At 45.8% G+C, this 287,582-nt stretch overlaps 2 protein-coding genes across 3 annotated transcripts; both read left to right on the top strand.

The window, feature by feature from the left end:
• The first annotated feature begins 54,351 nt into the window (after nt 1-54,351).
• Nucleotides 54,352-197,436, top strand: SLCO3A1 (solute carrier organic anion transporter family member 3A1). The gene is made up of 10 exons (XM_074156266.1): nt 54,352-54,528; nt 78,861-79,326; nt 168,143-168,241; nt 171,220-171,483; nt 179,301-179,465; nt 181,645-181,843; nt 182,737-182,875; nt 187,210-187,385; nt 190,467-190,531; nt 194,981-197,436. Exons 1-10 carry the CDS (start codon nt 54,352-54,354, stop codon nt 195,358-195,360), a joined length of 2,130 nt encoding a protein of 709 aa, XP_074012367.1. The 3' UTR covers nt 195,361-197,436.
• Nucleotides 197,437-252,668: 55,232 nt separating this feature from the next.
• ST8SIA2 (ST8 alpha-N-acetyl-neuraminide alpha-2,8-sialyltransferase 2) lies at nt 252,669-286,018 on the top strand. Of its 2 annotated transcripts, XM_074155990.1 has the most exons (6): nt 252,669-252,876; nt 268,062-268,124; nt 270,098-270,226; nt 270,748-271,005; nt 273,401-273,694; nt 283,531-286,018. In XM_074155990.1, the coding sequence occupies exons 1-6, from the start codon at nt 252,779-252,781 to the stop codon at nt 283,814-283,816; spliced, it is 1,128 nt and encodes a 375-aa protein (XP_074012091.1). In that variant the 5' UTR covers nt 252,669-252,778; the 3' UTR covers nt 283,817-286,018. The 2 variants fall into 2 exon arrangements, with proteins under 2 accessions (XP_074012091.1, XP_074012092.1); XM_074155991.1 differs by lacking the exon at nt 268,062-268,124.
• Nucleotides 286,019-287,582: the final 1,564 nt, after the last annotated feature.

The following is a 287,582-nucleotide window of genomic DNA, read 5'->3' as shown; positions in this document are numbered from 1 at the left end:
TGCAAGTGCTTTGCAGTAGTAATCTGAAAATCTGTAGGAGTGTTACTAGTATCGGAAACCTGGAGTGGGATGTACAAGGTCTGTGTTTAAGAAAGTGGCAATTTGCAGTTTTAAGTCTCAAGGTGGTGGTTGTGCTTTCACGCTGAACGTCTCCTTGTCTTTCTTCCAAAACAAACGCTGCCTGCCCTGCATTGGTGGGTATCTCCAGTCAATAATGAGGACCTTCTCTAGGGTTGAGGTTACCAGAGCTGGAAATCTGCTCTATTTTTGTCCTGAGCATTGAGAGATTTAGTGGTATCCAGCTCCTAGAGTTATATGATACACAAAGGATGCTACCTCCTTAAAAAAAAATTCAGAAAAGGAAAGGGCACTTGCAACTGCTGTGGCTGACGACAAAAGCTTGCAACTGCCTGAGGAACAAATGCAGAACTTGGTAATTACTTTTAAATCACAGACTGCTAAGAACTGGAAAAAGAAAACCCCGCCATTTCTGGTGTCTGAAAACCAGGCTCATATAAACCCCTTTTTGTGCATATCACAAATTGTTCTCCAGAGCAGTGTTTGCTGGAGGGAGAGCAGCTCCCTCCCACAGTGGGATCGGCACCCACCTCCCACACCTTGCCTGCAATGGGAACTACCCAGCAGAGTCATTGCTGTCTGAAACCTCTCAGAAATACAGGACAGATCCAGTCAGGGCCCTGATCTCATCCATTCAAGGATGGTGGGGCCAGTTTTCCCTGTTTAACTCTGGGTAACTTCTCTCCCCCTTGATAATTTGCTGACTGCTAAGGACATGTAGAGAAACCTGCAGGAACCAGCTCATTCCCATGTATCACCCAGTGCTTTTTTCTTTTTTCCTGCTGTAATATTTCTCACCTGTCCCATGCAGCAGATTCAGGGAAGTCGTATGGGGGCCAGGTCTGCAATTCCATTTATCATGTCAGACAACACAGAAAATTGCGTTGCAACAGCGCAAACTACTAAATCACACATAATTGCTCTGATAACGGTTTAGGGAAGGTGACAACAACTAGGGATCTTTTTCATCTCCCAAGGTTAAACATCTTAGAGGTATTTGATCACCTTCTCTTCATGTGAGAATATATATATTTTCTTCCCAGCTCTTTTCTCCACAAAGCAAGTCACAGAAAAATGCTTCAAATGAGGTTTGCTTATTTTCCTGCATGTAACTAAGGAAGGATTGACTGTCTCGTGGTGTGTAGGACACAGAGGTCAGCTCTCATTGTGCTAATCTTGCAGGAAGAGGTGGTCCTGCAAAGCACAAAGGTAGATGCAAAACGGAGACTGTCCCTCTGCTACAAGCGACACCGTGAAGCACACTGAGATGAAGGGTCTTGCCCAAGATTGCAAGAAATAAGAAATACTTGGCAGACATCAGGGTTGAGTTCGGGTTGGTCCCAAACCCCTGCTCTTAACGGAGATGCACCCTTGTTCCTAAGGCTGGCTTCCTGCGACTTAGGGGATTGGATTGGTTTCACTGATTTCAAAGCCAACCCTTTTGGTAATTGAAATCCATTTGTTCCTTCATGTGTGGAAAGTGACAAGCGTTTTATCTGTGCGGAACTGGAACAAAAGGCTACTCAAGCTGTTGGCTGCTCCCCCCCCCCACCCCATCTTTCAAAATAGCCTTTTTATTGCCCTGCAATATTTAAACTTCAGCTAAAAACTGTCAACAAACTGCTAAGAAAACCAGAAGAATCTCATTGCTTGAGCTTTAATGAGTCTCTTGGTTTGTTGTTTCTTTTTTTTTCCTAAGGCACTCACTCCAGCTTGCAGCAGCCAAAAACAGAGCTTGAAATTCAGAAGAATTACAGAATCATAGAATGATGTGGGTTGGAAGGGACCTCTGGAGATCATCTAGTCCAACCCCCCTGCCAGAGCAGGTCCACCTAGAGCAGGTTGCACAGAAACATGTCCAGGCAGGTTTTGAATATCTTCAGAAATGGAGACTCCACCACCTCCCTGGGCAGCCTGTTCCAGGGCTCTGCCACCCTCAAAGAAGTTCCTCCTCATGTTTAGATGGAACTTCCTAGGTTCAAGTTTGTGCTGTTACCTCTTGTCCTGTCACTGGGCACCACTGAAAAAAGACTGGTCCCATCTTCCTGACACCCACCCTTTAAGTATTTATAAGATGCCCACTCAGTCTTCTCTTTTTCCAGCCTAGAAAGACCCAAGTCCCTCAGCTTTTCCTTTATAAGAGAGATGTTTTAGTCCCCTAATCATCTTCGTAGCCCTAATTGCTATTGTCCAAATGCTCCTATTTCCCCCAGGCGGAGGGTGGTGGGGTGCTGGGCAGCCACCCATTTCCAAAACCGCATTGTTGCAGGGTCTTCTCTACCCCTGGATGCTCCAAGTCTTGCACAACATCCTCTGACCAAGCGTGTGCAGTTGCACTGGGGGAGGTAGCGGCATTTGGATGCTCCGTGTGCCAGTGGCTGGCTGGGCTCCAGGATAACACGTTCTCTGCTGCACTGGGGGTATTTTCTAAGCTGATGAAAGTGGGGCAGTGGAGCCAGCTAGGGGCTCGCAGCCTTTGGAAAGGCCATTCCCAAAGGTCAGAGGCAGGGGGAGGAGAGGTGGAAACCCCACCCCATCCAGGCTGTTTTCCTTCATTGTCTCTGGTTTTATGTCTAGCGGTGCAGCTTATCTCAGAGGAAAGGGTGGAGGTTTTCCAAACAGTTGATTCGCTTCTGATTTTTTTCACTATTGGGAAGATGCCATGCTGCCTCCTTGCAGCTCTGACTGCTCCAGGTATTTCCTAATTGCTTGTGAGAAAGTCTGCAGGAGGTCGACCAGAAGGGAGCAAGGCTTCCAGGCAGACAGGGGGATATACTCCCACCCGCCTTACTCCCGGAGAGACAAAGCCCAGAAGTCATTTGTTGGCTATTAAAAAAAAAAAAATTCAAGTAAGAAGAAAACAGAGGTCGTTTAAGAAAGGAAAAAGCCTGCAGAAAGAGGTGGGAAGGGAGAGCATAAAAAAAAAAAAAATCTGTTGTAAATCATGTCACAGGGTGTAATGCACTCTGGCTAATTAATCAGCTGTGTTAATTTGAGAAGAGTTAATGGGTAAGATTGGGAGGAGGGTGCAAGTGCAGCCCTCTGGCCCGATGCTGCTGTGTATATGGCCAGTGGCCATCAAGCAGGTGTGGGATGGAGAGCAGAGTGCTCAGCACCCAGCATCTTGACATGGGACAGGGATGGTCAATTTAGAAATAACGAGGGGTGGCTGCCTGGATGCCTCTGAGGAGATCACCACCAGCACAAAAATCTTTTCCTGTATTACTTTTTCCCATATTACTTTGCTGCCAGCTCCTTTGCCCCGGCTTGTTGGGAAGTTTTGTGCTTTGGAGGTTGGGGCCGGGGGAACGCAATCAGCTGCTGGCAGGCTGAGCGGTGTGACAACGTGTGACTTTGGGAGCCAGTTCCCCACCCACGCAGCACCAGCTGCCTTCTTCCCTCCCCAGCAACCGTACCGTGAGCAAGGCCTCGAGCTGGCCACCTGCCAGCACCCAAATGTGTCACTAAACCTGGGGATGAGGGGGCTCCCCACCACACGCTGGTGGGTTTGGAAGGATGCTCTGCTTTGGAAAGATGCTGCCTTAACAAGGATGATTTGTCCTCCCCATCACAAAGGAGGAGTGAGATCCTTGCCATGACAGCTTCCAAAAAGATGGCTAACTTCACACACTGAGTGCTTCACCCTGTCATGGGAAGGTCAAGTGAGCAGTGTGCCCTTGGAGCCACTTATGTCTTTGGGTTTTGACTGGTTCTCAATACCAAAAATGCAGCACAGCCATGTCCGTGGGGAGGGTGTGAGCCTGTGTGCCTCTTCTGCCTTCCACAGGGAAGCCTGTCGTCTCCTTCCATCCCATCTCCAGGTCACTGAGAGAGCCATCATAGCCTATTGGCATCATCATGATGTACTTGCAGCGAGCTAGGGATCTGTAAAGGGCCGTGAAGAATAACAAGAGTGCAAGGTGGTGGCGGGATGAAGAGAAGTTGGCCTTGCTTAGAAAGACCTCTCGCAGGCAGAGACTGCCCTGTTTTAGGGAGTGAGGACGTCAGTCTAAAAGCAGACTCCGCATTGATGGGGCTGTCAAAGCTGATGAATTTGTTTTGGAGCTGTCTCAGCCACACAGCTTCTTAATGGACACCTTTGATTCTCCCCCAAGGAGATCCTTACATCTGCATCGCTATCGTATCCATCCCTTATTGAAGACTTAACCAGCAAATACCAGTCAGTTTTGCATAATGTCAGACTGCATCTACAATTCTCAGCCAGGCTGCTGGCCCTCAGGGTAGCTTCTCTGGGCTCAGTTTCCCAATATACAAAATGACATTAATAATACTTCCTTTTCAAGATGCTGCAAATTTTCATTTTTGTTTGAAAGGTGCTCTGGGCCCTTTAGATGAAATTCACAGTTCAGCTACAATAGCCTTCTTTTGAGTTATTATGTCATTCTATTTTATGTTATTATGGTATTTGCAGTTCTTTGTATAGTAAGATTCTTCCTTGGGCCCTACTGAAGAATAGGTGCATCTGTGATAGAATTTCCAGCGGTTATTTATCTGACCCTCTGAATTTTCACGGTTTATGTATGGGTGGGGATTATTTCTCTGACGCCTTTTGCTCGAGGATCCAAAGATGGGAACTGCCTATTTTCCAGGGTTTTGCTAAAAATTAGTCTCAAGTCCTACTTCAGTCCTTGAGGTACAGCATAGCAGGTTACTGCAATATGGAGTATTTTATGAATAGCTTACAAAAAAGACTGTGTAGATTTGTTTCACACTTAAATTTAACATTTCACTAAAGCAATTAAAATAGTCTTTAGAATGACCTTAGGTTTGCAAGACTGAAAGGGCCTTCCAAGTCATTAAATCAGACGTGGTATTTCATGAAGCCATTCGTCCGTTTATCAAATTCTATTAAATATACATATATTGAGGGGTGATTTTTTTTGTTGTTGGATCAGTGGCTTTTCTGCGTGTGAGGTATACTCTTTTTTTTTTTTTTTGAACCCTTCTCGTTACCTGGGGTTTCATTTAGGAGGCTGTCTAGTGAGGGTCCAAGACCTGACAACAGTTTCCACTTCCGCAGCCAGCACCACTCTAGTTCTGTACCACGCAGATGCTCAACAGGGCAGGGAGGTGTGAAACAGGAGAAGTAGCTTCTCTTCCTGGAGCTCTTTAGAAAAGCAGCACAAATTTATACTAATAATGGCGTGGCGATTTAAATCCTATGCAATTTGTAAATGTACATTTCCATGGAAACACGTAGGTAGTGAAGTAATCCTCAATTCATCATCTTCCATGAAATTCCAGCAACTATTCCTAAACATTCATCCTTTTCTAATCCCAGAGCCGTTGCCATGGAAATGATCAGATAAGATACAGGCCTTTAGGCAGATGGGTCTATAAAGGATGCTAAATCTTCGCCCATTGAAATCTACAGAACTACTTAGTATTTTTTTTTATTTAAAAGCAACATAGCTGGCACTGATTTTCCTTTTGATTGTTTCAAGATTAATTAAATTAACTCCACTTTACAAAAGGCTTCTTTTTGAGTGACCCCTGGAAACTAAAAGTGTCTCCAGTCACAGATGTGTCACTCGGGTGACACTCTTCTCCCCTGGTGAGCTCTTGTGTGGCCGTAGGGGTTTCTGCTGCTCCTCTTCACTGCTCCAGTGTTTCTGCTCCTCTCTCCACATGCATAACTCAGATTCTCACCGGCATTGCTCGTGGTCTGGGTTTTAGGCTTGCTTTTCAGATATCTTGTTCTGCAAAGGAGCTTATTTTTATTTTTTACCATTTGTCGGAGCAAAGGGCAGCATCCAGGAGATTACATCCAACACCCAGAGGATCGCTGCTTTCCAGTGCATTAAATTTTCAATTCCAAAAGCTGTGCAGGATGAGAGGTTTACATGTGCAGAGGCACCTTCCGAGGACTTTTCCAAGCTGAGCCTGGAGGGGTGTAGATGACTGTTAAAATGGGATTTGGTTTCTAAGTCTGTAAGTTGAATGTTCCTAAGTCACAAAGGTGTGTTGAAAGGGTTATGTTTTCTGTCTTCCCCAACAAATTGCAGTGCAGGAGGAGCCATTCATTTTTGCCTTCTCCTGAAATCAAAATGAGAGCGTTTCAAAGACATGAACAACTCTTAGGCACCAATTTTGCTGACTTTTAATGAGGGCTGGGGATCCAATTCCCATATATACCTTAGGCATTTTTCTGCAATGTTTCTTTATCTCTCCACACACAAAAATACCCGTAAATTAATCTGAACAGAGAACATCTGAATGCAAAGTCATTTTCGGGTTTTTTTTTGTGTATTAGCTTTTGGGGACAAGGGTCTGATGGTAAGAGGCACCCCCCAGAGACAACCGCTATGTATATAATAGCGGTGGTTAAAGAGGCCCCTCTCAAACTGCCTGCTTGTTATCAGGTCTTTGGTGGAGGTTATCACCTTGTGAAAGGTTGTGAGCTTGAATGGTGAAAGGTTACCTGGTGTAGTGCATGAGCTGGTAAAGAAGTGTGAGTGTTCCTCATCCTCTCTAGAGCAAAGTCCACCAATTTAGGTTCAGTTGTTAAGGAAGGTCAACTGGATGTTGTCTGTCCTGAAGGACTAATGAGAAGCCGAGACAGGACGTATGTACAGAGTGAGAAAGTGGATGGCTGTAAACATCCATGCAACGGGGATGGTTTAACTTGAGGACAGGAAAGAAGGAGAGAGTGCTGGGACTGGAAAGCAGGCGGGAGAGGAGGAAGGGCTCTGCCAGAAGCTGTTCAGCACATGAAACTCCAGGGAGATGGGCAGAAAATATTACCAACATCCATCAGTGTGTGCACAGTCTGTTCCTGCATCCCCTCTGCAGGCTTCACTCTGCTCTTCCCAGCATGGTGCTAGTTTTGTTTTCATTATAAGGGTGGAAATTGCAGAAATTATAGCCCCAGAGCCAATGCTTTGTCCCTACCAATGCTGCTGGCAGTGGCAGCCCAGAGCATGGGTCCCCAAAAGAGCCTCTGCAAATCAAAAGCTTCACTATTTACATTCTTGCAGAGTGGTATTTTGAAGATTCCCCGTGGATGACCTGGGTTGTCCTAGTAATGCCCATTAAAAAAACTCCATGCAGTTATTTACAGAGTTTAAAAATCAATACCAGCAGCCCTGCCTGAGTTTTAATCATTCACTGGCACTGTTTATTGCCTAATAATAATACTGCATGGATTGCAGCTCCTGTGTGAAGTGCACCACAGCCTGGGAGGGAAAAGGGGGGAAATAAATTCAGTAAGATCTCATAGAATGGCAAATGTGGCAGCCGAGAAGGGCAGACAGTGGCTTCCACCAGAAAATCTGGCCAGTCTGATTTCTCCTCACAGAAGAGGTTAATGGAAATCATACCCTGCTTTTATATGGTGCCTTGAATCAAAGGGACACAAGTTCCTTATTTATTTTTTTCTGGCTTTAGCTTATAGATGGGAAAAGAGTGTCAGGAAGAGGCCGAGTCACAAAAACTCACAAACACTTGCAGGAATCAGACCTAGGTGTTCCAGGCTCTGGTCTGCAGCTGTAATTCATGATATGATGTTTATCTAGAGCCAACCAAGAGAGTTTGAGAAGGGGAGGGCTGCTGAAGACAGAGGAGGGCAGAAACCAAGGAAAGGGAGGGGATGATGAGCACAGTGGGAAGGAAAGAGAAAGAGGCAGCAGAGGAGTATGCAAAATTAGAAGGAAAATTTTTGATGTCCCTAAGTTAGTAGGAGTCAGAGGAATAAAGGAGCTTAGACTAACAGGGGAAGAGAGATGGACTAGAAGACAGAGAAGAAATGTTGAGATGGTGCTTAGCTATGGTGCTATACAGCAGACACGGCAGAGACTTCATACTGAGTAGCCAATGGAGAGCTACAGTCCCTGTATGTCCGTATCTGCTCCTAGAGCTTTCTAAGATGTGAGCTGGGCACCATCAGAGCCTCCCACGTTACTGCAGGAACACTGAATCTCCTGCAGGGAAGGGAGACATCCATCTCCAGGGAGACAGTTTGGCTAAAGCCTCAGACAACATCTCAGTCTCTGCCATTATACCTTAAGTAGCAAACTGCTGTGATTTCAGCAAGACTTAATAAGTTCCCTAAAATATCCCCTTGACTAAGCCTGGCCATAATTGCCTTGATTTGCAGATGTGCAAAAAATAGATGAAAAGACAAGTGTGAAACAGGTGCTCTCATGCAAATGAAAGGATGGGAAAGCAGTGGCATTTTTGTCTGGCTTCTGTCCCTCCCTTTCCCTTTAAAGACGCTTATCTGTTTGCGCCAGTCCTGCCCAAGCACTGCTGATGATCATCTAGGACTTTCAAAGCGGCTGGAGCTGCTGCAGACTGAAATATGCTTTTGTCCCTGACCCCTTTCTTTCCCAGGGCTTGGAGAAAAGGGCAGCATTTCTGATTCTCACCTTTCTCTAACCTGCAGGAGCTGAAGTTTATCATCAGCTTTCAGAAAGGTTTGTGGCTTTGTCTCTAACTGTTGCTAGTGAGCATCTGTTGCCCTCTGCCTCCTTCTCTGCATGTTTCAGGGACAAGCAGGAAGAGCTGCTGCTCCCTTAAAACCTCTAACGCAGAGAGATGGAGGTCTCACATCGTGCTGAATTAAGATTTGGGAGAAGCAGCACTTCTCCCCACAAGATGAAAAGTGTTGACCCGCAAATGCCATCACTGCCCACAAACTGACAGGTATTTGCCTCCCACCAGCGACCGAGACATTCAGCTCTTCCACCATATATTCGATGTCAAACTTCATCCAGAAGTGAGGATGCTCAGTCAGATAAACATTAATAATGAGGGTTGATAACTCCCCACAAACCATGAGGACCCCCCAGGGGGTCCTGATTTCCCTCCTAACCTATGAGACAGAGGAGATGTTGCAAGTGCAACCATTCCCATGGAAAACAGAGGACCTCATCACTACAGACTCAGTTCCTGCTGGAAAGACATTGAAGTAGTTATGATTTTGCAGTGCTTTTTCCTCAGGGCTTGGTGCTATTGAGAGTAATGAAGAAATCCCTGGAAATATAGTCCTAGTTGTAACAGACGCGTACCTGTCGCATAGGTGCCGCTTCATCGGCAGTGATGGCAGCTTCACCACTCAACCTCCCTCCTATAGCAAGGCCTCATCCTGACACAGAAGTACCTGCACTGGGAGGGAAGTCTCCCTCCTTCATCTGTTACACCAGTGCTATTAGCAAAGGCCAGGGGAGCTTTGCAGGGCATTTGTCACTTGGAGACTTCCAGGTCACTTTGTTTGAGGGACACAGGATCCCTTGCAGGGTCAAAGATGCAAAAGGACTTTTCTACAGAAGGGTTTTTGTGAAGTATTTTCCAAGGTATTTTATTTTCTGATTGTCATTTAAAAGCAAGGTAGACCAGGAGCCTCTGATATTCCTGGTGGAACAAAGGCTGGTTGGGAATACAGCAGCAACCGGCATCACCGCCAGGGTCCAAACACAGAGCCTTTGGCACCGTCTCTCCTGCCTGAGCTCAAGGAGCAGCATCTCATCTGATAGCTGCTGGAAATAGTTATTTTCTACATTTAAAAAATAACAAAAAGTCCAGAGAAAGTGGGAAGTAAAACACTGAGAGTTTGGTAACAGAGGCTCATCACGTTATCTCTGTGTTTTAAAGCAGATGCATCTGTGTGTGCTCACAGTCAAGTACACGATGAGCTGCCCAGAGTATTTCGCAAGCTGGGTCTGCGAGCTGAAAACTCTGGAACAAGTAGCTTATCACTTAAGCTGCTTCAAGGATTTAGGGTGGTTTAAATTACTTAAAGTGCTCCAGGGACCCGATCCTGCACCCATTGAAAACACTGGCGATTTTGTTGGAGACTTACAAGGGACCAGGATTTGGCACTAAAGGCTTAGAGGGCTGAAGTGGATAAAACCTCTATGGCCCTTTAGAGAAGGATAAACCATTCCAAAGCCTTAGACCTGTCTACAGCCCGCAGAGGTTGGCCAGTGATGGAAATGTCATAGGAGTACGCCGAAAGTCTTGCTGCTGTTTACATCAAGAAACTCTTCCAGCCCCTGTAATTGCAGCAACTCATCTCTTTTTCATTTGGTATTGACAGCAGTGGTCCTACCCTGCTCGTAGCAGAGGCAGCAGCAGAACTGGACTAAGTCAGTGACATAAAATGAAATGAGGTGCCTTGCACAGCATATTGCAGAATCACTTTCCGGGAGTTTGGCTGCTGATAACTAGGCAGGAGCAGAACAGGGACCCGAGATGGCAGTTCAAGTGTTTCCTGCTTTTGGTTTTTGCATAAGGACTCTTCTTTAGTCATTTTGATACATTGTATTAAAGTACTGTCATTTCCTAAGTTCCTGTCTTCCTTCCACATACCTCTTGGATTATTTAAAACCATATTTAATACTGATCTTTCCCTTCTCATCTAAGAAAGTAGCAGCATGAATCCTGGCTTTTAAGTTATTAATTAAAGTACCAGACATTTTTTTTTCTGTGAGGTCGCACATGCAGGGGGAAAAAAAAAAGTGAAACCCTTCCATTTTTTCAGAATAAAAAAAAGTCCAGAAGAAAAATGAAGAGGGGGTGTTTATACTCAATGCAGACCTTGGAGGAACATGGCTCTCCAGAGAGCCAACCTTCCATTTATGCACAGGCCTATTCTGCTTTTCATGCAGAAGTGGAATATGATCCCAACTACAGTGACAGGCAGCAGCGTGTTAAGGGACCTCAGGCAATGTCAGCATGGCCTTGCAGGCACAGGAAGATTATCATCTGCCAAAAACACGTAAGATTGAGGAGCTGAGCCAAACCTCCTCAACATCAGCACGCACGGCACCCAGGGACCCTCAGCAATGCTCCAAAACCATGTTGTCCAAAAGGATGTTTTTCCCTGTCTTTCTAGCTTTCTCCCATATCCTACCCTTATGGGCAATAAAAGAGGAAAAATCATAATTCTTATGAGAAATCTTAAGAGAAATTCAGCCATCCACAAGACAATATACTAGGGGATGAGTTCTTGAGCTATGCCTTTTTGTACAAGATCCAAGAGGATCTGGTCTTGTGGATAATAGCATGGAGATTAGAAAGTTTTAACAAACCTTCTTCCTTCTTGCTTCTGCAGCCTTTACCTGCTAAGCTGTTCCTCCTTTTCTAGATGCCCTCACCATCTCAGCAATCCCTTGGGATTTGGACTCTCATGTCAAAAAAGAGATAAGAGCTGCAGCAAAACCAGAAGGAGAGGATTCTGCTCCCAGGGGACTTCAGTAAACTTTTTCTTGGCAGCTTCCAGAACATACTGAAATCCTGTCAGAGCAGTAAAAGCCAAAAGGGATGGAGAGAAACATCTCAGAACCATCATACCAATAGAAAGGCACTTGTGATATTAAAAAAAAAATTAGGTAGTTTTAACATTTTTCTACTCAGTAGGAGTCCCTTTATAAAACACAGTAATATGGACAGACTGACTAGAAATGTAAGTCAAAGAGACTTAATTTATTTTCATACATATACCAACCTAGATGTATATATTTTAGATTTACAGTGGATAGCTCAACAGTGTCCCCTGAAGGATGTACTGTAAATAAGAGAGGTTAAGAAAGAGATAAAAGATGACCAAAAAGGAAAAGAAAGAAGACTAGGGAGAAACGTGTGAAAATCCTTGGGAGAAATACTTCCAGCTGCTTTTCTTGTAATGATGATGCAGTTCTCCGCTTTTACAGGAGATCAATTAGTTGCTGCAGTGATGTCCGATTAGCTGGACTTCATGCTGGACTTCAGCTAGTTGTGTCCAAGACACCTCTTCGCGTTTCCAGAGGGCACTGCTGTAACAGAAAGATGAGTCTGATGCAACCCCCTCTTCAGCTGATCAAGGAAGCAGTCTGTCTTTGTAGGGTGAGGTCATTAAAAAAGACCACCCCACTGCACAGAGGCTGCACCCAGTGATACCCAGTGGATGTCAGGATGTCAAAAATTTTGCCATACTGATGCTGAAGTCATCCAGGCAGACCAAAACAGGCCAGGCATCGAGAGCTGTGCCAGCCTCCCCAGCGGTGTCCCTCGGTGCCACCAAGCACATCTCAGTCTGTGGGCTCATTGGGGAACAGATGTTTCTGCAGCATCCTCCCTCGAGCACCGAGACGTCTATGCAGAGTCAGGATTGCTCTCGTGCAGCCGGGTTCAGCTCGAGGCTGTGATCCTTCAGCGAGCTCTCTGTGCACGTTGCAAATTCATTGTGGGAATGCAGCTATCAATAACAGCCGCAGAAGGATTAGGGAGTTCCTTATATTCATTTAGCATCATTGTGGTTTTTTAAACAACATCAATGAGGCTTTCATTTTTTTCGCAAAGAAGAAACAATCTGACCACGATGAGTTCAACTCCGGTAGAGTTTTCTGTAGGGAACCCATTTGCCTGAGCCGCTGAGTCCACCGGCACTTTGCAGTAACGCCAGCCCTCGGTAAATATTGGCCAATGTGCCTCTAAGTACTATTAATGAAGTTAATTAGCAACAAAAGTTTTCAAATGTGAAAAAGCTACAGGCATAGCCATGGTTCATTAATCTTCTCAGAAGCTTCAAATGAATCTTAACTGCATTTCTCAGGGAAAAAGACCCCAACTTTTTCTAAATAGTTGAAACATTTTAGCAGCTCTGCTCTACTCTATGAAAACAATATCTAATATTGGATCCTTCTGCTGGCAAACCGAAGGAGACAAGGAAAAATGAAAATAGAAAATGCAAAATGTTCTTGTCCAGCACATTGTGGGTTGAATATGAGTTTGAACGTGGTTTCCCTCTCCTTCCAGATCTCCCACATCTAGGAGGATCCAGAGATGCCTGAAACAGTTTTGGATAACCTCTGTGGTCCAGCAGCCTTTACCCTCTCTGGTCAGCTTTGGGACTGGGGTGGTAGCAAACCTCTCTTGGGTCAGATTATCTCCTGGGAGCCTCCAAGAGCTGACAGAGATGCCAGCACTACTGAACGTGGGCAAACACAGGGTTTTTTTCTTGAACATCAAATCTCTCCATGCTCAGCACGCTCCCCGAAGCTTTCTTGCTCGGCTGGCAGAAGTCCAAAACCAGCTGAGACACGGAGGAGATAACATGCGGTCAGGGTGAGGTTGCCACCACTGATTCTTTTTCTCTCAACCACCAGCTTTCTGGCTGGTACGAGCAGAATTACCCACACTCCTGAAGAACTCCTTTATGCCAGTCTTTGTCACCTCTGTCTCTGATGCTCTTCATCTCTCCATTATAAAGCAAAAGGATTTACTGCTGGAGAGCCATCAGCAAAAGACAAAAAAAAAAGCAGATGCTTGGAACTGTTCAGCAAGGTATCTCCTGACCTTCATCTTCTCTTGCAAAAAACAGTGGAGTGGGGCATTTGGCCCCTCACCTTACAAAACAGATGCAGTTTAAGAATACAAAGCATTTCTTGGTTGAAAGGGAATGCCTTTTGCTTTGCAACGCCCGTGGGTATAAGGAAGCTTGGTCCTGCTTTCCTGGCATGGCCAGCAGTAGAGGAAAGCCTGCAGACTGTCCTGGGGGAATACTCACCTGCAGGTGACCTCAGTGGTGTACCCTCTTTCCACACTGATGGAGCATTTAAGAGGTATTTAGGAAGGAAAAGAAAGGAGCATAACCTTTTTTAATAAGCAGTTTGCCTACGACAGTGCTGGTCAGTCCAGCATATCCCTCTCACATAATTAATCAAGACCAAGCACTCGATTTGCTATCGTCCTATTTAATAGCATTATGGCAATCCAAGATTTAAGCCAGTGCCTTAATATCCCTTCCTTGTTTAATACCATTACTGCATTATAAATTTAAGGTAGTACTTAGGTGGTAAATTTTCAAAGTAATGTCTGGGATTTAATGTCAACAGAAGTTCCACCGCTATATTTTCTGCTCTGCTTTGAAAATGTTCCTCTTAACCTCTCATCTGCTGCTTAACATCTGAGCTAAAAGGGATACAATGAAGGTACTCCTCGTGTCAATTTAGTCCCTAGGGAACCATAGATAGATTTCGCCCTGATGGAGACATTCTCATGGTGCAGATCTGGGGTGACAACCGATAAGCAAGGACAGTACGCTTACCTCTTAAAGCTTCACTTTCGTTTGAATTAAATGGCTTAACCTTGACCAGCAGAGAACAGGGTTCGTGGCAGGCTGTAGGAAATGGGAGAGAGGGAATACCAGATACTTCCTTTCTCCTTCCCCATCCAGGAGGTGCTGTCGGTGCTGTTGCTGCTTCTTCATGCCAATGTTTGAAGTCTTTCTGATGCAGGTAGTGAGATCACACCGACAGCCACAGCACAACATGTTTTCTCCTTACTGCTTCCCAGTTAAAACCAAAATGAGATTTCCTTTGCCATGCCCTGTGAGTCTGGTTTTCTCCGCTTTTAAGTCTAAGCTGTATGTAGCAATTATTCCTTTAAAATCAGGGGTCATTGTGCCACAAGCAGCTGTTTGGTTGAAATGTTACCTGAACCTCTCCTCAGCTGATAAGCTCGTATCACAGTCTCTAATTAGGAGTGAGACTCGATCTCCCAAAGAATACCCCTCCTTAAATAGAAACCTAATCAAATGCATTCAGCATCCTCGTTGGTTGCCGGAGCCTATTTTCCAATAATTTATCTTTCTGTGCCAGAGTATTAAGTCCAGTAAACTGAAAAAAGAAATTGTGTAGGAAATTAAAATTAGTTCCTTGTGGCAGCCATCTCTTTTAAGCTCAGCCGGCTGCATCGCTCCTCGTCACTGTGAAAATTATTTTGGAAGTGAAACTCTGTTATTGCACCCTGATATTTCCCCAACAGTTCCCTGAAATATTGGAGAGTTCAGAGCTGTGACATGGATGGCAAGGTCAGACTAAAGAGCGCCCAGGAAAATTTAATATGAGCAGAAGCTGTGCCATTTCATGGTCTATGTCCCTGGAGCGCTACTCACACATTGAGCCTCCCAGCAAGTAGATTTTGACACAACTGGAAATATTTGCACCTGAAAGTCAAAAATTATACATTATTCTCAGCCAATCGGGAGACAAAGCCAGTATCATGTTGTCTGCATATTTGGTAAGGTTTAACCCCTGCTAATCTCCTTGCAGATGAAACACAAATAGTTTTCTCACATATAACAAGAACAACATGAAACCTTCACCAGAATTATTTACTGAATTACCTTCCGTGACCGGTCATCAAAGGAGAAAGCAAAGTAGTAATGAATTGAGAAAGGAGTGATGGGAAGCTAACAAACTATTCACGTGGTTTTATTCCTTTGGGCAAAGCCCTTATTCCAGCAAAATCAATGAGAATAGAATAGGATGAGTTATGATTTATTGCTACGGTCAGATCTCATTGTGGGGCATTAAAGAGGTCGTGATGATTACAGGTTTTCTCTCAAAATGCTACAAACACAGCGATGTATTTAAAAAGCATCAGATGTCAAACACCAAACTGTTTCCAAGGGAACTTATAAAACGTCACATCAAAAAAACAAATCAAAATAGTGCTTTTCCCAGTTTTTATCTTGTTTCCTTTTGGCAAGCACTAATTTCTCAACACGTGCTAATCCAAATTCTTCCTTGATGTAGAGCCATTGTAGTCAGTTCTGAGGACAATGTAGTCACACTAGCCTGAGTTTGGCAGTGTGTGTTACGTTTGGAGCATAAATCAACTTGGCTTTGCTCGTTTCCTTCCTTGATTGTGCACCAGATAATCAGTGATGACTCAGAGTTACTCAAAGAGTAGATATTGCTAGTTCGCTTTGTTATCCTCAATGTTGTCTTGTCTGTGTTTGCACTAATCATGCTCCAGGGTAGCTGGATTTAATGACAGTGTCACCAGAAAGTGGTAGTGTCTTTTTTGAATTCTTTGTGACAATATAAGCCATCTGATGTATTGTTTGTGATATTTTTCTGCTTATATCCTTAGTATGGATGGTACAAAGATGAAAGCAACACTGTCAAGCCTTTTTGACTACAGCTAAAATTCCTATTTGCTATCAGAAGAGATTACGTTAAACTAGCCGTACTTGGGCCGGAGGTATCTTAAAGACATACTGCAATGACAAAAAGTATTACCAACATGAAGATGCAATTGCCTTTCATGGGAGCTTACCTTCCAGGTCTGACTGATTGTTTTAGGGCAGCAGCACTGACAGGCTGGGCCAATTTTATCAGTTGGAAATTTCTCTCGATTTTTATTTGATTTATTTTTTTGGAAAATGTTCTCAAATTGCTGGTGTAGGGGTTTTGTGTATTAGGCATTTCTCTTTGCTAGAAGGGATGTGTCAGGACATTGAAGTCCATCTGATGGTAAGAATTAGGCAGTGACTTTCACAGGGAGAAGGAAGGTTGCAGCTCAGAGGACCCGGGTGCTGCTCTGGCATCAATTTTTCCTTGTCACCAGAAAGCGAGCGAGTCTGCAGGGTGCTCACGGTGAGGGGACCCAGGGAACTTTCTGCTGAGCCTCCTTCAGGCTGGGAAGCTCAAACCCTCACTGCTGTTGGTCACCTGTGGCATCTGCAGGGAACCGGGCTGGTCCCCCAGACCTGCCTCCAGAGCGTTTCAGCTCAGGCCGGCTCCTGCTGTCCAGGGATGCTCTGGTACCTCTGGAGAAGAAATCTGAACACAGCAGCAACAGAGACAGAAAACGATCAGGAGCTGATGACTAGCAGAAGTACTGGAATTGGGTGGAGAGCTTGGTGTAAGATCAGTTGTGGTTTGTGAATGCTTTAGCGCAGCTGGGAGGGGCTTTCCAGCACCAGCAGAAATGTGTCACCTGTAAAATGGGAACTGATGATGCTTGAAAAGATTCTGTGAGGCAAAATAAGTGCATAAGCTTGTATAAAGGTTCGACTGAAAATAAATTAATAAACAATTTTATTCCCTTATGTAGCTATTTTATTTGAAGGGCTGAGTTCCCTTCTTTTTTTTTTTTTTTTTCCTCCTGTAAACTGTTTACAGGGTCTTCTCAAGCATCTTAATCATCTGAAGTTCACACAGTAATATCTGAGGGAGACCCGTGGTGTGTACGTGGCTGGTGAGGAACATGACACAAGGATCTTGCAGAGCAATGGGCTGGCTAGTGGGTTGGCAGTAGACATGGGCAGCTTCCCTCATTTGGTCTCTTCAGAGTTTGCTACAAATCAATGGGCAAAATTTACATGGTGCCTTGTAAGGAAATGAGGGTTTGAGTAGCCCTTGACAGAGATGTACCCAAACCCCACAGGCACACTGTTATCCTCACTAGGGCTCTGGAGAGAGGTTGAAAGTGGAATATTTCTCCTATTACCTGAGGAAATACTTCCCGCTCTGGGCTGTGACTCTGCACAGATTGGACACAGTCCTGAGGATGCCATCCCAGCAATGTTCACAGCTGCTTGGTGGGACTGAGGCTATATCCCTGTGGATTCACCATCTTTAAAATTAAGGCAGCATCTGTTCCTAGGGTGTAAAGAGGACTGCTAAACAGAGAAGCAGTGAGGTTATGTTTTATGGCCATGGGACTATTTCCCTGATGTTACATGCAGGTGTTCAGGCTTTGTTCCTCAAAGCAAGAGCTAATCTGCCCAAAGCACTGGGCATGGACTTCGGTCATCCTCTTCGGATCCAGTTATGCAGTGTCTCCTTTATGTGGCTGAGCATTTTCCACCATTGTTAGGGAATACCTACTGGTATTTTGAAGGACAGATCTCCTTTGTTATCTTTGTAAAAGACCAAATATTCAGTTGACTTAACTTCGTACTTCCTAAGTGAGGAAAATAGATAATCCTTGTACAACACAATGCAAGAAAAGTTCAGAGACCTGCAGCCACATGAGGAAAGAACAGAGGCTGAGTGAGGAGAATTTTACTCATGCATTTAATTATTTGAGTCAGCCTAAACAAATTGGTCATCCCAGAAGACTGCTGGGATCCAGGATCACAACCGTCTTCAGAGGTCCAACAGCAAACATTTTTCATCTCCCAATTAGCGCTGCTCTGCTGGCGTAGAGTCTCTCTCTCAGCCTGAAAAAGGGTCCTCCCTGGAGATCTAGTGAAATATTGCATAGAGGCTTATAGGTGATAGAAAAAAACCCCATACTCTTGCTACAGTAATAACACTGTATGTCTGTGCAGTAATGATAGCTCGTGTCTAATGCTTCGTAAAGATACCACAGCATTTTATCTGGAGAATAATGATGCTCTCGTTACAGGCCATATTAGAGGTGATGTTCGTAGTGAAGCTGCTGAATGCTTTTCCTCATAAGAGCCACTTCAGATCGGATCTTGGGGGGGGGGGGGGAAGAAATGTGGTTTTACTTATTCAAAATTAATATGCATGAGGGGGCTGAGTTACGATCGGTTAGGCAAACTGAACTCAGGGCATATCTTACACACGGAGCACTTGACTATACAATCTTAATGTCCTCTTAATGCTGCTGAGTTTTTAAGACAATTTCACAGATGAAGAATGAGGGGTATGAAGAGCTGTGTTCATGGAAGAGCACAGAACAAGCCAGCACCAGGCAGACAGCAAAGGAGACAGCCAGAGGCAAACTTTCTTAGTGAGAGAAGTCTCGGGTTAAAGCCTGATGTGGCTCAGCTGCAAAAGATATGCCCCACTGTACTTTCATCTGGGAAGAGAAGATAAACTTTTATAAAAAATGAACTGTTTCTACTCTGTATTGAGCTTCATCTATTAAACACAGTGCCAAGTTGAGGTCAGACTATGGAGAAATATCCTTAGATCCTTTTTAAAAAAATCTTGCTTTTTAGATGCAGATTAATTTTGAGAAGTGAAAGAAAGACACTGGCGCAACATTTTAAGGAAAGAGATGGAGTTTGCTTTTCCTGAAAGCAGTATCTTCCCAAGTACTTCCTTTTTCCATTAAGAGTAACAATCAAGAAGGCTGATGATTACCTGTGGTTTGTAGCTCTCAAACAGCAGACAGCAAGGAAAGATTGACTTTGCTGCAGGATGATAGTTCTGAGACTTTGTTACATGTCAGTGAATTATAGATTTGATTCTAAATTAAATGAACCATTACATGTTCAATATTGTGCACTTAGAGAGCTGTAAAACTCTGAAATAAAATTAACGATAAAAAAGAGAAATTATCTAATGAGTATGGGAACTTAACAGGGGTGCCGAACTTCCCTGTCCTTGCTGGTTTTTTTCATGAGTAATTACTTTCTTCTTCCTTCTACTGTGCTTAGTTTCCTTAGGCTCTGATGACAGTGTGATTGCCATGTTACAGCCTTCAGCAAACCCATGCAGAGTCCCGTATAAGAATTCAGATGACGATAGCCAGCTGAATTTCCTGCTGCTGTCATTATAATCAACTAAACAGAAACTACTGGGGGGTGATGGCTCATGCTGGCTGTCGTGTAGACATAGTCTCTGTGCAAGATATCTTCTGCTGGTGAGATGTTTTGGATCAACATGATGTCAAAACCCGTCTTTGCAATTAGAGATCAAATACATCAGTTTAGCTCAGGATTAACACTGGCTTCCTACAGACTTCTGGATGGAAATTGGTATTTTGGCTTACCCCGTTAGCAGCAGACTAACAACAAATAAGGATTTGCCAGTGGCCAATGTACCAATCCATGGCTTGGCGATTACAACTCTCCATGACTCTGTGTATGAACGTGTGGGAGACTAGGGGTGTATCATTTAATTTCTCTGTATCTTAGGTCTCCATCACTATGAAACAGTTATTATTCCCTTTGGTACTCTGATAGAAATGCCATTCATTTTTAGGCTGACATCTTAAAGGCACCCATACCTTCACTTTAGAATTACATGTGTCTAAAGGCACCATCAAACTCCCATGTTCTCTCTTCACTTCTTTGCAAGCTCTTCTGCAGAGGAAAGCTTTTAAGAAAAAAAAAATGTCACTCAGCTTGTCTCTTTTTGTCCTTTTTTTTTACAGACACTTCCAACAATGGAAAGTTTCACAAGAGGTACACCCACAGGAGAGCAAGAAGGAAGGAGAATGCTCTAAATACATCTTTTGGCAGCAAAAAAAGAGAATGAAGTAAGTATATCTTAAAAAAGTTGTATTTCAAGTTTTCTTCTTGATCACACTGTAAAAATCTTACTCATTTCAATGGAATTACCCAAGTGTAACTTCATGGGGAATTTGGCTGACGTGGGATCAGAGCAGGAGGCTCGGGAGTGACAGGCAGGATGCCAGAGGTGCTTCATTCTCTGTGGCTCCTTTTTCTGGGAAGGAGACTGAAAGGGAGAAAACCCCACAGCATATGTACTCAAAACATTTCATCAAACAGATCACTCATCCAAACCATAGTCTATTCTCTAGCTCCTGTGATAAAATACACAGAGCTCTGACCTAACAGATACTCTCTGCATTGGAAATCTGGGACATCACTTTTATGCGGTACAAAATTAAGTCTAGTAGACAGAGACAAGAAGTGACATTTCAAGGAGGGGGATTTCTGTTTGAATACTGGGGGGGTCACTGTGCTGCCTAATGATACATGAAGCATCAAACCAGTGCCACTCTCCAGCTCCCAGTGCAAACCACAGCCTGAACTGCTGAACCAGCTCTGCTCAAGCGTGGCCACAAAAAACTCCTGATTTCTGTACTGTGTATCAACCAGTGGATTAAATATTCACCACCAGCACCTAATCTATAGCTAGACGTTATCACGGCTTGGTTACACATCTGGTTGGCTAAATCTCTCAGGTGGTTTCATCCAAAACTCCCACTGACAACAGCCAGACACAGTCCGGGTTGTGGGGTCACCAGAACCCCCCTGAGGGTGACAGATTACAGCAACCCAAAGGATTAAAGCTAAACCAGCAGTGCTTACGGCACCGGCTCCATGGAAAGATTTATGAAGGGCTGGCAATTGAAGCCTGCCAGGGAAAATACATGTTTTAACAGTACAGTGACTAAAACTAATGTTGTATTTCTGCTAGCTGCTGCCCGTGCATTTGCTGATGTATTTAGTTTCTAGGTTCAGGGCTAGAAGACCTTACTCATCACAGCTCTTAATGCTCTTATCCTACTGCAAAGCCTGGCACCTGACTTGATGAATAGTCACTGGTATTAATCATTGGAGGGGACCAGTTTCTTCTTTGCACATTTGTCTGAAAAATTGCACTCTTTGTGGAAGCTTTTAATGGATTTCTCAAGTCTTTCTCAACCGTGACACATAATGCCTGAAATTCAATGGCAGCGACAAATGAAAGGGACAAAACCCAAGATGGAAGCATAATTACCGTGTATCAAAATATAGTGCTTTGGTAACTGAAACTCACAGGTGATGTAGCAGTAGTTTAACATTGCCGGGCACTGGGGTTGACAGTCCCCTTCCTCACAGTCACCCATGCTGCCACCCCGCTCTCCCTTCCCCGAACTTAATTGCCTTGCAATTATTGGTTAGGAGAAAAAATGGTAATCACTAGTGATTAATTGCATCTCTCTGAAATGCTTGTCCCTGGAACTGACAGGGGGAATGGTCTCAGTGCTTCTGTCTGTAACATCATTTAGCAGTGAAAGTGCAGCGACTTTTTTTTTTGGTTTTGGAAATGTCAGGGGGAAGTTGCCAGCTTCTCTCTCCAGCTTGGACAGATACTGGGGCACCCTGAGAGCTTTGCTATTTCCACGACAATGCAGCACAAACCATCCAATTTTCACAGGCAACAATGAGAAACCATCTCTGGGCCTGCAAGAGATGCTATATTGCACATAGCCCCTGCGGAGAAACAGGAGCAGACCTTACCTTGCTAGAAGCAAGGGAGAAATGATGCAGAGCATTGACCTGGACTGAGACTTCTGCCTTTTTTGGAGAAGGCTGAGATGGGATCTTACTGAACCTGTCTTAGATCTTCTTCCTTCTGGCTTTTATACCCTGGGCTCCACCAAAACCCACATGCCCTCATGATTCACAGATCCACCCTTCTGTTCAAAACCTGCTTTGGTCCAAACTAAGATTTCAGGCTCTCTCTGACCTCCCTCCTCAATGACAGGTTGTCACCACAAGCTCAGTTTGGCAAGAGAAAAGCTTTGAGTCTTTCCCAGCCACCTTATAAAAAACTGTAGACAACATCACAATTTCGTCTGTCATTCAGAAATATGGGGCACGCGCTTCCTTTCAGGTCATCACACCCAGCTTATTTCTGATTCCAGCATCAAGGAACAGACCGTATCTCTATTCTGTATTTCCATACCCACTCAGTACAAGGTATATGTTCATTTTCACACCTTACAAGCTCTTCTGTCTTGCTGTATGTGGATCAGTATCCAGCATGTTCTCAGCTATAATCAAGCAATTAGTATTACAACAAATGATGCAAGGAAATCCTGTGCCTGATTCTGAAATCTCCAAGTGATTGCGGAAAATCTTTACAAAGAATTTTACCAACCACATGTACAAGGATCGCATTACGGGATTTATGGAAACACAGCCATCACATCAGTGCAGTACCATAATTTAGAGGCTGAAATTCTCATTCTGGGGTATGTGCCATAATTTTGAATAAAAACATTTCTAAAATAGAGCTGCTGCCAAGCAAAGCATTACCAGGGCTGCCAGAAGGCTTTCTGAGGTGCCAGCCCAGCAGAAAACCAGGCAGGGTTTAAACATGGCTGGGAAGGAAAGTTTCTTCAGATACTTGGTGGACTTGCAGAGGAATTCCAGCAAATCGGGGTGCTTCCTTTTGATTGAACTGGGAAATTTCTGATGGAGGGAAAAAAAGTCCATCTGACAATTTTGAGCCTGCACTACCATGTTTTACATAGCAACTGAGAACAGCTTTTCCGGATGGCTTGAGGTGGGAAAGGAAAAGCACATTTGCCATATGACACTGGAAAGTTCACAGAGCCAGACGATAGTGATGAACCTGGTTTGGGGACAGGACTCAGCAATGACACATGGAAATCATGGTTTTTCCCACAGCACTTTCTTGTTTCTTTTCTAACAGCATCTCGCTGACACTTCTGAGACGGGTAAAAATTTCCTATGGGATCTTCTTGTACTAGAAGATATCCAGGCAATTAAAAGCAGGCTACTACAGCACAGAAAATAAATAAGCATTTTTAAAAAATGCAACAAGTGCACTGTAAAGTGCTTAAATCCTGCAGCTTTTGTTCATGCCAAGTCCTCAAGTAATGGCAACTGGATGCCGAACTGACCAAAGCAAAATCTTGCCAAAAAATCTTCTGTCTGGTACACTTGCTGCTTGCATTAAACACAAAGTCTCTTCTGGGGAAGGTCAAGCAGAGTTGGTGGCAACAAATCCTGGCATCAGCTTCTACGATATTAGTGGCCTCTCTGGTTGCCCTGTGTGCTGGCTTTTTTGTCTCACTTGCCAGAGCATCACTGAAGCTGTGTTGTCAAATGACTGACCAAGTCCAAACCACATATGTGATAAGCTACTGGGCCCCTTTTCTGTCTTGATAGTTTATGTTACATGACATTATTTTTCTTTCTGCTCTGCATCTTGAAAAAGAAGATCAATGTTGTGGAGAATTTTAAATCAGCTCACACTGCAGAGCAGATTTCATTACCTACGTATCAGTCCTGGAGGTACATAGTAATTCTCTGACTCACATTACTGGAATTTTTTGCATCTTTTCTAGGAACTAGGTATTGATCCCTGGAAAATGAACAACAATTAAAATAAAATATAGACAGCTGCAACCCCAGTGGTCCCATTAAAGGATGGGATGCTTCATTAACACCTCATAAGAACATTCGGAACAGGAGTGGAAGGCAACTTTCCTCCTTCATTCACTGGTGCATGGTATCCAGAAAGGAATGTCTTTTAAAATTCCCAGGATTAGCCTACACACAAATTAGTCTAGTGTAACTAACTCAGCTATAAGTTGAAATGCTCTTTCCTACCACCTCAAGACATTTTTTCTACTCTGAAATTGTTTTATCATACTCCAGCCTAAATCATTTACTTAGCAATTTAATCTGAAATTAAGTAAAGGAAGTGTAAACTGCCACAGAAACCATAATTAGTTTGATAAAACTAGGTCACACTGTAAATTAAACCAACACAACTTCATACATCCGGGTGCTCTTAAACTTCTTGACTGTGAAGAACCTGTATCAAATTGTTGGACGTGTTCTTCTTCAAAACTTCAGCTTTGAGGTTTTGACTGGGAAAAAGCTCTTCAGTCTAGCAGAAGTCGAAAATCTGACTGAGACATTTGAGCATTGCAGAAATGCTGAGTATCTACCCATGACTATATAGTTTTCTTATATTTATTTAAGAAAATATGGGAAGAGAAAACTGAGCAATATGCTATGCTCCTGCTGATTTCCATGGGGCAAAGGTACCTCTGAAAATTAAGCCCCTAAGTGTTATGCAAGGCATAGGTTGCACATTCAGTGGTGCCTGCATGGAGTGACTGGAAACACACACTAAGTGTTGTTTTTAAGTTAGCGTGATTCAGGAAAGTGTAATTGGTTGCCAGTGAGGAACCCAAGAGAATAAGCCTCCAGTACTGTTTTGGATGCAAAAAAAAACCCCTGTTATCAAGCCCAGAAGGTAACGATTCAGTATGGAGACAGGATCTAAGCTACAGTCTCCCGTGTTGTCTCCCATGACTGTTGTAGAGGCTGTCCTCTAAGTCCTTATCCACCCACATGGGGTGTAAATGATGCTTGGATCACATCTGTCCTCCTGAATGAGAGAACGCCCCACTCGGGAACTCTGTCTCAGCCCAGAGAGACTGGAAATGGATCTAGCTATGGATCTGGCTTCCTAATGCCCAGAAAAATCTTATTCTGCATTTTTTGCCAATTTTTTATTGACTGTAATTCATCCAGCTAGAGACTGATGACACCTGAGACATCAATGGCGTTATGTAAATCTAGTCAGGGTTATCCACCTAAGGCTTCTGAGGTTTCTAGTTCACCTCTGAGAGGTCCATGAAGAGTAACTCGACTAATGCTCCTTGTCAGTTGGCTTGAATTCCTCAGCTGGGAAATGCGTAGGGAGGCTGCAAATCTAAAAAGGTTGAAAAGCGAGGCAGTCAATAGACAGATAATGTCAGTCAGTCAGATACTGTTAGTGTCTTACAGCAGAAATATCAATAGCTGGCATGATTGATAGGGAATGAAGGAAATACCACCCACAAACAAAAAAGTAAGGAAACAGGATTTGAAAGCTCTGTGTTGCATTCATTTTGAGACTTCTTATTTTCCCCTTTTATTTAAGCTGATTTGATTTCACTCCTTGGTGTAATCCTCTGATCCAGGCATCCTTTATAATAAATAAATACAAAGTGGCCATTATGGCAGCACCGTTAACGAGGGTGTCGTGTCAGTCACTGTGCCCACCTGAATGGAGCTTTTTGTGAATGGCCACGGAGGGGAATGGAGATGATACACCTTCCTACATTGAGCGACCTCTGTGTAATCAAGGGTGTGTTGCTTAATGCCTTGTAACCATGTAAGGGAAAAATAAAGAAAGGAAAACGTTGATTTTATTTATTTTTTTAAACTGAAGCACAGAAGGAAATTATGGGTAATTTACTTGTTTTTTACAAAAAAAAAAAAAAAAGAAAAGTCATTTTTGTACATATTCATCTCCTGGTGTTTGAGATTCTGAAGTGTTAAGCCACTTGAAATGATAGATAACACAGAGGTTTTGGCTGGAATCTGGGTCTTTGAGTTCTGCCAGGCTATAAATAAACATAGATTGATTTACATATTTATTAAATTCATTTTTACTAGGTTGCAAACATTTCAGGTCTTTCACATATTGTGGTCAAAATGCCAGCAAGGTCATTCTAAGAAATACTGAAATTCACAAAGATGTTTCCCAGTGCCAGAAATGCATCAGTTTAGGAGCAAAGGGAAAAAGGAGAAGGCAACATCTGGGCGTCTGTTGTGAGTACAGGTGGGAAGGATCCAAAGGAACTTCATGGATGTGTTATAGCATTAATAGGCAAGATATTGATGGATACCACTCAGTTTCTGTCATTGGAACAATGTGACCTAGATTAGTTTGTGGAATAGCAGATCAGATTATATTGAAGAGCATGCCTACTGCCTTAAGGAAGCATAAAGAAACTTAAGGTGGAGAAGAAAAGAAAGAAAAGCATGTGAGTCCAAACATATAGAACTGTTGTTTAAAATGTGCCCCTTCAAGGCACCTTTAAGAAAATAAACCCACCTGAACCAGGAGCTCAGCTCTTGGCGCCAGCCGCGTGTTAGTTGTCCAAAACCAAGCATTTCAGCAGGAGGTTTTAAGCAGGAACTCAAGGTGCTATTTCCAAAGAGGCTGAAGTATAAAAAGGCACCTTATGGCTTTTTTCCAAGGCCCAGTCTCTCTCCTCGTTTGGAATGAAGTGTTCTGATTTTGCAAAAAATCCAACTTGAGACTACCTGCATCTTCCATCCAACAAAGATTTAGAGGACTGTAAGACACATCCATAGCAGCTGGGGCTTCAGCATTAACCACACTCTTTCCTTAGTGCCCGCTGTCTCGCTCAAGGCTGGAGCAAACCAGCTGGCCGGCTGCATGAAGACACTTGGGTATCACGGGAGGAGAAGACGACTGGCTTACCCTTAGCAGCACAGCTGTGAGCAGATCATGCCACGCGGCACGACAAGCCCAAGTGCTCACTGGCATGTTTAACAAGGACAATACAAACAGTGCCAACACGAGTTATGTTGGGAACAAGTGATGCAACTTTTTGTTGCTACTTTTCTTTCACACCTTCAAGCCTTTTGACCAAGCTGTGCCATGAAAATGTGAGAAACATGTCATTCACTGGAGGGGTGAGGAAAAACTGCTGTTCTGAGCAGGAAAGAACAAAGTCAGTCACCGAGCCAACGTGTAGATCATCGAAGAGTTTACATATTGTCATCAAGTACGGGTGCCAGAATCTGATGTCTTTGATGGCACATCAGCAGCCTGATTAGCAAGATGAAGCCATTTCAGAATGGAAATTATTTGTCACACTCTGAAAGACTGACATTTGACATCTGGTTTGACAGGTTATGACGCATCATGAAAACACCCTCATAAATGAAGAAATTCAGTTCATCCATCGGAGCCTATAAATGATCCCACTGTGATCTGAGAGGCACTGGGATTCCCAGGAACACCTGAGGGCTCTGCCGCTGCAGCAAAGGTGAGTTTGAGGGGTCATTTCCCAAGGCCACCCGGCATATTGCCGGCCCAACCTTCAAGTCAGGAAACAGAATTTCTAATTTCTTCTCAACTCGCACCTCTGAGAAGACCCTGATGGCAAAGGATCAAAGGGCATGAGGAAATAGAAGAGCAGATAGAAAATTGACCAAAACGTACTGTGATTAAACTACCAAACACAGTGGTAATGTGTTCCTACAGTGGGACGTAAGTCAGTCAGTCATTAGTATTACATTCACTGCAGGATACTGTTAAATACTAACCCCCTGCAGAAACAAATGCCTTTCAGGACCAGTCCTGGTGCAACTCTCAGTTTCTCAGGGATGTAGGGAGTGAGACATAGTTTAGTATCTGGTGCTCCTGAGAAATACAGTAAAGTGCAAAGCAGTGAGCACCTTACAACAGTTATAAAGAGATAAGGTACTCTGCTTAGCAGCCGTTACAGAGCAATAAGGTCATGCCAGCAAGCACCAGTTCACCCTAATTGGACTATCTTTTTCTTTGAAAGAATGAAGCAGTCATGCTAAGTCTCCTGGTTGTGCGTGTAGGTGGTTTCACAGATATCACACTGTGATATACAGAAAAAGGCCCCATCCTCGAGGTTCACTGCTGATTTTGTGCCCAGCGATGTTCAGGAGAGTTTTGGTGGGGCAAAGACCTCAGAATTTTGCCTCAAATCAATTGCCCTGATAAGAACTTGCACAAATGGCTGCATGGGATGAGAGTAGAGGTCTGTCTAATCCTACGTACCCTTCCTCATCACAGCCAAAATCAAAAGACATGCTGGACGCCACGTGATAGCCTTCCTGAAACAGAGAAACCCAAGTACATTTGCTTTCCACTTACACATCAACAGACTCGGGTTCTGGAAAAATAACAGGGAACATGTATTAAAGGCTGGGGGCTTCCCAGTAATAACTCCCATAAACCAATCACACCCATTGAAATCAACCAGGCATGCCATTTATTTGGTGTTTTGATAAATTATAGCTCTGGGGTGCATGGAGGGCCAGATTTTTAAAGCTATTCAGCTGTTTAACTCTCATTGATTTCAGCGTAATTGATTTCAGTGGGAGTTAGGTGCCTGTATTGCTTCACACTTTGGGCCAGTCCCTTCTATGGTAACTGTACCAATTAGGCAGGAGAGCTATTTATCAGGAGCCCCATTAAATAGAATCAGTGGTGCCCAATTACATCTAAATTACCAGTTCAACCACCCTGATGGTTGAAGGGGAGGGGAGGCCGTTGCCGTAACACCATTGACAGGGAGAATCTCTTCCATTGTATCCCACTTACGGTAACACTCATCCGGAAGAAACATCCTGCTTCCTCCACCAACCCATGAGGGTTTTTTTTTACCCTCCCGCCAGGTCACTCTGACATCGAAACAGACTAATGGTGTAATGGATACCAGGAAGAAAAGCAGGCTGAATCCAAACCTAAATGAGCGGGGCTTACATAATTAGAGGGTGAGAGAAAGAGAAACTAGAATCAGAGACAGGGTCTTTTCAAGGTTTCCAAGGCAGCAAGTGGCTGCTTCTCACACAGCATGCACCACAATCGTGTTTTCAGTTCTACAGCATCAGTTTCCCCTATGATGAGGAGGGAAAAAAATGCCCACTCTTTTGAAATGGGAGTGCTTTTGAAATAATAGAGAGAAGGTCTGGGACATTATGCTCCACATGAGTAGTTGTGGTGATATCTTCATTTATTTGATATCATCTTCTGACATTTCATTCCATTTGCGGGCAAGTCATTTGTAATGTTACGTACAAAGGATTCTGGTGTCGTGATCTTTAACATTTGCCCTGCATCTAATACTGAAGATCATTCAACCATGAGGAAACCAGCTGGAGGAAATTCCTCTCCTGCAAGACATGAAGGCCAATGACGGTATGAAAGATGTGGGGCTGCTTTGTCATTTATTGCTCCATATTCCGTATGTTTGTCTGATTGGTGTAGGGAAAGGTCCATTTATTAATACAACCGTTCATGTGAATTGCAGACAGCTGAAAGGAAAAAAAAAAAAGGAAGAATAAAGCAGCCAGGAAGGCAATGCAATGACTGAGCAGAACAGCCTTAAGGGAACTCTTGGGATGCTGCTGAAAACCACATGAGGATGGTAAGTCTGGATGGACAAGCTATCCCTGGCACCACACTTTGGGCAACAATCTTGGGAGAAAGGGGTTCCAGCAGGGGTGAAAAAAAGAAAGACCCTTATGGCAAAAACACAGGCAATTTCTGCAAATCTGTCAGGACACCGACAGGTAAAGCTTGTGAAGAAGCTGACTCTAGGAAGTATAGCGATATTTCCCTGGACAGATGGATCTTTCTATATAGGTCAAAATTTCGTTTTCTGCCAGCCTTCTTTCTCACTCCTAGGATGACACCAGCTGCACCACGTTGTACTGCTGGTTCCTCATTCTTGAAAGAAATTCTTTCCAGGTGGCAAATTCAATCAGAACAATGTAGGTAGCTCAGGTGAGGACAGGGAACCAGAGCCAATGTGCTGGGAGGAGTAAAATGCTCAGACAACATTCCTATTATCTGCACCACCAGGACACAGACCTCCTGGCCTGCCCATACCACCAGGTTTTCCAGAACATCCCTCCCAGCTCAAGCAAGCTTCATGTCTTCCCCAAAAAAGGTAAATGCTGACTAAAACTGCTTTCTTTTGAGATTAGTCTTTAATGAAAGCTCCTTGTTACTTACAACCTTGCTTCAGTATGAATGAGCCAGTGAATGCACTGAGCACTGCATCATTGTATTACAATTCAGTATTTCATGCTTGCTACTGTTAGGGGAAAAAATAGGAATAACTTGTTTAGCTAGATTTCATTTCCTTACTCTCTGCAAGATCTACAAAATAATCCCTCAGTGGGCATTTGTTCCAGCACTTAACCTGGTCTTTTCAGCTGCATCAGTGATCATTTCCCAGTTCCTGCCCTATTCTGCAAGAAAATAGCTCCACAGTACCCTGTCTTCTGTGATTTACCCTCGGTAGAACTCTCACACAGTTGTGCCAGACAGGTCAGAAAAAAATTTCACATGTTTGGGTGGAATTTGTAATACAACAATGGTTGGTTTTTATCAGAAAAAAATAAAAATAAAAATCCTTGTTCTTCACACATAGTACCAAGAGCAAGCACCACCACTATGGGGTTTCCCTCGGCAGGTGTCCAGGCACTCACCTAGCTTTACCCAAGGCCAGGGAAAACAGTAAATGTGACTCATTTCTGTTAAAAGAAAGAAAATAAAGAAACTGTTATCTTGCTTTCCTCCACCATCCTACCCCAATCTTTTTCTTCTCTGTTCTTTACACAACTAAATTGTTCATTCACTACTGAGTCCAACTAGCCCTTTTTATAATGTGCTGGTCTTGATAGGTGTGGGAAGGAGGGCATGGAGACTAATGAAGTAATTACTCCTAGTCTGTTACTTGTAGAATCTGGCACTGGGGAAAAGCTTCAATGGTATTTTTTCTTGTGACGAGGAAAAGAGGAGGAAGAAAAAAAAAAAGTGGTGTGGCTTGGCCAAAAGCTTAGTGACTGAGGAAATCGGCTCCAAATATCCATACCTCAGGGTGAAAGCTGGCTTTCTCCTTCCCGGTTAGCTAATGTTTTCACACGTTAGGCTGTAAAATTGCTAAGTGGAGTATTAGGGCTTCTGGTTTCTCACTGTGAATGACACATAAGGGCACCTTCTTGCCATGGTAACAAGCAAAAGACACAGTGTTATAGCTAGAAAATGTACAAAAGTAAAGTTACAGCAGAAGCAGTCAAGGCGGATAGGAAATGGTTTGCTCATCAGTGTATGTTATTGAGATATTGGGGAGAGGGAATGGGGAAAAAAGACATCATCATCAATATTGCCTGTTCTCACTGAAGAAAAACATATCCGGATCTGGTGCTTCCATAGATCAAAGCAAAATGAGGCTGGGATTGCCAGTGTGCTGAGTCCTGCCACAGAGGTTGTCTCAACCAGGGATCTTGCAGTCTTCTTTCTTCAGATGTTTTTCAATATACTGTCTTTTACAGTTGTAAATCCTCCCATCTATTATCCTTCCTTATTTATTGAATTCCTCTGTTTCTAAAGAAGTTGTTTCTAACCCATCCTCCTTAAGATAACACTCTCTTGAGCCATAAATATCCCTGATTCATTCTTTCTGAGATCAAACTCCTGTTGCACTTAATGAGCACTTGGCCCAAACCAGGAATGATGCCAGGCCCAGGAGCCTTCAGCTAACCTTCAGCCCAGGTTAGCGCTTTTATTTTTACTATTAAGTATGACTAATCTCCAGTGCCTCCAACAGAGAAGTGAGTGTCCCAGCCAAGAGTTTTAATACTTCCCAAAGGCCTTTTGCAGTTGATCCAGGCTGGCTAACAAGCCTATAGCTTGTGCACCAGCTTTTAAACATCTGCTCTAAGTGCACCATTTTAGCCCTTTGAGTTTGGCCTTACACGTGCTATTTTTGGCTTGTGCTAGTGACTGACATGTTGTCCTGCTGACTGTGTTATTTCACATCTTGGAAACGCTGCAGGCTGTGAGCTACGGGACTCTCAGTTTGGGAAAAACACACGTGTCTTCTGGAAATCTCCATAGTCTGAGTGTGTCCTAGCAAGAGTCACCTCGCAATGACAAGAGGGGCGAGAATTGAGATGGGTACTGTAAAGCATTAATACATAATAAATAAAACAGTGGCATAACAGACAGAATTTGATCAGCTGGAATCTCAAATATTGGTGTAGAAGAGGAGTATTTATAGATATGGGCTGCTGCAGCCCTGTTTAAAAATACTGGCAGAAGTTAGAGGGAGAACTCAGATTACTGCGTAGGGTGGAAATGGCCAACCTACAGTGTAACATTTGCAATTCTCTGGAAATCTTTGGGATTTCAAGCAGCTTGGGGCAAAGTATACTTCACACACATGGTGCCTGCCATGTGTTCAGCCCTCTCTGCTCAGGAGGCCAACTGCCAGGATTTGTGTAGCATGTGTGACTGTGTGTTTGGATAAAGCATTACTGGAAAGGGAACTTATGCAAACTTCTCTCTGCTGAGGTCACCTGAAAAATTTCCACACACAACTCTAACACTGTAGTTGTTTTCGAACTTAAGTCCAGACAATGCCACTATAGAATTTTTAACCTTTGTGACTGTTCCTTCATTTCCACAGAGGGAGGGTTGTTTCTTTCCTGTACTTTACTAGCTCAAAATTTATGCATCAACAAGTACCTATTGCATCTATTTCAGGTGCCCGTGTAGATGACTGCAACCTAGAGCATACAACACCTGCAGCAATGATGTATAGGGTGTGCCTCAGTAGGTTGTCCCTAAATAAGGGTTCTTCACCCAGTGTGCAAAAACCAATCAATGCACATAGTCGAGATATTTGTCTTTATTTCAGTTCTGCACAATCAGGTGCCAGGCGTTTAACAACAGCCAGCACACCCCACATTTCTGACAGTCCAATATTTGTAGTGATAGATACAGCTGATTGGTTCGCTAATTGGTTCCTTTACCATCCCTCATCATACATGTGCATTCTAGTTAATGTTTTAAACATTTTGGGAGATCTCCCTAAGTAGGGTGCTCATTATTTACAAGAAGGTGTGTGTTCTAGTATTATAATCTCCTAAGGCTCTTCTCGAACATGCTCTTATCTAGACTCCATTCCAAAGACTATACATCTTGTCATCCTATACTTAGATCAGAGACCGGGGAGTGTACTCCCTCCCTGAGCCTTGTTCCCCTTCAGTAAACTCTTGATATGGTAATCCTTCAACAATTCAATTTCTTTGATCTGAGTTTCGGTTAATGGTTCCTACATCTAGTCCAGGTGGACGTGCAAGGACACAATTAAGTTTAATTGTTTCTACATCTAGTCCAGGTGCAAAAGGTCCAATTAAATTTTAATTTCAGGAGTTCAGCTAAAGTTCAATCAAAGTTCTATTACAATTTATTACAAAGCGCTTATGTAACTTTTTAACCATATTCTTTTGACATCAAGTATTTATCACTAAATGGTTCCCATTTCCTCAGGCACACGCAGCAATGAAGTGCTCAGAGTATTGGAAGGACAGTTGAGTTTGACACAGGTTTCATTGATTCAGTGGATAATAATCCTTCTTTTGGCAATGCGAATAGTCTTGGCAGTGCCCAAAATGTCTCTGTGAGTGCTGAGGAGGTGCCAGCTGCTGACATGGTGGGAGATTGAATTCACCCTGGGGAAGGGGGAGGATCATTTCTGGTTGTGGTTGTGAAACAATAAGGGGTGAAAGGAGAAGGGCAGGAGCATCCCTCTGGTTACGTGGGTTTTCCCTGAGATGACCCCTACGGATGCATTTATTTTGATTTTTCTGAATTTAGCATTTTTTTGCTAGCGTTTTTTTGACTGTTTGCTTCTTGCTGGACTTCTTAAGGTCTATGAGATCATCCTGTCTATGTATCCTTATATCTATATGTCTGCTTCTAACCTGCCCCCAAACTATCGAACCTGTGGGTCAAATTCTGCCAGCTTTCAGCTAAAGCCAAATTTTGGCTGAGGGAAAGGCTGAACCATGGTCTTAATCTTTATTAGACCACTAGGCAATTTGCTCAGAAAAGAGACACCAGTAGATCAGATCAAGGCTCAAACCTCTCAAAATACTACAAAATCCAGTCGCTAAGCACACCATTGTAGAAAAACAAGCTTCACTTTATCATGCTTGGATTTATTTAAAGATGCAAATGGCTGCACCCCCTCCCCATCCATCTGAGCTGCCAGCGAAGAAGAGTTTGAGGAGGTACAGCAGACGCCACACAACAGTACCTTCTTTATGTCTCGTTAAATCTATGCTTCAGCAGAAAACTTCAAAATGAAGGCTGACGATTTAATGTATCAATGAACACTGATTTTTGCCTTTCACTGAAGGTACAGAAGAAGGTACAAACACCTCTGTAAACTCAGAGGAGAGTCCTTGCACAGTTATGTTTGCAGACACTGTCTCCCAAGATGATTAACGAACAGCAGTAATGGGTCAGTATTCGAGCATAACGCTGCTGGAGTTAATATCCAGATCCTACCCTGTTTGGGAAAGGCATTTTATAGGTGTTTGAAAATGGGCTGGTTAATCATCAAAACTGGAGTCATTCAAGCAAGAGGTACTTCAGAGATGAGCCAGCGGAAGAAAAAAGGCTGCTATGTTTCCTAAAGGTGACAGATCTGACAACATCTTGTTTCTTCTGGAAGACAGAGAAGCTTCATCTGCATTGACATCAAAGAGTATGGTCAGGGTCTGGGATAGTGTAGACTATAATTTATTGATATTTCAGAAGTGATTTTTTTTAACACATATTGTTAAGACACTATCTATGGAGAATAAGAAACATGGCATGAGAAACAGTGGCCCACGTCTTTAAATACTAACCACAGGTCTTGCACCAATAGCGTGAGCGAAGATGATCTTTATCTCTCATTATAACCGGTTTGGATCTTCCACACTTGATTTGGCATTCGGCCAGCGAGAGCATTGTACCAACTCCTTTTCCTTTCAACCTTTTGTACTAAAGCTACAAGAAACAAATTTATGTCAAAGAGCATTGACTTGCTGGAGAGTTGAAGTTAGTTAATGTTTGTGAAATGCTGAGAAGATGTAGAACGCTTCAGAAATGCTGCTTGTTGGGAAAGGTGATCAGAGCAGGTGGGGGATACACATACCTGCTGCCTAGGGAGGAGGACAGGGCTATTTGGGTTGCATATGAGACAGCAAGCTGTGCTGAGGGTATGGTGAGTTGACGTGAAGAGCTCAAGGGCAGCGTGGTTAGACATTTGGGAGAGCAGAATCGCCATCAGCCCCCACTCTAGATCTGAATGCGTTCATTACAGCCATGAAGCTAACACCTCTTTTGTGTTAATGTTGGTTCATTGCAGTGCACATCCTCCCCCAGTGTCTGCTGAGGTCACATCTCCTCTGCTCCCCCAGCCTCCATGTTTTGGGGACAAACACATGTTGTTCCTCACCCGTACATCACCCAGCCTCTCCCCCGGGACTGGGTTACACAGCATTGCTGTAACGGAGGGGGACTTGCACGGGGGACAATGACACCACCAATGTTGGCATAGAAAGATACCTAAAGGAGCATCCACGCTGTGCGTGCAGAGAAGCTTAAGTTGTGTCCATGCAGTAAGGCCAGCTGAGGAAACTGCAGCCCTGCGCTGCTGTGGCCTGGGGAGGGACAGCCTGTTTGCTCAGGTGCTGCAGCACGTTAACATGGCTCTCCTGCCACTGGGACCATCCCAGTATCTTCATAAGGGGATGGAGACATGCGATCAAGAGCTTCCCACAGTTGCTGGGTGACATTTTATTTTGTCTTCCAAATTCAGAATGAAGGGACAGAAATTAAGTGAGAGCCAGGAGTCACTGCATGTCCGGTATAACACTTAATTATCAGTACTTTTTCTCTGCTGCAGGTTCTGGTCTGGTGGAGACTGGGACCTGCTGCCTCATTTCAGATGCCAAGTATATGCCATTCAAATTCCTTCCGGCACCTGCTCTGGCACCCAAGCTACAAGTTTTTTCTGTTGGTGTAGGCACCTCAGCTTTAGTTCACTGATAACAGTGGAATTTCTGTCCTGCCCTTCATTGCCTGGCTTGTACCTGTCATGGTCTATATGTACCACCTACAGACAGGGTTGGACAGTTGACATGTTAGTGAATCCTGCTCTAAGAGCAAAGATTCAAAGACAGCAGGTGAGATCTACCCAGAAAACCCTCACTGGATTAAATCCAGTTGAAATCCTTCTCGGTCCTTCCTAAGAGCTGAGTAGATCTTACTGAAGCTTTTCTTTGTTCAGCTTAACTCTTAAGATGTTTTACATATTCTCTACCCAGGGAATATCTACTAATAAGGTCTGAGCACACTCTTGCAACTTCTTTTAAAGCTAACTAACACTAACCTATCCCTAAAGGGTTGCTTTCGCCTCAGGACTCCACCTTAATTACCATAACTTTACCCATACTCCTGGCTTATGTATTACTGGCCTGTCTTCCAGCTTGACTCCTTATTTGCAGATGTGGCAGGATCTGGGGGGGTGGAGATCATCCCTGAGAGAGAGGGAGAAGAGAAAGAGCAAGAAATGGTCAAACAAGTTAGGAAATTTCAGCCTGTCAGCCCCCAAATTTCCAAAGGGAATTTAAAAAAAAAAAAGACAAAAAAAAAAAAAAGACAAAACAGAATTGGAACCTAAGGATTTGGTGGCTCCAGGGAAGGATCCAGCTGAAGTATTTTCAGCAAGAATATTTCCTTGAAACAGAAATTCAGATGGGCAGAGAATGCAGTTGAGCAGACTCAGGCTAATAGGGAAGGCTGGAAAAGGTGAGGGGAGCAGGTTTTATGTCCTAACTTTCGTATTGGCATTTTTAAAACAAAATATCTCACTTCAGGTGTGCCAGTTGCAGGGGTATGTTTTGAAGCTGAAGAGATTTGCCTCTTCATGCTGAGACAGGAATTTTTACTGAAAAATTGACCTAGAACTGAAAGGGAGAAAAGTTTATAATGGCAAATAATCCAAAGCTGAAGAAAACTATTTTTTTTTAAATATCCATTTTTACTTGCCCTAAACTGATTTTCTCCAACGCTTTTATTTTCTATTTCTGCCATTAAATCCAAAAGTCAGGTTTTTACTGTGCTTCAGCCCTTCAGGCCATGCCATTCCGACTCCTCAGCACTCCAGGGGAGTTTGCAGGAATTAAGTGCATCTCACAAAAGGACACAGTTCTAGGGTGAAGGTTTAATTTGATTTTGGACTGTGTGACTGTGAGTGGATGAAAAAGCAAATAAGAACTTCCTCATGCCTCTGTATCAGTTCTGCTAATCGGCGCTCTAAGAGTAAATGAGTTGATTTGCTCGGTTACGGATGGGAAATGAACTGAAGCAATCCTCCACCCACCAAATGTCCAACCAAAAGTAACTCAGCCAGCTAGGCAATAAGGAAAAGAGTGATGTCCTGCTGGTCTGGGCCAGACATATGTTATTGTCCTCCTCAGGTAGGAAGGCAATGTCATGAAAGTTCAGATCAGCAGGGACTCCACGGCACCACACTTTTGTTAGAAGAGCTTAACAGTGAACACAAAGAGCGTTTCTGGGTTTGGACAGAAGGGTTGGTCATGGCTTTCTGGTGTAGCATATTCAATTTATGGCTTGTTGAACATATACAGAGCTGCGGTGAGCTACTTTGGCAACTCGAATATCCCATAGCCTTTCGCTTTCCCTTCTTCTGGGGAATCCTTCAGGGATCCTTCCATTCTGGACCTGTCCAATGGTAGCCCCACAGTTTGTTTTCTTGGACCACAGCAAGAGAGACAGAGACCTGTACTGGCAGCTCTGCGGTCCCATGTATAGGTAAGGGGACACCCCGAGGCAATCTTTTCCGAAAATGTGGAGACAGTGTTGCCATCCCAGCCAGATCCCTCATTATATCCGTCTGAAGTAGGTTAATAATTTAATTTTTTTTTAATACAGATGGGTGAACTGGGTTGAGGTGGTCATCTCCAGGGCACACCCAGAGTGGGGGGGTCCCACTGCACAGAATGCATGGCAGGGCTGAGCAGAGGTGTGACTACCAAAGCCGTGTAGTCACATCAGTGTATACCATGCCCCAGCCCACCTCGGGAACGAGCTCAGCCAGCACTTCCTCGGGGATCCCCACCAGTGCACCACTGCCTGATGCACCCGTGCCCTTCGAGTGCGAGCAACACAGCCAGAAGCACTGCCCAAATTCCCTGGTATCTTTTAGTCCCATCAGCCAAACTGTACTTCTGTCCTGGGAATACCCCAGTGATGCACAGATTCAGCTGATGAGCTAGGATTAAAAGGACTTTATATAAGGCCTGTTTGATTAAGTGGCTATTATCAACTAAAAACTTGGTGCTTCCCATTAAGTACTCACAAGTGCGTGTCCTCATTTTACTTATTCTGTGCTTGCGTTATGCTTTGGAAGAGGCAGCCTGGCTTTTTTGTCTCATCCAGGCCCACTTTGCCAACACTAATAAGATGCTCTGTCTCGTTGAATGCTGGTATAAGAAATGCAGTGCCCTGATGGAGCTTTTTCCTTAGAGGTGTTTCTGGAAAATAACCCAATCACCCTGTAGTTTACCGTGTAAACTAGCCCAGCCCGGGTGAACTTTCTGCTCCTAACCAGATCCTCCAGTGCCTCTCCCCAGGGCAGCTCTCTCCTTCCAGCAGATCAAAGCCTGTACCACTCACAAAGCCTAAAACAATAGCACTCTCACCTTTTGTCTTTGTTTCTGTTACTGTGCTGCTGCAGTTTGATTTGCTGTCTTTTGCAGCATCTGTGCTCAGGCTTCAGTGATTTCCCATAATAGCCCAATATACTTTTCGTGATCCATGTTCAATTTATACACACACCCCACTTTAATCCTTCTGTCCAGATCAGTTATTTCATACTTTTGTACATCAAATTGCATTCACCATCTGTTGGCCCAGTTGCCCTACATAAGCCAAACCCTCTGAAGGTATAATTGCAATATTGTTCGTTATTTGCTTGCTCCCTTTCCTCCCAATATACATAATGACAGCAAAATTGAAGAAATAATTTAAATCTAATTTAAATTCCCTTCAGGTTTTTACACTGCACTGATCAAAATAGTAGCTAGGGTCTTCAAAAGAAGAATCCATCCATCTCAGAAGAGCCTTGATGTCCTCAGATAGCTATCTGTGAAAATGAGTGAATTTTTGTAGGACTGGAGCATGGTGCCCAGCATTAACTAAGCTGACGGTAAATGCTATCAGCACATAAGCCTGCTGTTAAATCATTGCAGAGAAGAATTCCAATCTGGTTAATCAGGATCTGATTTTATACCACCACTTCCATGGAATAACGGTACCCAAGCCATTTTGTTTCTTCTTGTCCTACTTATTCTGATCATTGTTTCAGCCAAAGTTCGTTGTTCTGGGGCTGTGCACTGTACATCGCACTCGGGCAGTTTTTCGAGCATCTACAGGGAAAGCGTGTAAGCACCAACCCTCTTCCCCAAGGATAACTACTCCTTGAGCTTTGATTTAATTTTTCCTGTAGTCAGGAGGCCACCCACAGATCTCACGTTCTGCCTGACCTGCTTCATTTCTGCCTCAGCATTAATAGCAAGGGGAGGGCGGGGGGGAGGGAATAAGTCTCTGGTGGGACTCATAGGTTAGTCCAGGCCTGGGTTTGCATTTACCTTTAGGACTTACGGTGGGGTGGAAACTGCTGCAGAAGCCACTGGGAAGAACCTCTGGCAAACATCAGAGGCACATGCTCCAAAGCAATACGTTTCACCGGCGCGCACCTCCTGGAGGAGCAACTTCGGTGGAGATAAATAAGACATGTAATTTCTTGTCAGGCCGTTGCATTTCCCACCGCTCGTTTTAACAATTACACTCTGTGACTTTTTTTATTAAACAACTGAAAAGAGTAGATTCTTGTAACCTAGGAAGAAAAATTGCCTGGAGAGATGAAACATACCCAGACTTAATTTTCTCTCTTGCTCTTTTTGAGGTGTTCGCAATGAATGTGTTTCAGTGCAGCAGCCAATAACAAGACCTGTGGTTTTGGCACTTCTTTGCCACACTCACCTTTTCAGCAGCCAATTTCCTTACAACCAAACCCAGGTGGAATAAAAGGGCCCATCCAAGCTGTGGCTTTGATTTTTGCTGTTTTCTCCCCTTGAAGTCAGTGGAAACACAGCCACGTATTACAACGGGAATCATTAGTCCCATAATTATTTCATATGTAGCTTTCTCTAAATCTTGTTTTTAAAGCAATTAATGAAAGAAGTGATTGCCCTTTAGTGAGAGGTGTCCCAATGTGAATTGTAATCAATGCTTCTTCCGAGTGCTTCTTCGCACTGATATCTCTACTAATTAGAGGCTTCTTCTATAGAAAGGTTATGCAAACACAATTTTATTTCTTCTTATTATTTTATTTTTCTATTATCATTATTATTTTTCAGACAGGGCCAAGTTTTAAGAGCATGTCTGGACTTACAGCTTCAGTATTGGTGTTGCTCTTGTAAGGAAGAGGCTGCCTTTAAGACTGACCTGGAAAATATATATTCAAGGAGCACACATGCTAAATGCTTCAGCACTTCTTTTTGCTTTCAAGACCAGAAGGTTGTACATTAAACACACTCCAGTATTCATGAGTACAACTTCAATGCTTTTTCAAACAGTGATGCTTCTGAACTCAAGATCAACCTGTTGTAAATAGATAATAAGATCAATCTGAAATCTTATTTGTTTGCTCAACTGAGGCACCTTTGAAACCAAAATAAAATGTAGAAGAAAAAAACCGAACTGTCTTTGAAGACCAAATTGAGAAGGATACAACTAAAAAAATAAATCCTGAGACAGACATCAACCTGCCCTCTAAAAACTTCTACGTTGAAATGCAATTCAACCAGGTAGGTGTAACATGGTATCACGGTAACAGAGATTATTAAAATTGCCAGTGATAGATTTGTCTGTTGTGGTGCTGAGCACACGTCAAAAATGGGGAAGATTGGGAAGGGAGAAAGGATGGGAGGAATACAGGCTTTTGTTCCACACGACATGCGTGTGAGTCATTAAAAATGCATCTAGCTATACCTGGAATATTTCTCTTCTGAGGGACAGAAATACAATCCCCTTGAAACAGCTACAACAGTTTTGTTGGGGGTATTTTTTTCCAGGCGGAGCAACCCGAATCTTCCCCAGTACAGCTATTTCTGCTGGAGTTGGTGTCTGGGCAGACCAGGTCCCTCACGGCAGGGGTAGGATGGCTCAGGACCGAGGAGGAGGAGAGTGATGCTCAATAAATCCATTGATAAACTCAAAGAAAGACTTGCAGGAGTAAGTGCTCAGCGTCGCCACTGCTACTGAGCTTCTGGGTGATTTTTTTAAGGCAACATCTAGGTTATGAGCATGATAATATGGCACTCCAGACTCTCAGCCATCTGAACGTGGCCGACGGTGAATGCTCATTTCTAACATTTCTCACCAGGGTGAGTATTGATTTCATTTCTCACACTACACTAGTCACTTGACCAAGCTGCAATCCAATGTTTAATGTGTTAGTCACACTGGCTTGTGGGGACTTGTGGTCTGTAGTCTATCATACAGTGACCTTTATGACTGGCATGGTCTTAATCATGACAGAAAAGACTGATATAAAGGTACTCACATCATTATTTTTAGCACTAGGCAATGGGATAGTTGAAGGAGTAGTAAGGTATGAGTAGAGTGGCATTTACTGTCCCCTGTGGATGAATTTAATGATTTGTTGTACAGTTTAATTATTTTTTTTTTTTTTAAAGACAAGGACAAAAAGTTGGCTGGGTAGGCAGCTGAGAGGAGGTAAATGCTCCACTTTAGGTGAAGGAGTGCTCAGATTAGAGGCATCAAGGCTGAAATTCCTGACACTAACTGCTCGTATAGCTTTTCCCAGCATCCTCATTCCCCTCCAAAAGCACTGAGCAGAGAGGCTGTATCTCAAAATGAGGGATGAGTCAGTGACATCCTGAAGTCTTGTAAAAGCTTCGTGTCTGTTAAGCTCGGCACGGAAGATGCTCAAATACTCAAGCAGTATGTGGCCATTAAAAGCGACCAGGAGAGTCCAGCCCACAGACCACTGGCAATATAAGATGCTGTCCTACAAGCTGGAAGGTCTCTGCTCCCATGAGGAGCCCTAATAGCACAAACCGTGTTTTTCATGGAGACTGATCTCAGCGCTCAATGTCCTCCCAACCCCCCATAAGAAAGAAATTAAAGGGATCAATATTTCTTCATTCTAATTTTGCCATTTGCTAGCTTTCCCTGCAATTTTTGACCTCTTTCCACCTTCCAAACTGTACCTCCTTTCTAGAAACATTATCACCTGTCCAAAACATTTTCCAGTTATTACATGAGTTGTACCAACATCCCCCGCAACAGTAAGAACCTGTGATTTATGGTGAGATCCTCACCGCTCTGAAGGGTTAACCTCAACCTTATGTGCTACTCGAGCTCCCAGGCTGACCCTCAGTGAAAGTTAATAGCTTGTATCTGTTTAATATTCTTTTCCAGTACTTGTCAAATCGTTTCATCTGTGTTTAAATGGATCAGTGGTTTTCATCTTCAGTGTTTCCTCATTCCTTTTTTGATTTTACTAATCCTTTGCTGTTTGCAGGTGTTTTCAAAATCATAGAAGAAAGTCCTTTTGTTCATTACTTTTATTTTAATTTCATAAGATTCTTATGAAGTTGGAGGTAAAGGACATGCACCACATTAATGGATCTGTGTTGTCTTGCTCCAACTAAAAAGTGGACCACATCTGTACATTTTATGAGTTACATTACAGATGTGGCAGTGCCACCATTTGCAGCTGATCAAAACATGTCAGTTGGGCACAGATTTCCTAAATGCACGTATCAGTGTTATTTGTCATGCAAGGCATTAATTTAAAACTGATGCATCTGTTACAATCATTGGTGCTTGGGATGGAAAGGATCCATAGGGAGGCTTTCAGCTTTCCATTTAGTGCTAAAGCGGAACTGAACTCTATCAGATGTATTATTATTGTCATTATTATTTAATATCCCCCTCTGCCTCCCCTGCAAGCTAGCCACTTGACAGAAAACACAAGTACAGACCTTGTCTCAGAGTGCTCACCATCTGAGTGATGGACTAGATGTCCAAGTGACAATAAAGCAAATATTACGAAAAGAAAGGCCCAGGATCCTCTTGGCATGGCTGTAATGGTGCCCAGTAGAGGCAGCGTGGCTTGCGGGTGGACATAGAGGGATTTGGCGTTTGGTTTTGCTCTTGAAGTGTAAATATAATGGTACAGCCATGAGTTTTTAAGAATGGCATATGGGTGAATGAATTCAAAGAGTGTATTTGAGCACTGATAGTTTATTAGCATGGACACCAAAGTACAACGCAATATATTGCAGATGCTAAATAACAGAGAGATGATAGACTAACCAAACTGCTGCTGTAAATTCCCTCTTTTGGATGGGTTCAGATGCTCTGCAAACATTGGGCAGTATGTAAGTTTTACAGGCCCTCAGGCTTGTATTAGCCGTGCTTCCAAGCTCAGGGACTTTGTTTCAGCAGTGCTCATGACATCTCCAGCTTGAAGTCTGTCCGTGTGCTGTTTCTCGTCAGGCAGGACTCGTGTGCCTGACTTCCAAAAACGTGGGGCCTATGTATCTTTAGGAATGCACTTTCTTCCTTGTGCTTTGCCGGTTACAGAACTGCAGAGGTACTGAGTTTCTAAGAAAACCTTACGTACGTTAACCTTGGGCAAAGGCAGGGGACATTCTTTGTGCTTCCAGGTGACCCCTGGAGCCCAGTGATGGTCACATTCATCACCCAGCTGAGCTTTCCTCAGAAAAGCATATTTTGAACTTGTTCAGATCTTAATGAGTCATCTACAAACTATCAAATATTTCACATTCTATATGGAGCATCTGAGTTTCTTAAATGACACTATCAGCTGGGGTAACTGCAAACATCGTAAATAATCTCCTCAATTTAATGAGTTAGTGTACGAGGAAGGCTCGTCTACCAGGTAATGAGTCACAGCTTCACTTTCTTGTAGACCAGCTGAGACACTTGATTTACTGTGAGGGCTACCTGTATTAAAACTCATCAGAGGCTATCGAGGAAACCCAAACAGATCCAACCCACCACAATTTAATCTCCCCACAAATAAAATGTACTCATAAATCAGGGCAAGCATGTAAATGTGCCCCTCTAATGCTTCTATTAGGAAAAGTAAAACCACAAAAAGCTCAGTAGGATGTGAAAACCCTGGTAATGTCAGCAGTATCAGACTAATTCATAACACACAAGGAGCTGTGAGATACTTTCTGCCCTTACAGCTGGCTAATTAGGCAAGACACAGAAAGCAATTTGGCAAAAATGTTGATGTCTCAGTTTCCATTTTGAAACTTAAAATGGACATATATTTACATTTTTTATGGAACTTCCCAGATAAAGACAGAGGAAAAAATAGACAAAAGGTATTAAAATCATCCTCATAGTTTCTACTTACTGAAAGACTAATTCTGATAGAAAATCAAGTAAACAAAATATATCACTTTTAGTAAAAAATTATGCAAAAAGCTGAGTTTCACAGAAATATGCATATGGGGAAATATGGGGAAAGCGGTTCGCTTATTAAAAACAATAGTAAGGAAAATGTGATAGAAATACTTTGATCAGATCTGGTAATGAGCTATTCTCAAGCAAAGGACAGCATTAGTTCATTGATGGGCTATTCGGCTTAGTCAAGAAGAGGCATGTTGATACAGCTGAAGGACTGCAGTGAAAATCACCCTCTTGAATGATCATTATCATATCATGTTGTCCAGGTGGTAAATGAATATCCATGTACAGGAGAGCGGAGGCTCAGACTTTGTACTTGGGAGAGCGGTACCTCTAGAACTTCAGCCCACACCGGACCATAAATTCAGCACTGCTGCAATTTATGTAAGTCAACAAAGTTGAATATTATCAAAGCCATTTCTTTCTTAAAGACCTTGATTCTCATTCCCTTAGCAGATGTATAACTACACTGCTCTGTTCCAGAACTGCATTTTTTCTTTGGTGCTAACAAAGGAAAGAATCAAGTTCCTTCTCCTTGTCAAAAGATTAATGATATATGTCCACATGGAGGAAGTTATGCAAGAAAGTTTTGCATAAGTACACTGGTTGTCTTAAGATGTTGTACTCCATTTTGCTTCAATGTGACGTGCACAGACTATTAATAATAGTAAATGATTGCATTTAGGACAAAAATTCAAGGAAATAATTTATAACAAAATCTTCATTCAAAGCCGTCTCTCAGGTCATAAATCACCGAAGAGACATTTATGATTGATTTACAAGGAGGTTTTTATATTGCCATAGATATATAAAAATAACAGTCGTCTTCTGAACAACTGTCCTTCATCCTAATTATGCGGCGAAACCATATCCTTGGTAATGGATAGTTAGGATATTTTCAGAAAAGAGACTTTGAAGGTCAGAAAGGAAGCAAAGGTTGATACTGGATGACATTTACAAGTGGTTGTTGTTACTCACATATCTCCTGGCCAGACCAGAAGAAGAAATTACATTGCAGGACAATAGGAGAGCATGAGTAGGCGATGGGACATATTTCCCATCCTTGCGATGACGATATTGGTTGCGCTGGCTTTACAGCCTCAAAAGCCCACTGAGCTCAGGAGAACCTCTCTGACAACAATGTCTCAAGGTAATTTCTGTCATTGGGTTAGGTGCTGTCTGTAACTTTCTTGTGTAAGTAAGCGTATATGGTCTTCTCTCAGAAAATGGAGAATTTTAGCGGGGCAGTGAATCCCATCGCTTGATGTCCCATCATACGTATAAGAAGCTGGGACCAGTTTCTTAATCTAGAGGGCAGGGAAATTTTAATGAATTGTGAGAGATTAGTTATCTTTTAAGCCATTTGAACTAGCCATGCTGTTCTCTGCCGTGAAATAACGATTAACATCCAAACCTTCACTGTTGCACCCTCAGCATTAGCAGAATGTCACTCTTGGCTTGTGGACAACTCTTCGCACTTTGAAAAATGTAGGAGATAGAAACTGTGGCTCTTTCTCAATGAAAAATAAGTGCTGAGTGCTCACCTGTGGGTCACTACCTAAACAGAAAACATTCATGTGAGAGCTTTCAGGATATTTCCTGTAACCCAATTATTTTCTTTTTAAAATAGCAATGAAAAGTGGAGCAGGAATATAGCTTTGATAAGAACCTGTCAGGCTTTTCCTCTCCTTTTGCTCCATTTTCTCCATGCTCAATAAATGTTCTAGAATTAGTGTCAGATGAGGCTATGTTTGAAAAGCATCAAGATAACAAGCTCACAAACGTCCTTTAATAACACCTTCCTCTCCCACACCCTGCCTTTTCTAAGGGGGGGATCACGGGAGAGTTGTTCTGTTACAGCAACCAAAAATGTGGGCTCTGTTAGCTTGACAGTAAGTAAAAGAATTTGGGCATTTTTTTCGCTGGTGGCCTTGCTTATTTCACGGTCAAGTAGAGTAACTCTTTGCTGCCTTATTAAGGCACTATCAAATGACTTGTTTTTATTCTTTGACCTTTTATTGCGTTGCCCTGTTTTCATATTGGAGGTCAGTCCAAGAGCGAATAAATTCTCTTTATCTTCCACTGACTTATCTGAGTTCCAGCGAGGTCAACAACTCCCCTCTCCCCTGCATTCCTCTGTCCTGCATTTTTATCATTACTTCAGAGATATTAGACTCCTTCACACCAAACGCTATAAGGATCCTCCAGAGGAGGAAGTTCCTGCCGCTAAGACCCTAAGGATGAAAAAGGTGCAGCAAGACTCAGGTGCTCTTTGGATACAGCTTGTCTACAGATCCTGCAGCAAGGTCTTCAGCCACTCTATTGCAGTGACTTCAGTGAAGGTTCCCCTCACGCTTGATCTAAGTGTTTATACCAGATGATCATTGCCTTAGATGCCATTAGCATACTCAGACAATTATTTATTAGAACAGTGTGTTATTTATTACAATAGGGTATTATCAGTTTCACATACTTTCATGGACCCAGAGCAATTTAGGGATCCTGTTAATTCTAAAAGCTGAACCAATAAAGCACAGTAAGGGTTAATCAGTGTTCTCCAGGGTAAGTTAAAAAAATCCAGCTTCTTTCTTGGGGTTCCTACCTCCTTCCCTTAGCCTGTGTACAAACCTTTTGAGGACCAAAGGCTGTCAAGATTGCTGAAAGTCAATTACTACAGGCTCTCGGAGTACAAGACAGAAGAAAACCATCTGATTTTGGCAAAAATGCTCACTCTAGACTCACATTGCTGCCGGTTTTCAAAGGCACATTGTTGCTTATTAATAAGAACCCAAAGGATTACTATTCAACCCAGGGATATGTCTCCAGTCAAAAAGATTGTGACTGACCTTGGGGTACCTGAAGGCGTTGGTATAGCTAAGGTGACAAAAGGGTGTTCTTTTACATCAAGCGAGCTCAACTGAAATTACATAAGTATATAAGGTAACACCCAACAATACTGTTACCTGCTGCTAAGAAGAAGCTATTGAATTGAACTGGCGTCATGCATCAGTTGAAGGGGTGAGAGAATTCGGTTCTGGCCAAAAAAAGGCAATACTAAGGCTGGTTTATGGGACGTGGTTTTGTTTTGAGAAGCTATTGCGCAACATCAGAACACTGTCAATGCAGTCACTCCCTTTTCTGTCTGTACCGGTCATACTCTGTGTTTGCTAATTGTCTTGATTCTTCCATTGATATCATAGCACACTATTTTCATTGTCATCTGCTTGGTATTTAGCTTCAAACTGTCCTATGAACGGCTTTGCCTTAGCTTGACAGAAGTAACATCCTCCACAGGGGCACAGGTCTTTCATCTACGACTACGACACGCGTTACAGAGACTCTAGTACTACAAATTCACCACAAAATCACACAGGATAGTCACTTCCATTGGGAAGATCCAGCTAATCCAGCAAAGCCCTAAACCAGTTTTTTACCAGCTCAGAGATGTTAATAAAATTTATTCTGCAATGAGATACACGAGTAATTTCAATAAACTCAGGAAATTGTATCATGAGACAGATACATGCTGCACATAACGTCCAGAGGAAAAAATATGACTGTGTTGAAGAAAGCCAGTGCAAATGGCAGATTGAAAGCATTCACGCAAAAGTGCAAGATCCACAGAGAATACAGTCACGGACAGTAAATAAAAGGCTTGACGGGAAGTCAGTCTGCGCACACACGGCTAGATTTCAAGATGCCATTGAGTACCTCTGTAAACAATTTCTTTATTAAGGAGACGGTTTGATTTACAAGTATCAGGGCTGTCACGTTATTATCTAGCAAGAAGCATCAGGACACAACTGTTCAGCGTCTGGCTGGAACTCACTTGCTTACAAAGCAAGTGCTCGCAGCCCCCTTGGTCCAAAGCCCTTTACAAACTTTCATACAAAAGCTCTGCTGCATTTTGCTATTAAAGGAAGTTACTTGGAAGGTGGAAGCACATAGAAGGAAATAAATTGTTTCCAGCTAACACCATAAACCAAAGGAAGGGCTCAAAATTAAATCCCAGGAATGAACTTTGGGCTCACCCAGTAAGACCAATGCTCAGAGTTGGGCAGAAGTGTCCGTGTGTCACTGGCAGCTGTGGCTGTGTGAGAGCTTGCTGTGACTTCCTACACAAAAGATGTCCTACACATCACTCCTTGTACTACCCCACCACCTGGAAGATGAATTCTTCCTGACTCCAGGGAACATTGCCTTCTGCTGCATCATCAGCCACGGATGAGCCCGGCCAAGAATATTTTCCAGAGTGTGACAGTGGTAGGAAAGCAGAACATTTGTAATAAGGTGTTCTTACCACGGGTATCTTAGTTGTTTCATAAATCCACATCAATTTGTAAAATACAAACAGATGACATTCCCTTTTTTTATTTTTTGATTGACCAAATAGAATTATCTTCTAGAATTAGAGCTTCAAGGTCTCATCCTTACAACAAAGAAATTAAATATTTTTATTGTATATTGACTTATAGTTTGGACAATCATTGCTTTATGAAATGCTGATTAACAGTCAGGAATATGGTAGTCTATTGTCCAGTAATTTGCTTTTCGTTTTCTTATTCTACAAATTAACCTTCCTACTAAATGAGGCGTTAGGCTGATGTCAATATTTGCAGGTACTCCACAATTATACTGTGTTTGCTAAATCACATTGCTTTAATTCAAAAGTCATTCTGATTTCCATTTAGACCATGATCCTGCTGGGTGCTTAGTTCTCCTGTAAAAGTGTCGCATGCCCTCGGGTCTCATGGAGTCAATGGCATTAGAGATTAGTCGCTGCCTTCAGATCTGAGTCTCATTCATTTGGGAAAACCATAATTAGAGGTTATGAGCCAGGTTTGTGCAATGTCGGTTGTAGACAAGTCACCCCATTCTTGCATTTAAAAATCTCTCTTTTTCAACTGTTTTCATAGTGGGAGATTTCAAGGTGAACCTGCAACTCTTGTTAAACTAATGTGTCTTAATTTTCTGCAGTTTTTAGCTTCAGTGAGGTGTTCTCCAGCCTTTCATCATCTGGGGGAAGGAACAGCTATCTAATCAGCTTGTCTGAAGGAAATGCCTTTTTAATGAGTCCAAGTCTCCAGCAGGACCCAAAATAGCAAAGCAGTAAACTCAGAAGTGTTTATAGAAAGAAATTGCATTAAAACTGTTAGCATTGTGGTGTCTTGGAAGTGACAGCTGCTGATATATCCACAAGCTGTCCCAATCTCAACCCTTCTTATTGCTGTACACCCGTGGCTGATGTGCATACTTACACCCTTATTCCACACCGGTAGATCATTAAAACCCTTTCCTGTCACCTCCCTCCTGTACCAGCTGATCCACAGGGTTTTGCAACCAGAGAATCACAAAACAGAATTTCAAAGCCATCCCACGGAAAAGCCTCTTGGCTACAGTCCTGGGATTTCTTATTTATTTATGTGTTCTTCCTTGCTCTTTGAACATATCTGAAGTTATTCCTCATTTTCTTAATATGTAAGCCTTCCCTCAGACAAATGCACCAAGTAGGACCAGCCAGGGGTGCAGATCTGGTGCTGAGGGGACATGATTTATGCTCCATGCAAATCCATTTTGGCAGCACATGAGCTTTCCTTTCATCCAAATGGCTTAAAGCAAATGAAAACTGGCCTCAGCATGGCTGCACCGTCCTGGAAAGAAACCCAAAAGGGTGTAGTCTGAGAGTGATAGCTGAGACAGCTGTGCCTGGTTTTTAACTTCACTGGAGTAATTTTGACTGCAAAACCTCACAGGAATGTTATTTTCCAGCACCTAATGCAGCGCTGTGACATCCTCGCAGCCACATCAAGGGGCAGAACAAGTGCCAAGCCAACAGAGCGACGCAAGCATACCCCGAAGGTGGCTCTCAAGGTGATGTTCCTCAGTCACTCTTGCAATTACGCCAGATTAGCAGCGATTTGCAGCGAGGTTGGCACCCAGGGCCACGAGGCAGGAGAGGAACCCTAAGGCTGCACTGCACGAATCCTTGGGGAAGGGTGAGGATGCAGACACTTGGGTGAGTATCAAACTCCGAAAGCGGCTCCTGGCCTACAGCAGTGTAAAGGAGATCAGTGAAATAAGCAATTGACCTGTAGAAAATATCCAGAGCGTTTTTGGTGAGAGAAGACACTAGTTATGGTTGCAGCACTGATTTTGTTGGGTTTTTTTAATATACACCACAGGACCAATGTGTGTCCTGTGAGACCATCGTCTTCTCTTAGCATCTGTTCTTTTTATTCTCTGTTGCATCCTCAGCAATAATAGGTAACTGGGTGCCCACCACAGCTCCAGTGAGGCTTTACTGGAAGAGGCACACATTAGCCCCCTGGACTGTAAAATATGTCCGGAAGGTTTGGGAATACGATTCCAATGGCAACTGTAGAGATGCCTAACGATACAGCTCAGCTGCTTGCCTTGGCACGTTTCACAGGAGAGGTTTCCATCAGCTCCGCTTAGGGAAAATCACCCTCTCCTGTTCCTCCTCCTGTTACCGACACTGCTGATGGTTCAGCTTAGATTTTCTTTTTAAGTTTGCACTTTTGCCCCTTGAGATGTATGGTATCAGTTGAGTGCTTCACTAAGGTCCTCACCCTTCATAGCCCTCCCTCAGTTCTTCTTCTGTGCTAGCCAGAAACCCACCCCATAGGCCACAGGCACTGATTCTAGACAGGGATGACAGAAGTTATGCCTGTCTAGTATCAAAAGAGATGACCATACAGCTAATTTTCAATAGGATTAACCACAAACAGGAGGAAAAAAAAATGAACTAAAGCAAAAATTGTTTTAGGATGGTGACAGATGAAGAAAATTCCAGCTGCTAAGGTTACCCAAAGGTGAATGTTGACACAAGCCTACAGGTTCTTAGCAAGATGTCCAGCAGACAAGATGTAATAAGACTGTCTCAGGGTAGCCGACTCGTTAAAGATTGCAGTGTCCAACCTTATCTATGGCAGCATGTTGCCTCCCAGCTATGAATGTTCAAGTGTTTATAAAAACCTGACAAGGCATCTGCAAGAAATTTATTGCAAATTATTGTGGGGGAAAAAGTTGATAATGATTGCTTTGGTTGAGGAAATAGCCGAGAATTGCGTTGGCAAAACTACTGAGCCCTGAGGAAAAGGGACCATTCTAGTTATAAAGTCCCTTTTCATTCTAGGCTAATGATAATCCAAGAACATTAGTATTCCACACATTAGTAGTTAAAGCTGGGTCAATTTAGACCAGAAAAACTGTTTGGGTATAACAATAATTAACTATTAAAGCCAAGCAGGTCACTTGTCCATCCCTGAAGCACTCTGCTGAGATCTCTCAGGAATGTGGTATGTCAGAAGGTGGCAGAAAGCAAACACGGGTCTACTGACGTACTTGAGTGGAGATGCAAGACAACTTTCTTTCAGCAGAGCAAGCCAGAAGGAATTTTCCTAAAGGAAGTAAGTGCAAGTATACAACATAAAGTAGAGAAAAAACAAATCCAGGCATTCTGTCTCTTCTGGACAGAAATTTAACTGATAATTGTATTCTGCTGCAATAAACTAACCAACCAGATGTTTCAGATAATTAGTATTAGAGTCAAATTTTTCTAGCAGCTGTTTTCCTTGTGACAGACAAGCAATATATCTGCTTCCTCAGTCTGGACAAACTCTTCCAATGGGATGTCCAAGACATGATCAAGAGACGTGATGCCATTTGCATATATTTTATACATATTCAAGATCTTTAAAGCATCAACTTGAATATTGGTAACTGTGGTAGCACTGCAGAAGTTTAGTTGGGTCTCCTGGTACCCACATGGTGACTTATATGAGTTTTCAGAGCTTTGCTGCCCTCAGCACCTAACCCAGAGCAGGCAAAGGCTGACTGGAAGGACCAGCATGCCCCCAAAATGATGATTTTTTCAGGGAATTGTAAGACTTTCCCTGCCATAATTCTACGTGCTTAAGTGTTTCAAGAGACACCCCTCTATTTTCACTTATTGAAAAGTCTGTTAGATTGTCCATCCTGTTTATAACGCACCACAGCATCCATCTGGAGCAAAGCATCTGTCTAGCCACGCTAATTGAATTAGTCTGCGAATCCACCCATCTAGAGACAAGAGACCTTTCTAGCTTTCTAACTTCAGGATTTTTATAGCAGAGGCCCCTAAATAAACACGTTAGGAAGGAGATGAGCACTTTTGTAGTCTAAAGAGATTTCAAGAAAATTAGCTTTTTGTTTTGTTTTGTTTTGGTGGAAGAACCAGTTTTCCCTGGATAGAAAACAAGTATCTTACGAACCAGCAGAACCCTGTACAGATGAGCCAGTTTTTCATGATGTCATGCAAAAACCTCGGCATTTGAGGCTTCTGGTAGTTTCTAACGTGCGTCTTGTGAGGCATACAATGTCTGAACGCCTGATATGTGTCTCATTAAAATTGAGACGACTCAGCTACAAGCACCAGACTGTTCTCCCCACTAATTGTTTGATAACGCTGCCTCAGGCCATCAGTGTTGGAGATCGTGTCCCTGGGGTAGAGGGGGGTATTGACACCTGTTGACATGGCCCAGACCTGCTGGAAAAGCTGCGGCGAGCCAAAGTTCAGCGTGGGAAGGAGACGTTGGCAGCCGATGAGCAAAGGGCAACAGCTGAGTGTGCCAGGTCTCTCGCATCTCCTTCTGGCAACAGTCTGCAGTTCTGCTGGGACAACGTGCATCAGCTGGGCTTGGTAAAGACTCATCAACCTGGGCGGGGACTCTGCTCAAGAGTGGTTTTCAGCATCGCATTTGTTAAAGGTACTCATGTAAAAGAAGGCCAAAATAAAAAAAAACCAAACAACGATGATGTTTTGGGAGAAGAAACTCAAAGAGGGTGCTGGGAGAAAAAGGCGCTCATTTAAAACATTGGTTCTCTTGACAGCCTGGAGTGACTGGTGATGACTGGCTTATGCCTTGGAAAATTACAGTGTTCCTGAGTTCTGTTTTCAAAGGTGTCTTCCTCGGAGTTTTGAAGCCGCTTTTGAAAATGAAATTTACGATCCAAATCATGCATGGTGGTATTTTTGAAAAAAATGTAAGCTCTGTCCCCACAGAAAACTGTTCCTCCCAAAGGCCACAGACATCCCAGTACTAAATGGATCACACAGCTAAACTTCCACTTAACTTGGAAGTTTAATAACTGGAAGTAATGCAGCAGCCCCCAGCGTGGACCCAGAAACGAAGCGGGGAAGTGCTTGAGGGGCGAAGCAGATCAGGTTTTGCTATTACGCCAACAGGGAATGCGAGCTGTAATAGTAGAAGTGACGATTAGCGGTTTTTAAAAGAAGATAGCTCTTGAAATTAGAACTTGAGGTGGGGGTGACAACAGACGGCAGGGTCGGAAGGGCACGTGGCTTGGGGACATGAAGCGCGGGCCTGAGAGCCAAACCTCGCCCACGTGGCAACGCACGGCACCTATTTTATTTGAATATGCGGTTTTTGTATGGTCTTTGCTCCACGGAAAGGAGTGTTTGCAGGAGTGTGAAATCAGGGCACCCAGCCCGGGGGATGCCCGGAAGGGGATGGGGGGGGAAGATGCCAGGAAGGGGATGAGGGGGGTAGGCAGGCCGATTTGGGGGCCACTCGCCCAGCGTGACAAACTTCCAGCCCGGTGCGGGAGCCGGCTCCGCTGTCGGGCTTCGCTCCCTTCCCCGCACCGGGCCCGCTGTGTGTGTGTGTGTGAGGGGGGGGTATTGCGGTTCTCGCCCCCTCCCGCGGCGATAGGAGCCGGCCGCGTCGCCCGCGCGTATCCCGGGACGGGGCCACCCCCCCGCCCGCCGCGGAGCCTCCGCCGGCGCCAGCGCTGCGCTTTCCCCCGCCCCTCGCCGGCGGGGGCGCGGATCCGGCCTGCGCGGGGCCGGCGGAGAGAGGGAGCGCGGCAGGGCGAGGGGAGGAGAGACGGGAGGAGGAGGAGGAGGAGGAGGCGGCGGCGAGCTGGCCATGGCAGCAGCCCGCGGGCGGAGAGGCAGCCGCCTCGGGCTGCCGCTGTGATTGGCACCCCCAGGAGGAGGAGGAGGAGGAGGAGGAAGGCGCGGAGCAGCCGCGGGGCCCGCCATCCCGCGGCGGCGGTGCCCGGGAGGATGCCGGGGAAGCGGGGATCGGCGGGCAGCGGTGGCGGCGGCGGGGAGCTGCCGGGGGCCGGCGCGCCGCGGCAGCGGAGGCGGCGGAGGAAGGTCTCCTGCTTCTCCAGCATCCAGCTCTTCCTGGTGTCCGAGTGCGCCCTGATGCTGGCCCAGGGCACGGTGGGAGCCTACCTGGTGAGTGGGGGCCGGCCGGCCGAACCCCGCACCCCCCCTCCCCTCCCCGTGGTACCTGCCGGGGCGCGGAGCGGGGCGGGGGATGCGCCGGCAGAAGTGGAGGGGAAGTTTTCCTGGCCGCCGGGGGCAGCCCCCCAACCTCCCCGGGTGGGTTTGACACCAGCCCGGCGTTTCACGGCTTAAATGACTCAGCAACGCCGAGGGGGGGTTGTTTTGTTTGTTTGTTTGTTTGTTTTTTACCTTTGTGCCCGTCCCTCGCCCCTCTGCGGCGACAACTCCCGCCGCCGGTCCCCTGCCCGCCCCGGTGCGCGGCGGTGCCGGCGGGATGGCTGCTAGTTTGCGAGCTGGCCACTGACGCGGGTCAAATGCCAGCCTTTTCCAGCTTAGCCTGAATAAACAGCAAGAAAATCTGGTGAGGCGTTTACTTCGTGCCTCCCGCCTTACTAATTTTTCTTCCTCCTCCTCTTCAAGTGATGCAGCGGCGGTGGGCGCAGCAGCCCCCCGAGTCTTGGCGATAGGTAGAGAACAGGCAAAATTAGACTTTGCACTGAATCTGCATAGTGAGATGTGGTGTCAGCGGCAGAACTGTAGTAGAAGAGTTGGAAGGATGTCCATACGGCGCTGCTTGTGCCTTTGAGTATGCACCGAGAGAGGCAGCCTGTGGAAAATGAAGTGTTCTTCTTCCAGCAGCTGTAAGTGTAGAGTTGATTTAAATTTCTCAAAATAGCTTGCTGGATTTGAGAATTATAGTTTCCATGGAAAAGAAATGTATTCATAATCTCTGAGGCTTTTTTGAGGCCGTACACGTAATATGCTATACAGTAAGTGTAAGATCTCTGCATTCTGTACTTGTATTCGGTATTTAGCTGCTCCTCTCTCACATGCTCAAACTACTTATGCAAATTTGTACTGAACATGGTGTATAATTTTTCAAGGTATGTGGCTAAACGAACCATTGTTAATATTCCTGATTAATATGAAATGGAAATTATCAGTCATCTCCATATAATAAAACGCATAAGTTTAGTTTGGAACCTATTTGTAATTCCAAAGGAAACTACATCACCTCTGTTGAGATAAATTCAGTAATTCTATATGCTGTGTGAGTATAAGTGGATATCACTTAATTTGCAGGAGCCAGACAGGGACATGCCTCTTTTATGTGAGTAACACCTTAGTAAGTAAATACATTGTTTCCGATGAGCCACTCGTAAAATGAGCTGTCAGTGTGAATGAGTGTGGGATAATCCTTCATCACAGTAGTGGCCAAGGAAGAGCCCACTGAGGTGATGTCACCCAGCGGGCACCAGTATGCTGGAAACCTACAGACCTGCTAGAGGATATATATATATGTATATACTGTATCTTGGCACACTGGTACAGTCTCTGAGCATATAGGATCAGCAGGAGTAGCCCCTAGCGTGGCATTTTCCTCAAACTCCTTTGCGTTGCTCTCCCCTCACCAGTTTAGCGTTTCTTCTCCTGTTTTCCCCAACTCTTGTGGTGTGCCCAGCCCCGCGCTCCCTCCCTCTCGCGCGCCCCGGCCCCACCGGCCTGAAAACACCGCAGTTCCCGCAGTCCCTCCTCCGAGGGGTTAACTCGGCGGAGGTCCTGCTGTCCCTACCCTCTGCCATTCTCCAGGACTGTCCCCTGACCAGCCTGACATCATGCCCCCATGGCCGGCCAGATCCACAAACAGTAACAAGACAACTGGTCAGTAGCTGGGGGGGGGGGGGACGGGGACGGACGGGACGTGGAAGAAAACTAAACTCAAAACAATCCCCAGCATGCATAAGCAGTGGCCCAGCTGCACTGGGCAAGTGTTCCTCCCTTCCCTGTATAATTTATCTTCCGTGACTGGGAATACCACGCAGCTCTTCATACAATGAGCAGATGCACGTCTTCGGAGGGTAAATCTGTGTTTAAAGGGGATCTGGAGGAGCGCCGTGTTTACGGGTGTCGTGGGGGAGCAGGAGCAAGAGCAGGAGAGGTGCCTGGTGGAAGGCGTGCGGGACCTAAATCATTTTTGCAGACCGAGTGTCCCGTGGGGCCAAGTGCTGTTCTCAGGTGCCGTCTCGGGGGTGACGCGAGTGGAGGCACTGCAGAGTTGCCCAGGTGGAACTGCAAGTGGATATTCATTTACTGGGGGCTCCTGGGATGAGCTGGGCTCGGCGGTGGCGTGCCGGGCTGCTCCCCGAGGGACAAATTAGCAGGCGAGACAAAGTGGAGAGCAAACAGAAAGACAGACAAATAGGGAGATGCTGCGGAGGACAGACACGGCGTGTGGTGCTGGGCAGTTGGATAAACTGCTAATTTTAGCCTGCCAGCAGTGAGCGAGTACTGTATTCATACTTCTGCTTTGCTTGGCCACATGTGTGACTTTCCCTGGTTATTTGTAACTCAGGAAGAGAAACCTTTTTTTTTCGCCTTATACGGCGACAAGTTGGTTTCCTCGGTTTTTGGCTGCCGTGCTCTGCACAGGGAGACCACGAGGGCAAAAACTCAGCTTCTTAAGAAGACAAGGCAGGGGCTTGGCCTCTTAGGGGTGATTGAAGAGCTCAGTTTTGATTGGGCTTGGCTTTCGTGTCGGTACATTTAGAAGTGGATATTGTTATTTCTTTTTAGAGACGTAAAACCTTCTTTTTTTTTTTTTTTCCCCATGTTCTCTGCATAATAAACTAGCAGCGCCCACTTGAATGTATGTACAAAGTAGACATTCATTCATTATGTGGTTCTGAAGCAAAGATCATTCACTTTTATTTGTTCATAAAACATTGTGCTTGCCAACAGGGCTTTATAAATAATAAATGCTGATAAAAATCTATAAAGTCCAATTCTTTTCCCACAGAACTCAGCAGTGAAAATACCCCAGGATGCCAACAGTGGATGTCTATGGTTAATTAGGACAGTGTCGCTGAGGTTTTTCCTGTGAAGTTTTAGGGAGTATTTGATCAATGTCACGTTCCAAAATATTTGTCAATTACTGCTCTTGCTGTTTGCAGAATGCACATGTTCCAAAATGACTCGCTGCCATACCCTGCATAGTTTATGCAAATACAAGCCTGTGCTGCTGCCTTAATTTCTGGGGCTGCTGAATACACCCTGTTATTTGCATATTCTTGTAAGGTTTTGTGTATGCATTTATTTGGCTTCATCTAATTACTCCTGCCTGCTTTTGGAAACTTGAATTTCCCAGCGACTGCAGTGGCAGCGGGGAAGATGCTGCCTGCCCGTCTGCAGGCGTTCGTTCCTGCTGCAGAAGTTGCTCAGGGTTTTCGCAGCAACTTGGAAAAGCCCAGCTGATTTCCACCCCCGGTTGCTCTCCTGCGGCGTGGGTCTGCGAATTAAAGAGCCGAGCGTTCCTGGTGCGGATGGCACCGGTAGGGAAAGGCTGGGAACCTCCTTTTTCCAGCCGGAGCCTTGTGCCTTTGGGGCGAATGCAGCAGTGTGATCGGTCACGCCGGGCGTGCGGCGATGAGGATTTCGATCAGGCTGATTCACATACCTTGGCAACGCTTCCCTCCCTATCTCCCTCCCCACCCCCCGAATTCCGGCGTGCGTTATATTTTGGAATATTTTAACTGGTAATAACCTTCCGAGTGCTCCTGACGGTTTAGCGCCGAGGCATTTCATCACCCTGCCAGTCAAATCTTTCGCCTGGCCGGTGGCGAAATCGCAGCTTTAGCAGAAGGTGAAGAGCTCTCGGGTTCGACAGCCACAGTTTTTTGGAGACGGAGCGCAATTTAATTTTCTCTCCCTAGCCTTTAGCCTCGGCTCGCTCCGGTTCAAACTGACCTAGTTGAGAGCATCCGACATCTGCCAAAGTCACGGGCTTCTTTGGATAAGGGGCACGCATATGGGAAGCGTGCTGGGAAGCGGTTCTGTGGTGTGCTCCGGGTAGCTGTTTTCACAGAGCTTTACTGAGATGTCTCTGTTTGCTGCAGCTTTGGATGCTGCGATTCACGTGCTTTATCAAGTGATAGAGGATGACTGGCCCCAACATGAGATGGGAAGGAAAATAATTGGTCCCTCCCAAGGAGGGCGCGTTGGTGTTTGCGTGGGAATGAATGCCGACTTGTTTCTTGTTTTGCTGAATGAAAACTTTTGAGCCACGCTTAACTTCCCGGCCAGAGCCCTGCCTGTGCAGCACTGTTTGACTGCAGCCTGCAAAAGCCCCCTTAACGTGTCTGCAGTAAAAATGTGAGTCCAGGTGAGACTGCGTGTGCGTGTGTGGCCTCCGAGACAGACTCTTTCTGTTCTGTTCTATTGCAACTGGAGTTTGGGATATTAAAGAAGATCTTAAAATTCCATATTTGGGGAAAAAATAAGTATCGAAGATAAATACAGAAGTTAAACATTAAAGGTTCCTGCTGGAACAGAGAGAAATAAGGGTCCTGTGAGATGGACACCAGGGAACCGAGGGTTTAAGAGCAGAATTTGGCTCTTGGATTTTTAAGTTGCTTTGGTGCACAACCTCTTCTCCTCCCGTGTTAAATGAAGCTGTTTTCCTGTGACAGTACAGAAAGCAGTTGTCTCTCTTGTCCTAGAGACCTTGTCCAACCCTCCTTGAAGTCAGCGGAGAGTTCTGCATGGCGGATGTTATTGAAGCCAATTTTAATATATCAGGGCAATGGTTCAAAGCCTTCCGTTGTGCTTGGTGCTGTACAACAGCGTTTGCCCCTGAGCCTTTGCAGTGTGAATAGCCTGGGTGGGAGAAATGCTGCAGGTGGGGAAACTGAGGCAGAAATTAAGAGCCTGATGCTGTTGCTGAAGCTATTGATAAAGCTTTTGCTTGGTTAACAATGGCAGAGCCTTAGTAGCTTTGGCATGGGCAGAGTCTGGCAGAGCAAGGAATCCCAGTTTCAGGTGCTTCAGTCCAGTGACTTAACTGCAAGAGCAGTTTTTCCCATTGAATTTATTATTGTTTTTATTAAAGTATTTATTTTCCTAGAATAAGAATCGGCTTTAAAATATCACTGTCTCTTTTTTTTCCTTTCCATCCTCAGCAGTGCTGAGTAATAAATTAGCTGTAATGCTCATAATTTATTTGTCACTGGGGTATTTAAGGGGAAAAAAAAAAACATGGAGAGAAAATAAATGTTTTAGTGGGGATGAAGATTGCCAAGCATTGGCTGGTTATTGCTTACAGTTCATTTTCCCTTAATATATCTTTGCTGGCAATGTTATTTCTGGAAAGTTGTTTCTAGTATGCCTTTCCCATTAGAGAATATTGTCTGTTTTGCAGCTGAGTTGCGCAGAAAGTTATTCTAAACTACCTCCTTTGACTGCATTCGTATTTCTTCTCTAAGAAGCCTTTTGATGTTTTTCAGGTCTCTGACTGCGGGGTGGAGGAGAAACCAGATGCAGCTCTGGGTTCTGATACTTAAAGGCTCCTGTGGGACTTGGGTCCGGAGTGTGGCATTGAGTATTAACACAAAAACTTTAGATAAATTAGTAGAAACAATTTCTGATCCAGGTGTAGGTTGGATTTTTGAGTAGCAGGAAGGCGTGTGAGTAACTGGCGTTTATACTTCGGTTTAAAGTTTTCTTTTATTTACTACTAATAGATGAAATGTTGTAGAGAAAATGACATGTTTATCTCCTCCGTTATATACTGTGTGCCATTTGCAGAGTGAATCCAAACTTAACAATCTGATGCCTTCTTGGTTAAATGCATTTAAAAGCAAAATGCACTTAATGTGTAAGAGTGTGGACTAATTGATTTTAGTGTTTAATTTTTTTATTACTTTTAGCGGGAAGTTTGGCAGGTCTTCCTTTCCTCTGTAAGGGCCAAGTGATATTTGTAAGCCCTGAAAGAAAGAGGAGCCTGTTAGAAATGTTACGATCCATCGTAAAACCAATGTCTCATTTCTTTTGGCCAGCCTTTGCTTCCTAAATCTCTAGCATTTGCTGTGTGCCTGTGTGACAACTAGCGCTCCCAGTTTTAATGGCCCGCAGCATTAATGCAGCCGAGATTGAGAGGGGTCTTGAATGAGATCGGAGAATACATTGGTCTGAAGGTCTGTGTCGTTCTTGCTCAGTAACTTTCCGCAGTGTGACTCTAAATCATAATGTAGCCCTTGTCCCGGGGAGGGCTGGGTTGAACTGCGATCCCTCTCCTTCCCTGGAAGGGACAGCAGATATTCCCTGGTTCCCAGAAAGGGAATGGGTTACATGGGCTTTCTCTTCCCTTACTTTCAGGATATTGTAAGGAACCAAAAGCCAGCTTCTGTTCTGCTACAGCGGAGTAAATTTATTGCTTCAGAAGAGTTATTCTGCAATTCATCAAGAAGAATTTGTCCTCTGTGTATAATAATCTAAAATGTTTCCTTACTTGTACACTCCTTGGTCTCTAGTTATTCCTTCACGGTAGCAAGATTAAACAATGGCATACTATTTAGTGGGTGAGGTTGCAGCTTGGATGCATTAGTATAGCTTTGCCTTCTGATCAACACCAGATGAAGCTGCAAAGTGATATATTCCAAGCATCATCCAAGGAAGTTTCAATGAACACATGATAATACTTTGTGTAGTAACTCCTTTAAGTGCTCCAGTGAAGTCCGGAAGAATTAATTTTTCCTATTGCGTAGAAAAGTGGGCCACTGATTTTGATTTACAAGGTTTCATTATAACTGCTGCGAAACCAGGACTAGAACCCCAAGAGTCCCATCTCCAGGTCACCTTGGAGCAACCACTAGACTCTCTGTCTCTTTGGAGATACATATTGCAATGCAAGTCGAGCTTTCACACTGCCACGTTTCATAGGCTATCGATACAATCGATAGGGATAGCAAGCTGTTCCGGGAGTTCCTGGAGTCTCGAGCACTTCTTCCCACCGGCACTGGGATGACTCTGCCCTATTATGGGAAGCATTCTGTAATGTTTATAGGGAGGTGCTCCCTGCATCCAGGGTGTTTCCGTTTGAGTGGTCGGATCAAAGCATGGAGGAAAGGAACCATTCCCTTTTCCTGGATTTTAGGTGGGGATGCAGTCATAATCATGTAGGGATGAAGACCGACAGACAGCACAGGTATGGCTGGATCTGCCCCTCCTCGCTTAGCAAATCCAGGAAGGACCTCAGAACTAAAATCGGATTTCTTAAGCTCTCCAGGTAGCAACTTTCTCTTTCCCAGCCTTATTCTGAAAGTGATTTGTTTCTGCGTTTTGATACCTAAATATTTCCTGCTGAAGCGAGGGAGGGAGGCTGCCTCCTCCCGCCGTTGCACAGTGCCCCTTGTATTGAAGTTGCAGATCTTCTACTGGGGCTCGTACCGCAGCAGCGCCTGAACGCGCACCATAATTTTAGGTGACTGCTTGCAGCATGAAAGCAAAATCTTTATTTCAAGTTTGTTTGAATATTTATCATCATTGGTGTTTATTTTCTGTGGTTCAAGAAGAAGTGAAGCAATTTGCTGTGGTTTGGTTTTTTGTTTTTCCTCTCTGTGACCTCTCCCATCATAATATCCTTTCTCCTCACCGAGCAGCCAGCTGATTTCCATGGTTTTTTTTGAACATCTTTATCTTTGGCGTCTGCAGCTATCGCATGGATGATTTCTGCATGTTTGCAGGCCCGGTGACTTTTAGATAAGTGGCTGAGGGCAGGTGTGGGAGCACAGAAGTTGTTTTTCCATGCTACATAATGATCTGTTTTCTGGGCAAGGATTGCTGGAATTCTCTTATTTTTAATATTTAAATGTCCTTTTAAAACACTTACCATGCTGTTCACCTGTATAATTCATAATGCCTTAGTTTACTGGAAGTGGGAAAAGACTTAAAATTCAGTTTTATGGCAATCCATAAAATGACAGTGAAGTTTTTGAAGGAACCTGGATAATTCAGTTGTATTGAGGTCTTCGTGACTCACCCAGCATTATGGTTTCTGAAGCAACTATGTCAGATTTGCTTTCAAGTTTTTTTTGGTGCTTTGATGTTTGCAGTTGAATCCAATATTTTCTCTAGGTTGTTTTTTTGGTTTTGTTTTTGTTTTTCCCCTAATAAAAAGGCAGCTACAAACTCTACCACAAAGTGAAAGAAAGCTTGGCTGTTTGGGAAGAGTTGTGGGATGTGGGTGTGGAAAATACAGAAATCTTCCAGAAATGTTTCACTTTTCATTTTTGAAAACATAGAGTGGTATTTTATTTTTTTCCCCACTAAAAGATAGATTTTTATTTGAATTGAAATCAGCATTGGCTTTGGGTCAATCTATAAGAAACAGCCTTGACGTGTATGTTGTATATGTGTATTTTGAGGTGACACATAACAGCTTAATGCCTGAAAAATCAAATGAAATGACGTGGAATTGTTTTGCAGTCGAGATGCCAGGTTGTGGTGCCCTCTATGTTCCTAAAACAGGTGAATTATTCCATACCTTGATGTAAGGTGAAAAGTAAGCATTTTTCCTAGAGTCTGCTTGGAACCTGGACCAGATGGAGCTTTGCATGATCTCAGCTGGCCGGGAGCACCACACTCAAACGCAGGATGGCCAGAGGATAGCAGTGATGAGTATGTGTGCCATACCAGGGCAGAGTTCTGAATTTTCTGTATTTTCAGATGTGTTTCGTCCCTTTAATTCTCCAAAGGGATAACAGGGGGTGAGAAAACACCGTAACTTCACAGGATTGCAACCCGTGGTGTTAAACAATGAATGGCCTTTTGTTTTCTCCGGTAGAACTTCAACAGGAAGAGTTGCAGAAAGGTTGTTTTGGGGTTCTTATTTTTTATTTCTGAAAAGGAGGATGTGAAATAGCTGCTACCTCTTTCCACTTCTCTCCTCAGCTTTGTGCAAACCTGGTTTGGCACATCATTAGCCGTAGACCAGAGAGTTGCTTGGGAGCGTTATGATGCTGGGGTGTGGGCCAAACCTCACTCCTTGGCTTGAAGGGAACCTCTGAAAGGCTCCAGGAGGACCGACGTGTGCCTTGCTTGAGGCAGTAGCAGGACAAGTCTCCTGCACCTCTGAATGATACCAAACCTGTGCGTACACACGCACACGTCTGTAACGAGAAATGTCACGGGAAGCATTTGGAGCTTCCAAAAGAGAAGCTAAAAATACTGACTAAAAGAAAATGATTTTGAAAAATATGAAGGAGAAATGCCCCCAGTGGTGTCCTGCTGCTTGTTGTGCTGTGCTAATGACTTTCATCTGCTGGAAACATGCTTGCTTCTCATCCTGCCACGGTGCGAGTGTTGCATGATGTATTGAGGTGCCAAATTAGGGGTTGATCCTTTCTTTCCCTGTAACTGGGAAACAACAGAAAAATAACAATATGTAACTAGGGCTTGATTTTTAAAGAGGAAAAACTTGAGTTTAGATCTCCAGTTTTTCAGTCCCGTGGTTTGCTTCTCATCATTCCTCTGAGCTGCAGGAAGAGCTGTAATTGACATGGTTTAGTAAAGCTATTTTCACCAAGTTTTTCTTAAAAGCTTTAACTTCTCTCTTTTGAAGAGTTTCCACCTTGCTTGGTGAGGTTTTGTGGTGGGTTATCCCTGGACTGCAGCCAAGACGCCCACTCAGCCGCTCTCTCGCTCCCATGCTCAACAGGACGGGGGTAGAAAATGAGGTGAAAAAGCTCGTGGGTTGAGATGAAGACTAGCAATTACTGTCAGGGGCAAAGCAGTCTTGACCTGAGGGAAATTTTTATTGCCAATTAAAATAGATTTGGATGCTTGAAACAAAGGCAAAAATTAAAACACCACCTTGCCCCCATCTCACCCCTTCTTCCAGGCTCACTGGGAGAATGTCTCCATCAGGTGCTCGCTGAGCTCTGCTGGGAGAGCATCCACCCTCTACCCATGAGCTAAAGTAAACCATTAATCATGTTTGAGCACCGACATGCTCTTTGCAGAAATGTTGGCTGGCGTTGGGTAGATGTTTTTCCCTGTGCTTGGATCCCGTCTGCACTTGGTGGTCAATCACCAGTTTTTGTGGTGTGCCACTGGGCAGCAAGCAGGTTCAACCCAAGGAGAAACACATGTCTGTGCGACTAAAACACATCGGTATTCTTTCTGTCCTGCAGGCATTGTCTGTAAAATTTGATTATTGTGGGAATTAACCTTCCCCATAGCCTGTGCCCTGTTCTTCAGTTGTGTGATGGGCAGAGAAAAAGCATTGGGCGTATAGGCTCTTTATGAGAAACAGTGGGCAGCAATTTTAGGGCTTACCAGCAAAAGAAAACTGGTTTTTGTTTTTGTCTTGTTCAACGTACAAGGCCGAGAGCGGCTAATTACAATGGGCCTTTCAGCCTCTGGATGAGATGCACACTTTGTTTCCTGCTGCCTATGGCTAGTTATAATGCAGGTCCTTATGTCTGAAGTCAGCGCAGCTGCTGGCTGAGGGACAGGAGCTTTAGCTGAAGGGATGCCTTGTCCGGGGGTGCTTGTTTGTGAAGGGCAGCAATGTTAGTTTTGTAATATCAGCCGGTTTGGGTGATCCTGTAGTCGGTCTCATCCGAGGTGCTCAGTGCGGTGAACGCGCACTGAGCTCAATTGTGTTCCTGCAGGATCCTGCCACATCTTCTGTTCTCCAGCTTCGGCCCAAAGAGGGGTGCTTTGGCCCTGGGTTTGTACTTCTGTCATCAAAAGGTGGTATCAAAAAACCACATGGGTACCTCGACCCACTGCTTGGGTCACAGTGCAACAACGCCGGTCTAGGTTGGGTTTTGTTTAGTGTTTCTTCTCGTGCTACAATCTGTGATATTTAATACTATTTTAAAAAATTGTATATTAAGGGAGCTGGCTTGGGGTTACTGAAAAGCTTTCCCATAGTCCTTGGGATTCAAACCTACCAACTTTAAAGAACTCAAGAGCAAAGACTGAAAAGGGAAGATTTCAAGTATTCCATGGAGCTAAATAAAGCGTTCGCTTCCAAGAGTTTATTTGCTCAATTGAGGCCACTTCTGCATTGACAAATCTCTCTGTGAATGAACAGATTCCAAAACCAGCTTGGGAGTTGTTCGATGGCTATTGAAGTTAAGCCGCGCTAGCAAACCATGTGCTGGAGGCACAGCTTTGTGGGTTTGCTGTGTCATTTGGCGGGACTGTACGAGCTTTCTCAAATGCTGGCCCTGTACAGAAGTCCAGTGTTTTCTGTGGATTAGGATGCATCAGGGCTTCTGTGTTGCTCTTAATCTCAGCGCTTGCTCTTACCAAGAAGGCAGAAGTTTCGAATTTCTTCTCGCCGTGTCTTGTGGAAGCATTTGGGGCTTACAGTGTAGCTTCTCTTAGCTGAGATGGCATTTATTGATTTGAATCATTTAGCTTAATTCAATGCTGGACAACTTTTTTCCAGAATTTTTATTTTGCCTTCTTATTTAAATAGATCCCTAATGAATTACTGTAGTTGTGTGGAGTGACTCTTGGGAAATACTGGATGCAGCCTCTGGAATCAGTTCTGTGCCATTTTTGAATTGCAAACTCTTGAAGTATCTCTCTGAACAGTTCCCAGGGACCTTTATCATTATCTGAGTTTTCAAGATGCTCTTGCATTAATAAGCTGCATCTTTGGTGTTTGGTGGGCAGGTATCCAGTGCGCAATTGGTTAGCAGGGTAACAACCTGGAGGTAAATCTGGATGCAGGGTTCTCTCTGCTATCACTGCATTGATGTGACCAGAGGGTCACTGGCAGGAGAAACTGGCTTGTTTTCATCCAGGGCACAAGATTTTTATTTATTGAGGGTCAGGGCTTGAAACCAGTTGAGGACTCTGCATAGTTGGGATTTTGAGTCAGGGGAGGGAGAATGGGAGAGTGGAGATAAGAAGGCAGAATTTAGCTTCTTGGAGAGTTTTTTTCCCAGGCTCTCCTGTAATGTCCCAGCTCAATGCTTCTGTGTTCTCATCTTCAAAATTGCTTGCTCTGAGATGGCATTACTGTTTGGGGTGGGGGGTTGTTGGCCAAAATGAACAAAAATGTTCTGCAAATGATCTGTGGCAAAGTGGAGTATTCTGGTTAGTTAACGGTGCCTTTTTGCATGAATGGAGTGTGTCTGGTTACTCCAGTGTTGAATTTGGTTACTCCAGTGTCCGATTTGACCAAAACTTTATGGATTTCTATTAGGCATGGCACTGAGGCTTCAAGGTATGGGGTCTTTAAGAGATGCATAGAACCTTGCTACACCGGGAATGAAAGTTGAAACTAAAATGACCTTTGCTTTCTCCTTTATTTGCCCCCTGTGGTGCCTAGCGTATAGGTTCAGACACTTTCAATTTGATTCTCAGCATCCTGATTACGCTCAGAACTCTTTGTATCCAGACAGCGTCACAAAAAATTAAGTTCATGGAGTGTTTCCAGGAGTCCATGTCACTGTGTATTTCCCTGCCCTCTCCCTCGCCCCTGCTGCTCACGCAAGTGAGAGATTAAATGATGGAGGAACAGCAACTTGTGTCCTCTGAGCCAATACTGGCTAGGCAGATTCTGTTGATGGTGGCTTCTTGGCAGGGACAGAGGAACATTCCTGCCACACGTGGGTAATGTTTTCAAGCCAGGCTCTTACTTTGCAGCTGGCTGTCCAGAGCTGTCATGTCCAAACTGACTCCCTTCATCAGTCAAGACTAATGTTCGTGCCCAGAGAAATCTATTTTCATTCACATTTGGACAACGTGACATGTGGCAGACTTGGGAGAGGACAGCTTTGCCCATGGGGTGATGCTTGTTGGCTGAGGGACAGCTACTATTTGTATTTTCTGGTGAAGATGCAGATCAGGGGTGTTTGGGCTCATTTCCTGGCTTTGTCATGGACTTCCCCAGGTCTTCTCTGGGCTTTTTCTCTCCATCAGCAAATACGCTAGGTATGGTATTGGCTGGCTTCATGGGCAACTTGTAGGCTGGGGTGATGGGCACTCAGCTGCTACAATGACGGTAACTGGAATGAAAGAGGCACCGTGGCTTGGACCCTAAGCCAGGTCTGTACCAGCTACCATAATAATTTGAATTAAATGAATTAATTGGGCTGGTAATTTTGTGTTACCTACCCGCAGATGGTCTGTGAGGCTTTTCCCTTCACCCTGGGCTATGATGCAGCCTTGTTGCCAGCTGAATGGTGTCCCTCCTTCCTTCTCACCTGTCTAAAGCCACAGGGCTGAAGCATCTAGCCCTTTGCTTTTTGAGCCTTCACAGGAAAAAGTCCGCTCGGGGCTGTTTTACTTGCTCTTTGGTAGTGATGAATTTTAAAAGAGCCTGAGGGTGTTATTTTTCAAAGATGCTCTCTGAGCCATGCTCTCATTGACAAGTTGAGTTGTCTCTTTGAAAATGGGACTCTTGTTCCAAAGCCACTTAAGTGCTTTTGAAAAATCTCCTTCCCTGTTATTGACAGCAGTGGACTGCTTCAGTGGTGTCTGGCTTCATTTAAAGCAGGCTAAATTCAGAGTCTAAATGTTATGTGCCTGGCTAATAAACTGTATTGTAATTAGTACCTTGGGGAGCCAGGAACCAGGGAGAAGCTGAATATAAAGAGGATGAACTTCATGTAGAAGCTGTCTGCGAGGGATGAGCGAAGAACTGTGGAAGGAGATGAAAACACTGGATTTGAAATTACTGGAGAGAAAATGTGTGATGGGAAGAAAATGGGCTTGGAGCTGCGAGGAAAACTTTAGTTGCTTGGGTTAAAGAAAACAAAAGATGTAGCAACAGCAGGTAGTGAGAGCGGATGAAGAACAAGCCTTCCACCAGTCAGACCTGCTCAGTTCATGAAACCTGCAGACAGGCTAAGGCAGTGCCAGTTTTCCAGCTTTCCCCATGCAAGCTGGACTGGACTCATCCCTGTTCTCCATCACAGGTCCGCTAGTGTCATCCCCCAGTTTGAGAAACCTATACTCAGGGGCTGCGTGGGACGCTTTGCTGAGACACCAGGGGCTTTTGTCTTCCTTAGTTTCATGCATATGGCTTTCATTTCCCTTTTCTTGCTGTGTATCTCCCAGTGAAGCTTAGCACGGCTTTGAGCAGTGCACCTGGAGGTGACATGTGACAGATTCCTGCTGGCGGTGGGAATCCTGCAGCCACGTGTGCAGCTCTTGTCCTGGCTGGTCTGTCATGCACCTGCAAAATCAGGGTTAAGAGAAACCAGAGGTTGGGAAAGTACAAGGGGAAGAGAGATAGTGCTTATGGTGGCTGCAGCAGCCAATTGGTGAGTGAACATCTCTGGCTTGGCATTGAACATTGAATACAAAACCATTCCTGCTTTGCAGTGCCCAAATTCTGGATTCCTCCCAGAATTCGGTGTGCCCCTGCTGTAGAAGCAGTGGTCCTCCATGGGAACCTCTCTCATATTGTGCTTTTGCTCATGTCAGACTCCAGTAGGTAAGTAGAAGAGGTGACGACTTCTGTTTTTCTTGCATGTGCTCATTGAATTTTTGCAGGGTCTGGTGATTCTACAGTGAGGGGACCCCATCAGCTGCTGTTTGGTGCCTGTCTCTGACATGGGTTATTGTTAATCCTGCAGACACAGGGGTGAAATTCAGCCATCTGTGTGTACAGCCTCAGCAGATGCGTTTGTTCATTGGCTTTTTGATAGCTCGCTTCATAGTGAGTCCCAAGGAGCAGAGCTCCCATCATCTGGTGAGACATCTCATTGCCTGTATCTCTGTTTTGCAGGGAACATGTTGAGACAAGTGAGATCATGACAAGTCTGCAAGTTCTAGCTAGATCTCCCATTTAATTTTTCTTTAACCGTAAGATTTTTTTTATTCCCTGTAGGTTATTTTGCATGTGTTATTTTAAAAGACAGTTGTAAATCGCCTTCTGTTCAGGAGAAAAGGGGCTTGCTACCTTTGAGAAGTGGCAAAATGGGGAGATGATGTGATGGTATGGGATATAAAGTTGTGTGCGCTCAGGGCTACCAAACTTAAACATGCAAATGTCACAAGTCTGCCCTTTACAACTTCCATCCCCCCATTCATCACACAGAAAACGTTCAGATAATAACCAGGTTCTCAGGTAGGAATAGACCGAAGGTCACCTTCAAACCCTGAGTTGTCTATACCACGAACCCCCTGCGTCCCGGCCTGCCCCTTTCTTCATCGGGAAGTTTGGCAGCAGCTCCCAATCGTACCCTTGGCTCTGCGCGGAGACAACGTGGAAGGAGAAATGAGTCGTTTGTGAACAGCTTCGTAGGAGGGTGTTACTTAGCAAATAAGCAGGATGACACGGACAGCTCTTGCGTGGGCTGCAGGCTGGGAGATGGGAACAAGCAAGCAGCTCATGTGGCTTTGGGACAAGCTCGGGGTGTTGCTAGTTGGGTGCTAGAGAGACCCTCATTCCACCTTCAGATGCTTACAGTAATTTGGTGTTTCTTTTCTGAGTCGTTAGGAAGTGCTGTGGATTAGCAATACAATGTAGCCATTTTGTTGGTTCCGCTTTTAGTGGCTTCCTCCCAAAGATTACTAAATTAAAGCATTTCATGTACTGGTTGATGAGAAATGCCTTCTAACTTCTCCCTAAGCTGAGTTTCCATTTGCTGTAGCCAGGCATCCTTGCTGCTGGGTAGGGAGTGGAGCAGGAGAGATATCAGCAGAGCCAGAGCAGATGAGGAGAAAAGTAGTAGGACTTGTCAGAAAACCTCCTCTCTCAATATATAGCCTTTATATAATCACCGTTGCCTTCCAACCGTGAAAACTGAATTTGGCTTCCATCAAAGCTTTTATTAACGCTGCTTCGGAGTGTCCTGCCTGTGTCGCTTCTGCCCGGGTTCGTGCCTGGTAGCTGGGAACGCTTCTGCAACCAGCTCTGTGGGCCCCTCTTCTCGGTCTGCACCGTGGCATAACGCGGATGCAACCCTTAGCCCTGAATTCGGCTCTCGACGGTAAATTGAGATAACATGAAGTCCTTTGTATGACAGGTTTTCTTGCCTGGCTTGCGTTTCGGTTTCTGCTGTGGTAAGTAGCCCTGTTTATAGTAGAAAGCCGCCTCTGCCAGCAGAGAAGTGGTGTGTTAGGAAGTGTTTTATTAGCTAAACACGCAAACTTGCATTGATTTGGGGAGGTGGAGAAGTGAGGGTGTTGCAGCGTGACAGCTTAGGATCCTGCCTCTCTTGTGCTTTGATAGTGCATAGGAAGAGGCTTTTTTCTTGTTAAGAGTCTTCCAGAGACGTGAGTTTCATCTCCTCTTCTCCACTGGAGGTGAATGAACCTAGGGCAATGGTGCCCTGTTTGCAGAGCCCCGGGCCCATGTCTGAATCTTGTTGCCGGTCCTGTATATGGCCAAAAGTGCCTTTGGTGCGGTAGGAACCTACATTCAAGTTGTGCACCTACTTGCCAGCCACAGGAAAAAAACAGAGATCCACCTCGGAACGTGTCAAAGATGCTCCGGCTGCTTTCCCTCGGCTGTTTGATTTGACAGAGCTGAGTGGCCGCTCCTGCTCGCCAGCTCCTGCTGTTGCGTGTTTATTCCACGTGGAGTTCTTCATCCTCTGGGTTTGAAGTGTGCCGGCAGCCCTGTTCTATGCTACGTTTTTTAAAGCATGCAAAAACGCAGTTACAAGGTTGGGGTCTGTGCTTCTTTGCACGCTTACGATGCGTTATTTTGCTGCCAGTGAAAATGACGACATGACATTTAAAAAAAAAATAAAAATAAGGATTCGCATATCCACTAGCCCTGTTGCGTGTGTGCTACTAAAGAGCAGTGCAGGCTACAAACGGATTCTGGCGCTGGTTGTGTTTATGTGGATGCCTTGTCAGAGACTAAAATATCACCTGCCTTCGCACAGTGAGGTGAGTCTGGAGCGGCAGGCTTGGAGGTAGGAAACTTGTGTGGACGCTCAGGCTGCGGTTGCGATAGCATCACCATAGATTGGGACTTTAAAGGGTTAAAAAAAAAAAAAAAAGGCAGATCTGTCTCAGAGTAATAGAAAAAGCCTTTCAGGTTTTGGTGGGAGGTTCCGTGTGGCCTGGTTCTCATACCTGGGTCTGTTTTGAGCCGCAAGTGACTCAACGCTAACTTTCCGTGACGGGTACGAGGGGATGGGCTGCAGATACCACCCCTGATGATCTTCTTGTTCACACCTCTCTAAATGGGGCAGGGCTCCTTCTCCGGGGAGGCAGGAAAGGGGGTCAGTGCCTTGTGTCCCGTTGTGGGATCTTTAGGAAGCAAATGATGAAGATGAGGACAGCCCAGCTGCATCACTGTTCGCTGCGATGATCGCCTGGATCAGAGGTTAAGTTTTTATGTTGCGTTTTTGATCGGTGTGGATCCCAGTTTCACTAGAATAGTGGAAAATACACTTGTTTAACTTCAAGAGGCTCGTGACTTTTTTTTTTTTTTTTTTTCCTGTTTGAAGCTCTTTGGAAACAAACTGTGGCTTTGCAGTGGTGTATCAGCTCCTGACCAAACAGGATATCTTTTGTGGGTGCCGACTGCTCTTTGCTCCGTTTGTGACAGGCAGCGGCGCCGCAGGGAGCGTTTGTGGCAGGGCTGCGTCACCCAGCAAAGGGCTGCACGGGCACCCTCGCTCTGTGCCCTGCGTCGGCAAGCGGCACAGGATGCTGCGACGACTGAAATGTGGGGAGGAGATGCACAGTGTGGGACAAGAGACGGCAGAAAGGTTTTCTGCGCGGTGCCAGATAAGGGAGGGTTGCCAAAACTCCTGTCTTGCCTTGACCAGGAGTGGGGTGTATGGTTTCTCTTGCTGCACGGTGTGATACCCTTTCTATTCGGGCCACCGAAAATCCTGACCTTGAATGTGTGCTTAATTGGGACCGTGCCAGTAATCTCAGAGCCGGTCACCAGAATATAAAATGAATTTTTCACACCAGCGAGGCATAGATCCGAGCTGCAACCAAACTCCTCGTGGCACCAGTACTGTAACTTGCAGATTTTCCAGTGCTGGCCTAGAAACGGCATAAGCACATGCAGCAACAGCCAAGCTAATAACACCCTACTTCTCAGCAGTGGTTCAGCTGCGGCGTCTATTATCCCTGTCCTGTGAATGCAAATTTCTATGCAGAGATGATTTCCAGACTTTGAGCAGAGCCAGCCTGGGTGTGTTCGTGTCGCCACCCTTTTTTTTTTTTTTTTTTTTTTTGGCTTTCCCTTCTGTTCGCACGGGTGTCGGCATCTGCGGTGAGAACATCTTTTTAAGTTTCCACTGACTTTGTTGGATGGGGAACGGCGTTGACACGAGTGATCAGCAGCCTGAGATGGGAGGTCCCGATGCCCTCACTATTTCAGTGGGGTGGGGAGCAGAAAGGAATGCTGATGCCTGGGGCTGGGCACAGGGTATTATTAAGCTTGATGCCCTCCTCCCAGCCATCCAACAGGGAAGGAGTGGGCAAGATGCCAAGGGAATTGTCAGTGCTTTAAAAAATGGGGCTCAACCACAAGCGATCATCTCAACGCTGGAACTGTGGAGCAGAAAAACCTCAGAGCTGAGTTTCAGCATCGTTCCCCTGGGCCTGAAGGCTGAGGCTGGTGGCTGTGGTGTCGCTGGGGGGGCGGGATGAGTCCATGGGTACCAGCTCTACGGGGAGGAGAGTGTGCCTCCAACTCAGGGATGCCCTTTGCTCCATCCCACGTGGCTGCTGGGAGAGAGGACAAGGTGGCATCTGAAGAAGCAGGTGGAGGCACATGGAAGCAGTGGCTTTGTTTCTCGTATGGTGGCTTTGGCCCTTCGAGGAATCTTGTGTTTCCCAGCTCTGTAATGGAGACTGTGGGAGATGGTTCGTGTTTGTTTTCCTTTGGGAACATAGTTGCCAGGCAATTATTTTACACCCTGTAGCACTGCAGACATGTCTCTTCAAGTCCGATCTCTTACCACATAACTGAGAAAATGTATTTTACATTAAAAAGAAGCCTTTTAAAAAGGCCCTTCAGGCATAAAGTCAACGTGTTTTCTATATATAACCCTGTATTATTAATACAATGAACTTATCTGTAGACTCTGTGGGTGAATATGACTTGATCATTGGAGATACGAACAATATGATATTCATTTTCAGTGCACTGTGTCTCTGACTCCATAATGGTGCCCCCAGCCTTCAGTTCATTTCTTAGTGATAAAGTGGGTCAAAAGTGTGAAGCAGGTCTATGGATTGCGTTTTTGCTGAGCTTTAATATAAAATAAACAGTCTACAGAGAGAACAAATTTACCTTGCTTCAGAAATGCCAAGATCTGTAGATTTGGGGTGGACAGGAATGATGAATGTGAGTATGTATTATTGAAATAAGTCCAGAATGGCATGGCAAAAGCTTCCCTGGGTTTAGTTACAGGGCTTGCAATGTAAGTTGCTTTGGCTGGAAAATTTTAAGGTGGTGATTGATTTCTTTTCTTTTCATTTGATGTGGGTCATTTATCACTGTGTGCATTATGGGAGATCATTTTCCTTTTTCAATCATTGAAGAGTGTTTCAGGGTGGACTTAGGAGGCCCCTTTAGCCCAAGTCTTTGTGACTGTTAGTCTTTGAAATCACCAAATGCCTGTGTGCAGAATTCTATGGCTCTGTAAGAAGAGGAGATAGTGCAAGCATAGTTTTAATTACATTTTGTTATTGTATGTTAGGCAGCGTGTTCACAAAAAGGCAGAAGGCTGGGTTATATGGTCTTTCGAGATCCCCAAGCTTGCTTTCCGTGTGAGCAAGGTGCACAGATGCCCAACCTGATTTAGTTTTGGTGGTCCAGTTGAGTGATCTGGCATAGACTTAGTCTGGAGGAGCATGAACTTGTGGAGAAACACCAGCCACACGGTCCTGTTGATCTCTGTAATGCCATAGCTAAATCATAGCGGAGCTGCTCTTTAATTGTGTGGGAGATGTCTGGAGTGGGTGAAATGGGAATCCCTCTGGAGACAGAAGATGCAGTTAGAGGTAGAAAGGCAGTACCTATCAAAGGAGCGTGTGTGGGGTGTGGAGGCCTTGAGATGTGGGAAAAGGCAATGGGACTGGCACAATTGAGGGCTGTGTTCAGAGCTGCAGTTGAAGTACTTTGCTGGTCAGAGCTTCAGTGACCTGCAGGGAACTGACCTGCAGGACAGCCTTGAGGACATAAGAGCGGCAGGTAAGGCAGAGCTGTCTTTAACGCAGGTGCAGACCCATACAAAGCTGTAGCTTCAGTGCTGTTCCCAACATCGTGGCCGCTGGCATTTGCCAAAAATACACTATCTCTGCCTCTGTCCTCTCATGACTTCTCCAGACTGGTCTGGTTCAGTGGGTGGTTACACACTACTAACTTTTTGGGGTCAAACCACATGAATGTCTCGTTCCTAGCCACTTGGCCCACATACCTCGTCTGCGTGAATTTTACTGGTTTATTGTAACAGCTTCCTGGGAACTGTTTTCATCTTAGGTTAGAAGCCTTTTTAACGGAATATCCTCTTAATCTATTCTTTCCACCCCTGGCAAAACAGCCGTGTAAATTGACAGGAGCCAGGAAACAGCAGCTTCGCAGCTAATAACGTGGGCTCCTGGTGTTTCCCCGCTGTGTTTTAGCGGGAGGTTGTCCGTCTGACGCCGTTGTGCTGTCGCACCGCTCCGTTCCCCGCGTCCCTGCTGTTAAACCAGCATCCACGTGGGCTGCGCTCCTGAATGCTCAACCTGGCCTCGGCACGCAGGGACTCTTTATAATCCTTGCAGCCTTTTTGCATGACGTCAGTATTTTACCGTCGTGTCTTTTGCAACGTTTTATGTAACTCTCAATAAATGGAGTTAGTGTCTAGGAGCGGTGGTGGCTTATCTGCTGGGGAGCAGGCTTGTGAAAGGAAATACGGACAGCACAGTGCTCTTTTATCTAAGTTACAAGGGCACCAGGAACAGCCCACGTGGAAACAGCAAGTATTTAGTCAGGTTATACCTTATACGCAGGAAGCCCTGTAAAGGTGAGGTATGGAGGAGGGTGGGAGAATGAGTCTGGCTCTGGGCAGAGGTTTGCTTTGAATAAATGCAGGTGACATCTCTGCTGTGCTAATGCCGATTTTGTTGCCGGCCTGTGTATTTAAGGTCACAGCCAATGTCAAAGCAAGAATTTGGGCTGTGCTGTCTGGGCTGCAGCCACCCTGGATGTAATGCAGTTGTGTTCCTGGTGTTCTCTGGCTAAAAATCTGCATGTTGACAGTTTATTTCTCTGCCCTGTTTTTATTTTGGGATATTCCCCCCCCCCCTCCATGACTGTCAGTGTTTCGAAGGCTATTCTGCTGACGCTGGTGTCAGCACTTTGTTCTTAGATGCTGTTTTCCTCTGGATGCTTAAGGCTGATGCGATAGTTTTGCTCTTTCACCGTGCCTCTACCTGTACCCCGTACCCCACTTAATAAAGACAGAGCTAGAATCACTGGCTGGCAGTGCTACAGCCAGAAGGAGCAGGCTGGAAAATGCAGTGTGGTCCGGCCAGAGGAATAAGAACTCCTGCCTGCTTTTATCAGGAGGGTGGGAGTTTGCTTTCTGTCCTCTTCCTCTTTTTTCAGTCTCTTCACCAAAGCAAAGCAAGGAACTGTTAGGGAATGATGAGACTCTGCTTCCCTGTTGTGAGTGGTTTAGCTTTTTAGAAAAAGAACAACTAAAGTCCCACCGAAATAAGAGCAGAATGAGAATTGGGACTTCGGGTTTAATTCCCAGGTTTGTCATTAAGTTATTGTTCCTGTCCCTGTGAGTTGCACTTAGAAATGGTGCATTTTTTTATTTGAAGTCCAGCTGCCCAGAATCTGACCCTTGTAAGGTGTGGTACCCAACTGTTTCTAAATGCCATCCTGCTTTCTAGCCACTTCCATATATGTATGATAAAAAACTAAAATTTGGCAGTCAGGTCGAAATGTGGGAGAGACTTCCAAAGCTAGTTAGTACCGGTTGGCCTTGAGAAATCACTTCTGTTGGCTTTCAGTCTTCCAGCCTAAATTATTCCATCAGAAATTAATTTTGTTGACTGTACTTTTCTCATTAATATTTGGCTCTCTCTGCCTCAGTTTACACAGCTGTAATGAGTAATTATGAGTTTCCTATCTAGGTGTAGCTCGGAAATGAGCACCACGGACATGATTTTGCATGCTCAGAGTTATATACTCATCATGGAGAGATTCCCCATTCTGCCAAGATTGGTGTTCATGGGACATCAACTATAGCTATGTTCCTCGGGGACATGCTGGAGGTGGTAGCATGAGGGAGGGCTCCCGTAGCAAGGGCTTTGCATTGCTTAGAGTTTGTTGGTGTTTGTTGTGTGGTCTGTGTCCCTCCACCTTGGTGTACCTTGCTCTGAAAATACCAACGTGGTGTCTTTTAGCACCAACAGTGTCTGTCCCCGTCTGCTCTGCCCTGTTGCCCCTGGGAACAGTGACATTGCTCTTAAATATGTGCTTGAGCACTGCTCCCTGAGCAGTGTGGCCGAGGTCGCTGGAACAGGGACAGGCTATGCTGTGCCCTCGCACAAGAGGACACCATTTCCCCTCGTGAATCACAGAGCTCTTTCATCTCAACAGGTACCCGCACCCGGTGTTTCAGACAAGGTGATCATCTCCTCTCCCTCTGACAAGAACATCTTCGCTTGGCTTTGGCATGGGGAAGAATTATTGCTCTTATGTTGTCTTCAGTCACAGGGTTTGATTTTTAGGGTTGTTTGGGATTTTTTGCATTGCTCAGTTCTTGGCTCTTTAGTGAGGGAGGATGACAGCAGTGGTATGAAATGATAACTGCCTGTATGGGATGAAGGCTGAATTTTCAAAAATTGTGAAAATGATCCAGTTTTGGACATCTGACTTGGACACTTGTCAGGGTCAAGTTTGGGAGCTTTTGCTTATGCAAAGCAGCAGAAGTGGGTTGTTTCCATTTTTCCATTTTGTTGCCGATGGGGCTGTCTTTGTCCAACTGTGCCCTGGTGTACCCTAACAGAGGCTCACTGCCCCCAGAGAAGAGCTGCTGTCAGAATACTTTAAAGTCGGTCAGACTGGGTCCTGCTTCGTGAGGTTTATCAGCAAAGATTTTCAGTGCCTCCAGTGGGAGGCTATTTTTATTCTATCCAGGGGCTACCTTCTGCTCTGAGGTCTTTATCGCATTTTTTTTTTTGAATAGAGAAACCTGCCTGTTTTAGGACAACCTTAAATATCTTCATCTTTTGCAATCTGAAAAAGAAGACAGTCTTTTATCCAAGGTAAAAGGTTTTGGCATTTCTGTGACACGTTCAGGATTTCTTTTATTTTTTTTTTTCCTGTGTAAGGGGGACACTGCTGTAGATATGAGAATGCACTGAGTTTTCTCTCCTGAGCGGGGATGACAGCAAGCAAGGTACCTAATGATTCATCTTCCTACTCTGATTGGTGCTATGACTGTTGAAGAAAATGTTGTGTTTCATTGCACCATGTAATCAAGACTGGAAGAGCTCTCAAGAGATCATCTGGTTCATTTTCCTGCCCTATGGCAAGATCAGTCATACCTGTGTCTTTCCTGACAGATGCTGGTATATGCTTTTTTAAAGACCTCTGCAGCCTCTCCAGGCAGCATGTTTCAGTGCTTCACAAGCAAAAGTTACCAGTAAGAGTCTGGTTTCTCCCCACCTTGTATTTAACCTGAACTGTCTCTGCTGCAGTTTAAACCTGTCGCTTTGTGTCCTGCCCTTTTTGAATACAAAGAACAGGTCTTTTTGAAGCAATGTTAAATATTTGAAGACTATTCACATGCTTCTATCTTTATGTTAAATAACCCCTGTTTGTTAATCTTGCCTTCTTCGTGGTGGATTTATATCTTCTATGTAAACTTTAATTCGCCTGTCTTCTCAAAACTATTCTGCAAGTGACGATCCCAGTCATTAACTAATCCACAAATGGTTTAAACCCTTTGATCAGCATTTTATTTGTGTACTTCAATAGAAGTATGCTGGCCAAATTGCCTATTTGTGCATTGCTGTCTCTGACTGACTTGATGGCCTTGTGCTGGTGTACGAGCCAAGTATCCGCAAGGTTTTCTGCTGCTTGCTAACTGCCATTCATTCCAAGAGGAAGACTGGGTGCCCCAGCATGATGTGGGGCTCGGTGTGATCTGATTTTTGTGGGATGGTGTTTGCAACGTGAAGGCTGTGCATTCAGATAGAAAGGGGGCGCAAAGAGAGGATAACCAGTCGTGGAGTCGTGGGTCTCTGCAGGCACCCAAAATATACATCGATGTGCGCAGGAATTTGGAAATGAACATGTGCTCAGACAGGTGGTAGGCTGTGAAATGTCACTTGGTATTAGGGCCTTCTGATGTGGCTGTATTTGAATAGTCAGATCATGCTTGGAGGTCAACCACTACAATACTGTGATTTAGATGACCTTGATGTGTAGGTTTTTGGCTCCAAGGGAATGTCAAGGAAACTTACGCTTTAGCAGGACATATGGGGAGGACAGAAGGGGGATCGTATTCCCTTTCAGTAATTTTCTCTGGATTTCTTTGTTGTAGGTGAGTGTTTTAACCACCTTGGAGCGGCGATTCAACCTCCAGAGTGCTGATGTGGGTGTCATTGCCAGCAGCTTCGAGATTGGCAACCTGGCCCTCATCCTCTTCGTGAGCTACTTCGGAGCCCGAGGACACCGGCCACGCTTAATAGGATGTGGAGGGATAGTCATGGCCTTGGGTGCTCTCCTTTCTGCGTTGCCTGAATTTCTGACCCACCAGTATGAATATGAATCGGGAGAAATACGCTGGGGGGCTGAAGGGAGGGATGTCTGTGCTGCCAACGGGTCCACCAGCGATGAGGGACCAGACCCGGACCTTATCTGCAGGAATAGGACTGCTACCAACATGATGTACTTGCTGCTCATTGGAGCACAGGTTCTCCTGGGCATTGGTGCTACCCCTGTCCAGCCCCTGGGAGTTTCCTACATTGATGACCACGTGAGGCGGAAAGATTCCTCCCTGTACATAGGTAAGGCTCTCTGAACTTCTTCTAACTGAAGGTTTTCCTTGCGGGCCGGCATCTCCCTCTTGTCTTATCTGTTTGATGCCAGTGGGAGGGATGCCTTGAGGTTTCTTCTCCATGTGCTGCTGTGCTCGTAAAGGTAACTTGGCAGGGATCTCTACACCAAGCTGTTGTGAGCAGCAGAGAAACACAGTGATATTTGCTTTTATTGTAGCAATGGTAAAGGTTGACAGCCATGGTGGTTATTACTGGATGATTAGGAAGATGCTCACTCCTTCTATTGTGTTTGCCCAGATTGCTTTAAATTCTGATATTGGTTACTTGTGGTTGACTTTGAGCTGAAGAGTTTCCAAGTGGCATATGTGATGATGGTGATTTCTTTTTTTTCCCCAAGATGCCCTTGTTCCCTTCCTGTTCCTGAAGCATTTGTCTGTGTCTGAGTGATCATGGCAGTATAAACAGACTGAGAGGAAACGCATGTCTTATCACTAACGCCATCACATTTTAGCAAGGAAGTGCCGGTTACGGAGTAGGTGCTGTGACCCCATGTGCTGTGGCAGGACCCCAGATAATTTGATCCCTGTAACGGATGGGATGCGGGAGCCGGTGAGGTCTATTTTGAGATATGGTGAGCCTGAAGTAGAACTCATGATTCTGGTGATCATGTTACAAAATTCTTCTAGATGGTTAAGATGTGAAATTTGGCTTCCGTTACCCAATGGAACATCTCTTATTGGGGTAAAGCGCTCATGGGTTTCAGCAGTAGTGTCCTCTCCAGCACGTTTAGAGAGGATGTTGCGGGTGAAGCTGTCTTCTGAAAAAACTGACCAGCTTGACTCATTCTTCTTTCTGCAGGACTTGTCATTAGATAAATGGCTCCAATGCAATAAATCAATGAAGTGCGTGTTGCCATTGATGTGATCCTCCTGCACTTGCTAGTGTAGTTTCTAGAAACCACAACTGTGCACTTGTCCTATCATCCCTGTTTTGGCTTGACTGTCAACTGAATGGATGATCCCATTAGCAGTTATTTTTTTGTGAAGACATTTTTTATCAAGTTTCCAAGCGTAACTGCACACATCTGGGGTATGGCCATAGACAGCAAAGCTGAACAGTCCTGCTGACTTTCTGAATGGTGTTCAGTGTCTTGGGATAGTGCAGAGGCCTGTGGGAAAGACTAACTATATAACATGCTATAGCATCGCAGGTTGTATTGCTACTTTAACTGACAAGCGGCTTCTGCATCTTCAAAGGGTGTCCTTGTTTTCCTGTAACTGGCTGTAAAATCATAGTATTTCAGCTTTTAGCTTTGTCCCTGGATCATTATTCATCTCCACATGGTTCTGTAAGTGCTTGTGAGGGATCCACTGGATAAAACAAGATGATATATAAAATACAAGGTACTGTACAACCTGAAGGTGAATAATGAGACTAAATTCACTGCAGCAACTTTGCCAACACCATAAATGATGAGCTGGAATTAAGAGTGATTCTGAGATTATCTATTATAAATAACTATATAGAGAAGCAGCAACTTCTTTCAGTCTGTTCCATGGGCATTTTTTAAGCAACGCTTCATGTCTGAGAACAGGATTGAGGAGGGTGCATGAGAGGAGGACTAGGAAGAGTGATTCTTTTTGTTCCTCAGATACATTCATCTTGTATGCTAAAATAACTTCTTTAAAGTTGGCAGTTCAACTGTAGCTAAAAAAATACTGCCAGAAGATGATTTCTGCTTACTACGTGCTGCTTCGGACATATGCTTCTAACCATGTTCCTTCCTACATGTAGAGTCTTAAAAAGCACAAGCACTTTGGGGTTGTTTGCTTTACTGGCTTTAGCTATGAAAATCATAATCTGAATTTCTACATATGAATTATGGGTTGCAGAAGAGTACATGTGTATGCACACTCAACCAATCAGCCGTACCAACAATGAAGTTTAATATCTGCCCTGTCCCAGCCAATCCATCACAAGCCGGTTTTCAGATATGGGATGATTAATTCTTACATCAACTTGCAGTCAATTTGGCTAGTAAAAATGAAAGCTAACAGGAGAAAATTACAGGGGAAGAAAGGTATTCTGTGAATGAATATAAATGGAGAAGAAGCTGGTGGAAATGTACGTGTCTTCTCAGGTTTGTGAATATTTGAGAGGAGGTCAGACTTCTCGATTTGAAATGTTGTTAGAGAGTTATTTGCTCAGATTTGTCTTTAACTGATTATTTTTGTTGATGTCACCAATGCAATTTCCAGTGGCCTTAGCAGAAAGCTGGCTGAGCAGCTTACTTCATTCTCCTCCGTTTTGCAGAGGAAATAACTGCGGAGTGTGTACTGTCACTGTGCTATATTTATATCAGTTTGCTTTCTCATAATAGCATGCTCACTCAGTAGGGGCTACGCTGTGTGTGACCGGATAAAACGTTTTTTGGGTAAGTTCCCTCAGTTTTAAATTAGGAGCAAATCTGGCATAGGTTGCTCCCTCAGGATAGAAACTAATTAATAACAGCGGTAATAGTCTGGCCGAACTTTCCGTCATGGCTGGCTGTGGCTGAGAAATGATCAGGTTGACCAGTCCGTGCTGTCTTCAGTATATTGCTAACGTCGAGTACGTATACACTGCATTTGGGCTGTTTGTAGCTGAGGGGAAGAAGCAGTCTCTCACCTGACAGCTAAGTACTAGTAATTGTTCACCTGCTGCAATAAAAACCCTCTTGTGTCCCAAGGGCAGTGAATTAGAAATAACACTGTGCACTGAGAGTTTTTCTTCCTTTTGAGTTGTATAGGAGTTTGGTGGAGTAAATTCATATAATATCTAATACAGCCTCTTTGCAGTGAAATGACAATACAGGGAGATTCCTCCAACCACAACCCACCTCCAAACCTTCTTTTGAAAAAAAAACATTATTAGTACTAATACGTATGTGCAGAAGACCGCAGACGTGATACCATGTATGAATTGAAAGTGAAACTTTGGCTTTAACTTCTAGTGCAAGTAGTAGCATCCGTGGAATCTAACACAGTTCTGGCCATGAAGTCCATCAAACCTGGCTCGTTGTGGTCTCTCTGCCATGTCAGGCCCATGGGAGATGGTGGGCAGAGCACTTCTGTTGTGCATTCTTTGAAGGCAGAGGTTGCTCAGGCTTGTGCTCTGCCAAGGATGTGGGGATTCGTAGTTTCATAATTAGAGAGACAGGGGTGAGATATTACAGGAAGATATCTCTGTGGCATGGGCTGCTGACACGTAGTTTCATGTTTCTTGAGCTAATAGCATATTTTTTGATGCCTGCAATGTGTTGCTACCAAACTCAAACAGCTTCTGTTGCTGTAGTAACCAGCCCTAGGAAAAGGGCTGTGTTGTGGTAACCGGGGGCAAATCAAATAAAAAAAGATGCGTGTGTGGAAGTACGCACCAAAGGATGTTCAAAAGAAAACACGTCTGTGCTGTAACAGAGTTAGATAGCGGGACCGTGCCTGCTCCTGCTAATGATGGGAAATACGTTCTCCTCCCATTTCAGCATCCAAGCCCCTGCTCAACACAAAGGTTGTAACATTGGCAATAGCAGCCAAAAGATGAAAAAATAAAGGAATTTTCTTAGCTGTTAGAAGTTGGGAAAAATCTTTTGTTTTAGTGCTGGTTTGCTTGCTCCTCTCTGTTTGGGTCTGCTCTTTATTGAATATCTGAACTCCTGTCTAGAGATTTCCAAAGAAGCAGGTTAATTTTGCCAGTGTATTTATTGGCATTTGGCATAAGTAACCCCTTTGAGTTGAGGAATTCCTCACTCCTGCAGATTGTGTAGCAGTAACGAGCATTGCTGCAGCTTCACTAACGTCAAAGGGTTCCCTCAATTTGTGGCATCGTTTATTTTGAAGGAGGAAAACTATGTTGAAGACTACTCTACTACACTGTTCCTTTCTCTACCCGATAATGACTCACTTGACATTTCCCTCATTTCTTTAGTTCATTTTCTGCTAGGTCTTGCTGAGTTCTGTTGAAATCAATGAAGACTTTATCATTAGCAGGGGGAGGAGAGGTGTCGTGGAGTTGATACAAGGGGGGAAAAAACTGATCTGACAGTGGTTGTATGGATTTGCTGCCTCTCAGACGAGCAAGAGCTTGCGAGTGGTTTCTGGTCACTGAGTACCCACGTTGCTCTCAGCAGTGGTTTGGGTGTTCAGTGAGAGCCCATGCAGTGATGTGGTAGATTAATGTTATTAACAGTCTCTATACACACCTTCTGGGCTTCCTGCAGCATTTAGCATTTGCCGATAGAAGTTGTTGCATCTTGTCTAGAACATGATTACCTATAGAGCAGAATTTATAGCCTTTGGGAGCCAGTATTTGATCTGGGACAATTAAAGGCTGCCTTATATAGAGGAAGTTGCTATTGTTCTGTCTCCTGTTAATGGAGGAAATTGATACTGATGTTGGAGGGAGCACTGCCAGATTGCGTGGCTCATTCAGAAGAACACTGCGTTGATCTTTAATGCATCGGAGATTCTCTTTTAAGTTTGCTGAAGCTGTTTCAGTGTTTAACTTCAGGAACGCACACCCCACGTGTTCAGGACCCGCCACTTCAGACTCCTTGCTGACATGCAGAAACTGCTCTAATGGGAAGAAGAATTTGAAGGAGGTCCCAGAGGGGGCAAGTCTTGCGTCAAGGAATAAGTGATGAAGAGTGATGAGCGCTCCCGAGTTACTAGTGGTGCAAGGGTGTGCCTGAGTGTGGTGTGCCCAGGGGAACAGAGCTGTTCTTGGCCTGCTTCATGGCAGGGTGGAGAAACAGAGAGGTAGAAAACTCAGCACTGCTGGATGTGTCTGTTGAGCTTCTGTCTTCTGTCTCCTCTGCTAGGCTTCTATCTGCCCTTCTCGGTGTGTATTTTGGTTTATCATAAGGTTGTTACAGCTGTTACCCTTCTTATAAAAGGAGAACTCGACAGGATGGCGTTGTCTGTCCATATCTGCCCCCATGGGACTAATCCAGTAAGGTGGAAGGAATTCCGCGTTGTCACTGCTGACTCCGGCCTTTGCAGCAGTGTGGGGTTATTTTGCGTGGAATGTGTGGAAGCACTTTTTGTTTTGCGATGACAGTTGTAGAGAAACGCTCACTCTCGCTTCTGGTGCTTTTTTGCTTGCTTTAAGCACCAACTCAAGATTTGCTGCAGAGGAAGACAAACATTGCCCTAGTTGGAATCTTGCTGTCTCCAGGGATAAATTTGTCCATTTGAAAAATCACTTATGGTAGCTTACGTCAGTCAAAATGACAGCAGCCATTGTGTTTTGGAGAAGCAGAAGCATTTTCTCGACTGACAAGAATTAAATCTGAGTGTTAGTATCTATGGTGGTGAGCTAATAGCAAGTTATCAGCATAAGATGCTGGAATCATCAGAGTTTGAGTCAACGTTTGGTATATGGTGATACAAAGAAATAGTACTTGGATTTCTATTAGGAAGCTCATGTTGGTAAGCTAAGCAGTTGCTGTGAGCTTTGAAATTGTTCATCTACTGTTTATCTGATATTACATATATGAAGGTTCATCAATAAATACTAAAAAAAAATTTGAAAAAGGAGCGGAGCTTCCTGACTATAAACAAAAGTGAAAAAGCGTTCAATGCCATTAAAGAAAAAGCCATAGAAATTGGAGATTTGGAAACCCCAACCTTCTGTGGGATGTACCCCCATTGTCTAACCAGTATTCTTGTGTGTAACTTACTATATTTGAAGGACTGTAGAATGCGCAGTCAGTGACAGCACCTTTCATAATAGCAAATGCCTCTCTTTTTTTGAAGCTTTCAGAATTCTGTTTCCTTGGGGACACCACGTAATTCTGAAAAAAACCCGAATATTTTGGAGCTGAAAAAGCAGACTTTGCAGATGTTTGGCTTTCAGGCTGGAAATCTATTCTTTACATAGCTCGATATCTACAGCATGATAGGTTCCATGTAAAGATGGTGAGGACGCTGGGTACCCACAGAAATGTGTTGGGATGGGCATTGTTTCTTTCCCTTCCCAATTTTGTAGAATACTTTTTCATTCTGTGTTGATTTGTGGTGGTTTTTTGTTCTTTTTTTTCCCCATTAAGAAATTTGCTCAGCTTTCCAGTGGCTGCTTGCTAGTTTTGTCTCTGACTGCTGAAATTTCTCTTGCATGGAGGATGAATGTATTTTTCTCAGTTTTGCGCTTTCCAAATTTCTTCAAAATTTCTTGAAGTGTATGTTTGAACCTATTGTTTCTAAACCATAGCAAGTAGAATAATTTTTCTTTATAGCATACAGGTCATGTCACCAGCTTCTTGAGGCCCTCCATTGATGTGTATTGAGTGGAATGTCTTTAGGACCCTCTTGAGAGGTCTGTACAGCTCTGCCCATGCTGGCTGCTTGGCCTTTTTGCTCCTCACAGTCTTTCCCCCTTGGCCGTACTCCTTGTGTGCTCCCTCGTGGTCTGCAGACAGCTTGGGTGCTTTATTCACATTAGCCCTTCTTGCTGGAACATGCTTCTCGGAGCTCACCCACCTAAGGCTCTGCCAGCCTTGTGCTTTCCTTAACCCTTTTCCTTTTAAAGCCTGCTTCTACTAGGGCTTTTATAGTGGATCTTGGCTGATTTCCTATCTGTTGTTATCTCCTCTGTGTGCCTGCTTGTTACCCATGGGCTGCTCGGTGAGTTTGTCCACCTCCATGCGGGCGTGTGCGGAGTGTGAGCACTTGGTCCACAGAATTGCTTTTCTCCTTGCTAGTATATGCAGTTTTATAGGTATGTAATATTTTTAGCCTGAAGACTTGATAGAATTTTATAATTGTTTTATTCGGTAAATGCATCCTCCTACAGGTGATTTGGAGAGCCTTTCTTTGCTGCCACGGTCTCCAAGGGGTTGAGAAAGACACGGTATTAGCCCTAAACTGAAAGGAGTGCTGTTGCCAGCGTGAGCGCTGCGATGCCTGTTCGTTACTGAAAGGTGTCTTTGCATCAGAGTCACTAGACTGTCTTCCCCATGGACTAACTGTGATCAGATTAAATCGCGTGGCTTCATGCGGACATACCGGTATTAACTGTGCTGGCCTAACCCACTGATCCATCGATAACCTGCAGCCTTTTGTAATTACTCCCCTTTGGGGAGAGGTCTGTGTTCTCATTTGCCGTGTGTCAGCGGGGCTGGCTCGGTTACACATGTCCCCTTTTACACTGCCAGGGGTAATATCCTGTAAAATTAAATGGAAACATAAACAAGCGTGTAGGGTGTATTAAAGCAGTAACAATAATCAATTAATGGGAATGGCCTTCCCCACTGCAGGCAGGAAGGCTGAGTTGTGAAAGGCGGTAGCTAAATGGATGTACTTATTCAATTAAATGTATATATGCACAAAGTCGTAACTGCTATGGGCTCCATTATTTTACAGCAATTGCTCCAGTTAGCTTAACCTTCTGCTAATAGCTTTTCTTTTTTGTTATGAGCTGAGTAAATAAAGCTTGAGTCCGACACAAATGACTTTGTGTGAGAACATATTGAGGGTGGGAGCTGTTTCCATGTTACTCTGTGCTCTCTGTGTACTCTGCAGCTGATTTTTGGCTTAATTGGGATTTGCTGACTCTGCTGTCTTGTAAAAATCATTTCACTTTATGAGCATGTTGGTTTCTTTCTGTAGTGTGTTTAAAACAGTCATCGGCTGGGAGAGCTCAGTGAGGTACATTACTCCTGGGGCAGCCTCTTTAAAGCCACGTCCTTGTCATTTAAACGGCAGACATACAAAGGATGGTACATATTAGTACTGAGGTTCATAAAATTAATTACATAGATTGGAAGGTGCTGAGTTGACCATGTCAAGAGCTGAAGCTCTTGTGCTCCTTGATGGCACAAGCGAGAGCAAGCCAGCTTGTGCCGTCAGTCTTGGCCTTTCTCCTGGGAATTTGACTGAGACTCCCCAACTCCTTGTACATAAGGAGCCTCCAGATGTTTTGGTCCCAATTTTCGCGCTGGCACTGAGGACTCTTGGAGATGTCTTTGGCATGTGCCTTCGTATGGCAGGACAAGGCACAGGATCTGCCCCTTAGCCAGCACGAGCCAGGGCACTGATCTCAAAGCAGCCGTGAAAGTCTTCTTGCCCGATACGGAGGTTTGTGTTGTTTGGTGTGGAGGATATTTTTGGGCTTGTCAGAAATGATTATCCCACTCGTCCTCAGCCAAGTGAGCATCTCGTGAATTTTGCTGTGCCTCTGTAACCTTGCAACAAAAGGCAGTGACCTGAAGTAGTGTTAAAAGATAATCACTGCCTTATAGTTGCAAATAGTTACTGCTTGATTGTGTGTCCTGACACACACTTGGTGCCCAGTGCCAGTAGGGCTTCACATCCCCCCTTGCTGCTGCCCTTGGTGATGTCTGCCATGTTGTGAGCCGCTGGGAAGGCTTTACACCTCCTGCCCTGTGGAGAGGCTGCTGCAGGTTTGAGTTGGGTGCCGGGCCCGACGGCGTTCACACTCTTTGGGGGCCAAACAGGTGCTATCGGAGTAACCTCCTGAAAGTCTTTGTTTTTGCCAAGTCCCAAGCAGTGCCGTGACACAAACGCACGGGTCAGGCCATGGTCTGTTGACCCCCAGGGCCCGGCAGCACTCAGCTGCCAGAGCAGCCACGGAGCTGTGTTTTTACCATGACCGCTTTGCTGTGCATTGATGGATCTGCACAGCTCACTCTCCGAGAGAGCAGCTGAAAGAACAGAGCTTCTTCGGGGCTGTGGGGAATGGGGCAGGACGAGTTTTGTCCCACCGGCTGTGAGGACATCAAGGAGTGATGGCAGATCAGGCCCTGGGTGAGACTTTCCTCCGGGCTGGCTGTGTAACTGGCATGAGATGCCCTACAAGTGCCTGACCAATGTGACAGTCAGTGTGTGAACCTGAGCAATTAAAAATTAAAGGTGTTAACACCAGAGGAACAGCTGTGATGTGAGTCAAAGGTGTGAGGTGGCCCAATAGTACCTGTTTTGTGAGGCCCAGGGGCAGAGCTGCTGTGGAGGCATCAGGGCAGCCTCAGTAACTTGTGTGTCTGATAACAATAACTCTCGTGTCTCAAGTGTTATTGTGTCTCAACACTTGTGTGTCTGATGGACCAGCCTGGAGGAGAAAGTGTGGCCACGAGTCACTGGGCGCCTCGCAAAACAAACATTAAATTCCTTGACGTGTTGCTTTGTCACCTTGTAAGCCATTAGAAGAGCCTGTGGAGCGGGAGCCCTTCCCTGATGTGGTGTGTGGACTTGGAAGGCAGTGCGTGCACGGGATCAGCAGCAAACTGAAACCTCTTATCTGGCAGCCTTGTCACCAGGGGCCTGGTGCTGGGATTTAACCCACCAAAGATGTGCCTGCTTACTCTGGAGCCCTGTCCTCCCTGCTGCTGGGAAAGCCACCACCATGCTGGTGCCAAGGTGTTTCCCCACCGGCAAACCTGTCCCTTCACAGCTGCCGCTCCACTGAGTCTTCCAAACCAGCTCTGCTGCTATAAGGAAAATGCTGGGTAAAGGACCTGAACTGAGCTTGAGGAAGGTGAAATTGGCCTCATCTGCATCCCGGAAGCTCCAGCTGAAAATGGTACAGAGCAAAAAAAAAAAAAAAATGTTTTTCTTTCATGCATAGGGTTTGGTTTGGTTCACCTGGGAGTAAACTTCAGGCTTTTTGACCTCTTTTTTTCTCAGGTGGGCAGCATGTAGGCAATCTGCAGGGCTGTGGACTCCGCGGAGGGACGTTCTTTTTTCAGTGTGGGTAGATCCCCTCCAACCACTGCTGGAGCGGCTCTGGCAGCCGAGTGCATCCAGAGCATGGCCGGGAAGCAGCACAGGCTGTGGACGTGGTGGTCCAGAGTGAGGAAGGGGAAGCTGGGAGCATCCACGCTGCAGGAGAAGGGCTGCAGAAGGACCTCTGCTTGGCTGGTCTGGGGTTCTTCAGCTGGGAGCTTTCCCTGTGGTTTTGGACAAATCATTTTGGCTTTGTTTTCTCAAAGTTTGGGGTTTGATCCCTAAATTGCTCCTTTGAAAGCACTTGGAAACTCTTTTTGCCAATTTCTTTTTGCCAAAGTACAGCCATTTCATTAACTGTGCTGCTAATGAGGTATTTGGCTTTTCCTTAGAGGGAGGCCCACTCTCACTAAGTCCCCTTTTGATTTCGATAATAGGGATTTTTGTCTGGAGAAGGCTATCCAAATTTGGCCCTTTATTAACCAATTAAAATGTGAGGATTTAAATACTTTCTCGGATGGATGTTAACAACAGGTCACATTGCTCTTTGACTTAATACCTCAGAGCACTCACTGCATCTAAACAAGCCTGCGTCTGTTACAAGGTGCAGGATCTGGCCAAAGGCAGCAGATCAAAGCAATAGCAGAAATTCAAGAGTTCAAGCAGGTAGAAGAGCAAGATGCACTGTGCACCAGTTCTTTCCTCCCTGTCTCCCTCTGCTTACCTCGCTTTTTCCCTGTAGTTTTCTGTAAATTCCTATCCTCAGTGTTGCACAAGCCATTCCTGCTGTTTGTACGAGACAGTTGTATTGCTTATTACACTTGGAAAGAAATAATATTAGGGGTGAAAAAAAGATGACTGGGACAACTTGGCTGTATTAGTCGTTGCTGCAGAGACCAATTACCCTGGTAAGGAAAGCACCTGTATCTTGTTAGCCATCAGCTAACAACATATGGATGTCCTAGTTAAGTCAGACTGATCATCAAAAGAGTAATACTCGTTAGAGAAAGCTTTCCCTCTGCAGAGTTCTAAACTCTGCACTGGGGAGAATGGAAGGAGCAGTGGCATGGGAGAAGTTACCTACAATGCTAAGGTGTCTTGAGCATCGGTTAATCCTTTCCTGTCCCTGTCTGCGGGTTACCGCTTAGCTCTCTGTTCATTTTAGGTGCTTGATGGTTTTGGGGGGTACATTTTACATAAAAACTCACTGCAGTGCAAGCGTAAGGATGTTTTACTGCACTGTTGTTTTATGGCAATGCTTGCCTTCATGTATGTCCTCTCTAAAAGCATTCTCTTCTGGTACTGGTGGTAGACAAGTACACAGCATTGTCCAAGAGGCAGCACAGCGGGAAACTAATCTATTATAGTTCTGTGTAAGCTGTGAAGGGCTTCCCACAGGTGCCAGAGAGTAAGAGGTTTGTAGGGAGAGGTAACACCTTCCATTCGATCAGCTGATGCAGCTGGAAAACACACATGTTCATGCTTGGTGGATCTTGTTCTGACCGATGTGACAACTCATACTTAAGGATTTACTTTTTGTTTCCCATCTGTCACCTGATCTGGTAAAATACACTTCTTGCCTCTCCAAACCTTGCTTCCCTTCCTGTGTTGGTGAGAAATATGTATCAAATGGAAACCCAGGCTTTTCTGTAACTGGATACCAGAACTCGTTAGGTGTTTAGCATCCTGGAGGTACTTCATTTACAAGTAGTAGCAAAACTCAAGGTAGGCAGGGGTTAAACAGCAATGTCTCCAGGGTTATAAAACAAGTTAGTGGGAGGGTGAATAGACCCCAGGAATTCTGACTCCAGTGCCCTGCAATTACTCTGAGACCTAAAACATTTCACTGCCTAGTGAAATGTTTTCATTTCTGCAGAGCAGTGTGGCTTCCATGGGTGCAGACAGCCCTTCCTTCTCACTGTCAGGAGTTAATGGCTTTGGCTTCTTGTCTGCTAGCACTACGCTGCTCCAACTCTGCAAATTATATTAAATACGTCTTCAAGAAATGGGTGATTAAACTAAGATCACTGCTGTCTTTGTATAGTGGTCAGTGAGGTGCAAGAAGCAGGTTGAGGACAGTCAGACTCCGGCATGCTGCTCTGTAACCCACTTCCAGGAGCCCCCCAGAACAGGGAATGTGCCCCATGAGCTTGTCCAGTCACTCTTGAAGCTCATTTATGCCTGTAGCCTGCACAACAGAAATGGCAGTGAATTCCACAGTTCCCCGTGGCTTTTGTCATCTCCTTAGTTAGGTTGTGCACATTCCTGTGCAATCTGCTCTAGGTGGACCTGCTCTGGCAGGGGGGTTGGGCTAGATGATCTCCAGAGGTCCCTTCCCACCCCATATCATTCTGTGATTTGTCTTCCCAAGTCGGTTACTTTCTTGCCTGGACGCTTAGGATTTTGCCTTTGAGGCTATGAAGGTGGTAAAGTGGGCACAAAACTGTTCTCCTGGAATGAAGGTGTTTTAGAAGTGGCATCTGCCTGTCAGAAATCTTGTTGCTGGCAGAGGTGGCAGTCGTGCGATCACCCTGGCCTTGCCACATCCCTCCACTGATAGGAGTGCTCCGGTAATTCCTTGAACTGGTGAGAAAGTGCTCTGGGGTGGGGGGATAAGGCAGGCTGGTGCAGCTCCCTTTAGGTGAAAAATGTAGTCTTAAATGGGTTTTGCTGATGCATAGATGACCTGTTGAAGTGAAAATTTCAGATAAACAAGGGGAGTGAAAAGGAAGCTGGGCTGCTCTCCAGCGTTAGTGGATAAAATAGCCCCTTGAGTTCATCTCACATTCTGCACCCCCTCCCAGACTGTAGTAACCTGGAGACTAGAGCAGCTCGAGCGAATCTTTCTGAATAAATTAGTCTCTCTGTCCTGTGGTATTCCCCGTCTAAGTAAACAGATGAGACTCACTCTGTGCCTTAAAATCAGCAAGTTTGGGCTTTATTAGCCCCGGAGGGGCAGTAAATTTAGAGCTGAGATGGAGGAGCAGAGGGAGGGGGAGGCAAGTGGGGAAGGGGGTGTAGCGCTGGATAAGGACGTGCTCGAGAAAGTCTGTGCTGCTCACTGCAGCCCAGAAAGGCAATTTGAAATTGGATCTACAGTGCACGAGGGAGCTGTTGGAGGTGACTTAGGATGGGGTAAGGATTTGGGAAATCAGTGTAAGCAAAGGCTGCATTCAGCACAGGCAAGAATAAGGATGTTGGCAAAAGTAAGGTGAAGTAGGGAGGTGTAGAGGTGAGCAGCAGCTAATTAAAACTCAGGGGGGAGACAGGTGTTGAAGCAACTACAGTTAACACAGGAGCTAACCTGATACAGGAGGAACATGGTATGGGCCATCTAAAGGCTCTTTAATTTCTATTAAAATTCAGGCTCTTTAATGTAATCGATCACTGTGGGAATTAGGGGGCTAAATAGAATCGGGGTTAAATATTGCCTTTCTGGGTGATTTTGTTGGGTGATTCTCAAGGGCATTGCTGTGTCCCTTCCTCTAGACCGCGGGACTCACGTGGTCTCAGTTTTCTTGCAAAGCAAGCTTGTTTTTTGAATAAACAGTGTGTTTTGATGGTGGGTGTGGGTGGTATCTGGAGGGGAAGCGATTGTGCTAGGAGCCTTGTTCCCAAAGAGATCCTAGTGTTTACTGAAGATGCTAATTTTTGCCTCCAACCCATCGTTGTTTTTCTTCTACCCCTAGCACACTGATCAAAGGTGCTGATAACACCTGCACTGAGTAAAAAGCTTATAAGAAAAAAGGACACTCTTGAATTTCAGGAGCACCACTGACTGCTGTTTTACTTTTTGGCTGGCATTTTTTGGAGGGATTTTTGAGACTGGAGGTGGCAAAGGAAGGAAATGCTTTTGGTTTTTGGTTTTGTTTTTTAATGCCCCATATGGCCGTTTTATTAACTGGAAGACCTCCAACTGTGAATTGGATGATGTTATACAGCTACAGAGCACAACTCTTGCCCAGCCGCGTGGCTGAGAATACTTGTGCCTCTGAGCGTGGGCTGTAGCTCTCCCATCTGGGGTTAGGGAGTAAAATAAAAGCTGCATTTGCTCTGGTTTGCTGACCCAAGGAAAACACTGTTGCTTTTCGTGCTGGGGATGTTGAGCTTTTCAAACAAAATGCAAACCTTGAACAAATTAGCTGTCAGCAGCTCATCAAAAAGCACCTCTGTTTGACTCTAGGTTATGGGAGTGACACGTACAGCAAACCCACAAGTTCGGGGGTTTTAACACTTTGCAGCGAGTTTATCCACCACAACGTTGGTAGTAGAATGGCTATACTTTCACATTCTTCCCTGCTTGGACAAGTGGGGTTTTCTCCCATAGTATGAAAGAAACCACATTGCAAACCGGGCTTTTGTACCAGTGATGTGCACTTTGTGTTATCCAGACACTTCCCAAGCACTGGCTCTTTGATTCCTGCCCAAGGAGCATTTCTTTGCATTGTCTACCAATTTTCTGTCCCATCTCCCATGCTGAGACAGAGAAATGACTTGCCGTGTGTGGCATCTCAGTTGGCAAATGAGACTGAGAATTTAGAAATAGCTTTTAGTCATGTCCCCACAGTCTTCTGCAAGTGTATATGTTTAAATTACTACCTTGGTTTTCTGTCCAGGAGAATTAGCAACAGAGCATTTCTCAGACTTGCCTTTTCACTTGTTATTTTCTGTTGTGCAAAGCAGGGGAAAGGAGGATTGGGACCTCAACCTTTGTTAGGAGAGTGTCTTGGTTCTTCTACAGTATCCTGGAGACTTTCTTTCTCTGAGCAGGATGCGAGGGAGAGGAATGGGATTTGTTTAAATTGATTCCTTTAGATTTAAGCTCTTGCTTCATTGTCAGCTGTGAGTGTGGAAATGGGATTTGATGCTTAGGAGCAGACCTTTCCCATTCCACGTCCCAGAAGCTGTGCCTCTAGTCCTGCTCCTCAGCCTTCAGTGCTGGATCCAGCTGCTGCACGGTGGGAGTCCACGCTAGCGCTATCAGGAGTTAAAGTTTAGCAGATGATTCATTGTTTTTCCTGCCAGCTTCTCTCTGCAGCAGTGCTCGGTAGCACAGAACTGCTGTCTGCTTGCCAAAGGTGGTGTTTGGGATGGAATGGGCTGGTAGAAGTTGCTCCATGGGTAGGCAGGGCTCGCCATACCTGCTAGCAGTGACTTGGGGCTGTTGCTCCCTTTCTCTGGGAGATGCCTCTGGATGGGAAACAACCTTCCAGAGACGGAGAAAATCAATGAGCTGGGCTCTGGTTATGGCAGGTGGGTGGTGTATCAGCAGGGTCCTCGCAGCAGCAGGAAGGGTTTGCTGCCAGCTGGGCCAGAAGCTGAGATAACCTGTGCTGAAACTGCGGGAGCACAGTCACGGCTGTGTCACTCTGCGTGCCACCCCCTGTACCTCTTGGGACAGTGACTGTGCTTGGCAGGCACTGCTGGGGTGAAGCTGACTTGCTGCTGCGAGGTGAAGATGTGGCACAAAGCAGGCACAAGCCCAATTTGGCATGGCCATAATGTCTGGCCCTCCATGGGAAGGTGGTGGAAGAGGAGCAGAAGGGGCCAGTATTGACCATCAGGACTTACTTGCCTCCAACCCAAGTTAAAGACTTACTAGTCACAACCTGACTATATAGCACAAAGTGGCTTCTATTGCCTGAAGAGTCTTTTCTGCTGTTCACGGGCATATGTTTTGGAAGAGATCATGGCTTGTAACCCCACTGATGCCCTAGACTATGTTGCTGCAAGTGAATCTGTATCCTTTTTCAGCCAGCTGTGTTCACAACTGTCATTATGGGTGAAGAAAAAGGAGATTCGAAGGTGGCACTTAAATTATTGTCATTCAGTTGGCTCCTCTGTGCAGCAAGAGGATGAGCCTCTTTCTGTACAGAATTTCCTCTCTCCTGGAGGGGGAGTGTAAATCTAACTTGAGGTGTCTGCAGTGAGGGTCAGCGTGGCTGAGTCTTTCTGTCCTCCGCAAGAGGCTTTGTCCTGTACCAGGTGCATAAAAACACCTTCTGGTTTAGCACCAAGTTTGTGTTCTTGTTTCTAGTTCTGCTCTTCCTTAAAGAGACGTTTGGGGTTTAATTAAAGTTACTCCCTAACTTCAAGTCCCTGGTGTCCTTGGGTTCACAGTAGTCAAGGGAGAGACAGGCTCCTCTGCAGAAGCTGAACTGAGGGACTCGAGACTCATCTCAGGAGATGCTGCTCTCCAGGAACTGCTACTGCGTCTAAGGATGCTGTCATCTACCCAAGTCACTAGCTTTGATGTTTAGGGTAGGTAGAGTATCCCTCTTACACACACACTGCAATCACAGATTGTGCAGGATTACAGCTGTAAAGCAGCCAAATCCCAGGCAGTAGAGACTGTTTAATCACACTCCTCTGTCTCTACTGGATTAACATAATTAATGTAAGCCCTTTTGGATGGGCGACCTGTTATTTGCCTGGCACAGCTCTTCATTTGTGCAGTGCTGTGCATACACCCATGATGCTCTAAAAATGACGATGAGGATCTAATCCCACTTACATACAACTGGTGACCAAGTAAATCTCCATTTACAGACAACTAGTTTACTGCTCCCTTTGGGGGAAGTTGTAGACTATTTAAAAAAAAAATAAATTTAAAAATTAAGACTGCCCAAGGTTAAGTCAGAATGATCATTTCCCAAGTTACTTCAAGGGAAATTAAAATGGGATTTTTTTATTTTAATGTCGTCTCTCTAGGGAGTAAAGAAAGTTATTAATAAACTTAAGGTTCATCAGTGCCTTACGGTCCTGGCCCATTTCAAGGGTGATGTAGAGCTTAGTGTTCAGTGGAGCTGTGCCTTTATCTTCTGCCCTTTGTGGCATCTGGATTCGTGGCAAGGAGGGAGAAAGTGTTTCCCAGACCTGTGGCATCCCATGGGCCTGTAATCCCATTGCCAGAGTTCCTCCCTCTGCATTTCTTCTGCAGCTGGACATGATCTAACCCTCAGCAGGATACGCTGCCTCCCTTTTCTTTCCACTCTTTCAGGATTTTTCTAGCAGCAAACTGGAGAGAGTATATTTAAGAAAGAAAAAAAAAAAAACACCAAAAAACAGTAAAACAACCCTTGCAAAAAATTAATGTAACAAATCAAATGCTTAACTTGAATATTAATTTCTGAATAGTCATGCCTGTAATACGTTTTTTTTTGCAGCAAAAGTACTGGCAATATTTTAATTTTTTTTTATGAAAGCCAACTTCTGCTTTAATTTTTCCAAGTTTTAACTGTAACCTTTTATATTTAACAAAATCACAGATAACAATCATTTCATAAGGAGTAAAATCAACTTTTGTCAGTTCTGGTGGATTGTTTTCTAGATCTTGGCTGTACCCATCTGTGCAGAAGACTGAGGCTTTCTGGAGCATTCTCTGAAAAACAAATGCTTGTGTCCAAGCTTGAAAATTAGCATGAAAGTGACATTTTATATTTGGCCAGCAGCTAAAAAGCCTGTTATTTTCAGTGAGGTTACAAGCATCCTCAGCTGGGCAGCTCCGGCCTCCAGGGTCGCAGCTCACCCAGGTCTTTAAAGCAGAGCTGTGGCAGGCAGCGGTCTCACCGGCCGTGGGAACTGGCAGTGCTCCTGCTGGGAGCTCTGCAATGGGCAGCATGTCCCGGGCTGCCCTTCTCCTGTCCTGCTCCCTCCACGTGCCCTTTGGAGAGAAGCAAGAAGCCCTTTCCAGGGGGTGCACAGGGTGAACAAGCTTGCTGAAATCATGAGCTGATCATTTAGCAGGCAATATGTGGTTGTATGTTGCCTCTGATTTGTATTCAGCGCTAGTAAAATGCACTCAGCACCCAGTCCGTGCTCACAAGCCTTATTATGGCTAATGAAAAGACATTTCTCTATCATTTTTCTCGCTGAAGCCCCATGGTGTTAGGACTTTTGGTTGCTGTGCAAGTCCCAAATGCCCTGTGAGGGACCACAGGCCGGGGTGAGTGGAAGAAGCCAGGAGCATCAGCATACCTGGACCAAAACCTTAGTGTGTATATAGGATGGGGTGTCTATTTTTCAGCTGCAAGAAGCCTAGTATTTAAGGTTCATGTGGAGCATCATTAGAAACAGAATAAATATCTTGGCACGTCACGTTTTACACCGCAGAAATGCTTCTGACTTTCCAGTCCTTGCTAACTGTAACTCGCTTGAAAGAATTGCTGACGTCTGCCCAAATGCCACTATCTTCTCAGCCGTATGAACCTTAATATCTTGGCTTAAGCTTTAGTCTTCAAGCTGCACAGCACAACTAAAAGCAAGCTGTGTTTCCAGCACTGAGGGAGATCCTGACTTTTAACCCACTGGCTTTTTATTTATTTTTCCTTCTGTGCTTGCTGTTGAATTGCAAAGTCAACTTAATTCCAGGGCTTCTAAATAGCATATGATTTCTACGTGATGATGGCAAATCTCCTTTGGGCTGTTTACACCATCTGATACTGGTGACCTAAGCAGGGGTAGGTCAGGACAGCAGAAAGCAGGGCACTGGTGTTATCTTTCCTTGCTACCCTTTCTTTACCCATAGTAAAAAGGCAGGTCACAACATGGCTTTATCCCCAGCTTCCTCTTAATTTTTACATTCTCTTGGCTCAGTCTTCTTTCCTTTGCAAGTCCCTGCTGCCAGACTCTCTCCTTTTCCACCCCAAGTAGGTTTGCATTCAGTCTCAGGGGCTTTTCAGTGGCTTTATCATTGCCTTCTTGGATGGGTGCTCCTGTCTAAGGGTCTGGCTCCATTTCTCTTCTGGCCGTGGGTAACTAATGGCGGATGTCCCATCCCACCGGGACTCCCAGCAGAGCTGCTTGTGTCACCACGCCCTGTTCAGTCAAAAAGATCCAGGTTCAGAAAATCAATTGTTTTAAAGGATTAAAGCTGGTGTGGATTGTTTTGGCAGAACCGGTTTGGGGATGATTGTACTAGGTGGCTGCTAGGTGACCTCTGGTGAGGTGAGGAACAGCTGGGACTCCTTCATAGAGCAGAACTACCTGTTTGTAGCACCCAGCTGCAATGAGAATGGTGCCCATTAACCTTGGGGTCTGCCCAAGTATCTTGTCACCACAGCACCAACATCTCCTCTTTGCTGCACCCCTTAGTGGGGGCTATACATGGGGGAAATTTGGCTCCTGACCTCTAAGCTCTTCTCTTAGGGCCGAGCTTCAGGTAAAGGGGAGGTTCAGCCTCAGCCCAGGACATTGACTTTGGCTTCTGTGATGGAGTTGATCCTGGGACCAGCTGTATGGCCTGGATCTGTCATAATGAGCATCAGTTGTATCTTCAGAGGTTTATCAGACTTTCTGTTTGGGGGTTCATGCAGGCCTCTGAATGCTGTAACCATTGCAATGAGAACTGTAGGGGGGGTGTATGAGAGTCGGCTTTGCCTTCTCCCGGCCCCATCTCCAGCAGTGATGCAGCTGATGGGACCCGACCCTTGACACTGGGAATATGATGGAAATGGTGACTTTTCCTAATGAGAGGAGAGGGAGCTGACACCATTCACTGCAATTTATTCTGGTTTCTCCCGATCTTCCCTCCTTATGGGCATAGTTTGAATCTTGAGGGGTTTTTTTGCTGATGGCTAAAGTACCTTTATACCCAGTAATTCACCTTGTTAAGCTCCTAAGGGTTTGTAAGACTTCCTGGAAGTCTTCTGCAAACATGCTCACGTGTTGTGAATGTCACTCATGCAAGGGCACTGACTGTGATTTATTAAGTATTAAAGATCATGTGCTGGAGCAGGAGTTTGGGATTTGGTGCTAACCAGTATGGACGAACTCACTCCAGAGCCCTTTGCAAGTCCTGGAGGAGAGGACAGAAATGGTCTGTGCGGCTTGGTCCTAGTGCCTGAGATGTAATTCCCTTAGGGTCATGCAAGGAATCGCTGCTACTGTTCCCTCCCTTCCCACCCACTTTGTTCAGTGTCAAAAGTAAGATCTCAGAAAATGAAATTAATTTCATCTTGGTACAGCTATTAATGTTACACACTCTGGGAGAGCTCTTTAAGGAGGCCGATGACCTTCATCCATGTGGAATAAGTGCTGAATAATGGAGAACTTTCATGTTTCCACAAAAAGAAAGTGGCTTTTTAAATCAACTGGAGATGTTTCAGACATGGAGGAGGAAAAAAACCAAACTGCATTAGGAAACGATGGGCAGAGTGTGCATGGAAACAGCAGCGGCTTCTGCCTTCTGGCAGGTGCTGCTGTTTGCAGAGGCCTCTCCTGAGCGTGTGAAACTGCACCAACCCCTCTCACCTGCTGTTACTGGTGGTACCTAGAGACCTTTGCAAGTGTAGTCCCTTCCCAGTGCATTCAGCCTTTCTTCTCTCCAGCCCAGAGACCTGACCTGCTTGGTTTCTGCATTGCCAATCCCTTCCCCCAGGTTTCTCTCTCTTTTTTCCTTGAACTGATTCTCATTACACGCCTCTCTGATGGCCTCTGGCAACATGATGCACTTCAGCCATTCATTTACGCAAAGAAATGCATCTTGAACAATTTATATATAGCATGTCCTCTGTTTCCCCACCTTGAAGTTCTTGCTTTGAGGAAGCATCGTGTCCTGGGAGCAAAGTTCTTGTTCCTCTGTGGTCTCTTTCCTCACCTCCTCCACCCCATTCCCAGACCAGGCCTCACTTCGAATGAGGCTGTTGAGAGTGGCCCACTCATAAAAAGGACCCTTCTTCCTTTCCCTTTTTGTTTTGTGGGGGTGTGGGTGAGCTCTGCCACCCTGTTGATGAACAGGGTGCTCAAAGCCAGATCTGCTCAGGAAGAGTTTGCCGGATTCATTTCCTGCCTGACACATCATCAGCTAAGTAATCAGAAAGATCCATTTGTGCCTGCCTCTGTGTCTCCCAGACACAGGGATATTAGGTGGAACTGGTAATCTTAAAGTGACTACACAGAGCAACCAAAAGCCGCTCAGAAAGGATGGAAATGGAAACTCCCACCCATCCCTTTTGATGCTGGGTTACTGACTATGAGACAAATTTGATTTGGGATCCTTGGATTCAAACTTGGTGGCACCAGTTTGCTCCTAAGTCTCTTCCCTATTTATATTGCAGTTGCTTTTTTTTTTTTTTTTTTTTTAAGCTGTATTTTGGGAGGTGGGACCTGCCTTTAATATAGGAAAAAATCTAAAAGCCGACAAACAAAATGCAGTTGCATTGCTTCTGTGTGGCTTTTTTGTAGTATTTGTATGCTTCTGGCAGTGTGACAAGAGAACAAACAGTTTCATTAGCGCGTGGTTATGTTGAAAGAGGTCTGAGAATATAAGAGGCTTCCTTGAAAAGAGTCGAGTGAAGGTACAAAAATGGGCTCTCACCACATCAGAAGAGAAGGAGCTGATGTTTGGGCCTTGGACAACAGAAGCTGTTAAAATTTTGGCTTCCTGACACAGTAGCAACAGCTACTCTGTCTTTGCACTACTTGACGAATAAGTATTATACATCTCAGTGTTTCAGAGAGCCACTTGTTAGTGTATTGTCTTGCCTGGCACTGGGGGATCTGCTGTTCCCAGCACGGAGGGCCGAGGATGTGGGACTGCGAGGGACTAGATGGTCTCCAGAGGTCCCTTCCAACCCTATGTGATTCTGTGTGGAGTGGAGCAGGTGGTCCCTTTTGTGGGCAAGGATGTCAGAGGTTAGGAGAAGAGGACAGTGTCCTAGACCTGTTCTGGGTGGACAGAGACATATTTTGCACTACTGAGAAGGTAAGTAGGAGCTGTTCTTTCACTCTGCTCATTTGCAGCAGCAGAAAAGCTGATCTTGGCTCACGTCCCACAAGTCACTGAACTTCTTTTTGCATCTGTTTCCACAATGTGCAAAAAGGAAAGGCAATAATTATTTATTATTCCGTAACCTGGGCACAGGTTTTATTCCTCTTACTATTCTTTCACTGCTCCTGTGGCACCTTATGATGTGGTTTTGGCGTGTCCCCAGCACAGGGAATACTTAAGGAAGGGTTTGCAGGGGGGTTCGAAGGGGCCCACTGCCACCCCAAGAAATGCTGTTCAACAAACCTTTCTAATGCTTGTCTCCTGGAAGCCTTGCCTCTGCCTTTACGCTTTGCTTGTAATTACAGTAGGCAACAGCAAGCTCTCCGCCAGCACGTCAGATGCTGAGCTGCCGGTTATCCTTGCACGGCTGCCCAAAGTGCCTGGAAGAGGTTTCCAAGATGCGGACGCTGCACCCAGCGCTGCCCATCCAGCTGTGCCCCCCGTGTCCTCCACAGCGAGTTACCCAGATCACACTCCTAAAAATCGCTGCTCTTGGAGAGCTTAAAGAGGTGGGGGGGGAGGAAGGCATAATGTTTTATGACTTAGATAATGAGTCATTCTTATGAAATTCATGGCACTTTAGTAGCATCAGCATTCTCAGGAGGGAAAGCCAAGAGAAGTGAGACTTGTTATGCAGTATTGACCTTCTGCCTTTGTTTTTCCTGGGGTTAAAACACAGTTTCTTTACAGCATGTAGAAAATTAGAAACTGAAAGTCAAAAGCTTGCAATTAAAATACAGAAAGCCGTATAGCTACCCTTCGTCTGTATGTACCGCTGTGATTTATTTGGATCCAGTCTGGATCCAGACCTCTGCTCTTGGGTCAAAGATTTACACTTTCCTTTCTCATTTTTTAAAAAAAAGGGCTTTTTCTTTTGTTTGAGAGTCCACAGGAGCTGCTGTACACCGGTATTTTGTGGAAAAGCCATCTCAGATTCATGGTCCATCTTGCTTTTTCCCTCTGGACAACATCAACAGCAGGGAAGTAATTAGATGGTGATTTATGTTTTTATTTCTTCCTTCAGACTGGGGGGAGTTTGTGTCCATCTTTTTGTGGTGGTGCTGAATTGCCCTTCCCTTCGTGTACGCATCCATGCCATTTGTACTGGCAACAGTTCAGGGATTTCTATGCCAGATTAAACTTGGGAACAGCTGTAGCCCGAGTCTCTCTTGGCCTGCACCCTGTCTCACATAGTAACCGGTAACAAATGTTGAAGTGTGGGAGAAGCAACACGAGGTGGGGTTGATCCTCTCCTGGGTATTTGCAACCAGCTTCTGACTGATTATTTGGTGGTTTGGTTTGGAGGCTGCGTCTGGACAACTGCTGCTGTGTTTAGTGAGCCTGTACTTTCCAAATTTATCTAACCTGACTTCAAACTGATTTATATTTTAGGCCTTGCAACATCTTGCAGCAGGAAGTTCCACAAATTAAGTTCTTCTTTTCACATCGCTTTTACATCTTCTGCCTGGGTACCTGCAAGCCCAGAGAGAGTAGTTGGGTTTTTTTTCACCTTTTCCATGCAATTCAATCATCTCTTGTCTTCATCTTAAATTTCCAATCCAGTATCTCTCTCCTTCCATTCCATTTTTCTAATTTCCTTGTCTCATCTTGTCTCTCTTTTCTATTCTTTTCCCATTTCTCCATATTTCCATATCTCTCTGTCCTGTTCTTTTCCCATTTCCAAGGCTGGATGGCCAGATGTTCACATTTGATATAGGATACAGGTTTGCTTTGGAGTTAAACTGTGATATCGCGGTGTCTTTTTCCCTTGTCAATTCCCTTCCCAGTTCTGCGGAATACACTCTGAGAGGTTTTTTGATATCAGGATGGAGTTGTTTGGGGTTTTTTTCCCGTAACAGTATAATTTACAGCCTGAACATGGTCTAGCTTTATAATAACTTGGCACTGAGCTATTAAAGCAGTGTACTTGTCCAGGGATCTTGACAACCCCGCAGTTGTGTCACGGGGTGGAGCTGGTTGACTTAATTCCAAGGATGCTTCTCTTTCTTTTTGGACTCAAGACCTTCTATAACATGACTCATTTCTTACGGAGGTCGTGAGAAATAAATACGTAAGAGTCGCTAAACTGGAATGCAGTTTTCTCAGAAAGTCTGCATCAAGTAGCAGAGAGCAGGATTTGCAAGCAATTGGGTTGGAATCCTTTGGTTTTTTGAACAAAGGAAGAGAAATGGAGAGCAGGACAGAACACTGTAGGCACAGGTGCCTGTGGAGGTGTGTCTCTGAATGAAGGTATTAAAGCATTGTATAGTATGAAATTTGTTATTATTTTGAAATCAATGCACTGAAAAAGCAGAGTCTCAAAACATAGCCTTACACCTGTGTTCCTGCAGCAGTAAATATTTTTGTAAAAATCAATGGAGGCAGCCTACTCAGCAGTGTAAATTCTGTGTAATTATTGAGCAGAGAATTATAGTTGTCATGTATCGATTCCCCCCTGCTTTGTTAGAGCTTCCTCCCTTCCACAGAACTCAACTGCAGTCACTGTGTCGGCATTAAAGGACTGAAGAGAAGACAGAGCGTGCTGCTGTTAGTCAATACGTGGGTAAGGGGATGCATGTAAAAACGCACGTGTGTACATAGATTGCTCCAAGAGCATCTGACTCACGTAAGCAGAACTGCTGAAGGACTGAAATTTCCTCCTCTGACCCCAGAAAGCTCAGCTGCTGCAGCGGTTTGTGTGAGCTAATCTTCAACTATTGCCTTGGGGACAGCCTTGGAGATGAGGGCTTGTGCAGTTCTCTCCTGCCTACCCCACTGAACACGTTATACTGATGTTTTGTCCTCAAAGTCATACTGGGATGCTTCCATGGGATGTTAATCTGCTGCTTCATTTCACTGTAGTGATGGTTGCAATGCAGAAGTGAGTAAAACAGAGGACAACAAGACCTGAAGGAGAACTTCCCCTATGTGGTTCAATTTGTTTTTGTTTTAAAGCCAAAGGATTACATGTGTGTCATCTTAGGATGGGTTGTTAACATCGCAGCATCTCAACGTTTCCAGTGATCCATCCTGAGGAGCTACACAGGATTATTCTGCTTTAAAAGAAGCAACTGCAGCTGCTCAGGGGAGCATTTTTCCTTTGGCTGCATTATATGCCAGAGCAATTTAAGTCCACTAAACTGAATTACTGAACAGGGATTTGTGACAGAGTAGCAAAGTCATCCTTATTTTCAAATTCTCAGGAAAGGCAGGTAATACTTTCTCAGAGAACGCACCGTCCTGAGATTCAGTTCGCATCTTGGTTTAACATTCCTCCTTCCAAATACCCTGGTAACACTGGTGGAGTTTCAAACTGGTGGGAACAGGGTGGTCCGGGATAAGGAAGGCCTGTGGCTGGGGATGTGTGTGGGACTGGCCACTCTTACTGAGTAGAAAGTAAATATTTCAAGGGTTAAAAAAAAGAAGGGAGAGGGAAAAACTTCAAAAGAAAATATGTCAAAGTTTTGGTTGCTTTGGACATTCCATGGTATTTGTAGCAAGGGTTTTTCCGGGGCTTGTTTCAAAATTAAATATAGTGAGAAAAGGTACAAACTCAGTTCGTTGCACAGCAAGAAACTTTGGTTGGGGTGTCTTTTGTCAGAGGGATGGAGGGGCTGCCTTGGGGCTGCCATCCCTCACACCTCCCTCACCCTTTGCGCTGATAGAAGTGTAACCATCTCCCACCCCTGTGGCTCTTGGGCTGGGGCCCGGGGAAGCTTTTCCTCCCAAAGACCCCCTGCTTGGCTTAGTGCCACCTCTTATTCTGATTGCATGGGTCTGTTGTGGCTGACGAGATGGGGACCTCGAAGTCCTACTGGTCCCTGGGGTCCCAAGCGGGTGCTGAGGTGGCTGCTCCAACCTTGTCCTGCTGTGATGCAGAGCCAGTGTGGGATCGGGATGGGGAAGGGGATGGTGCAGGGGCTTTCTTGTATGCCACAGCTTAAAAAAAAAAAAAAAGGAAAAAGTTATCATCTGGCCTTAGATTTTCACCTACTGAAGAAGTTTTTAAGTAGCTGCTATCTCTATGGCATTTGAAGCAGAACTGGTTTGTAGTTAATAAGATACATAACTATTTTAGGGAAGCATTCCTCATACAGCCTGCCAGCACAGGGTGGGCTGCGGGCTCTACTGCCAGGATAAATGCAGAAAATGCTCCGGACTGTGTTTTAACTGAAAACCAACTCCTGCCCACAGCGTCTCATCCTGGAGTGTAGGATGAAGTGGTTATTGAGGCAGCTTCTGCCTGTGAAAAGTGGCTGGGGAAGCGAAACCCTTATGTTGGGAACAAACGATGGCGGCAAACTTCCTAGGGTTCATTTCTGATTCACGTGCGTTTTTCTGAACTGGCTGAGAAGAGGAGAATCCTGCCTTATAGCGCTGACCGCAGCTCTTAACTTTTCCATTTTTTTTCAAATGTAAATCTTGGATGTGTGGAAGATGTGCAGTTTTTTTTAGAAGAAATTATTTAGTTTCTTCTTTATTCCTGAGGGAGTGAAAGCAACCTTATGCAGGGCTCAATATCGCTGTGAGGTGTTTTGGGAAAGGAGGAAGGATAAGCTTTCCCATGACTGCAGGAAACAAATTTTTCCACGTGTGCAGAAAAGCACGGATAACTTCCTCCCTTCCTTCCTCGGATTATGCCAAAGCAAAAATTTTATCACTTGTCTCCCGGTTTTTCTTTTGCCGATGTGTTTGGGTGTAAGCCGTCTGCAATAGAGAAAGCCAGGTCAAGGATAAAAATCCCATACTAATCCACTGTCTATTTAATTTCAGCTAAAACCTCCCGTCTTTCTGCCTTTTTTACCTCTGCGGGGTCAGCAGGGAGGCTGCTGCTTTACTCCGTGGCATGCACGGAGGGAACTGTCTTGTTCTTTTTTTAACCTGATAAAATACCCTGCATTTCTGTGACAATCTGGCCACAGCATCTCCCCGTAACCCTTGTTGCTTCTGGGCTCCTTCCGTCAGGTCACTCCAGTAACCGCACTGCTGTTGCACAGGCAAATCAAAGCAAAGTTTCCTGGGTGCTTTGGCTTTGACTCCACATTTGAGTCCCTTTCTCCTTCTGTCCCCTCTCCTCAGCCCCGAGGCTGCTTTGCACACCTACTATGTATGGTTTCACCTGTAGCAAGATGGTCATTAATTCCTTACATTTGTTTATTTGTCATTCCTTTTTCTTCTTCCTTAAATGTTATTTAGAGCTCTGCTTTCCAATTTTTGAAAATACAGCCCCTGCATAAGGTCCCACATTTTCCAGTCTTGGCCTCTGCATTTGGTACGGGCTGGTGGGACTTAGCACCTAAAAATCATTTATGCCCTATTGCCCCATTAATGCACCTTTTACTGCCTACTGGAAAATATGATTTTAATGGTGTCCAAGTCTCAAAACCTTCACTGTTACTTGATCAGAGGAGAGAAATAAAATGAGAGGTTTTTGTTGTTACAGTATGCAAAGCAGGCTACTTATATGTCATTGAACATTAAGAGTTACTGCAAGAAGTATCTTTTTTTGGGTATGATACTTAAATGTGAATTAATGTAGCTTTCTGCTCTGAGAGCAGAACAAACTTGAAACAGAGCTTTGCCACCAGGTTTCCATCCCAAACAACTCTGAGGCTATATCCAAACTGCTCAGCAAGAAAAGTTGAAACCTGCTGACATACGTGTACAACTTCACTGGAAAACGTAAAGAAAAATCTGATAATAACACATTTTGTACTCATTTACTAAGCACTCCTTCCCACGCAGACAGTCAGAACGAGCTGAAACAATAGGATCAGGTGAGTAGGAGCAGGCTGGCAGGGAACAAGTTGATTCTCTATGGGCAGCAAGAAATAGGGAGGAAAAAATAAATAGCCGCGCTAGTGAGTTTGGGGGACAGAAATGCCACACTCTGTAGAGGGAGAGGCAGGGAACTGGGGAATGCAGGCTCTATCCCTGCCTCGTAGCTGCTTTCTAGATTTCAGGCTTCTGTAGCCACGGGGATCAGGAGAGACTTTGCTTCAGGTCTGTTAATTCTTGTATTTGGCAGGGCTTTTACAACTGCATAGGGATACTGTACAACCACAGGGCAGGTCTTCCTCCCTGCAGCCCTGCCACATTGTCCCTCTACCCGGAGAGGGTAAAAGAACAGATCCAAGTCTTTCTTGCTTACACAGTGAACAGGCAAAGCTTTCTCCTCGGGATGCATCAGCTTTTATAGTGACCCCAGGGAGGCTTTCCTCATGCAGAGACCATGAAGCACACGCTGCTTTCTCTCACCCTGAGGTTCTCATCCCTGCTTGCAGCAAGTAAACTGAGTCATGGAGATGCTGCAGGCTACGCATGTGAAAATGTTCTCTGCATGTTAGCTGTTTAAAAGTGGCTGTTGCCTGAGCAACAGCTGAGATTTATGAAAATCTAGGTCTTACTCCATGTGCTTCTGACAGCAAATCTGTGTTTGTTACTTTGCATCTTGACTCTCAAGATAAGTGTCATTGTCATCTGTTTAATATATCTAATCTGTTTATATTTCAGCATTAAAAGCATATAAGGGACTAGATTCTTGCTTAATATAAATCAAGCAAGAATTAATTTACTCTTCTCCCTGTCCCCACAATTAAAAACTCTGGCCTAACTCAGCGCTTCTTGTACTTGAAATGAAAATGTGGATTTTTTTTTTTTTTTCTGTGTTGAAAATGCTCAGCTTTTGGCTCTTTACCTGTGATTTCTCTGCAGCTCCCTACCGTAGATCACACCAGTGCCCTTGTGCTATAATGCAAAGTCATGCTGGATAATCACGCATCAGCCTAGGAAACACGACTTGGCCCATGATCAAACCTGTTTCACAGTTCAGTATACTCTGTACAAAAGGTTTTTGGCTCATATAAATTAGCCTGTGTAGCTCCTAATGCACTGTTCGTTTTGGGTTTTTATCTTTCCAGACATTAACAACTTTTGGACATATCCCTTCTTCCTTTTTTTTTTTTTGGAGGTCTTAAAAAAAAAAAGGTATTCTTGCTTGTTCATGTTTGTGCTTTTTAATAACGAATCCATTTTTCTAGCAGATGTGATGTTTATTTGGATTTATAAGAGCAAGATGATACAATGCCCAGCCCATATACTTAAGTGCCCTTGACAAATGTATTCAAAACAAACCAGACATGAAAACAGATCTAGTGACAACCTCTACTGCAAACAGCAATATCTGAGTGACCTCCCCGGCACTGGGGAAGAAGTGTCCACTGTCTGTCCTGAAGAGCACTGCTGGGTGAGAATCAAACCTCCTGTCCCAGCTGTAATTGGTATATCAACAGATTTGACCTTTTGGATTTAAGGGATGAATTGGGGTGGTGCTTGCTAGAATAATATTCAGTATCTCCTAGAAGAAAGACTCTGGGACCCATCTCTTGCTCTACTCACCGAGCAGCTTCTTACCTATTGCACCACTATCGGATCCAAGCAGAATGTACCTCTCTGTCATGAAGATAAGTACCAGGAATGGTTGGAGTGTTAATATCGAGCAGAAAACCTTGTCACCCTCTGGATGAACGTGCATACCCTGCTTCTGCAGAAACCCGAATATCTAACCATACTTGCAAGTAATATAATAGTTTGGAGGGAGAGATCTCTATTACACTTTTGGATGCTCCCCTCAACCTGACACTGCCCTCCCTTGGTAGTCACTGATAAAGCATTTAAAATCCTTAAAAGAATTTCTGTGGGCATTGAAACGAACGAAGCCCATTTTCCCATGGATTTGGGACTCAGGTTCATTGACTTTGTCTGCAGACTTAACATGTCCAGTTGAATCCTTTCCTGTTGGGATGCATTTATAAGGTTCCCAGCGTTTGGTAAAATAGGGTTCCTACTGCAATTTTTCTCTGAGGGAAAGAGGAGTTGAGCCTTTCTGCCTTTTCTGTGAGAAGCATAGGAACTTATTTGTATTTAGACTTTCACCTCTGTGTTGTGTTTGGTTAAAATTTCTGCACCGAGATCCACATGGGTTTGAGCCCTGGCCAGAATTTGAGGTATGATTCCTCTGCCTTTGCAGCCCCTTGCTGTGTGTCCTTGAGCAGGGTAGCTGAGGCTGCTGAAGTACCCATGAGCTGTGCTTCCAATTTGACCAGATTTGCGTGTGCGCAAAAGCGTGTTTATGTGTCTGTGTATACGGTCTCCAACTTGGCTTTTCACTCAAGCAGAAACGCGGGTTCATCCTGCTCACCTGCTCATTTGGAAATGTTGGCTTCAACTTCTTCTATGTATGTTAGCTTTCTCATCCATGAGATCGAAATTATAATGCTCATTTGCTTACCTTGCAAATTTATTGAGAGGATTAATTGATGTTTGTACAGAGTTTTGAAACCTTATGCAAATATTAAGGTTATTGTTAATAGGCCCTTTGGAATAACAGAACTCTCAAATCAAAGAAGCAACAGTTTGAACTACCTTCATGTTTTACTGCAGTCTGAGCTTCCAAGCTTGCACCAGGTGGGTGCATGGAGGTGGGATTTGTAGGGCTTCCCGTGTCCCTGCTCAAAGGTGTGCACCATGGAAGACTCCTCTCCCTTCAAATACCCTTCAAAGGGGTTCTCACGTCTCATGTCTGGTTCTCGTGGTTCTCATGTCTGTTGCCCAGCTCGTCAGCTTGCAAACAGCTGAGCTTTAGGCATTTTAAGGAGCTTCGGAAGTGTTTTGAAAATCCTGTTACAAGATTGTCTTCAGTTTTCCTAAATGAAATCTCAGACTGTACGTTTTAGGGATTTTCTTTCTAAGTATAGGTTCGTGGGGGTGAGTTTCCATTTCAGAATGCAAGTTTGCTAGAAACGTCATGGACTTTTTTTTTTTTTTTCCCCCTAGCTGTGGTAATTTGGATATGCCAGCCTCGAACTACTGACAACGTACATCATTTTCTATGTGATCTTTCTCAAACCCAAGTTGTGTTTATCAGCTTCCATGCCTGTATCTTGGTGTTGTCCTTTCTACATGGGGTTGTTCATCCTTTAGGAAGGGAACAAGTCAAACAAATGACATCTCTTCTGAAAATGAGTTTCTTGTCTTCTTGCAAAGTTTTAAGAACTAATCTGAAGACATGTTTCAAGTCCCTGAAGTAAGGCAGAGAACACATATGCTATATCTCTTCCACTTCCAAACATGCAGGGGGATTAATTTTTTCTAGTTTTCTGTCTTTCTCACTACTCTCGGCCTATTAAAATAGAAATTACTTCCACCCACCATGTTCTGGAAAAAGCTGTTTGCTGTTCTAGCCATAAGGCTCTCGTTAGAGTCAATGGGAGGTATATGACTAACCCTTGGTGTGCGCCACTTTAGGAAAAAAAATGTAATTACTAACATGGCTTTTGTGTGGAAATTTTTTTTGGTGTAAAAAGAGGACTTGGTTTTCTCCTTGATCTATAACATATTTATGGGGGAGTGTACGTGTTTCAGTATGCTTTGTATATCCTGGAAGGGATATACCCAGATCTCCTCTTAAAATAGTAATGGACTTCAGCCAAGTATGATGGCTTTGGAGCCTCCTGTTCAGTATGTTCCAAACAGAGCTCTCTCTAGGCAATACCTGGCGTCTAAGGTGATTGGGTTTTGGTTGCTTCCATGTCCTGCTTGAGCTTTCTCTGCTCTTCATTTGCTCTACATGTTGGGGTTGTGTTTAATAGCTCCGTAAGGTACTTGCTCTCCAACTGCTGGGACAGAGATGTCATGTTCTTTCTCTGCTGCTGTGTGTATTGGACCACTGTGGCTTTTCTCCCCTCATTCTGTGTGCCTGATAATTTCACATTTTCCGCCCTTAAGACCCCATGGGGCAGCTTCCTTTCCTACCTACTCAAGACGGAGTGAAAACTTCCAAGCTAAAGCCATTGCCTTGCACATATTGAACCTCGCCACGTGGCTGAATTGGAGTAGCCTAAGCTGGTGATCTTTGACTTTGTGCCATGAGGTGGTTTGGTGCTTCATTAGGAACTTACCTGATAAAGGACATACAGTGGCTACAGCATTGAGATACATGCTTGAAAAGTCATCCTTGAGGTGCTAGTTAACTCATTCCCCGTTCAGATTTGGCAAAACTTGGGGGAAGAAGCCCTTCCCTCATCTGCAAGGTGTGAACACTGGCTGTGGTTTTGTGTGGTTTTGCAAGTTTTTGTCTCTTCGTTACCCAGGCAGACTGATACGTGAGCAGCCTCTGCAGATGTTGGGATTTTAGCATTGCTGGCTTTTGCTGTTCTGTCATGGAAGCTGGTGGCTGACTGGCTTTTTAAATATCTCAGTCGTGCATCAATATCTGGCACTGTGGAGGGAAGAAATAAGCCTTTCTGTGAATGTGAAGTGTGCTGAACTAAAGCCAACGATCTTCAGAGTTTTTAATTACTAAACCATTCAAAACCTGCCACTTTTGAGAGAGATATTTTGACACCCCTCGAAGGTTTTAACATCTGCTCTTTGTACAGAGCTGAGGCACTTTGTGGAATCTGTTTAATTTTTTATTGTCAGATATTTTCCTTTGTGTTCCTATAACAACAATAATATAGTTTGCAGAATGGGAACACTGTCAGCAAAGACAGCTAGGTTTTTGTGGTGCAAAAATTAGTTGTTACTGAATTCTCAGGAACTGAATATGAGCTCATGTTTGGGGAGTAGGGTTGGAGAAGAATTGCTTGGATTATAGTCCAGTTGAGACACTACTGCCTCCAAGACTTTGGATGAATGATTTCAATTATACTTTCCCAGTTTATAAAACTTTACAGGGTGTTGTGGGCTTTGAGTAATATTTTCAAAGCGATAAAAGCAATGGTTGGTACTAGGATGGAAATGTCTGTCAAACCACATAGACCTACCAATTGCTCATCATGGGCTGTGGCTGGACATTTACTGGTTTTAGTGAAGGTTTTAATCGTGGTGGTGAAATGCTCTCATTTGGGATATTGTCAAATGCTTTAATGGTCTTGGTAATCACTGGTACTCAGTTTATCCATGTGTTTTCTACTTGTGGTCAAGGCAAAAAAAAAAAAAAAAAAAGTGCTGTGATGCGTGGCACTTCCTTGAAACCAGAAATGTGCTACTTGATGTGGTTTGGAAGAGTTGTAAAAGTGGGGAAGGCCCCAGAAGTTCTCATTTGAGGTACGTGTTTCATACCTGATCGTTCCACTCATTTCATACAGGAACCAGGACAAAGATGCTCTGCTTCCCACTGGACTCTCTAATGGGTAGACCCCTGCCCTGGCCTGAGGAGAAGGGAGCAGCAGGTGCCTTTCCTCTTGTCAGCTGCCCAAGAGCAGGTTTCCTAATGCCAAGTGAGCTAGTGAGACAGCCCACCAACGGCAGTGGGCCTCCCTTATGCCAAAGAGGCATATCAGTCATGCTTACTGTTTTTAATTCTTTCTTTATAGCACTGGCACAGAGAATTGTCGTCGTTGTTGAGACGGACAAACGACACGGACAGCAATCTTCAGCAGTTCAAGCAGTAACAGTCCCCCTTTATTAGCACACGTATATTCTTATATATTCTTTCTTAACACATGTGTTCTCTTACTATTGGTTACATATTGTTATAACAATATATCATTGGTTGTCTCTTGCAAAACATCAAAACTACTCCTTATCTTGTCAGTCCCCAGCTGGTACCTAAAAGTTGTTTTACTTCTCAGGATGTTTTCTACTCCCTTCTTTCTCAAGGATATACTTTAATCTCTACAAGGTCAACTCCTGACTCCATTCCCACAATCAAGGGTTCCACGGACCCGCCGCAGTCCCCCACAGAGAATGAGATCAGATTCCTGCATCCTGCCTGGGCTTAATTAGCTACTCTGTAAAGCTGTGTCACTGTAAGATGCTGTAGCTCTCCCAAAACGGTATGTTTTATAAATGTGTTTTTCCCTCCTTGGCTTTCTACAACTCTACCTCCACCCAGAGCTGCCAGCCAGATTGATTTCACACGTAGGAGGGCAGGCTGGGCTGTGGGGTTGATTTGGGTCCTCGATACCAGGTTGGGAGTCTGCCATGCAGGCTGGAGCCTCCCTGCAGTGTCACGGCGATCCTCAGATAGCTGCCCTTTAAGTCTGCTGTGGAAAGAGTGTGGGAAAGGATGCTGATCAAGTGGGAGATGATATTCTCCAAAGTTTTGTGGAGACAGGCTATGTCTAACTCCCCGGTCTGCTTTCCGGGAGGAAACTAAAGCTATTGCTTTAGTCTGATTTTTGCATGCAGGCTGCTTGCTTGCATGTGTCATCCTCTTGCTCTGTCACTTTGAGAGTGACTTCTGTTTGATTTTTGGTCTAATCTTTTCAGTTAAATAAGGACCAGGCTTGAAAAGAAGCTTCTAGCCGCCTTTCCCAGCTGTTGCACATGTTGCCCTTGCTCCTTGCTTCGTTTCCAGGCATTGCTCCTCCACTCGAGCTTTCGGAGAGGCTGCCAGCTTAACTCTGGCAGCAGTTTTAGTGAGTGTCATGACAAGACTTCAGCACAACAGCCCATTTCGTTTCCTGCCATCACAAGCCTGGAACAAAGCAAGCTTGCTTTTCCTGGGGATCTAGTGATAAATTAGACAGGGGGAGCAGGCTAATTTTCTGCAGTTGTGGAAGAGGCAGCTGATAACCAGTATTTTATACCTCAAACTTATAAAACTCTCCCTGAAAATGCAGGCTCAATCAGAATATAAAAGTAATTTCTCTAATGATTAAAATTGAACTTGAGGAAGCTCTAAATTGGATTTTGTACATACAGCCAAAAACATTTTAGCTCTGCAAACAACTGTGTTCCAGAATAGCAAAGCTCATGTTGTGTTTCATGCTTTTTCCCACTGCGTTCTCATCGGGATACCTCCATCCAGCTCTGGAGGGGATGTGGGTACCACGCAACGGGCTGAGTGCCTTCTGTGTAGGTGAAGGTGTGATGGCTTCCCGTTCTGTGACAGCAACTTCCAAGTGTTGTCCCTGTTGTTAAGGTCAGAGTATGCAGCTCCTCAGGGTATTTGTTGCTGTCAGGTATTCACTGGGCTTCCCTGGGGATGCCGCAGTGGCGTTGGCACGGGTTTGCAATCCGGCGTTGCTCTTCAAGATGCTGTGCATGAGAGAGAGGGGATCCTTTGTTTTTAAAGGATAGCTGGGCTACTTCTCTGATGTTGGCTGCTCTGTTACTTTTCCCATTGTCTTCCCATCTTTGTCTCCAAGATTCGTTTTATCATCGACCTAAAGATTTTTTGATAAAAAGTACTAACTGTTGTCTTACTCTTTGGGTATATAGAGAGCTTTATACAGGTTAGTCTGGATGCAGAGCAGAGGCTTTGTGGCTCTGGACAGGGTATTTTACCCTGTTACAGAGCCTCTGTTTTCAGACACCATCAGTACGCTTATTTCCAGAGATGATTTTTATCGAGCCTGGCCCTGATCTCAATTTTATAGAATGTTCCCTGTTTCCTGCCATGCATAGACACTAATCAAGTTTAGGCAGCAAGCTGGTGATTAGATTTAATTCAAGACTTGGTCAGGAAGGCTCCAGTTAGGATGGGCACGTGGGCATCTTGATGAATTTCTGTGGCAATCAAAGGCAGGCTGTGCATAACCAGGCAGATATCGAAGCCCGCAGCAGAATGAGGTGGGCTTGCAGCATCTAGTGCACTGAACTGTGCTCAAGTATTGGCAGCCTTTGGGATCTGAGGCCCACGGAGTGAAATGATGTCCGTGAGAGCCAGGCTACATCTGTTTGCACCTTCAGACATCAACGGAAAAGTGTGCAAACGTGTCAGTGAATGCAGTAACTTCGCAAATATCATTCGGAAACATCCAGTTGCAGGAAGCAAATGTGATTACTGGAGAAGTGCCACACAGCTTTGCAGTTCTCTTCCCCCTGATGTAGGGAAATACCTCTTGAAGTGCCTAACTGGGGGCTGGAAGGCACAGTCTGTGGATGGATGTGTGAAAACACGAGGTATCCACCATTGCTGTAAGCTGTCAGCTCTTAAAGTTGGTGCTTCTTAACTGTAGAGAGACTGAAGAGGAGAAGGAGATCCTCGAGGCTGGAGAAGTGCCTTGTTGACATAGCAGCTATGGGAGAGAATTTCTAGGATGGGAGGGATAACTCTTCAGAGATGGTCAAAACACGAGAGAGAAGGGAGCTCTTTGCACAGCTTCCTGCCGCGATGTGCAGCCATATACAGTCGTAGGCTTTCGGTTACGACTGTAAAAGAAAATCTTGTTCCTCTGGGTCAGCAGGTAGTCGTGCTGTTTAACTAACCTTTCCTTTGAAGTCTTGGCAGACCGCAGTCTTTCTAAGAGGCTTTTACTTTTGATTAGGCACAGAGCTGAACGGAGTCAGCACAGCTCCCAAGTGTATCCCAGGCAGAGACGTGACAGCGGGAGCAGGGCTGGCGCGGGAACTGGAACAACGCCAGGTTGCATAGCAGTCCCTATAAGGACCCTATTGCAACAGTACAGTCCATGTTTGCATTGGCTGGTGGACCTAAAGCTTGAGTCTGCAGTTCTGTTGCAAACTTGATTCATTTGTTGAAGTCCCAGACCTGAGGTAGAGCAGATCTATCATGGCCTTCAGCAGTCCACACCTTCCCCTCTAGGTCAGGGGTAGGTTAGTGTGGAGGGATGAGCTGCACTCATTGTGAGTCAGTTATTGCTTATAGTTAGTTTGTCAGAGCTTTTTATCTGAGAGCTAGAGAGCTAGATCCCTGTATTGGGATCAACCAGGAGAGCTGATATGGGCTAGGCTGAGATTCTTCAAGAGAGTATGTCCCAAGCTTATGAAGAATCCTCAAAGTCATGCCAGCAGGTCATTGTCCTGATTGTATGTTTGATCTGCAATTAATGTAACCATTAGAAAAGGTTATTCTGCACCAAAATCTGGGGTGATGGAAGAGGCTTCATGTTCTCAGTGGTCAGGCACAAGGCTAGTGGTTCCTGAGCTGCTGTGCAGCTGCTGTGCCTCCCACTGCAGATCGCAGTTTGGTGACCTGTAAATGATGTGTATATGCTCGTCAGAGTCAGAAATGGGTCATGTGAAGGCAAGTGTTTGGGCCAACTTAAAACGCTACTTATTCTGGTTTGGGGCTTAAAAGCAAACCAAATGAAACAAATAAAAAAACCCAACCCACATGCAGTTGTTTGAGATAACTATTTCTACCCCCAGTGGGACACACTGCAAAGTACAGTAGGCTTTATCTTCTGGGGTGAGATCAGCCGTAATGCATGAGTACTTAAATATAACTTTGGTTTTAGAAACATGCTTAGAAATATGCTCAACCGGTGTTACCTTTCTGGGCCATAAACCAGCTATCATCTGGCTTTAGAGGCCATCATATTTTCCAGCTGAGTCAGTGTATATAGAGTTTATTAATAAATCAGAAGGAGCAGAGTCACTGTGAGTGCCCCTTGGCAAACCACTTCACCTCTGAGGTGTCTCAGGTTTCCAAGCCCCCAAACTGGGAAATGATACAGACTTCCCCTTGTGAAGGTCCGCTGCCGAGAGCCATCTGTCGTTAATAACGAGCTGCCTCTTCTCCCTTTGGCTTTTCAGACTCTGATCAGTGAAAATGTTTTCCTCAAAGCATTGCTTAGCCTTGGCTTTGAAGGTACAGTGATGATGGGTCCTTGTGCCTTCTCCAGCAGAAGTTCCTCTCCCATCTTGTGCAAGCTTAAACAGTGGTGTACTGGAGCTCTGCCAGGGGACAGGTAATTGAGTGCCAGCCCTATTTTAAGGAAAGAAGACAGAGGTGAAGCAATCACTAATTGAGACATAATAGTGTAAGGCTTTGTGTAGGTCATTCTGGTGATCAGACTGTTGTTTGTAGTTTCTCTGTATGTCTGTCTCTTCTTTGCAGGGGTATGAAACCTTCATATTTTTTTAAAGTGATTTCCAGCTTCAAGTATAAAAATGCCAATTGGCCAAATTTTGCCAAAAACCAATATTCCATGATAGATATAAGATAAATAATTCATAAAAACATGCCATATCTCTGGTTCTTGAGAAATTCCAAGAAATAAAGTTACTTTGCAGGCAAGTATGTAGTGCTACTACTCTTCAAAACAGCTTATTTCAAATGCTTCTTGTTACTGAAATAACTTTGGGGATGCATTTTAAGATTTAGATGGCATCTCCAGATATATGCAAAGAGTTTTTGTGTTTCTGAAGAGATATATAAAAGCATCCTCTCTAAACCAAGAATGCCATTTTTGTTCATTGATACTGCAGAAGGGGAGAGAACAGAAGAAAATTCATGCCCTGGACTTGAAACAGAAAGGCAAGTTATTTTCTTCATCTGAGGATAAGTATTTACTTCTGTGTCCTGACAGAGACAGAGCTGCCCAACATCTGATAAAATGCCTTTTTAATTGGTTAGGTGTGTTGTACGCATTTAAAACCCTATTATAGGGCTCTCCCGATGTACTGCATTTGAAAGCCCTATTCACAGGCATTTGCCTGGGGTCGATTTTGGCTTATGTGTCTCTCCAAGTCCCTATTTTCTCTTTCTCCAAGCTAGTAATAAGATTTCTTATTATCTTCTTGCTTATGACTCCTTCAAGGCTGCTGACAAAGGGGCCTCAGCTGCTCTCTTGATATTATCTGGGCAGACATCAGTTGAATTTGAAAGGGTGGATTTAAATAAGTGCTTCACTAATGTTGCCAGGCCTAACTTCATTATTGTGATCCTGCAAAGGAGGAGGGAAGAGGGGAGGGAAATGAGCTGTGTGAAGAAAACCGAGTGCTAGAACAGCGGAGCGTTGTGCGTGCATATATTTCTGTACATAAACAAATATGTGTATGTAGGCATATGGGACCTAAATTTGTAAGACCTTGCCTTCTTTCTTTCAGATCTATAAATTATTTATAGATCCAAGTAACATAGAACACCTTCTGCTTTGAAAGAAAATACTCAAATTGAAGAGAGGAATGACTGTTCACATACATCTTTTCCCACACATTTCTTCCAGGGTTTTATGGTGGGTCTGTCTCTGTGCAGGTATTTGAGCCTTGGCTTATCAGGGAGGTATCTGGGAGCCTTATTTAGGGACCAGAAAAATACGTCTCTCTTCTTTTGACTTCTGCTTCCCATGAGTCAAAGTTCTTTTGGCCCCTTCTGAGCTTTTTCTCCTGTCTGTAGCACGGGGATATTGTGCCTCTGGTGCGGGGGGCTTGGCTGCAACGTTCTCAGTTTGATGCAGTGAGTAACACAGACACAGGGAAACAGATTGTCTTCATAATCATCTCAGTAGTAAATTATATACAAGTTCCTTTGCCTTGGTTTCCTTTGATGCACCTTATCTGTCCGGTCTGGTCAGACCAAAGTCTTCAGCGTAGGAATGATGCTGTTTTGACTGTATCAATTATCTAACACAGCGAGGCCCTCCACTCTCCTGGGTCTTCTAAACATTAACAAAACAAATGCTCAGTGTTGAGTGCTTTGAAAATCTCAGATGAAAGGCAAAGTATTACTAGGAAGAATTAGCATCTCCTTCCCCTACGCATTGATCGATGGGGGAAGCGGTCCCCTTAGAGGCTGGAGAATGGAGACAGCCTTGTGGATGTACTGATTTGTTCTGCATGATGATTTCTCTTGCAGTAATTGCACTGTCAGAGTGTTTATCAGCTGATGAAAACCTACTTCAATAACATCAAAAAACAAGGATAAGTGAGCCTTGGTTTTCTTTTTCTTCTTTTTTTTTTCTCTCTGAGCATCCGTTATTCATGAGCCAGTTCTGTTCACCACTGGCGGGTTGCAGAGGATAAGAAAACCTCATCCACCAGCCTAATGAAACCACATATAGGAATGGGTACCTAGATAAGAAGAATCTTGCTTATCCAAGAGCAGATGGGGTGGAAGAAGAAACCACAGAGGAAGTTTAAACTAATTTGAACCAAGCTTCAGTTGCACAAACTTTGAATTAGCCTTTTCTCGGTGCTGTTCTAGGGTCTGCTGTGCGGACCAGGGCTCTCCTGCTCTTCCAGCCCACTTTTGTGGACGTGTTGAGTCCACCTGGCAAAGCAGAGCTCCAGGATTGCTTCTGCAAGAGGAGTGTTGGAAAAATCCTGCTGAAATGCCAGAGTTCCTCACTGTTGTGGGGAGGTGTGTGCTCAGAAGAGCATTCAGAAACCAACCATCTGGCCCTCTGTAAACTAGATATTTCTTGTGGCTGGAGGAAGAGAAGACCAAGGGGTGAGCACAGGAAGGGCGAAAACTGTTGCAGGTCCAGCCCTGGGAGACAAGAGGGACTTGGACACTCAGGAAGTATGGATGGTTTTTACAGTACTTGAGCATGCCCTGACACTGAGCCATGATCCGAGTCCCCACGCCGCATTGTGGCTAAACTGCACGTTCTCTAACCTCTGTTGTTAAGCTGCAGACTAATGATAGTGCTCCAGATCCAAGCGACTAATGACATTATTAAATAAAGAGGGTGTTCTGGATCCCAGAAACGGACAGAACAGCTTAAACAACAAAAAGCAGGGCGATGCTCGGTAGGTTTCGTTTTCTGCTGGCTGGCTTTCCTTGGGCAATGGCAGAAGAGACGAGGCAGGGAGAGCTGTTTGTGTCAATCAGTGAGGCCACACCAGGCAGAGAAATGTCCTGGATCTGGTTGGAGAGAGGCAGGCACCGTAAGATTAAGAAGCTAAATAGCCCCCGTGCAGAAACCATGTTGGCTAATAAAAAACTTCTTACTTGTGCAATTGAGCGGGTTAGCCAGTGCCACCCAGCAACCTCGGTCTATGCGTTGAGCGTTGGCATCCTCATGCTGCAGTGAGAGCCTGCGCTTGTTGTAGCAGGTGGGGGAGGCAGGATGGAGTCCAGGCACGCACCCCCTAGCCCCACAAAAGCTCCGGTTGGAGAAGACATTGAACCAAATGGGTAAAGCAGGGAGTCAGCAAGAGGATCTGGATGGTGCTTCTGGCTGCCTTGCTTTCATCCTCCAAAATGAAGGTGTCACTTGATGGGAGATGAGAGGAATCCCACCGCTCTGCCCAGCTTGCAGCATTTCCACCAGCCTTGCTTCTGCCCCAGCTCTGGGATACTTTGACTGGAGCATCACCATCACCTCCTCTCCCTTTCTGAGCCAGAATGAACCCCTAAAATCTTGGTGTTGTGGTCAAAAAGCAAGTTCCAGGTATTAAACCAAGGATTATATTTTGGAATATTTATTGACTTTTTATTTTTTCTTTTAATTTGAAATTTCTAAGCAGAACATTGTGTCAGACAGGAAAAGATGATATTGTTCATTTTGAAGGCATCTTGGGCAAAATACAGGGGCGATTAAAAAATGGCAGTGGTTAGAAGAGAAGAAACTTGAAACTGTCCCTTTCGGTTTGTAATGTGAAAAACCAAGGTTTTTAATGTGAAAATGGTTCCAGTAAATTGTTAACTGGGGCTCTACTAATATCACATCCTGACCAAGGTTCAGAGCTGCGTTAAGAGTAGGTGTTATTGGGAATCCTGTTTTATGCCTGTGTATCACGCCATTAGTGTTAAGAAATTGGTGTAAGGGGAGCAAGTCTGTGTTTAAACTGGTAGTCTTGAGTTAGAAGAAAATCTTATTGTGCTATGAGGAAAAGTTTTATTTGCTTTAGGAGAGAGTTTGTTTCCATATAGAGCTAATTTGGAGGTGATACTAGAGGGTGGAAAAGATAGTGGGTTGTCAGCCTATTTCCTCCTTTCCTGGGGTAAAATACGCCATGGAACATCACTGCTAAGGCACTAGGAAATCCATGCAAATTGGGAGGTGAGGTATTTCATCTCTCTCAATTCTTCGCTCGCCTCCTGTCTCCATGAGTGTTCAAATATTTGCCTACACTGGAAAACGCAGATCAATAAATAACCGTGTTGTCAGAGATGTGATTTTGGTTTAGTACCTGTAGTTTTCCCAGTGTAGAGCTAAGGGCAATGCTGTCTTATTTGGTATAGTTTATTTTGCTTACAAAAGCGAATAAGCTATTCAAATGCAATTCCTATGGCAAGCACAACTGCACCCATATTGAGGCATGTGGCTGGGTGAACAGGATGCCGTTTTAACCACTGCAGGCTAGTAAAAGCAGCAAACTTCCCAGCATAGGCAAACCCTTAAATTGGATTGTCTGATCCATGAAATACTAGTGCTCTGTCTAAAATTTCCCTTGAAAGCCTTTAAAACCCTGTACACGTTTCATCGGGGTCTTACAGTGTGATGGTGGTGGATTAGTTTTTAAACCATAGTTAAGGCTTCCCGACTTCTCTGGGAATCTAAGTGCTTTTTCTATGTTGATGCTGTCCTGTCAGTAATTGAACCCTCAGAGCATGGAGATGTTTCTTTTCTCATGAAAATGTAATGGAAATGTGATGCTTAAACCAAAATTCACACTTCTGAATTGCTTGTCCTTAGTTGGGCAGCTTATGGCTGAGAGTCCTCTTCTTCCCTTGAGCTTCCTCCTTCCCTTCTCTATGCTCCCAACTTCCAGTTTTCTGTCCTGTGATATTTGTGTGACTAAATAGAGGAACAAAGTGTCTAATTAAGATATTTAAAGACATTTCATTAGGCTGAGGACCATTTGATCGTTGCATGGTGTCGGGCAGGGCTGCTTCCGCCCGAGGACCATTTGATCGTTGCATGGTGTCGGGCAGGGCTGCTTCTGCCTCATGGTGCAACAGTGAAGTGCCATCAGAGCAGCTTCGTCGGGCTTTGTCCCCTGGGGATGCCCTGGGACAGGTTGTGACAAGAGGGGAGAAATGGCGAGTACTTGCCAAGACACGACCACCACCTTACCTGTGCTGACCGAGCTGCGTTGCTGCTTATGGTGCTCCTCAAATCCCACGAGGATTTCCAGTACGGTAGAACTAATTTTTACAGAATAGCTTCATCTTCTTTATAGACACCTTGTATTACTGCAACAGCTCCCAGGGGCAATAAACGCATCCAGTTTTACATGTTTTGAGCAATCAACATTTTACCGGCATCTGTGGGATACAGCTCTAGGTCCTGATTTTCCTCATTAAAATGTTTCTCCATGTACTAGTCAAGAAGATGCTGTGAAAAAGCAATGTTTTTTTGGTCTTGCTCAGCAGTTGGGGTTTTTTTGTTCTTTCGGCACAAAGGAGCGCTGTTGTCAGAGTGATGGGGAAAGGGAGGATTTGTTCAGGTCTCTCTCTGTCGCAAGATAGAACTAAATCCAAAGAGCCAAATCAGCGGTCCCACCCATTACGCATGGTCTTCCAAGCCCTGGTGATGAAATTTATGGGGAGGAAAGGGGCTGAGGTGACAAACACTTTAAGGTTGTGAACAAATACAAACAAGAAAACTTGAGTATGTGGCGTCACAGAGATCTCATTTTAGCACACAAAATCAGGCAAAGACTTAGGATTAGGACCTGACTCAGCCTCATCTCCCTTGTAATCCTCCAAATCTTCAAGTTTTTAGGCCTTTCATTTAGCTGTAAGCAGCCTGCCTATATGGTCACGCTGGTTGATGTAGGTCACCCTGTGGCGCTGGACTTTTAAAGCACAGAACGAGAGTCGGGGCATATCCCTGCCACGCGGGGAGGCCATGGGGTCTGGTGGCCCTTGTGTAGCTGAGGTCAGGCAGCAGCTTCGTCTGTGGACTGTGCCAATACTGGGGAGCTGCTCAGGAAGTGGAAACTCTTACAGCAGATTTGGAGCTCGGATCTGGAGCTTGACCAGCAGGTCGAGGGAGGTTATCCTGCCCCTCTACTCTGCCCTGGTGAGGCCCCATCTGGAGTACTGTGTCCAGTTCTGGGCTCCCCAGTTCAAGAAGGACAGGGAACTGCTCGAGAGGGTACAGCAAAAGACCACAAAGATGATTAGGGGCCTGGAGCATCTCTCTTATGAGGAAAGGCTGAGGGACTTGGGTCTTTTTAGTCTGGAGAAGAGAAGGCTGAGGGGGGATCTGATCAACGCCTATAAATACTTAAAGGGTGGGTGTCAAGAGGAAAGGGCCAGTCTTTTTTCAGTGGTGCCCAGTGACAGGACAAGAGGAAATGGGCACAATCTTGAACATAAGAAGTTCCATCTAAACATGAGGAGGAACTTCTTCACTTTGAGGGTGGCAGAGCCCTGGAACAGACTGGCCAGAGAGGTGGTGGAGTCTCCATCTCTGGAGACATTCAAAACCCACCTGGACATGTTCCTCTGCAACCTGCTCTAGGTGGACCTGCTCTGGCAGGGGGTTTGAACTAGAAGATCTCCAGAGGTCCCTTCCAATCCCATATCATTCTGTGATTCTGTGATATGAATGGAGCAAAGCCGTCCAGGGCGGCTGCGGGCTTCTTTGCTGCTGTTGGCCGTCATCTGCAACACCTGACGGATGATAAATCCCTGGCTGCTCATCTTTGTCGTTATCTGGGCCCATCACCATCTATTTATATCATTACCAGTGCTGTAATCTTATAGCTGTAATTTTATAGATCGCAAGTGCCTGTGGTGTTGTTAATGCATGAATGTGGAGGTAGAAGCTGGAAATTTTACCTGGGATTTTTGTGTACAGGAGCCCATTTTGTATACAGGAGCCCATTTTAATGTGCTGCTCACTGCCTTTCCTGGGAAAGGGGATGAAGCTTTGGGAATACTTGTGCTGCAGAATTGCAAGGTGGGAATAACATTTACTATGTGAATGAGGAATGGCAATGTATTCCCCACTGACTCTCTGCAAGTCCCTTGAAATACTAAACTTCTTGAAACAGTAATATTCTTTAATCATGCACATATTGTGCAGTGGGTTATTGTGGACTGTTGAGGGTTAATTCTCTGGCTTTCACTTATGTGGCATCCAAAATCTGCCTTCGTCAAAGCAAGAGGGTGATCCTTGTTCTGTTCCCATTGGTGCCAAAGCTCCTGTAGGTGCCAGAGACGGAGAGCCTGGCCTTGGGGGTGAGATAGGGCAGGACAAAGTGATGATATTTGCAGTCTCCGAAATCCTGTAGCGTGGAGGGACTTGTTTTTGTGATCCTGTATGTGCAACTGTATAAGTTAGGTCTGATTGTGGAAAATTCCCCCAGTTACTGCTCAGGGTCACAGTTACTAAAGCCTCAAACAGGGGTTTTCCCATGACCTCCAAAAAATTCAGTGTCAAGGTTGTCAGAGACATCTGCCTCTGTCTGCTGGTGCTGAGGCAGTTATTTTCAGCAGCCTGGATCACCCCATGCACGTGTGCACAGACACACGCAGGCAAAGCCTTCCCATCTGTAGGAACCAAGCACCCAGCTTCTCACCGAGGTGTTTGACAGAGCCTATAGAATACCAAAATCACTGGGGCAAGTTTCCAGGTGGTTTATTTGGCTCTAAACTGCAAGACAAACACTTTCTTTATAGGTGGATGAGAACTTTCCTTCCCCTCTCTCTCTCTCTCGCTCGTGGCCACCGCACCAGCTGGGACCTGTGCATCGTTACATTGGACCCGCGCAGGAGGACCAGAGAACAAATATTAATCAATGAGACCCTGAACGAGAGCAGATTTTACACTGACAATGGAGCTGCTCAAAGGGCAATGCTGTTAGCCATGAAGGCAGGCAAAACTTTGCTGTGTAACCATCTGGCGCTCCATCAGTCCCCACTACCGCTCTCCGCAGGCTTGTCTGCAGCCTTTCTGTCCGTCTGTCTCACTTCACATGAGCACTCATCGTGGTTGCTGTTCTCCATTCTGCTCCCCACGCTGGCTGCTGAGCACCACGCTCCCAAACTCATGGACAGACACAGAACTACTTCTGAGAGCATACTTTAGGCGTTACCTCCAAAAGCCAGTTTTAATTTGGTCTTTACATCTGAGAATGGAAGTCATCACACTGTCCTCTGACTGTTTCTCTGCATGGTTGAAGGAAGGTGGCATCTGCAGAGGGTGGTGATGGTGGGACCCCTCAATCTCACATGAAGGGAGCTGCCTCTTCTGTGAAGAATTTTCCTAAGTGCAGGCATCTTGTTAGCAGAAGCCAGAGCTGTGACATTGGCCATGTCAAGCTGTGAGCTGAGTGGTTGGCGTCTGAGAGATGTTTCTGCACGTGATGCTGTGGGGAAGGCCGAACTTGGCATTTTTCTGTCAGTGCTCTGCAAACAGTGGGTGAGTTTTCCATCAGGACTGTTCTTGGTGTGTGCTGTTTACAGGAGGTGAGAGCCTTCCGGTTTATGATCCTTGTAGATAAGCTCCTGTTTTCCATTTTCACAGCATCACAGAATGGTAGGGGTTGTAAGGGGCCTTCAGAGATCATCTAGTCCAACCCCCCTGCCAAAGCAGGCTCACCCAGAGCAGGTTGAACAGGAACACATCCAGATGGGTTTTGAGTATCTCCAGAGGAGACTCCACAATCTCTCTGGGTAGCCAGTTCCAGTGCTGTGGCAACCTCAAGGTAAAGAAGTTTTTCTCATGTTGAGGTGGAATTTCTTGTGTTCCAGTTTGTGCCCATTGTCCTTTGTCCTGTCATCAGGCACTGCTGAAAAGAGTCTGGCCCCATCCTCTTGACACCCGCCCTTTAGATACTGGTAAGCGTTGATGAGATCCCCTCTCAGTTGTCTCCTCTCCTGGCTAAACAGATTCAGGTTTTGCCAGAGAACAGAGCGTTAGCAGAAGTGGCCAGGTGTTACCATAACATGAAATTATAAAAAGGCAGGGAGCTTGCACGTAGGCTGGGCTGTGGTTATTTTTGCTTTGTTATTTTTACCTATAGAAGGGATGCCATGTAGGTTATACCCGTAGGTGTCATCCTCCCATCTGTATTTGCAAAGCAATCCAGTTGATGTCTCCTGGCAAGCTTGAAAAGGGAGCCAGAGCAACAGATGTCTGTGAGGTGCTGCTCCAACATGCCCTTGGGCAAACCTGTCAAAAGGAACTTAAAGAAGAGGAAACTAAGGAGTCATCTTACAACAAAACTGTTGGGGGTTGTAAATGCTTTTTTTTAGCAAGGATCTCAGGAGAGATGACAGTGAAGGAGGAAACCAGGGGGTTTGTAAGCCCTGGTGACCTTTACTGAAGCATGAATTTGTGAGTGTTTCCTTCCTCGTGCTTTTCTGGGTTATGAAACCATGAGCACTTTTTCCCTTTGCATCTCTTAAGTGGTGTTTATTCCCCTCCCCTGCCATATCTTCTCAGACAATTCAGTGCATGGAAGGAGTTGGTCTGCTTGGCCTGGTGATCACTGCTTGGCTGATGTTGCTTAGCCATTCTGTTAACAGGCTGTCTGGGAAGATACTCGCTTGAGCAAATTATTCCAGTTACGAAATCCTATTTTACTTGTTTCTATGTTTCTTCCCTTTTCTTGTTTCATAAAGATAACACAGGGCAAAAAAATTACCAATTTATCAGTAAATCAGGCTTTTGATAGACCTGCTGCTTTCCTTGCTTTCCCTTGAATTGATTCTTGGAATACTGTACTGAGTCGTTGCCTGAAAGCTGGTTCCTGCACTGTTTGTTCTGATGCACTGCTAGCTACAAAATCACACCAGACCAGTTACCCTGGGGAGCCTGGGGCTCACATGTGGGATCAAAATGCCTCTGTAATTTACTGTAAAACACTCAGCGTTAGAGCACATACTCGTCTGGCCAAAGGTGTACCCATCAAAATGAAAACACACACATTGTTGTTGATGTTCTTGGAAATTTAGGTTATTCCCCTATATTTAAAGTATAGCTATGCCACTAGGACTTTACTCTTAAACATGAACTTGATTTGGTGGGTGTGTGTTTAGCAGCCTGCAGTTTTGAAGGTTTGTGGTCATAATTTAACGTTTGGTATTGCCCTGAACCTGTCCGTTTGTGAAGAGGCTGTTAATAAGTTTACTGGTACAGTTGTCACAGTTTTAAATCAAAATAAACATATACGCCATATTCAAATCAATTAATTACTTATAATTTTTTTTTAGCTTTTAAAAAAAAATAATGTGTTTTCATTATTATTTGTTTCCATAGCTTTAGGTGCATGTTTGTACTCCAGCTGTGGCTGCAGCAGCCAAAATACCACGGGAAGAGTCTATTATTCTCGTACAGTGAAGTGCACTGCAGCGGTGCCTACAAACTTGAGCAGGGATGAGAGCTTCGTTTTACTGCCCTACCTCCTTTTCATGTGGTTTGCTCCTGCTTTTGGCTTTACAAAGGAAAAAAGAAATCTGCTCGTGGGTTTACGGAAAAGTGAAATTCTGCCTCATTTTTGAAGCCATAGCTGTCAAATCTGTTACAGTAGTTGGGACTCCAGGGCTATTTTTCCTTACAGAGAGAGTTCCTGAAATGCTCTTCATCTGCTTCTAGTTTGAAAAGACTCTGTGACCTGCAAAGGGACCTTTTAAGTGTAATCCATGTTACTGCTGTTGTGAAGGCTTGGCAGATGAATTTAGCCTGTTCTCTTGCCTGCGAAAAGCACTCCTTCTGTGAACAAAACATGGGACCCCGAGGTTGCCTATAATAATGCTGAGAGGTAGAAGAAGGTGTTGTCCGTGTGTAAATGGGAGAAGGAAAAGTCCTTTCTGGCAAGATGTTGAAGTACGATGTAAGACATGGGATTTACCAGGCAAAGAGCAACTGGTTAATGCAAAGGTGTGTTAGCAGCTTGCAGCCAAGGCTGCAGACATCAGGGGCTGAGAGAAGTTTCCTACCCAAGCAGAGGTCTCCTGGCAGTCACCCGAGGTTCCCTCAAACCCTGGCTGTGCGCTCAACCGGCCGGCCAACATTAGGGATGCACATTTCCCCCGTATCTTCATGGTGTTGCCAGGCTGGTGTCACCTGCTCTGCAAACTGTGAGATGCTGATACAAGCTGGATAACACTAATGCTTTGCATTAATTTGGCCTCTTGGAGAAATCAATCCATCACGCTAATTGGGTGCAGTGCTTTAGTGCCAGGTGGCTGTCTTGAGTCCAGAAAGTTGGAGCACATATGGTCTGCACTGACTTCCAATAAAGAAAAGAATTAGTGCTGGACTCTCTATTATTTTATTTTTTTTTTCATTTGCAGAAGTGTAAGAGGTTACACTGAGCCTCTCTGACTTGCATCCTTTGGAAATCATACCTCAGCCCTTACAGTTGAGTTTGATTTTGGGATGGAGATTTAGGCTGTTTTTTATGGTCCATATCTCCAAAGAAAAGTTAAATTTGTGCCAGCTGTGAGCACTAATTAACTGCCCTGATTGCTTTGTCCATTGAACAGCTGGAAAAAAGACATCTATCTGTATCTGTGTGTATCAGCTTTATCCTCTTGTTGTGGAAAGAGCACTTGGGACAGAAAGAGGGATTTGGGGTCTGGGGGGGTGTAATAGTGGTTATGAGCAGCCAGTCTGTTGGGCTGAGGCCTCCCAGTGAACTGCATCGTGCTCCCACCATGGCAGCAGGAAGGCGATGGACTGACTTTTCTTTCTGGCACTTAAGCAGTTTTTTGACAGTTACCTTTTCCCTCTCAAATTTCCTGAAAATTTATTTTTCTCTTAAATAAGTTTTTATTGGGAAAAAAATAATTCCTGGAATTATTTTTTACCTTTTTTATAGAAAAACTGCTTCTTGATAAAAGAAGATTTGAGGAAATTTTGGCCAGTTTGGAGCCTGTGTGTTTTCAACCCACTGTGCTGTCCATCACGGTGTCAGACTAGAGTTTGACCATGACTGGGAGCAAAAAGAGACTGCTCCACTATCTTGAGTGTGTGGTGGCAGGAGAGGTGGTTGGATTGTACTGTTCCTGGAACCTGTTCATTGTTTTATAGAGATGCTGCCTATGGATGAGTGACTTCCATACCTTCCCCTATCCAATGAAACTCAAGAAGAGCCCACATATACCGGTGTGGGACATCTGTGAATGTATTGTACATGTCACTTGCAGGAATCCTGTTTCTTCTGAATATCAGACCCCTAAGCCAGCCATTCCTTGGGATGTGAAAAGCAGTCAGGCAATTGGAAGCAGCTTGGTGTGTCTGAAAGATGAATCACCTCTCACATTATTTGGCCATCAGCATTTTAAACCTGACGGAAGAGTGTTGGAGCTGATTGCTGGGTCACAGCAGTCTCCGAGTAAATAAAAGCTAGGAATGTAATTTGTCTCTGCAAAGTAAAACATTTGATTAGAGGAAAACGACAAAGAAAAGAGCTTCTAACCACAGTGGCTGCAGCCAGAATCCACTTCAAGGTTTCATGCTGATATGCCTAAATTACTGGATTTTAAGGATCCTTGGACTGGGGTCCAGATTGTTGTTCTGCTGCTGCCTCATGTTTATCACCTTGTAGTTCAGTTCTTTGCATCTCTGTGTCTCACCCTTTATACCTTTGTGCAAAATTAGTAATGCTTCTTTATTGCCAAAATGCGTTGGGAGGTTTCCTGGGGTTCTGTAATGCCAGCCAGGATCAGGATCAACCTGTGGGTCAACACCATCAATACGAGCTTGGGCACCCTGGGAGCTCTTGCCTGTGCTGTCATGTTTCCATGGCTGTACGTGGACCTCTCAATGATGGAAAACTTTTGGGCCAAATGTTGAACAAATATAAAACAGCAGAATACGCTTGGCTGAAATAAGTTGAGTGTCTGCCTCTTCAAATTCACATACTGACCAGGGCTGGGATTTTAAATGCCTGGTGGTTCAGTGTGATGTTAACTCCTCATTGCGTTGCCCACTGTCCCACCTCACAGCAGGTTAAGTGAAACCCTGCTCTCTCCTGTCTGCACACACAAACTGTGCTACTCGGCAGTTAGAGAGATTTCTTATTTTGTCTAGTTGCTTTCTGAATCCGTCTAAACTTCTGGTTCTCATCATGTGGCAGTGAGTTCCACAACTTAATGGGAAGAAGGATATTTTCTTCCATTTATTTAAGCTTTTTGGGAATACAGTAATAGAATAAATATTAGAATAAGCCGAATTGTTCCCTGTGAGCTATCTGCAAGAAGCAGCTGACTCTGGTTGTTTCCCTGGTACTTGGTCTTCCTCTTCTTAGCTGTCCAAGTGCCCTAAAATACATTTCCAGATATATACCTAGCATTACTTTTCTTGGGAAGGAATAACTTTTGTTGGCACAGTGATCTCCGTGAGCGGGGGTGACAGGCTGTGTGATCATAGGTGGGGTGCAGGTCATCTGCAAGGCATCTGAGACGCATTTCAGCTGATGGACACACTTTGACAATTGTCTTTGCTGTTCTCGCCTTCTGAATAACTACCTGATTAGGGAATAAGCATGAGAAAAGAACAGACTTCTAGATCTTAGATTAAATTCAACAGATTCACTCAAAGACTACTTCTGCTAATTGAGGCCACTGTATTTCCGAAGGCACCATGGCTTATATAAATGCAATACTCCTGGAGAAAGACCCACTTGAAAACAGTCAAGTCCGTTATTTTATAGCCTTCTATTGCATTGTATTTACATTCCAGGATCCTTGACCTGGATGGATCAAGCTGAGCATTTTTTGCAAGTGGCTATTTTAACTTTGCTTTTCTCTTATCTTTTATCTTTTTAACAAAAGGACAGCAAGTGGAACCAGATAAATGAGAATTTGGAAATATTTTACAACCCTGTCCTCTCAGGGTTGAATGGAAAATTATTTCCAACAGTATGTATGGTGATGGCCCGTCCAGTCCAGTTTTAAATGGCTGCTGTGCTAAGGTAGCCCTTGGGAAGTCTGGGCTGCAGTCTGATGGATTGTGATTGAGAAAGTGTATTTGTGCTTGCCTTCCCCTGGGAGCTGAGGAAGGGGATTACTCAATTCAGTAGTTAATGTACAGAAGAAAATGTATGTTAATTTAAAACTATCATTTTAAAACATTTGATATTAGTTTAATGTTCATGAGTGCTCGATTGTCTGTCCTGAAGAGCATCCTTCTCCATCTAGAGGGGTGGGATGGTGAGGAGAGCTCCCCAGGTGCAGCTGCTGCTGTTCTTCTACATGGTCCTTCAGTGACCATCCCAGGGAGAACTCAAGATTTGCATCTCTTCAGCCTTTTTGGCATTGACACCAAGCTTTCAACAAAGATCCCAGTTAAAGCCTCTGTGGAAGTAGCATGTGGACTGTGGAGAGCTGTTCATTGGGTGGTGGCAGGAGACCTTCATATGCATTTGTACATAAATGTCTTAACAGCCTTAGGATGATAATGATCACTTGTGGGTACTGATGATCTGGTTCTTAGGTGAAATCTGAAACCTTCCATCTTTTGTGATTTTCTGACGCACTTGGAGCCTTCAACCTGCCTCTTCCCACCCGGTATTATGTATACTCAGTGATGTTTGTTGAAGGACTCATTCTTGCTCCAGTTACAAATTATTTGTTCTTTTACAGTGAGGTTACACCAGATACTTCACACAATGGCTAAAGTTAAGTGTTGAATCCTAGTGCTGTCTCATTAGAAAAACTTCAGCCAAGTGATTTCAAGGTGCAACCGAGCTAAGAATTACAGCATTACTCATGCATCGCTTCAGATCTTTCTATCTCTTGTCATTGAGTTTAATACCTGAGTGCGTGCAAATTTATCCTAATTGGATTTAGCAAGTATCTTGGCTACCTTTTCATAAGGATATTTCTAGTGATGACATTAAAGGCCATATGTTGCAGTTTGCTTAAAAGAAACCCCAAGACAGCATTGCGAGGTTGACTGTCAGGCTTTCAGAATGATCAGTAAATTAGCTGAATTTCTGTGTTTCCTAGCTAAGGAAATACTATAACTTTCAACTTACCCACATAGAATATCTGTGATTTGAAGTTTACACCTTTCTCTAAATTCTTAGTTTTGTCTCTGAGGAGATAAAATGATCAAAACAAATGTGTCTCCTTTTCTCAGCCCTACAAAACCATCAGCTTAGCTATATTGAAAAAATTCTGCGTTACCAATAAAATTTCATGGTCAAAGTCACCTCTTGAAACATGAGATCAAGAGTGATGAAGCTCACTGTACTTGCTCCAGAGCGCGAGATATCAGTTGCTGCAATTCTATCTGAAAGGACTTTATGGATCTCTGGTGTGTAAAATGATTTTTGTATTGTATCACGAACAGAGTCATCTTCAGGGAGGAATGAAAGTATATTGTTTCTGACATCTTTTTTTTTCTGACAGTTTTACACTTTGACATTTCTCTATCCCAACTTGTTTTCCTACTCACTGACCCAAAATATCATAATGGTCTGGTTCAAAGGCTGCAACTAGCCTCAAATTTTGTGCTCTGTTGAGCCTTCATTTCAGTTTAGTTTACTGAATTGTCAAGTATCTACCTATGAGAGCCGGAGAGAGATGGAAAGACACCACTAGAATTCTGTTGACTGAGAAACCGTGATTGGGGCAGAAGGCAAGATTTCATACTGCTGCTATTGCATTATTCATGAGAAAATTAAACACAATGTTTTGACCTTGAAATCCTTTTTTTTCTTTCTTTCTTTCTTTTTGCATTTAGGGTTAGATATATAGGCTGTAGCCATGGAGCTGTTGCTAGGATGCCAGGAACTTGATAAATCTGTCTTTCCCGTGCAAAAACTTTGCATAATTTCTGAGCTGTCAGTTTTGCCGAGTTCTAGGGTCACCCACTGAACTTGGAGGTATTGGTACGGCTCTGTCCAGCCTGTGTTGGCCCTTGAAGAAGTGTGAAGTTCAGAGTATTAACTCCTTCAGGGCATAACTGGCACTGCAGACAGTGGTCTGAACGTATGACTGAAGTATCTTTTTGTCATGGTCTTCTAGTTGTTTTAATGGACTTCTGCTAAAAATGAGTTCTGGGTTCCAAGAGAGACCTGTAGCAGTAGAGACATGGAAATATGATGCTTGTCTGTTACATTTTTTCCCCTGGAATTTGGCAGCATGGAGCTGTTAAGGGAAGGGAAGGCAAGGCAAGGCACGGCAAGGCTCCAGGGAGACCTTATAGCAGCCTTCCAGTACCTAAAGGGGCTGCAGGAAAGATGGGGAGGGACTCTTTATTGAGGGAGTGAAGCGATAGGATGAGGGGTAATGGTTTTAAATGGAAAGAAGAGAGATTTAGATTAGATATTAGGAAGAAATTCTTTACTGTGAGGATGGTGAGATACTGGAACAGGTTGCCCAGAGAAGTTGTGGATACCCCATCCCTGGAAGTGTTCAAGAAAAGGCTGAATGGGGCTTTGAGTAACCTGGTCTAGTGGGAGGTGTCCGTGCCCGTGACAGGGGGTTGGAACTAGATGATCTTTAAGGTCCCTTCCAACCCAAACCATTCGATGATTCTATGTGGTTTTTCCTTCTGATGAAGCACTTTTTTTTCCAAGTGTTGAGGTGCAGTATAGGGAATGGAGGTCTCTCCAGAGCCCTTATGGGTGAGCCATGGGTGAGCTCTGAGAGGAAGCTCCCCGCTTCCCACAGGTGGGTAGGGTCAGCCCAGCGTTAGAAGACATGTAGGCAGAAAGCAAGGAATCCTTGCAATGTTGGGAGGGAGGTTTCTCACCTCCCAGGCTCTGCGTTGCTGCTGGCAGGGAAATGTGCTTTCAAAGCACAAGTTACAAAAGAAGAGCAAGAAAACAAGATGCAAATTAGAGAAGAAATAAACTTCAGAAGAGCTTCCTTTGTGGTTTATGACTCAGTTGTTCAGAGAGCAGACAGCGTAGCTTTTGATGCATCAAAGGCACGTCACTGTATCCTTTAATAAATTCCTCTCTTTCAGTGCCTTTGCACATACAAGGGAGGCCACAGATTTACATGGCACCAGAGCTGCCTGCCCAAACAATAGCCTGTTGCTGTAAGTAAGGAAAACAAACTACAGAAACCTTCTTGCTGCTTTTTACACTCTACCAGAGATCAGTGCCTCATGGTCAGTTCAGTGTCAGTGGTGGATCTGATGAGATGCAATAGGTGTTTCTGCCTACAGGTACAGTACACCATGCCTGCTGTGTTTTTTCCACCTGGAAATACAAACACGGAGCCTCAATGGCACCTGTATCTCAGGAACAAGCAATTCCTTCTTTCAGCCACCTCAAATTCCTTCTGCTTCTTTCAGTTTATTACATAGGATAGAGGAATTGCTAAATTTCCCCACCCACAGTAGTGTCAAGTTGATAGCTCTGCTTCTTTCCTGTGGAATGCCACGAGCAGGCTTGGTTGCAGATGTCTCCCTCAGGCCTCCACCACTCGCTGTGGCTGAATAACCTTTCAGCTTCTGAACAGAGTTGTACTGTCAAAGGCAAGGAACTGGACTCCCAGACTGGTAACCAGTGGGCCAGGACATGATGAGCAGCTTTCCTGCTATGTAATAGCTCGACTTTGCCAACGCTTTTCCTTCCAGTGCTCTATGATTAACCTGTGGACAAACTTCTGCATCTCTTGAAGTTTTCAAGTCAAGACCCAGCACCTTTCTGAGAGGTGGTATTTAACCACAAGTGATTGGGATCTTGGTACCCAGGGTGATTGGATGAAGGCGTGGATGAAGCTATTGACTCCAAGCAAAGATTAATCATAGAATCATAGAATGGTTAGAGTTGGAAGGGACCTTAAAGATCATTGAGTTCCAACCCCCCTGCCATTGGCAGGGACACCGCCACTACAGCAGGTTGTTCAAAGCCCCATCCAGCCTGGCCTTAAACACTTCCAGGGATTGGGCATCCACAACTTCCCTGGGCAACCTGTTCCAGGGCCTCACCACCCTCACAGTAAAGAATTTCCTCCTAATATCTAATCTAAATCTCCCCTCTTCCAATTTAAAACCATTACCCCTTGTCCTGTCACTACGCTTCCTGACAAAGAGTCCCTCTCCGGCCCTCCTGTAGGCTCCCTTCAGATATTGGTAGGCTGCTATAAGGTCTCCCCGGAGCCTTCTCTTCTCCAGGCTGAACAACCCCAGCTCTCTCAGCCTGTCTTCATAGGGGAGGTGCTCCATCCCTCTGATCATCTTCGTGGCCCTTAGCTGATATAAGGATCTGTTCTGGCATTAAATGCTGGGAAGTGCAATTCTGCAGTATAAGAAGAGTCCATTTACCTCCAGTCGGTTGTGACTGGATGTGTCTCAGGTTCCTCCCAGGCCCTTCTGCCCTATAAAATGTTAAAGCTGAAAAGAAAAGCCCTGAGGCAAGTTGTAGCAAATGAACTTTTCCTGAGCTGTCTCCTAGAGCCCATGTGGGAGGCAGAAATAGTGCAAATGCATCTCTTGTCTACCTGGAGTGCAAACCTCGGGTGCTGGTTACACAGCAACTCCATCATACCATACACTTTATCATTGTGCATCGCTTGAAGGAGTCTGTTGAGAAAATTGAGGCTTTTTCAGGTATTGCTGCTATGACATTTGAACCAACCTGTCAACAACCTGTGTGGCATTATAAATATAGCCAGCCCAGGATGTAGAAGAGAAAGAAATGCTTATTTTTCTCTTTCCTTCTTATTCTACCAAAGGCCAAGTCCTTTGACTTACAGAGTCTTTTGACACCTATGAAACGAGTCTTTAGACACGCGTTTTGAAAGTCACCCAATTCTGGTTGCATTGACTTTGGCCTTTCTACCTTGTGTTTTGTGGAATCTCACCAGTCTTCCAGTCAGGGCTCTGGAGCCCACTAAGAGAAAGGCATTAGCCTTTGGACAGTGCAAACTGAGGCATCTTTTCCTTTTGAAAATCTGTAATGCCCAGCGCTTTTGTCAGATGGTGCTGCTTTACTGCGTTGGCTTAAAAATAGATCAATACATTCAGTGCTCTTCCCTCATTATGCCCAAATCAAGGGAAAAACTGAACCCGTAATTTTTACCAGCTGCTGTCAGAGTCCTGTGGCAGCCTGCCAGCGTCGTGGCTTGTTGGTTATTACGGACAAATTGAAAACTAGAGGAATTCCACTAACTTAGCAGTTTGGTCTGGTGGTCCCTGGCTCTTTATTGTCCCTGAGGCTTTGTTACCCTTGTTTTAACAGAAACCAGTCTAGCTCTTGAAAGTGCATGGATCTTAAAGATCTTGACAGAGAAATCTGACTCTGGAGATCAGGAAATTAGAGCACAAAAGGGCAGATTTTCTTGCACAGGGATGCACTGTGGCCAGTGGCAGGGCTGGGAGCAGCAGCTCCATTGCTGGCCCCGGGCTGCATCCGCTGGATCACATCGCCTCCCCCTTCTCCCTGCCCAGCAGTGCAGTTTGGGCTTTCCGTGTCCCTGTGGAATAACAACTTTGATGCTATGCATTAACGGCGAGTTTAGCAGAGGTGCTGGCAGAGCAGTAGAAGGCAGCAGGAATTTGGAGAATCGTTCCATTTAATCCTGCTCGTCCCGTTTAATCCTGCTCGTCCCGGTGTGATTTAGTTGAGGTACTAACATAGCAGGAACAGACTCGTGTAAACAGTGTCACCAAGTGAACGCTCTCTCTGCTTTCTATAAATACTCCATCCTGCGTTAGTGACTCTGCCCTGTAGACCTCCTGTCAGCCCGAGCCAGCTTTGTACATGCTTTTAAGCACTATATGCATGTATTGTAAATGTTAGCTGTGTATTTTGGTGGCGTAACAGCTGGAGACCATTATGGTGTGACAATGCTGCTCTCCTACACTTCATATGAAATTCAGCTTGGTCGACCTACATTTATCTCAGCCTCCACACGAACCTGCTCTGTAATCTCTCACTTCTGTTGTTGCATTTCTGAAACGGTGAATCAGGAAACAGAGGCTTGCCAAAATTGTTAAATAAGTGCAGCCCGTGTTATTTGGAGACTGCCACTGTGTTTTCTTGCTCACACGGTCTTGGAATGTGTCTCCTGGTAGGGGGAAGGGAGCATTTGTGAATGTGATTCTCAAAGTGAGTCATTATGGTAAATACTTTTTTTTTAAAAAAATTTGTGAGGTAGGATTAGATGTATCTGAAATAATAAGTTAAGACCAGGCAAAAAACCTGATATGGCTGCTGGTACTAGCCAGGAAGGCTGATGCACATTTGACGTGTGAGCAAGGTAAAAAGCATCCTTTTAGGGAAGGCTATTTTTAGAAGTTACAAATCCTACCTCTTCCATGTACTGTCCTATTTTTAACCAGGAGTGCTTCCTAGCTCTCAGCCGTGCTCCAGCTGTGATCTACAGGAGCTTCTGTACAACATCACTTTGTTAAGAGCTTGTTGCCTATTATGGAACACAAACTTTGTGATAATTGCACTGGCTTAACCAGTGACAAAATGGGTATGTATTAGTTCCATCTTTCTTTCAGCATCACTTAGTACCACTCTCGGAGGAGGCAGCGAACCTGTGAGCAAATTTGGATTAGCAGGTAGTTAAACAGACAGACCAGCCTGGCTGGAGTTGTGAGATGTTTGGAGAGTAATAGAAGGGATCAGATGCTGCACAACCCTCCCCTGCGTCTTCCCCTTCTCAAGAGCTTTCAGCCCCAGCAACACCCCTGAAAGCTCTTGATGCTTAGGACCAAGAGAGAACATCCCACAGACTATAAGGACACATTTTTGGTAAGCAGTGAAGCATGGAAAAGCCCATGGCCACAAAGAGGTGCAATGGCAAGTGATATAAGTTCTTTGGCTGTTGGCAAGGGAAGGGAGGCAGTGCAAGAGAGTGGCAAACCCCATCCAATCTGTAGAAAGATCTCTGAGGGAAAGTGGGGCTTTTTGTACATAATAGCTCCTTTTTACATGTACAAGAGTTGCAGCACAATGATGTGCGTTTTTGCAGGCAGACAGATGTTGCCTATTGAGAATTGGGTCAGAAAAGGTTGCATCTGCAATGAATGTGTGATTCGTAATTACCCTGAATGGCCCTGTGTGAAAAACTTGCTGATTCCTGCAACTCACTATCTACTAGATGCTATTTAATCCCACTTACAAGCTTTTGAAACTCTGGCTAACAAAGTCTTCACAGGTGTGACGTAATGAGCATCTTTATAGAGTTGGGATCTGAATAGATTTGATAAACGCAGAGTGGAGAGGGGTGTGATGTACAGGCAGGTGAACGGTGTGTGTAAGAGTTGTGTGTGAGAAGGAGGTGGAGAAGAACGAAGGGAGTTTGGCTAGAAGTGGGAGAGGAGATCGTTATCCTCTAAAGGAGGGAGAGGATGGTTAAAACAGAACACAAAGAACAGGCTGGAAAAGCTGCTATCACAAATTGCACCATCTGCCTGGACATTTATGGTTGAGGGGTTTCTGCAGCTGGTTCTTCATACTTTAAGTCTTTACCTGATTCATCCTTGCCATCTTTCCTGAGAGTGCATCTCGGTATGCTCACACTCTGACCCCAGGGCTTGGTCATCTTGAGCAGCTTGTTGGACTATGAGTGTCTGTTCCCCATCGAGTCTACTCATTGCCTGGGTTTTTCATCCAAATGCTCTTAAATCCCCAGGTAACAGCATGATCCTGGGAAGTGAAGAGCAGAGTGTGGATGAAGAGGGAGACCAGGATGGCGGCATTCAAGGGAACTTAGATCATTCTTCTGTGTGTAGTTCTGATCATATTGAAGGAGCAAATGTTGGGCTCAAGTACCCTGGCTTTTCCTCACTTTACTGGTGGTAATACCCATGTATTATGTAGTTCATCACTAGATCTTCACCTTGGTTTAACAGTGAGGGAGATGAAGGCGCAGAGAGCTGAAGCATCTTGTCTCATGTCACCAGTAAGCAATGGGCAGGGCACAGTAGAAACCTCTCCTGAACTGGTGCTGTGAGCTGGCTTGCCCTGCCTCAGGCTGTCACTACCCGAGAGAGAGCAATGCCTACACAGAAAGCAGATGCTTCTTTTAGCCTTGTGACCAATGGCATAAGCAAACAGCTTAGCCAGGCTTCAGAGCATTGGCATCTCCCAGCCCTCGGTGGTGGGGGTCCCCCGCTCCCTCTGGAGAGGGAGCTTGAAAACAGCAGCACAAAGTCTCCCAAAGTTACTTAACAGACTTTATGAAGTTCTGTTAAGGCCCATAAAGAAACTTGTGTTGAGCCTGGAGCATTGTTTGTATTGAACCCGATTACTGGCATTGCTCCCCTGGTGCTGCGTGTCTGGCCAGCAGCTTGGGACGAGGGCACGGAGGGCTGGCAAATGCCAGCTTTTCCATCTGGCTATTCCAGCTCAGTAGGAGTGCACATGTATGCATTGTCCCATCTCCTGCCTTTTTTTAATCTCGTATTCTACATCGCCTATTACTGTGATATGCAAGCACCCAAGAAATGATTTTAACAAGACAAATATGTAGTAGCAGTAGGTGCTTTGGCTGAGCAGGAGATAGCCAAACAAGGTCTAGTGATCGGAAGCCGAAGTTGGGCATGTTCAGATAGGAAATAAGGGATGCACTGTTTTATACTGAAGTTAATTAGCCATTGAAACAATTTACTGAACAATTCTCCGTCATAGGAAATCTCTCAGTCCAGGCTTAGATGTTAATCTAAAAGAAGTGCCGTAGCTCAAAGAGATTCTTGCGGGTGACGTAGAAATTGCGAGGTGGAGTTCTCGGTGTTTTTGCAGGCTGTCTGGTGTACCTTCATAATGATCTCTTTTGTCTTCACATGAATTCCCCCAAAGGTGCTATCAACTCTGTCTTTTTTTAATAGCTGTGCTCTTTTTTTTAATGAGCAAAAGATAATAGTCTAGGAAAGGTTTTTTGGGGGAAGGAGCGTGGAAGAAGGCAGTAGACACAGCTTTTAACTTTTCACTCCCTCAGGTTCGGGCAAGAACTGCCCCATCAGTTGGCTGGGTGCTGTTTTGCTCTTCCTGATGTGTTTGATGCCCCTCCTTTGGTGCAGCTGGGCTGGATCTTTCCCTCCTGTCCTCCCTGCCCTTTCTCTTGGGTTTGCACAGATAAATTGCATCCACGCTCTGTGGAGAAGAGGAGGAAAGGGAGGGTATTCCCTCCAATGTGGATGAATTTCTCAAATCTGATTTACCCTTTAGGTCCTCTCTGTGAAATTGTCCTCGAGAGAAGTGCTCTGATCATGAAATGGGTGTGAAAAACTTTCAAATGGCATATCAGGCAATTTGGGCCTTTTTTTTTTTTTAAACATAGAGTCTTTTTGAGGGTGATAATGCCAAAGTGATATGCTTTTTTTGCTCCATTCACTTTTGCTTTTCTGTTGCTGCACGGTCTGGGAATACAATATGCTACTCTGTGATGGCAGAGGCTGTTCTCGCAGTGTTCCCATCACATTCAGAAATAGGAAGAACAAGATGTACCATGAACAAGATTATTTTTGTGAGACTCCACTCCAGCTTTGCAATTCCAAGTGCTTCAAAGATATGTCTGATCTTTGGCATGTTTATGTACATCACACAAACTTTAAAGCTCTGCCCATCGCTGGCTGTGGAATCCTGCACCCAGTTTCCGACCTTCTTGTTCCAAAGGTGATTTGCTCCTTACTTCCACCAGGAAGCTTGGCCTGGTGGTCTCCGCTAAAGTTGGGAAGAAGGGTGGCCTTGAGACGTTTTCATCTGGAGGGACAGTCTCAACGTCTGGCACTTTTCTCAGGGATGGAAGGCTGACTGGAGCTTGTGGAAAGAGGTGGGCATTGCTAGAGGATGGTGTGTGTCTCAGGTGGACTGAATTGCCTCTGAGCATGTTTATCAGTCCTTGGAGGATGGACTCTCTTTAAGTTAGATGCATCACTTCTGTGTCTGAATAGGAAGGATGCATCTGAGCTGGAGAGACATAACAGATATTTGGCCAATTTGTGGGTCAGTTGTATCTGTGAGTTCAATGCAGACAAGTTTCCTCTGGCAGCAAAAAATACAGAAGTGCTGTGGTGTTCTTTGTTTTCTAAAGCTCCAAGAAAGAGGTTACTGTATATTGGTATCATCAGTCAGGAGCTGCGGCTGTTGTCCTTTGCGTGGGGCAGCCGTGTTAGCGATACACTTGAATGATATGTCTCAACGGGAGACCCGGACTCAATGTGATGGGGAAGATGGCCTCTTCTATTTGATTGTTAATTATCTGCCTTTAATATAGTTCAGGCACTTGAAGCTTTATTTTTAGAGACTGATTCCTTTTTGTAATTAGATATAATGGCTGAAATAGCTGTTCTTTAATGACCCAGTTCTCATCAGGACTGACACCGCAGCCAAAAGAAATGTTCTTATCCTCCTTTGTGTTCCTGCATGCCTTTTTCTTAAAGTCTGGGGTCAACAGACTGATGAGCTTGATCTGAAAGCTGGGGAGCTTTAAGGAGCTGGAGCCACGCTTCTGCTGGACTCCTACTTCTCTGCCGGGCCAAGGTGAGAGCAGAGCCTTGACCTGGTCTCGGCAGCCCAGATGCATGGTCAGCATCTTCAGGGGAGGAGATTTCCCTTTGGCTGTCCCCTCCAAGCAAAGCACATGGTATTACTGTGCAGTTGCATTGTGCTAATATTCCCCTTAATTAACACATTGCAGAACTCAAAAGATGAAGCTTCAGAAGGGGTTTGTCAGCCCAAATGTTTTCTGACTCTGTTGACCTAGTCTGTAAGTAGGAACCTGGCCTCCCTTGTTACAAAACATTGCAAATAATGATGCCAGGAGCTAAGCTTTATCAGCCGCCTCTTCTTATAAAAGATTTGTTGTATAATGGTGTGTCGGGTGTTATTTTGCTGTGATTTAAGGGTCTGGGTCTGCTCGTTGATTTAAATATTTTTCAAGAGCACTATGAACCTGGATATTGGGTCAGATTTCTGGCTTGCGAACCTTACAGTTCAGTAACTCACAGGCTCTTTTTAATAAAAGCCCTCAGGAGAAGAGATGTGCCAGGGTGCAGTGAAATATATGCTCTGTTCACAAAGGCAGCAGCAGCTGCATCAGATGATTAATATTTTGTACATCCTGACACTGAAATGCAGGGTTTGGCTGGAGGATCCAGGTATTGTTGTGTCACAACCGTATTTTATTACATTTTAAGCTACAGCAACTGAAACAGCACAGTTGCTTCCACATGATAAATAATGGAAATAAAAGCTGATTAAATAACAGCCCTCCAAAAGGGGAGAAGCTGCTAGGAGCTTTCAGCTTTCTGATCTTCTGATTTGCTTTGTCTTTGCTTTTTTTTTTTCTCGAGGTAGTTTATGGTATATGGTAAAATCTTCCCTGGGAACAGAATTATATAACTTTCAGCAGTGTTAATGTGTGATGAAATGAACACTGAGCCATTCAATTAACACTGCGCTATTACTTACACTGATACGCACAGACATATTAATGGCATCTGCATTGATATTGGTTGATCATAAAAATACTGCCGTTGTCAGCGGTAGAAATTGCTGGGTGGATGTGCAGAAGGGTCGACACGAGATACAATAAAATCCCGGTGGTGCTGGTGCTCAGCTGGCAGCGTTCCCTTGCCATCAGGGGACCTGCTCGGCATTTGCAGTTCTGCCAGCAGAATAAACCTCAGATAGGTACTTTCCATGTTGCTGAATAGGTATTTAAGGAACTACCAAGTTCTTCTGATTTTTTTCCGTTTTTTTTTTTTTTTTTTTTTTTTTTTTTAAAGAGGGGTCAAAGCCATGATGTCTCCGGTCCAGTGCTCCATCTGTAAAGGCTGCACTACTGAGGCTTCAGAGGAAGCACAGGGAGAGCTTGACATTTGTATTAGAGCTGTATGGGTAAAGAGAAATCTTTGATTCAGCAGGATAAATGGAAGGGTACCTCAAACTGCCTTTTTGCTCTCCAAATTTCTGTGTGTGTGAGGAAAGATATGAGATCTGTGTTAAATATACATGGGATAGCTTGTCCCTGATACTTGGTTCCCTACAACACCCAAGGGCTTATGGACAGCTTGAGTTAAGTAACCCTTTCATATTTTTTTATTTAGCATTAAATTCTAATAGAAATTTTGTCACGTCCTCAAGTTCCTTCTTTCTGAGAACAAGGAACAAATCGTCCTTCTGCATTTAAGTACAAAATCCTGACACCAGAGATGTCTGAAACCCCATCACAAAGGTCTTGTATGGTCATAAAATACAACCCACAAAGCAATATGCTCCCAAGGGCTGTTGGTTGTGCTGGCTGAAATGCATGCTTGGCAGATCTAACTGCTCTTAAACAGCTTTTCGAAAAAATACCAGCAGCGCTAGGAGATGAACAAAAAGGTAGACTCTCTCCAAACCTCCAGCTGCACATGTCATGTTTGCATAACTCCCACCGGCAGTTTATGTCCGCAGATTTATGGAGCCGGCTTAGATTTATGGCAGGAGAAACGGAACATGAAGGCCCTGGGGGACGGAGCCGGTTCCTGCCCCAGAGCAAAGTCCTGCCCTTATCAGGCAGGTGCCTGGCAGCAGGAGAGCGGCTTCGGCTCATTTGCTGTCGGCTGCGTTTGGTGACTGCTTGAACCGAGAGAGCACGGCGTGCTCCTGGCCAAGCGCCCCTGGGCTACTGTGGGTGCAGTCCCAGAGGGAGGACCAGTTCCTACCGGGGATCCCTCTGCTCTTCTTGCAACCTCACCTGCCCGTGATCCTTAGAGTCTTGTAGGAAAAGCAAAAAGAGAGAGATTTGCAAAAGAGAGAGGTGAGTTAACATGATGTCCAACGTGCTGGCTTTCATCCTGTTTGATCTATTGTAGGGGAGATGTTTGCTTATCTCTGGTAAGGATTGGACTGGCCCCAAAGCAGCGGTTAACACCTGTAAGTGATTAATGTTGATATTCATCATCTCAGTTTCAGCGGTAATGTATTTTAACCCATGCAGTACATGGATGCTGAGCACGGTGCTTTCTCATCAGTGCAGCACAAGCCACCCACCGCATAAACCAGAGACCCCACACTGGGAAACCAGTCGTCAGCAGTTCAGAAACCTTCAGGGTTGCCTTGACTTTACCTCTGTGTTTGATGTCTGGGTTTAAAAGATACTGTTCAAGTACTTCAGGCTTTACAGAGGCTTGGATGGTCTACCTGATGTCTTGCTAAATCTAGGCCCTGCGGTGTTGGAGATGGACCAAGCGGCTTTACCAGCCGATCGCATCCCTTTATGCTGAGTTGGGTTCAGCTCCTACAACTTTGCCAACTTTCAAAACTTAACCCCAAGTTTTCCATGCAAAGTATCTATCTCAGGATTAGATTTTAGGAAGAAAAATAATTTTCAGCACAAACAGCTGTGGCTCAGCATTTTTGGTTGAACACATGTTATTTTATCATGTTCAAATAGTAACATAATTCTTAGTTATCATGAACTTCCATTCCTTGCAATCTGGGGAGAGATAACTGTAGTCTTAGAGGAGCCTTTTGTCATCACTGAGTGTGCTTAACGTTGAGATCCGAAAGGTTGTTTCTTTTTCATTTTGTGCTGAACCTCTGAAAGATTTTATTTTATCTATGTTTGGTGAAGATCTGGTTAATGCACCTTCTCCAGACTCTTCATCTGCACTTGCTGTGCCTGCAGGAGCTGACTGAGAGGTTTCTTCCCTCTCCTTTCTCAATGACTGAGGGACCAGGAGTTGAGTCGAAACCCCATTCACCTCCTTGTGCAATTTCTTTAGTTTGTATTTTGCATTTCAGCCTAAAAATCACTTGTTCTCCAGATCTTCCTGCATGTTGGGATCAGCTCTTCGAGTGCTGCTTTTTGATCCCAAACCTATCCTCTTTAGTATCAGATTTGCCTGACATAACCTAGTTCTGACTAAGCCAGAATTTTTTTGTCATTAAGAACAGAGAAAGATGGATTTATTGGTTTGTTTTTTTTTTTTCTGGTAATATAATGAACTGTAAACTGATGTGTGCATCTGGACATTGTCTCTGCAATACTGTGTTTTTTTCCTCCAGAACCACCTTGGCGTCATGCCCATGTAATTAAGTCAAAACGAGTAAGCAACACGTGCTTTGACTGTGCCATGTGGCTCCCTATTGTATGTGTTACAATGGAGCTTCTCAGAACATGCGGGTTAATTAACATCTTTTAGGGACCTGAATAATAGATAATGGTGCACAGGGCTTTAACGTGTTGGGCTCTAATCAGTTTATTAGAAGACAGATGAAGACAACACAGCAGGGCTGTATTATTCTTGCCTCTAGCCCTGGAAATTAAATTGTATAGCGTTTATTTGAAATTAATCAAATGCGATCTGTTTAAAAATGTACTAGGACCCGTTTTGTTCAGGTCTATACTTTACTTGTTTGTTTGTTTTCACTGCTTCTGGAGGAGAAAGACAACCACGTTCAGCCCCTTCTAGCGCCTTGGAGCACTCATCAGTATTACTTTCTAAAATTCCCCCTTAGCTTAATTAACATTACAGCCTGTACCCAAGCAGCATTAATTAATCAGTTGCAAATGGCAATGTTGAAGATGGCAGTGGTGACTACTGTTCGCAATCCGCAATCAGCTTGCGCTGCCCACACGAGGGGGATGGCACGGAGGAGCTGTGATGTGAGTAAGCAGCAGCCTTTTTGCTCTTTTTTTTTTTTTTTAATGTCAGAGGTAGAAATCCTGCTTTATTCCGTGGTTACACATCTGTGTCTCCACAGGGCAGAATCCAGTGGTGAGAAAGGACAGGCTGTGGCGGTTCGACACTCTTGCATGTCGATGAGTGAATCTCCTTTTCTTCTTGCTCTGCTGCCCCGCAGCACGCTCTGCACAAACCAGAGGGCTGCCATGGTGCCCACTCTCCCACATCTGTAAAGCATTTCACAAACAGCTGGAGACACCTGAGCATTGGCCTACACCACTTGTCATTTTAGGACAGAGACTGCTCTGCGATGTGGTAGCTGAACTGCTTTTAAACTTGCCTGAAGCATGCAAGAACCTCACAAGTCCAGAGTCAGGTTTTACCATTTATTTTGCTTTGGAGATCTGTTTTGTGACCCTTTGCAGGGATACAAGTGCTGGCAGGCTGGACGCCAGCCAGAGCGACTGTGCTGTAGTCACAGCTTTGTCACAGCCCTGTCTGCGGTGGCAATATCCCAAACTTGTGCCCTTGTCACCCCATCACTGAGTTGACTTGCAGAACCTGTGAAGTACCTGATGGTACCCAACGTGTCCTCATCTACAGGGTATCCAGTGACAGCACTGAAACATGAATCTTTATACTCCTAAGAGTAAGAAGGAAAAAGTGCTTTCCCTGCAGTGCCTTGAAGGGCTTTATTAGTTGGCAGTCCATTTTTTAGACCTTTTTTTTTGTTGGTACAGTGTCTCTGTGGCTGCCCCCCTCTCTCCATTGCTGCTTGACCAGCTGACAGCCTGACAGCAAACTCAAAGCTTCCACTCAAAATCCTGGTGCTTGCTGGCTTTATCAGAATGCAGCAGCCTCCGTTCTTGAGGGGTTTTAGTGTGTTGGGTGGAAGTGAGATGCCTCGGTCATGACAGTGGGATGAAACAGGAGCTTTCACCCAGGAGAGAGAGAAGCGAGCGTGGCCGGAGGGTAAGGAATTCTGTGTGACAGGGGCAGATGGACCCTCAGCTTGGCTGCTGCTTTCCTGACCTTGTAGGAGAGGCAAAGGGGCGATGCAGCACAGCTAAAAAGGACAGTAACGTGGTATCCGGCACAAAGTGTGTGAGATGAGATGTTTGGTGATGGAGTGCTGAGGAGAGCCCAGGAAGCTTGACTCGTGTCATCTCCTCTGCTGTTTGCCAGCGGTGGAACTGATGCAGGTGTATTCGGCTCAGTTTCTTCTGTCTTCAGAGAGAAGAAAGGTAATAATTTTTTATTTTTTTTTGCAATAATATTTTGCAAAATACTTGGAGATCGAAGACTGTGGAACATGCAGTCTCTGAAATGTGTGTTATTGCTAAACTGAGGCCACAGAGCTGTGACCTTTTCTAGCCTCTGCTGGGTCAGCTGCAGTTTATTCCTCTGGCTGGTGTTTAGGAGATGCTGACCCTTCATCCCAGCAGGTGGAGTTGCTCATCTCATCCTTCCCTAAATCGAAACAAGCCAGGTGGCCATAAGCAGTATAAATGGGTCTTCCCTAATCTGGTTCCCCTTGACTTGAACGAGGTGGAATACGTTTGCACCAATGGCTCAGCTGGCTGGCCTGCCCTTTCTGCTTCCAGACGAAATAATGAGAAGCAAAAAGGGGGCACGGCTGCACTTGAAAGGCAATATTTGTCTGTGGCTTAAGTCTCACGGCAGCATTTGTTACTGCCGTTGGGCGGACACAGTGGTGTGGACGTGGAGAACCACCCACCAAACTGACCTTAAGTAGGCAGGGAAGTTTCAGTGCAACTCGTACACTATAAATACAGCTCCAGGTAGCTGGAAGCAGAATATGGAACTGTCTGTTCTCTTCTTTATTCGTGCCGGCTCTACATTTTCTTACAATGACAGGTAAAGGGAGAGGAATTTGTATTCCCTCTGCCCACAAAGATTACACGGCGCCAATAGGCAGCGCAGAGTCACTTTTCTGAAATGACAGTACCTTGTTCATATATATTAACTTCTTTTGCCTTCTGCCTCTGGATTATTCACCAGCCAGACAGTATGCTGCCTAAATACCAGTAGTGAGTAATGAGGATTAAGTGTTACCTCTAATTCCGTCGTTATGAATATTTCAGAACTTCCTGTTCAGGTTTAACTGCTATTTTGGTGCAAAAAAAGGCAAGTCTTGGGAGTTGAGCTGCTGTTGGCCGTGACATCACAGTGCTGTGATTTGGGTCTGGCGTGACACATATTCCGGCGAGCTAAGCTCGCTCAAGCCTCTTATGTAGATGTGTCTGAGAACCTCAGAGAGAGAAGCTCTCATTAGTGAAAGGGGTAGATTTTTAGTGTGCAACAAATGTGATTTTTCTGACTGCTGCTGCTACTTTTTCTTTTTTCCAGCTTGCTTCCTGAACTGTAAAATTCAGACACTTGAGCCAGCATGTGAGTTGGGGAGAAGTTTGGGAACCTGTGGCTTGGGAATAGTCACATGTGAAATTTGGGATCAGAGAGGCAGTGGTGCAGGTACTCCTCTAGCAAGGGAAGGCATTGAAATGTGGTCTCCTAGGGGCAGGTGAGGAAGGAATACTCTATTAGGCTAATAATGGTAACGCTGCCTTTTTTCCTTTGGCAGGTTACAAAGTACGGGTTTGGTGTGAGGGAGGTTAGGTATTTTTGATTAAGGTATTGAAAAAAAAAAAATTAAGAAAAAAAAAAGTCCTCCCTGGGATTGTTTTCTGGAAGTGTTGGGTCGAGAACATCCAGGAGGTTTGGAGGTGGAGTTGCTTGGTCTTGAAGGGTTTTTCAGATCTCATAATCACCTGTGACAAAAGTTGTGAGAACAGTGAAATGAAAGCAAGCTCCCCCATGCCAAGGGATGGGCTTTCAGTGCCTCTCTCCAGGGGCAGGTGAGGAGATCCGTATGTAGTGTATCTGTGGTATGCAGGAGGTCTCTCACCAAGCTCCTTTGTCCTCTTCTAAACAGATTAAAATCTCTCTCTCTGACACTTCTATGCAAGCCCAGAATTATTTCCAACGCGGTTTGTGGAAAGGTTTGTCTCCTCCATGCACCAAGAGGTGACCTGTTTTCCTCCACATTATCTTTTCTTGCTGTGACAGGACCACAACCGCTTTCCTTTGGAGATTGTGCTGGAGAAGAAATGGCACAAAGAGGTGGTTCGGGGCTTTGCTCGCTGCCTGCCATCGCTGAACCGGGCGGTTGCAGCAGGGTTCTTATCGAGCAGGGCGTAGAAAGCAGAATCAGCGCTCGTGAGCAGTCAAAAGGCCGGATTAAACACACCTTTTGCAGCAGCGCCTGTGTAGTGTTGTCACTTCGGGATAGATGAAGGGCCCTTTATAAACAGCATAGATCAGTGCGTCCCCAGAAGGGTTTTATAATTTCAGACTGTGTCAGTCGGCACCTTTTTCTGTATTACAGCACCTGCTGTTGAAAGGAATAGTAGTTTTTATATACATCAGCAAGTACACCTTTTTCCTGTTTTCCATTTCTCCACTTTGTTCACTGGCTGAGTATTAACAGTGAGCGTTAAGTGCTCGGTTTTTGCATAGTAAAATTGTACATGTGGACGTCTGAAAATTACTGCCTTACAAAAGCCAGGAAAAGCAGTCCTACGTTGACCGTGGTGATAAAGTAGATGTGACCCAGCACAGCTTTGCCCTGATACTGCCGAGCAGTGATACGCTTTCCTGTAGTCAGGAGCTAGATGGACTCTAATCTATTTGGACGCTGAAAATTGCATATTGCCAGACTGTCCTTTGTGACACACGCTTCAATTATCATTCCGAATGGCTACTATCCCCTATTAGTATTATGTGGTTAATGGTCATTCGGCGGGAAAGAAAACTTTTCTTTTTCCTAAGTAGAAAGGTATAATAATTTGCCCGAAGGCTTCAATTAGTGCACTGGAGACCAATCAGTCTATGATATCGGTGCCCAGGTAATTTCTTTTAGATACATTCCCTGCTACTGTCTTTTGCATAATCTTGCCAAATTGCAATGGTGAAATGATTAGAACTGTCTGCTACAGGCTCCGTGTTTGAGGATGTTCATAAAGGTCTCTTTCAGATCAGAAACCCCCTTGGCCATCCCTGCACCTTTCTACTGGGAAAACAAGACACGTCAGGTTTGCACAGTAAAGCTTGCAGGGTGGTTACTGGGTTGTGTCTACTGGACACTCCTCACTCTGGCAATTTTCTATTGAGGTGTTTTGCAGGACAAATTTGCATGAAATTTGTCCAAATATACACCAAGAGATTGTCAACATTATGTCATTTAGATGGGGGCAAAAGATTTTTTTTAATGTAATCTAACAATGAGATGAAACAAACTCTAGATAGCTGTTTTTTCACTCTGTCACGCATAACTTCGATGAAGCATTTTGGGAATGTTTCTTTTGGCAAAAAAAAATCACGAGGTCTGATGATTTGTCTCAATGTTGGACTAAAGGAAGTATTTCCACAGGGATGGAAAAATTTTTTCTTTTTACTGAACTGCTTTGCCAAACCTCCCAGTGAGAAACTTAAGCCTCTAAAGCTGAGGGTTGTGTGCTTTACTTTTCCTGATGACGTGGTGTGCACTTAGGAACGGCCATGGTGTCTGTAGATGTTTATCTCCGTGGAGTGCTAACCTGACCAAATCGTGGATTTGACCACATAAAGGAAAAAAAAAGCGATGAGAGGAATTAACTTTAAATGCTTCATTGAAAAAAGGAGAGCAAGCAGGACAATGTGAAAAACCAAGTCCCCTTTTCCTCCCCACTGTCCAGCGGATGTGATCACAATAAATACCAAACGCTTTCTGTGTCCACTCTGGATCCTTTCAAACATATTTCTAGCTTTAAAAATAATACCTTCTGGGAGATGATAACAGAGTGAAAGCGAAGGCAGAATGCTCCCCCGAGATGCCCATTTCATCCTTTACCACATTTGATCCTTTACCACAAAACTAAGTTTGTGATTTTTATACATTGTATCCCCCGCAGGATGTGGATTTGGTGACATATGGCAGAGTATGACGTTAATTTTTATCAAGATCCTGTGGGTAACTTTATTGAGGTCTGCTCAGAGGGAAGCTGCGAGCCAGCCCTAGCAGCCTGCAGCTGGAGGCTGGGAGGATGCTGCGGAAAGCCTGGCTGGAGAAATCCTGGTGGCTCTGAAGTAATGCAAGAGGTGTCAGGGAGTTTGATACAGCCTGGACAAAATTTACCCGTGACCAAGTTTACAAAGAAATCTGCCATTTGAGTCGTCCTCAATCAGGACATGTGGGGTTTTTTTTGCTGCATTTTAGCTTCTGCACAGGATGTCAGCAACGTTGTCAGTCATATTTCCTTTGAAATTTGGTACCTGTAGAGAACGGAAATTCATGTTGAGTGTAATTGTGATTACTGGCTTGGGGACTTTTGCTTTGTGAAGGTGCCAGGAATACGTGTCCTTTGTGCCTGTGATGTGTGCCAAGCCCTTGACTCCCTTCTGTGCTCGTTGACTGAAGATAAAATTAAGACTTGATGATTATTAAAAAGCGAAGGACGTGCAGTTCAATGGGTGTCCGCACAAACTATAAGAAGGGATCCATCAGAGCAGACTGTAAAGGACCTACTGTGGAATCTGGGCATTTCTTGATAGCAGTGCTGGAGAAGGGAGGTGTAGGATTAGGATCCTGGTTCCCTAAAACCATGGGAATATCCTTGGTCACATCCCTTAGCCTCTTGGTGCCTCAGTCCTCTGTCTTCTCGAATTTAGTGAAGAAAATACCTGAAGTGTGTGATACACAGTGATGAGAGCCTCTTACTTCCCTTCAGTAAGAGAGCGTGAGTTTTTCATGCAAGTATTGATGCCCCTGTGTCAGAAACCATCATTTCTATTTTGGAAACTTAGAGATGGTAAAAATCAGTGGGTGGAAATTAGAGGTCGGAGGAAATGAGAGGCTTTCTTTGGACTGCAAGACCTGTTCTCCTGCCAAGGCGAGCTTGCTACATCCTACCAACCCATAGATGAACTTCTGGCTGTGCTTTGAGATCTCTCTGTGATACCACATAATAAGCATCTACAATACCTATAAATATAGACATTTGTGGCCAGGCTGTTGCTACTCGACTTTTGGAGCTAGCGCAGAGCTATCGCTGCACTCCATGACCACATATTCATGCCAGTCATAAGAATTTAGTATATTTAAGACCCCTACTCTCATACACCTGCAGAAACCCAGTGCTTTCAAGCCAGAGCACAAGAAGAAAATGGGAGCCTGATATCTGACAGGTGAAAAAGACCCTAGATTTTTACAAGAAGTTTTATTTCTGTTTTTGGCTACCATTAGCATTGGGTTTGCTCATACCGTATCAAAGCTGCTTGGTCCCAGCTGATGTGGGGACAAGGCTGGTGCAGCTTGAATATTCACAAAGGCAAGTACCCTTGTACAAAATCTCTACGGTTTCAGAACCTTTCCGATTTCTGTCTTTGCTGCTTACAGTATTTCCCTGTTCTCCTTTCAAGCCTACTTCTCCCCGAAGGCAGACTGGTAGCATAACCAGAAAGGGTGGTTCTTGCAATGGGTTTCAACAGCGCATTAATAACTAATCAAGGCTGGAATCATAGCAGGTGGTTAAAAAGGGCCTGTTGGTCATCGTTTCAAGCTCTGGCAGAAAGCCTGCCCTGGAAAATGTAATTACTGTCCAAAAGAATGCGACAAACTCTGCCAAAAATAATAAAAGTAGATCATCATCCAAAGCCACACCAGCTGAAACATGTGGCAGTTTGCACGGGGCAGCCAAGCGAGACCCTGCAGGGCCCGGTGCTCACCGGAGCAGCATTCAACGGCGGCTCAGCTTCCGGCCAGCCCTGGAGTTCTCCTGGAATGGGTCCTCATTCCTCTGCCTGGAGGAAAACGTGGCGAACTTTGAAATTTTCCACAACAGAATATTTTGAGAACACAACACGCCTGAGAGATCAGTGGTTCTATTACCTCTTCATTTTTTTTATATGGCTATACGTCATGCAGTATGAAAATTTATCACATAAAAGTGACAGTGTTTTTTTTAAACTCTAAAATAATAATGGGTTCCATTTTTTAAATTCTGAGATGGAGAATTTTCAATATCCTGTCCTTTTTTTCCCCCCTCCCAAAAATGAAAATAAGGATAAGCAGTCAAAGTTTTATAAAGCCTCCTGACTTCATCTGCTGCATTTTTGCAGTGGCACACCGGTCCACCAAAGGCTTTCTGACCAATTTCACGTACCAGGACCTCGCAATAAAAATAAACCTTATGAAATGACAATATAAGAAGCAGGCGGCTCTATTTGCTTGTTTGGAAATTGCCGTTTCCAGCCTCTTGTCACGTGCTCTGTAGGATTCCTCCCTCTAGCAGTTCCTTCAGCTGGGTTATTTTAAAAGTATGAGTATCTTAACTTGGATTGCTTTGCAGGACTGGGCTTGGAAATGCCAGCACTGGCAGTTTGGCTGGCAGGATTTGTAGCATATGGGTGGTAACAAGCACTGTAAACCTCTTAATCCAGCTCAGATCCATCCGGAGTAGTTTGTTTGTCTGAAACTGGTTTCATTTTCTGAGTGCTTACCTACGTGGTCTTAAGGGGTTAACTTCTTCCAGAAGGTGATTGCTGGAAACAGTCAGAGAAATGAGAGAGTCCCCATGAATTCATTAATAGAGCCACGTTGGAGATGAGCAGGAGCCAGTGACAGTACCAGGGTGGCTTTTAGGAATACTACTCTGAGACATTTGCAATTACTTGGTTGGGTCCGACCATCCTGGTCTAACCAGGATGAAGCAATGCTTACAAAGAAAAGCAGCTTGAAGCCAAAGGTTTGGGAATTAAGGGGCTTGTACTAAATTAAAAAGTTGTGGGTTTTTTTTAAACCAAACCAACCAACAAAGAAACCTGAACAAACCTTCACTTCCACCATCTTGGAAACATGAAGCCCATCAAAAAGTAGCAAATCCAGAGGTGGACGTCTCTGAACAAATTGGAAATTGGGTGTTTATCACTAAGCCACTACTCCCAGGAGAGTAACCTTGTAGAGGCACACCAGCTCCTGAAAGGTCGCTGAGCTTTCAGGAACTGGGAAGAGGTGCAGGAACAATTTTGGAAGTCCTGTTTGCATAACATGAGGCGATCACGCACCTTCCTGTGGTCATCCTACTTGGCCCACTGGGGCTGCTTCCCTCAGGCAAGGGCTACTTCCCGCTAAACACCTTTAACTGGGCCGTTCTGATGTGTTTGATTTTAAATGGGATATTCGGGTGCTTTTAATTCATTTCCCAACTTAAAAGGCAATCCCAATCTACCGTGGGAGAGAATTACTGTCTTCTTCCAGAGCCTCTGTCCTATCCCTCTCCTGGAGGGCTGGGCAAGGGCTTTGTTTTCATCTTTCAGCTGCAGTTGTGGATACTTAATTAAGGGAGACAAGCCCATAATGATAGCAGCAGCTGTTCTCTCCCCTGGGGAAAAAGAGTCTCCTCAGGGACAGGGTCCTCCTTGGCACAAAGGAAAATATTTTTGTGAAAGCAGCACTGGAGAGGCTGGCAGCTCCCCATGGCTTCTGACTTTGTAAGGAACCTCAGCAACACATGCATGTGGCCTCTAGTTTTGGGAAGTGGGAGGAAAGGCTGGGAACTAGGGATGCTGAATAACATACTTTATCAGGAACATAGTCCTCTGGATCCAGCCTCTGCGGTTTGTACTTGTAACACCACCAACTGCTGGAAATTATATTGGAAGTAATCTTAGACTGGGGGATTATCCCGCGTCCAGCCAGGCTCCCAATCCCCCAGAACAGACTGGCATCTGGCATCCCTCAGACTTCACCGCATGGGGTGACTGGGAGGGATATTTGGAGGGGGTTGTTAGGCTGGGCCACCCCCACTGCCTGCCCTGAAATGTTTTGTGGGAACATAGTGCTGTCCCACCCATAAGTAGCGTGTGTTAAGACTTCCCAAATTTCTCTTGTTGAGAAGTTTGCGTAGAGCCTGTTGAGAAGTAAGACTGCCTTGAAGCAAAGCACGTCTGGAGCCACCACCACACCTTGCCCACAGTGATCCCTGCAGATGCCATGGGGAGACCTCAGGGTTCTCTTGCCACTGTCCTGACGAAGCAGGTGGAGCTGCAGCCTGTGCACGGCCAAGGGCTGAGCAGCCCCTGCAGTGAGGGACCTCAAAGGGAGGAGATGGGTGGAAAGAGGCATAAGGATCTCAGCATCAAGCCATGACTGGCCACAGGTAAAAGTCTGGCAGGCCCCCGGCTAGCACCCAAAACGTCTGACCATCCTCCGCAAGAAGCAAACGGTAGATTTGATCCAAAGCCAGTTAAAGTCAGTGGAAGAGTTCCCATAAATTTCAGGGAGATTTGGGTCAGTGCAAAGAATGACTATTGTCAAGAGCAAATACTTTTCTCTAATGGCATTTGCAATACGAGGAAGCGGAACAACAGAAGTTTTGTTTTTCATTTCCTTTCCTTCCTGACAACTCAGCCATTGCTAGACTAGATTAAATCTATTCACCAGAGGAAAGCGTTTCCTAAATGGCTGTTACAGATAACTGTTATCAGCACTACATTCCCAGCCACTTGTGTGACGTCATCGGTGATTCCCAGGCCTCTCCTCGCTTCAGAAATTTAGGATGGCCTTACTCAGTACTCGGGTTCGTGAGTCATCCTCCACCCTGCAGCATAGTCTCTACCTGAGCAGCAGCCAGGCAAAGGGAGATTTGAAGAGACAGCATAAAAGATGTGAAAACTGCTCTTGCTAAAAGTGAGACTTTCAGTGATGGCTTTTGGGATGACAAGGGGTTGCCCAGACAGTTCCTGGGGGAATTGTTGCTTTTTGGCCACTCTCTTCCTGCTTTCCTTTGCAGGGGAGCGAACCATATGTTATGTTGCTCTTTATTGTCCTGAGTTTTTCCTCCCAGACTTTTTGAAAAAAACACCATGAAACAAAGGAGAAAAACAATTTGCAACAAGCTAGTGTTCCCAGGGAGCTGTTGGCTGAGCTGGCAGCCCTGGAGCAGGAGTGATGGGCACTGCAGGGCAATGGCAGGTTTTCCTTGGCACGGGAATGCCTGAGCAGCAGAAATATGAACTTCCTGCCTACGTTTTGGAGAGCTGGACTCTGTGGCAGATACCGCGTTCAGGATGGATAACTACATGTGTATGTGTATGCAACAGCTTGATCAGCCTGGGGGAGAGGGGGATTTGGGGATGTTGGGGTACGTAGCATCGTACCAGACTGAATGAATCGGTGTCCTCTGATCATAGAAAACAGCTTCTCTGGCTGATGCTGAGAGGGGAGGCCTTGAAATCCCAGGTGGTGGTGGCACGAGGAAGAAATGGCAAACGCTAAGTTAGAGGCATTGAAAGGACTGGAAATGCAGCAGTGGTCCTCTGCTGCTGTCAGGCAAGAGGTGGGAAGGAGGAGTTGGGGGGTTTTGCAGGGATGAGCCTTTCAAACAGTGAGGGTGGCGTGGAAGAGCTGAACTTTTCCTCCTGACTGCATCATGTCTTAGAAAAGCAGCAAGCTGTCTGTATTGACAGAAAATGTCAGTTAGAAACGGGACTCGCCGTTTTCTCATTTAAGGTACGTGGGATGGGAAGGGATACCCCCAAGACTGAGGTTAAAGCGAGAGGGAGGCAGTCTTGGCAGCCTTATCCTCAAACGGATGTGTTACGTCTGTGCTGAACTTAGTGCACAGTTTTAAAAAATAAATAAATAAAAAAGGAAGGCTGCGTTGCACCAACCTCCAAACTGACAAATGCCGAAATTCAGATTTTTCAGGCTCTGAGATTTGGGCTGTGTGTGTGAATAACTCATTGTAGTCTCATCATATGTTCTGTTGGGTGTTTTTTCCTAGTGTATTCTAGCGTACAAGGAGGATGAGAGGTGCTGGCTGTTACAGAAATCAAGTGATGGAGATAAAAATGTACAGGACCCTCAGAAGGGGGCTCGTGTCCCCGTTTAACAAACACAGGTTGTGGTTGCAGGTGGGTTAGACGGCTTGCCCACGCAGGGGAGAGAGGGATGGGAAGGACATTGTGTAGTTGCCTAATGTATCCCTATACTCCTGTTTGGGATCCAAACCACCTAGTGTTAAATAAGAAACGGGTCAGCAAACTCAGAGGAGAATTGCCATCCTATAAAGCGGAAAAAGTGCCCTGGAAGTGCATTTCCATCCTAACCTGCTGTTGGCACAATTTCTGGGAAATAAAGCAAAGAAATCTGGCTATCTTTCGTTAAAGCCGCACTGCAGATTGGGTAAAACAGGTGTTTGTGTTTAATGGCTGGGAGGAGATGAACACAGCTTGAAGGCATGGGACTTAAACCCTCTAAAAAAGTGTATTTGGCATTTGAGCATACTTTTTTTTTCCTTTCAAGCTTTCTTCGGTGGCACGGAGCATGGAGAAAATTTGCTTGAAAGGTGGAAATCGCTAGTTCAAGCCCACAGCTACGGCTGGCGTATTTGCACCGTACGTTGAAGGTGTGGAATCCGTGCCTCCTGGGCTTGTGCGTCAGGGTGTATGTATATAGCCTGCCGTGGATTTGCTATAGTTAGGTACGTTCTTACACCCGCTTCTTGAACCGAGTTGGCTTCTTCTGATGTGATAACGAGCAAATTTCAAGGACAAGAACGTGAGCCAGCAGAGTAGGTGGAGCAAGTGACTTGTCCTTATGTTTCAGGGATGCTAAAGAGGTGCTCAGCATCAGCTTTTTGTGATACACTTGACTGGACAGGGCATGAGTTTTGGGGTTGGTTTGTTTGTTTGTTTGCTTTTTGCAGAAGGTGACAGAAAACTGGACTATTAAACTCTTCTTCAAAAAGTTTACTCAACCCAGTTCCCTGTCTCTAATTTTTTTCCTGTGTGCTGCTAACTACCTCTAAATCCTTTGGAGGAAGAGAATTATCTTTTTTTTTGAGCACTATGTAATATGTATACCTTCAGGGATGCTGCTTTATATAAATAACCACCATGAACATAAGCATTTTGGCAGAGGGTAATGGAGACAGCATTGTATGGTACAGGGAAATCTATTAAATCACCACATGGTGCGTGTGTTTTTGTAGACAGAGTGTCTGACCTGGGTGCTTGCACGGACTGATGTGGTTCTGCAGGTTGTTTATATGTAGAGTGTATGTAAATATTAGGAGACAGGGCATCAGAGTGATTGCAGCTTAAGTAGGAAAACACCGCTACAACAATACCACCGCGTTCATAATCCTCCACGAGTGTTCACTGCTTTAGTTAAATATGCAGAGACTGATGGAGATTGCTAGTGGATTAGTGTCTCGTATGACTGGTGCCAGGGATTGATTAGCATAAGCAAATTTCTTCTCCAGCTTCCCATCAGTAAGGAGAGGAAGGCAGCAAGCAGTCCCTCCGCTGCCTGGACGGGTACTGGGATGCGAAGGAGGAAAACTGTTGAGGAGTGGGGAACACTTTGTTCCCAGTGTCAGCTGGTGGGACCAAAGTAATCCCAAGACTTTTGTAGTCAGAGCATCCCCTTAGTTGACCTTGCAGAGCTCACCAATTGGCTACTTTAATTTTTGGTTTGCTTGCAAATGCAATTTTGAGGATTTTGGAGCTTTCATCTGATTTGTTTCTCTGCAATCTTGTTGGTGATCCTGTTTCAGCAGCTGGGTATAAAGCAGTGACCCAAAGGCCAGCACAAATAGGGTTCTGGGCTGGGTTTTTGGTTGATTTTTGGATGTGTTGGGTTTTGTGTTTGTTTGTCTTTTTCCTGGGTTTTCTTTATTTCTGTGCTTGTCAGAATGAGAGCACAAGCCAGCTACTGGGTGTGTTTTTGAGCTGTCAGAATGCACTTAGTCATTATGGAAAATTTGTGGCTGGACGCTGAGTCTGTGCTCCTAATGCAAAAGTCCAATCACTTTTTGTGCCGCTCTGCAAACATTATGTGTGTGCATCAGGATCCCCTGGGACCGTCAGTTGTTGGTATAACATTGATCCTTTCAAAGGCAGCCTTGATAGTGCTGGGGACAGGGATTTGCTGATAAAACAAACTTAAGGCTTGGTAATAATTGGAAATGCAGTGTAGCTCACCAGGCAAAATACCTGCTTATAGGAATCAGATTTCATCTCAAAGTCACCAAACATCTCCTTGGAGAAATCCTGAATTCTGATGGAAATTGATATTTAAAGGGACCACTGGTAGCCTGGGGAGGAACCTCCATGTAACATACCTTCAAGTCATAGCAACCTCTTTAGGGTTTAATGTCTGAATGCTAAATATAGGCCAAACAAAGAACTGTGCTGAGAAGAAGTTGTCCCTTCGAGCTGGCAGGAGGAAGGCCACCTCCATGAGCTCTCTCTGCAGCCCTGATAGAATCACATCAGAAGTTTGTTATATCTATAGCATGGGTTCTTTTTTTTCCTGCCTCTTGTTAAGTAAATGAAACCCCCAACCAGCTTTAGATAGAGCTATTCAGTCTTATTAAACACAGGGGTGAATAGGTCGTTCTGCAGGATTTCCATACAGTGGTGAGTAGCTTGCATTAAAAAAAATAAATCTTCATGAAGCAGGAGCTGATTTTACAGGCTGCAGAAAGTGATTTGGTGAATTGATGGAAACGTTTGATAGGAGAAGAGGGGAAGAAGCTGGTGGAGAGATGTCCAAGGCTGCCTGATTTCAAACTAGGTAATAATCTATTTCACTGGTTAGAGGCAAGGCACTCAAATACTGAACCCCTCTATGGGTTTCCCATCACAAGTGGTCCCATGGAAATGTGAGAAGTCGGATTCAATCCAAACTTCTGCTATGTGGGCTTGCTGCTTGCTGGAGCTGTTTCACTGGCCCAAAGCAGCTGCAGGTCCGACAGTGAGAAATAGGATGTCTCAGGACAGCACTGTCAGTTGTTTTTTCAGGAGCTGTATTCCACGCAAATACAGGCAATGAGCTGTTACAGTGGAATCAATGAGAAGAGCTCAGAACCAAAATTCAGATGTTTGTTCCAATGCATTTTGTGATCCTGATTACTAAAGCACTGCATAATATTTGTGCATCTTGCAACACTTACCAAGGAGGGACTAGCCTGTGTTAAAAGATGGAAAGAAGTTGAAGTGCAGCAAAATGGTCCTCGGGAAGGTCATGGCTGAGCAGGGACTTCAGTCTCTCACTACCCCGGGGAGTGCCAGGACACCCTTCCCAGTCTCTGGCATCACTTGAGCAACCCTAGATCATGCCCCCATCTGAGGGGTCTGCTGGTTTTGAGCTCCTGAAAGCTGGGGACAAAACTAACAAATAATGTGTGTGCTACTGTGCAGATGGCAGAACCCCTCCCCACCTCATCTCATACTGGTAGAGGGCTGGAACGGCTTTGATCCCCATCAGAACAAAGACTAAACATTAAAGTGAATTATCCCAAAGTTGCTTCTCATTAATGGACAGCTGCAGGCACTTCGAAACATCTGTCAGGATTGTTTGAACATTCCCTTCGCTTCAGCGGGTGCACCGAGGCAGCAGAACAAATCAAAACATGCCGTCCTCAGACCAACACCACCTATTTGAGTTTCCTACAGTCGATCGCGGTGGTACAAATAAGCAGGAGCGATAAGGGAGCGGGAGGTGGTGATGGGCAGCTGGTTGTGTAGACGAGGAGTCAAGCGGCAGGAAAATTGATGTCTTTCCACAGTAAATGAGGATGGCTGTCCCTAGGAAAGCTGGGAAGGAAAGACTCGGGGCTGAGCGTTGTTGCTGGGATCTGTGGGAATGCAGGCATCCCTGCGCCCACCTGGGAACGGGGCAGCTCGTGGGCACACTGTCTGCCGGGGAGGATGGGCAGCACCGGATGACTCCGGCGGGTTTTGCCGTGGGAAGAAGCCATCTGGCTAGGAATCAGCCTCCCCCTCCCCTTACTGTGCGTTTTCGAGGTTATGTCAGCTCATAGAAATCAGAGAAAACCCACTGAAGCGACGGGCTCTGCCCACTGGGTGCCAGTGCAGAAGCCTTTATCCCAAGCCCTTGAGGGCCAGTACCTTTTGTGCAGGAGAATGCAGCATCTCTAGTCTGTACTGCTGCGCCTCTGATTCCTGCGGGCTGTGCTGGGGTGGTGTTTCTTTAAGAGCAGGTCGCAGAGCACACAAATTACGGTATTCTAGTAATCCCTTGGCATTGGCCTGCCCAGCCCTCCACGCAGCGGGAAATGTGGGACAGGCAGGGTTTTGAGATTATCTCGTGCTCTGCAAAGCCAGTTCCCTTTGTGCTTTTAGAAAGAGCTCATTCTGGCATCAGGCAGGGGGCTAGGGATGATGTCCCAGCGGGATGCTCTCCCATGTCCGCAGCAGCATCCCCAGGGCTATGGCAGTGAGTGTCTGTGCTCTGCCCTCCTCTCAGTACCCCACGCGGGCATCTTCTGACAGTCGCTGAACCACCTGGTCGCTGTCATCCTTGGCAGAGATCGCATTTCTCTCCCTGATCCATTCCTCCATGGGGATGTAGTTCCTTGATGGGATGATGCTGCTAGCTTTGCAACAGAGGGAGTTTCCCACATCTTCCAAGCTGATTGGCTTTTTACCCACCAAAGCTGTCCCTTGGGGTGGTGCAAGGGGGAAGAGGCATTGCTTTGGCCATGTGCTTTGCTGGAAGTGGGCAGCTCCTTAGGAGCTCAGTTCACAACCTCCTACATCCTTAACTTCATGCAAATGCAAAGGCAGGAGCAGCCTGGATCATGGGGACCATAAGCCCAGCAGATATCAGATATCAGCCACGTCTCCATGGTTAAATAAACCGGGATCCTCTGCTACGCCAGGTGTTTGCTCAGGGTTGCTCCTAGAAGGGTGACCCGAGCTGATGTGGAAAATAGTAAGCAGTATTTTTCAGAAGTGTCTGGATCATTTAAGCAAACTTGCAATGTGATTGCAGGTCCGTGAGGCAATTCTAAAGTGCTTTCTTGGGCTTTATTGGCAGAGGGTTGCTTTGCAGGGGAGCTTTGTATCTGAACTTTTTTCCAAAGCGCATCACGAACAAATCTCCTTCTTCTTCCCATCAAATAAATCCTCACTGTGGGAACAGCTGGAGCATGACTTCTTTTGCTGATGCTGGCTCTTGGGACAGGCAGCAGGAGTGTTTTGATAGGGGGACTTTGTGAAGAAGTAAGTGAGCAGGGACCACGGGGACTGTAATTCAGCTCCATACCCAGCTCCATCCTGCAGCTGGGAACACTGGGGAAACATTGACATTTCTCCGTGTAACCTCCCATCCTTTTTTCTCTCCCTCAGCTTTCCAAAGTGAGTGCTCCTCAATCACATCTCAGTCTGCCGCTTGGTAAGGTCAGGAAGGTTGGTAACCCTTGAGCTCGGGGTGTGCTTGCGGTGGTGGCTGGAGCTCAGGAAGGTGTGCTCAAGGTAGACTTTAAAGCAACTAGCACAAATGAGAATAACGGTTCAGTCCTGGCAGCAGGATGCCTTCGTGGAGCTGCAACATGGGTCCGCAGTGGTAGGTGGATTCTTGGGTACCAAGCTGAGATGCCCACTGTATCGCTTATCTCCAAAAACTGGGCTTTAAGTTGAATGTTAGACACGTGGCACCCAACCCACAGAGCAAAGGCATGAAGAAGGTCACTGGTAACCTGGAAGTGGCACCGACTCTTGGCTAGGAGATTTGATGTTTGGGGTAGTTTCATATTGAGGCAGACAAGGGCAAAAGCCTTCAGTGTCTTTGGGGATAAACTCTTGGTTTAGCACCTTCTCCTGTGTTCCTAAGCCAGTTCCTCTGAAGCCAAAGAGCTTGATTCAGGTGTGTTCCTGAAGCAGGCCTTAACTTGTGTCTAATTATTGAGGAGTAAGTCATAAATATGTATCCTGCTGTTATACATTATTACATAGTGTATTATTAGGCAAAATAAATGGCAGATGCTGGTAATGCTTCGTATCAGGACTTGGAGGAATGTGCAATGGGAGAAGCTGACAGCTTAACATGACTTTTTCATTTTCTCATTTCTCCACATTATGGGGTACTTCTGACATTCCTGCCACTATTCACTAAATTCTCTTAGAAAGTGCATTAGTTCCTTTATAAAGCAAAAGAAAACCCAGATTCCTGAATATTTTGCTTCAGGGTTTCGTGCAAAGAAATGAGGCCTCTAGGCAGAAGAGGACAGACATGGGAAATGCTGTATCGGAAGGGAATTGGGAAGTAGAAATGGGGGGGTGATGGGAAATGTGTGACTTCAGTAAGAGGAATGGCTCCTGCTCCGATATCCCTGTGTGCTGTCCCGCCGAGGGAGATGCTCTTTTCCTTCTGCTGTCTCACCTACCCAGCTCCCCTTCTCCTGGTGCCCGTTGGCAGCTCTCCAAAATAAATCTCCTTGTGTCCCCAGCTCCTGCTGGGGCTGAGGCTTTGAAGTGAAGTGACTTGGTGTTCTTCAGCTGCCTGCATTATTATTTTTTTTCTCAGCCCGTGACTGTGTGCAGAAGCTGCTCTTACTGCCCGGCGAGCTGTACCTGCGATGCCTCCTCGCTGCACCCTGGCCAGGCTGGCAAGCCTTGCTGCATCTCCCTCGATGTCTTATTTCCAACCAGGAGGGTTTTTGCTGGGAGTTACTGCCCCCACTTAATTCATTGCAGAGATCGAGTTGATGCTTTGCCCATTTCACGCTCCAAACAACACCAGTTTGCTCGTGTTTCAGGATCCTGTTGCTGCTGGAAAGCAACTTGGATCGCCAAGGGACAGCTTTTTATTACTGAAATATTGACATCCTTTATCCCTGTCTTTGCAACTTATTTCTTGTGCACTTTGCATGACTGACTGAGCATCCCTGCGCTGCAGTCCCTCCACTGATGTCGTGGTACCTGCTGCTGCTCCTTCCCTCTGCTCTAATAGAAAACTCCATTATCAGTCCTGGGCCTTACTAGTGATAAAATCCCATCACAAAATGTCAGATCTAATACTCCTGTCTGCCCCAATCCTTTCCTCAGCCCCTGGAAAATGTCTGGTGGTTGTTGACAGGACAAAGTAGGATTTGGCAAATTGTTCCATTTGAAAAGATGAGGAGGAAAATATTTCTGATTTCTCAGTCCAGCCTGGCTTGCTTCTTTCTTTTTCTTATTTCCCCTGCCTTTTTGGGCCCAAGGAGAGTTGTGATGGAGATAGAGCAGGAAAGCTGAAAATGATTAGCTGTTTCCAAAATCAAATGTAATTGTGCTTTAAGAGGGCCCAAACTGAAATGAAGTGAGTTATCAAACCAAACGTTTGAATTGTCCCAAAGCAAGGTCATTTTGTTTTTTAATTCACAGGTCTTGAGTTACTTCTAAGAATTGTCGTAATTTGGAAAGAATAAAAAAAAAAAAACATTCTAAGAGTAAAAATAAAAAACATATCCAATGGCCTAAAGGAGAAATCTTTTTACTACTTTTCACTGGTCTGTGTAGGGCTAACTACACCGGGGAAAAGAAAAGCCCCACTTCTCCTTGAAGTGTTGGCTGCAGGATGAGGGCATGAGACCCCTTTGAGGAGGGTCAGCCGGCCTTAGAGCAGGAGCATTTGATTGCAGGGCAGTAGTGGATGTTTTCCCTTCCTTCTCACAAGGAAGATGTTTGTTACTAAATGTGCTGCTCTTAGCAATAGAAATAACTTTTTAGCTGAAAATGAAAGCGAAGAGGCTGCAATATCCTGTCCTGATCACCGGTTATGTTGCTGTCAATGGGAGTTTCACAAGAGGCTGATGAAGCCAGGATTAGAGCTTTGATCTTTTTGCTCCTGGTATTAGTGCCCTCTGGCTCTACCAAATCGGGCGGATCTAAAAGTTAGAGGGAAACCTGGGAAAAGACCTAGCAAGTAGTGTTAAAGCCATCCACAAGTTTAGCACATCTTTATTCTTAGCAGCAACCCCAGGACTAAGAAAAGGGTTTTTGCTAGACCTCCGTCTCTTCTAAGCAGCAGTTGCGTGGTTGCACGATGAGGTGGATGATGTGGAAAGTGTTTTCCTAATAACGAGGGCAATTAGCAATAGTGCAGAATTTCTCGAAAGAGGAAGGATGTCTTAAGCTAATTCTAACCTGCGTAATTTCCCCCTGAGCGCTCAGTTCCACATAAACGTTCAACCACAGGCAGTATCTCAGTCGCCTCATAGCCTAATTCTTGTGACCAGTGGTGTGCTTCATTGATCCTTGAGCATCGTCCGGCTCCATACATGCCCTAGATTATCCATTGTGACAGTCCATGCCTTGGGTTTTTCCAAAACCTGCTTGATTTGCGAGATAAAAGTGTAAAATGCTATTACTGCAACAGTAGGATTTTGTTGCAGTCTCGAAAAAAGATAACAAAAAGGACACGGGCTGAGCCAGTTTTTTTCTTGATTTTAGGACAAACTATAGAAAAAGTAAAAACACAATTAACATGAGGGTTTCTTACTCTAGCCTAGAGGTGAACAATAATTTAATATCTTATCGTAAGATCTTAGATACCTGTTTCCCTGTTCAGTGGATGCTCTATCCCACATTGCCCTCTAGCGAGGAGATTTCAGAGCGAATGATGCCTTCCAGCTTGCAGCTGCCAGTATATGAAATGGGGTATTTCAATAGCTGAGGGCATGGGTTGTTTCTGAAGTGGAGGTTTGCCTTGCGATGAGAATAGTGTGAGGAGGGACAGCATCTACCCGCTGCAGGTGCCAGTGTGTGTACCTGCTCTGGCCGCAGCTTTCATGACATCTGCTTTTTTGTTTGAGCTAACTGCCTCCACAGATATCTCCCTGCTGCTGATGGATCACTAGCCAAAGGTCCCTGCTCTCTTCTGCTTTGGAAAAAGGGGAAAATATTCCCTGGGTTCTTTTGGTGAAGGACAATCTTTTTCCACATTCTTTGTCTTACCCTTTGCTCCGTGGAACACACTTCATTTCTGTGGTTTTGCCTGTATACACATGGTCTGACAACCTTGCCTGTGGTTTGGAGGTCGTCATAGGACAAACTTCTGTCCCCCTTCAACCCAACGCTGGTACATCCAAAGGTGTTGCCTGGAGGGTTAGAACTGGTCCTTGTCCTTCTGCCTGCTTAGCCGCATGAGCCTGTATCGGTGCCAAATGACAATTTTGGTGTGTTCCCAGTTCTCCAGAGCTGTTCAACACTTCCAGAAAATCCTCAACCAGCAATAGGTTCAGAAAAAAAAAAAAAAAAAAGAAAGCAAGTATCTTCTGCTTGTGGAGAGCAGGTCATGCCTGATTCATACTGTCCTCGAAGTCTCAGGGTCTCAGGCCAGCCCTGCGGTGCCCAGAGCTTGCCCTCTCCTGGGTTGTAGGTGCCCTGAATCTGCTGTCTGTGGCCACACAGTTGTTTTGCTTGCACACACAGGTCCCATGCGGGCAGTGGCACAGCAGTTCAGCAGCCCATTGGCTCCTTGGTGCCTGTGGGAACCTGTGGCAGCCTGGGGTGCTTTGGTGCCTGCAGCAACCTTCCCTCAGAGAGGGTCATCCCCATGGATGAGAACCCTCAGGCAGCTCTGGAGGAGCAGGTTTCTCCACCAGTGCTCTCTGCAGTGCTGGGTACCAGGGTCAGGGCTGAGGATCCAGGACTGGGAGAGATGAGGTGCTCAGGTCTGCTTGGGTTTTCCTTCTCCTTACTCCTTCTAGGGTGGGAGAGTAAGAGCAGAGCAATGTCCAGAGTCCTGCTGAAATCCAAGGGCTCCTCATCCAAAACATGGGCTCCGTTTGTCACTGCCCCAGGCACTTCTCCAAGCAACACGAGGTCCAGTGTGTCCTTGTGTGCTTAACCATAATTACGTAGAAATGTGTAATTAATATTCAGTTATCAAAGATTAACCTGGTCTTTGTCGGCTTGTTCATCAGGGTAATAGCCATGGCCATTCCTCTGCTAGATGCTGTCTGTTTAAACTCCTCTATTAAAAACTCAACAGTTTTAGAACTGTTTGTTCTAAAAGCTGCGATTTCCTGCATGGAACCAGCCAAAGGGCACAGCCTGGTTGCGTGGGTGGGTGAAGGCATCACCCTACCATCTCTGCGATCCTCCCAGGGGCTGTGGGACATGATGGTGTTTGGGGAGCCAGGGTGGGCTGCGCTGTCACCCAGCCACTCCACATGGCACTCATGGGTTCAATGACAGACACTAATGCCATCTAGTGACCAAAAAAAAAATACGCTGTGGAGATTTTATAAAATGCCACTGGAAGTTTTATAGCCCCAAGTGAGGCAGGCCTTGGGGCTGGGAAGGAGGGAGATGGTGCGGGGTGTGCTGGGAAAAGAAATCCCTTTTCCCTGCTCTCCCAAGCTAATTCTTCCCTCATTTCACATCCCATGAAGTGCTTCTGCCGGTGACCAGGGATTGGCATCTCCCACGTGAGGCTTTATAGATCCCTGGGGGAGCAAGGCACGGGCTTCCTAAGCAGCTCTGTTGATTGAGGAGCACAAATTCCCTGACTTACTGCTGGATCGTGGAGCACAAACCCAATGCCTGGGGACAAGGCGACTGCGGGAGGGGAGATGGCTTGCTCTGCCTGGACATCACGGGCAGAGACCCTGGGGACTGATGCAGCTGGCAGCAGGGGCTGTGACACGGTGCCGATGCTGCAGCTTTGAGTGGAGTTGAGATGGGGCGAGGGCTGGCAGCTTCTGCCACTGTCCTGACAGCGGTGACTCGTTACTGCAGCTCGTACAACCTGACACTTTTTTCCTCCCACCACCTTTGTTTCTCCCTCTTGCTCCTGTAGGTGATAGCCGTGAAGGCATTAATGCCCTAAGTTTCTGTGCGAGTGGCTGGCTGGAAACACCTTCGCTTTGTACCTTAATTAATCCAGCCAAGTCACGGTGCCACAAACCTGGAGGAATTAGTTTGCTCTCTGCATTTTAAAAATAAAGGTGAAGTTGTTTCTGCCCATACCCCTTACTCTGCTTGGCTAAGCTGTCATTGGCAGGTGTGGTTTGCGTAGGGCTGGTGGTCTCCTGGGAATATTTTGCAGCTTTGATCATTTCTCCAACTCCTGAGAAATGCACAGAGAGAGAGAGAACTTGGGAATTAAAAGTTTCCAGTTAAGGAACTTGAGGACTGAGATAGCTGTGATGAAGTGCATTACAAATGTACCGAGATGCCAGGCAGCAGCTCTAGAGAGATTTGGAGAGAGATGTGGGATGTACCCCCCTGTTCAAGGACAGCGAGCAAAGCACCCAGATGTGAATAAACTCCTTCATGGGACATTTCTGAAGTGCAGTGACACCGAGACTGGTGCTGGCACATCCCTGGCCAAGGGTCCCAAAGAGCCACCCCCTCACCACACAGATGGATCTATCACCAACGCTTGGACCCAGAGCGAACGAACAGCCACTGCTCCGCTCTGTGCTGCTCAGACCTGCTGGTGCTTTTTTTGGAAAGCCATTGACAAGGGTCCTTGGGGAATTCTTGTTTTTCTATTCCAAATGTGAAGGTACCAAATATGTTCCTATTGTCTAACTTACAAATGTTGTGTGTTATCTTTGCCGCTTCTTTTTCGGGATTATCCTTGTGTCCCCCTGCCTTTCTGCCCTGGATAATTGGGAGTTGGCAGTGTGCCTGTAGCGTGCCTGTTTCAGGGCCAAAATGGGAGTGAGACTAAACGCTTCTAAATATTGTGTTGAAACAGAGAAGTAATTTACTTATAATAGCTCTTCGCCTGGCATTACACTGGCAATTTCATGCAGGTTTTGCAGGAGGAGTGAGCAGCTGTGAGAGGTTGGGAGAGCTGTGTCCCGTGGGGAATATTTGCCCTGTGGGTATGATGGGGAGTAGGGCTTCACACATTTGGAAGAGCTCTCCTATTTGTGTAAAGGGACTTCATCCAGCAGTCTGTGACAACTCTGCATTTTATAGATTTGCTGGCCCTAAATTCTGCAAATATCCCAGGAATTTAGCTGGAGGTGGCAAAGGTAGAGACTTCCCCCGTGGGTAGAAGGCAGGTCCGCTTTACCTTATGCTTTTGAGTAAGACATCTTTTAGAGCAGCTGGCTGACCAAAACACAGTGTATGTCCACACCGTCTTCTCAGCTCAATAGAAACCCTTCAGCATTATCACAGCTCCATCTATTCTTTTTCCTGAAGAGACATGGAAAAGCAAAAAGCATGTAGGGTGCTCTTTTGCCTGAAGCACTCCACATGGAGACATATTCCTATCTATTTGGCATCAGTAGGGCAATTGCATCTTGCAGGAGACAAGCAGAACAACTTGGAATGAATAACCTGAGCCTGGTACTAATTTTCTGTTTTCTCTCTCCTTGTAGGGATCCTGTTTACGATGCTGGTATTTGGACCAGCCTGTGGATTTATCTTGGGCTCCTTCTGTACCAAAATCTATGTGGATGCTGTCTTCATTGACACAAGTAAGGAGAACTGGGTTTGGTTTCCAATCATGTTAATGTTCTATCAACAGGGCAAAAATGTTGATGCTCACAAACTGGAAACTGCTTCTCATTTCATGTTGAATGCCTCTTGCATGTGTGGGTGTCACTTTGAGAGGGGTTTTATGACTGGGATTCAAAAGTTTTCAACTCTGTCCCAATGGATAACAGGTTGATAGTGGCTAAAATTTCTTTCCTTCTGTGGGCTTTTCTACTGCGAGATGAGTTTCAGCCCAGGTCTTGGGGGACAACTTGAAATATCACCGTCGCAGGTCACACTGGCTAGCCATGGACATAGGGGCTGTTTTTCTGTGGGGTTCTCACAAGCTCCTATGCCAGGTGAGCTGTGTTCAGAGCATAGGATGAAATCTGGAGAGCTGCCATCCCTAGGACCTGGGGGGACCATCCGAGCTCTCTGATGAAGGCACACCAGTCGGACCCATATGACCCTGTTTGGATGGACGGGTTCAGTCCCACAGCATTATTGCTTTTTCCCAAAGCAGTGCTAATTATTTCTCACCTTCATTCTGCACCTGGGTTAAAGCAAATTGTTTGCAGATTGTCTTTTTGTTTATTAAGAAAAAATGGCAAATTCTGCTTTTATTGCTACCTGCACTATGTGCTCTTTGCCATTAGAGGGCAATGTGTAACAGGCTGTTCTCTGCTGCTCCTCAAGCCCTTTGGCTATAGACTGCAGACTGATGTTTCATTCTTTTCCCTCAGTTGTTCAGGTGCATTTTCTACAGTTTTCAGCTCCATTTGATCCCACAGGCTCTCATCTTGCTGCAGTGGTGTTGTCTCCTTTGAGGGCACGTTCCAGTTCTGTGATGTTGCAAATACATCGTCATGGGATGTGTTTGGATGGAGTTGAACGTTGCAGAAACAGAGTTGGGAAAATCTGGAGAAGTGCAACTGCCCTTTCTTGGTTTTACATGCACTTGGCAGCTGTAGAAATCTAGATAATATTGAATGAGCAGAAAAGAAGTATCTTTTTTGATGGCTGTGGCTTGGTCAAACGCCACATGGTCCCTTTTCATTCCTTGGCTTTAGCAAAGATACGCCAAAGGCTCACTTGGTCCTGTAGGCAGAGGAGCTTGCTTGAACCCTGTAAATATTTGACCATTAAGTATAATTCACTCTGAAATACGAATGTGCAGAAGAAGATACTCCTTACCACAGGGTATTAAAAGTTTGAAAAGGGTTTGAAAACAATTGGACGAGTTTATAGAACACGACATGAACAAGACACCAAATCTAGCTTAGAAAGCCCCTGAGCCATAAATTGCCAGAATTAAAAGGAATAATGTCAGGAACATGATGACCTTATTCTTGTGTACTTTCTGGACATCTGCAACTGGTTACCATCAGAGGCAAGATGCTGGCCTAGCTAAAAAAAGTTAAATTAATTGTGATCTGGCCATTCTTAATATAAGACATGACTCCATATTTACATCTCAAAAGCCCCAGACAAATACGAACCCACAGAGGAGAACGGTGGAGCGTTATCGCTGAGAAGCCTGGAGGGGCAGTGGCTCAGCAGGTCATAGGGAGGGTATCGTTCTTTTCAGCTGCAGGTCCAGCTGGCTTTGGCCGTGGTCCATCACTGTCATGCGAAGGCTGGGGCACCCATGGCCTCTGTCTATTTTTGTGTGGGAAAGAGTTTCCATGTTGCAGCTGGCTCTGCCTCGCAGCTCCGGGTGGCATAAGGAGACCGAGCTCCAGAGGCTGAGCCCTGTCCTGCTCCCTGTTTCAGGAAGGAGGTGCAGGGTGCCAGGGTGTGCTGCTGCACTGCCCTCCATACAGGACCTATTTTAGGAAGGGGATATGAGGAAGACCTTGGTTCACATGGCTCTTCACTTGACTGTGTTCCCAAGAGCCTGAAAAAAAACCGCACTTCAGGCAGGAGGAAATAACAGCAGAAGAATCCAATCCCACCAAAACACTGTTTCTCAAACTTTATATATATTTGAGAGCTGCGTGTTATTTTCCCTAAGGAGAAAAGAGTTTCCTTCCGTCTCTGCTTGAGAGACAACTTGATTGCCTCACTTGAGACAGATTTTTCAGAGTGGCAGTAACCAGACAGGCATCATGAATGGAGGAGCTTTTTACTCCTGCTACATGGACCCTGGTCTCCCTCAGTACTCAGCTCTGTGCTGGGCACCCTTTGCCAGCTCTTTGAGGCAGCTGATAGTTGCTTCTCTCCTGCTTATTTTTATTCCTCCCAAAGCTCTCCAGAGCATTCTTGTTCCTTATCTCCGCTGAGTGATGGCCTATAGGATACTCTTGCGTTTTAGTTTGCTTTTCTTCATTTTTCTGGTGACTTCTCTGCCTTTCTGAGCCCATTTGATACAGTGACGGTTTCTTTTTTCCAATATTTGGGACTCTTTCACCCTCAACACAGTCACAGTTGCCCATAAAGCCCAAATGCCCATCTCTCTTTTGCTGAAAAGGGCTGTGGAGAAAATCAGGGAGAGCTTTGATCTCCTGGGAAAAAAGGGCAAACCAGGATGGAGATGCAATGTCCTTGTCTGTGCTGCTTCTCCTCCATGCACATCTTTATACTAGTAGGTACATCAGCTGTGTGGGCACATGTGGCACACTGGGACAGTGATGTCCAAAACCCTCATACCAGCACATGGGACACGGACTGGTACATGGCAGCTTCAAAGACACTGGAGAGAAGCTCTGATTACAGGATTTTGCAGAGGCCACACGTACCATCTGGATAGGCGAGGTGATGGGTTACTTGTCCTAAGGACCTCTTGGATGTGGAGTTCGTTTTGTACTGGTGGCTCACATGCTATGGGTGTGGGATGCACTGTGGGTCTTCACCTTGTGTCTGGGAGCCCCTCACTAGCCAACACAACCCCCAACAACCATCTTACAGCCTACGGGATATTAACTCTATTGCCTTCCTCTCCCCGCAGCCAAACCACTGACGTGTGTGTGTGCCCTTGCAGGTAAGCTGGACATCACCCCGGACGACCCTCGGTGGATCGGCGCGTGGTGGGGAGGCTTCCTGTTGTGTGGTGCCTTACTCTTCTTCTCGTCCCTGCCGATGTTCGGGTTCCCGCAGTCCTTGCCCCCGCGGCCAGAGCATGCCGGGGAGAGCGAGCAGGCCATGCTTCCCGAGAGGGACTACGAGAGACCCAAGCCCAGCAACGGGGTCCTGCGGCACGCGCTGGAGGGGGAGAGCAGCACAACCTGCTTCCAGCAGCTGCGAGGTGACACACTGGCTCTTGTCACACTTTCTGCACGAGTCAGCAACAGATTAACAGCTGGTTGGACTTATAATTGGTCTCTGATTTGGGCCATCTACCTCTACCCCCAAAAGAATCCCCAAAACCCCTCAGTATCCTGAAATTTCAGTCCCTAGCTTCTAATTATCTCTGGCATTGTCCTCATTTTAAAGAAAGGCTTTGTTCCACTTGAAAGGTTTGGGGTTTTTTTAAAGTACAAAGCTTCAGAAATGCACAATAGTCCTGTAGAGTTGATAAAAAAAAATGAAGGAGAACATAGTTGCCAAAGTAATCTGTGAACTTCTCTCCAGTCTACTGTCCTCCTCCCCTCTGCCTCCCGAAACAGAGAGCGAGCCAGCAAGGGCAGTTAAAAGAAAATGGGAGCTCCTGGCATCTGAGCTGCAGCTTCATGCTGCAGATGCATCCCAGATACAAAGCAGCGATGCTGGGCGACGCTGCAGCTCTTAAACTGGGATGGGGAAGAGGTAGATACCAGCCCAGAATAGCAGCAAAGGGGCAGGGCAGAATGTGGCTTGTAGCAAATTTGACTAGAAAACCCCACGTCGTGTGCTGCGGTGATGGAAATGGACCTGGCTCTGATTAAGGTCAGTTAAGGATCTGGCATTGGAGAGTGGGGGCAGATGTCCTTTCCATAGGCTGCGCTAGAAAATCCTTTACCTGAGATGGTGCTTCTGGAGCACTGGTGGGTGCTTCCCACTCTCTGTCACTGTGGCAGCACAGGTTTTATTACTGCATAATGCATTTTGATAAACGAGGACAAAATCAGTTACTCCCTGTTCAGTCACCTTAATTGGGAATTGAATGAGGTGCGGGTGGGAAGGAAAAAGAGACTTGGAGGAAAAAAGTGTTTTCTTAAATATAAAAATGCCTTGAGTAGTTGATGTGGTTGTTCATTAAGAGAAGGTCAAAGATGTGAAATTTTGACTTGATGAGGAAATTCAAAAGAGAGGTAAAGGGATAAATTGTTTGAAAACTTGTCAGTAAAATTAATTTCTTCATCCCTTGTTGCAAAGATTTTCTCAGGTTTGAGGAATGGGCTTTTCCCATGGTATGTCCACCTGTATAATTCTGTGGCTTTCGTCATGGACTCATCAGAGCACCTGCTTCTGGCCCCTGAGTTTTTGGAATAGACACTGGAAATTTTTGCAGGTTTTCATATAGAAAAATGAAAGAACATGACATGTGCCTGCTGCATGGGGAGGCAGCAGTTCTGCCCGAGGGCGGTGCTGAGCAAGCTGAGTTTCTTGCACTCAAGGAGGTCATAGGGGGATTTCTAGAACATCTGTTGCTCATAGAAGTAGAGAAATTAAACTGCCACATCCATATGCTTCAAATTATTGATTACATCAGAAAGCACCACAGTCTTCCACGTTAGACTTCTCATTGCAGGTAGCGCCATTTCAGATCAGTCAGTATTCCAGAGGTCTCTTTCTAGATGGACTTTGAAATACAATTTACATCACATCAAATAAGACAGGGAATGACCTTTTTAGTTATGCCTTTGAGGCTGTCACAGACGACACGGTGTTGGTAGCTAACACCTCCTTTGAAGTCCTTCGCCGTTATTGTCACAGTCGGAACGTGGTCAAGAGTCGTGTTTGCTCAGGTGCCCGCCTGGAGGAGATTTTTGGACACGTACCACGAGGGAAGGCAAACGTGCTTCACAAGTAGTGTTTAAGGTGGTGGGTTGATCTTGCTGCACATATACATTATTTTTCCAGCAGCTGAAAAATATATATGCATTCCTACATGGCAGGACCTTGTATCCTTAATCTGTTTGTTGATTGTGTGAAGTTTCTGGCTGAACTGAGTCACCTTTTTGGCTGTTGAAGGGTTGTTTTTTGTTTTTTGTTTTTTTTTTTTATTGTTTTCAAGCCTTGCAGTGACTGTTGCAAGTGAGCAGACGTGGCAGGGGAGGAAGCGGGGTGGTGTCAGTTGGAGACACACTCCCAGCTGGGTCACGGCTGTCAGTGGTGACATGGCACGGCTGTCACAGGGGAGGATGCTCTAGACACTACAAGATCTGCTGAAAGACAGTGAGATGTGGGGCTGGGTGAGATTCCTTGGCTTTCCCTAGCACGCAGAAAAGCTAGGACTAATATAAAAGCAACCTGCTCAAAGTGTCGAAAGGTCTTCTACATCTCTGTCAAGGTCTAAAGAGGAGGGAGGGCCCAGCTTTTGGGAAGCCACGGCATGGCTTCCCAAAATGGAGCCATATTTTCATGCCAGTAAAAGAAGCATCCTTAGGAGGCACTTTGAACTTGAAATGAAAACTGTGCCTTTGAAGGGCATGCGGTGGAGAGGCAATCAAAGGCAGCAGAGGCGGCGGGTGGCTGCCACTGCAGCTCTGCTCAGGGGCACGGTGGCTCCGGCCAGAAAGCTTTGGGACATTCCTGGGAGGTGCCTACCGTTGCTAAACTGGCATATGAGTGCTGCACCGCTTTACCTGATTAGTATTTCAGCTACGCAATGCAAATCCATTTGGGAGCGCAGGGAAGTGAAAGATTAATAGCAGGGAGAGGATGGATAAATGCTGCCATTGCTCTTTGCTCTCGGCTGGCAGCCTGGCAGGGTTGTTCCAGCCCCACGCTCTCCATATGGTCTGTGAAAGCCCCCCCCTCCAGGTGTGGGCTGTGGCAGTCCTCGCTGTCCCGGGGATGCAGCTTTGCTTTCCTACCTCTGGTCTGCCTTGGGCACCTCTCTGCTGTTGGGGACCAGGGACAATGCTCGGCTGTGTTGGGGCACTGTGCCCTCTGCTCCTGTCTGTCCGGCATCTGCCCTCCCGCTCGGTGTTAACACGCTGCCTCTAACCCACCAGCTGCTCCAGGACGTGCTTGGAAGTATTTTGTTAAAATAATTCTTTTTTTCGTACAGACACGTCACTTCTACTGAATTGAGTGGTCAGTTCTGATGAAATTTGGTTTCAAAATGCTTCCTCGGCTTTATCTTTAACGTCCCTGAAACATTCTGCTCTAAATGCATTTTGTTTTGCAATGATTTAAACCAGAAATTCATTACATTCTGCCTGTCTAGCGAGAGAGATTAAAAACCTAAAAGGATTGAAATTGATATGGAATCCTTCAGGTTTGGAGAGAGAAGCTCATTCACAAAGAATTAAAAGAAAACTCACTGTGGAATTAAATGAATTTCAAAACTGCAAATTCCCTAGGTTTGGAAACATTTTGGTTTCTGTCCAGCTTAATTTCCAAGAGCGTAGGAGAGCTGGGATGTACAGCTGACAGCTGTCTTGTCTTCTGTTCAGTTCCTTGCTGCTCTGTGTACCAATCTGCTGAATACCTAGAGAGGGAGCTGCTCTGAATCCTGGATTTCTCTCCCCGAAAGTGCTCTCTGGGAGCGGACACGTAGTGCTGGGCCAGAAGCTCCCAGCTGTGCAGGGGAGTCCTGGGCCATGGAGACCCTGTAGTGGGACTCCTTGGTGGGAGTTCATAGGATTGAGTGGGATTAATGGCTCACACGAGTAGTTTCAAACTCATGACTCTAAGGAGTGATAGTCATAGCCTTTTGGAGAGGGCTCCATCTGTACCTCCATTCACAGCCAGAGCAGTGAGTCTTTAGCCCGGATGTAGATGGGTACCAAGACCTTAATGCCTTTTTGGATTTGGGGTTTGGCTCCCTACCAACATCTAAAAGGCTTGCCGAGAAATCCTAATCATAGGTAAGGGGATGGCAGGTGGTCATAAAAGCCCCACATCAGGTCCTGTCAGTCTCCGAGTTTCCTTTGGCTTGGATTTCTTGAGGCTGCGCACTTTGTTGGCAGGTTCTTCTTGGCTGTTCCGAAGCCAGCGTCCTTGTTACCAGAAGCTTTGATTAATTCAGAAAGGCCTTCAGCCTTCAGGCTTTGGGGAAGGAGCTGAGCAGCAGCTGAGGTCAGGCAGAGCGTGTCTGTCTCTGAAAAGATAGTGTGCCTTGCCATCACCTCCATGACAGGGTGAGGGAGGTTTATGTCCCCCTCTGAAGCTGAGAAAAGGTGGTTGCTGGAGGCAAGATGATACACTAGAAGGACCTGTTTTCTGTGAATGAGAATATTACTGTTGCTTCAAGCTTGTATCTGTCAAGAAGCCTTTTCACACAGGTGTCATCCTTTTCCTTCATATCCGCTGTGATGCTAATTTTGCCAAAGCTACATGGACTTTGGCACATTAAACTCACCTGAGATATCTTCAGCACCTCTTGCCTTACTCCATCTTCTCTTTTGTAGGAGCTGCCTCTTTCTGGGAAGTGTTTTCTTTTTGCTGCCTGTACTGTTCATCGCCTATTCCTCAGGCCTTTTGTTTTCTATTCAGATCTGAGGCTTGCTGCCTCTGTTGCTATTAGAAAGTAGTATTTTGGCTCGACGCTACATTTCACCTTTTCCCTCACCACACTGTCCTAGGTGGACTGGGCTGTAAACCTCCCTCTAATTTATTACTTTGCTTTCTGTATTCCTCATCTTTACTGCAAATTGAAAACATGTCTCTGTAGGGTGCTCCAACTGGAAAAAGGGGCCTTGGTGATTGTAATGTTCCAAACAATTCATTTCAAGCACCAACGTGATGATTATAGTTTGTCGTTTCTAGAGAGTAGTTAAACCTCATGTAATGAGGTTGCCAATTATCCCCGGTACTCCCCGATGTTTAGTGACAAATCAAAGCTATTTGGTGTACCTAAGTGTGTTTGCTTGTCAAGCCCGTGGCCTGTCACCCACAGCTGGCCTCCCAGCAGGAGATAGGGAGGGTGTTTGATGCCTTGGCACGGGTGTTGTTTGGGGTGTTAAAGGGTGGTAAGTTGGGGGATTGGCAAGGAGAGAGCTTTGGGACATCCTGCTGGGCCCCTTCCAACCTATGGATGATCCTGTGGCCAATGGTGCATGTGAATGGTCTGAAGAGTTGGGTTTTAAGTACTTCAGCAGTGAAAAGAGGCTGAGGTTTCTTGTTCTCAGTGTGTCTTGCCCTGGCAATGAGAATCACTTTTCTGCCATTGTTTCTGTAGCATATTGGGTGCATTGGGACAAGGATGTTAAATGAGCTGGTCCTTCTGAGTGTGAGAGGGTCAGTCTTTCTGTGCCATGCCTGGTATAGCTTGTGGGTTCTCCAAGTAGATTTTTGAGACGCATCCAGAAGACCTTTCCTTTTTCCCATTTGGCAAATGGGCTTCAACCTCAGATTTATGGCTCCAAAGTGCTACTACAAAGTGTTCAACTAACCTTTGGGCCAAGAAGGTGCAGGGTAACGCTTATCATGACTTTTGCTGGGATTGGCTCTGGTGAAGAAGCACTGTGCTTAACTCTTGTGTTCCCCAGGGTTTTACTGTCCCCCATCAGACATTTTCTGTTCCCTCTTCATACCCAGCACCATATGCCAGGCAGCTGAAAGCACATCACTCTAGTCTATTGAGAGATTTTTAAACTTCACTGCTGACTTTTAATCTTTTTCCCAGAGGTATTTCACCCCAAGAAGTGAGACAGATAAGGCAGCAGCAGGTGTCAAATGATTCATCTTAATGGGTACCAGTAGCAAGATGAAAGGATATTCATTTCTATGGGGAGCCTCCCGTCATTTCCCTTAGAAAATGCAAGGGAACGAGCCGAGAAGATGGTGGAGGCTCCCAGGCATTGCCTATGTTGCCCCTGCGTTCTTTGCTCTGGGTTTTATGTTATACCCTCCAGCTGGTACAGAAGGAGGGAGTCTGTCTGTTGCAGCAGACAGTGGTCAAACATGCACTGGAGGACAGGATCTGTCCCAGGAAACTCACACCCGGATGCACAGGGAGGAGAAGCAATGTTGAAGTGATGGGACTTGTAGCCCAACACTGCCAGGAAAAGCAGTCATGAGGGCCTCCTCACTTGTGCAATTACTCTTCAAAATTTTTGCTGTCCATCCCCAAGTACAAAGGATGGCTTCTGACCTCGGTAATGCAGGATGGTTGGATACCAGCCTTGCCAGCTTCACAAATAAATGTCCATGATCTTTAACTCCTTCCTGCAGAAGACAGGCTGTCATTATTATTATTTGGTTGATAAAGTTAGAGGTAGACCTTTGTGTCTTTGCATTTGAATTGGCACAAAGCTACATCTCGAGGAATCCATTAATCTCGAACAAACTGAACTCCAGAGGCACAACAGGCATTAATATCTTAAATATGGCTTTTCAAGCTTAGCGCTGCCAAGTCCACCTTTGCATTTTCTCTCCTTTTCCTGGCAAGAAGGGGAAATTCTGTAGGTGGCCACCAAAGAACTGAAGGAGGCAGCAGGTGGCTTCTGAGATCTATACACATCTGAATCCCCTCACCCCCGTTCCTCCCTCGCAGTATTTTTTTTCTCTTCTTTTTTTTTCCCCCTGTTCTACTAAAAAATACTATGCCTCCTGCACCTTCATTATCCACCAAATCCTCGGGAAGCAAAAATTTTATACAGCATGAAAAAACATTTGTGATATAAAGAGACCAGAAACTGTGGAGTGGCCCCTTCCAAAAAGCTTAGATCAAACCTAATTATAACACACACCCCCCCAAAAGAAAGAACTAAAGGGACCCAAGCAGAACCTTGACAAAGAGCTGTGCGTTCACTTGCTGAGGCTACTGCAATTAGATTTTGAACCAAAAAAGCCCTAAGGGAAAACAGAAGCCAACACCAGAGAAATCTGTCATCTGCCAGGCCCTGGTACACCATAGGGGATGTGGGGGATGGATTTTCAAAATGCAAATAGGGGTCCATTGAGGCTTCACTACACTTCAGCGAGGTAATTTTCAAACTTAATGATTTTCACATTTAATTCAGGGAGAAATTAGTCATCAGGTATTGAGACAAAGCAAGGCTCTCTTCTGTACTGGGATGCTCTCCTCTTCAAGCTGTGTTATCTCGGCAATAATTAAAATGTTCGCTGAAGTAGAAAATGTGCTACCTGATTCATTAGCCAGATTTCCCTTTCTAAGGTAACTCTTGTTTGCTTATCGGAAATAGAGACGGGCTTGAAGAAGAAGCCTCTGGCCACTAATGATTCAGGAGGGAGGAGCTATGGGATCATGAAACCAAAGCGAGTGTGTGCTCAGTGTGTCCTCTTCCACCCTTGCAGCCACCAAAGGAGGGTCTGCATGGAAGGCGTTGCTTGGCTGGTGAAGCTCTGGATTACGGGAATACATAGGCTAACATGTCTGTCCCAGGCATGATGTCCCTTGTGTCCATGGGTGACTGTGGCCTCAGGCTAAGCAGGAGAATTTCAGCTAGCACCCAGATTGTGCTGCAAGAAGGTGTGCCTCACGAGTGAGACGGTGTTATAATAAGAAAATGAAGCAAATCTGGATGGCAGGAGAAGGAAAGGCCAAGTGGGAGCTGGGTTAGCTTGTGTCTGAAAGCTTGCAAGAATTTGTGCGGTGCTGAGTACAGTACTCATGACACCCATCAGCTGGATCAGTGTTGATGGGGAGCAGGTAGGAAAAGGAGAAGGAAAAGAAGAATATTAGGCTTTGATTGACATTCCTATGGGGGAAACAAAAGCAATACTGGAAAATTCTCATCCTTCAAAATTTCAAAATCATCTGTAAGATATAAACATAACAACAGGTGACTTCTTTTTGCACCCTCCTGGTATCTGAATCTTTAGATGATGCTGTTCTGGTATTTCACTTTGTTCTGGTGTTGCCACATTTCAACCAGCCTCTCTGTGCAGAGCAGAAAATTACTCCTGGTTCGAAATGAGTTTGTCCTGCAGGAGGGCAGCAAGGCACCTCCAGCACCTCGAGTAGACCCTACACAAAAACATCTCTCCCTTTTTCCTCTCTTCTAGTGATCCCCAAAGTAACTAAGCACTTGCTCTCCAATCCCGTCTTCACCTGTATCATCCTGGCGGCCTGCATGGAGATCGCAGTGGTGGCTGGCTTCGCTGCCTTCCTGGGAAAGTACCTGGAGCAGCAGTTCAACCTCACCACCTCATCTGCCAACCAGCTCCTGGGTGAGTAACCGCAGGGGCCACCAAATCTCCAGTGTCCAAAGGCATTTAAAAGTGTTCAGCATGGCTGGTAACTGCAACAAGTCACACTGGTTAGGCTGCCCAAAAAGTGACTTGCCCAACATATGGAAATGTGTCTGTGAGTGGGAGGGCTGGGCTCCAGCTGTGTCTTGGCTGCAGAGCCCAGAGCAGACCTCCATCATCCTTCCTCCTTGACTGTGCTCTCCACTGCAGCCCGCTGCAATCACTTCCCAAGCCCGTTGTGTGACAAGCGGTGTGACACAGCCAGGGTATGAAAGTCTGCGATGGCCCTGAAGTACAGCAGAAATCCCACCCAGACTGGGCCATTTGGTTGCCCAAGATTGCAGTTGCTCACCGAGCGACAGGGCTGACCATCGAACTGCTTGTCTCATGGTTCAGGTATCCCAGAGTTCTCCAGCCCATCACCATTTGGGTTAGGAAACCCAATTTCTCCTGCTAGTCCCTCCTTTCCCCTTGGACTGAAGAGATGATGGGTTTGCAATCAGCAGTTCAAATACCCGAGCTAGTGCAGCTTGTGGGTGACAAAGCCCTGGAACAGGCTGCCCAGGGAGGTTGTGGAGTCCCCTTCTTTGGAGATTTTCAAGACCCGCCTGGATGCAGTCCTGAGTAACATGCTCTGACATGCTCTGGGCAATCCTGCTTCAGCAGGGGAGTTGGACTAGATGATCTCTGTGGTCCCTTCCAACTCTAAAAATTCAGTGAAATTCAGTGAAATGCCCCTTCTCTCCAACTGTCCTATGCTGCTGCGGTTTCCCATATATATGTTTCTCAACGTTCATCCATTCCTTCCCTGTCAGGACACTGATGCAGAGGCAGGATCTTCATTTATTTTCTCCTGCTGCCCATTCCCAAGCAGGCCCAGCGATTTGTTTGACAGCCGTTCTCTCGGCAGCACCCAATTAAAATACCTGCAAGTTGATCTTGTATGATCTGCAGCCACAGCTCGCCAGATGGGCAGCTGGCAGTGATCTGTCATAAACTGGGACGTCATGAAATGGGTGGATCTTAATATCAAAATAAGGAGCTTGCAAGCTGCTCTCCTGACAGTTATTTATTTTCCCATTGAAAATCTTCTGGTATCTTCTGGGTTTGGCCTGGCTTTCCAAAAGAAACAATCCCCTGTAGTCAGTCTTGCCTCCCCCACAGGAACTCACTGGTGAATTTTAATAGGTTTTGACAGAAGGAAGGTCTCAAAGATCATAGAATTGTCTAGGTTGGAAGGGACCTTTAAGATGTTAGGCTCTTCCATCTTTCCTGAAAATGAAGGGCTTGGCAAAGGAAAGCAACTTCACTGTTGACCCACTGGGAGAAGGAAGACCACTGGGTTGTTTGGTGGGAGATGCTGGCCAGTCAGCATGTGAGTACAGCTGGATGGTCAGCAAAGACGGGATCATTCGTGAGCCAGAGCACGTCCTGCTTCTGACCTAGCAGTGGGAAAGGACACTTTGATATACCCGTGGTCCTCACGACAACTTGTTTAATTTAAACAAAGTTGCTATCAGATTTCCCACATGGCATTTATGGGAGTCCAGAAATGCCAGGATGTGGATGTACTTCTAAGCTTAGCCCAGATCTGGAATATAACTAGCAGCCAAGGGACAGAAGTGAACCCAGAGAAGCTTAGTGTGACAATGCCTTCTGTGCCTGGAAAGTGAGTCACTTCTGGCAGTGATTTTGCATCTCGGGTTTGGAAGATTCTTTAAGGGAGACTGCGTGTTTTCAAATGTGACTATTGCCTAATCTCTGAAGATCAGACTGCTGTGAAGTATACCAAGCAGGGCTCATCCAAAGCCTCTGGACACCTCAGAAAATTCATGACTTTATTTGTCTGCCAACTGTTGCAGGAAGCATTAGTGGTACCACTCCTTGAGTGGGCCAGTCTCAGCAATTTTGGCATCTCCCTCCAATATGGACAAGAACTGAAAGAAGATCCTGGTTGCTCTGTGCAAGGCAGCATATCAGTTTGCATCCATTCCTCACTTTTTGGGCAACCTCAGTTTGGTGCTACTCCAACGGTTGGACATTAGAAGGTTTCCCCATGCTAGTGCACAGATCCCGCCGCTGGAAAGTAAAAAGCTGTCATAGTGTGGTTCACTGAGCCTTGCTCACACTTCTTGCTAACTGAGTTTTCTTCTTGCAGGGATGACAGCAATCCCATGCGCCTGTCTGGGCATATTCCTGGGTGGCCTCTTGGTGAAGAAGCTCAGCCTGTCTGCTCTGGGAGCCATCAGGATGGCCATGCTGGTGAACCTGGTGTCCACAGCTTGCTACGTGTCTTTCCTGTTCCTGGGATGCGACACAGGACCTGTGGCAGGGGTTACTGTTCCCTATGGAAACAAGTGAGTCCCCAGAGAGTTTCAGGGTCTCACGCAGCCTTACCAACATAAATGCCATGTTAGTGTCCTCAACAGGCAGTCTTGAGGCAGCGCTGGCCCTTAGGCAACCATATAGAGCAAGCATATAGAAGGCGATGTCATATAGGGCTCTTAGTCTGGGATGTGTTCGTGCCACTCATCACTGTGAGAGCTGAGTACCTGCAGCTGACAATGGAGTTTTACTAAAGTCGGTCAAACTGAATTGAAAGGTGCCAGACCTGATTCTGCAGCCATGGCCGCTTGCATAGCATTGGGTCCTCTGCGCCATCTGGTTTCTCCTGGCAGCGAGGGACATGCACTGCTTTGTACATTTATTTAAGTGCCTGAGGGGAATTTGTAGGACCAGGTTTTAAGTGCCTGGAAATTCAAGATACGGTGAGGGGAGAGTATGCATGGCCCTGGGCCCGTTTTGATGGGAGAAACGAGGCGTGCGATGCCCTGTAGCGTTCACGGGACTTGGAGAGAGTTGCTCTGTATTCTCTTTTCTGGTGCTCCTCAGTATTCAGTGGTGACTCTTTGAAGGTGACGGCTCTCAGCTCCTCACTGTTACTCTGCTAGGAAAACACAGCTGAATCTCCCCTGGCACGTCTTTGAATTTCTTCAGGGAAACAAGGCAGCCCAAGCCTCACATTAGATTCCCCGTTGCAGAAGGATAGCGGCCCATGACATTTCTGTCCCCAAGGAGAGGCTGGAGCCTGGATTTCTTCAAGCTGGGACCCAGATAGCCTGCCCACTACTTCTTGTGATTTGTTTGCCTTAACTAACACCCTCCAAAGCCGTCTTTGTGTGGCACTGATTGGAAAACCTGGCTGCTCTCGTTACACTGATGGCTGATATCATTTCTCTTTCTCTTGCAGCTCAACTCCAACCTCATCTCTGGACCCATATTCCCCCTGCAATAACAACTGTGAATGCCAAACTGATTCCTTTACTCCAGTCTGTGGGGCAGACGGGGTCACGTACTTATCTGCCTGCTTTGCTGGCTGCAGCAGCACGGTGAGTGGGCTTTCCCCGGGACCTCTTGCCTGTAGCAACGATTCTGTGAGCACAAGTGAGGGAGGTTAGTGTGTAGCTGGTAGAGCAGCTCGTTTACAGCCAGCAGTGGTTACACCCCCAAAAGCTAACCTCGTGCCTTAGATAGGGCTGAGCCGCTGTGGTTTTTTAATCTGCAGCATAAATGCCTGCTGATTCCGGCAGCAGTCTGACAGGGTTACCCACAGAGCGGAATGGGGTTTCCCATCCTTGTCTTTCTCCTCAGCAAGGAAGCAAGGAACATGAGAGGAGATCGGCATGGTTGTCGACTGGCAGAACCCAGAGAACCCAGATCCTCCGTGAGAGGTCACTAGCCCAGGCTGTGGGACCAGCTTCTCTCTTCTCCTGCAGGTCCTCATCTCCCCACTTCTCCACTTGCCCATGTTTTCCCTGCCCAATCCTTTTGCTCTTTTTCCAATTTCGCTTTTCCTGAGTCTGGTTCCTGATTTTATTCACCCTTGTTAAAGCTTTCCTTCCACTCCTCTTGCTTCTCTCTCTTTCCCTGCTTTGCTCTGAGGCAGCAGCAGGCGCAGTTGTAAAGGGAGCAGAGACTCCATCCAAAAACATTCTGCATTTTTCTGTTCTCCGTATCTAAGAGTTTTATTTCCTTTAGAAAACTCTTTAAGACCAAACCATCTCTGTGTAAAGAGATGTGGGGAATTTTTAACAGTATCTTAAAAGCCTGCTTTTCCATTTTTTGCTCCTGAAATGCTAATGTCTTCTATGCCTGCCACTCCTGTGGGTGGGAACTGGTGGGGTTCCTGTGGTCCTATCTCCCTACCCAGGGCCATGCCAGGCATGGTGACTGCTGCCACACTGCCTTTGTGGAGCCCATGGGACATCAGCCTGGTCTCAGTGACTGTTCATCCATCCATTTTGAGGAGACATCAGACCTCCCTTTCTCTCCTAAAGAGACAAACCATCTTGAGTGCCAGTGAGCAGAGGTGCAAGCTCACTGCTCGCAAGTGCAGCCTCACAGCCCAGATGACCTGGGAGCTTGTCCTCCTTAAACCTCTTCTCTCTTCAGTTCCCACTCCAGCCTCAGAAATGTAGCCATCCCTTTTAAATACCACAGTTTCAAGGTGTTTTCAGCAACCCCACAAGGGACTCCAAGAGTGTGTGTGACACGCAAAGGTGTTACCTCCTGCCCTCTTCCTCCTCCTCCTCGTCCCAACAAGAGACAGCACCTGGGGCAGCACATGATGATTTTATAACAAGAAGCCAGCTTGTTCAGGGCACGCAGAACAGTGTCTCGCCAGTCCACCGAGCCCTTAGCAAGAACACAGCCAGTGTGGTCTGTGGCTGGATTGTGGGGGCAACCTCCTCCCTGTGTGGTTCAGGGCAAAGCTCTGCCTCCTCTGGAAGGAACACAGTAATGAAAATTCAGCTCTTCCCTTCAGTCTGCAGCTGCCTGACCTCATGCTCTGCAAGAGCAAACTGCTGAGGAAAAACCTCACTCTCCTTTGCCCTCTCTCTTACTGTAACATTCTTTCTTAGAGTTTCTTTTCATCATCATCTTGGGGTTCTTTTCCTTGTTTTGTTTTGTGGGTTTTTTGCAGTAACGTTTTGAACACAAATTAGTGAAGCAATAGCATCCTCTGGAAAGGGCATTATCAAGAATTATGGGTCAGTTTGGCCATGCAATGGCCCTGAGGCAAAGCCAAATTGCCAAACCAGGTTTAAACCCATAATCCAGGTAATGACCTGTCTAGAGGGTCTTGTGAATGTTATATGCTTGTGATGAGCCAAGGGTTGCTTTTTACTGGGACATAAAATTCTCTGAATGCTTTATTTAACTTTACTGCATTGGATGTTTCTGACTGCCTCTCTCCACTTTTCCTCTGTGAACAATTTCTAAAAGTAATGTGTAGCTCAATCAGTTTTTCCGTTTTCATTTTTTCTCTCTTACTGAGCTGGTTGCAGAGCTGCACCTCTCCAAAAAGCTGTCAGAGTATCAGTGCTGAAAGGCAGAGCTCTGGCACCCTCAGGAATTTCTCTTTCAAGCCATTCCTGGGAGTGACCCTTGCGTACGAAGCCTTTGACCGTGAATCTTGTTTGTTTGATGCCAGTGCTTCTCTCACCCTTTTGGCTGGAGACACACGAATTCCAGGCTGGCATTTCCATGCTGGCATCTCACAGCTTTGCACTGAGGTACCAGCCTGTCCCTTCCCTGTCAGAGCCAGGGTTTAAAAAAATGAGTAATTAAAAACATGGGTAATTTGCATAGATAATTACCCCAAACTCAGGATGCTGTTAAAGGTGCAAACTCTGTGCAGCTTCACAGTCTGGGTGTGCAAGCTGCTGGGCAGTGGAAGGCTGTGATAACGTGTGGTTGCATGTGGTGGGTTTGGAGACAAGGGAATCTATAGCAATTTAGCATGGATAGCAAAATTTGCCTCTCCACAGGACAAAGGTAAAACTCCATCTTTGATGTTTCCTTGTTTGATGTCTGTGAGTTGTATAGTGTGTCAGTAATAAAAGATCAAAGATCTCCCAGGTAAGGGTGAGGTGCAGCTCTAAGCAAGCAGATGGAGTTGGTACAAACTACTCACACTGTTTTGGGCTAGCACCTTGATGCAAAATGGTCAAAAAAGTGGATTGAGGGACAAATTTTCAGGCAATGGAGGTGGGGACCTGCCTTGTGATTTGTAAAAATTCATGGGAGGACATCAATGGGAGGAGAAGCTGTCCATCCCTTACCAGAAACAGGTACCCTCTCTCCATTGGTGAGAGCCCATGGGAAATAAGCAGCCAGTTCTGTGTGTTTGCTCTGATGGGAATTTTGTCCCAGGATATTTCAGTGCAGGTATGTACTTTCCTGGACTTAGATGGGTTTTAATCCCATCCATTTAGATTAAGGCTGTGTCCAGGCTGTGTCCAGGCTGGTTGCTAGCAATGCACTGCAATAAGAGCCAGGAACTACAAATTCCCGTTGTCTGTGCAAACACCACTGCAGTGGTGCTAATTGTCACCATCTCAAAGCCTTCAGGTGGCAGCTTCCAACTCACAGCACAGGAATTGGTTATGTTAATTATTGCTTGCCAGCCAGAAAGGCACCTGCATGTCTTCTCCGGCTCTCCTGGTGTTCTGCACTGCGGTCTCTCTTGCCCTCTGTGCACTTACTTGGAAGAAAATCATTTGACTCCTATGCAGAAGAAAGAGATTGGTGTCAGAAGGGCTGGAGTAGTATCCCCGCGGATCCTTATCTTTGGAGGCGGTGAACCAGAAAGTGCTTTTGTATGGTCCTAAGGGGACCCCAGCAGAAAAGCAAAGGAATTTCTACTTGAACATGGTAGAGGGGAAGGGGAGGAGATTTAGCTGTTTTTCAATATGTTTTATTTTATGGCGTTACTCCTCTTACAAACATGTGACCTGCAAACCCAGCGGGCTGATGAAGACAAGCCATGAATCATTTATGATCGTTTCATTCTGTATTCGTTAAGGGATTTCTTGGTAGTATTGTGCGCCTTAATTGCATTTACATCCCCCACTCAGAAATTCAGGAGGGCGAGTTGGCAAATAAGGGAAAAAAAATAATTCCTAAATCTGTGACTGGCAAACAAAGCTTCTTTTCACATCCTGCACTTGCTGGAGAGATCAAAGGAAAAGGCAGTCATTTCGCCCTCCTTCTGATCACATATTGATAAAGTTTATCTCGCCTGACTTCAGCTTTTAGCTCAACACAATTCCCTCTGAACCAGATGTCATTTATTATCCCTGTAGTGCACTTGAGTCCAGCAGTGTCCTGTGCTGGCAGTTCAGCTGTGATATTTCAGCTCTTTGGGGAGCCACAGCACCCATCATGAGTGGCTCCTTCCCGGGATTCCGAGTGCTGGAAGCAGGCACCGAACCCACAGCCAACAACAGGGCTGCAGATTTGCCTGCTTTTAATGTACTTCAGTTTAATTGCAACAGCCAAGAGGATGGAGGTAAATAACAAAGTAATTAGAACCGTAATTTGGGGATCTTCCTTGTCGCAGGGACACAGATCGTTTCTTTATTCTCCTCCAAAGGGGTATAACTTGGTAATAATTTTGTCGCAGTGACATTTATGGGAGAGACTTGAAAGGAGGAGAAGAAAAGAAACAAGCCAAGGGACGGCTTTCCCTTGCTGGTAACATGCATCAGAGCTGACGTGCTTCTGAAATCCTTTCCAAACCCCCCTCAAACAAGCACTTAGGAGTTACTTAATTGACCATTAGAGGATTAAGAATTGCTGTTGGCAAGCCCTCGTCACAGAGGGCACATGGTGGGGACCACGGCTCTCGCTTCCCCTGAACCCCTGTGCTCCTTCACAGAACCTCAGTGGCTGTTCGTGCCTCACCTCGGTCCCTGCCGAAAATGCCACCGTCGTTCCCGGCAAATGCCCCAGTCCCGGCTGTGAAGAGGCCTTCTTGACATTCCTCTGTGTGATGTGCGTCTGCAGCATGATCGGGGCCATGGCGCAGACGCCATCAGTCATCATACTGATCAGGTAGGACCGCGGATGGGAGGATGCTATGAGCTCACTGGGGGCTGCTCTTGGGGTGGGAGCCGGGCTGGGGGGACCATGGGGTACCACTGGGAGCCGCAGGGAGCTAAGGGTCCTGCACAGGGTCCTGTCTTTTTGGCTGCGTGTTCCCATATCAATGACTTTGGCTTAAGCAGAGGTTCAGTGCATCAAAAAACCCTTGTTTGACTAAGCACTCCCTGGTGGAGACACCTTGAAAGAACTGCCCATATTTTCAAAAGATCTTGAACCTCCTCAACAAATGAGGAGCTACAGGCACGGGCTTTCTCGTATGGTCCTGCCCTTACATGCAGGCAGGAATTGAAAGCCCAAGCAGTCCTGCCTGAATTTTAGCCCCATTGTTTCAAGTATTAATTAAGTCATTTTCTCTCTAAGCCACTATTTCTCTTGGTAGCACGTGGTTCATCCGTGGCACGGCCCCACCGAGTTCAGTACCTACATTATTGACCTGCCAGAGAGAATATGGGAATTGCTCAAGTACAGCTTTGGTAAAATGGGAGTGGGGAGGGACTGGGCTTGCAAAGAGAGAAGATCCCTGCTGGAATTAGCATGGGAAGGGAAATGCAGATGTGCAGTTTCCAGTCCAGGTAGTAAGGATGTTACAGTTGCATCAGGAAAGGGGCAGAGTTGCAGCCCCATGTTCTCGGCACATAATGGCTCAGTAAGACACCATTAGAGGTGGTCTGAAGATCATAGACACCATGGAAAAATGAAAGGCTGCAGCAAAGCGTAGCTTTGGTCAGTAACCCCCTGGCTGGAGTTTAACTTCTCTCACCCTGGACCAAGTCCAAGAACAGAAAGAGCTTGAAAGTCTGAAGGACATCTCTGAGTTGAACCAATATGAATAGGTGGGCAAAAGTAGCTTATTCAAATAACTGACCTTGTGTTATTTCCAGACACATGGAACACTTCACCTTATGATATACATATATATCTAAGCCCCCGTTTATTCAGAATTACTTATCTGTCCGGGCTGTCACTTACTGAGAATAATAACCAGAGGCATAAATAGCAGATCCATTCTGCTGCCTGGAAAATTCCAATAAAATTCAATCAATAAGGTCTGTTTTAGAAACACACTCTTGAGTGGATCTTGGACAGAACAGCTCTGTGAGGGCATGTCTCCCTGCAGGATACAAAATGAGATATTCCACCTACTAGTTCGTTTCTCTCTTTGCATCTACAGTAGCTAAAGGGAAATCAAATTTCTCATGATAAATATTGTGGCAAAAGTAATTTGAAGTTTGAAGAGTTCTTTGTTCAAGGGAGCTGCCAGCACCTGTAGGATCCTGAATGGAGACGTCTTGGTGTCGACTTCAAATGAGATAAGCCCGTTGCCGGCCAGGAAGAAGAATATAAGGGAATAAGAAAAACGAAGGGAATATTAAAAATATTCAGCTCACAGCTGTAGGAAATAAACAATTCACACATCCAAATTAGTAACTACACTGCCCTCAGAATCACTGATAGCTACTAAAATGTACAGGGAAGAGCGCTTTGCCATAGACTACCTCATGCTGTCTTGCAACTGCCATCTTGGATTGCTAAAAGAAAGTTTTGGCATGTGAGTGTGTCCCTGGTGTCCGTGGCAGTGACAAGTGGCATTGGCAGCTCCTATGGTTAATTTAAAAACGGATTTCAGTGTCTACAAATTAGGTGTCTTGTCATTTGTTCACTGCTGGAGTCAGTGGGAAAAGGAGATGTCTCCAGGTGGCAACTTTTACTCCACCCTAAGGTATGGGGATTGACTTTGGTCTTAAATACAAAAAAGTGGACAGAAGGACACCACCACCAATGAAAAAGCCCTTGTGAATATTTCACATGATAATCTATTTTGCTGTAAAATAAACTTTAATACTCCTTCTGTTTCCTTCATTTCCCACACAACTGTAGAGTCCTATTTGAGCCAAGCCATTAACCACTGGAACATTTTTCCAAGGGTAGATCCTTCCTGGTATAAAGGCTTTATATTAAGTCTGGGGGTCTGCCTGAAAACTACTGAAATTCATTCAGGAGTCACAGGCTTCATGCAGGAGTCAGGGTATGGTGTTACGTGACCTGTGTAATGTGTGAGATGGGGCAGGTGATCGGAGTGGTCTTCTCTAACTTATTCTGGCTGTTTTACCAGTATTGTCTGACGCTCCACCAATGTGTTTATACAGAGGACTGCCACTGCCACCATGGATGCCACTCACAGTGCTGCCTGCGGACCTCTGTAAGGAGCTAATGGGAGAGGCAGCTTAGGCCTTTAAAGTTCCCCTGTGTGATGGATCTATTCATATGGGGATCACTGTCCTGCTTTCCCAGCCTTCATATACTGTGGGAAATAAAATGCTATTATAAGACTTAGCACCAAATTAATGATTTCTGAAATTCCAAAGGCTTTGCTGAGCCTACCCCAGGAGGATGACTTTAGCCAGTAGCATCCTCGAGCTAAGCGAATTATTTTTTAAAGCACCTTTGAAGGATAACACTAATGCGATAGAGTGGGTTGTGTTTGTAGCAATACGCAGTGCAACCTTTGCCTTCCCAGCATAAAAAATAAAAATAAAAAATTGCATGCTAAAATCAGGCCCATGTAAACTAGTCTTCTTGAGCACGTCCTCACTGGGAGGCCTGATTTAACAGCCTGACTGAACCTTTTGGTCCCTCATCCTCCCTCCCCTCTCTTGTTCCCAGTAGTCTGGGAAGTTTCAGAACCACAAGTTCTCTCTCCCTCCAATGCGCAACATCTGGAGCCTTGAAAGCATGATGGGGAGCTTGTAAATGATGATGTACTGGGATGGGAATTTCATTTTTCCCCATCCGACGACAAGATTAGCTGTTGTTATTAATGACTTAGCTAAATTCCTGAACCTATCACCGATGCAATTACTTTTGGGGCTGTAGGCAGTTCAGGCGAAGGGAGAAGAAAAACCCCATTAATGACTTTTTGAAGAGGTGGTGGTGGCATCGTGGCTGACAGCACAGAATGGCCACAGGGTGTGTTAATCAAAGCAGAACAACAAGAATCGATTTCACTCTCTCCCTCCCTCCTCCTTGCAGAACCGTGAGCCCCGAACTCAAGTCTTATGCTTTGGGGGTGCTTTTCCTGCTTCTCCGTTTGCTAGGTAGGTACAAAAATTTCATGTCCTTCTATCCCATCCTTTCCTCCCTCGCAGAAAACTGTATTTTTAACATGCAAAAAGTTGATTTCTACTCCATGCAGTGCTGTGTTTGTCATGAGTGGGGTCTGACACAATGGGGTCTGAGCCCTCTCTATGAAGGATATCACGTCAAGGCTCCTGAAGGCACTTTTCCTGCCATTTGAATTGTGCTAATGGAAGAAAATGCGGTGTTGCGTGAGAAATGACCATTTCTGCCATGGTTCCACGCAACCAGTTACTCTTCTATAGCTGTTATTAACATGTCAGTAGCTTGCAAAATTACTGCTGTATTGCATATTGCTGAAGTAGAGGGATATGTATTTTCATCCTCCTTTGAGGGACAGGACCTGTGTTACGTGGTGTGTTTGTCCCTTCCTTCGGGTCTCTTGGAAAGGAAAACAGTAAAATGAGACCGGCTGAGTCCTTGTATCCTCCTGTGGGTTAATATATATTAAAATGCATACGGCTGTTCCTCTGGACCAGTATGTGTTTCTCATGTATGAATTAAAAGGAATGGAGTAGGCTGTTGTTCGTCTGCTTCTCATTTCTGGGTGGAGTTTTTTTCCCCTGTTGAAGAGATAGCTCCTGTTTTAAAACTCCTGTATTTCAGCACATTAATCTCAATGATTCAGGGAAAAATCTTCTGATCCATCACTGTGTGGGTCCATCTCATGCACAGGGTTTCTCTGTAGTGTGGGGGTGAAATTTACTTTTTTTTAGCAGGGCACGGCAGTACCTTCCCTGCATGTCATCCCTCCCCCAGTCTCAGAGGAATGAGCTGGAGAGTAAAGTGCCATCTCTTTGGCTACAGCAAGACATTAGGATGCAGGAGGCCAGAGATACATGAATACATGACCTCATTTTTTTACTTATTTTTTGTAATACCATATTCCCCATTAGCTGCAAGGGAAGTGGTGGTCCCAGACCAGTTTATGATAAAGCTAATTAGATTTTCATTGCTTTTGGTGAAGTAGCAGCAATCATACAGAAAGCTCCATCAAGTAATCTTAACGAGAGCACAGATAACTCAAAGGGAAGCTTCTGGGTTGACTTGGGTCAGCTCTGGTTGAAGCCTTGCAAAGACAGCATTTTCTTTAGCTGTCGGTGCTGCTCACGGGTTTTGGCCTGTCTTCAGCTCTCGTTGGCTGAATGTGGAGTGTCAGCAGGAAAGTGTAGGAGGGGGATGGCTGTGGGCTGTTGTTTCCAAAGGAAAAAGTACTTAAGGGGGGACATTTTCTCTCTTTTCTCTTTTTCTTGCAAGAGAGAGAAGCCTCCCTAGACAGTAGCATCTTGAATTCCGCTAAAACCAGGCTCAGACATGTATGCTTAAGTTGAATAGATCTTTTTTTTTCTTCCAATAAAAAAGCCATAGTAAGAATTTAAACTCAAATCTTTATACGTTGCTCTGTCACTAAGGAATTCCCATGAAATAAGACAATACATCCTGAAGCATATCCACAATGTAGCAAGAACCCACAGAAAATGAAGAGAAAGGTACTTTTCAATATGAGCAAAGGTATCCAAATCTTGCCCTTAACAACCTGAGGTTTGAGAATAGCTTTACTGATTTATTTTAAAAGCTTTTCAGTTCACCTTTAAGCTTTGACTTAAGAAGAGAGTGATAATAGCTGTTTCTTGAACCAAAGGAGAGTATTAAATAAAGGAGATATGAGACCCGGAGGTGCAATCGTCGCTAATAGATTTCAGTAAGACAGAAGCAGCTTTTTTATACAGCCCTACAGTTTCTGCAGTGCAATATATATATATGGCAGAAATTTTTGCAACACTTTGCAGTGAGAGGTAAAACATGATTGAATCTCTTTAATATTCGCTGTAATAACATGAAGCACAACTGAATTCAGCTGCTATCCTCGTGGATGTATTCTCTTATTCCGGAGGAGTTCTGCTGTGAGAGGGCAGCATAACAGTGTCTTCACATAAAAGCGTTACTGCAGTTTCTCAGAGAAGGGAGTAAAGCCATGGCATTGGAGCCAAAGGTTTGTAGTGGAAATGTCTGGAATGGCAAAGAGTTTTAGACTTGTAAGATCCCAGATGTATCCACCATTTTTGGTGTTCACTGTGCATCCTAGGAAAGCCTCCACTTAACCAGGAGGCTTTTGTTTTTCCTGCAAGTCCATGTTGTTTGCCTCTCTTCTTTCAACATGACAGAAACACAGTGTTTCTCTCTCAGAATGACTTTCCAATTTGCATTGCAGCCCTTCAACTCCCTTGTCTCAAGAGGGTCTAGGCACCAAGTCACTCCTCTGAGTCTCTTGTCCTCTCCTCTGGTAAAAATGACCTGAAACACCCACTGGTTGCTACAAGTCTTCCATATATTTTTCTTCAAGGTTTCCACATTCATGCCTGTATTCACATCGGTGTAGCCTTGGAGTTCAGTGAAAACAGGTCCTTCCTCAAGTCTTAGGAGGAGCAATTTCCAGGCCAAATTATCTTGACAGCCTGGAAAGCCAGTTGAAGCCAGCAGATGGGGATGATTGCTCTTTCTGAAGTTCAGCCTGTGCATCTCCAAAGCTTTGTATCAGCACCTCTCAGCATGGTAACAAGTAGGGTCTCACGCATCAAAATTATGATCTAAATGCAGTTTTCTCTTGGTCCAGAAAGTGTGTGGCTCCTGCCTCCTCGGTCACTGCCATGTCTTGATGTTACCCCCGTAGGTGGCAGCCAGCACCGGTGCAACGCTGGGCACCCAAATGGCATTCAGCAGCACAATCTCTTTGCTTTTTTCTGGCAGGAGCCCAGCTGAGTTTTTAAATTCCAGGTTGAGTGTGCACTCATCCACAGGTTTCAAAGAAAAAAAAAACAAAACATCTTTTTAACTTAGAAGCAGAACCATCCCAGGCTGGAATTTCCAGGCATTGAAATGACAAACAGGGGGCTGGCGCTGACGCTTTTTCCGGAACGTAACCAGCTTTTTAGATGTGATGACTGGGACTAGTGTTTTTAACAAAAAGATTGTCTTGCTTTCGTATCATCTGTTTTTATTTACTACATTTGTGCTATTAATGACTGGTTAAAATGAGTACCAAAAGCCCATATAGCCTTTCTTAACTCCTGCATTTATTAACATATAAGGAAGATCAAAGAAAATCTGCAGAGCTCTAGACATCAACAAAATAAAATAAAGAGATCTCAGATAACACAGGGAACAGTGAAGACAACCAATTTATTTGTAGTCTAAGGATGTGTCATGAATGTCGCTATTTTGTTCATGACAAGCTGAAGGAAGATATCTTTTTTAAGTATGGAAATCCAGGTTAATGATGAAACTGGATCCAAGATTAAACACGTTCCTGTCTAGGAACTGCACCCCTTGAGACTGTTTGTCTACACGTGAATGTATAGAGTCCCAGGCATCACAGCACCTGTGAATGGAGTGCTGTTGTTGGGCCTATGTTGTGCCCACCCGCTATTCGGTTTCAGTAGATACGATGCTCTCCTTGCTTGCTGTCTTAACCTACAGCAATTATTTTATCGAGCAGGGTTTTTTCCAGGGTTTATCCACTTCTAGCCTCCCCCCATAAATACAGCGGAAGGAAGAGAAATGTTTTACATATGTAGAACATCCCCATTTTCTTCAGTGCTGGCTGGGGAGTGCAAAGCTGGGACGTGGATGTCCTGACCACCATCAGGGTACTGTGAAACGGGGGGGCCTCTACAATATCCCTGTAGGATGGGGAAAAGTAGAGAAGAAAAACATTGTCTTTATTAGTTAAATGAGATTGGAGTGATTACTTTGCTTTAAGATTGCAGCGCTGCTGCAAAGCATGATTGAGAAACGCTCATCAGTAGTTAGCTGGAGTGGCTGTGGGAGGATCCTGCTGTGATATTTCATTTAATGGTGCACTGAAAATTTCCCTTCTTTTCAGATCTAATCTTTGGCATCTATTAGAGGCCATTGTTTATTTTCCTTAGACCCAGGGAAAACCTTCGGTGTCAGGGAAAGGTCCAAAACTAGACCTCAGTGCCATAGCTGATTTCAGGCTCTGAACTGTGGTCCTGTGACATCCTTCAGATGAACTCCCCAGAGTGTGGAATTACCAATACCTAAGCAGAGAGCAAGCTCTAAGCCTGTCCTCCTCCTCTTTCATTTACCCCTCCACTCAGTCTCATTAGGCAAATGAGAAGCTTAATAAAAGCCACTTAAACTTGAGTAAAATCCTTCCTGCATGTTGATATCAGCAGGAATCTCTTCCGTAGATGTTGAGTCCAAGCTAAAAACCCATCCACAGACTTTGTTTAGGTTGATTTAGAACTTAAAAAATTAGAATCGCAGGTTGCAGCTGGGACTATTAACATTGATAAAGTATCCTCTCTTTTCATTCACCGCCATCACATCTTCTCTCTTTATCGTAAGGGTCATAAAAGCATGATTTTTCTCTCTTATTTTGACAGGTTTTATCCCACCTCCGCTGATCTTTGGGGCTGGAATTGACTCCACGTGTCTGTTCTGGAGCACGTTCTGTGGCGAGCAAGGAGCCTGCGCGCTGTATGACAACGTGGTCTATAGATACCTGTATGTTAGCATTGCTATAGCCCTGAAGTCTTTTGCGTTCATCTTATATACCACCACCTGGCAGTGCTTGAGGAAAAACTATAAAAGATACATCAAGAACCACGAAGGTGGTCTCAGCACTAGTGAGTTTTTTGCCTCTACTCTCACCCTAGACAATCTGGGGCGGGACTCGGTGCCCCCAAATCAACCACATAGGACAAAATTTATCTATAACCTTGAAGATCATGAGTGGTGTGAAAATATGGAGTCTGTTTTATAGTGACTGTGGAGGGGTGAACTATGTTAATAATACAAGGGTCCTTTTTAATAAAAACAAGAAGAGAGTGGGAATGAAGAAACACAACTGCAAAATAACAACGGCAACAAAGGAAACTTTTGTCTTTTTCTCAAAGTCAGACCCGGCCAGGATTCTTGAGAACAGCGTGTTCCAATGGGATCACTTGTGAAATCCTGCAAGGCGTTGGAGAAAGCAGGGAGCCGCTGTGGCTGGGTACCAGCCCCTTTGATGACAGTACGAGCTTCCAAGAAGGGCATCGGCGGAGGTTCATCGGACACCTCGGCAAAACGGACAGGCTTGGTCGCGAGGCACAGAGAAAGCAAGGTGATAACAGCAGTGCCAGAACAGGCGTTTGCGGCTGCAAACGGGGCCCCCGGGGGATACGTGGAGCCCCAAAGGGTTGGCCGGTCTGGGTGCTGTGCTCTGTGATGGCAAAGAGGGAGAGCAGTGCTGGAGTTGTTCACCAGTCACGCTCTGTCACCAGCCACCAGTCCCCGATAAATACCTTGAAAGCTGCTGGAAGCCTTCCAGGTGGCGGGCAATGCTGTCAGAGGTATCCGAGTCCTTCCAGCCGAGGCGTGTTCGCAGCTTTGTGCTTGTCTGCGAATAGCTGTGCTCAGACCTCTCAAACCCAGTCGAGTTCAAGACATTTGCTCACACTTGCCAAACGTGCTGTCATTTTTAAAGGGGGATGAATTCCAAATACTTGTCTGTGTAGTCCTCTAATAAGATTTTTTTAAAAAACTTATTTTCAAATCTATGTTAACCCTTAAATCGCTGACACTTTTCCATAGGGAGGATTTATTTATGCTCGTTTGGGGAAGGATCCTGTTTAATTCACCCAAACATAATGTGACTCAAGGGGTTTGTTTAATCCTCTGCGTTTTTTATCCATACGCCTTCATTCTAATATGCTACCAAGCCAATGAAGACACATAATATGTTTTTAAAAAATGGAACGAATGCACTGTGTCTCTATAAAAACAATTGTCAGTTGGAGAATTATAGATAATATGATGATTTACATAATATAGTTTTTTTCATATTCTATGTGACTCAGTGAATACATATATATATGGAGAGACTGTTTATGTTCTCTCCAGTTTTTAAAGATATATATATATAATTTGCAATCTAGAAATTGTGTGGTGGATGTTTTCTTTAAAGTAAGTGTGCGTGTGTGTGTGTACAAGATGAAAGGAATACTGACCTTAATCCTGCAGCCCTCACAATTGATATTTTTTTTTTTTCACCCGAGAGATTCCATTGACTTCAGTGGAAGCCGTGTGAGGAAGGTGGAATAATCTCCCCACCCGGAGGCCACGTTTTGCCCTTAGATGTGCAAATGGTGTTCCTGTGGAAGGCTGGGTTAGGGGAGCAGAGGCTGGCCAGCATTGAGCACCTCTGAAATTTTCATTCAGCCCCTCAAGTTGAAGGTACCCATGCAGGAACAGATTGGGCTTTGCTTTTGCAATGCAGCCTTATCTAAGCCTGCAAAAGTCACGGGGAAGCTTTCATCTGATTTCAAGAAGCGTTGGGTCAGGCTTATTTTGCATGTTTGTTTGTTTTTTTTTTCCCTCCAAAACATTCCTGCTGGGAAGCAATACAAATTGGTTGTGTTTGATGAGTTTCCCCCCAGAACCAGACCCATTTCCAATGGACTAAATGTCAGAAGGGTTTTAAGGGTTAGCATCGTAATCAAAAAGCTCCTTTTTTTGTTTCGTTTTGTTTGTATTTTGAAGCTGTTGTGAACTTGCAGGTGTTTAGAGAAGTAACCTGGCACGTGGAACCGAATGCTGGACGTCACTTCCATGCAGCTGGTGGAGGGGCTGATCTTCCCCAAGTCCTTGTCCATTGCTGGCAGTGGACACCCCAGAGTTGGCACAATTACAGAGGGTTGATAACTTGCCACTCATGTTGAACACCTTTTTAGCAGACTGTGCTCTTATCTAGGCATTGAAACATGGGTGTGGGCTATCAAACTCCTTCCACTTGACTGACTTTACAGGTGTGTTTGTAATTTATGCACAGCATTATATGTTCAGCAACAGTAAGGGCAAAAAAAAAAAAAAAGGGTGTATCAAATAAACTCCGCTGTGCCAAATACTCAACAAATATTGTAATAGCAGATATTTGATTCTTGGTTTTCAGCCATGTTAAGAATCACTTGATTAATGAAGGAGTTTAAGGAAAAAAAAAAGTTATTAAGCTATGCAGTGCCATTGTTATGTTGGGTGGTAAATGATGCTTTTTAGGCCATTAGATTGGTTTAGTATATCCTGTCTGCTAAAATAGAGATACTGCATCCATAAAACAGTGAATTTAAAAAAGGCACAGGGTGCATAACTGTCTCATAAAATATGTATAATTGTCAAGTATAAGCCTTTGAAATCATTCTGTACAGTTCTCTTCATTCTGAAAATTTATTACTTAGACTGCTGTCTTTTCAAATGTTAGCTCATAATTTTATACTATACACACACATTCAGACTCGAACACAAATGTCACAGAATAGAAACATTCTAAAAGCCTGATTGCTTGAAATTCTATAGCCCCTTTCACAATTTCATTTTTTTTCCCCTCTTGAAAGTCCAAGGTGAAGGAGAAAAGCATGCTGACATGATGCAAAACAAACTCCCGGTGTTCAAGAGCTGTGGTTTGTCAGTACAGTCAAAAGTCCCCCTTGACCAGACTCCTAGAAAGAGGATTCCAGGGCACTTAATGTTTTAATTTTTTTTTTTTTTTTGCCTTTTTTTTTTCATTTAATCTTTTCACTTGGTATGTATGGGAGACACAGTTGAATGGGGTTACTTACATTATCTTTAAGCTGTTACTTCAAACTCCTGCGTGATTGTTGTTTTATTTCTTTTGATAATGCAACTTTTGAAAAGCTCTCTCCCCAGCCCACTCTTTGTGTTTTTTAAGGATGTATCAGTTGCCTGCATCATGAAGGGCTTTACTGTCAGTGCTTTGGTAGAGATTCAGGAGCAGAGCTTTAGTTTAAAGAAGACACACAAACCAAAACCTTCGTCCATCCCAGCAGGCTTTTTGGGTTTTTTCTGATTTCAAAACCACAACCCGGTTTTGCCTGCAACCCAATTTTTGTTAGAGAATAACAAATGTAGAGTCTTAGAACTTCCCAAATTGCAGTATGAGCCTTTGCCTGTCAGCACTTCGCTTCCATCCCGCAGCTGCCTTAACCGTGCAGGAAACTTCAGAACGAGGATGGAGTTAGAAAAACGCCCATTCCTGGGAACAGAAACAGGGGCATTGTCTGAGCTGTGCTGTCCAGATCCAGTGTTGGACATTTTTTTCTCCATATTCAAGGGCATTGAAATTCAGGGTTTTGTTGAGACCTCAGTCTCGGCAAAAATGTTATTTTGACATTTCCAAGCACTGTGTTCCCTGCATGGCGCTCTGCTAAGGAATGGGATGTTTGAAAAAACAAACAAACTACTTGAGGTTTAGCAGTCTCTATGGGATTGTCCAGTTGCCTTGCATGACTTCAGGTTGGGGTTTCCTTTCCCTTGCACAGATACCACCTTGGCATAGCCCCAGTGGAATCAGAAGGGGACCCCAATCTAAAATTGGTGCAGATGACATTAGCATCGGTCCCATCAGTTTCTTTGCATCTTTGTCAACAAGGAGATGCATTTTCAGAACCTTCTTTTTATACATATCGAAATCATACATTTTTCTGACATTGCCCAGCACATCTTGGATGTATAGTGGGACCGAAAAGGGCCATCACTTGAATTATCCAGACAAACCTTCCATTCCTTAGGAATTCAATATGGCCTCACACTGCCATGCCCCTGCAAGATGCACTGAACTACTTAGTGCTGCTATTATTAATCTCAGTTGGGTCTCACCTTGCTGGGAAGGTGAAAAGGGAAAGATGCAGAGAGGAATTAGCTTCAATTAGCTGAGTTAGACATGCTTCAGAATGCTTCAGAATTGAACTGTTGGTCTGCAGACATTTGGAAAGTGATTGGAGTATTTCCAAATGGCTGAGATGCATTGGCATTTTTTTCTTGGAAAAAAAAAAAAAAAAAGAAAATTAAAAGATTAAGGTAATGAGGGAGATTTGGAGTCCCTCCTATCGCCATCAGAGTTTTACGTTCATCAGATTGCTGTTGGAGGCAATGTACTTCAGGTTTGCCTTTGTGTCTCAGTCAGACACATATTTTTTCTCAGTAAACGAGGTCCTGGGAGACAGAAAGGTGACTCCGTCTCGTAACCAGCAGTTTCACTCCACAGCAAACCCGAGACAGCCTGAAGGCTACCAGCACTGTGAAGCTTTAGCCCCCGAGTCAGCCACGGCTGATGCTGCCATGCGAGAGTGTCACAGCTGGGTGTGTTGGGCTCAGTATTTTCTTAAGACACGGACAATCTTGGTGTGATGTTTGTTTTATTCTTGGCAGGGGACGTGGGGAATTGTCGGTATTGAAGACATATGCAAATGCTTCACTGGTCTGATGCGATAACAGCTTTGTTCCTTTATTCACAAGGGTTTCCAGACTTATTCCCACTCTGCCTTTCGACACAGCCATGCTCATCTATCCCCCTAATTTCACGTGAACTGTCTTTGCAGACAGAAGCAGGTTTGTTGTTGTTCTCTCTCTAAATCTGATTAATGCCTGCAAAGTTCACAGGCTTTCTGTGCGTAGGGCAGAGCACCCCTGAATATAGCAATAATGCTGACCTGTTCCCATTTGCATTAGGAGTTTCTGCTTTTCTGACCCAAATGTGAGTTCACCTCTCCCAACATCACATGCTACTGCTGTCACTCGCCTTTTCTGTTGGCAGCAACTCCACGAGACTCTGGATTTTCTCCTTTCCTTCCAACATGACACTGGGCAGCCGAGATACAACTGGTGTGAACATAGGCAGCAGTTTATTAAGACAGGCAATCGTGTGATGGAAGCCTTTGGCATGAGCCAGGCTCAGCTTCAGTTGTCTGGTGGTTGAGATTGACCCAAGGAGGAAAGGAACAACCAGAGCATTGTGGCAGAGCCCATGGAGTCCCTGAAGGGATTATCCACCCTTCTCCTGGATAGACCTACCTGCCCTGCCTTCCTGAGACCCACGGTTTGTGGGCATTTCTTCCAAACTGACCACAGCTTCCATTCTCCAGCCACAGTTCTTCCTCCTGGTGGCAAAGCACAGCTCAGCTCTACCAAGGCAATACGAGGTGTTCAGAGTTACTGAATGGCATTTAAGCTTGCCTGGGATGCCAGCAGGTCTCACTTAGTATTACATATGCTCAAAATATTATGGTTTGTTCTGCTTTTGTACACGAAATCTATTACTTCTAGGCTGCAAATGATGCTTTCTATCATTCCATTGACATTTTTAGCCAATCTGAGTCTTAATACAATTGCTTTGCTGAAAAATGGCCTTTCAGCAGTTCTTGGACATTAGGTACTTCTTTATTAACTACTGATGCCAAGTAAAATCTTTGGCCCTTGTCTGTTCCCTGAATCCAGTGGAGCAGGAGGCTCTGGCTACTCAGAAGCAATACTGTTGTTCTCTTTGATATAATATTAACGTGGACTGCTTTTATTTCAGCTTCCATCTTGCCACAGCTGCTCGGTTATGAGCATCCCTCAGTCCTGAGAGGACTTGGGAACAGAGGAATCCATTTAGATGGCTGCAGGAATGGAACTGTAGGATGTATGTAGTTTATATGCTGTTTCGCCTGTCAAAACCTTGCTTCAGGCTCTATTTGTTTGATGAATGGAGTGACTCCAGGGACGGGGTCTTTGGGATACTATGAGTTTGCGATGTTTCCCCAACTTTCTTCAGATTTAGTGCAGCAGAGCAGAGTGTCGCACCCCAGGAAGGTAAAAGATTAGCAATACCCTGACACTTCGTAGCTCTGGGCTTGTCCTACACAAAGTTGGTGTCTGCAAATGGCAGGAAGCAATAAGAAACTTGTCAAGTCCAACTCAGCAAATAATTTATAGCAACTTCATAAATGAATTTTCTCTTTGATTTCTTCCTTATGAATTGCTGAGAAAATCAAGAAAAGGCCTCCAGTGTACCTGCAAGGTCCTTTCTGCGTATCATCGGTGGTCTGGAGGGGTCTGGAACAGCTTTCTTATCAGTCGTATGTGTTGGCTTGTTCTGACTAGACATAGAAATCACGGAGGATATTTCTGCTCCCCGAGTTCCCTCGGCTGGAATTTTCTCATCAGTGCAAATATTTAGTTCAAAAGTATGTGATTAGGAATTGAGTAAGAGGATCCTTGCTCAATGCCAGTGGGCAGAGTGCCACTGGACACACACTGCTCCAGGACAGCCAAAGTGCTGGCTTCCAGCTCGCAATCCACTTTCCAGGAATATTCTCTCACAGATGCTTGAAATTCTCTGCCTCTTCCTGTGTTCCTACCAGTTAATGCATTCATTTGAGTAATTACTGAGAGCAAACACAAGAAGGGTATAAACCCAGACAAAAACAAATTGGTATTAAGGTGAAGCAGGTGGTGCAAATTTTATTTGCAGTGTTTGCACAGCTCTTAGATGGGAAGGAAAAATCTTCTTGGGAATTGGACAGTCGCATATGGCCTAAGATATCTTAGTCCTTCCCAACTGAGTTGTCAGTCGGTAGGGCAGCAAAAGGCATCTTTCCCTGCCGTTAGCCCTTCGAAACCCTTTTCTTTTGCAGTATGGCATCGCACAAATACCAGTGCATTTACCCCTCAGTGTAAACTACATCTCAGTGCTGTGTTCTCGGTGCCTCACAACTCTTTAACTGCGTGAACTTGAAAGAAATGCCCCCTGTTCTTCTGCCTGATCGGAGGATGATGATCCCTCTTGAAGACTCGCAGCTGTTTTTCCTGAAGTCTTACGCACAGTGGGACCAAAACTGTGCTCTGTGATCGCAGGTGGCCTGTAAGCTGTGCTCAGAGGTCTGTAGCTTGGCTACAGCCCCACGTTGCCTTCACAATGTTTTCAGTCAAAGCATGGTGATGAGGCTGTGCGTAATCGTCCCTGACAAAAGTTAAGGGTTGCCAACAGTCTATGAACCACCAAAGTTTGGGAGTCTCCATGTTAGCATATGAAAGCAGCTCCCATCATCTGTTTTTTGGGAAGGAGCCATCTCAGAGCAGGGTTCGGTGGAAAACTGCAGCAGTACTGGGACCGCGCAGAAGGGAGCTCCTGGTTGGCTTTGTCCACAGGGACGAGGGGTGGGGATGGGAGCAGGGGAAGAGCTGTGACCTTTTAAAACCCATAGTGCCTACCACTGCAAACGGAACGCTGTATTGTATTATATTATACGTGACTACCGTGTAAATAAAGTACAATAAATGTGGTGTTTGTTAGGATTTTGATACAAGTCAAATGCAGTCTGCAGAAATGTTTTTTTTTCCTCCCTGTATGTACTTTTATCACATTCCAGGCACGGGGACATCTGGGGTCGTGTGAGCTAGAAATGCGTAAATGGCGTTAGATGGGAAACGTTTGCAATAAGAAAATGTTACAATTCCTTTTGCCCTGCATAGCTGAGACACAAGCACCATATGAAAACCAGCCGGAGTGGAGGGAGTGGGGGGCAGCTTAAATATGCAGGAGGAGAGCAGCTCCCAACCTGACGTGGTTTGTGAGCAGAAGGGATGGTGCTGCCCGGCCAGTCCTTGGCCGTGCTTCATTCGTGATGAAAGAAAAGCGAAGTTTTAGTTTGGCTGATTTCTCTTTGCTTGTTTTCCTGATGCAGGAGCATATGCCTTGCCTCTGTAACCTGGTTCTTCTCCACCCTTGAGATCCCTTAGCAGCAGCTACAGCTGAGCAAACTTGAGAGCTTAAAATTCAAAGCAGACTGGGAAAGAAGTTCTTCTGTCCTTAACTCAAGCAGCTGGCCCCTCTGTGGCTCTGGCAAACACCGAGGGGCTGTTTTTTTGGCTAATAATATTAGGAACTTTGTTCCTTAACATATTCCCTCCTCCGTTCTCATGTTTCTCCATGGTGTAATAACAGAATTAACACATTTCAATGAGGCAGGTCTGCTCCATGCCCTCCGAATCCTGATGCATCTCTTAACTTGGATCTTGGTGAGTTTTCCCCAGTCTTCAGAAGCTCAGGAATTCTCTGGCAAGTTTTTGTGGCTGGTGTGTGGATGTAATCCTCTGTCGGTGTGCGGAGGATGCTTCCACATTGATTTGTTGGAGGAACAGGACCTCCCCATGCAGTTTGTCACACCTACGGCTCAAAACCCCCCCTCAGAGCTCTGTGCAGTCCTCCACAATATTGGAGGACTATGTACCTGCCTCTGAACCAGACCAGACAGTGATGTTTGTCCCTCATATCATTGCTGTTCTTCATAGTCACTTTGGCAGAGCAGCATTTGTGGGTGGTTGTATGTGAAGAGGGTTCTTCCTGCGCAGGATATCTCCACGGGTGGTCTGTAGACCTGGATGAGCACAGGTGCCTCTCCCCTGCCTCGGGCTGTAGGTTAGTCTTTTCCTACAGTGGAAAGTGGTCCTCAGAAAGGTCTCTGAATTGTGCTGGTTTGACTGCTGGTAATTTTGCAGATGTGTAGCAGCACTTCCAAAATAAACCAAAACCTGGTTTGGAAAAGTAAATGTTTCACTGTACAATTGATTTAAAAAAAAAAAGAAAGAGAAACCACATGCTCGATATATTTTGAGTACTGTGTTCTGTATTTTTGCAGCTTATATTTTCCAGATGAGCAGTTTAGAAATATGTGATGTGAAATACATACTGTAAGTTTGCTGTAAATGATATTAAAAACACTATTTTCCTTCTTCTCCTGTCTCACTGGATGATCTCTTTGGTTCTGCCAGCTTGGCTGGCTGGGCTGGTGCTCTGTCTCTCCCAGGAAGTCTTCAGTTTCAGTAACAGTAGAGTTCAGACTTTGGGTTGGAGATTTGATGCTGAAGTTGAAAGTTTGGTAGAAATGGCAGTGGGGCTGAAGGTGTTCCCGTGCATGTGCAGTGTCTTCAGAGGAGAGGTCTCAGTGAAAAAATGGTTGTGACAGAGAAGGTAAGGCAGATCTTTGGAAAGGGAAAGATGAAAGCTTAATTAACGGTTGTAGAAAAGGAGAGGGAGAGTGAGGACATCTTAGATGGTTGCAGAATGGGGGAACTTGAACACCTGGGAGACAGTAAGATGAGGAGGAGCTCAGAGGGAATGTGAGTTGAGCAGTTAGGAAAAATGCTGGATATCTCGTTGATGATGAACGTGTCTGATGCTCTTTGTGTCAGTTCAGCTGTGGAGGAAAAAAAAAAAAAAGAGCTGTTAGCTAAAATAGCAACAGCTCAGTGAAATGTCTGAGCCCTGCAAAGCACCCTGAGCCCCTGCAGCTGTTCTTGCTCCCAGAGCTGCAGAGCCTTCTCCCTTCATCTCCATCAAAGCGCCCAGTGCCAGGGGGTCGGGCCAGCAGAGTGGCACATTGGTGAGAACGCGATGGTATCCATCTCCACTTGTTCTAGCAGGCGCATCGGTCAGAATAAAAGTAAGCGCTTATTTGACCCATTATTCTTAAATGTTTCAAATCTGTTGTATGGAAAGAATCATTTTCTCCTGAGCTTCTACAAAATGATGCTAAATGAGGCAATTACATTCAAACCGAGTTGAATATTCAGCTATTCCTTGTTTGTTTCATTTTTTATCCTCCCATGTTCCCGTTCCCTCTTCTGGAAGGCAGAGAGCAAAACAAAGATTAAAAGTTAGAAAAAAACCCTTCCATTTTACTGCATGCAACTTGAATCCAACCACTGTTGCTTTGAATTCACGTTCAAACAACAGCAAGCATTGGAGAACGGTTCAGAAGGAGGGAGAGAGGGAGGAAGGCTGGAAAAAAATGTTTTGCCTAAATGTTGACAGCAAAAAGTCTTTTATTTATTTCATTTTATTGCTTTCCCTCAACCTAGCTACTACTGGTGTTGGAGCCCATGCAGACACCCTCTGAAGGCATCACTGCTTCATGCTCCACTGGCCATTCCTTACAGGTCCCCTGCTGTCCCCCACAGCGGGTGCACACACCAGCACACATCACACCCAGCTTCTCAGGGCCTCCCTTCAGCCGTCCTAGACCTTGAATTTTGCCACTGCCTCTGACAGAACCCGGTTAATTGGGTATTTACCGAGCTGGATTCTGTTTTGGATGCAGATTATTAACCTTTATGTCAGCTAGAAGATATTACACCTGGTAAAGTTAATGTTTCGAGACCGAGAGGTTAATGTGTCAGTGCTCAGCCCTCCCTAATTAGCAGCAGGGCTGTGTGTGTGGCTGTGCTGTGAGTCCTGCTTTAATTAGAAAGGACTCACAGATGGGTCACATCAACAGCCTGAGTTTATCTGCTTCCTTCAGCTCTCTCTGATGCATGTTTTTCTTGCTGTCCCTGGACCTTGGGTAAGTCTTGTGGTGGTGGCGGCCCCAGTGAAGGTGTGATTCTGGCAGCCTTCCCAAGGCTAGTCTGCCCATGGTCTTCTGAGCCTGGGCTTGGTCAATGGCAGCAACTGGTGACGAAGACTGGGGAGCTCCCAGCTGAGGAGGTCATTGTGTATCCAGGAATGTGCTTGGTGGAAGGTCTTAGCTCTGCACCAAGTTTACTCAGCTCCTGAAGCCTCAGGTGATCTTTATGGTGCCTTTGAGCTGACTGAATGACGTGATTTATTTAGGCTTTAAAGAGTGTGTTTTGGTTTTGTTTTACGGTGTTCCTGTGCTTGCTACTAGAGCATGCCCTAGGTTGTGTGTTTACTGGAGTAAGGACTGTGCAAAGAGCAGTCTGGAGGTCAGGAGTGGAGAATATTGGAAGAATAAAACATGTCACTGGAGTTGTGAACTTTTGTACCAGAAACCTTGTTTGAAAAGCTCTGCTCAGCCAGTCGGGGAAGACAGACAGATCCCATTTTATTCCTGGCAGGGCAAAATTAAGTATGTATCCCTTGTCTCTGGCTTCCCTTTGCTTCCATGGGCTAGGCAGGACCGTGGGTTTGTGCTTTTCAAGAGCAGGAGCTGCCTGTCTTCAGAGAGCTGTTTGCAGCTCGTGTCCTGGCTGACCCTGAGCAGCCCTGGACCATACAGTCTCCTCACTGCAAATCCACAGAGGTCTCGTTACGCAGGGAAAGGGGCTCTTCCACAAGAGGCAGCTGCCTGCTAATCCGTGGCTCCTCTGTCTGAACCTCCTGCTGTCTCCCAGCTCTGTGGGGACGGATCCTGGCTCACGTGGCTGGTACCAGGTAATGAGATCAGACGGGTGCTTTCAGCGGGCTGGGAGCCTGAAGGTTTCTCTTTCAAATCTAGCTTTTAAACAGCAGGTGTGTTCCCCACAGCCACGCGCTGAATCGTGTTCCTGTGCCTTGGATGCTGAGAGAAAGGGCTTAGGCACCTCTGTGCTTTGCGGATACCTAGAGGCCTTTAAAATGCTGCCGTGTTACCCACTGCTTCGTTATCGCGGTACTACTGGCCATCGTTGCTTCCATAAGTGAGCTAAATTCCTCCCCATTTACCGTTCCCCGCTTTCTGGATGGCACAGGACAGCGTGCGTCGTGCAGGGAGCCGAGCACGTGGAGCTCGGCACATACAGGCACCCGGAGTAGGGATGCTTTTGTGCCGGGCAGAAGGAACGCGCTCAGCACGTTCCCAAGCGATGCTGTCATCTGCGAGCCCCGCTGCAGTAACACCTCCGGTCCCTGACACCCAGGGAGCCATAATTGAGACAAGAGCTCTGCAAACTTCAACAGGAGAAGTGCCTGTGATCTACACAAAAGATAACCAGGTGGAGGCCGATAAATGAAGGACACAGGGGGAAAAATGACTAATCTTTACAGCCTGCTTGGCAGGGGTGTTGCACACCAAAACCTGCCTTGCTTTCATGAGTCAACCTTCAGCAGCGCAAGGAGCAATCTCAGTCCCCAGCAGGTATCTCCTCTGTAACGTGGTGGATTTTGGCTCCTTCGTGACGTGGCGCTTTTCCTTCCACGCAAACGCCTTTTGAGTTGTGCAGGCACAGTGTAAAGACAAACTGCTAAATATAGCTGGTCAGAATATTCCCCATGTGAAAAAAATGAGAGCCATTTCCTCAAAATGTTGACTTCCTGTGGGAATATCTCAATTTTCAGCAGCATTTTGCTCAAAAGGTATCTTATGAGTGTCTTGTTGGAGTTGGGAAACTGCAGCTTGAATTCTATCAACATATAAAATGGGGTATTCTAACTTTTATCAAAATGAACTGTTTTTATTGCTTTCAAGCCATCTTTTTCTGCTTAACATCACACTTCTGTGGAAATTTTGAAATTCCATATTTTGTTCTATTTTGAAATACAAGTGCTTACAGACCTGAGATTTTTCATAGGTGCTTCCCTCTGGGGAGACCTTATTGTGACCTTTCAATACTTAAAAGGGGCTTATAAGAAATATGGGAACAGACTTTTTAGCAGGGCCTGTTACAGTAGGACAAGGGGTAATGGTTTTGAACTAATGAAGGACAGATTCAGACTAGTATAAGGAAAATATTTTTTTTATGCTGAGGGTGGTCAAACACTGGCCCAGGTTGCCCAGAGAGGTTGTAGATGTCCCATCCCTGGAAACACTCAAGGTCAAGTTTGACGAGGCTCTGAGCAACCTGTTCTAGTTGAAAATGTCACTGCTTGTTGCAGGGGGGGTTGGACTAGATGACCTTTAAAGGTCCCTTCAACCCAAACTATTCTATGATTTTACAATTCTCACCAATCCAGACCACACTGGTACCTACTTCTAGTACATGACTAGCCTGGTGGTGACCTGGGCCATGGGAGCAGGCACAGATGCTGTGAGGGAAATGCAATAGCATGCAGTCACGCAACAGCAAGCCATACATTTGCCAGACAGTGTGAGAATAAATCCTGTTCCTAAGCAAGTAAAGGGTTATCCATTGCTCAGTTTCCTTTTTCCATTGATTCAGTCTTTGAGAGAACTAATGTATTTAAAAATCAAAGCCAATGGTGCATTTTCCCTGTTAGTCTGAGGCTAACATTCATTTTAAAATTGGCTTTCTGTCTGCTCTTTTGCAAATTTGCATCTCCCCCCTGGTGTTCCCAGCAGGGGCTGGGGAGATGCTGCCAGTGCTGCCCTGATGGTGTGGTGCTCAAACTGGGCTCGCCCTCAGACTGGAAGCACCAAATCTGGGGGCAGAGCTTGCTCGTGTCCCACTGCCTTTGTGCACGGGAGGGAGGAACACAGCACTGGCTGCAAAAGACTGCACAGCTATAGCCAATATTTTGCAGAATACAGAGGCCTCAGTAGGAGGATCCCTGTTTTAGAGGTGGAAATCCATGAAGGTGAAAGGCAGCTGCAGAAATCTGGTGTTTTCACTGGCCTTGTAGGTAGGGAAAAGCTGAATGTGAGCTTGAGGAGGACAAAGTGCAAATCAGGGGAGTCTGTTCCCTGTCTGAGGTCCACAGGGCTTGCTGGCTGTCATGAATATTAGCTCAGCACGTGGACCTCGAAGGCTGCCACAGTGCTTTTCAGCAGAGCCATTCCTCCACCTCTCAGGCTGTTTAGTCCATTAGGCACCTCCCTGGCCTTAAATAGAAGGGATTTCAAGTTTTCATTAAAAGCCTTGAGCCTAGGATGATGATGCTCAGCAGAGGTCCCATTTTCACCTCTAGGAGGTGGCCAGAAAGAATAAAAATGGCCTTATTATACAGCAAGTTAGGAAAATACCTACAGAGAGGTGGGAGAGAAAAAGGGACAGAGACTTTTGTCTTATTCTCGGATGGACTCAAGATGGTAGCGAGGAGTGAACGTGCCCCTAAAGGCTGCAGGATGGCACGTGGAAAATAACAAGGGTCCTCAGGCTGCTTCCAGCAGGCAAGTGCAGAAATTCAGCAAATCCAGCAACTGGAAATTCGGAAAGCTGAGAAATGCCCAGGCTGGAGTGGAGCCTCATCCTGCTCTTCCCTCTTAGCTTTGGTTCCTAGGATTAAACTTGCTATCCCTGCAGCCCCCTACTCACATGCAAGAAGAAGGGGACTGCTGAACCGATGATATGAATGATTGATACGACGATGCTGTTGTGGCAGCCCTTAGAGGACACTGAACACTACCCTTCCCCTTAGATTAATTAGGAATGCGTTCACCTGAAATCCTGGAGATCTCTTTCCTGCGAGCCTTGGGTGTATATACAAAGCATATCTTCTCCATTCAGAACATGTACTAATTCCCCACTGAAATCAGTGCTCATCCGGTACTAACACCCACACAACTTCTAAATGCTTCTGGAAAGGAGCAGAGCAACTTGAAAGGCATCTAGGTTTCTGGATGAAGCCAGAAGTTAGAACACAGCCCAGCCTTTGTTGAAATGACATTTGGGCAAAAAGGTGTTTGGGGTTTATATTATTTTTTTTTCAATATTTTAAACTTGCTGCTGAACCACAAATGCATGTGGAGATGCAGAAGAGGGTACTGAGCTGCAAACCAAAGCCCGCTCATCACAGAAATGCACTTTGCAGATGAAGATGAGGTTTGAGGGGACTCTCTTTGCCCTTGCATCACGTCTAATCTGTTTTCACTGCGGGTCATAAAGCCTGGTGTGCCGAGTTTTTCAAGTGCCATTAGTTTATGGGCTTGTTAACAGAAAGGATTTTGTTACCTTTCAGAATCTGATTCTCACTGAACCAGAAATACTTCAGTGTAATTTTGATGGCAGAGGAGAATCAGGTTAATAGCGTTTAGGATCGTCTTTTCAGCAAATATTATTTAAGCTGGTTCTTTTTTACCTCCTTCCTTTCCCTGCTCTGTTGTTGCCATCACTGGAATTAGCTACCTGAGATTATTGTAGCTGTATTTAAATGTCATTGTCGCTTGGGTTAAGGCTTTAGAAACCCAACATCTGAGGGCTGCATTCGGAAGAAGGCGAAGGTGTCTACAAAATGCACGTTTACTTGTTTTTGCATGTGTATCCCTATACAAAGCCACAAATGGGAATGCAACGGTATTTAAAAGCCAAGAGAGACAAAACATGTTAGAATCTTAAAGTATTGTTAGAGCACAGCAGGCCATATGATAGTGGAAATGTGAGACAATAAAAGGGTGCATCAGTTAATTAGTATGTTTAGTTAATATACTGCTACAATCAAAACTATTCTGTTGGCAACGCTGCCTTCCGGTGTGAATGAAGTAATTGTTAGAGATATCTGCAAAGGACAGATGTGTTGTGTGGGTCGGGAATAAAGCTGTGTGTTTCGGTAAGGGCAGGAAAAAAGGCCCAGAGGAAAGTCCGCAACAGCGTTTGTACCTTCTAGAAGGGCTGGAGTCTGTAGGTAGCTCTTGATCCGCATTATATGTGTTCACTTGGACTTTTTGTAATGCTACTTCTGCTGGAGAAGCCTTTTGATGGTTAAAACTTGGAGACAGCCTGGCCTGGCATCATTCACCTTTTATCTCCGCTTCTCCAGTTTTCTAGTTAAGTGCAAACAAACCTGGAATGTACCTGGAAGAAAAGGTTTGGGTTATTTCTGGGGAAAACAGTCTAAGAACCTACTGCCTTTTTTCACTCATCACCTTTCTCCTATGAGGGAGAGAGCAAAGACCTTACTGATTTCAGTGAGACACTTCTCTTAAAAGGTACCAACCTTTACAGCAGCCTGTGTTTTGATGGGACATTCTTAAAGATATAATGCACTGATATCTAAGACCTTTCCTTTCTTTAGAGAGGTGAAAATGAGTTTTTGCCTTCTAGAAGCTCAGTATGACTAAACAACCTATTGACTTCCCTGCTACGCGGTGTCCGCTTTATCAAGATGCATTGAACACGACAGACACTCCTCTAGTCCCTGGCAGTCCAGCATTAACCATGTCTGTGCTCTGCCTCTGCTGCAGGATGCTCTTCCCAATGTCCAAATTGACATGAAGGAACAGAGAGATGCTGTAGCTACACACGCTGAAGAAACAGGTCAAAAAATAAATGCTTTCAAGAACAGAGTAAATTACTTCACTCTCATCTGTACTCCCTGACACACCACTAACTCATCCGTATCTTCCTCTTTATGACAGCCCTGAGAAAAAACAAGGCAATTGGAGAGTAAGAGAGGTTATTTAAGCAAGTACGCCGAGTGGCTTTCAAAAATATGCCTTGTTTATTATAGATCCGGTGGGATTTTTTTTGGAAGCACTCTGCAGAGCAACAGCTTTTTAAATAAAAAATAAAAAAACCAACCAAAAAAAAAAACCCAACAAACAAAAAAAAAAAAAACAAAACCCCCCAAAACAAAAAAAGAAACCCCACACCAAACACCACATGTAAAGAGCAGAGCTGCTCAGGATTTCACAGCTCAGGTCAATCAATCGGAGCTGCAAGTCACTACATAGGAGCTGCCTGATTTGAGATGGTGGGAATACTCTGGGGTAGGTATGTAAGGATGTATCCAGAATCCTTAGAAACATCTTTTAGACTTCTACCAGCGTGGATTATATTCCATCTTTAACCATTGCTTTTGGCTGGGCATGAGGGTGTTGTGTTTCTAAGACCTGTTTTCTCCTCAGTGGTAGCTCAAAGTGGCTTTGGCGAATGGGTCCCGTGGAGCTGCTGCCCATCCCAAATTGGAAGTGTCTCTGCAAATAATGACATTTCTGCCTTGAGCTCATAACCTTTCTGTATTAAATGCTATAATCTCACTAAGCCTAAACCCTGCTTCTGGAGAAGGCGATGCTCTCTGGAAGTGGGCCGTGCTGTTGCCTTCCGGCATTTTGGCCATCCTGCTGGTAGGGTCAGCTGTCTGGGATACCTTGGGATCCCTTTGGTGGTCTGGTCCCAAGCTTGGGCCCCGTGGAAGAAATCATCACTGATGATACACCTCACCAACAGAACAAGGCAAAAATTCCCACCCCAAGATGCTCCTCAGCTCAGTAACGTGAAGGGCTCAGCCCAGCCGAGTTCACGTCCCCCCCTCAAGCTGCTGTGCACGAGGGCAGGAGCGTACTACTCCATGGTGACAAATAGCTCTTTAGCTTAAGCAACTTTATCTTTTCCTTTTTTATTTAAAGGGCCTCAGTTCAAACACTGCTGCGAGCCCAGGCAGGTGGCCATTTCATAGTTACAGTAAATAATTTACATGACAAATTCGGACCTGTCTCTCGGTCCTGTATTATTCATGAATGAACGGGCTTGGTTTTTATGACAGCATTCCTTATTCAAACGCGGTCTCTGATGTATCTCAGTCCTCGAGTTCATTTCAGCTGCATCTGGCTGTTTGCCAGCCTTTCGTTGCTATTTTCTGTTTTGCAGAATGTATTACCTAGATCATTTTACTCCTGTTTGCTTTCTGAGGGGCTGAAACTTCTACATGCAGCAAAGAGATTTCTGCATGGCCATGTAAGCCCCTTTGTCATGAAGCTTCACTCGAATGCATTTTTCTGAGCATTTCCCTCTGCGCAATCTTTCTCGCAAACAAAAATATCGTTTGTATGAACATTCATGACAAAGGTCAGAAATCTCTCCAAAGAAAACACTCAAGCATCACTTGTATAAATCTTCACAAACACTTCACCGTTGTTTTCTCTTTTTGGCTTGCGTGGGTCTCACCCGTGGGGTTTAAGGGTGTGAGGGTTGGGCTCCCCCGTGACCTCTGGGCCGCCTCTTATCTCTGAGCATCTCTAAATCCTATTCATTTTGTCGGAGGTGGCGAGGGCAAAGCTGCAGTTTCCCATCTGCTTGCTGAATTTCAGAGGTGTAGAGCTTCTCGAGAAGACATACGCCTTGTAACTCAAGCACCGTGCACTGAAAAAAAACAGGATTCACTTCTGAGTCCTTTATACACTTCCATTCACCCTTGTTTCCTTAGGCTTTCACTCTCCACCTGTAAAATGGGCATAATAACACCATATTTCTCAGGTACCGTTTCCTTGTCCTATCAGCTCACCCTGCAAGTGCCATGAGCCACAGATCCAGCATTATCTTGTGCCCACTCCTAGGAATGAACCCTCATCCCAACAATGATAAATAAACATGCAATATCTACATGACATCAGACAATTGCAAGAGCATTGAAACATGAATCCACCCTTTTGCATTAATTTATATACTGCTGAAATATCTTATATAGGGGGATAACTGACCCTGGCGTTCATGTGAGCGATTTGCTCATACACAACTGATTTGCTGCCTCTGTGCTTGGTTGAATAATTGGTGACGCTTACCGTTTTCATTCATCCCCTGAAATAGAATTGTGTATAAAAATAATTTATACCTGCTTCATCCCCTGAAAATAACCCCATATAAATTAGTGAGAAAATAAAGATAATATTATCTATTTCTTCTTCTATAAATCTGTGGTCACAGCTTTGAAAAAGTTGAAATCCCAGTGAAAAAACTGTGTTGTTAGTGCCCTCTATGTCTTTAAAAAAAAAATAGATTAATTTGCTACGGAGATCCCTTTGGATGGAAAGGGTCATGGGTTCTTTACAAACAAGTGTTATTTCTCCAGCTATCATTACTCAAAACTGTGAGGAGGGAAGACAAAATAGACCTTACATTTCTTTCTGCATTCAGGGAGGCTCCGATTTATCAGATCTCTGTTTTTCATACAGAATTCCTTTAAAAGCCAGAGAACATACCAAGCCCTCTCAGGAGGTGACGAGACTGCTGATCTAATTAGGAAAGGATTTGAAGCATTGCAGCCTCCTCAGATGCCTTCACTACGAGTTGTGGGTGCAGAGGCGCTTTTGAAATTCAGTCTGCACATCCTTCATGTGTGTCTGGTCCAGAGACCTCCAAGGAAGCCCCGGGACTCTGCAGAAAGTGGTGGTGTCAGCACAGAACTAGGGAAATTTATTGTTTCTGAAGATAGGTTTGGCTTTCATGTGAGACCAAAGGAAATGCCTTGATCGTTTACGATCATGAGCCATCCTCTGCCATTTCTGACAAGTGCCAGGTGCTAATTCTGGAGTCCTGGCTTAAAATGCCCTGCAGTGGCATCTGAATAATTTAGCTCTTTGTTCTTCTTTGTGCTTTTGGGCAGTGAAGTTGCTTTGGTTACAATGGTGCCAATTTTTGGGGGGCCTGTGGAGCTACTTCCCAGGAATTTGGGTTTGTAAGGTTTGTTGAGTATTTGGGATCCTTGGCCAAAACATTTTATGTAAATCCCAGCTGCAAAAGTCAGATAGGGCGTCCTATCCATTTAGATGTTTTGCAGATCTGTGCTGTCATGCAGCTTAGCTGAGCTCAGCAGCACCCTTCTTCTGGGCTGTGAAGGGTGGAAAGGACCAAAGGGCATCAGCAGGAACATGGAGAACCAGGTCTGGAGCAAGGCTGAGGTGTATTAATAGTGTTGGCTCGGGATCCTGGATTTGAATAAATGCAACAAATAATTTTGCTTCAAACTTAGATGCTTGAAGAGAGGTCTAGTGCCCCGGGAGTGGAAGAGAAAGGTGACCCCGGCACCGTCAGACCAGAGAGCAGGGATGATAGCAGGAACAGCCAGAGGGCACGTGTTAGGAGGGAAGCACATCTTCAGGCTGTGGCAAGTGGATGATTTTGCACAGAACTTCATATATTCCAGCCTGAGCTATTTCTCCCTTCATCAACAGCATCCAAGCAGCAAAGTCAGCAGGCGTGTGTGTTTGCTCAAGGCCAAACACAGCTCTGCTGTCATCCCTGGAAGCGAGGCCTGCCTGCCGAATTGGTACCTAACTGCATATCCACAAAACCACTGAAGTTTCAGGAGGCTTGAGTCCTTTCAACGCTCCTGTGGGTTCAGCACAGGATATTAAAACCAAACGCTGTGCACAAACATCTTGTGCTTTCTGCTGCTGCTCTGCTAACCAGATTAGGTTCCCCTGCTACCTTATTCATTTTGCACTCATTAGAGCTAAATTTAGCAACGAAGGCAACTCTTCTCCCCTCTGGGAAAGGTAACAAGGGGAGTCCTGGTTGCAACAAGCTGTGAGGAGGCAGAAATAGCATCCAGATTTTCTCTCCTTTGAGATGGAAACGTGCACGGCTCTACCGAGACAGAGAAGGAAACTTGCAGCCGGTTTCCTTCGGCATAGGACACTCGTTGGACCCTGGGTGTAAAGAAATTTGTGCCAGTCATTGCTGAAAGCATGCAGAAAAAGTTTTCCCTGGCCCCAGCCACAGGCAGGAAGCAGTGGCAAGGGATGTTATTTGTACCGGCCAGGTGTAGTGGGGTGGTAGCTTGCTGCAGAGTTTGGACCTTGGGCTTATCCCCGGCGTTACCATGGTAGATGGGCGGTAAGTCCCGGATTTCAGCTGAAGAGACTCATGCAAAGAGGTTTCTTCCTCTCGTTGACCTTTATAGACAATGATGTCAGCTTTTTTATGAAAAAATAATAGTGGTATAAAGTCTGCCTTCAGATTCTTATGAGCAGGAATCGGCGGGTAAGAGGCCCGAAGAGAGCTGAGAGTGTGCAGTGCTGCTCCTCTGGTACCCAACCATCCTGGGCATCCCTTTGGCTGTGCCTTTGGTGGAGACAGAGCTGGAGCGAGGGGGAAGAGCACAGATCTTTGGGGCAGTCGGATGCCATCAAGATGGTGGGGAACCTCAGAAATCTGTGTGAATGGGTAAATCTGAGCTTTGGTGTAACTGACCATAATGAGTCTAGGGGGAAATGATCTGAGCTATCTCTACATGAGCTTGGACTGGGCGCAGCTGGATTCGCTCTTGACAGTTCTCCAATATCATTAGTTCAATGTGCAGTGGCAGCCAAAAATAGCTTGCAAAATATTGGACATCTTCAGGAAGGCCATTGAGAACAAGAGAGAGTGTCATTTTGCCTCCATATGAGACCTTGGCAATACCCTCACCCTGGAGGTGGGATACCCCTGGATGGGGGTATGGACTCCAGGTATTTAGCTTTGCCTTGTGGCTCTGGACAGCTGCTGAGTGCTGCTTTCACACAGCAAGTTGGGGAAAGGACGGGTTAATCTTGGCTTTGAGAGAGAGGGCAGCCAAGCCTGGAGATGATACCGTAGCTTACGGCATTCACAGAGGCTCTGACCAGGAGAAATGGACTGTCACTAGCTGTTAAACCTCAGAAGGTGGAAGAAGCTCATTGAAATACAAGCTCTGTGTCTGCGTCTGTACGAGATCCCGGAAGCCTGGTGGGAAGTGCTGCTCCTTTCCCAGAAGATACGGGCTGAGTGCCAGACCCTCTGCCACCGCTGGGGCTTGTGCGATGCACCTGTGCCGTGCAGAATTGCAGGCAACATCCTTTAGGAGCAAAAATGACATGTTTGACCATCATGGTGGAAAAAAATAACCAGGAGGTCTGTCAGCACTTGATTAATGAAGTATTTCCCTGCGGAGGGATCTGTGCACAGCTTTCTGCCAGGGACCCTGGCAGTGCCAAGAATGAGACATGGGTTCAGCACCTCTTCCAGAGCTGAGAAATACAAATCCAGCAAACAAACAGAGCCGGCTTCACTGATAAGTGCAATTTTCCCTTGGAAGTTATCAGCGTGATTTGTTAGGCAGCAAAAGTTAGAGCAAAGAATTTCGTTGGGTGAACAGTGTCTGAAGCCAAAGTTTTAATAATGATTTCCAGTTTATTTCACAGCCAGAGTGAGGAGGCCAGTGCAGACCCTCTCATTCAGCTTGTCCCAGGTTCGCTGGAAGATGCAGGCTTTGACTGACGTGTAACAGCAGATTTAAGTCAAAGGCAGCATCTGGGACCACCTGAGCCTTGTGCCTGCCCTCCGTGGGAGGCTGTGTCCCTCCAGGCAGGGACAGCAGATCATCTCCCAGCACACCACAGCTTTTGGCCACGTGCTCTCGACTCACTGATGGAAGTTTCAGTTCACCTTCACCCCGAGGCTGAAAATTTCCCTGGCCCAGGAGCTGGGTCACAATGGGATGGGCATCCCTGGCTTAGCGCTTGACGGCTGGAGAAGTAGCGGCTCCCGACCATCTGGCTTTGATCTGCTGCTGTAAGTTGCCTGGAGCCTTTCGGCAGCCTGAACTTTTCTCTTTGTGTCATGAACTTCCTCCTGATTCATTTACACTTGGTTGATGCTGGCCGCAGAGATGGGCTGCAAGTGCCAAAGCAATTCCTTTGGGGGGGAAAAAAAATCTTCTTTGAATTCCAGGCAGAGACAGTGATTTTATTTCTAGAAAATAGAGCTATAAACCGGGTTTATGCCCAACAAACACTATGCAATGCCTGTATTAAGCTGGGTTGGGGGGAAGTTATGTCAAAAGAGGATGATATTTGTCACTCACCTGTCTGAGTGCTGGAATATGCTCTTCTCTTTACGTATTGAGTACTTGATTTTCATCCTGCCTGCATCCTGGCCTCACTTTTTGCTCAGATGAATTCTGATCTCAAGCCTGCAGAGCTCAGTAGAAAAATATCTCCTTTTCAGCTCAGCACACAGGTCTGTAGAAAGAACAAACTGTGGGCAAAGTTGCCTAACGGGCGAATATGGGAACGTGCTTGTGGCAGTGTGTGTCCCCAGGAGAGCGTGTATCGCAAGAAAGAGTAAGCTAAAAAAATCATGTCTTTAACTGTCCATCTGCCTGACGGGCACCTAGATAGGCACATTGGAAACCTGATGGATAAAATACATGAGGCAGAAGTAGCAAGCTGCTAAATTACACAAAGTGCAGCCACAAATTGCGGGCACAAAAAAAGGAAGGATAGCTTAAAAAAAAATTATATCTTAAGTGTCCCTTTCTAGACCAGTACTTGTGATGCTTGCAAACAGATATATCATTTGAGTCCAAAAGTGATGAACTATTTATTTAGCATGAAGATTGCCCCCAGCAATTGTGAATCGAAGGTTATCTAATGTCTTTGCCATAGGCTGTAAGCATCTGGACAGTTAGCATATGCAAGGGAATTACTCACAGATAAGTATCCAGTAATTTATACAGAGCATTCCAGATAGAAACCTATTCCGTATCAATTGCTGCCTGCTTTATAAACTGCTCCCATTTATCAAGCCGGAAAAATTCACAGGCGGGCAATGAGAGTGTGCTGAGATCTGTGTATACTTTATCAGTTAATATTCACTGAGGTCCCTTTGACATGATTGGAGTAAATCTTTCTCTCCTTCTCTTTCGTTATGACCAGTCTATAATCTTCCAGGCTAAACACCATTCCCATGAATGAAGAGTAATACTGAGACATAGGGGGAAAAATAATATGTAGAGAAAATGCATTTCATCTCACTTTGGAGGTAATGAGACAGTTTAGTGTGACATGTCATTTAAAACCAGGTTTTTCTTTTTAATAGATTCAGTATCCCTGAAGAAGTGACTGACAGATCAGTGCATGACATATTTCTCCCAGAAAAAAAAAAAAATTGAGGTTGACACAACTGGGGAGGTGGCGGAGTCACGGTGATCTTCAGGAAGACAAAGGGACGAGTCTTTCTTCATCAGGTAAATTACACAGACCTGAAGTCATGCAAATCAAGCTAAAAGTTTCAAAAACCAGCGTCTGCTAGGTCAGGAGGTGCCTATGGTGCCTGTGTCCTTTACCCGCAACCTGTAAAGCTCTGCAGGAGAGGCAGCCCCAGCAAAGCAGTAAAATACACCAGGCTCTGTTTGGTTTTTCGTTTTGCCTGCAACCCGCCGCCATTTGCCAGAAAACTCCTACTCCGTGCCCCGTTTTCCCCGTGCTGTGGCTGCCATGGGAATCTCAGCTGAGGGAGTGCTTGAGGTTTTCTTTGGCTGGGAAAATCTACCCTGGCTGGGAAAATCTACCCAGGCTGGGAGTCTGTTGAGGACTGCATGGATCTCAGCAGCTTCATTCTGTGTGGGCTGCCAGCAGCCCCCTCCGAGCTGTCCCAGACGAGTGCACAGCTGTTTATTCAAACCCGGCAGATGCTTCGCTCCTTCCGAGTGTGAGTGAGGACTTCGGAGTGCATTGCAAAGGGAGACAGCTCCTTTCTTGTACAACAAAGGTGTATCACCGTGATCCCAGGAGTGAGAGATGTTGCCACGTACTTGGATGGAGTCCACAAACACAGCTCTTAAAAAAAAAAAAGTAAATAAATAAATTAAAGAGGCACATAATGAGTCCTGGCACGCGTGTACTCAAGGCCATCTGTTAGTGTGATCTGTTGCCAGTTTGCAGAGCTAGGAACCAGTCTCTGCAGGTCACGGATGCCAAGACGAGATGGGCTTAGAAAAGGCACTTGCAGAATGTGCTAATGGCCACTGTTTATCAGAAGACTCTTCCTAGCAACGAACGCCATCAAAAGAGGACCATGCTGCTCTTTGGTATCTGGGACCATATCCGCTGATACCAGTGGAGCGTTCCTGCCATCTCCTGATGTCTCTGCCCCTGCAGTGAAAAACGGAAAGTTATAATCCTTTGTCAACACAGCAAGAAGTGAACTTCTAACCAACCTACTCTATAAATTATTGCAGGATTTTTTTCCTCCTGCTTCATGACTAGTTTCTTCTCCATGGGGCGAGGCTGGAGAGGAATTGATGTGTACCTGAGCATCCTTAGGAGCAAGAACAACACAGCTTACGGGGTGGATAAAGAGCTGTTTTCAGCTCTGGCAAGCACAAAGACCACCCTGACCTGTTCATCAGCCATGTCTGGAGTCTCACTTGAAGGACACCTGCAGAGCAGGAGCCTTCCCTCCCCTTCTGATCTCCAAAGCACTGGACCAAACCTCAGGGGACAGCCAAATGAGGAGGAATGAGCCAAGGTTACAGCTACCAGATACCTTAAAAACTCAGTATATTTTTGACAAAAAGGGCTCTAAGCAAATTAGATTTATTTCCTAATCAGTGCCTGGTAATGTTATCATCATACATTTGCATAAGCAGGATGTTTTATGCATTGTTTTTCTTTGAGCAGGTACCTCCTCATTTGTGTGCACTTGCTGATGTGCTCTCTTAACCTGCCACAGGCTTCCCCAAAGCTAGTGTCTGTGAATGCTTCTCAGATAATAATTAGGAGTATTCACCCTCTCTATATCCTTTTTCCAACAAAGATTTGAAAAATGCAACCTGATTTTTTTTATTTTTTTTTTTCAGTTTTATCTCTTTTCTTCCCTGTTCAGGTACCGGCTGCATGGAGGGCAGGTGCCTTTTATCAAAAGACAAGGAGTCGTCTTCTCCTTAGGAAATGTTTATGTGCCTTCTACAACACCAAATTGAGAAAATAGATTACCTCTCAGGAAGCCATCTGTTTCACCATCCTGTGAGCTCTCAGGTTGGTTCTTGCCTTTTATAAGACATTTGAATCCTCCTGTGATTTCTCCCTTTCACCTGTCTGCCTGTCGTAAAAATTATTCTTCAGGTTCAGTGCACTCATCCAGACACATCAGCACCTGAATTTCAAATGTTGTTTTAGGGTTGCATTATTTAAAAAAAACCCATCCCCCCCAAAAAAAACCCCCTTCCTATTAAGCACAAACTAATGGAAACTGGATGAGAAAATGAGGAGAGATGCAAATTTGAGATTTTTTTTTTTTTTAATTACTTGATAGTAAACCAACATTTTAAGTCCCTAAACCAGGAATTATGAGAATAAATTGGCTTTTAAATACAAATCAATACCTTTCTAATGAAAAATGGAAATTTTGAGAAGGATATGTTTTGCTGAGAACACAAGGATTCTCCAGAGAAGGGGTCCAGCCTGTCCCAGCTCCCATGCCTTGCTTACATACACACCACTCGCTGCAGAGCTACAGGCTGTTTCTTGGCATAAGCTGTTGTTGGGGAATGTGGAGATTGTCCAAACTCCAGAGTGGTTCTTCTTACAGTCCACTTGGAGTCTTGGAAAGTTCATTTACTCCAATTACGTTTTCTTCAATTTGCTCACCCTCCTCTACTCGTGTCAGAGCCACTTAGTCTCTCCTTAAAATCCAAGTGGACATAAGATGGACTAATGCCAAAAAAGCACTCATCATATACCAAAAATACCCAGTAAGTAGCTTTCCTAGCTTTAACACAATGCTTTTTTTTGCAGTAAAATACCAAGCGTTTAAAGAGCAGATGCTGAAAATAGAGTTGTCACAAAGCACATAGAAATTACTATTAATTTAAACATGTTGCTTATTTTTGGTGTCATTAGCTGATGCAAGGGACGTGATAATGGGATACAAAACTTTTCCCCTCTGGATCATGGGTTACACTGTGATCCAGAGAATTAGTGACTCAAGTAATTAACATCCGCTATCTGTTCAGTAGCGTAACTGAAATAGGATTAAGCCTGTCCATCCGACTGCAAACAGACCAGTGTCTCCATTACCAAAGCCACCAGCACAATTAGCACTAATGGACATCTCCTGAAGAGATATGGCATGTGCGCAGCAATTTTCTCTGTAGAAAAGTTACTTAATTGGTAAATTTTCATCCTGAAATTCAATTGGGTTGCTTTTCACTGCAAGAAAGGCTCAGACTAACGCTCTGTAGTGCTGTGAAGAATAACATGGTGTGGATGAGGGAGGTGGTGTCATCTGGGCTGTCCTCCTAGGAGAGCTGGAAGGTGTTCCTACCCTGGGTGCACAACCCTGGGCAAGCTCCATCATCCCTCTGGGGCTGTTTCCCTTCATAGCCTTGCTCTCCTCACGTCAGACCAGCAGCTATTTGCTATTATGCCCCACACACCCTTGCTCCCAACATGAGATGTTTGCGGTTCACCTTCCTCCTGCCCGATTCAGCAGCGACCACCTAACAGGGCCATTATTTTCATCTCTAATTGAATGACTTCTCTCCCTTCCTTCCTCATTTTTTTTAAAGAAGTGCCAGTGAAATCAGCAACTTTAAGAAAAGAAAAATAGATGAACTGAAGCATCCTGGGCAGAAGTGCCAGTACTGTTATTTTTAGCGGGGTCTCCGGTGGCTCAGAGCCGCAGCAGGCAGGAGGTCCTGGGAGGTGACCCACCGAATCCCAGGGGTGGGCACAGGCTGCTAGCGGTTCAGCAGGTATAATGGCCACCAGTCAGACAGCAGCATTTCACTTTGCCTGAGATAAAAAACCCATCGCACCTCTGCAGCCCTCGCAGCCAGGGAGATGCCAGCGCTTCGATTAAGCCACGCTGGGTGGTGCCCGCATTATTATCTGTTTTACAGGCAGAGAAACCGAGATGCAGGGAGATTAATTGACTTGCTCGGATGAGGTGAGACCGGAGAGAAACCCCAGAAGCGTAATTGCCTGTGCTAGCTCTAATTACCAGCACATACATTCACGACTGGGAGAGGCATCTGGAGGAGCAGGGGATGTAGAGGCATCCCCAGAACAAAGCGAGAAGCCATGACTGAGGGTACCAGTGAGGTAGGAAACAAAGCTCCTCTTTCTGTATCATGCTATGGGCATCAGCAGCCTTGTTCTGGGACGATGCTCTGATATCCTGAGCATTGTTTGAAGCATGAGAATAGCAAAAAACAGATGTTCTTTAACCAAAACAAACCCCAAACTCCTGAGCTGAGCAGCCAGCCCTCAGTCCCATCCTGAGCCCTCGCTCTCCGGGCTGGAGGCACCGCTGCATCGCTTCTGCACAGCTTCAGAGCCGTGTCGGAGTTAATCTTTCAACTTAAGTGTTTTGCCTCCTCCCAGGTAAAAGAGAGGAGGTTTTGTTATACTGGCAGGATCCCGCTGAGCCAGAAGTAGCATAAAACCCGCTTGCCTTGTAAACATGGCACAGCAGAAGCCGGGCATCTTTGGGAGGGAGCCGTCAGCCCCACAGCACCACCGCTGCCCGCCCGGCCCCTTTGTGCAGGGGAGGTTTTAATGCTGCTTTGACAGGATAAGGAGCTTTTGTCACCGTTATTAAGCAAAGCCAATCACCGCGCTGCTGAGCATCTCTGCAGGCTGCCAACGTGCCTCGTAACCAACGGGGTATCTAAGCTTACACTTTCACTTAGGGGAAGCTTTGTTCTCAGTTGCTGAATTGAGATAGAAAGAACAAAGAGAGAGGTTTCCTCTTCCCATTCAGCAGCAGATGATGGAAGAGGCAAAAGTGAACATCAGTCCCTTGTCCGCAGCAATAAGATGTGATGGACGGTGCCCCCTTTGTATCCCAGTGGAGAGCTGAAGTCGCTGGGAGCTTCAAGAGGTTTGTCCCCATCTGAGATCCTGAGTTTTGCTGTGCAAAAGGATGTTGCAAGAGCTCTGCCACTGTTGCTGCAGGGGCTGTGACAACGCAGGAGTGTTGGTTTTCATTGTACAGTATTATAATGAATAAATATATCGATAGCAATTTGGGCAGGTATTTTATTGATTGACATCCCAAGGCAAACACTGCATTCATCGCCAGAAGTAAAATATACTCCACCATACACCCCGACAACCACAGGGCTATAACTTAATAGCATTAATATATGACATGGCTGATGATGGCACCGCCTGCTCCTGTGGTCCAGCTCCACACACATCAATACAAAACCTCCGAGAAGATGACATTTGTCTATCTGAATGCAGCAGCTGGAAGCGCTCTATGAAGCTCCTTGGGGACTTTCCCAGAGGCCAAAACATTTCATTATATGATTGATCACAGTTATTCAGCACAAGATTTTGCAGAGAAACTTGCTCTTCCCTTTCACCTTTGGAAACCATTCCCCCTTCTCTTCTACCAGCAGTCCCCCTTCCTTTTGTTGTTGCTGTACAGGATTTTGTCCTCATTCCCTTCAGCTTCCCTTTCCACTGGTTTCATGGTTCCTGATTTTTAGTCATCATTCAGTTTGGACAATTATCATCTCTACTTCTCCATTCCCTCAATATTCCCTTTACTCCCCTCAAAAGCAAGCACTCAAATCTGTTGTTTTTTGCTTCTAGTATATCACACCTCACGCTCAGCGTATGCTATCTATTTTTCCTTCTTCCCAGTATCTTTCTTCACTGTCCGTTTTACTTAGCAGGATGTATCCACTTGGCAAGAAAACTGAGTTCTTAACTTGGGCTTATTAATTGGAATTCACCAACCTTGGGCTTAGTTCAGGTAAGCAAGTGGTTTTCAACTCCAGGTTTCTCTGCAGGTTTTTCTACCACTCTTTTATATCTTTCGTCTTCATTTTTTGTTAAAGCAAGTCCTGGGGTTTTTTTTTGCTTCTTACCACAGCTTCACTTCTATTTAGTGAAATACCTTTTCCTGCCTGACAATAGCCTTCACTTCCCACAGAGCTTTTTTTCCCAGAGACCATTCCTCGACCTGTTCTTTCACTGTCCTGCATCTTCCTTGCACTCCTCATCCTGATTTCTGTCTTCCTCCATAGATGACAGCCTTTTAAGGGGACGCTCCTTGGAGGTTTGCACGATCCGCCTGGACACGTTCCTGTGCAACCTGCTCTAGGTGGACCTGCTTTGGCAGAAGGGTTGGACTAGATGATCTCCAGAGGTCCCTTCCAACCCTGTGTCATTCTGTGATCCTGTATCTGGGCAAGATGCTCTAGAAGTGGTTGGTGTATAGCTGGAGCAATCACCAGCTCTTCTTGGCAGTGACAAGGTGAAGGCTTTTGGACACCACAGCCCATGGGTTATCTTTGCTACGAGCATTTGCCATACTTGTCAGGGAATTAATTTAAGTCAGGTTTCAGCAGGGCTGTGGTGGAAGCACAGGACCTGTGCCAGCTGCTTGGCACAGCTCGGCAGGGGAAGGCCCCTCTTGCCAAGCCCTAGAGTCTCCCACCCGGGTCAGGCTCCAGTTAATTGCTCCATGACCTACAGAGGAGATGCAAGAGCATCAGCGTTTTATGGTGCTGTATGCCGGGGCTTTGCACTGCTGGTTTAACTCTTAGGCTGCTCCTCACAAGCCAGGGGGTGGAGGACATAAAACAACATGAACAAAGGGAAGAAGTTGGGAACCTGATTAGAAGAGGAGCAACAAAAGAAGGTGCAGGTGGCCTCTGAGAGACAGCTCAGAGTTGTGTAAACTCTGTGTAAAAACACACCCTCCTCCTTGCCTGCATGAAGGCACATCCAAGGGCCATGTGGAAGTAGTAGGGGTTATTTTTAAATTACTTTTTAATGGACAAGGGTTTTTTGATAATTTACCTCTATCACCTGGTGACTCAAAGATTTTTTTTGGTAATTTCTTGTGTCCTGGCCCCACAGCTGTGCCTTTGAGATTGGTCCTTATTGGATGTACATGAGGACTGCCATCTGTGGTCCCACAGCAACTCACAGACGTAGCACAAAGACTTTGTATTTAGGTAAGGTGCCAGCAAAGAACCAATGTAACTACACACCAGTGAAAACTCTGTTCTCCCTGTCCATCCTCTCTCCTATATGGGTAACCCAAGCTCACCTGCTCCTGGTGGTTTTGGTTCTACTGTCCCAGCTCAGGTCAGGGGAGCTCTTTACTTTCCTATTTCAGCACTAAAAAAGTTTAGAATAAATGTCCACAGCAACTAATCCTGTGTAATTCCCTTAACTCGTTCCTTCTCAAAGCCACAGTGAGTAAAAAAAAGAAAAGAAAAGTGCATTTCATAATGTTAATGCCAGGTTTGATGTGTTCCAGCAGCAAAGCCCACCTTGAAAGTTAATTCCAGTTTCCATCTAGGGCATCCTTTCAAGTCTTGGTTAAACAACCCCAGCTGTGAATCTGACTCCACCTCTCCAACTCAGACAGACTTCTGGGCACTTGTTATTTTAGATCAAAATATCAAGTTTCTCATCCTCCCCTTTCGTCTAAACATTGATCAGGTTGTAAACAGATATTCTAGGAGCGTTCAAAAACTCTGTTGGAATAGAAATAGGGCATCGCAGTAGAAAACCAGTCAAACACAAACTACTAGACAAAGCTGTAGCTAAGAGCACAAATATGAGCTGTGAATGAATAAGGAAAGAGATTATACATGGCACAGAGATATTACATCTAAATGCAATGTCTGTGAGACCAGTTTTGGCATGTTCTTCAATCTGGGCAACTAAAACTCAAAGAAAGATGCTGGAAAATTGGGGAGAGTTCCAGGAATGATTAAAGATCTCGAAAACCCGCTTTATTCTGAGAGTTTTAAGCCCTAATCTATTCAGCTTATCCACCAGAATGCAAAGCGCTTGCTCAGTCACCGTCTGCAGCTTCCCACTTGGGCTAGAGATTGCTCACATTTACGGCTCTTTAATCTTCTCGCACTGGGAACCGATCCTGGATACACTCAGACTGGCAATATACGGTATACTTTAGCGATGCAGGTAAATAAGCCTTTCCACAGCTGACCTACAGATGTGATGAAGTCTCTGTCACTTGAGATCTTTAAATCAGGACTTAATATCTCTTTAGAGGGTGTGCTGGAGCACAGACAGGACTTATAGGCATGCCTGCAGTGTAGATACTGCTGGAAGAGGTTCTGCGGTCTGGTTAACAAATGCCGTATAAATAAATTAGCACAGTCATTGCTTCAGGCCTTAACAATCTATTAATACTTTCAATACCCGATTTTTGAAATAATCATGCCTTCCTCTTGCAAACCACACGCCTGAAACCGGGGTCAGATTATGAGTTAATTACACTTGCGAACAGCTCTGGATCGTACAACTGAGAAATCTGACGCGACAAAAGCTTAATTGGCTTTTCCAAGGGCATCCAGCAAATCACTGGCAAAGCCAGGCACTGAACCCAGGGGAGCTGGTGCTTCCTCACTGCATCTCACACTTCCAGCTGCTAATAAAAGCGATAGCATCGGGTAAGAAGTGAGGGCCTTTGAAATCTCCTGAAGGGCATGGTTTTGACTCAGCATTATCTGATTCTGTGCCGAGGGGAATATCTCCCCAGTGACAGTCCATCAATGGTAACTGATGAGCCTGGCTCCTGACACAGGCGTGCCACATCTGATCACCCCACCCCTGAATTCCTGCTCTGATGGACAGCCTTTTATTTGGATGTAGGAGAACGGGTCATGTTCTGGCCCCTTGTGCCTCAATTTTAGCAGCTGAAGGGACCTGCCAACTCATCCTGCTTCTTTTTGACCACATGATTTGTTGTGTTTAAGATTGTTCGATTTATTTCCCAGACTCACTCAGTCACCAGAGGTTAAACAGCCCTTGGTTTATCTATTAAAGAAAGCAGCAATTAATTCCCGCACGCTGACTCTAAGTAAGAGATCACCTTGTCCCCAAAACTGCTTCAAGAGGGTGGCACAGGCACCCCGATGCCTTCATACAGCTCCACAATGATCGCCCACCTTAGAGAACGGGATTTCTTTCCACCATGTAAGCAGTTGAGTGACCATCCCCAAGAGCCCCAGCTAAACATCTGCTCTGAATAAAACCTGGGGGGAAAAGCTGAGAGGTTGGCAAGCATCGCTGCAGCCCAGGCAAGCGCCCGGGGGTTGCTTTGTGGAAGGACAGGGCTGGGAGCTCGACTGGCACATGTCACCTTTGCCTGGCAAACCCAGCGGAGGAGAAAATGTCACAGAATTGGCCTGTCAAAATGACGAAGCTGAAAAAGCTTCCACGAAGGCAGAGCGGTGCAGATGCAAGCTGTCGACAAAAGGCTTGAAGGAGGCTGCTGGGACCAGAGCCCACGAGCGTGCTGAAACCCAGGGAGGGAAAACACCGGTCCCATCCCACAGCACTTCTCCTGGGCTGGCCAGGAAAGTCCCCCCCATACATTTGGGTTCTTGTTTGTTGGTTTGCTTCCAGACTGATTATTAAAGTGAGAGTCACGCGTTACCTCCTCTGGCCCCTATGGAGACCGTTCCTCAGCTTACCACAACCTCCCTGCTGAGAAGGTGACTTTTGCCAGTGGGCCCACACTTTTCCCTGGCACACCACCACGCACCCGCCCGGAACGGTCGATCTTTGCCCTTGATATTTTATACTTTTTCAAATAGGTTTGCCGTTAGTACCTTCTTGCTTAGTCATCATGTAGCCAACACAGGTAGCTCTGCCTCATCTGTCACCATAAATCACCCACTCCAGTCCTGAATATTTTTCACTCTCCTCAATTTATCAATATCTCCTGAGACTGGACTTTAACCAGGTTCTAGTCTCCTCTACAGCCTCTGGGGATTACTCTGAAGTGGTTTGGAAAAAAACACACCAAACAAACCAAACTTGTGGTTGTTGCAAAAAGCTTCTACATTGACTGAATCCCTTAGGATTGTGAAAACCTTTGAAACTAACCCTCGAAGAACTCCTCTTGGGGACAAGAAAGGGGAGCTCAATGTGGCATTTCTGACCCAGAAGATCTGGTTTGATTTTTTAGGATCCCTGAGTAACACACAGATTCAGGTCCTCAAAAAATTTAGCTACTTAAAACCCACTGAATCCTAGAGTAAAATCAAGAGCCTACTTTCTTTTGAGGATCATGGCTTCAGGCTCTCTGTGCCTCAGCCACCCAGCTCAGAGCTGAAATTGGACATGCATTGATTTGAGATTAAACACAGTTTCTCAAGAGTTTAACCAAAGCAACAAGCTCTTCAGGGAGTCTCCATCTCTTGGTAGCAGGATGAGGTACCACGTGGAAGGAGAACATCAGTCATGGTCAAAGAATTGGGGTAAGCGATGAAATGTCCCAATCTGTGTCAGGTTGGACGGTGCAAAGTTCCCTTCTGGTTTTAAGTACTGCTCTGTGAATCTGTAAAATGGAGCTAGCGACAATCCCTTCCCCACAGGGCTATTCAAAGAATAAAGACTGCCAGGCAGTGGACGGTCAAGTAATCAGGGCTATTCTAGATATGTGAGATAGTTAGATTGACTGTGCCCCCGCGAAAGCAGCAGAATCATTTTGTGCAAGACTGGTGATAAATTGAATGAGAAAACTCAAGCAGCCCATCTATTAACAGCTGGCCTCTGCAAAGGCTCCGGCAAACAAAAGCTGCAAATGAAGTTGCAAGATGATCTCGTTTCTCAGAAAAAGAACTTCTCTCTTTCCCTTTTCCCCCTCTTTTATACCGAGGTCCGTCAAAAAGCATATGTACCGGCAGCTTTTTTAAAGCAGTTGTTTTTCAGAAATGCTAGCTCGCTCACCTGTTGGCTCTTCAGCGTGTTGGAAATGAGGTTAAATCTAGGAGGTGAAAAACAAAAAAACAACCTGAGAGTGCTCTGAATATACACCAGGAGGAAAGAAGAGCATCAGATGGCGAAACAGACGACATCCGATGTCGGCTCTCCCCTCCATCCTCTCTCTGAGCCAACCAATTCCCTCCAAATGACAAAAATACATGCTATTTTTGCCTTCCTGATTAGTTTGTTTCAGTAAATCCCACTTCACAGATAGACCCAGCTCGCTTTAATTAGCTTTGGCACATTGACAACGAGAGGGAAGAAAACACCACAGGACAGTGCTGTCCAGACACACATCACCAAGCAGTGACAAAAATAAACCATTTTGCTACATAACGGCTAAGTGCTTCCTGACTGCCTGCTTTTATCCCTGTAAGCCTTCTACCTAGCTGGTGAAATTAGTCTGACCAACACTTTACTGAACAAAATCTATTTTTCATCTTTTACTAGTAAAATGTTCTAAGCCCAGCAAAATTAGTGGCCATTTGGAGTTGGGTTTTCTTTGATTTTTTTTTTTGTTTTTTCACCCTTCACAGTCTCTCCTTGGTTCCTGCATCCCATAGTATATTTTATCTCCTGCCTGTTCAGGGCAATCTGGTCATTGCTAGGCAACATGTCATCATAAATATTTCATCGGCAGAGGAGCATTCAGAGCTGCAGACAAAAATTTTTATCTGGAGCTGCCTCCCTGCTCTGTTTTGCTCATGTATCCTCAGGGGTGGGTGTGTGCAGCATTGGTCACCAGATCGAGACATGGCACGGTGAAGGGATGAGCAGGTCTAAGGCAAGCCAGGAGCATCGCTGGGAAGAGACGTGGGCTTCTCACCTGACCCGGTGCACAGGAGCTGTTGCAGCTGCCCTTTATTTGCAGTGGCTGGAGAAAGCTGGCGCACCCTGCCCTGTGCAATGTCCTGGGGTTTAGACTAGTGGTATTGGCCCTCAGAAGCAGGTTTTGGCAATTTAATGACAATTTTGTGCACGTGTATGCATAGAACTGGGGTGAGAAGACAGTGAGTGGGTGCTTGTAGATGACCACGGGGCTCCTGACCTCGCTGAGAGAGCACTCAGCATCCTTCAACAAAGCAAAATACAAACCTAGCCCAACTGTGCAGTGCCACGAGCATGTTCATCCTTACTTCCAGGATTTCCAGAGCCTCTATCCCACAATACCCACATCTCATAATTTTCACTCCCTCTCTCCTTCTCCTCAGAGAAGAATCCCACCTGGAAGGTATCATCTGAGAAACACCAGCAGCTGAAGCTCTGGAGCTGACTGAGCAGCACTCACTGGGAAGTTGCATCATTTTGTCAGTAGAGCCTTAACTGTGGAGAGAGTTCTCCCTCCTGCAGTTGTCTGTCATGCTGTCATTTCTTCACGGTTACCTTATCTAAAATGAACCTGGCCTGCCTATCTTTCCCTGGCTTTGTGGCTGATTATTGCTGCTGTAAGAACTGCTGTATCAGTATTGGGAGCCTGGTACTAAAAGTGGGGCCATTCTACCTGGTGGGGCTGCCTGGACACCTGTTTCCCCACCACGTATGGACAATGTGGGTCCAAAATCCCTGGTGACCCCCAAAAGGGTTTGTGTTGGCTGGTCTCTGCTCAGAGGCTGTCTGGGACTAGGGCAATGGATGGCATTACAAAAAAGCAACCACATGGTGACCTCCTTATGGCAGAGTTTACCTACATGTGCCAAAAAAGGTGCACTAGGAGGGTGCCGTTGGGTGGCAAAGAACAGCATCTTGGAAAACATGTCAATAAGATGCAGTTGTTTCCAGCTACTGCTGATATTTGCAAGCAGAAAAGGGATTCAGCTTGGGTACCACCAGGTTCCAAACTCAGGCTGAGGTAGGACCCCATTGCCTTGTGGAGATGTCCTTGATACTGTATGTAAAGCAAAGTCCTGCTGCCCTAAGGGCACCCTATCTAACATTGGCATTAGCAGCTTATCCACCACTCCTTTAACAGATGATTTGGAAAAGGTGTTTGGGGTAATGGCACCCTGGAAGGTCTCAGCCCTGCTCCAGAGAAAGATGACCACCCTTCTTTAGTTTCAGGGGAGGCCTGGCATGGTCAGGCAGGACTTTTTCTCCAGGCTGTTCTGCAGTAAAGCCCCTTCACCTTCCCTGAAGGACCAAGCCATACCTTTGAGCTACCAGCTTGTCCATGATTTGCTCGATGCATGGAAGAACAAGGGGAATTTGTCAGATTAACACAGTACTCTTCTGTCTACACTCCCTGTCGAGCCAAATACAATCTTAAAACAAATGGCCTGCTGCAACAGACTAAGGCTCATGCCTGGATGTTAACAGGAGTAAAGACAAGGGCAGGGAGGTATTTTGAGTTTATCTATTTGCTTTCTTCTTCCCCTATGAAGTGAACTTGTGGATGTTTATGCAGGTCGGGTGGTGTAGAATTTTGCCCACTAGAAAAGCAAGCTCAGCACTTGGTACGTGCTGCCTCCCGAGGGAGGTGGGAAAACCATTACTCAGGCAAGAGTGTTGTACCTCTGATTGGGATGCTTTCATCACATCTGCCTGCGATCATCAATCAAGATTTTTATTTCTTTGCAAGCCAAGAAATAGGTGAAGCTGGAAGAACTCCTCTGATACCGTTAGCTGAAAGAGGCAAGCAAGAAGGATGTGAATATATTTCTAAGCATGTGGGAAGCATAATGATTTCTGATCAAAACCTTAGCGTTTTGTAGCTCTATGGTTTTTTTTATTTTAAATGCTTTAAGGGAATTTTATTGCCAGATGAAAGTGCCCAATACTTAGGCATACAGAAGGGGTCTGATGCAAAGCCACATTTTCATTAAGTGAATGATACGGAGACAGGGAATTCATCCATTCCCAGCCTTTCTCCTAAGCTCTCAAGGCTAGTGCCAGCACAGTGGTACCTAGTGGCTGTCCCTAGCTAAATGGCACCAGCTGACCTCAGTCTAGCTAAGAAAAGCCAGCTCATTAGTGAGAGTATTTCACCCTTGTCCACAGGATGTCAGCCTCTTGAGATGGCAACACCACAGTGAATATAAGGAGAGACCTGAGCTTACCCTAAGACATGACTCACCTACACTGCAGACAAAATGTCTCTAAGTGTGGGCTTCTGATGTGGCCAGAGATTGCCCGTTGGACTACCTGGGACTGCGTGGCACCAGGGAGGCTGGTGAGGCTCTTGCAGGCTGCTGTGTATGCAGAAATCATGAGGGATGTGCTGCTTGTCCTGCTAGGCTTCACCCCTGGATTTGATGGTACTGTGCTAACAACTGAAGCTGTAAGTTTGTATTTTGTGTTATTAATCCTGCTGGTCCTTCTCCTCCTCACCACCCCAAGGCTGCTGGGGAGTGGAGCAAGATGTGTCAAGATGGCACAGACCAACGTGGCTGTTCTTTGCAGTCTTCTATTTTTACAGTTATAGTGATGAGCAAAGGGTATGTTAGACCTCATCACCATGTGTTTGAAATTAAGCAAAGGTGTGTCTCCATGGTGCCAAAGGGCAAGAGACACCAAAGTAGCCCTGTGGGTGAGAAATAATACATGTTGCCTTCAGGGACCTCCACGTGCATGCAGCTCAGATGCCAATAGCGCAGATGCTGCCTGACTCAGAGCTGGCTGATGCAGCTCTGCAGAGCACTGAATTATGCTGTACAGACACGGCCACGGTGACAGCAGTAAAACGTTGGAGACCTGGGCAGCTGCGAAGCTGAGACAGGCTCCTCTCAGTCTGCTGGCTCGTGCTGAGGGACAGAGGAACCGAGACCCTGAGCGCAAGGAGAAGCATGCAGCACTGTCCTAGCTGTGTAAGGACACGGATGGCATTGCTAACGTGGGGCTCATCTGTCCTGGGAGCTCTCTGGCAGCAGGAATTGACCTTCAGGAGTCATAGTAATCCATTAGGCTATGGAAGGACTTTTGGGATTAATTGCTATCAGCCAACAAGATGGTCCTTCTCCAGCATCAGTCAAAGGCAAGTTTGAGTAGTTTCCAAAATTTGTCAAAATCATATCTGGAGATCCTGAACTTCCCCAGAAAGGATGAGTCCATAAACAGAACATTTTATTTTTTTTAGAAGAATATAAGAATGGCTGTGCGTAGCTGAACCAAGCATCTACTTTGCTTTGGCTTCTGTCCGTAACAGCAGCAGCAGAAGCTTTTTGTACAGGAAGAGAGGAAACGCCTCTCTGTTTCCTTTCACCTTTAGGCAGTATGCACTTCTCTGGGCAATGTTTAAGTCTTTCTTTTAATGGATCTTGACAGGTTTTTTTCTGGCCATGAATATTTTTGGCCTTCACATAATCCTGTGGCACTATATTCCACAGCTTAAATATGTGTGCAAAAGTACTTATTTTTTTTCTTGGCTTAACTCTGTAATTTGAGAATTTCATTTGATGATCCCTTGCTCTTCTGCTGCAAGAACAGTGAATAATTGTTTCTTACTCACCTTCCTTCTGCCACACTGTGATACGATGCCAGTTCTCCCCTGATTTCTCTGTGTAGTTATACTGTCATGTGGGCAGGTTGATCTATCCACACTTCATCTACCTCGTGCAGGTACCAGCAAGCAGTGACAGTGGAGAGATGTGCGTATTGCCATGGGTCAGTAGGCTGTGAGTTTGTGTAGTTTACACAACTGTCTAGTCCATTCGGACCTCCACTATCATTGTCCATGCTGGATACGTCAAACCCGGTGTAGATGTGCCTCCCAAGATTACATTCTATATCCATTTGACAGGACAGGACTCCAGTTCAAAGAGTCACACTTTCAGTGGTGGTGGCTGAGACGTGAATGTCTATTAGTGTGACATAAAGGTAAGCTGAAGGCTGAGCTGGTATTTGAAGATTCAGACTGGATATTGACTGCTAACATCATCTCAACATGGGAATTGTATGCTTTGAAAACCCTTAATTTTCAGAAGTCCCTGATGACTCTGTGCTAACCTTTAGCTGACTTTAAAAATGAATCCAGCCTGGAAGTACTCTGCGAGCACACAGCCTATTATTGCCACCACTATTTTTCCCCTGTACAATACCAAGAAGAATTCAAGAAGCTGGTAGTTTTTGCCCTAAGCAATCATATATAAAATATAGTGCAGGATTGAATCCCTTCTTCCCTACTTTTGTATTGTCAGAAACTCAGCTGAAGTCAACACTTAGCTTTGCAGAGCAGAGTCAGCCTCAAAATACCCACAGCAATCTGTCTGTTGTCACCCCTGGAGTTAAATGCCTCCATATAGGGAGGGCAATTCAGGGCGGACCCCATCCTGTGTCTCAGCTGGAGAAGCCAGTCATGAATCATCACAGCTTAATGAACGCGGTTCTGAGGATTAGGCATTGAGGCAGGAGGTAGCATCCAAATCCTCCACCAGAAATGAACTGATTGCTTTGAATTATTTTTCTTTTTTTGAAAGATGCAAATGAAGGGAGTTGTCCCTGACCCCAGAGTTCAGAGGGATGTTTTTGTGTCAGGATTTCGGTTATGTTACAACATTTGATTTGGGAGGGCAGTCCCACCTGCTGCTAACTTTTTGTAATAGTGAGATACAGACTTAAAATGAGGTCACTATCCACTAAAATTTCAGTTTAAATTGTCACCTTTAATTAAAATCATTTCATGTACTTGGAGGACTTGCCAGTTCCAGTACAGTCTCTTTGAAGGGATTTTTTCCAAATATTAGGCCATTAGACAAATGGTTTCATTTTATGCCAGCTGAGCTCATCTCTCAGAAGAAACACAAGAAAGCTCTTTGTTTCCCCTAATTATGGGGCACAGGAAGGCACTGGGAATGACGTGGCATGAGCAATGCATGGCATGTGAAGCAGGCACCTCAGGAGAGGGTGTTGGAGAAGGACACGGTCTCTCCTCGTGTAGCACCTTTTCCCTTTGAACGTAGGAGGGCAGAGACATTCTGGATGGAAAACTGCCCATTGGTTCTGGGGTCCATCTTCATTCTCTCTGGTCTGGAGTCATCCTGATATAATCTCCAGTGGTTTTGTCCCTTCCAGTTGCAGGGTTATGTCCATTTCCATCAGCTTATAATATTCCTTCATTGACTTCTCCCATTCAGCTCAGATTCATTTGATCTCATCTCACCCCACTGGTGACTTTCTTCCTTTCTCTAATCAAAAATCCAAGCAGGGCTGTTTAGGAGCCTATATTTGCAGAGAAGTGATGGGATAAGAGGGGCATTAAAGCACTCGAATAACTGAGGAGAGAGCTCAAAGCTAATATGGGAGGAGCAGAGAGCTTATTCCTGCGACCTTCTCTTAGGCCATCTTTGTCTTCAGTATTTCCCAAGTTCCTCTCGGTTGCGGTGTCCGAATCCTACATCACTGCCTCAGCAGACCAACAATGTTTACCACGGAACAACTGGCTCAGGTGGCTGACGAAAGGCAGAAGGTCTTGGAGGTAAAACAACTGCCCTCCATCACCGAAGCATCATGGAGAGGGGATGGTATCCTTGTTGTTAAAGTGAAGTCGAACAAGACTTGGAAAACAAACTGACTTCCACCAGGAGAAGAACATCCTTATTTATTACAAGAAAGGAAAAACCTCTTTAGCCACATCAGTGAAGCAATGTCCAAGTGTTCTCTTTAATCCTCCTTAATCATGGTGTTGCTGATTAACATTTGAATAGAGCTTCTAATTAGAAAGAAGAGACACACACAACCTCACCCTGCTGAGGAGGTGAATTCTCAGCTCCTACCACTCGTTCCTGCATATGCTGTGCTGATTAGGGCTTGAATGGGACAATGATTAAAGAGGCCACTGCCACTTTGCAACCTCTGAATAGCATAGCTACATTCAAGGATTTATTTTCAACTAAGACTTGAATAAATGTTTTGCAAATGTGAGCCACTCCTGCCGAATGGGAAGAGCTTTTAAACACTTCTGAAGCACTATTCCATCTTTTTCGCTGCTTTATCGCCCTGATCTTTGCCTGTGTAGAACATGCCCTGTTTGACCATAATGTATTTCAATTAGGATCGTGGTTTAGGCATATGTATTTCACTTGTTCATCTATTTCATTATTCAAAAAGCAGCTGAAGCCTGGTAAAAACCTGAAAAGTGTGCTATTGAAAAATCACTTCTACCTTTTTGGGCAGAAGTGTTTTGTTTAAGTTCTTCCATCCATTATATAATTTATTGCACTTATTAATTTGTAGTAGGCCTAACCAAAGTCAGGGCTCTGTTGTGCTAGCAACTATCCACGTTCAAAGAAGACCATAGCCCTAATCTCCTAGGAGTTTTTGATCTCTGCTTGAGTCAATTATATCAATCCACTTAGACAGCTTTTCTACGCCTAGCTCCATTAGGGAGTTGGGGAACAAAATGATCACGATTGACCTAAGCCTTGTTGTAAATGGGTGTGCAGCCACGTACTCACTAGGACCTCAAGCTACAGAGCGCTGGCAGATGAATTCATGCTGCAACAGCTTAAGAAATTACAGCTTCCAGCTCTTTCTCTGCCTATATGTGAAAGATTTTCCCCCCCTCAACTTAGTGCCTCAGCCTCTTCTGCACTCGGGTCTGTATCTTGCAACACATGGTGATGGGGGCTTTGAAGAAGGATGCCAGAACCTGCTTGGGTGCAACTGAGGTCCAGGTCTGTGTTCTCCTCTGAGGAGAAGGCAACATCTTAAACCATTGTAGCAACATTCCCATAAACCTGACTTTCAGGTAGATTTCTCTCCCAAAGATGCTTTGGGAGACCTCCTGCAGCACAATGTATTATTGGCCTATTTTTTTTTTTCTGTATTCATTAGGTTAGGTAAAGAGAGATGGAAAGTGTTTTGTGCCTTGTGGCATGTGGAACAGATGATTTGTGGACCTTTCTGCACTAAATTCCCCTTGTGGTCCTCATTTTTCTAAATAGAACTGCAAAATCATCCTTCTCAGAACTAAAGACACTTTCATAAATGGGACCCTGAGAATCTTTTCCATCCAGGTACCCAAAATTAGGCTTTCTGATACAAGTGGACTTATTATGAGGAAGCACTGAGCTCTTGTAGCTTGAAATCATTACCAGACTGTGGAACAGAGGCAGAAGCAGGTGAAAAGGGAGAGGCAAAGCTTACAGTGTAAGATCAATGGATCTGATTCAACTGTGGTGGAAAAGTAGAGAGATTTTTACATAGAGCTATGGAAAGAAATAATCTCTAAGGGTTCCTTCACTTCAGAAGTGTCTTTTCTGTAGTGCTGGGCCATAGGCACGTAATAGGCAAAAAGGCAATGAGCCAGCCTTTTGTGGGTTGTTTTTTTGTTGTTTGTTTTCCTTTTTTAAAGTCCATCACGAAACAACTTTGTAATAGGTATTTGGTGAGGGAATTGAGACTGGTAGCACTTGGGAATGGATATTCAGCTTTTGCTGTGCTGAAACGACCAGCTGTGCCCACTCCACATGAAAGCTCAGCAAAAGCAAGGTCAGCCCCACATCCCGCCCTCTCCCTGTTCGTAGGCAGATGCCGGCAGCAGATGCACCTCTGAGATATGTCTCAGGGCTGATAGGCTCAGAAAAATTCATCTGGGGCTGCACATCCAGCGCCTCTCTCTTGGCTCTGCAATGAGGTCTGGTCTTGAAGGTGCCAGCACAGCTGGACCCACCAGACGGTGAAGACCTCAACAGTAAATAATGGTGGGTTACCTCTTTGCTGTTTATTTTGTCTGGCACCCAGGGTGGCTTACTGAGTCTCACTCTATTTCTGAAAGCAGGAGAGTGAATGTTGTGTGGGTTCAAGAGCCTATATCACCCAGATCAAGTTAAATTCAGAGCCACAGCCTTCAGCTACAAATCCCTCCGAGGAAATGTCCTAAGCTGACTAGGAGGTGACCTCTATGACAGAGTGAGTTCTCTGCTGCAGTGCTCTTCAGGACCTGCCAGCCACTCTGCTGAGGCTCGTTAGAGAGGGAGATGATGCTCCCTTGGCCTGGTTCATCATTTGGTGTCACAGGAACTCCAGGTGGCCTCAAATGTCTGCAACTGTCAGAGCAAAATGGAAAATTGCTCAATTGACTTGATGTTTAACTTCTCTCAGCAGAAGCACAGGCATAGGGAGGAAAGAAGAGAAAGGCAGGGGAGGAAGGGCACAATTTGCTGAAAGACCCTTTTTGAAGGAAGAAGCAAAAAGCAAAATGAGGTGACGCCCACCCACATTTAGAGCTTATCTGCAGAAGCCTGAGTTCACACACTCCAGTAATGATCATCGTATAAATGCAAAGACATCTCTGCCATTTAGCAGCTGTTTCCTGGATTTCAAGATAGCTTGTTCCTACGGGCTAGAGAGTGACAAGCTCCTGCACGAGTGCAGCAGAGAGACAAGCAAAAAGGCCTGTCCTCAGTCTCTCTTTGTCCCTTGAGAGCTTCCCAGCCCTGCTAACTGGATTTGCATCCAGCCTTCCAGCTCTGAGACTGCTCACGCTCAAACAGCCAAGCTGAGAAAGGAATTTTTAGAGAGACAATGATGTGTTGGAAACACGCTAACCTCTTCCAGCTCTGCTCTTGGGAACCCAGCACTCATCAGCACCATGCCTACCCAGCGAGGGCCTGATAACCTGCCTCGAGCGGTTGAATCGCTGCTGAGATGTCTCGTGCGAAGGCAAGAGCCTGCTGAGTCCTGTGCTCAGTACATTACCTCTCTCAATATGCTTGGCGTTGGGGAGCCTGGTGTCCCTGATTGGAATTCAAAACTCTTAGTGACTTCTTTCCCCTTTCATTAACTTCCTAATGGCCCAGCTCTTCTGGGATTGTGCTCTGTCAGGACCAAGGGCTATTCTTGGACCACTCTGCTTATCGCACCCAGCAACAGCAGCCTTCACTGGCGGCTCTGGCTGTTGCCAAGCCAGGAGGGGCAGGCAGGAATAGCTTCCCAAGCCGAGGCAATGTGAGGAGAGCTGTGGCTCTGTTCAGCTGATCTAGCTCCAGAGAGCAGCACCTAAATACAGCAGCAAAGCAGGGAAAGGGAATCTGGAGTCTAACGCCTCTGAAGGCGAAATCACCAGCAGTTTTAAAAATTGATGGAGCAGTAAAAACTTAGAATCATAGAATCGTCCAGGTTGGAAGGGACCTTTAAGATCATCGAGTACAGCCATAAAGTTGCTTCCTTCCAACTAGAAATAAGGGGAGTTTCAGAAAGGTCTCTGCCTTAACCTCTCTGCGCCCACTACGCATGCAAGGATGCTTTTAGTGACAAATTTGTTCTTTTTAGGAAGGAAACATGTTTCCAGCTCATGCTAAGGGGAAACCCAATTACTGCCCACTAGCACCAGGAGGAGGTATGAAGTGAATTGGTCGGGGAAATCCCTACTTTTAAAAGTCAAAAATAACGTGGTGTATAATGTAAAGGACAAAGTTGAGCATCGAAGGCTAGCGACTCATACACGATATAAATTCAAGTGTCGTAACAGAGCAATGGTGGAGCAAATTGCTGCAAAATGCAGGATCCGATAGGTAGCAGCAGGTTATCAAAGGCAAAGCTCACACAGTGGTTTTAACAGGTTTTGAAACCTGCTGCCATAGTTTGGTTTTGATTGCTGTGATTTTATTTGGGTTTGTTAGAGTGTCAGATACTCGGGCTCTCTGGAGGTGAGGGGTGTATTCACCTTATGCTTATTGTACAACCAAACCAACAATAACCTAATAAATAATAACTAATAAAGCCAGGGTTTAATTATGTGAAACCCCGAGCATGATATGAACAGAGCAGTCCTCCCAGGAGCAGAGGCAGCCAGAGGAAGGATGAAAGGACTTGCAAGAAACTAGTGTTAAAATAGCTGCTTTCTGCCATTTCATTGAGCTCCGTAGGTATGTGTGCATTACGGTCAATTTGGCAAATCACTCAGTACAAGACATTAAAAATACAACAAAACACCTTAAAATGTCTGCAATGGGATTATAGGTACCTCAGAGAGAAAGCAAATGAACACATCTAAATACTGGGTAGCATTTTTGGTTAAATCCAAGTGTAGTTGGTCAGAAATCCCTGCATAAGGGCTTTTTTTTTCTTGTATCCTAGCTCTAGGTAGGCTTGGCTGCATAGGGGGAGGATCTGTTTATCTTGCTGGAAGCACGCTACAGGACTGAGATGGGGATGAGAGCCTCTGCCTCCAAGTCCTGGCCTTGGAAACCACAATTCCCAGGCTTTGGCATTTCAGTACATCCTGTTATGAAGAGAAAAGTGATTAGAGAAGCCCCAGTAGGTCCTGACTGTCATTAAAGCTGGATTTAATGGCAGGAGAAGATGGAGCTAAAGTTACTGTGGGTGATCCTGTTGCAGGTTTTTCCCTCCCATCCGGCTCCTGCAATCGGTTGAGCTTTGCACCAGCAAGAAGTAGCAGCTCTGGCTTTTGTTCCATCCCAGCCAGGACAGTCGAGTGGTCCAGGCTCTGCCCAGCCCCGTGGTTCGGCTTTGATCCGGGAAGGTAACGTTTTTATTCCATGTCACTTTACCAGGCACACTTTCAAACCTAATTAAGCTTAGCGTTATCATTGTTTTTATCACATTAAGATGCCACTTGGCTCTCAGCAGCACAGACCACAAAGTCAACACTGCATCTTTAAACAGAAACAACAGATTTTGGTTCAATTAAAAATTCATTAAAATGTAAATTAGTTTGTAGGGTTTTTTCCTTCTAATGCCTATTCAGTGTGGCTCTCTAATGGCTAAAGGCTTTAAGGGGAGGTTAGCTCCAAGCACAGAGACAAATTTCTCTCCATACACTCACCTACTTAAGTGATCTTGGACAAGAATTTAACCCTTTTCCCTCATCCACCGAGGTTTCCATCTCAGGATCTCCACCTCATTCCAAATGTTTGTCATGCTCTTTTTTTGTCATGCTTTCTTAAGTCTAAAATGAATAGTTGACCTTATCCTGCAGCTTTTCTTTCCCTTCCCCTTTGCAACTCTCCTACAGCTCTCGGGGAATTCTTTTTCCCAACAAGACCTATTCTGAAAGCCAATTGTTTCCTCCCAGACTCTGCTAGATGTGCCAGAATAAATTTCCTGGATGTTTCCTTTCCAGTGCCTGCACGAGAGATGGTGATTTAACCACATACTTATTAAATCATTTGTCGCTTCTAATGCGCTATGAAACCACGTGTGAGCATTATTATTATTATTTTCCTTATCGTTGTAAACTCAGTCGCTATTGCAAGTTCATTAGGTGTCGTTAATTGCTAACAACACATTCAGAACGTATGGTAAACGCAATTTAATTGAGAACTAATTAACTTGTTATAGTTATCTCATTACATGCCAATTAAACTTTTTAACATTCCTTTTCAGTAGATAAAGGAACAGTTAAAATCCCAGGGACCAAATTCAGAGCTGGTGTAAGGGGGGGCAACTTTGCTGTCTTCATGTATAGTGTGTTTGCTGGCAAGGGGTTTGCTTTGCATCTTGCATTTCTGTAAGATTAAGGGAAACCAAGGGAGTTCAGGTTAATTTAGCGTGTCTCTGAAGAGGCTGAGACTTTGGGGAAAAAAAAATGCCTCTGATAGTGGTTTTATGTTTCAGGAGAGGGACCCAAGGACTGGGGCCAGGAATTTCTGCTCTGTGGCTGAATCAACCTATGGGTTTTGGTAAACCAACCTCCAACTCTTCCCACATCTGTAAATTATATGGGGGAATATTTACATACTATGCCCAATCCAGAGTCCGTGCAAAAGCATCCCTTGATTGCGGGCTTTGGATCGGCATCTTTGTGCTATGTAATTTCAGGGGACTCTCTCCAAACAAGCTCCAGCTGATCGCACACAAGAGAGTTCAAGGCAGCATGATTGACTGTACCTGCCCCCTACCAGCTCTGTGATCAAATCACATTTGCCTAGTTTATGTTTCTCCCCTTTCTCTGCATGAAAGTGTCAAGCAAACAAAGGAGAAGAGAAGTAATGGAGGAAAAAAAAAAGCAAAGCCATGTGAGTACAAAGTGTTTCCCAAAGACCCAAAATAAGCAGCTGGAAAAAAAATTGGGAACAATATTGCCTTTAATCTCTACGATAACCAAGTTCAGACATCTTAGACGTTAGTAGTAACATCTGTGGCTTTAAAAAAAAAGAAAATAGAAAAATCAACCTGTAGCTGAGCCATTAAGTTCACAGTGTCACTGTAAAGTTGACTTCAAACCCAAAACAAACTCTTTCAAAGTGAGAAGAATTCAAGAGGCTCTTATTAAAGTGAGAGGTAACTATTCTGCCACTATTGAAGTGAAGGATAAAGTTGCTGAAGGGATTGATGAGAAACCTGGAAAATATGTGAAGGGACAAGTGGGCAGGTTCGGCAGCCGCTACACAAGGCTTTGACCTGGGCGATTTTCCCCAGATAAAGGAGTCTCTGCTACATGGGGTGGGAAAAGAAGTCCAAGAGCGCAACTACTCTGCCACGGATATCTCAATGCACCACAGCGAGAGTCATCTGCCATGAATCAAACCAGTTTGGGTATAAAGCAGGGTTAGCGTGGACCAGTATCTTTTGTCATGGTGCAGAATCATCCCTCAGTCTAGGTGGGATGCTCAGGTTGCAGGTTCAGGCTGTTGATTCATTTACAGGGAGAGCAAACCATGCTTTGCTAGAACAAGGGTATATGAAAAAGTGTCAGGAAGAGGAAAACTAAGCTGAAGCAGGGAGGCAGAGCGAGCTGTTTGCATCCTTCAAAGTAAAGCAAAGGAGTGCCTGTGAAGATGAACCTTAATTTAAACCATAGGGAAGGAGAGTGTTAATACAACATCCATCTCATGCAGCTTTTCCAATAAGAGATGTAATACAACAAAAGCAGCTGAAGAGGCTTTTCTCACAGAATTTTCTAACCAACTTTGTAAAGCCGAGAAGGCAAAACTCTTCTGGAGACCTTTCATGTTCTTAGTTTGCTGAATGCAAACATTTATGTGCATCTTCCATAACCATTATCGTTTAAATAGATAGCATTCCTCGAGTGGAAAGGGTGGGTGTGATGTAGTGTTATGGAGGTTACTAGTACATACCAGAAGCCTCAAGAACTCTTCAGCATTTCTATCCAGGATGTGCTAAGATGGCAATACTTGCATGGCGAATGTGTTTTTACTGTGTGTTTTTATGATGTTTTCATTATGTGCTTTTATTATGTGGTTATAAGCTGCTAGAATGGAAACAGGGCAATAAAGCATGGTTGATTATTATATTCCCATATATAAATGGAGATTATTTTTTTCCACTAGGAATCTATGAATGACAGACAAGTGTGATTGGGATGCAAGTCTGAGCATTAAGTCCACTCCTGGAGTAATTAAATCCAGCTCCTCAAGTCAAGTCATTGCTGATGCTTATGAGCCTTCTTCAAGTCATCAGACCCTCAGCTTGGCACAGCTGGAGAGGCAGCTGGAACACTTGGTGCCCTATGTTTCCACAGATCTCCAGAAGCCTCAGGCCACCAGGGCTGCCTCCTTCTGAAATCCCCAAAGCTGAAGCAGAAGCTAAATTCAGAAGCAAAATGGGGTGGCTCAGGCTTTGGTTTAAGATCTTGTTTCTGATGGGGTCCAATTTGGACTTCAGAGTCAAGAACTCTGAAGTCAGACTGTGTCCTTGTTTAGGCCTTAATGCTTTGTGATGTGAAAGGTCTGATGAAGCGAAGGTGAACCACTTTAGTAGCATCTGTTTATGGTGAGCAAGGTAATGGGCTCTTCATTAGGAGCTGCAGGGACTCAGCACCTCACAGAATCAGGCTTTTCAGCGAGTTCAGAGTTAATCTTTGTGCAGTTCCCTTAAGCAATACTGTGCTTTATAAATGTTTTCATCTGCCAATACAAGTGTTCATCAGGCCCATGATGGTTGTGGCTGGTTTCAGCTGACACAGATTCTGCCTTTTTTTTTTTTTTTTTTTTTTTTTTTTGTGTGTGTGTGTGCTGTATTTGAGGCCTGTTCTCTGCAATGCTCCTCTCATTGTTCACCGACCCTGGAGACAGCAGCTCCCTGTGAAATCTGCCTCCCAGACACCTCGGTGGGAACAGAGCCCTTTCTCTTACAGATCTGAGATAGCTATCAGTATCCAAAATTCCCTTCCAAGGACCTTGAAGGAGCTGGCCGGACCAGGAAGAAAGCGTGGTGAGGTACGTGCCAGGAGAGGAAACACCCTGGCTTTCAGGGAAGCGAACCTAAGAATCTTCCTGTAATTTATTTATAGAAAGAAGCAAGGGAAATCTTTCCTGTTCCTTCCAATAAAACTCTCTCTTTCCCTGACTCTAATCGTTCAATAACCTCACACAGAGTGGAAGCATTTCCCCATCCTCTGCAGGTTTTGTGCCTTGTGTTGTTGCTCGCTAAATGTATGTGGGCACACCACTTACTGCAGCATGCGGGCTCGTGATCCCTGCGTGGCTTCTTCCCCTCCAGGAATGCCATAAATAAATCACCGGGTCAGGAAGTCTGTTACACGCCTGTGGTCTCTCTCCCCCATGCTGGCTCTTTTTCTCTCTCCTTACTCCTCCTCCATTTGTACAGAGCACTTAAACCTGCCAGGAGTGTTACCTGCAGTCTCCCCCTTACGCTGGCATCTCGCTGTGCTCGGTGCAACCCCGCAGCAGATCAATCATTCATATTCCTCGCCACAGAGGACACTAATGATCTGAGATCAGAGGGGAAAAAAAAAATCACGTTTAGGCACGAGCCGCACTAAAGTTTTCCTTCCTGGGGAACGTGCTCACTGGACTGACAAATCAGGTTTCCAAAGAGATGGGTTTTCAAGCGCACGGCGCTGCACAACCAGGGTCATTTATTCAAAACCTCTCATTTAGAATCATAGAATCAATTTAAGATTCGGCTGGACAGGGTGCTGGGCCATCTTGTCTAGACCATGCTTTTGCCAAGAAAGATTGGACCAGATGATCCTTGAGGTCCTGGCCAACCTGGCATTCTGTGATTTTTTTTTTTTTTTAAATTTAGGATCCAGAAGGGGAGTATGATATTGAGAATACTCTGTCCCAGCTTGCTCCTACTGTGATTGGGGTGTCTGCAATGCCCTAAGAGCTTTTGGGATCAAATGCAGGTGATTTCTCCTTTGTGTTGGCCACCAAGAGGCAAGCTCTTGGGTCAGCTCTAGGCAAAGAAGTTCTGTTCTTGCCCACAGGATGAACTAACCTGGGGGCCACACTCTCCTTGCAGCTTCTGCTTAGAGCTTTTTGGGAGAAATCCCTCTGACTTACTTTACTCTTCCAAAAATCCCTTTATTCTGAAGCCCAAGCAATTCACTCAGCAGCTCTGCCCAACAAAAAGGACAAGAAAGATGAGAAATATTAGTATAAAAGAGGAGAAAGAAACATTTATTATTGATGGGGGGCAAAATGACAGTCTCTGTAGGCAGAAATCAAGTGTCTTTCTAGAGTGGAAATGAAGTATCACATTAAAGGCCTTTTGCACGGCAGTTTTTTAACTGTTAATAATGGGTGGAGAGAAGAAAAAGTTCCATTCTTTACATTGCCCCTTTAGATTTTGTAATTTTTGCTAAATGGAACATATTGTTAAATCTCATGTTTTCCTTGCAGAAAAGTTCTCATTTGCAAAGGGCCATGTGTGCATGCAATTTTTTTTACTTTTTTTCCCTTTTTTGGGTTGTTTTAATTGCTGTTGTAATATGCACATTTTGCAAAGATTTAAATCAAAATTTTCCATAGGATCATAAGAAGACCGGGAAAAAGTAAGGCAGCCTTCCTGCAGGTTTTCTCAGGTGTGCTCTTCACTAAGGTGATAGATTTTCAAGTGCTTAATAGCACTATTTTCTTTATTTGGATGGCCCCAAAGGAGGGTCATAAAGATTTGCTCCTCCTTTTTTATCTAGTCTTGTGTCATCTTCTCCAGCCCTCTTTTTCACCATGACTCCTCACAAGCAGGAGCAGTCTGATATCAAGTTTATCTTGTAATAAACCCCCTCCCATACTTCAGGGTGCCCATACACAGCTTATTCCTTCATCCTGCGTGTAAGATCGTTTATCCAAAGTAGGTAGATTTACCCCCTCGACACAGTCGTGGAGAGTAATTGGGTATCTGTCAAGTACAGGACAAGATTAATCAAACTTGCCAAGTTGAAATGGGTCAAAACGAGAGTCAAATATGACCTGTGCTTTCAGGGCCACGAAAAGGAGGCAGAAGTACCGTGATGAAGGTGCCCTGCAGAAAAAAAAAAAAAAAAACTTTAAAGAAATGCCACGACTTAGCAGCTTTGAACTGAGATGAGAGACAGAATTCAAAACCCGATGAGGTCTCAGTCTGGCATCTGAAACCTATATCTGTTTATCAGGCACTTAAAATCCACCACTACAAGTGAGAAATACTTACCGGTTTGGAACTATCTTGGGGGGATGTGTTGTTAAATTCAAATCATCGCTGGTGGTATGCAAGAAACGTGTATGCTTCAGATATAACCAAGTACACGCACGTATTCTGACTCACTGAAAATATGGCCTTGCTGAGTTAGTTATTTTTCTATGGATTGGGAAGAATAGGGGCAAAATGTGGGGGTTAGGGGTAGAGGCGGGGAACGAGGCAGGTACCTCGTGCCGTTTCTGTTTCAGGACTATCAGCAAAGGGTTTTTTTCTTCCTCTGACGACAGTGCAAGACAAATGCCGTGACTGCAGCTTTGCAGCAAGGCTGGGACAGCTTGGATGGGACCCGTGCTGACACTGGGATTGACTTTCGGGCACTCACTCCTTCTGGCTGTGGAGTTTCATGCCGGTCGATGGGAACGCAGCAATTGTCTATGCTCTGCAAAGTTGAAGCATCTTTCAGCCCTGTCATCTCCTGCCTTGGGCATCGCGGTGGCATTCAGCGCATCAAGGATGAGCAAAACACACCCAGGTTTGAAACAACCCCCTCAAGAAAAGGTGTCCCCCCCCTTACTTGTGTGTAGATATATATATACACACGTGCACACACCGCACTGCCACCCAGTGGCTTGCTAACCACAAAGGGGGTTAGCAAACCAACTTGTTTCGGGGTGGTTTTTTTCCCCAAATGCCACTAATATGGCATAAAAACTCCCTACAAGCATGTACTGGGCTCTGCCATCCCAACCTGGAGATGCCCGGCTTCGCGCATGCCCAGGGCCAGGCTGTAAAAGTGTGCCAGCCGCAACTGGAACTATCAATACCTCAGCATCGGGTTCAGATAACAGGTAATTTGCAATTGTCACACATATTCTGCTTTTTCCCTTTTTTTCTACCTTTTCCCTTTTCTGTGTGCGCACGCGGTTAATTGTGAAGGGGAGGACAGCAGACCTTATCTCTTGCGACTAGTGGTGGCAAAACTGAAAAATTGTTTTCATTACCAGGTGGAAGGCTTTTCACATGCAAATTATCAATATCATTGTGAATGTGGCATTTTTATTAATTCAAACCAGCTTATCTGACCAAAAAGAAAGAAAGATCATTCTTGTTTCATATCAAACATTTTGCTCTGACAATGGTGAATCCCATTTGATGAAATATTGCACCGATCACAGCATTTTTGCAATTTACTGCAGAAGAGAAAGAAATAGAATGGACTAATGGATGGGGTTGGATTTGGGTATTTTGGGGTGGGTTTTGGTGTGGGGTTTTTTTTGCTTTTTTCTTTTTCTCTTTACGACACTTCTCCTAAACACCAGTCAAATGATGCCTGTTTACGTAAGCGTTTTAACTTCTCTTCTTCAACATCAAAGAAACTGATCTGGTTTTATAGATGTATTTTTGTCTCTCTATTGTGTGCACTTCCCCTTCAGACACTGGGAAAATAAGGTCACATTCCCTGCTGAGTCCATCCTTTTCTATTGATTTTGCTTTCTTAAAATCCTAATAGAGCTTGAAATTAATACACTTTAATTTTCTTCTTGCTTTCTTGGGAACCACCAAAGCTCTCTTGTTGCTGCTACACCACTCTAGATGTAATGAAGATGATAGACTTGGAGTCTTTCTTCCAATGACAAAAAATCCCCAAGAAGAGGAAATCATGAGGGTTTTGGCTCTTCCTCCAAGGAAAGCGAGGGCTCTCCCCCCCAGCCTGAGAGGTGAGGAGCAGGGAAGCTTCTGCTTTCAATTCAACGGAGGGCGGACCACAAAAAGTTATGGACCCTTCTGATGTGGCTAAATTCAGATTCGCCGACATTAGGGCATGTTTAAATGCCTCTGCTAGGGCTGTATCTCAGTGCTGTCTGCTTCTTAAAGATAAACCATATTCATATTACCCTCCTTATTACAAACATTAATTTGTCTCAGCATTTGGGAGTCCTTTAGTAAGACTCACAGCTCCTCCAGGAGGCAGGTGGATGCACTTCAGTAGTGGACCCAGCTGCTTTGGGATCCAGCTGGAAAACATTTACCAGAGATCAAATAAAGCCAGGTGAGGAGGCTGACAGCTCTGGAACCTGTTTGGTTATTACCAGTGTTTTTTCCATCCATGAGCAAAGGGGCTGTGGACTTGTGATGCTGGAGCGGGACTCTCTGATCCCTTGTTCCATGAAGAGACCAGCAAGAGCATTCAGGAGAAGATGGAGGGCATCAAACCTACCGCATCAGCATCCTTCCTTCCTGCTGATGAACTTACTGGGGAGGAAAAGACACTTCATGCCCCTCGGGAGTTGCCTGACTTTTGCAGGAAGGAGTGATGGTTTCATTGGGCAAAGCACCTAGAGGCGGGTTCTTCGGCAATAATGAGGCAATGAAACGTCGCGACCCTGGTAAATACAGGCTCCCATTTGTCATCCCCGCTCATCACATCAGGGGACTGTTTAGCTGTATAAAATGGGCTGTAAACTTTGTTCATTTTGGCTGACAGATATGATAAAGGTTATGTGCGTTTCACAGCATTACGAATTTGATGCAGAAAGGTCTCCTGAGACCTCTTGCTGCGCCAGGTTTTATCATTCGTCATAGCATGGCAAAGACCTCGTGGGTCATCTTCTCTGTCCCTCCTTTGCTTGTTCAGGAGTCGCTACCTTTCTCAATGATGCTTCTCACAGATTAAAAGCATTTTAAATATGTATTATTTTTGCGCTCTCTGTGTATCTGTGCCTTTCATATCCACATCTTAAATTCATCGCCTCTCCGCCAGTTGTTTGTAAATGTCCCTAGGTGTTTAACTCTTATTCTTGGAATCCTCTGAGCTATTGTTGGTGAATATGGCTATTACATATTCCTGATATTTCTCAAAGGTCAAAAGAAAATGTAAAAATGTCATTTCTTCTCTCTTCTCCCTTCAAAGCAGCAAAATGCAATATTGTTCTGGTGCAGTTACTTTTGCCATTATGCTAAGATTTTTTTTTTTTTTTCAGTATACCTTATTGTATTTACTCCAAATGTTCTGGATACAGAATTATTTCCTCAAATTATTAGGAACTAGAAGATATAATAGCCTTTTATTATGTTTCAGAACATATTACTCTACCACAACAGTCTATCCGCGACAGTTTGCTCTCATCTTCCTGCAACTCATCTTACAAATGAGACATAAAATTGAGGCTCTGGACGCTTACGGACCCAATCCTGCAACATTTATGCACCTGGTTAAGCTGAATCATGTGAGGATTCATAGCGAATTGAATGTGCAGAATGACTAGCACTTGAGGAACTACGGCAATTGCTCCAAAGCAGTTTGCAGTTCTTCAGGATAAAGAGGAATGCATCGCAGTAGGGTGCGTTATCCCTTCCTCCCCCAAATCTGGCCAGGATGCTCTAAAGGAGGGACGCAGAGTAAAATGTCCTCTCCTGCAGTCAGTACCTATTATATTCATTTATTTCTATCGCTGTGGTAAGACTCCTGATCTTGCAGAATTCAGCCATCAGCAATGCAACGCGATCCTCAGGTTTTCATCGCAGTGATGTTATACAGCCTTGTTAATTGATTACAAAATAAGTCAGCAAGCTGCACTGTTCCTGCGTCTCCCAGATAGCTTGCTGCCTCCTCATTCAAAATCGGCTGTAACTTCAAGGTCCTGGTCCCTGTGTTTGAAGCCTGATCAGCTGAAGAATGACCTTTCTCTCCGACCTACATCTTTCATAGGAATAAAGCAACAGATGACACCAAGTACAGGATTCACAGAGCTCTTTGTGCAAGCCCTGAGCAGTGGAGCTCTCCAGTGAAGGGCATCAGGCTTAACTCTCAGCTCACCCTGCAAGGAGGTGGGTTTTTTCATTTCAGTTAATAGCAGCATTGCCATTGACTTACGCAGGAGCAGAGTCAAATCCCAGCATGTCTTTTAACACAAGCTACTCCTCAGCAGAAGGAACATCTGAGCAGATAGGATGTCCCTGGCCCTCTGAGAGTCCTCATCCAGGCAAACCGTCTCCCACCACGCATTGAACGGTCCCCCCACTTATTGCTCAGCCTCCATCGAGATTTCCATTCTTGCACGTTGCCACCGTGATTGGCAACTGAAACAGAAAGATCAGACAAAAGAAGCTGAAACACCACCTGGGATGGAGCTGAAAAAGATGCGAGAGCAGATCTCTCCATCTGTATTCCCGAGGATGTGCAAGACGGGCAGCCAGCTGCGGCGTGGTGCTCCTGAACCACAGGGGACCGGTGCTCTGCCCCGCTGCATCTCGGGAAGCCCCCATGTCTGTCCCTGCACCAGCAAGGTCACCTCGAAGACTGTTTCCTCATCCTCAGGCCAGTCACACCGCTGCGAAACTCCAGAATATGAGTGAGCAAAAGGAGCCCAAGAAGAATAAAACAGAAGGAAAACGAGGCTTTTCTCAGATTTATGCAGAAGGTAAATTATGGGGCTACTTACACCACCTAAAATCACTTTCTCCCCAGGGGCCTGAATATGCTCTCTTATAAAAGCTGTATACTGGACTGTAAATTTGTCATATATACTACAGTGCAACTGTACCAGATTCACCTATGTTGTATTTTTTCCCTATAAACGTAACGGTGATTTGTTTGTCCTCTCTGTCTACAAGAGCTTCAGAATCCCCAGGAAATCGCACTGGCCGTAACGGGCTCCTTCCACCATTTAATCCCAATATAGAGAAAAGTCTTCTGCTGCGTATGCCTTCCCGTACACAAAACCGGTGTGACGCGTCCCCGTACGTATGGACGCGCTTACCCCGGTGCGAACCGCCTCGGCACCCTCGTTAGGAATCACACAACATCGACAGCGTATCACACCCCGAGCCACGCGCTTTTGTATTGATGCGAAAAGCCGTGCACAGAAGGGAAAATGGCAGCTTTCCAAGTGGCCCCAGTTAATAGCTCTGTTTTGCTTAATGGTGCCTCCCATTCAGACTAAAGATGCTGTTTTAAATATGTAAGCAATTAGTATCTCTCTCTCTCAACACATCTGTGCTGCTTCTATCTGCTGCATTATAAATCCACCGCGTCCCTCTCTAGCTCGGCGGTGCATGTATCGCCAGATATTCTGATTTTCAGCAACTTTCTGGTCCGAAAGAATTATGCTTGGATCTGGAGATGCTCTGCCAGGCTGGCCTTACCTAACCCCGGCACAGCCGGCCTCTCCTCTCCAGGGCCGGCGCTGGACTAACAGATAACGTAGGGAAAGGACCTCTTGGTCTTATTTTGGCCTTTCTTTGGTCCGGCCAGTGCCTTTTTCCTTCTTCCCAACTTTCATACACTTTCACCTCCTTTTTCTGGGTAGAAACTGCAGCCTTTTCTCTCTCCATAGCAAAATCTAGAGAGCCTGCAGGAGGTTGCTCGCAGGGGCTGCGAGTGTGGCAGAGATGTATCCCAGCGCCTCGGAAGCACAGTCCCTTGTGTGGTTTCTGCTTAATAAATTCTGCCTGTTCCAACACCGGTGAGATCCGAGGAACCGTGGCAGGACCGGTGTGGTTATGACAGTCAGTATTTCTAGTAACGCAAAGAAATTACTGTCACCAAAACGGCTATTAGTAGTAATAGAGATAGGGGTGATTAGTTATTAATCATCTTTGTAAACAAGGTGTTTTCCATCCCAGAAGCCCTGCTTTATCGCACGCACCTTGCAGGAGAGGAGCAGGCACAATCACCGCCAGCAAAAACAGCAGCTTTGTCTTATTTTATCACAGTTTTTGCCCTTTTGGGGACATACCACCCGCCTGCCCGTAGTCCGTCCGTCCCCCCCCCCCCGCCGCCCCGGCGGGGACTGACCCTGCTACACCGCGCTGGCGTGCGCACGGGAGGGGACGCTCCGCGGCCGCGCAGGGGGGACCCAGAACAAAAAGCGGGGGACCCGGTGACGGGGGGGGGGGCACCGGAGGGCGGGGAGGCGGCGTGTGTGTGTGTGTGTGTCTGTGTGTGTGTCTGTGTCTCCCCCACCCCCGCGACGAGATGCGGCCGCTCCCGGGACGCACCGCAAACTTTCCCGTCGGGGGGCGGCGGGGGCAGAGCCCGCCCCGTCCGCCCCCTCCCCGCGCCGGGCGGGGCGGGACGGGCGCTCCGCGGGCGCCGAGGGGCGGAGCGGCCCCGCCGGGCGGCGGCGGCGGCGGCGGCGGTGGCGCCGAGCCGGGACGCGGAGCCGCTGCTCCGCACCCCGCGGAGCGGCGCGGAGCGGCCCGGCCCGGCCCGGCCCAGCCCAGCCCATCCCGGGAGCCATGCCGCTGCCGTGCCGGGGCTGGACGCTGGCGTTGCTCACGCTGCTTGTCGGTTTCCTCATCTTCGCCGATATCTCCGAGATCGAGGAGGAGAGCGGGTAAATACCCCCTTACCCGGCGCGGAGGGGCGCGGAAGGGTGCGGAGGATAGGGGTGCTGGAGGCGGAGGAGAAGGCGGTGGCGGCGGCGGCGGAGGGTTGTGATGGGGGGGCGCCCCGACAGTTTCTTTGTCTCCGGCTCTCCCGGTTTCTTGCCGCGCCGAAGTGGGAAGGGAGCTCGCTCCGCTCCCGCGCAGCGCCGCGGAGCCGGCGGCAGCCCCGGGCGGGACCGCCCCGCCATCGGGCAGGACGGGGCACGCCGGGGCACGGGGCCGGAGGGCAGCCACGGCGGTCCGGGCAAGGGTGCGGGAGCCGGTACCGGTCCCGTTAGAGACGCTGAGGTACCAGATGGGGTAGGGATGCTGGAACATGTACCGGTCCCGTTAGAGACATTGAGGTACTGGTCCAGGTAGAGATGCTGGTCCAGGTGCTGGTCCACCTAGGGATGCTGGAACAGGTACCAGTCCCATTACAGACACTGAGGTTGTGGTCGGAGTAGGGATGGTCAGTCAGGTACAGGTCTGGGTAGGGATGCTGGAGCGGGTACCAGTCTGGAGAGAGGTGATGGAGCAGATACTGGTCTGGAGAGAGGTGTTTGGGCACGGGCAGTGCTCAGGTGTTGTTGGACTGATGGAGCGGGTCCTAAGCGGGATGTTGGTGCACGCAGTTTGCTGACCAGGTATGGCGGGGCAAGTGGCAGCCCAGGGGGCTTGGGTGCCGGTGCTGGTCCAGATGGGCATGGTAGAGAGGGCACCAGCTTGTGGAGATGATGGTTAAGGGACCAGTCTGCAGGGTGCTGGATCATGGACCAGTCTGTGGGGTGAGAGAGATTGAGCAGGGACCAGTTTGGAAGGGGTGATAGAGCAGGGTGGGAGAGCTGAACCCACTTTTCCGTCCCCATGGGCTTCATGATCACCCCTCCGTGGTCACCTCCAGGATGGGTGCTTACCTGCAGGTGCCCTGCATGGCAGGGACTACAGCAGACCCTAAGTCTGAGGAGAGGAACAACACCCTACGTACCCCATAAACCCCATCTCTGGCGGCTGCTTGGAAACTTAAGGGATGAGAGGAACAACTGCGGAGGGGAGGGTTTGCATTAACTTGAGGAACTCATGACAGTAGCCTGGAAAAGCAAATAATTCTAGTAATGTGGGGTGCACTTATAGTACCCAAATGGCAGAAGATCTTTCTGTTTGGGACCAGGTAGTATTGCCCACAGTATCACATCAAAACAAATACCTGGTGTTTGGGGCTAAAATTATAAATGAGATTATGTTTGTCATTGTTTCATTGTTATATTATATTGGATGCCACAGGCAAGAAGTGCTTAAAGGTCAGTAGCCTTGTCCAGAAACATCCAGCACCGGACTGTGGGTCACCAGGCTAGACTAATTGTTGCTCTGCAATGAGCTGGCACTATCTGTATAATAATAAAGAAAATGAAAAGCTTCTGAAGCGTCCTCCCCATCGGACAGGCTGGTCCGATCCCCTTACTTTCCTCCCATCTTCTTTTCTGGCTTCTGTTCTTTCTTCTTTCTCCTTGTCTATCTGCTAGATCTGTCTGCTAGAACTTGCTGTGCCCTTATTGAAAATCTATTCTGTTTTGTTACTTTCTTGTCCTGTTTTTCACCCTGCTTCATTAGGGATTCCTAGTGTTGGGCTTTTTTTCTTTTCTCTTCTCTTTTCTGTACATTGTATGGAAATTAGATGTTTGCTGGCTGCTTATCTCCAAGCCCTGGCATCTGAGTTTGTTGCTGTAGTTCCTCCAAGGAAGTACTGCCAAGCAGTGCAGCGGCAGAGACGGCAACAGTGTCAGATGGGTTCTGTAGAAACAGCGAGCAGTGTGTTTCACACAGCATTTCAGAAATAATAGTGCAAAAGGTAACTGGCAAAGGAGAGGAGCACCTTACGCCCCGGGGAGTGAAGGAGGGGTCCGGCAATCTGGTGCCCCCTGATATGTGTTAGTCTCAGACCAGTTTTTCGTAGATAAGCTCCCACATCAGCTGTGCTCATGATACAGGGATGCACAAAGCAAAGGTGGGACCCTGCTCTATTAAGAAGTAATCGTGAAGTAGGGCAAACTGACCCTTTCTCTTGCTTCGCCCTCTCCCACGCGCTTCTTTTCCCTATTGTGTCCCTGAAGTGGTTGGGGTTTGATGAACTCCCTCATCCCAAACACAGCAAGGGGCCAAACACTGTTCACCTTAACACCCTGAGCTCTTAGCACAGGAGCCTGGCACAAAGAGCGCTTCATCCCCGTGTGCTGCCGTGGTACCAGGGATGGTCAATGCGATGCTGTGACCTGGCTGAAGTGTATTGCTGGGGAGATGGGGAAAAGCCGAGTGCCTGATCTGCAGCAGTTCAGGGGATGATAAAGGGTTTTCAACTTTGAGGGCCACGTGATTGCAGTATCTTTTGCAAACAGGACCTGTAGGTAAAGGGGACTGTGTGACAGCAAAAGTGCACAACGGTGTAGAGAAAGAGACCCTTCCAAAGTTTTCCAGGAGCTCCCTGCGTGTCCGGGATGGAGCAGCTCCTCTCCGTGAGAGGTTTGGGAGGTACCAGGTATTTGTGCAGCTCTCCCTCAGGTCAGGAATCTTTGTCTGATGGATCGTGTGGCTCAGCATCCTCCTCCACACCCCCACAGACCACCTTCGCTTTGGTCAGTGCAGCCCAGGCATTGAGGAGAGCGAAGAGCTGGCCAGGTGTCCCCTGGCAGGCTTGCAGCCACCGAGGGGGGCTGGGAAATACAGGCAGGTGCAACTCTTTTCTTCTTTTTCCTTGGCATCGAAACACTCTCTAATTATTGTGAGGAGCGAACAGCTTGCCCACTTTTACACATACCCTGCCCCCTGCCTGTGATTTGGATTGTCTTTGGAAGAATATGCCTCATACGGGTGGGAGCAGGGGGGAACATATTTCTCTCACCTACAAATACTGAGAAATCACAGAAAGAAAGAACAAAATGTTCATTAGGTACAGAGTAAGAGCATAATGTTACCGACAAAAGGACCAAAAAAAAAAAAAAAACCAAACAAAAACCCATGCCGTTTCCCTGGACAGCAAGTTCCCAGCATCACAGGTGAAGGGGGGTAGGAGCCGAGGGCAGCTGGAGATGCTCTGCCTGGCAGAGGATGCTGAGAAAGATGTTTGCTCCTTAAGCAGTCCCGTCTTGCTCCTCCAGATATTATTGTACCACCTCCTGCAGACGGGAGATACTGAAACAAAGAGGTGTCAAGGCAAGGATGAAAATTCAGCAGTTTCTCGCTCCCGACGCTGTGTCGCTCTCGTTAGCCTGTTCCTCTCGCCCTGCAGCCACCCCTGCACGCGGGTTTTCATCCCGCCGCATCCCTGTCATTGTGTGTATGTATCACCTACGCACGCATCGCTGGGATTGCCTGCTCGGCGGTGCTGGGGGATGTCGGCGGGCAGGCAGGCGTGCTTGTCCCCATCGCCTTGGCTCGCTCCTCACGCTCGCCGGCGTGTGCTGCTGCTGCTGCCGGTGAAGTATTGCTGTTGCGAACGGTCTTGGCACTTTGTTTCCGAACAACCACCTGGTTCCGGGCGGCTGAACTTTTCCTGCAGCCCGGTGGCGCCTACGTTTCCCTCCATCTCTCCGGCTCTTTGTTTCCCTGGAAAGAAACAAAAGACACATTGGCGTCTGCCTTGGGGAGCACCAATGCAATCGCAGCCATTTCTTCATCCACCCCAGGGTAAGGGAGCGGGCCAGACCTCTTGCCGTGGAGGAAGACAAAGGACTCGGCGTCGAGTGGAATAATTATAGCCGGTGACGAGGAGGAAAATTCTGCTCCTTGGTGGCAGTTTAAAGGGACTCTTTGTTATTATGCATCTGCTGTAGCAGTTCTGCAGGGGTCCGGCTGTGTCCTGATTGTCTGTAGAGGGAGCTGGTGACCCGCTGCCACCAGGTGACTTCTCAAATTAGCGTGTGAGCCGTCTTAGGGAGCACTTGACACTTGGTAATGGGTTGGACTTAATATGAGTCAATCTTTTCTCTGCTAGTCCAGGCCACATGCCTTTCCATCCTGATTACAAGAGGAATTATATTCTGCTCTTTTTAAGTGATGAATTGGAGTATCTAATATTGCTGGCCTACCTGGAAGCTTGTCAGTAAATTGCCACTTTTTCCTCGTGTGCCCTTTTCTAATGCCTGCCTTTCAAAGGCTCAGGAATGCCACAAAGAGATTTTGTGTCCTTTATGGTGGCTGAAGTGCTTGCTCGAAGCGGTCTGTAGTGTGCTGTAGTCTTAACACTTCTTGTCAGGGTTGGTCCATGGGGTATAAATGTCCTGCTTAGGTCTTTTAGGCTGTGATTTACTGTGCCTGACCTAGAGTCAGTCGAAGACTTGCTCTCCACCAGAAAGTTTTGTTGAAAAAAGTGCTATGTTCTACCAACATACGCTTTTGTGCACTCACACAGCGAGTGCACAGGAGCCAACAATTATCCAGGTTGGTCGGGAGGAGTAAAACCTCTCTGCAGGACAGAAGCCCATGGGCACCCTCTAACTATTCATGTAAATGGAACCAGTGGAGAGACCTTTGTACTCGCTGGGTATGGCAGGGCTCTAACAAAAGCCCCATGACACATCGGGCTGGAAAAATAAAAGCAACATTGGAGCACTGATTTGAGTACGAAAATACTTGGTGTAGGCTTTGATTGCAACTCTTCTGACAATAACTTGAGCTGAAGCAGGCAATTTCAGGTTGGCTGCAAAGCTCCCCTTCTTCCCTGTAAAGCACTCCTTCATCTCTTGCTGCCCTGCAGGGGTGGCTGCCACAGAGACGTGTCCAAAACCTCTGTTCTCCTGCCTAGAGCAAGCTGAAGGAGATGAATCTCCATAGCTGAGCTCCGAGGGAACAGCAGGAGCAGTGGTACCTGCAGGGAAGCGGTGTCTGGAGGGACGGCTGGGAGCAGCAGGATGGAAAGCACTAGCAGACCCTCGAGCAATCAAGTGGAACAAAAAAAAAAAAAAACCAGCGCTGTGAATGCAACCAGTCTCTCCAAGAGCTTTCCAGTACAGTTGGTGAAAAGTTACCCTTTGGACCAGTCCTGATAGTCAGCAGCTTGCAAGACCCCCAAGGAGGGAATTTCTGAGGTTGCCACTGAGGAGGGCAGTGGCTGTGGTAGAAGGATGCACGTCCCCAGCCAGTGCTTCTTGGGAGTTGCTGAAGCCATGGCCAGTCCCACCCCCAGCAACCAAAGCAATGAAGAGAGCAATGCAGCTCCCACAAGAAGCTCCAAGTTTCCCTTTTGCCCAGGTGGGCTTTTTGTTTCCTGTCTCTAACCCTGCAAAGGCATGATTCCAGTCTGGAGAGCAAAGGAAACCTTTTTCTCCCTGCAGAGAGCAAGGAGTTGCAAATGTTGGTTCATTTAGCGAAGGCTTGTTGAGCAGCTAACGGTGAGGTTAAGTGCTTCAGCCATCAGCAGTACGGTGCCCGCTCCTCCGTGCCCCTGCTGTGGCTCTGGGCAGAGAGCGAAGCCCTGGGACCACGGCCAGCAGTGACACAGCAGGTCCTATGGCCACCGAGAGCCTTCCTCCCAGACATTGACAAAGGGCTCCGTTTTCTCTCGTATTCTCTGCAGCAACCGTGGTTATTCTGCTCGAACATCTGTTCATTGGTGCCTACCTGCGTGCCAGATGTGCTTTTGATCTTCCAGGAAAGCGTTTCGCAGCAGCTCCCTTATCTTCCCTTGGGCTTTCAGGCTACAGGTATTTCGTTTTTTCATCCCTCAGACCAGCACTACTTAAATACGTCTACAGGCACGGTTGATATATAAAACAGTTGTTCCAAAGACAGACTTCTAATTGCCTCCATCATTTGTTTTTTCGTGGGCCTGGGTCATCCTCAGCAGCAAGAAATAAGCCCAAACTATGACATCGGACAATAATTCTTTTGCCATGTCTCCGGTTTCCATCCCCAGTTGCGTCTGGAAACAAGGGAGTTCCCTGGCACAGTAGATTCACTGTGGGAGCAGGGTGTCCTTCAGCAAACGCCGTGACAGAGCAGGTGGGTGTCAACAGCTCTGCCCCTTGCAACGCAATAGAAAAAAGAAAGGAAAAGAAAAGGAAAAAAAAAAAAAAAAAGAGCATCTTTACAGCTGCTTTTTCTTTCTGTTCCCGCTGTAAACCTAAACAATGCCTTGTCTTGGCTGAGCAGGAGCCTGGATGATGGTGGTGGTGGCCTTTGGGGGTGCATCCTCATCAACGGCAGCGGTGCTGGCTCCAATCGGGAAGCGAAAGGGCTGATCCAGGGAGATGGGCACGGAGCTGCCAAAATGGAGTAGCAGTGATGGTGTGGAGCGAGAGAGCCAGGAGCAGGAAGGAAGAAGTGCCAGGAGGGTGGCACATGGCAAGGGTGCTCAGCGTGTGGGTGGTGGGACCAAAATGGTCCTCCTGAAGCAGCAAGTGATGCCACAGCACAAATGCCGTGTCCTCCCGTTGGGTAACCCCATTAGGAGGAGCCTCTGCACCAGCCCAGGGGTGATCGTCGCTCTTGGGGGTGATACTACGAGGCAGAAACGGCGTCAGCTTTAGGAATGCTCCCCTTTGCCAGGCAGCCAGCAGCTTTGTCACCCTGATCTCACTAACTGCTGGCCCCACTATTGACCCTCTGAGGTTCCTTGTTTGCACAGCCTTTGATTCATCGAGCTGCCTGCTCGTGCACCAGGTCAGCTCTTTCCAAATTTAAGCGCTGGACTCTTTCTTATTGCTATTGCAAATGAAATCCTTGTTATTGCATACAGAAATCCACTGGGAATATTCCAAACAAATACAAAAAAAAAAAAAACCCAATCCAGGCTGGCAATCTGCACGCTGAGCACGCCGTCCCTCCCTGTCCAGTGCTCTCCATGGGCAGGACTGCTTTTAAAAGCACATATTGTTACAGTCATGACGCAGTTTTGAAGTGCTCTCTCAAGGCCTCCTTCAGTCAAACATCATCGTGGTGGGCTCCAGGTGTCGCCGGTGCGTCTGGCAGCTCCACATCGACGGACGTTTTTTCCACCACGACCTGTCACCTCCCAGCCCAAGCTTTACTGGCATCCTCAGGAATATAATTCAGCTTTCAGCCAGCAGCTACAACAGGGGACATGTTTTCCCTGTGAAGGTTAAGCATTGTCATAAGGCATCTCCAGCTCTTTTACAGACACCCAGAAGCACACTCGACTGTCAACCAGCAGCTGCTCAGTTGATAATTTAACTTCTCCTTCTTACTGCCGCCTGGATTTCCACAGTGTAGCTCTATGAGCCAGGGGAGGAGAGAGGAGGCCGAGCTCTGAAACCACATTAGCTTTTCAATATTTGGCATCTGGACATTGTCATTTGGGGACTAAGTCCCTGTGAAGGTTCTGGAATGACTCCGTTGCTGGTGGGTGTCTGTGATGGTGGCCAAATAGCTCAGGCGGTTGCTGGTTTCGGGGTGCAGCTCTCATCCAGGCGCTCCCAACCCTCTTTGCGTAGGCACATAATGTTATTTTGAGGATGCTCGTACAGAAGAACCATCCCAGGAGGATGTCACTGCCCAAGAGAGGTCCTCAGCATCCACGTCAACAGTGAAAGAGGAAACCACGCGAGACCTTGTGTATTCCAAGGAGCTCTGCAGAGCAGTGGGAAAAGTAGGCAAGAGACGGGTGTGGGAGGATGAGCCTGAGGACCCACAGCCCTTCAGACACAGTATCTTTCCATACTGCTCCGTCCCCATTTCCCAAGGTACCTGGCATCCAAGATGCTGCAGGAGCCACTGGGATTTCTCTCTTTCGGGACAAGGATGCTCAGGGTGACAGGATCTGCTGCAAGACTGATGTGCTGCTGTTTGCGCTCCCTGATAGCTCTGCTCTGTTGGCTGAAAAAAATTGTCTCAGGAAAAATGTATAGCGTAGACATGTTTTTTAAACAGTGAGGCTTTTGTCTCGGCTCCTTTCTAGATCTTCGCTGAGCTCTTGGGGTTTTTTCCTACTCCCTTTCAGAAAGGGAAAGCTAAATACACAGACACTCACCCACCCCGATCCCAGTCCCCTCACTGGATCCTTTTTGCCTGCTTCAATGTCTTTCTCTTTGCTGGCTGTTTCATTAACACAGACAAAGAAACTGAACCAATGCCAGGATTGAACTTCTAATGGAAGACCTGAGATGGAGAAAGGAATAAGGTCCTGCAGGATGGGGAGAGGTGAGGTGTCTGACGTTTGAGCCCTGTGAGTGCGTGAGTGTTTTGTCTTTAGAACAGTGATAAAGAAAGGGCATCATGGGGTGACGGAGTCAGGCCACGCTGACGTTGTGGTGAGTGCATGTGGATGTGAGACCTGACACTCCACAGGTGCCAGAGACACTTTTCTGGCTCAGGGAAAGATCCTGCTGGCTTGGGAGCAGAGCCTCAAAGTCCTGGGCCGTGGCTCCCTTGCGGGCAGCAGTAACCATCAGGCTGCTTCAAGCATCCTCCTGCCTCTTACAGGTCCTTCAGGGCAGGTGGCTCAAGTCAGGGACAGGGATTTGCTTGTGGTGCTCTGGTTACCCCAGTGCAGAAGTGATCCCCAAGCAGCGTCCTGGTGTCTCTCCCATTGCCTCGTGTCCTTTAGTCGTCAGAGCTGTGCTGTTCCTGCTGTTTCCTCACCAGTTTTGTCACATAAGCGTTTCAGGCTAATTGGCTTATTCCCTATTAAGCAATAGGTGTCTCTGTTTTGCAAACTCATGTGTCTTGATTCCTGCGTCCTCGGCGTACGCTTGCAGTGATTACACAGAGCGATTTGCAGCCAGGCAGAAACCTCAGGGCCAAACCCTGCTCTCATTTACGCGGGAGCTGATGCAGAGCCACGGTTACCACCTGACAGGTAGGGATGCTGAGCGTCTCCGACCTTCCCGTCTTCTTGCGGTCCCCAGGAAGGAGCCTGCAGGACGGGTGATGCGATGGGAGGTGGGACTGGGGCGTGGGAGGAGGTGATCAAATTAGCAAGGCTGGTTTGCATGAGACTGACAGATCTGCGGTTCCCATGGCGGGTAATAACAAGTGCCATGAGCAGAAGTGAGGCTGTTTTCTGGTGCTTTTACACCGAATCTCCTTGGTTTGCTGGAAGATGCTGCACCACCAGCCTGGCTACACCAGCACTGCCCCTGTGGCTCATAAACCACAGCTGCATCGGGACCTCAGCGGGGCAAGGTGGTTTTACTGAAAGCCACGATAGGGCACGCTCTCCCAAATGTGGTCATACGGCTCGATAGAAAGAATAAAACCTTGGGAGCAGTAAAAATAGCACCTGATATTTAGGAAGTTTTTGACACTCAGGCTGCCAAGCTGTGACAATATGAACAAGTGAGATTTTAAACACATCGAAGTGTGATTTCAAACGTCTCATCAAGATGTATTGCAGGAGCTTTCATCCTAGCAGACAAACGCTTTCGAAATGTCTTCCAAATTAATCCCTACAGAGAGAAGGTTGCTCGCTGGGAAAGTGCGGGTACATAGGGCTACCCAATGGCCGCCGCTTCTCTTAATCGCGATCTGCTCCACACCCCGGATGGATGAAAGCCTCAAAAGCAACTGGTGAAATGTCACAGGGATTGATCGGCAAGTGTCAGATGTCCTGGCTCCTCCCGGTGTGTTAAGAAATGTGATCGAGGGAGGCGAGATGAGAAACGAGCCTGCCAGAGCTACGTTTCTGGATGGGAGAGGACCGGTGTCAAGGAGAGCGCACGGCGTTGTGTTTGAGTCCATCATCTCAAGGTTCAAAAATGCATCTCTGATCCCATCGCTTCTTGCCTCGCTTTGGCTTTTGTTTCTAATGTGCAGGTTGCTTTACGTGTCGGGGTAACCAGGAGTGATGCCTTTCCTCCCCAAATTTGTCTCTTCTGTGATAGCAGAACATTTTATGGATATGGGTGGGCTTTGACCTCAACCTCACAGAAACCACTTGAATGTCTAGTGAGAAGTCCACAAGGGGACTTGCCGATGAATGTGGCCTTTTTCCATATTTTCAGCGAGACCCTGATGTGTGGATGGAAAGCCAGGACACAGTTCCCAAGGAATCCCATTTTCCAGCCTCTGGGCTTGGTTCCCGCTCACTTTGAGCTCCTGGGACACCTTTGCTTCTCCACCTTGTGGGACAGGCTGGACAGGTTGGCACTCAGAAGCCAATTATTTCTCTTTCATAGACAACCTGGAAATGTGGCAATTTTCCCCCCAAAAGCCCTGAAGTCACATCCCTGAATTTCAGGGAAGAGGAGGGAGGGTGGACACCTGCGTCCTGAGCCACATTTCACAGCACTGGCCCGAGCAAATCCTGCCGCAGCTTTGAGGACACGGGGAGCACGTGGCTTATCTTAATGACTGCGCTGCTCTTAGTCAGCAAAACGAATTCACTTACTTAATAGGGCAGTGGGTGCATCCGAGCCCTTCTCTAACGAGGTGGCATGCAGGTGCCAGCTAGTCCTGACGTTGCAAGGTCTGGCTTATGCCCACGAGTGCATGTGGGATTATGTATCACTGCGAGCGTCAGCGGGAGCAAGTCTATCAAGTTGGGGGGTGTGGGGGCAATCTATGTGTTTGTATTTCATTTCCAGTGGCTGGGCAGTGTATCCCTCTCCCCAAAACTGTTAGTTACAGTGACTGGGGGTCCGTCTGGCCACAAAGCAGCATCCTGCGGAGGGTCTGTGAACATCCCGCTCCGCGTCCCCTGCCCACCCAGCTGCCTCGGGGAGAGCCCGTGGGTTGGGAGGGCAGTGATTTTGAGAGGGTGGTCCCTGATCAGGCCTGGCATCATGCTCTTCAGATAGAAAATAGCAATTCAGGTCCTGAGTACAACATCAGAGCAATCGTTAAAAAGCAGAATAAATACAGGTGGTGATTATGATTTTTTTTTTAATAGATATGGGTACAGACTGCAGCTATTTCAGGAGACCTGCATGTGCTTTTCAGGCCAGTGAGACCTTTTCAGATTGATTGCCGTGGTCCTCTGGGTGATGCCTTCTCACCCAGCAAGAGCCGTACTCTCTCAGGGCATGTAAAGAGCAGCATTTTCAAGGGGACACGTCTGCTCTAAGCCCATAGTGCCCGCTCCTGTCCTGGCTGATGGAACTGTCATTTTTTGGTGTTATGGGCCAAGCCGCTTCACTCCCAGTGTCCCAGCTGTAAAACCAGGATCATAAAATACACCTAACACAAATTCAGGTTGTGAGAACTTAATTAGTAGGTGTTAATCATTTGGACCCCTCAGATAAAAATTGTGGCACTCAGAACTCTCATTCTGAGGAATTCAGATGGACAAATTCTGCTTAACCATCCCCCTAGGGATTATTATCTTTCTTTTATGAGGAGGAGGGAGAAGAGGGGGACTTAGGTTGCCTGAGGTCAGGAAGAGGCAGAGGTTTTGTTCCACCAGGAACGGGCTCCACAAATGTGGCTAAATGGGTGGTTGGCTACAGCTGAAATTTCTAGCTAGTTCATGCTTCTTGTGCCCACTTCCTATGTGTTTTGTCTGCCACAGATGCTGAGGGGAAGCAGGACTTGGAGGCTGGCGTCGTAAAATATCCATGGAAAACACGTTTTTGAATTTGTAAGCCTGAGAATATGGATGCGTAAAGCCTGCTCTTAGAGATCCGCTCGCCCAGAGAGGCTGTGTGACCTACTTGTTCAGTCAAAGCAGCTTTGATTTCGCGTATCGAAATTGCTCGAAGCAAGACCGAACCGTACCTAGCAACAATTAAGAGAATCATTTAAGAAGTGGGAAGTGATGAAAAGGGAAGCAAAAACCCTAAACAGCCCATTCATAGTGGGTGAATAGAAAAGTCTTCGCATACTTGATTTGTCAGAAATTATTCACCCAAGAAAATTTGAACCATAAGACAATTTTTCTTTTTTATCCTCTGATATATGAATCAGTGTCACTTTACATCTGAGCACAGAATGTTTTGACCTATATAATATCTTAGATAGTGGAAATTCAGCTTGAAAATCTCAAAGCGGAAACGAGAAAGGATGGCATAAGCCAGTAATATGGCATTAGCACATATAGATGTGACTTATCACTGGAAAACATCCCAACAGAAGTCAAAAGAAGAGCGTTCTGTAAATAATAGGATTAGGAAGCAGGTTGGTACTTTGTGGAGCTGGCTATACAATCAAACTGATAACAACTAGATTAATAAGGCAATTCAATCTAAACACGGTGTAGCACTAGAAAGCTTTTCAAAATCAATGCCTATCTGTGCAATTTTAATCGAGGTTGGTCTTTGCCTTTTGAAGCCAAGAGATTTGAAGCTCCAGGTCAGCAACATATAATAAAATGGGCTGACTTTTTTTTTTTTTTTTTCCCTTAACGCGTGCCTCTTAATTAGTGCCTTCCATTTCTTAATGTTTTCCTCTTCCCAGGTGGGGGAAGTGAAGCAGCACAGCGATATTGGCTTGCCTGTGTTGGTAATGAAGTACGGCAGACCTTGGAAAATCCCAGGCTTGACTAAAGTACGGGTGTTTTGAGCAGCTGGTTTGCCTGGCTGGTACCCAGCGGTGGGCTGAGCTGGGCAGGTGGCTGGACAGGGAGATACACCCCGTATTATCATGTTCACAGCATGCGTTGTCCTCAACTGTACAAAGCGAGATTGTAGGGAAGATGTCCAGAAGTTGCAGTGTAGGACATAAAGCGCCAAAAAGCTGATGGTTTTGAAGCCACAGGAGCATTTTAGGATTCACTAAACCAGCTGAGACCTTCAGCCAAGTGTTGTGTCCCAGCTTCAGGCAATCTCCGTGGCTTGGAGAGAGAAAGCAAGCCTGGTACAGGGAGCAGTGTCTCTGCCAGCATCCTGGGTGTCCTCCGAGAGCATCCTGGCTGCTGCTGGCCAGCAAAGCAGTGAGCCCAGTGCCATGGGGCAAGGCATGGGAAGATGGCTAGCAGAGCCCTGCTCTCTCCACCACCGATGAGCCGCCCCATCCATGTTCGCATATGACAATAGAACACTTCCTGCTCTGTTTGCATTACAATATTTAGACAACTTTTGCTTTTCAGAGTGTGTGAGGGGGAAAGAGTAACCCCTGAAACTGCCTTTGAGGGGCTGCTCAGCAGGGGATCTGGGCAGCTGATCTCCTTCCCCTCCACCTCTGCACACAGTGAGTTGGGAGATGTGTTGGGAAATGTGCTCTCAATGTGTCTTCTGCACACCCAGCTTCTCCAGCCCTGATGCCTGCCTTAATTTCAGGAGGAGACACGCACTGCCCTGTCGCTGGGGGCGTGTAAAGTTAGATTAGATAAATGCATTTGAATAATACCTTGTGATGCCTCACATCAGTCCTGCCATAGCTGCCAAACGTGGATGAGGTGGGAGTTAACGGGTCTTCTCCACTTCCTAATTTCAGTGATTTTTTTTTTTTTTTTTTTCCCCCTCTCACAGAGATTATGAACCAGCACTTATTCAGGGAGCAGCATTTCTTTTTCTAAGCCCTTAATCCAGTCCCTATCTGTTTTACAGCAAGTGTGAAGGAGTGTGAATCCCATTTGGAAAGCTCCTTCAAGAGGTGACGTCTCTGAAAGGATGTGTGGTTTGCGCACTAATCCAGTCTGCTCCCACACCCCGCGGTGAACCCCATTAAAGCGGAGGCTTGTTAAATGCCAGCAGGCTCTAGGAATAAGCTAGTCCTGCTGTTCCCTTGATGCACCAAAAAATGAAACTGCTTGCTGACTCTCAGGTTTGTCAAAGGAAAGAGGACATTGTCGGAGCAGGAATTGCTCTGACTTGGTCATAGATGGTCACCGGCAGGAGGAAGGAAAGGGACAACCATCGTGGCTTCTCCAAGGGTTTGATGTTACTCGGCGCTGAGGGCTGTGCTGCTGTGCTCAGCCTAACAAAGGGGTTTACATCGCATCCTGCAAGTCTGAGAATCTTTTTTGATGGCTCAAACGTTCACGCACTCTATTTCTTTTTCATTTATGTCTAATGCATTTGAATTTTTTTTTTTCAGGACTGGTAGAAATGCGTGCTCCTGAGATACATTTTCATTAAGGTGTATATTTCCAGATAACAGTATTTCTGCTAGAAGAGAATTTGGTTCTCTCCATGAGCGTGTTCATTTGGATATCTGTGCAGTGGAAACAATAAAACAGAGCAATGAGCACGTGGCAGTTAACGAGTGGCTGACTCCCCCTGAGCATCACAAAGTGGGCGACTGCTTCTTTGTGACCCCTTTGAAAATAGCAAGCTACAGCAAGAAGGGGCTCTGTAGCCAGCGAGATGCAGACCAGTACTTGTATGTATTTATTTTTAAGCGAGGATTCAGAGGTTGTAGGAGTGGCATTGGTTTCTCAAAGGGCTTGGTCCCACCTATTTTTCATTATAGCATCATAAAGATGCTGGAAAATTTGGCTGTCTGTTCCCACAGGTCTTGTTCAGGCAGGTCTGGCACCCATCCTTGTGCGCTGGTGTCAGGCCATGGGAGTGACAAGGCTGTCACTTCAGGTCTCAGCTCCAGCGTGCAAATGACTGTGATGAGTTGTCATCGTAACTTCAGCCAGGTTACACCAAAGGTAGGGACAAGGGACCTCAGGGCACTCATGGGATCGGAGAAGGCTGAAACAGAGCCCTGGGCCTGGCCTGGGTCACTGGGAGCTGGGAGAAGGCGCACTGTGAGGATGAGATCTCCACAAGTCACCCGGGAGGCTGGTGGCTCGGTCTGGATAAAATGGAGATGTTGGGTGGTCTCAACTGAAAGCCCTAGCTGAAGACAGTGGTGGGAATCCTGACCAGGTCATTCAGGTCAGTCCCCACCTGAAAAGGACGGGGAAAGTCTCTTGGCAATGTGGAGATGGAGGAGACTTCCTCTCTGCACTGCTAACACCCGAGTCGTAAAAAAAGAAGTAGAGATGTAGTTAATGCAACCTGTAGGCTGCATGCTGCTTTGATGACGGAGACCAGATGTCTTTGATGGCTGGTTATATCGCACAGGTACTATTAATTGGGTTGGTTAGGAGCTTTTTTTCCGGGATGGTTTTACGGTCACAGTAGGGCAGCAATGACGATGGATGTGAAAAGCCCTTCATGGGCATCAGGACTTCTCCCTTCTGGATGGGGTGGGATGCAAGCAGTGCAGCAGTGTCTCCTTTCGGAGCCCTTCAGAGCAGGATCTCTTGACTGTTGAACAATGCTTGGCAAAGAGGAGCTGGGTTTATAAATAATGCATTTCCTTTGTCTTGCAGGAGTTCTGGAGGCAGAGGTACAATCAGATCAGCTGTGAACAGCTTACATAGCAAATCTAATAGGTTTGTAAATTAGATTTTGTGTTCATTTGTTTTTGCTGTAAGGCAGCTATTAATCTGCTTCTCCTCTTCGCTGGATAGTGCTGTTCTTATTTAGCAAATGTATCTGTTTCTTTTCACTTCTGCTTTGCATTTTCTTAATCGTTTCTCCCCCTTCTTCCCCCAGCTCAGTGCAATAATCATTTGCAAATAACCAAGAATCTGCAAGTTGTGGTGATTGAGAGAATGAGAGAGAGAGAGTTACTTATTGTGAAAATAAGTCAGTGATAGAGTTGCCATTTTCGTAGTTTTACTATGTGCTATTAGAAGAGAGATCACTGTCTTTGACGTCAGGACTTCAGTCGGTTTTATCACAATGTGCTTCAGTAACGTTGTTCCATTGCAGAGTCATTTTTGTGGCATCGCAGCTTCATTCAGGGACTCTCTGTGTCATTTTTCCAATGATTTCATGTCGGCCCAGCATTACCAAGTGGGGCGGTTGCAACACTCAGTGACACCATGCGAGAAAGGACGGGTGATGTCATTCTGTGATGGCGTCACCACAAGTGATTAAAACACAGAAAATGGACAAACCCCCCCAAAATCATAGTTATTCCCAAAATTTCTTTACCCTGTTTGCTTTATGATTTTTGACACCTTCTAAATAAGCTTTGCAAGACACGAGGTGATACGGCAAAATGCAAAACACAAACAAATCCAACAGCCTTGACTGGCGGCCTCTGGAGAGGTACTGTACAAACACACACAAGGACACTGGCAGCCAGCATTTATAAACGCATTTCCTTGCCTTTCTGAAGCATTACAGTAGTGTGAGCCACAGTGTGTCCTCGGGAGCTCCTTCCCTGGGCTGGAGATGTGTTCCCAGGAGCTGGATGTTGGCCACAAGCCTGGGCCGCCAGCTCTGCCCCTTCTCTCGCTCTTCTCTCTCCTTGGGGTTTACACACTTTTTATAAATGTATTTATTTACAAACCATTTCCCAGCTGGAAAAAGCCCTTTGCACCAGAGAGGGAGATTCCCTTTAGCTGACAGCGAGTGCTTTGGCTGTGTATTTTTCAGAGTGCTCTGAAGTGTGAAGGTTTTTTCGGGGCTGCAGACACATGCACGGCTTCTTGATGAGATGCTTGGGTATTCTCTTTGGAGGGCTGGAATCAAATATTCAGAGGCTCCCTTAATTCATGCCATTTGATGTAAATGGCACTGAAGTGCTGGGGCCAATTTGCTTCTTAGAGCGGGGATTAAAAGCTGGGGTCTCGCAGTGATCATCTCCAAACCGCAGCATCTGGCTGTTGCCCGACCCCCTGCTCATTTCGGGGTCTGGAGCAGGCCATACGGATGCTGAAATCCTCGTGCTGTCTTCTAACGAGGGAATAAGTGACCAGTGATCCAGCCTCCCCCTGTTGGCTACGGGATGCTGGTCGCCCGATCTCACAGGCAGCACCCAGCACCTCAGCTAAATTCATTTCTCCTTCGGGTGGAGTGAAGGTTGCACTTCTCTGACGAGGATTTCAACCCGCTCCACTTTGGGGTGCCCATGGGCGCCTAGGAGGCAGCAGGTCGGCAACCTCGGCTGCCCTTGTAGGAAATGTCTTGGTGAATTTTTGGGGGTTCTCAGGAGCTCTGGGGTGTCCTGTCTGTGAGTGTGTGTCTGCCAGCCTGTCTTTGCCAAGCCTGCTCGTGTTTTTGTGTGCATGCCTTTCTACGGCTAGATGTGTAAAATTGTGTTTTCTGTCGAGCTGTGCCTGGCTGTAAGTCTGTGTTCATGTAAGCGAGCAGGTATTTAAGGATTTGTGTCTGTCTGCTTGAGTGTAGCAGAGTACAAACAGGCTTTCAGTTCTTGTTTAGCTAATAACTACAATTTTGCTTTTCTGATGAAGTTTGAATTCCAGCAGCCAGAGCCGAAGACAGTGATTAGAAGTGCCATTGGGATGCTAACGGATGCTGTCTCTCTCCCTCTCCCTGTCTTTCTTTTCTCTAGAGCTGAAGTAGTAATAAATGACTCTTCGTCTCCAGCTGTTGTTGACAGAAGTAATGAAAGCATTAAGCACAACATTAAACCAGCCTCATCCAAATGGAGACACAACCAGACACTGTCTTTGAAGATCAGGTACTGGTAATTACCTATAGGACAAGAGACAGACTTGGTCCTCTCCAGTGCAAGCTGGCAAATTGCCTCTGTATATCATCTAAAGAAGTCGAGGAAGAAATAAAAGGCTTATCTCCTGCTGAGCTAGGCTTCATATCTGTAAGCGATCGCTTGGAAATGAATTCCCGGCTGAACCAGCTGGCCTTGCAACGACGAAACAAGGAGCACTTGAGCCTCCATTTTCCAGGCCAAGTGGGGATTAGTGTGTGTTGGCAGTGGGTCGTGCAGGGGCGAAGGAGACCCTCTCCCCGGGGTAAATACAGGGACTCCCCACTAATGGTGGGCTGCCCCGGGAAGGGATGGGTGGAGAAGGAGCAGGCGTTAAGATGGAGGTATCCATTTGTAAGCTGTTCCCGGACAGCATCAGTCATCTGGGACCAGCCATGGAGCGAGGGCAGGCAGGAGGCAAGAGTTCGTCTTAGGTATGACCCAAATTATCCCTGTACCTCGCCTGATGGGGCTCTTTTCTTCCCTGTCCTCAGGAAACAGATCCTGAAGTTCTTGGATGCGGAGAAGGATATTTCGGTGCTGAAGGGGACGCTGAAGCCGGGGGACGTGATCCACTACGTCTTTGACCGGGACAGCACCATGAACGTCTCGCAGAACCTGTACGAGCTGCTGCCCCGCACCTCGCCCCTCAAAGGCAAGCAGTTCCCCACCTGCGCCATCGTCGGCAACTCGGGGGTCCTGCTCAGCAGCGGCTGCGGCCCCGAGATCGACGCACACAGCTTCGTGATAAGGTAGAGGACTGCACCCTGCTGCGGGATGGGGCGAGGGGGGTGGTCTCAGGAGGTTTCAGAGCAGTGGAAAGGGGCTGGAGTCCTGATGGTGTGGTGCAGTGCAGCCTCGCAGCCCCATAGGGTTCACCGATGCAAACGTCCTGCTGCAAACTCTTCCACCCACCACCAAGCGCTCCTCCAGTGTTCTTGCAAATGCACCGTGTCTTCTAAGGTACGCCGTTAACCCCCCCCAAAGCACCATTAACCCCCAGCACCCCCAGTCCCAAGCACTCCTTCGTCTTTTCCCACATGCTCTTGCTAACAAACCCTGTCCTGGACTCTCCTGTGGGACACAAGCTTGATTCTTCCCCACATCACTTCTGCCCTCGAGCACCGAGTGCCCCACATGATCCCCTGGTACCACACTTGGGCTCTGACGCTCCCCTGGATCGCTCCGTCCCCAGCACCGATGTCCCCACATGATCCCCTGGCACCACACTTGGGCTCTGACGCTCCCCTGGATCGCTCCATCCCCAGCACCGATGTCCCCACGGGCAGCACTGCCCCGTGGACCTGCAGCAGCAGATCCTGACCCCCACTTGGGACACACACTGAATTTGCTGCAGAAGATGGGTGAAGTGGAGAGGAGGAGCGCACCTGCCCTCCCGTCCCCGCCACCCGTGTACATCTGTTAGCCGAGGGGCTGCAGGAGTCGGCTGATGATTTATGTATGTGCAGACATTTGCTTTCTGGCGAGTCTATTATGAAGACAGCCCAATCCATCAGCGGCTCACAGAGGCAGTCCCTGGCGTGACGTGGGAACGAGGATAATGTCACCTCTGCCCCCCTGCCTGGCTGCTGGCAGCTCCATCCTGTCCACGGGGGACAGGCCCGTTATCGTTTGCATCCTTAAGTGTAACCAGAGTGAGCAAAGGGAAAAAATTGCTTATTGTAGTCCTGGCAAAGTTTAGGGAGGAGCTTTTGTGTCAGGCGGCAAAGTTGCAGTAGAAAAGCTTTTCTGGGTGTAAGGATTGGGATTTGGAGTGATGTCCCCCCAGCCGTGTATGCTAGTGCAGGTCTGACATGGACGTGCTCTTCCCACAGTTAGGTTATCTGAGCCACTATGTGAACCTGCTTCTTCCTGGGGAAGGTTTGCTCCATCCAGACAGCCTTTTAGTGGGGCTGGCAGTGACCAGCCATGGGCTCTGTGTCCAGGACACATTTTCGCTCTTCAGATTCAATTTATTGAATCAGTTCAATATTCAATCAATTTATTATTTCAGTTTATTTGCAGCGATTTTACTTCTGCGGCAAGTGGATCACAAGGGCCCCGCGTGCCAGTCTCTGGATTTTCTTTACCCATTCCTTTAGTTTCCCCATCTGTAAAGTAGGGAAAACAGGAGTAATGGCTGATTATCAAGGCAGATGGTTAGGATGCAATTCCTGCCTGTTAAATACTGTAACTTCACTGTATAACACCGTAGGAGAGCACACAGTGTGCTAACATGTGGGTACCCTCTAGTCTTCACCATGCTGGAGGAGCGTCTCTCTGCATCCCCCCATCAGCTTGTCCCCAGTGCCATTTACCCAGTGCCACGTGCATGGCATGGCCACGGCTTAATGCCCACGGAGCCCTCCTCCAGGAGCTGTAGGAGACCACCATATAACGAGGGTGATGTGTTGGCAGCTTATCCCTTAGCCCTCATCCCTGGCGTGACACAGGAGCTCATGGCACAGGAGCTCCTGGGGGAGCATGTGTGCCCGTATCTGGGTGTGCAGCCTGCGAGGAGGCACCAATTAATACTACAGAAAGAGGTGTTTTTTGAAGGTCACAGCCTCCAGACAGCCAAACCCTGCAGAGACCATGTCCTGGCATCCACCTCCTGCTGGTGTCATTATCACCGCTGGTGCCACCAGGTCTGCTGCTAGCTGAGACTCACCAGGAGGAGAAAAGGGACTTGGGATAATATTACCCCAGCAAGGCTGGAACTAAGAGGCGAGCGCTTTCCTTGCGTGGGAAAGGCCGTTCCATTTAAAATCTGCCATGGCAGCAAAGATGGGAGGCTTGTTGCTACACGTTATTTTTGAAGCGCACCAGAAGAGATACCAATCCGTACAAAGCCACCCACCAGACACCAAAGTTATGTCTGTTATTAGCATCGCCTCAGAGGAATATGCATGCACATGCCAGCGTGTTGAGGAATGATCGCCAGATACTAAGATGGCTCATCGTTACCAGGTCAGAGCCTCTCTAATTTATTGCAGAGACTCATTCTCCCTCCTCCTCCTCCCAAAAGCGAGGGCAGATGGGCACATCTGCCACTCACCCTGGCTTTTAGCATCGAACACCCCTCATGTTTGTCACTGCCCCCTCTCATGTCCATTGTAAAAGGCTGTTTGGTGTTTCCCCTCGCAGGTGCAATCTGGCCCCTGTCCAGGAGTACTCGCAGGACGTGGGCATGAAAACGGACCTGGTGACTATGAACCCCTCGGTCATCCAACGGGCCTTCGAGGACCTGGTGAATGAGACTTGGAGGGAGAAGCTGCTGCAACGCCTCCACAGCCTCAACGGCAGCATCCTCTGGATCCCAGCCTTCATGGCCAAGGGGGGCAAGGAGCGAGTGGAGTGGGTGAACGAGCTCATCCTGAAGCATCACATCAACGTCAGGACTGCCTACCCCTCGCTGCGCCTGCTGCACGCTGTCCGAGGGTGAGAGCGTTTCCGGTGTGCTTGGAGCCAGGATTTCGTGAGTCTCCGTGAGCTGGAGAGCAATCACTGGGTTTGTGCTAGAGGCAAACAGCACGAGCAGTTTCTTTCTGTAGACCATGAGGAGGACTCCGTGGGCGGTGGCTGGTCCCCAGATGAGAACTAAAGACCACCTCGCAAGCAGGGTCTCGCCACTGTTGAGCCTGAGGTCTTTTAGCCATGCCATATAGCGAGCCTAAGTCTTCCAGCGCTTTGCTGGCTGCAAGTATGGATATCATCAAGATAATTCCATGACCTACAATTAGGGCTCTCCTTGGAGGAATGTGTGTGTGTGTTGTGGTTTGTGGAGCTAGTGACAAGATTTGTGACTTTGTGCTGAAATGACACGTGCAAGTCTTACACAGCTCTTCAGGCAGCCTGGATGGGCTCGGCAGGGTAGCAGTTCATGCTCCTGTAACGGTGCTAATTGCACTGCTCATCTTAAATGACCAGACCAGGGAAGGGACTGGCATGGTCTGGTCCTGCTGGTCAGAGGAATAAGGCCAAGTAGTGGTGAATAGACTTACTGGGAGGGAAAGAAGGGGTCTTTCTGCTTCCTGACTGCAGCCAGGTGTGTGGGAGACACAGGTGTAGTGGCGATGGGAAGGCCGTAAAAGAAAGAGATCTCCAGGGGTGAGACTTCCATGTAAATGGCTTGGCAATGGGGTAGGCTCTTGCTATCTTGCTTTATTTCTCCGGGGAGAGTCATGATTCATTAGGCATTTAGGGAGTCTACGCAGGCGGTGGCTTATGCTGGAGGTGGCTTAGTGGCAGTAGTTGTCCTCTCCAATCTTGACAAGACCCTCTTGCTCTCCTGGGATGGGAGTTCACTCATGCAGCTGGTGCTCCCACCTCTAAGCCTCAGCATTAATGTTTCTTATTTGCTTTGAGCACTTCTTCCCCAACCCACCTCTGAGCCTGAGCTCCTCTGGTCAGTTGGTCCATGCTGGGTGCTGCTCTGTCCCAGCCTGGGTTATATGCCAGTGCAACGGGTGGGCATGGGACAGATTTTGGGGTCATTTCCTGCAGGAGCAATTCTAAGGGGGTGCTGCTCAATTCTAAGAGGGCTGTGAAGGACATCTCTGCAGGCAGCCCAGGCAGGCTGGGAGGAGTGGAGGCTCTGTGCCATGGTGCATCACAGGCAGCAATAACAGGCAAAAAGAACTATGGCTGCCCCAAATGCCTGTGTTTGAGGCTTCCCTGAGCTAGAGAGGCGTCTTACAGAAAATTTTGAGGTAAAGAAAGGGAAGGAAATGATACCACAACTCACAGAAAGGGAGGAGAGGAATTAAAAAAAACAAACACCACAACCCAAATTCTGAGCTATTTCTAGCTGTAATTGACTTACTTTCATCTGTCAAAATAGAATTAAGCTCCTGTAATAAGCCCTTTAAATCAACAGGCTGCTAATCCTGTGTTGGCAACCATTCCTGGTGCCAGAAACTTCCCATAGGAAGCTTTGTGGAGGGATTGGCAAAGGCTGGGCATCGCTTTCCCGCGGGAGAGGAGAAGGATGCCTCGATAAGCTCTGCTGCTGAGCTTATCTTCCTACTTGCGGCACCTTCCTGGCCCTCCCGAGCTGCAGCCCTGCGGTCCAGCCGTGCTGGCTGGCACTCAGGTTGTCCCTGTGCATGTCCCATGGAGCAGTGTTGGAGCCACCACCCGTGGCTGGCAGGTCCTGCTTGGCTGGAGAGGATGCAGGGATTTGGGGACAAGCCCAGGGGTTCAATGCTGTCTCTTGGTGGATGGAGTGATGCACCCCTCTCCCCTGTGGCTTGGAGTAGTGTCTTCCTTTTGTACATGTTGGTGTATCTGTGGGTTTTTATGGGTCCCATGCAAGGATCGTGGGTTCAGGCTTCTGAAAACCTTCTGGAGTTCAGAGGGATGTGACCAGTCAGACCAGCGAGAGAGTGAAGTAGGCAGCGTTGGTGGGTGTCTGGGATGGATATGGTACCAGGGTATGGTTGGACACTGATGCTGATGACAGGTTCTGAGTTCTCGGTCTGAGCTCCAGCTGAGACCCCAGTCCTGCCCTTTGAGCTGGTCACCGTGCTGTGGGGCAGTGGAGAAAGGTGGGTCATGGCTGCACCGGGGCAGCACTAATTCAATTATAACCACAGAAGCCAGTGCTAATCCTCGTCAGGGGTTGCCCTCTAAGCCAAGGGAGCCTCTGCCTGACCTGCCCTCCTGCTCTCACACTTATCAGCAGGAAAACAAGGATGCCTGCTAATTAAGGATTAATATAATTAAAACCGCAGGCCCCTCAGCTGGCTAGAACTGATGGGAGCACTTCAACACCTACCCAGTGGCCTGGGCAAAAAGCTGTGCAGAGGGACCACCCAGGGCTGGGGGCAAAGGGCTGTGCTGTTCTGGAGGAAGGCTAGAGTCAGGGTTAACCCTTTCCTCGGTGCAGCCTCCTTAGGTTTGGACTTGGATGGATTTAAGAGTGATTCAAGCAGTATTGAATGAACTGGCCACAGCTGAGGAGGGGGGTGCGCCGATACTCTTGGTGCTATATAGGAAGTCTCTCAGGTACCTATAGGGTTGCCTTGACCGTCTGCTCCGGGTAATTGATATGATGTATTTTGGGATGAAGAAGGGATCTTTCCTCAGATTGAACTGACCAGAACTCACTAGGAGTTTACTTATTCATCTGCTGTGATACTCTCTAATTCCTAAGATCATCATATATTTTTGCTTCTGAGCTCCTTGCTGTTACAGAGATATGGTCACCAACGATTTCCTCCATCTCTCCAGCTCTCTGAGGAACATGCCGGTTCGTAGGATTACACTTTTCTTTGACAGATCTGAGATTTGTGAAACAAATAAATTTTGTGGCATGCAGCAGAGAATCGATAATCCACAAAGCCCCACAGAACATCCCTCTGTGCTACAGAGGGCTGCAGTTGCAGAAATGTCCTATCTTTTCTGGATAAAGCTACCCTTTATAGTCTATCCTAAGTTGATTTGGAAATCACAAAGAAATGGGGGGAGTCTTTCAGCCAAGATGTTCTATATATATATATTTTTTTTTTCAAGGGATAGCACTTTCTACAAAGACTAACGTTATCTCAGCCAACTTCAATTCAGCTACAAAAGCTTTGCCTTTTCTCTTCTTCCTTCACTTCCAGTGAAATACATTTGTGAGTTCTTGACTCCTCCTTGAACCACAGTATTTATTGTCCTTCTCTGCTTTCCCCCAGACCAGAATGCATTTCAGTGGCAATTGAGCGGTTTTTTTCCTATAATTTTCAGTGCATTTGGGGCATTTGTAGAGTGTGTGTTGCTGAGATAAGTAAAAAGCACTTGGTTTTGTTGTCCTTAACAGCATCATTTGAGACATCACCTTCCTAGCTGTGAGGGTGCCTTAAATGTTTGCAGATAGCTTTTTGTGTTGATGATTCTGGATAATCTGTGCAATAGGAAGGAGGCTGTTCTTACACGGCTAAACTCCCCATCTTCACGCCAGGAGGGGAGAGAGCCACCAGCATTTCGATGGAGGAGCTCAGAAGGGAGCTGAGTCGCTACCTAAGGCTGAGGAGGAAAGCTGTGCCATGGCAAGGAGCCAGCTCGCAGGGATGGGGACGGTGCCATGCGTTTCGGGGTTGCGTGACTCACTTTGGAGCGATTCTGTAAAATGCCTCCTGAGCAATTCATCTGGTGAACGCAGTGCTCGTCTCCTGGCTGGGAAGCAAGCAAGCCCCTTATAAGTCATCTGTTAGTGTCTCCAGAAAGCCTTGTAATCCCTATTGCCGAGCAGCTTTTGTCAGAGAAATAACATGAAATGCAGGAAGCAGGGGAAAATAATTGTGTCTGGAGGTTTGACTATCGCTCCTTGTGGAGAATTCATGGACACGTTCCAGTTTGCCTTGTGTAATCTAGTCTAGCATTTCTACCCTGTCCATCATGAGGCTCTCTTGCCAGTAACCAATTCTAATCCCTTAAGATTTTGTTAAGAACTTCTTGAAAGAAAAAAAAATAAACCAATATCTCTTCCAGCTCCTTGGCTAGGTCTCCCGTTAGGTTTAACGTCCAAATAGCCATGAAGGTTCATGTGAGCTCTTCACGACAGTGATCACCTTGCTCAGGATCCATAGCTTGCATAGTGCAGCTCTGCCACATGCCCTCAGAAGTGCAGCCTGGTGGGGCATGATGTGGATTCATCTTTGCCTCAGAGGTCTCCCTGGGTCCTCAGACCCAAACAATGTCTAAACCTTTGCTGGTTTTCCAGGGCAGTGCTGCTCAGCTGCTGCCTTTCCCATCCATCAGCCGTGGTGGAAGCCCTCCCCTGGTGCCTCCTTGTCTTGCGTCCTCATTATGCTGCATCCTTTCCAACAGTCTCACCTTGCTCGTACCCATGCAGGACACACACATGCAGGTCATTCTCCTAACCTGTTGCTTTGATCACATCACCCTGCTTTTTTGCATCTGTCCATGGGCTCCCCTTTTCTCCAAGACATCAAAACTAAGCTGCTGTTTTTCCTTTTCACGGCCCTCTCAGCCCATCTTTTCTCACTCTCTATCTCAAGATCGGTTCTGCTGTTGATTAGCCAGCATCGCCCAGTTGTGGAGTTTCTAAAAAAGCTCTTTCATGCTTCTTCCCCTATGGTCCTTAAGCTCACAGGGGCTTCTCTGAAATATCTGCCCCCAGGGACTTGTGCCTTAAAGCCCTTCCTCTCTGGTTCCACAGACGGTTTAAGGACAGTGGTCCTGTGCTCAGGTGAGGGATGAATATGACCCAAGTCTGTAGGGGGAGCAGAAAATAGCCATTCCCAATTCTGTGACTGGGATAAGATGTGAAGGGCTACGAGTGCCCAGTAAAACTAGGGGTGGGTGAGATCAATGGATATCCCACAAATAAATCCTTGGACAAGCATTTATTCTTGCCCCTCCGCACTTGAGCAAATGAGGCACATTGTATCTGAGCTGTGGTGTGTCTGCACTGGGACCCTGAGACAGTTAATTTGTTCCGGTTAATCAGGAAGAAGATTTAGTCTTTTCTTTGCCAAAAGGAGGGGAAAGGCATAGGAAGGAAAGAGGAAAGAAATAGGGTAATTCTCTTCCCAATTACTTTCCTCCTCTTCTGTCTGTTTGGAAATGGTTTCACTTGTGGGTGTTGAGTACCCATGTGTGTTTGGAAGGGCACTGCAGAGCTCAAGACCTGGAGAAGAAAAGAGTTATTTTATCTGTGATTCAGCATTGATTTGCTTGCACCAAGTCACCAAAACCATACCTGAGCCACACGGTGCAGATCCAGTCCGGCTATAGAGGCTTGATTTGGTGTTTGGGCTTTGCCCAGCAGTGGGGTAAAGCCCATCTCTGACTCCACATCCATCTTTTGGAGCCTGCATTAGCATGAATCTGGATAGGGACCTGCTTGTTCCTACCTGTCCAGCACGGATCTCATCACTGGACGTGGCTCCCAGCTATTTTGGTGACAGAGGAGCCTGAATACATGGACAGAAAAGGGCTGGGAGAAGCTGGATGAGAGGATAGTGTTGTCTCCCTGGGCTCCAGCACTTTATCTCCATCCACCCAGCAGCCGGGATATATGCTGTGCCCCTCCAGCACCACGGGTCCTGTCCTTGCCTGCACCAGCGTGAGTGCAGAGCACCGTCAGGGCACTCGCTCTCATTATCTGTAGCCGGTTTTTCATGAGTGTTAATGGGAGCAGGATGTGTGTGGCAGACTGATAATACGCTTCTGACAGTCAAGGACTAGCACCTCCACAACAGCTTGTGTTTGTATCACACTTTTATGAATAAGCTGTTTTAAAAGAATCTGAAATTGCATTATTTCAGCTATTCTGATTTGTATCACTAAATAATGCGGCTGATACTGCTGAAACTTGATTTCTTCATTGACCTGGGTTTCTTTTATTCACTTCATCAGGGCGATGGATTTTCTGTTCATTTTATCCTGCGGGTTAACCCTTGCCTGGAGGGTACAAGTTACCTTAGGGTTTTCTCAGACGTATCTGGAGGTGATGGGTAAGCACAGAGCAGGACCCTGCCCTCGCTAGCGGTCCTCAAACACTGCCTGCAGGGAGGAGTGTTACACCCAGCATTTCACCCCAAATCAAGGCCAGGCTCTGCTCCCCGAATTCGGTGATGCTGGAGGAGGATGAGCACTGGCAGCGCGGTGGGATGCCTGCTCCAGATGTGCAATGTGGAGACTGCCACCTTCCCTGGCTCAGGTGGGACCTGCGGCTTCCTATGGGCAGTTTCAGTGCATTTGGTCTCCTGAAGGATTCCCACCAGGCTTTAAGGTTCAAATACTTCCCCTGTGGCTGCAGGAAGCATATGCTGGTGGCTGGGCAGCTGGCAGCAGTGCTAATGCAGGTCTGCTCAGGAGGCTGCTTAAATGTCTTGGAAACGTCTTGGAAAATCAATGTTGCTGAGGAGCAACCAGAACCACCTACCAGCTAGGATGAGACTCTCTGAGCTGCTCTTCGAAGCCTCTGTCCTTGGCTACCATCAAGTGTTAGTTCAAATAGGCGCTAGGGCTTGTGTCTGGGCTGCATCCTTACAAAAGATGGCCTTGAAGATCTGATGGCATTTTCCATCTGTCACTATCATGATCCGAAATAAGAGCTGTCTCAGGCGATTTTTGCCTGACGGAATCACAGTTCCTGTTCATAGCTGCCTCCCGCTCAGTCACCAGCCTATCTGTAGCTCCTTACACCCCTGAGGGTTTATTTACAGAAACGACACAGCACCGGCTTTTGAAGGAGGTCCATGCTGTGAGAGCAGCTCTGAGAAAGGAGGTATTGGGTTTCAGGACTGCTGTTTGCTCTTCTCTTTTAATTGCTGTCCCTTTCCATAAAATGTTGCAGTTAATAGTTATGGTGATTGGTGTAGCCAATTTGAAAAATAATTACTGCCTGCTTCAAGATTATCTTTCCTCCTAATTAAAATCCCGGACCTCACATATTAAAGGTGCGCTGTTGACACAGCATCCCATGTGCGCCCAGACAACCTCATTTGGATTTACAGAATTAATTAGGTTTTATTTCCATCCCCAGCTGTTCTCTCCTGCACCGGGAATGTGGCCGCTGTCTCAGTTGGCCGGTGGTGGGAGAGATAAGAGGGAGATCTTCCTGCATAGCTCCCACACTTCCATCACAAGCCAGTCATTAAACAGTATTCCCCAGACCTCACTGGAGGATTTCCCACCTTCGCTGTCCAGGAAACAAATTGTACGTGCTGTGGCACGGCTTATGTTATGGTTTTGTACGTATATCATCTGTGTGGGTAGGCTGGGACAGCCTGGAGTCCATCACCCCCTCCCAAAGCTGCATCCAGCAGCGAGAATTTATGATGCTGTAGGAGCGAGGTTTATCATCCTTCTCGTTTTCCCAGTGCTGTGCCTGCAATAAAAGGGAATGTGGGTAAAAGAGCCAGCTTTTTTATTTTCATTGTAGGAATATGAATTTTGATTGTTCCCTGCCCCAGTATTATTGAGTGAGTGCTCACTAGCTGCATGTCCTGAGGTGGACACATCAGGTTGGTTTTGGAAGAGCTGCTTTTGCGTACTGGTTGTGCACCCTTTTTGGTCTTGATAGGGCTTTTTGTTCAGGCTGGGTTGAAGAAGACGATGTGCTTCTGTAGAGCCTGTCTGTGTTTGACCCAGGTCATTTTTGTAATCATTAATACGCTTAAAATGTTGGTGATTACATGAGTGTCCTGCACCCTCATGGAAGGGTCACTCTGTCATGCTGTCAAGGTCGTCGTACGTTCATACAGTTTTTACAGACTCTCAGCAAAACCCAAAAGTTAATATTTTGGGCAGGGCAGGAGGTCAGCACTATCTTTCTGTGCTCCAGCTGGTAAATTGATAAAAGGAGAGTTTTAGGGCTAAAGCAACTGCTGGATGAACTCAATTGGTTGTGTCTTCCTCCAAAACCAGCCAGTTATGTGGCTTGACAGTTCTTCCCAGATAGTTTCGCTGCTGGATGAGGATACTCTAATTCACAGACTTAAATGGTTATGATAATCTCCCATTTGTCTCTGCACGCCAGGGGTTTAATGGGTTTACCCATAAACTCATCAAGGAAGCTGTTTTATGGCTACCTGTGGGAGAAGATTGCCTTGGCACCACAGTGAGCTTTGCTGTGTCCCCATAGCACAACCCATATGGCCAGGCAAGCCCAGAAAATGCTGATGCTGTGCCTCTGAGATACTGGTTTTGCCCCAGTTACTTGCTCGTTTTTCCTGCTGGATGCCAAGATGCATCGAGCAAGGAGGACCTCCTTCCCAACACATCATACTCATCCTTTGCTGAAGCTTCAGGTGCTTGGACACCTCTGGGATATGGGGGTATAAACCCTGCCATGCCCTTCCTGCACACGCCAAGGCAGTCACTCTGCTTCCAGAATTTGATTCACCAGAAAAGTCAATTTTTCTCTTATCTGGCCGAGAACAAGCAAGTACGTTGTGTGCCTTGGCTGCTAAATTTTAATGGATTTCGTGAAAAGCTAATTTGCAGGATTAAGGCTCAGCTCTCCCAAGGGTTCCCGCTGTCTGAGCACCAGACCCTCAGAGTCCGGGTGGAAAGTGCGAATGAGGAGCGAGACACTTCCCCCGGCTCCGCAGGTGACAGCAGGACCCAGCTCAGGATCCCAGACCTCTGGGTGAGAGCACAGAAATGCCACATGCTTTGCTCCGCTTCCTCATGCATTTTATCACTCACTTGAACCCAGGCCCTTTGAAATATCTATTAAAAATAATCCAAGAGCCTGAAGGGGCTGCGATACGTGGGGATGCGCTGCCTGCACCCTCCCTGCCTGATGTGGGGCAGCGCCGGCATCAGACTTGCTGGGGGAGGAGGGAGTGCACCTGGGGCGGGGGGGAAGGAACATCATCTACCTCCCCCAAACCTGTTGCTTTCTGATTTTGCTCCTCTGACAGTGTTTTTCTGCTGAGCCAAACCAGTTAAGTTGCCTGCGCAATAAACGCTGGGCGCTGGAAGCGTCTTCTTACAGGGTGTTGACGCTGCAATAACTTGTATCGGCAGCCCAAAATACAACTGCTGATACCGTTTCTGCTCGTGCATCGCTACAGGGTGCCTCCTTCCCCTGCTCTTTTTGCCATCCCCTCAGAAAAACTAATGCACTTTTCATCAGCAAGCCTGGCTGACCTGCCTGTCGCGTGGTGTATGTTGCAATGTGCCATACTGTGTATCTCGTGGACGGCTGCTGCAGAGCGCGGTGACGTGTTTTGGTCCAGGGTGACAGTAGCAATTGCCGGGTGTAACAGGAACACAGTGGTGTGGTTTAGCTCTTTCAGCCTGGTGACCCTTCATTCCAAGGCAAACGTTTTCACAGCCCTGTTGTGTTTACTGTCAGCGTAAAAATCTTCATTCATCAATGAAAATCATCAGCTTGTGTGTGTGAGAGTGTGTCTGCTTCAAGGGGTTGCTGGAGTCTACTTGACATGGGGATGGTTTGGACTATGGTATTGATCTCCTAGGTTGATTGGAAGGTAATTGTAGGCTGAAGTACTGAAGGCCACCGTTGCAAGCAATTTGTTTTTCATAAAGGGTTGCCGAGGCCTGAGATGCTTCAATGCCATAGCAACAAGTGTGATGTAACCGCCAGACAGAGAGCAGGAGGATGCTTATTCATGAAGCAATCCCTAGAGAGGCTTTTTCTTGGCATGGAGAACTCTTCTGCTAGTCAGAAACCTCTCACTTTGAATCACCAATATATCTCAGTCAGAGGCTGGAGAGAGAAAATGGGCAAGACACGAGCTTCGTGTGCCGGGGGGAATAACGCGCTTTCCTCTACTCTCCCTTTGCAGGTACTGGCTAACGAACAAGGTGCACATCAAGCGACCCACAACTGGCCTCCTCATGTACACCTTAGCCACTCGATTCTGCAACCAGATCTATCTCTACGGCTTCTGGCCCTTTCCCCTGGACCAGAACCAGAACCCGGTCAAGTACCACTACTACGACAGCCTGAAGTACGGCTACACCTCGCAGGCCAGCCCGCACACCATGCCCTTGGAGTTCAAAGCCTTAAAGACGCTGCACCAGCAGGGAGCCTTGAAGCTGACTGTGGGGGAGTGCGATGGGGCCACGTAGGGTGGTCACCGGCCGCGTTCCTGCACAGCCACGGGAGGAAGGGGAGGGGGCGGAAAGGACGAGTGGTGCCTGGTGGGGTTGGGTTGTCTTTGTTAATGCGCAGAACAGCGACACAAATATATATACGTGGTACCTATATATATTGACCTGAGTATTATAACTGTTTGGTGTTCACCAAGGAAGGAGCAGGAGAGATGCGGGAGCATCTGGGGTGACTGGCCTGGAAAAGACCCCTTGCCGTGGGCTTGCTGGGCTCAGAAGGGCGTTTGACCTACACCCGAAAGGTGTGAAGGTGGCCTTGGTTTTTGAGGGTATGTTAGGTGATGGGTAAACGTTAAGCCGTTTGTCGTGACTGGTCCGAGGTTGGTAGTTAGTTTGTTTGGCCAAGGATGCCAGCGTTGGCACGTTCTTGGCCCCGTGCTCGTGGTGGGGAGGGGAAGGGGCAGGGAGCGGGGTGGGCAGGGAAGGTTTGTTGGTGGCTCTCACAGCCGAGGGACTGCCCGTGGCACCGAGCAGCACCCGTCTCCTGCGCAGCAGGGACCGGTGCCTGACAGAGTTGGGCACAGATCCACCCAAAATGTGGACCAGTGGGCTGAGCACAGCCTTCGGAGAGGCAAGGGAGAAGCCTCCTGGGCTGCAGCTTGATCTCCAGGAAGTGGTGGGGAGCTGTGCTAGGCTGATCCTGGTGGCATCTGCTGGGAGAGGAGATGTGAGGGCCTCCAGAGAGCGGGCACACCGGTGTTGAGCCGGGCGGAACATGAGGCGGATGCTGAGCATGTATTTTTTCTTCCTTTCCTAAGGAGCCATTTAGAAAGGAGCAAAGATGCTGGAACATGTCAGGAAGAAGGTTTGCTGCCGCACACCGGCACCACGAGTATGAGGTGTCTTACTGTGCCACAGTCGAAGGCACTCAACATCTGGCAGGGCTCGTGAAAGCCATAAGTACATTTAGCTCTTAATTCCCAAATGCCACCTGCTAAGCAGCCTGCCTTCTCTACCCCTCCAAAAATAACCGCTGAAATATTGGTGATAGGCCTGAGACCCAGCCAAGCAGAAAGACTGCAGGACTTCAAGGGACTTTGTCAAGTCTAAATAATTTATTTTCCCTCTCTCCACAAAGAACCAGCGTACAGCGCTCTGTTCCTGAAGTCCCGCGCTCTCCTTTCTTTCAAGCTCCAATTAGCTGTTACTCTGAACAGTTAAATAGGATGTCAGATGGATCTTGATGGGATGCTCAACTAGTGATGAACGTCAAAGAAATAATCCTTTTCCCATTTTTTTTTTTTCCAGAGAGAACCCAAAATATAAAGACGTTTTTGTAACCGTATTTGCTTTTCTCCTAAGTTTTGGGGTTTTTTGATGGAAGGAACTAGATTGGTCTGATTAGCCTGTTTAATTTTCTGCTTCTGTAGCCTACTCTATTTGTCTCCTAATTAGCACTCGGTGCCAGAATGCAGGTGAGTCTGGGGTTCAGTGAGTGCAGTCTGGGTTTAATTTGTGGGAGAGCAAATAACAGTACACAGGCAAGCCTTGGACGTGTGCTGCAGTGCTTTCCTGGCTGGGTTTCATCACCTTCGTGCCTCCTCCTACTGCTGTGTTTAAGGTAAAAAATATATTGTTTGGGGCTGAAATACTTGACATTGTCTCTTTAAAAACCGAGTGCTTCAAGTGGTAAAAGGAAAAACTGGCTTTCATGTTTTGGGACGCAGAAGCTACTGTACCCTTAGGAGCCTCCAGCCTCCTAATTAGTGTCAGATGAAGAGGCCTAAGATTAAGGTATAAGCAACATTATAGTGGATAAATGTGGGCTAATCTGCCACCGAGGGGATGTTTCTTTCCAACGCCAGAAAATGATTTCTTTAATGTATTTTTTTAAAGCCTGGCTTTTTTTATTATTATTATTATTTTTACTTGAGTTTAGTTGCACAATAAAGCTAAACCTGGCTGTGAACCTCCGCTTAAGGTGTTGGGGTTTCTGAGAAAGAGGAGACAGAGAGTAGAACTGCAAAACGGAAGTCATCTGCAATCCTGAGGAGCTTCCCGCGATTCAGGAGTGGTTGTTAAAGCCGGATAATTCCCTGTTTTGTCCCGGTGTGGAGGAGGGAGAGAGCAGGGATGAAGCTTTCAGGGACTGCTAAAGCCAACTGTTGTATTGAGGGGCCTGGGCCACGGCAGTGATTGCTGTTAGCAAACCTTCTTTTTAAATAAAAATAGAAGAAATGAAATAAATGTGCAGGGGTTTTATTTTTTATTTATTTTCGTGGATGAGAAAGGGGGGCAAGACCATAAAATGCCATGTCAATTAAATGGGGAGACACTGTAACCTTCTTTGCCAGTGAAAGAAAGGGGAAGGCTGGGCTTAATTGCCCATCTAGGGTGGATGTCAGTGCTCTGCCAGGGGGACTTCTGAAGCCACCAGGATGTCCTCACTGTGCCTGCCGAGATTATTGAGCTGAATCTAACAGCAGCACAACAGGGGTGTGCTGGGGAATGAAAGGGGGATGGGAGAAGGGATTTCTCGTGCCCTTGAAGCAGCTTCTGGATCAAAGCACAGGCAAGTTATAGGCAAATTATCCAGGGAGATGAAACTGCTGGTGATGTTTCTGTTCCCAGAATGGATCTGCTCACCCCAGTTTTAAAAATACATTAAACCAAGAGTAAGACCCTGCAGCTATTGAAGTCGATGGCTGAGCTCCCATTTTACCTCACTGCCACGCGGGTTGGTCCCTGCTGAGTTTATATGCACAAAACTAGAAATCTACCCTTGCTTTAGTGGGTCCTCTGGTCTGGTTCTCTGAGCAGCTCCTCAGAGTGGTGCCACTTTGAGGTGGCTTCCAGGGCATGTTCAAGGCCGTCCATCATGTGCTGCACTTGTTGGCAAGCTGAAGACCGTATTGGAAATGCGTGATCATCTCTTTTTCCAGAATAATAGCTCCACCAAGCCCCCGCCCCTGCAACTCAGCAAGCTGTAGAGCCTATGTGCTGTTTCTGAGCAGGGGGAGCAGGGTTTTGGGCTCACCTTCTGCTCCACACAGGGAGCAGCAGTGCTTGCAGTAGGTGGATGCTCTTTGGGCTATTTTGGGGCAGCCACCAGCCACTGAGCAGCCGCAGGGCTGTGGCAAGGCAGCTGCCAGATGCTATGGGGACCCGACAGCAGCACCAGGCTGCTGCTTGATGAATTTCTTCATGCCCAATTAAGGCTCTCCTGTCATCAAGAGAGAAACAAAAAAGAGTAGTGATGCTATTCAGGCAGGGATGCAGGCGCACGCGTTGCACTGTGAACATACTTGCCACCATGAACGACAGCAGTGGCTCCCTTTGGTCTTCACTCCTCTGTCCCGCTGCTCCCTCCAGCCCAAACTGGCGATGCTGGTGGCTCTGGGATGGGCAGCTCTTCCCCCATGGATTAGGCACATTTGTTCCAAAAGGTCTTTGGATGATAACAAGTGACCTGAACTTGTAAAATAGAGGGAAATTCAAGTCTCTACCCAGCTAAGCCCACAGTTTGGGGCTGTGTTTCCCAGCGTGCCTATTTGTGGCAAGAGTCCAATGGGTGCTTCTGGCCAAATTCAACATCCTTTAGCTAGCCATGGGCCTCTGGGGTGTTTTCCCCTTGTAACAGCTTGAGGATAAGGGTGTTGTCTCGCCTGCTCAGCTGCACCGAGGCCAGAAGCACAGCTGCCTGAATGACTTTTCTTTTTAACCGTGGTTCGCTTGGTTACATCCCAGCCTTCAGATCTGCCACATGCTTCTTTGTGCCTCCGGG

Source organism: Numenius arquata, chromosome 11, assembly GCF_964106895.1.
Source record: "Numenius arquata chromosome 11, bNumArq3.hap1.1, whole genome shotgun sequence".
Taxonomy (NCBI): Eukaryota; Metazoa; Chordata; class Aves; order Charadriiformes; family Scolopacidae; genus Numenius; species Numenius arquata.
The sequence above is the reverse complement of the archived record's forward strand: the minus strand, read 5'-3'. Positions and strand labels throughout refer to the sequence as shown.

Bases quoted from the DNA above. Each gene is read 5' to 3' on its own strand.
- SLCO3A1 (XM_074156266.1), top strand. From the start codon at position 54,352: ATGCCGGGGAAGCGGGGATCGGCGGGCAGCGGTGGCGGCGGCGGGGAG. The intron at 54,529-78,860 runs GTGAGTGGGGGC...TCTTTGTTGTAG, and splicing joins GCACGGTGGGAGCCTACCTG to GTGAGTGTTTTAACCACCTT. The intron at 179,466-181,644 runs GTGAGTAACCGC...TTCTTCTTGCAG, and splicing joins ATCTGCCAACCAGCTCCTGG to GGATGACAGCAATCCCATGC.
- ST8SIA2 (XM_074155990.1), top strand. From the start codon at position 252,779: ATGCCGCTGCCGTGCCGGGGCTGGACGCTGGCGTTGCTCACGCTGCTT. The intron at 271,006-273,400 runs GTAGAGGACTGC...TTCCCCTCGCAG, and splicing joins GCACACAGCTTCGTGATAAG to GTGCAATCTGGCCCCTGTCC. The intron at 273,695-283,530 runs GTGAGAGCGTTT...CTCCCTTTGCAG, and splicing joins CTGCTGCACGCTGTCCGAGG to GTACTGGCTAACGAACAAGG.